At 39.6% G+C, this 230,233-nt stretch overlaps 2 protein-coding genes, 1 long non-coding RNA gene and 3 other non-coding genes across 14 annotated transcripts; 2 read left to right on the forward strand and 4 right to left on the reverse strand.

The window, feature by feature from the left end:
* The first annotated feature begins 507 nt into the window (after nucleotides 1-507).
* shank1 (SH3 and multiple ankyrin repeat domains 1) lies at nucleotides 508-158,650 on the forward strand. 8 transcript variants are annotated; one of them, XM_041778105.1, is made up of 29 exons: nucleotides 508-619; nucleotides 753-848; nucleotides 59,022-59,574; nucleotides 84,147-84,350; nucleotides 85,409-85,480; nucleotides 85,744-85,852; nucleotides 92,739-92,893; nucleotides 95,521-95,688; nucleotides 96,737-96,853; nucleotides 97,999-98,076; nucleotides 98,616-98,682; nucleotides 98,925-99,094; nucleotides 101,437-101,558; nucleotides 102,406-102,554; nucleotides 106,873-106,986; nucleotides 107,970-108,045; nucleotides 127,519-127,601; nucleotides 127,719-127,843; nucleotides 130,785-130,920; nucleotides 131,019-131,099; nucleotides 139,984-139,992; nucleotides 140,255-140,281; nucleotides 140,388-140,444; nucleotides 140,645-140,760; nucleotides 144,136-144,259; nucleotides 144,848-148,355; nucleotides 148,623-148,634; nucleotides 150,500-151,390; nucleotides 155,533-158,650. In XM_041778105.1, exons 3-29 carry the CDS (start codon nucleotides 59,071-59,073, stop codon nucleotides 155,618-155,620), a joined length of 7,362 nt encoding a protein of 2,453 aa, XP_041634039.1. In that variant the 5' UTR covers nucleotides 508-619; nucleotides 753-848; nucleotides 59,022-59,070; the 3' UTR covers nucleotides 155,621-158,650. The 8 variants fall into 8 exon arrangements, 7 of the variants coding, with proteins under 7 accessions (XP_041634039.1, XP_041634038.1, XP_041634040.1 ...); XR_005991378.1 differs by lacking the exons at nucleotides 508-619; nucleotides 753-848 and adding an exon at nucleotides 9,870-10,199 and having other exon boundaries at nucleotides 155,533-156,174; nucleotides 158,045-158,650; XM_041778104.1 differs by lacking the exons at nucleotides 508-619; nucleotides 753-848 and adding an exon at nucleotides 9,870-10,199.
* A 3,115-nt stretch (nucleotides 158,651-161,765) lies between these two features.
* LOC121503675 lies at nucleotides 161,766-164,051 on the reverse strand. Its single transcript, XR_005991379.1, has 4 exons — nucleotides 163,916-164,051; nucleotides 163,134-163,185; nucleotides 162,092-162,135; nucleotides 161,766-161,888 (listed from the first exon to the last, which is right to left on the reverse strand). It is a non-coding gene; the product is annotated as an uncharacterized LOC121503675 (long non-coding RNA).
* Nucleotides 161,964-162,053, reverse strand: LOC121504033. Its single transcript, XR_005991416.1, has one exon. It is a non-coding gene; the product is annotated as a small nucleolar RNA SNORD88 (small nucleolar RNA).
* On the reverse strand, nucleotides 162,279-162,370 carry LOC121504030. The gene has a single exon (XR_005991414.1). It is a non-coding gene; the product is annotated as a small nucleolar RNA SNORD88 (small nucleolar RNA).
* Nucleotides 163,257-163,347, reverse strand: LOC121504032. The gene has a single exon (XR_005991415.1). It is a non-coding gene; the product is annotated as a small nucleolar RNA SNORD88 (small nucleolar RNA).
* Nucleotides 164,052-169,224: 5,173 nt separating the features above from the next.
* si:ch211-51c14.1 (protein kinase C and casein kinase substrate in neurons protein 3) lies at nucleotides 169,225-195,180 on the forward strand. Of its 2 annotated transcripts, none has more exons than XM_041777921.1 (10): nucleotides 169,225-169,440; nucleotides 175,038-175,105; nucleotides 184,594-184,750; nucleotides 184,936-185,171; nucleotides 188,298-188,453; nucleotides 188,728-188,903; nucleotides 191,115-191,235; nucleotides 191,332-191,411; nucleotides 191,536-191,615; nucleotides 193,259-195,180. In XM_041777921.1, the coding sequence occupies exons 2-10, from the start codon at nucleotides 175,046-175,048 to the stop codon at nucleotides 193,366-193,368; spliced, it is 1,176 nt and encodes a 391-aa protein (XP_041633855.1). In that variant the 5' UTR covers nucleotides 169,225-169,440; nucleotides 175,038-175,045; the 3' UTR covers nucleotides 193,369-195,180. The 2 variants fall into 2 exon arrangements, with proteins under 2 accessions (XP_041633855.1, XP_041633856.1); XM_041777922.1 differs by lacking the exon at nucleotides 169,225-169,440 and adding an exon at nucleotides 169,652-169,880.
* The last annotated feature ends 35,053 nt before the right edge of the window (nucleotides 195,181-230,233 follow it).

The following is a 230,233-nucleotide window of genomic DNA, read 5'->3' on the forward strand; positions in this document are numbered from 1 at the left end:
AGTGAGTGTTATTTTTTGTTTTAATCATGATGATTTCTACTTACATCTCACAAGAATAAAAAAATCCACAATCTCAAAATATTAGAATACCACGAAACACTTCAAAAGGGATTTACTACACAGAAATGTTGACCTTCTGGAAAATCATGCTCATTAAGGCACTCGGTTATTGGTGGGAGCGACTGTTTACATTTCAGAAAACCTTACTGCAAAATGTAATAATCATCTTAGAGCCCAACAACGACCTGGAGAAATTGTGTGTAATTTTCAGGGGGTACCATCGTCACAGCCTTTTGAGACTGCTGAAAAGAAGCAGCACAGGTTGCAGATAGCTAGTGATATCAATAAATGATAGACAAAAATTAATTTGTACTTACATTTAAAGCATATTAAATAAAGTTGGAAATAAATAAGGCACATTTTGAACCAGCCTAGACTAACCCCCCCCCCCTTACATTATGGTTCAGTCCGCTATCAAAACTTGCGCGAGCCGCACTTAAAAGACGTTAGCGGAGTACCTGTGAAGCCTAAATTTATAATGTGCTTCTAATTAGAAGAATCTGCTGGCATCTTACGATGTCAAAAAAATGGTTGCCACATATTTTTCTATCAAACTAAGGTGGGTATAAACCGAATGTGGAGGAAATTAACCTGTTGGCTATATTAGTGCTGAAATTAAAGCCGTTTTTCTGCAACTTTAACCAAAACATGCTAACTTTCAGCTAGCTAACACTGCCTCTGTCTATTTTCAGGCCTAGCAGGTGCAGCTTCAAGCTCAGCTGTCCAGCCTCTCCATCCTCATACTCCCACCAGCTACAAAAAAAAGAGCTTCCTGACTGAAGAAGGAGGTGAGAACTTTCTTAAATTAGGCTTTATTTAGCATAGGTGCAGAGGGTCTGTTAACACTCCTTTTTTCTTGCAGTCCTCTCCATGCTTAGCATTAAACATGATATTTTTATCCAGATAGGGATCATTTTATTTAACACGCACAGCCTTCATCTATATTGGATGATGGCAGTTTGAATCACTCAGTGACTCACTCTGTATTAAAGTGACAGCCACACGCACCACCTACATAGGGTATCATTCTTGCATCAAATAGTAGATTCAACTGTGTGCACAGTGCTGCATGCATGTCCTCACACTGTTGTAGTATACTGCTCACTTTCTGTAAGTATTAAGATGGTAAGTATTTGACTTAAAAGGAGAAATTCAATTTAGAGTCATTTAGAGTCACTTTCCTGAGCTTATTTGTACAGACAAAAAGCTGGAAAAACACGTTTGAATCCTCGAATATAGATATTTCTAACATCAACGTAATTTGATGCTTCTTGTATGGACATAAGTTCTCAGCTGTCTAATAAGTGCACTCGGGTATAAAAACAGAATATTGTAAGTGCACTGGAGTGAATATTTCTCTTTGAATGAAATGTATTGGAGTAGAAGTAAAAGCTTCTTGCTGTAAATTCTGTTGCACTTGAACTATTTTCAGCCTGCTGAGCTCTGCTATTAGTCTGTATTTTTAAATTTTCAGTAAGAATCCATCTCCCTGGCTCCTTATCGTAGTATTGTGTACATCACAATTCCATTAAAACCCTTATCAAGCATATGTATTTAACCACATGATTCCTGTTCCCCATGTTCTTGACTCTTGGGATTATACCCACTTATGAGATATGAGCGTTGCATGGGAGTTCTAGGTGCGTGAAAAGGCTGTGTTGCATTTTCTGTTCTTGATTACTTGAATCCCCATGATCATCAGCAGCAGCAGTCACCCAGAGCTGTGGTGTGGTGAAACAAAAACGATCTGTAACACTAAACAACAGGCCTAGACCAGAGGAAAATACCTTCAGAGGAGAGAGCTTTAGAGAGGTGTACAGCATTGTACATTATTTCCCAGGTGACAGGTGGCAGAGGCTTCAAGTGATTGGCTACTGGCTGAGGTGCCACTGCATTAGTGTAAATTATGACTGTAACCGAACCCTGAGTGTCTGACAGAGGGGGCTGTATAAATATGTCAGCTGCACAGGCAGGGATATTGCTCTTATCATTATTATGGCTATCTTTCTTTATTAAGCCTGACTGTGTACTGTTAACGTGACTCCCCCATCTCATTGTGCAAGCCACAGTCGCGCATGTGGTTTTGATAAAGCACAGCAATCCCTTTGTGCTTACTGCAACTGTTCATTTACGTGCTTCCAATTAATACTGTTGTTCCAATCCAAGCCTGATGAAGGATGACTCTAAAGCACACCCTGCGATACACGCAGACTCAATCATTCAGGCAGTGACTGATCAATATAAACCTTATTTAAAGAAACAAATAGATCAGATGGTGTAATACTTCTTATTCTGTTTGTGTGAGAGTTACCTCCGCATGAGTCACAGACTGAGTGAAGAGGTGGTCAGCCCCCGCTGTGAGAGCTTTCATTTCATTCACATCCGTTTGTGAATGCCCACCTCTTAGCTAATGGATGTAATGTTAATGAGAGAAAAAAAGAGTGAAGAATGGCAATTTTTCTACTTATTAATGCCACTTTGAAGAACTGCGTGGTTTACCTGTCAGTGTAACCTTTCAGTTTAAGGACAAACTGCCTGAGATTTGATGGAATGACAAGGCATTTTTGAAGCAGATTTAATAAAAGCAGAAGATATCTGAATCTGGAAGGATTTGTTGACTGACAGAAGACAAATCTTGCATTATTTTGAGATTTAAAAAAAAATGATTGTAACACCTTGTGCTGTCAGATGCTGTGATGCATGGGATTGGATTTTTGCTGATAACCAATATGTCGATTTCCTCTGAATCATTTGGCCACTTGCAGTTCTCAATGCTGCTGATATATGCAAATATCTTGCCACCTTAAAGCAGACACTGTCAAGGCTGTTCTGTGGTGAAATAAACATTTGATCATGCCTACTACAATATTGTCAAGGCAAATGTAGCAGTGTTACTTAAAATGAAGCTTCATGCAGGACACAGAAGTCATCTGACTGCCAACTGATGTGAGTATTGTCTCCTAGCCAATCACAGCTCATCAGTGTTAATTTTGTCGACTAAAACTATGACTAAAACGATTCAATGACAGCCTTTTTTTTCCCATGAGAAAAACTAGACTAAAACTAACAAAAATAGATCTGTGATGACTAAAACTGACAAAAACTAAGTTTAGTTTTTGTCAAAATGACTAGAACTAGACTAGAATGTAAAGTAGTTTTCGTCAGACATTGAAAATCTGTGATATTTCTCCAATGTGGGTAAATCTGTCAAATGCAATGCATCTGTATCTATTCTGGCTCTCAGCTGTAGAAAGCAGGCACCCCAGGTTTGGCAGGTGCAAAGAACACACTACTATGATTTGGTACCAAATTTAGGCAAGAAAATAAATGCTTGGACTAAAAGTAAAGACTAAAATGTGAGGACTTTTTATGGACTAAAACTAAACTAAAATGTTTTGAGTTTTCATTGACTAAAACTAGACTAAAACTAAAAAGGGTAGAAATGACTAAAAAGGGACTAAAACTAAAATGCATTTCATATAAAGACTAAAACTAAAATTAAAAATTGCTGCCAAAATTAACACTGCAGCTCATTCTCTTTACTCTCTTAGTTTAAATATGATGTACTTTTCGCTAATCCTGGCCTCATCAATGCCAATCACACATCAATGCTGACAAAGCTTTACCTCCACCACCCCCTCCTTGTTTTTAGCCAGAAGCTTTTGTTGCATCCTCTTATTCATTTTCATGTTACTATGGAGATTGCTGTTAAACTGAATTTCATGTTACTGGAGACATATTGTCATGAATGTATTTATCTATATTGAGTATCTGTTCTGTTCCCCAGAAAGTCAAAGCCTGCCACTCGGGAAACATCTTTTGAGCAAAGGCTTGCTGTTGAGCAAGCAAAAATGTACGTCTATTTTAAATAAATGCTTAATTCGATGATGAGAGTGTATCAGACTGAGCTAAGGTTACATAAAGAACAAGCCATACTTATTTGAAATTAATATTTTAAATATATCTCTACACTGTGGGATAAAATTAAGTGCAGATAAAGCACCATTGAGCAAAATTTTTACCATGGCTGATGCTAGTATTAAGTGTAAGGTCTTTAATGGGCAGAATTGATGAACAGGCAGTAACCTCCTATGTTGAAAACTGAAACCAAATAATTTAACAAATGAATAAATAAATGAAAACCCTGCATGGTACTGAATATCCAATTGAAGATCGATTCCCCATTGGACCCCAAACTAATATTCCCATTTTTACATTGTGAAATAACTAGGGCTGTCAGAAGATTAATTTTTTAATCACAATTAATCTTTTTTAAAATCGCATTTAAAAATGCAACTGTTTTGCATTTAAAACTGTCAATCTGGGATCTTTCTGCTGTTTTAAACTCAGATAATTGACTTACAGTTTGGATACAGACCTGCTCTTATAGGTAGATTGAAGACCTAACCACAGAAAAAGGAAGTTGTTAAGGATTGAAAAGGAAATAAGTTAATAGCACAAAAAAGGTGAATGTTTTATAGCACATGCCAACTACAGTGCTAATGTTAGCAGAACACTGGGGGGAGATTATATACTCCCTTTATTCTGTGCTCTTTTGTGCGGGGAGGGGACACATCACTACAGGACGTGCAAACACATCTTCTCTGCCAAGACAAGATTTTGGTGTGGCTCACTGCTCTGTTTTAATAAGAAATGTGGTCCACTTCCAAGTAAACTGGCTTTCCTACAGCGACATCCAATGGCTTACGCGGCAGCAGACCCTGGATATACCGGACAAGCTGACTGTAATGATCAGAAACGCATACCAAAACAGTATTACATATTCATGCCGGACCAGGTTGGCAGAAGAGTGAAAACACCTTCTCTGTTATGGAAAGCTTCCAGTGTTGCTCTCTGTGCATACCCAGTTTTGACCCAAGTACTGCTATGGCTAATTCTGAGCTAACCGCTCCACTAGCAGGCATTGTATACAAGCATTCACACAACAAATAACCCTTTCCCCCATCACATCACCGTGCAGCCTTAGAATACAAAATGCAACACAGAAATGAATAGCTTGATACATCTCCTGACTTGAAATGATAGAATAAATACATCATGAAGAATGCAAATGAAGATACAAGTATTTTAGAGCAGTGCTTCATATATATGATCTACAAAGTGCTTTGACATTGTTGCATAGATGTTAGTGTATAGCCAGTGGAGTGGTTACTCATGCAAAATCACCGCTTGTTTTCAAAGGACCTCAGACTTGCTTATGTGAACACAGGATGGGGCGTTGTAACGGAGCCTGAGCAGAATACTTAAACAAACTTTTGTATCTGGTGTTTTTTACTTCTCCAAATCTGTGCACAGCCTTTAATATGTATTAACATTGGTAACGACCCTCTCTGCTTTCAACCTGACACGCCAGATGGATTTGTTTCACACATCCATCCTGGAAAGCTTCAGAAGGAAACATTTGAAAAAAAAAGGCAGAGGATTTGAAGTACTCGACTTTGAAGATATGCAAGTACTCGACTTTTGTCATTTTTGAAAACAACCCACTGCTGTTCTTTGTTCTTCTTTTAAACCTTAAGGGTCGGAGCCTATTTTGGCCGTTTTTGAGAACTTTTGATTTTGCCTTAATATACCCCACAAAAAATGTTTTAACATACCCATGTTTGGTATCTTTTTTTTCAGCACAACTTTCTCTATATGATTTGATAATTATTTTTTCACTTTAACCTACTTAATTACCATTTTGGGCCTAAAAATACACAAAAGTCATCAAATCCGAATTTAAAAAATATACTATTTATTACAATAAAAACACAGACATGCTCAATGAACTGTTTTGAAACTTGAAAAAGTAAAAACAGGTTGCAAATATGAACATATAAAGGTAAAACTGAAATACAGTAAACCTATATCCAAATATTTCCCATTAAAACATGTATATTTACAGGCGTTTTTTTATCTTTTTTAGCTGTAACCCTTCAAAACAAATATTTGCAAAATTACACAAAGAACCACACCAGTGTTTTGTATTCCCACAGTCCCCAATAGCTATTCCCAGAGTTCCAAATAGTGCAAATGTAACATAACAGGTCAAATTTAGATGAGATCCAACTATATATAAATATTTCAAACTATATATATATCGACAGCCTTTTTCCGTTTTGTAAAAGGACAAAAAATGACGAAGATATGGAAGGAAGAGCAAGGCCTGTCCAGCGCGTACCCCCCCACCCCCTCTCCGCCTTTACCTCCGGATAGATATCTTGGTACTATCAAATTAAAACGGCGATATCTCCGGTTCTACATGGCCTATCAACGTCAAACAAAAACTGGGAGAAAGTTTCAGATCTGCAATTCCAAATGAAGTTGACAGCAGCGCTCTAGGTGCTTTAGTTTTTTAGTTACGGGGCTTCGAAAATGTCACATGATCTGATCACGCGGGCGTGATCACGGACCCGTGAGGGTTAAAGAAGAAATGTTGTCAAGTTCTGATAAACTGGCGCTTCAGCAGCATCCATGCAAATCTCTTCCTCCATAACTGCACCCACTCTTGCTGCTGCTTGTGTACATCAGGACTCTGCTGCACCTGAAAGTACTGCCTCTTGTCGCTGATTGGTCCTGTCACTTTCTAACCGGGTCCAAACTAATCAGATGGGAGCTTTGCAAGATGGATTTGCCAGTGAAAAACAAGGAAACAGGCGTATCCTTTGCAAGGTTACTCTGCTTTCACATCAAGAGGATTTTCAAAAAACACCACAGTGAAATTGAGGAGAGGAATAAGAAGCAGACAGGTGTCATAGCTCTCCTGCTTTTTCAACTAAATCTAACTTTCCTTCTTCATGTGTTCTACTGAAAGTAGATTGGGAGAATGAAGTCAGGTAGAGTCAGCATTTCCTGAATGGTGAACACTATTCTGTGATTCTAATTATAAAAAGTAGTACTTTATAAAACTTTCATTGACTAAAGCACAGGTGTCAAACTCAAGGCCCGGGGGCCAAATCCGTCCCGTTGTACTGTTGTATCCAGCCTGCAAGATCATGAGATCTTTCTATTATAACTGGCCCACCAGTATGAGGTCTGCAGATTTCCTCCAGTAAACTTTACCTTGATGATTTAAAATATCCTTGTTAAATTATAAAAATCTGAAAAAGTGAAGAGTAAATAAAGTTAGATTAAAAGTCAGGAAGGCAGGAAAATAAAATTGATGTTGTCATTTCATATTTTCAATTTTGCATCTCACAATTCTGACTTCAGCTTATGATTTTGACTTTTTCATGTTTTGACTTTCAAGATTCACCATTTAAAATTCTAAGTCATATTTTTATCTTTTAAACTTGTAATTTTGACTTTCCATTTCATTTATTTGCCTTTTAAAAAAAGAATTTTGCCTTTAAAGTTCATGTTTTGACCTTTTGGACTAATAAGTTTGACTTTTTAGCTCAGACTTTGAGCCTTTAAATTTAACCTTTTTTACTTTTGATGATTTATTATTAGTGTTATATATATTTTTTCATATTTTACTAAAGGTGAAAATGAGGTTGATGGATAAGGTTTAAATATTGAGCTTGTTAGACTCTTAGGTAAGGCCTAAATTCAGAATCCGCGATTGACTTTCACAATCCTGGCCTAAATAGTCAGACCCTCAGGACTTCTCATCGGAACAAATCTGGCCCCGGACTCAATATGAGTTTGACACCCCTGGACTAAAGGAGTGATGAGTAGATAGAGAAAATGATGATTATAGTGCCTTTTTTCATTTAAAAAGTTGACCACGCCCATTTACCAGTGTGGCCAGTTTCCGAGTATAAAATCAGGAGACATGTGCCATCAGTACTGCAAGGCCACCTGCCACTTGGTAGTACAATACACCTGCCACTAATGTAAGTTTTACCGCATTCTTTTTGGTTTGCAAACAGCCATGTCAAAATGCGCTGGGACAAATAGTGATGCAAACTAGGCTGCTGGCATCACTTTTAAACAGCTTTCTTCCTTCATTGGGTCACTATCATGCATTTAAAGATAACAGCTGTATACTGCTTTCTAAACAAAAGTTTTGGAGTGCTGGTTTGGTTGGAAAAGACAGCAAGTGAACAGCAGAGATGGGAGAGTAACTTACAGGCTGTGGTTCCAGTCACATCTATCTACTACAGGAGTGTAAACTCCACATGGCAGAAACAGATGGTACTAAAAGAGCTACACAGCTGCACAAAACTGTACGTTGTGGGCTCTGCTGGACATCTTTGCTGCCTGACAAATCGTCAGGTAGGGAGACAGTTTAAACCTTTATTCCCTCTTGGAAACCCTTCCAAAACAGGAGTCATCTTTTACACCAGTGCAGCTTACATTTCGGATTTTATATTCTTAGATTCAACCTTTACGGTATCAGAGCCTGAGTAATAGCTTTTTGTGTTTTTATTTTATTAGACTGAAATGCAACAGGATCTCTGTCTGGAAAGTGGACCACATATTATGACTATTACTACAAAAAATATCCACGTTTGCATGAGATGTAGTAATCACCCAAGAAAATCTTTTTCACCAATGAATGTACAAGAAAAACAAAAAAAAAGGGATCACATAAAAAATGCACTGCGAGACAGAAGTATTGTGCTGAAAATCAGTTAAGATGAAGATTCAATGAGGTAAGATTTATAAGAGATGCACATCAAAAATCACACTGAGGCAGCGGTGGTAGAGGCAAAATAAATGCATGTCGGAGAAGCCTCTTTTCATCAGTGTGAGACAGCCTGATGCAGTAGAGCTTGCCCTCTTGCAGTCATCACTGGATTCTGAGGCTGTGATATTTTGTCAACATTTGACATGCAGCGTTTCGCTCTGTAACCCGACAGCAGATGAAATTTATTTGGTCGTTCTGGTATCTCACACAAGCCTCTGTTTCACTGAGTTTCAACCTAACCAGCACTGACTTTATATTTATCCCCCTCAGCCTCTAACACGTCTGTTTTCTCTGTGATCCCTGGCACTATAAACAGCCATGAAGACCCCCCGCCAACCTAAACCCCCTCTCCTCATCCCCAACTATTAAATGGGTGTTAGCTCATCAAAGCCTCAGTGGCGAGTTTGACATGCTTCACTCAGCAATGATTGGCATAATTGAGCTGATTTCTACTTGCTATTCAGTTCAGTTCGTCCATAGAAGGCTCCCTCTCCTCCCACACTCACCCCTCCTGCCTTACCTCCCCCCCTTTACGTATGGTAATAAGCATTGCAGCAGTGGCTTCCCTCATCCTCTTAAACACATCTCTTTCATTCCTTATTCATATTTTTGTGCGTGTGTGAGGATACACATGTCGGGTGCAGTGCTGCAGACTGCGCCGCTCTCTATCTTCCACTTGGATTCTTTGAAAATGAGAAATGTTGCCATCATTGATGTGTTTGGTTTTGTTGTTGATACTGTGTGGTAAATTGTTGGATTATCTTAAATGTGCGTGCATGTTTTTTTAGTGTGAAGCTGTTGGGTGGATCCCTCTGTGTTCTGTGGTGCGTTTAGCTCTGTGAGAAGCAAAAAAAAACCCAGTTTTTTTTTCTAAGCTAAGAGTCTAACTCTAGAACATCAAAGACGGATGGGGGAAACAAAAAGAGAGAGAGAGAGAGATAAAGGGAGGAAGTGAGGGAGGGGTATGCCCTGTATCTGGGTAATGATGGAGCAAAGAGCGATGGAGGAAGGAGGGGTGACAATAGAGAGAGAGAGGTAAAGGAGGGAGGGGGGGTGAGGGAGAGAAATCTACCTACCAGTGCAAGGAGAGAGAGAGGAGGGAGGAGAGTGAGCGAGGGATGGGAAGATCGGCGGACTGAGTGGAGCGAAGTGTTACTACTGAGCTGCTGCTGCCGCTTGAGGACGGGGCCGGGAGCCGGGGATAATGCTCCATCCCTCAGCATTCAGGCGCACGCCGGACACCTCGTAATTTTCTCGTGGCAACGGCGGGCGGCCGTGGAGGAGGAGGAGGAGGGTGTTTTTTTTTCTGTTGCAGAAGTGATTTTCTTTTTCTTTCCCTTTAACGACAGTCTTCTTCTTCATCCTCCTGCTCGCCCCTCCTCACTCCTTATTCCTCCGCAACTGGCAACTGCTGGGCCCCCCCTCCCTCCCTCTCTTTTCCACTTCTGTCCCTTTTTCCAGAGGAGGGATTTCTCTATTTCATCAGGGATTGTAGAAGACAGTAAGAGTGCTTTGTATCTTTTCTTCTGTTCTCAAAGGGAGACATGCATGGAGATGGTGCATGGGAATGCAGACGGTTTCTTATTTGTGGAGGGATAGCAGGGAGTGAGTGCATGAGTGTGTGCAGCAGGGGCTAGGAGGGAGGGGGGGTTTGCATGTTCAAGTTTACTGCATTGATGTAAAACATGAACTCGTCCCTCACATGGCTGTCTGTGCGCGCATTCGCTTCGAATGAGCACACAGCAGATGCACTGAATAAACAATTGAAAATAAAAATGAAAGGAAAGGAGAGCAGCTTTGAAGGGGACCCGCTGAGGCAGGCAAACCAAACAGTGCTTGGCAGTGGATTACTCCTTGATGCCAGCAGATGAATACAGGTTTACAGAAAGGCAAAAGAAGAAGGGACGAGGGAGAAAGTGGGAGCATCAAAAGAGGAGGAGGGACACAGGATTTGTAGATTGACAGGCAAAGACAAGGCAAGGAATCAGACAGCATATGAGGCATCATCAGTAAAAAAAAAAAACAGAGCTAAAGGTAGATGCATGAGAGATGCTGCTTGTCAGCTCTTGAATGTATCATTGTGTCAAACTGATAATCCCTCCCACATACATTTGCATGCCTGCCAAGGATTGCTGCTGATCTGGTGCACAGAGAGCTCACTGCTCAGTGTTCACATTAAAAGGCTAACCAGTGCATAAAATCACCTAGTACATCACACTTAGGCTCCACTGACATAAGAACTGTAGCGTGTAAGGCAGGGTGTGCATGGATGCACACAGATGCTCCTTAGCTTTAAAAATATTGAGGAATATGCTCTCAGGTGCAGCTATAGAATCAAGTGCTTGGCCATGCATTAAACAGCAGATGGATTTCATAAGTGCCATCCTCTCACTTGAGTGGCTGCCTCGACAAGAGAAGGGTCACCCTGCCAGCTGTGAACATGTGTTTGTTCTGTCTCTGTCATTATCATTCCACCTGAGTTTAGTCTATCTATAGACACCTCTGTCTTCATTGAACGCAGCCTGAAGGAAGGTGATGGCAGGTCACTTGTGGCAAACATAATTACACTCTCGCTCTCGCAATAAGGACGATTTAAGCTGTAGCAAGTGCAATAGGTGTTGCCATGTGATTTTTTTGGGGGGGTTTCTGCAGAGATTTGGACAATGGCATTCACCCCTTCCCACCCACCCACTCACAGTCATAGTAACTCATACATGCAGATGCTATTCATGCTTTGTATGTGATGTGTCGCCTCAGGGAGACATGGATCTAGACTTGTGGATGGCAGAGCGAATCATCAGAGAAGAGAGCGCAATTTGTGATGGTGAAAACTTTGAGCGACATCATCGGTGTGTTAGTGCTGGATTTGGAGAAGTGTACAGATTTATAAAATGGAAGATGTTTCGAGAATGAGTGATGATTTGTCCAACAAGTAAATGAAACCACGTGACAGCATAGGGTGTCTGATGCTGCCCACATTATACTGGTGCCCTGCATTTGCAAGCAATATCCATACAGCTGCCTCAAACCTGGGCCTTCATTCTGACAAAGTTGATGCAATGAAAAGTGGTCAAAACATTTTATGCTTTTCAAAAGCAAATGGTTCTAATGATAAACCCTGTCAAAGTGTACCAGTTTAGATTGACTTCTCTATCGATTGTCCTGGCCCAATTAAAGGTATAATAGCCACCAAAATACATCTTTAAGAAATTAGATCTGTCTCATAAGAGGTGTGTGTGAGATTGTTTGCATACACATTCCTGTACACTGTTGACATTGCACAAAAAACATTTGCAACAGTTTGGTGCCAAGACAGTGCCATTCTTTTTATGTAATTAAGATAGTGCTTAAGAGTTTATGTGCAATTTCTCATTCCTAAAACGAGACATAGTGGGTGCTTCAGACCTCTAGAGTCAGATTCACAAAACCAACTTTAGTCACTGTGTCTCTGCCAGTTTAGGAGTAGGGAAGAACGGGGTTGGTTGTCACACTTTTTACGTTAGTGTGAATTGCTCATCATCAAAACATCGTTAAAGGATAAGGTGTTGGCTTGAAAAGTGTATTCCTCTCATTTTCCAACTTATTGTACAAAGAGGAAATTAACAATCAAAGACACTCTGACACACTGACAACCAACCCCATCACAGGGAAGGCAGAACTAAACTTTAAACTTGAATTACATTGACAAGTTGACAAATACAAATCTTAATGCATCTCCACACAAAATGAGCAAGGAACATGAACAGGAACTTCTTTAGGACAGCCTATAGACCGTTAGCAACATAAATAAAAAAAATAAGCCAACCCAACTAAGCTAAACGCATTCACTCTCTGAGTTGCAGTGATGGCAAATGTAGGGTCTGTGCACTCCAACTCAGAAGAGCTCATGTGCCTACTGGTTGCACATCCAACATACTCCCATACCTTCCCTGAATGGCTGGGAATCGAGTCGTAGTTATATACTGTACATGTTAACATCTCGTTACATGTGACAACCAACCCCAAAAAGAATGTGATGACCAACACCAACAGGAATTTCTAGCTAGCATCAAGGCTAACAATCGTCTAACAGCTAGTTAGCTACCTAACAAAAATCTAAACTTTTGATTCTTCCCACACTTTTTAAGGCTAATAATTGTTAAAAGAAAACCATTGTGTAAAAGCCAAGAAGAAAAATACTAGGTAGGTGAGCTCTGATCCCAATTCTGGAAATTTCCATACCAAATTTTGGGAGACAGCGCCCTCTGATGGTGAGATATAATGAGTGTGACAACCAACCTGTGCAACAGCCAACCCTGTTCTTCCCTACTACTTTGTAGCATTAGGTTATTTTTATAAGGCTTTACCCCCCAAAAACTTTGTGAAATTGTTTGTTTTAGGATGACAGTGTTTTTACTTGCAAGGACTCTTATGTTTCTGATTTTGTTTACATAGACTTGATCATTTTGTTGTTTTTTTAACGTGATGTCTCATGATAGTAGCCACAATGTCTCACCAAGTGTTTCAGTTTGTAACATATCAACTCTCTTGGATCAAAAATTATTCCAAATAACAGAGGTTATTTCCTTTTTCACCGCAAACTCAGTGAATACCACGTTTCCAGGCTTGTCTCCTGTCTAAGCCTACGTACTAGTAAACGTCTGCCACTATCAGGTTGATCCAATTCCTCAGAGAATATGTTTGCTAGTTGGAGATGTACCTGATTGACCTGTGTATCCAGGACTCTATCTGATTGGTCAGACATTGCATGCTGGTGAAGTTCATGGCTCATGCATATAAAATGCATGTTTTTTTTTAAATTCATTGCCTCTCAGGCAAATTCTGTGAGGAGATCATTGCACACTTTCATATCAGGATGATGATGGCAATGCAGTTAATTTATCAGCCCTAGGATGTGGTAAGTGTTGTAAGTCATTTAAGTTTAGTTTAGTTTAAGCACCTGACTTGCTTGCTATCAAAAATAGCATGATGAACCTGAAGTAATATCCCATGTAACAAAGTCAAACTGTGTTTTAGCCTCGACATAGACTGTTTTAAGTGGCGTGAACCCTGCTAGATTCAAAAGTAAAGCAGCTTCTCCAGAATCTTAAACTCCCATTCTTTCAGCAAACAACAATTTGGATTGTGTCCCAGTCAACCAAAGAATACAACCATTCTAACAGATTATACCCCACTATATATGGTCCCAATCATTTAATGGTTTGCTACTCTCAAGTCTTCATTACAACATCCAAATGTTCATTTAGTCCCAGTTAGAGAACATTCAATGACTCATTCATACATATGATATACAGTATATGTGTTTATTTATGGGGATACTTGATGTTAAGGGTCTGATATCAGTACTGGCAGATATTAGCTATCAGTATTTGCAGATATCAAGATATCTGCCAATATTAACATCCGATATTTTGGCTGTGAATATCAGCATACAGTATGTTAACTGTACATTTTGGCCATATACTGTATGCTCTTAAATTGGTGGAGTTTTAGGGCTGGACCAACAGACCTATGTCACCTGAGGCTGTTTGCTTTATTCATCCTTATTCTTTAAACTTCAAAGTGTGTTTTAAGGACAGAAGTTTGTTTTTTTTTGTTCATCCTCACACCTTAAATATTTTATACTTTTGAATATTGCTTTAGATTCAGACACACTCCTTACAAAATGATGTCAAGTGGTGTCTATAACTCACTAACTTATGACTACCAGTTCCTCATCAATCAGATTCAGTGGACCTCACTCACCCAATTAAAATAAAGAAATCTGAATCTGACAAACATGCTTAATCAGACATGTTGGATCAAAGTGTGAACAGTTTTACATTTATTTGATCATCCTGCTGTTTCTAAGGAAGAAATGGAGACTGTAGTGCAAGTCTGACTAATAGGATGCCGTAACATTTTCTTCTGCTTTAGTTCTTGACTCATTATAAGCCACTCTAATTAGAAATGGGAGGTGCTTCAGGATAGAGGTCAAGGTTAATATTGTTCAGATATATTTACAAATATTTAAATGTCTCAGTCTGACCATCTAGTTGACAGCAGTGGCTTGGGATAAGCTGAGTAACAGTCTCATAAGAAAATAAAAAGCAACAAAGTGGAAGCATCCTAGTGAACAGCCAAAATGCAGTTAAGTTAAGGTAAACAAGTTAGCTCTTTGTGTTCACACATGCAGCTGTAGTTATGTATGTGGTGAAAACTCAGTGGTGATTTTGTCAAATCTCTATTGTGTAAACATTCAATTATAAAAAAACAGTTTAATTAGGAACATTTTTACCATTTGTAGTAGAATTAGTAAACATTGAAAAATGTTCAACTGCTATTCTAAATCAGTAAGTTTGATACAAGTAGTTATACACGACAGGAAACATGTAATTATTACTGTAGTTCATCATTCAGCTGTTCAAATTTATAGTTTTTATGCCTTTAGAAAAACACACAAACAAGAGTTTAAAGAAGGTCTTGAGGTTTGACCCAGTTCAGCTAAGAATATGTTTCGTTCTCTCCCTGTGAGCTCAGATTATTCAGCCTGCAGAAGTGGAGTTGATCTGCTCCAACAAGCCGATACAGCTGCTGTTGAGCGCTGAATAACCCACTGTCATGTTGTTTCTACTTGAGATGCTTTTTGGAGCAAAGTGAGTCAAGGTCCGGCACACAACCAGCCATGTTCCACCTGAGGAGATGCATTAGCATTCAGCACACGTTAGCGGGGAAATACCATTAATTCTTTCTAGCTCGGAGAGTGTTATTGAGCGATGCACTTTAAGTTTGGTTACACACACAGAGGATGCAGCGTACAGTTGACATTCCAGTCCATGTAGGTCCCTCTTTGGGGATCTGGGGACCAAAATCTCTCTTAGCCACTCATTCAATTCAGCGAAGACCAGCAAAAGGGGATTTATCTGCACACAAGGGCAGGACTTACCTGAGAACAAGAGATCTAATAAAGATACATACTGATCAATAGTGATTTATTGGATTAATTTAAGCCATGATTCTTAAATGTTTTCTTCTACGGAGGCTGGAAAAGGAAAGACAGATACTAAATGGTGCCTTCTTTCGGCCCCATTGTCCCTGTGTTGTCTCCTCTTTTTTCTCCTATTTGCCCAAGTACAGGGACTAGAGCTTAACTTTCCTTCCAATATTTGCCTCCGTGCTCAGAGGGAGATGTAGTTCATAACTCCAGATTTAGCCATCTCGTTTACTCTCTCACTCCTTTTATCTCATTTTTTTCCACATCTCACTCATTCCTTCTTGCTCTCTTGCTGATGGTAAACGGCTGATCTGGGACAGACGGGCCTCCCCTGCGCTCTGTCCTACTTCAGCGTTGTCCTCTCTCTTGTTTCTCCTTATTCCTCTTTTTCTGTCGCTCACCTCTCTCTACCTATCTCTCAGCGAGTCGCTCTGTGGACCACTCTCTATCAATCATTTCACCATCTGCGGCTGTTTCATCAAACCAGAGCGATGGTTCTGTCTGCTGCTAATAGGCTGTCAGGGTGTTTGGCAGACAGAGGCGCTGCCATTATGAATTGTACTTTTTTTTCACCTTGTGTGATGTAGAAAACTGATGCCTGTCTGCCATGAATGACTCTCCTCTGTTGTGAACATGGGTGATGATTAGGAGAGTTAAAACTGCTACAATGGATGAGTAAAGTCACCCATAAATTCTTGTTATCTGTTAGGATTAAATACTTGTAGGTGGATCTCATGAAACAGTTTGATTTATGCTATTAATCATTTTGTTTGGATTGTCTTGTGGTCAGTATGTGTACAAGGACATCATGTTAAGTTGGGCTATGGTGGTTTGTTTAGGCAGTATAACTGGAATACTGTCTCAGTATACATGCACAGCGTGAGTATCCATTTATTGACCCCAGCTGATGGCAGTCTTCCCTGTTTGAGCTGGTTAAAGTTGGACCTTCCTGCTGTCAGCCTTGCTAACAAATTGGCAAGCAATTAAGTGGTTGCATGTTCAATCGTGAAAACATGGGCAGATTTTACAGCTCTGGCATGAATACAATGAACCCTCTTAAGTTGGAAACTGTGGAGCATGCTCATTGAAGGCATATGCATGCAAGAGTAAATCAATCTCCAATCACATTAACCAGTTTTTGAAGTCTTTTTAGGATCCGTAGAAAAATCTCACACACTCAAACCTTGCACACCAAGGCAAAATGGTTCAATGTGTGTGAGAGAGAGAGAGCTGCAGCCACTGTCCTGAAAAGTAGATCCCCCAATTAAATGACTTGGATAGATGCAAAAAGCACAACAAATCAAACCTAATTAGAAAAATTACTGACAGACTAAAGTTTAGGGGCCCACTGTGCATTTGTATTTCTTAGTGATTGGCACTTTGGACAACAAACAGTCGTGCAAAGGTCTTTAGTCCAACTTCAAGAAATATGACTCAGTACAATCTCAGTTGAACTAACATACTTACATGCCTCTTAAGAGTCCAGTTTTACTAGGACTAACATAATGATTGAACTTTTTCCACCTGCACGTAAACATACTTAGTGTCTAGAGAAGCTGATATTTCTGTAGACAAGGAATGACCACCACTTCTCTCATAATCCTTATATCCACTGAGGGTTTTTTGGGTAACTGAACAATTATTCTGTAAGTAATGCTTTTGAGGAGTTTCTATGTTAAGTGTTCTCAGCACAAAAATACTGTTGATGTTGGCTAGCCCTCTTTTGGAGCACTGCTGTGCACATCAGGGACATGTTCCTTTTTACTTAACAACAGTAGTAGGGGATGAGTTTTGAAATCCGGAAGCAACATGGTACTGGTACCAACACATCCGATACCTACTGGACCAAATATGGTACAGATGTGTACCAAACGGATACATGTTGAACGAAGCTATACACAGACGGAAAACCAGAGTGCAACTCACTGTCACACTGTCCTGGCAACTACACAACCACAGCAAACAACAGCAGCAGCCTGAATATTCCCAGATAAAAGTGCCCTGTTAAGGAACTCTTTGTTTCCCAGTAAAATCCAGCAGTGGACAAAGACAACAACAGTAACGCTGACATTATTCAGTCAGTGTGTCACTGACAGCATGTCATCCAGCGGACCAATCAAAGCATTAGAAAACGCTCCACTCAAACAAGAATGTTACTGTAATGAGGAGGAACAACAAAAAGTCTCACCAGCCGGTCATGAATTTCCTATGATTCAGGGTCTTTTTATTATAACAATGCTGCTCTGGTTTTGTGAATCAAATTCATTCTAAATGTGTACCTTCAACTGTCAGCCTCAGAGGAGGGGGAGAGGGACTCCATCATGTCTGCAGCTGCGTCATAGGTAAAGTTATCCTCAGATTCCACATGGCTCTAAACCTTTTTTTCCAGCAAGATGGGCTGTGAAACGTTCTCCCAAACTTTGTAGAAGGTCCCACTGGTTAAAAAAGTAATTCAGTGCTGAAGTCTGTGTTGAAATTGTCAAGATAGACACTAATTAGCATACTTAAGAAAGCTAACTTATGGTGGTATGGTGATGTGTTCAAGTTGGCTGGGAAATTTTAGTGTTTAAAGAACCAGTATAAATATGTCAATATATCAATTAAAATAATCTAGTAATTCAAACATTTATTTATTTATTAACATTTTTATTCATTGAAGACCTTTTGAAAGGAGGTTGCAGCATTATTTATGTTTAAATGTAATTTATTCAGCCTATTTATTTTTATATTATTTAATAAAAAAAAATTCTGTTATTTATTTGCTTTAAATACCGTGCCGAAAACCATGCCCTCAAAACCGAGGTATTTTTTTGTACTGTTACACTCCTACAACACAGATATTGATATTTCATTTTGTTACCCCACCACCCCAAATGAAAAGCAAGAAAATCCTTATAGAATTCATGTGCGTCATATGCAAAGTTACACTGGTTTCCTTTTCTTAGCCAATATATGACTGGCATCTTATGAAGATATTTCTATGACTCATTTATGATACCCAGACGGCTCTTATTCTCCAGCTGACTTTAACACACCTTTTTCCTCCTAAAGGAAACCACAGTTTACGCACCGGCACTGTATAAAAAAAAAAAAAAAAACACCATTTAGCACCGAGTAATACCAGAACATAATTCCTTATAAATATAAATATGAATATAGATATAAATATACTTGATTTATTAAGAGTACAGACCAACTTAAAACAGACATAATGAGCACATTCAAGGTAGGCCAAAAGGCTGTGAGTCAATTTTCTGTAACCTAGAAATACAAAAAAGAGGTTGTGAGCCCCACCATTGCAAAAATTAGGGTCACAGGGCCTTACTATGTTTAAATGAGGGCATATTTACTTCACACAAATGTTTAATGCTAGATTTGCATGCATACAGAGTTTGCCTGAAGGGACATTCCTAGGGCTATAATAATTGGGGGCAATGCTATATGCTGATCATGAAGCAGGTAAAATGTTTTCTCTGTTCCAGATTTTATTTCAGAGGTTTTAAATATTGAATTATTGTCCGAAAACACAATCAGAAGGTGATAGCAATGATAGCAAAAATCAAATGTAATAGTTTTTCATTGTTCAAATGGATAAGAAATAGACCCATTCAAGGTTTTCTTACCCACAGACTTTTGCATGAACCATTCATAAGTGTTTTATCATGATTTTAGTTAGTATGAGTAAATCCAATTTTGGCATCCTCTAAGCAGACGGAGCCTCTCACCCCCCTAAAATCTCTTGTGGCCCCAAAGATATGACCAATGATATAAGAGACCTAAAATCATCAGAAAGAGTAAAATTATACAAAAATTATTTGCCAAATTTCACAGCGGTCTATCCTCTTTGGGTTATGCAGATGTTTATCTCTGAACCAGAAATGTCAACAATGGGTTCTAGAGTAAATGTCACAGGATTACTCCAGGTTTTAAGCAACCCCCCCAAAAAGTCATAACTTTCCAAAGTTCCTCCATGCTTTCATGGGCTAAAGCATGGTTTATTTAAAGTAGCATTTCCAAAGGTAGATAGTTGCCTGAGGTCTCGTGCGTAAAAGGGCTTTAGGCACATGCAAAGACATTGTATTGAAAATGAGTTATCAAAAGCATCAAAGCATCAAAAGCATTTTGAAATAAGTTGCCCAAAGAGCATCAACATGGAGTTTGATGGACATAAAATTCCCTGGGAAGGACCCCTGGACCCCCTCCTACTGTTTTCAAGCCTGGCATAAAGCCCAGCTATGATTTTTAAACAAGCAAATTGTTGCAAGGTACAAACAGAAATACCAAATCCAGTAGATAGTGGATTACTGTGTGGTAAAAGGGCATAAATTTAAAAAAATTATGATTTGTGGCAGAAGAACTCTTGTGTACGTCCTACATATTATACATTTCTTTAAGCAACACTTTGCCTTGAGACATGATAAACTATGGAGATGTAGAGACTTTGGGTTGTATTGTTACTCATAAAGTTATGAAAAAGTACTGCTTGCTGTCATTTAGTTATATCCTGCAGTTATCTTGTTCTGAAGCTTTGCTTATATTACTCTTTGCCTGGAGCTTCTAAATGACTGAAACTGCCCCTCACTGTAAGGCTATCTAACTGCAAAAGGGTAAAAAAATGCATCAGTGTTGTGTTGTGTCCAGTTATACAATTCACACAGAGCAGCAGGATAGATACATGCTTGTTATGGTAAAAGGGAGGCAGCATACTGCATGTTATTGACATTTTTTATTGGATATGCAAAAGGAGCACAGATATGAATAATTTGTAGTTGTGTAAGCCTTTAAGTGTGTGCATTGTCCTAGAATAAACCCAGCCAAGATTAAGATCCTGAGGGAATACCCTCCAAATTACCACACACTCATAACACTCCATGTATCACAATGATTTATCACTAATACTGTGTCGCTCTTTCACTCTCTCTTACCTCGTCGTCTCACAAACAGATCATATCTGTTCTGTTGCAAAGACTCCATTCATGGTAATTAGAGAGAAAGGGGGCGGGGAAGTTGGCAGGCTTTGGCCAGACTCCTCCATGCATCATGACTCCACTCTCAGTTTATTGGGGGTAATTGCGCCATTGAGAAGCGGAGGGGGGAGTAAGGGGTGTTTTGAGTTCTCCCAGCAGTCACCGCTGCATCATCAAAGTGGGGTTTCTATATTTAGCAGCAGCAGCAGATGCATGGCTGCTTTGGAGCAGCGCTGGCCCGGGATGATGATGATGATGATGATGATGATGATGGTGAGAGTGTAGGGTGGGGTGTGACTTCTGTGTGCATGTGTTTGTGTGCGATTAAAAGCAGCAGCACAAGCAGCAGCCGCAGGATCTAGGGCTGCTTTCAAGTCCTGTGGGAAAGATGGTACATCAGAGCTAACTTGAAAGCTCTGTTAATTTCCAGGGGATAAATGCAACTTGGAAGATAAGATATTGGCAGCTTTATCGACAGTTATATACCATAAAGAATCAGATGTGGTTTAATAGCAAGCTTCCATTTGTCACCCACAAAATCCAGAAAACCTCCATTTTGATTCTCTCTGTGACCTCAAATGACTTAAAACACAAATTCATGTGTCTGTGTGAATCCTAAATTCACTCTCACTCTTATTTCTATAAGCCTTGAGTGCAGAAGTACAGCTCGATAGGATCGTGAGCAGTGTTCAGAGAGTATCCAACCAAAGCGAGTTTCATCTTCTTTTATCTGTGAGTGGCTTATTTGATTCAACAGAAAAGCGAAAATGTGTAAGATCTGCGTGGAAGTATTGCATAGATGGAAATCACATCACTTGGTTGGTGTGTGATCTTGTTGGATGATTCATACATCACTTTTTAATTAGTTCTTACCCATCAAGTTTTCCTGTCTAATCCAATCCACTTTAGTTTGGATCCTCTTTATTACACATGGCTAACATAAAAAACATAAATACAAATAAAAGCCATAAAAACACAATGATTAAGAAAATTAAAAGACTTAAAAGTACAGAGATCACACAGCTCTAATCTTGAGTTAGAGCTCAAATCCAAAGTAAAAAGTTTTAAAAGTTGGTAAGGTGGGAGACATTTTAAATCAAGAGGTTGTTCATTCCTCAATTGAGGAGCCACCACAGAAAACGTACAATTACCTCTCATTTTAAATCTGGTTTTAGGGTTGACAAGGCAAAGCTAATCAGGAGACCTCAGTGACTGTAGTGGGAGGGTAACCTTGCAAAGCAGATGGATACGCCCGTTTCCTTGTTTCTAACTGGTGGATCCATCTTGTAAAGCTCCTGTCTGAACCTTTGGGCCCTGTTAGAAAGTGACAGGACCAATCAGCGATGAGGGGCAGTACTTTCGGGTGCGGCGGAGTCGTGGCGTATGCAAGCAGCAACAAGAGACCGGTGCAAGACATGAGTGTGGATACTGCTAAAGCGCCAGTTTTATCAGAACTTGACAACATTTCTTCGTTAAAAGAAAAACAAAGAACTGCAGTGAGTTGTTTTCTTTTCAGAAACATCAAAAGTCGTGTACTGACATGTCTTCAGTTACTAGGTTTTACGTTATGCAGTTCTCTATGGCGCAGCTCAATGATGGCTACGTCTATGTTTGCTGCTCTGATCGGCCCTTAAAGATGTAACAGAGAGAACGTTCATCCAGTCACCCTCCGATTTTTTTTTTCAAAAGCTTTGCCCTTTCCCAAACACTGTCAATGGCTTGATTTTTTTCACAAATCCATGGACGCATCAGGTTAATGGGAGGGTAGACATTTAAAAAAAAACAGAAATGTATTCAGTAGCTGATCCATTTAAGATTAAAAACCTACTGTAACAATTTAAAAATTAAGTCTTAATGAAATGGGAACCAGTGGAGCTTAAGGAGGTAAAGGATAGTTCCTAGGACTGAACCTTGAGGAACTCCTCAGGATAGAAAGGCACAAGAGGAAACACAATCGCTAGTTCTTGCTTGGAAACATCTTTCAGACAAGTAGGTCCTGAACAAATTAAGGGCTGCACCTTTTAAACCTGCTCAGTGTTTGAGTCTGTGAATGAGAGTTGTGTGATCAACTGTATCAAAGGCTGCTGTTAAATCCAAAAGCATTAAAACAGCCGAGTCACCAGAATAAGTAGTTAATAAAAGTTCATTAAAAACCCTTAAAAGTGCGGAGTCAGTGCTGTGAAAAACCTCAACACTGGATCGGAAAATATCAAGTATGCCATGCACATCTAGATAAGACTGCAGTTGTAAAAGCACTGCTTTCTCTAAGATTTAGAGATGAAGGAAAGCTTTGATATTCGCCCTGAAATTACACAAAACAGGAGAATCCAAAATGTGGTTTCTGAATCAGAGGTTCCACCACAGCTTGTTTAAAATAAGCTGAATCAGTGCCTGAAGGAAGATTGCTGTTTATAATAAGCTGGATATTGAGACCAATGGTCTCCCACATCTCTTTAAATAACCAAGGTGGGATAACATTTTTGGGACAACAGGAAGGTTTAAACAACAAGTTTAGTAAGGCTCATGCTTCATATTGCCTCTTAGATGTCAGGATTTTATTTTAAAGATTCTTCTGTCATTGAAATTATCTGTAGCTTAGAGTAGATGTCATCTACCTTGTCACTTCTGTCTGGGACCTTCTTGTGTTGTTTTTATCACTGTGTGTGACCTGCCGCTGCAAACTCAAATTGGTGTCAGGTTTGCTACTTGTGATTGAAAGGTGTCAAGCTTCGTCGCTGTGTTTTTATCACGATACGTGCCCTGTGGGGGGAACTGCTGCAGCTTGATGGAAAATTCAGTCTGCCTGGTTTAGTTTCGACTCCACATTTTCTGATGCAGTAATTAGCTTTGACAGTACAAAAACAGTTCATTAATACATCCTCGCTCTCTCTACAACCTCTGAATAACAGTATAATACTCCAGTTTGCCTCCTAGCATAAAGGAAACAGCCTAATTCAATTCACCTCGGCTGAGCTGCAGCCCTCTGCTTCAGATTACATTACAGTCTTTTTAAACTGATCAGTCATAAGAATGTAATGCATTATTTTTGGTTTTCATCCCTCTGGGCCGGCCTCCTCCTCCAGCAGTGAACTTGTCATGGACAGAAGTGTGTGTTGGTGTGTGAACCTTACCAGTTTGATTATGTGTGCCAGTTTCACCAGCAGTAGGCAGCAGTGGGTGTTTTTAAAGTTTATGGGAGATGATGAATCCAGGCAGGGGAGGGTTTGGGTGCCTTGCTGCATGCATTAATAATGAAAGCACAGCTGGCAGTATTTATAGTAACAGGAGAAGGGGGGCATGGCTGTGTGAATGGGAGCTGATATATGAGATGCAGTCCGTCCTGCCAGCTTGCCTGGACATCAGACAGCATGAATTCACACACAGTGGGCTGTGTCGGATGTGAAATTGGCCAACAGAGGGGAGGATCTGATGGCAGCAGTGACATTCCTTTGCACATTCACAAAAAAACATGCTCAGACTACTTTACATTGGATTGCAATCCAATGTGTGTCCTTGGATCCTTGTAAAGTGAAGGTGTTTCATCAAAAGAGGGGAAAGAGAAGAGAGAGATCTGCAGATGATTGGCAGTCAGAGCTATAGGAGGAGAATAAGCAGAGGAAGTATTCTCAAACTGGATACGGAGAGAGGACACTATGTACAGAGGAGCCTATAGGAGTTGTTTGATGTGAAGCCATATTGATTGGCCTACATTGCTTAGATTAAAAAAGTGATGTGTGAGGCTCTTTTACCGGATGTTACAGCTGGAAAAGTCAGATTAGGCCCATGACTTGCAATCATTAAGCCCCTTGACTTCTGGAAATTTTTATCCACAGTCATACCAAATTAAGAGTACGAAGTTCAAAGTTGCATATGAAAGGCAGACAAGTCTCTGTGGATTAGGATTGGACAGAATCCATTTTTAACACCATCAAGCCTTCCAATCAACAAGCAGCGATTGTTAAGCGCAGCGTCATCAAGTGTTTAAAATCCAGATTATACAAAAGTTTGTTCACGTGCAGGTACTTGTACGAGTCAGTTTTAAAAAGGCAGCGATTCAGTCAATTCTTTATCAAGATGCTAATGGCAACCGCAGGAAAGCATTCCCCAATTAGGCTGTTCAGGGGTGCTGGAAGTGAACTTAATTTGAAGCCCTCTTTTCACTCCTTACAGGTAAGCAGAGTTACGCAGCCTGGTGAGCTCTGTCCTGTCACAAGTTCACTTTATAGGAAGCTTATAAAAAGTTACAGACTACTTTCAAGCCAGAAATAACTTACAAACATTGTTAAACTTCATCTACATTTTGCAATAAGGGTAGGTTTAGATATTTTTAAAAACTGATGATGGTTAAATAATGCTTGACTTTCATGCTGCTGCTTCACGCAGTACCTGTGGTTATCAATAACCTTTAACATTTCTCATCACCGATCTACACCCAGAAAAAAGAACTGATGTGTTTTTAAACTCACATTACCATGGGTCACATTACAGCCAGCAGTGCACGTTTAACACTTTGACTTTAGAGAGGACCACACCGCTGTGTCAATGACGGGCTGTGCAGGAGTTTATATGCACCATATAGCTCTGAGCGTGTTCACCATTTGCCAAATTGGCATGAAATCATTAGCAGGATTTCATTTATCATTTCAAAGCATCTTCACACACTTATCAGTGGTGCTGCTTGTGGAGACAGTTGCATATTTTTAAGGCATTTATTTATAAACGTTGTCATTATATGGCACAGTCTTCATGACAGTAATTTAAGCAATACCGTGGATACTTTTAAATGCCCAGGTATATGGTATTACCGTCTTACTGCCAATTCCTACTGTGGATCATCATCAGTGAAAGCCAAAGAGGTGAAATTGCTTTGATATGTGACAGCTAGGATTTGAAGAACCAAAGAACATTGTTCTCTTTCAGCAAACTGTGCGATCCACTTCTAAATTTAAGACCTTTTACCTTAAAATGCTCAAAAAAGAAGATGGATACATGAAAGAATTTGGCAAGCTGCTGCTCCAGAAGTTTTAGTTTCAACTCTTGAATACATTTTAAGACCAGTTTTGAAGAAATAAAGCATGTTTAAATTAACTGAGGTGGAGTAAATACAGTAGGTTTTTTTCTTTTTTGCAAAGTATATGTTGGAAATGTGCGATATAGGATAGGATGTTTCAGAGCCTTCACAGGACAAAGTAGGCTGCCTTAGCAGGCAGTTGCCTTGATTTGTGAAATCACCAGACTGCTTCTTCATATACTTGTTATTTTTTCTATGTGAGTCCAATGAGAAAGATGTTCTTTCTGTTGGTATACAGTGCTTGATCCCAGGAACTCAACATCAAGCCTCTAAAAGAATCAAGCAAACAGCTGATTTCAATCCAGGTGAAGATGCCAAATTTTCCCTCATCTGTGACAGGAGCTCCTCAGTGGGAAAAGCCAAGGCACTTTGATGAAATGCCATAAGATCAGTTGGAATCAAATCCACTAGCACCACTGTCTTCAGTGAAGTGTCAGCATGAGCATAAGTCGTGAAATCAGAGGTAACGCAAATGGAAAAAGTTTTTTTTTTGAAGCATTGAAAGGGAGGAATCTATACCTCCCAAGTGGCAATCTTTGTGGTTGAAAAATGATAACACTGTAGTTCCTAGAGTGTCCATCTGAGGCTGGCTGCAGAGCTAGCAGATGTCACATACAACACAGAAGCAACCATGTTTACAGCCTGGTTCAAAAACTGATTTGGTCAGACTAGTTAATGCCTTATTAGGCACACACTGTACAGGGGTGGATTTTATATAACTCATCCATTTTTGGTTTAATTATGTATATAGATTTATGCATTGCTGTGTGATTGTGCTAATCTGACACACCAGATGGATTTGTTTCACACATCTATCTGGGAAAGCCTCAATAGGAAACGTTTGAGAAAAGACAGAGGCTTTGTCCTCTTTGTCTGTTTCTTGAGTGATCTAAAGTTAGAGATCCTGCTTTTAATATGGCAGCTGCTGACGATAGGACTGAAAAGCCCCTTTTAGTAGCCACTGAGGCTTCATCTAATATTTTCTAAGGTCCATGTTACCTCCCAGCAGAAGGAAGTAAGACAAAAGAAACTGCAGCAGAGATTAGCCTTGTTTCTCCTTGACCTGGGGAGCTGACGCCCAAACTGTTGAGCCTAAAGTTTATGGGCCACAATGAAAGCAACCCTGGGTAAGGATGCCATCATGTCAGTTCACCCAGAAACAGGCAAAAAAAGGCCATAGGGAGTAGTTTTCGTCAGACATTGAAAATCCTGTCATCAGCAGAGAGTCGGGGGAAATTTGGATAAGGAAAGTTGTTGACTGACAATGTACAAAAATTCACAAATTAACAGGGCTTCCATCTTAATAGAACGAACCAAAGAGTTATCTCGCTCCCTGTTCCTAAGTTGGAGTACATTTTGGCCATTTTTTGCAAATGAGAAATTAGGATACATGAAGTCATTTTTATGGTAGTAGTATCTGCAGATATTATCTTAAACTAGATCAAAATTGCAATTTCAGCTGAAATTGCGTGGGGATGCTGAGAGCTGAATTGTGGAAGAACTGCTGAAATTAGCCAAAATCACAAAAATAGCTGAAAATAGCATAAAAATAGCTGATTTTGGCCTAAAAGTAGCTGAAAATTGCATTCAATGGCTGAAAATGCATAGAAATAGCTGAAAATAGCATGAAAATAGCTATATTTTAAAAATGATAAAAGTTAGAAATGAGAAAAGCCATAGCAGTGAAATGACGAAGAAACTGAATTTTTAAAAGTTTAAACAGTGTCGATATGACAAAGTATGAAGGAGGAGATAGCCGATGCAGAAGAATAATAAACAAAATGGTGAATATTAATAGTGTGGATGCTCAGCATCCCCACTAATAATTGATTATCAGTATCGCCAAATTTGAAAATCTATTTACAACCAATACGTAGGCTGTTAAAATCACCTATACGTAAAAATACGTTTGTGGAGTTTTGGGCAGAATCAACACACCCACATCATATTGAGGTTTTTTTTTTTCTTTTTTTGTTTTAGCCTTTAACTCTACAGGCCTGATGTTTTAGGTTAGTACTGCTATCAGTATCAATATTGGTATTGTCTGAAATGAATTTTTGAGTATTGGAATATTGGATGTTGGCAAAATCTGATATTGTGCATCCCTAATAAGAAAGATTTACATGCCCCTGTACTATCCAGGAGAAAGTGCTGTGGAAATACATCTTGTTTATGTCAGAGGTGTGAGCTAGAGCACAAATAGGAGCTACATAACCTTTGTCCCTGAAAAGAAAAATGAAGAAACTGTGATGATCTGCCAGTGGCACATGGCAGTAAGCATCCTTGGTTACAAGAGAAGTCCACCCTTTGTAGTTATAACTTTGGTGAATGCATGCCTTGGAGGTTTGAATGTTTCAAGCAAAATGTACGTCTATTTTAAATAAATGCTTAATTCGATGATGAGACAACTTCCACTACCTGCGGGATTTGGTGATGCTTTTAATGAGATGACTGCAGGGTGTCTGCCCCATCACCTATGTTTTATAGCACATGCCAACTACAGTGCTAATGTTAGCAGAACACTGGGGGAGATCCTTATCCGTGGGTGTAATGCTTTTCCAGGTAAAATGTGCCACCACTGACAAGCAGACAGAAGGAAATAGAACTTTCTCATGTGGAACTTCAAGTTAGCATAAAAATGGGAGTATGAAACACAACTAGGATACTGAAATCATTTGATAAGAAGTGAGTTTGGTTGTCAAAGCTTACTTAATACTATAATCCAGTGTGTGTCTCTCGTTGTTAGTCTGCCAATCCAGCAAAGATTAGAGTAAAATGTGACTGCGCGGATCTCACTTGAAAGAAAAGAGTTGAAATTTTGGCATATGTTGTGATAAATCCCATTTGTTTTAAAATGTCTGGCTTGCTCTGCGATTGGTAATATTTTCCCTGATGTATATAAAAGTCTCCCATTACAAATTGCAAAAGTATATTGAAGCTGGCAGATGTGTTTAAATAAAGTATCTGATTAAGATGCTGTATCCATCCCTCAAATATGTATCCACAGACCCTCCTTGAAGAAGTGCTGATTCAGCTGCTGTTCAAACATTAAACCTTAAGGGTCGGAGCCTATTTTGGCCGTTTTTGAGAACTTTTTGTCCTGTAAAGGACAAAAATAGCGAAGATATGGAAGGAAGAGCAAGGCCTGTCCAGCGCGTACCCCCACCCCTCTCCGCCTTTACCTCCGGATAGAAGGCTTTGTGACTGAGCATGAATCACAGCTCTCATCGGGCTTCCTGGTTCAAGGTGTTTAGTCTTGTCAAAGCTGCTTGCTCACCAAAACCCCAGCTTTGGTCAAGTCCCAGCGGGTCAAGATCAAAACTTCCATCTGATCACGCGGCGTGATCACGGACCCGTGAGGGTTAAAGCTTTCTGACAGCTTTTCACTCAAGGCCCGGGGCCAAATCCGTCCCGTTGTACTGTTGTATCGGAGCATCTGAAGCTGTAGAAAACAAAAAATGAGACATTTAGGAGGTTACAACATGGTCCAGCTCCTGTTTGTTGCCTGCAGCCATGAAACAGCATCCACCTTTAATATTTCACAACCCTACGTATGTTCAGGAAGTATCCTCCCCTACAGCAACTCCCATTGTGGCTTATTTATTCATGAGGTCCCCCTGCACTGCCAAATAATAGTCCCAACTTGGCCCTCAGTATGGCCCCAGATAACAGCAAGTGGGTTCTTCCACTCGCAGACAGCTCTTCAGTTACACAAGAAACCAGAAGTATGTGTGATTTAGGATATTACTCAGCCTTCTAGAAAAGGCTGCGTATGTAGCTTCTACCATAAAACAAGTACAGATCCTCAGCAGTCCTACAGAGATTTAGTGGCGGTGACAAGTAAAGCTTATTAATTAGCCAGCTATTTGTATGTGATCTCAGCTCTCTGGTTCCCCAGTGGATTGGCTGTCTTCTTCTCTTCTGTTGAGAATAGAAGAGCTAAAACCAACACTGTGGTCTCATACATGAATGCAGAGAAATGCTGTTTGTGCCTGTACAAGATGGCTTTATTGTACATCAGAGCTGGAGAGGATTAGACAGTGAATCAAGTACTAATAAAAAAGGTTAAGCATTCATTTTGATAGGATTCAAAGCAAATTTATCACCAGATTCCCTAGATCCAACCTGTCATTTAGGATAGTCAGACCCTCAGGACTTCTCATCGGAACAAATCTGGCCCCGGACGATGGCTTCCTGATTTCTACCTTTATCTGGTTACATAAATAACATGGATGTGTCAAGGCAAGTCGTTTCAAAGTGAATTAAATGAAAGTTTATTTACTCAAGCTAATTCATTTAAAGGCAAGAAAACATCCAAAAGCATTTAAAATTGAGCAAATATGACCCAAACAGGAGGACCATGCAGTAAGGGGGAAGAACATGTAGCCGATTGGTTGCATCACAAACTAGTGCAAGGCTTTCTGCAGAAAAAGCAAAATGTGCATTTAAGCCAACGTTTGTTTTTTGCCCCATTTTGCCACAAAATTTGCAGATTACTCAGAGCATCTGTGTCTGCCAGTATCACTTCTTTGCCGGTTCTCTCAGTGCTCCATAAAAAGTTTATTTTATTAAGTTTATTTGTGTCAGGGACAATGTATACAATTACATAAGTCTCAAAAAGAGAAAAGATGCTTTGTACCAGATTTAGCTTGCTAGCTTATTTCCATCTGTGGGCAGGTAAGCCAACATTGGACAACCGATTATAATTGATTGTTCATTTAAAAAGTTGACCACGCCCATTTACCAGTGTGGCCAGTTTCCGAGTATAAAATCAGGAGACATGTGCCATCATACAATCCAACTTCATAAATGCTAAAATATGATGGTAATCAATGAGCAATTCTGCTGCAAACCAAGGACATCAATGCTCAGTTGTTTGGTCAACTAGTCATGCACATCCCTAATAAATAGTGTGTCAAAATTGTTCAGAAGTGGCTTATCATAAACTAAATCCATTCAGTGAAATTGTATCTTTTAAGGTTACCGAAATACAGGAATATCGTTGACTTTATGTGGTTTGATTCCTGCCTAAAACTGCCAAAAGAAGAATCATAATGTTGCTCAGTCTGCGACTGCTCTGTGTGATTCTGATATTCATCATCTGCCAAAATGTAGAGCTCCTCATTAACAGCCCAAACAAGTGGCCACAGTGTACATGAGTTCAATATGCCACCCGCTTCTGATTGGATTCAAGAGCTCCCTTCAGTAAACAAGTGGCTGATGTCACTCAGGCTTTGTCTGATATTTTATTTACTCTTTGGCAGAACATCTACAATGCAGTCCTGTCTGCTCACTCAGGGGACGTTGGTAGTCTTGTCACAACATTTATGCACTAATGTGGCAGGTGACCTATGCAGTCCACGAAGAAGAAGAAACAAATTTTAAGGCAGGAGGGAAATTACCAGCAAAAACTACAGTATAATTTGTTCAATTAAACTGGCCCTGCTTCGAGCTAACTTTTGACTAAGCCTAATGGTCTGTTAAACATGATAATGACTGGGGAGTACCTTCAAGAAACAATGCTGTTATGCATGGTTTGGTCGTCCATAGAAGGCTCCCTCTCCTCCCACACTCACCCTCCTGCCTTACCTCCCCCTTTACGTATGGTAATAAGCTCTTATCCTCAGGAAGAGCTCACACGTTCATCTCGTGCGTTTAGCTCTGTCAGGAGAAGCAAAAACCCAGTTTTTCTAAGCTACTACATCCTCACTGTAATCCACTGATGCCTATACATAGAGAGTCCTTAGGGGTTCTTTTTTATTGTTTTTCCCCACTGTGACTCTAAATCCACTTCCTCTCTGGTACTGTTCCTTTTATGCTCAAAAATCAGAGATGCAGAGTTGGATAGATGTCCTTTGGCTTATTGTTGCTGTGAAGGATTCTTGAATTTAATGTCAGCCTGAATGTCTCAGGGAGTGATGGATTGTTTTGGCTTACATTGCAGATAAGTTAAAAAAAAACGTCATGGTCTTAGTGATTTCTAAAAGTAAGAGGCAAGTCATCTATCATAAATGTTTTTTTTGTTAGAGCAAAGTCAGTTTGTTCCTTATACGGTTCACCATTGCCAAAGATAAAAGAAAGAGAAGCTGACATCCTGACATTTCCTTTTATCTTAATATTGTGCTCTTGAAATAATCCTTTGATCTGACTTTTTACAGGCATTTTTGTAAAAGTTTCATCCCTTGGTTGGTTGCATATTGTGGTATAGATTTTAGTTTCTCTTGGTGCACTTGAGGCTGGCTGCCATTAGGCTCCAAACTAGGCCCCAAGGCAGTGAGAGAGTGAGAGGTGATCAGGTAAAAGATTTTAAGTAATAGATGAGTGAAATGGTCATTAATTGTGGTTATTTGACGGATAATTCATAATTTCTTCCAGAGTCATAAAGAAGTAAACATCACAAATCAAAATCAACCAACAGAATTGGAATTGGAATTGGTGCACCGCTAATGGCAACCAGCGTTGTTGAGCTTTTGAACATCTCTTCATAAACCAGTGGGTGTTTTCCATTTTTGATCCAGTCTCTGATCAGCTGTCAGTGGCTTGAGCTTTATTGCGTGTCACATTGCAAAGCTTCAAATGTTAACTTTTCTCAATGATGCCATTGGTTGGTTTTCTGAAGTAGCATTTCATACCCCAAAAATGGTGTTCACCATACTTAAAAGTCCTGATTCTCCCTAAAGCTGGGTGTACACTGTGCAATTTTCCTCTGATTAAGCCATGAATTTTGAGATGCACGACTCACTTTGAAGTTGGGCTGACTTTCAGTCAGCGTAATTTTCTCGTGGCAACGGCGGGCGGCCGTGGAGGAGCCTGACTACGACCTGACGACCTGCTCCCGACTGGTCCGGAAGATTTCTGGCATGTTTGATATTTTGGTCATATGACTCCAGACACTTCACAGTGACAGCAGAAATGCAAGCAGAATATCACATGGCTGTCTGTGCGCGCGCATTCGCCTCGAATGAGCAACTGTCAGAAAACGTCCTTAATTACCATGACAACAGCTAGAATGACTTTCTGATGCCCACCCCCGCTATGATACAGGAACTGAGCGAGCAGAAAATATTCCTACCTGCGGACCTGCAGCTGACACAGATGAAGTAAAAAAAAACAGAGCTAAAGGTAGATGCTGACTGGAAATACTTCACCCTCAGTGTAAGAACTGTAGCGTGTAAGGCAGGGTGACAGCCTGTCCTGACTTCACTCGCACAGTGTGAGCACACAACTTGTGACTCTCGCTCACAATAAGGACGATTTAAGCTGTAGCAAGTGACAGTAATAATAATAATAATAATAGTAGTAACTTTATTGTATAGCACTTTCGAAAACATGAGTTTACAAAGTGCTTTGACATGTGCAGAAGCAAGCAGAAAAACAAAGCAACAAACCCAAACAGAAGACAAGAAGACATGACGTGACATGCAGACAACATCAGCAGAATCCAAACACTTAAAGAAACTAACCAAAAATATGGTTGAGATAGTAATTCATCAACATCAATATACATCAAAACCTAGAAGACATGAGATGCCATGCAACTAAGACATCACAGATATCAATCAGAGAGCAGACATGAACCATACTGCACAACTAAGACATCATGAACATCATTAGGATGCAGGCAAGACACAGACATCAAGTACCATAAAACAATAGTAACCCAGGCAATGCAGGAACCCAGCTACACAGGCTGAGACCGAGAGGACCAAAATTAAAACGTGAAAAATTAAAAGAATTAAAAGAGAACCAAGGAGGATTAAAACAAAACAGGAGATAAACGAGAAAAGGCAGTAAAATGTAATTAAGAGGGCAAAAACAGACAGTAAAACAAGCTAAAATAAACTCTAAAACTGTAAAAGCAGTAAAATTGCTAAATATCATAACAGAGGTAAACAAAAAGGAAGCAATAAAGACGAAAGCAATAAAGTGAGGAGGACAGTAATGATTAAAAACAGCTAAGGGGCAAGGAAATAAAATGAAGTTGACAGGAAGTAAAGGTGAAATGAAGAGGAAATTAAACTAAAATAGGTAAGAATCTGTGAGAAGATAAAAACTAGATAAAAAGAAGACATCATGTAAAAGCAAGTCTATAAAAAAAGGGTTTTAAGAAGTGATTTAAATTATGTCAATGATTCTGCATGCCTTATCTCCTCGGGCAGGTCACTCCAAAGTCGAGGGGCTCTGATGGAGAAGGCCCTGTCACCCTTAAATTTGAGTCTCGACTTTGGAACAAACAGGAGGTTCCCACCCGAGGATCTGAGGCTGAGGGCTGGAACATAGGGGATTACAAGTTCTATAATATAATCTGGAGCCAGACACTTCAGTGCCTTAAAAGTAACAAGTAAAATGTTAAAATCAATAATAAAACTAATGGGTAGCCACTGTAAAGACGCTAAAATTGGGTGGTATGATGTCGTCTGTTAAAACCGGTTAGAAGCCTAGCTGCTGCATTTTGAAATAGTTGAAGGCGAGAGAGGGATTTTTGGCTGAGACCTGACAGGAGAGAGTTACAATAGTCCAGATGGGAAAAAATGAGAGTGTGGATTACCTTTTCCATATCTGATTGGTGGAGAATTGGTTTTATTTTGGCAATTGTGCGTAAATGGAAAAAGCATGACTGTATAACTTTATTGATGTGTGTTGTGAAGGTGAGGTTGGAGTCAAATTCTACTCCTAGATTTTGGGCTGTTGATTTAATATTAGAAGACAATGGACCAAGGCTGTTTGTGATTGTAATGGGGGAGTTTGGAATATTGAAAAAAATGATTTCGGCTTTGGAATTATTGAGTTAATATCAGTTAATATCATTTAGACAGTCTATGACAGCAGCTAGGCTTCTCGGGTCCTTGGGTCTCAGGGGCAGGTATATCTATGTGTCATCTGCATAGCAGTGGAAGGAGACTTTATGATTTGTAATGATTTGGCCAAGGGGCAGCATATAAATAGAAAATAAAATCAGGCCTAAAACCGAACCTTGAGGTACACCACAGGTAAGAGTAGAGGTAGAGGAGGAGTGGTTACTTATGGTGACTGCAAAGGTTCGCTTTAAAAGATAAGAATAAAACCAGCTAAGTGCAGTGTGCAGTATGAGATGACATTCTGCCCCAACTGTCGTATGGTCGGCTTGAAATCGCATAGTGTATACCCGGCTTAACTTTAAGTCAACCTGTTCAAGCAAGGAAGGTGGAGATAAGTTGCATCTTTGTCCTCCTGGCAAATGGCTACAATGCATCCACCTGTCAGTCATTAGTAAAGCAGCAGTTGCTTAAAGTTTTGCTGCTGAGGGAAAGAGGATATCCTCTCCTCTCTCGGCAGTGTAGATATATTTCAGACAGAGGCTACTGCAGGACGGATCTCTCCCCTAAGTTTGCAGTCTATGTCTATGTCTACGTCTTTATCTGTATATAACCACCATATGAGAGCATTCACAGATAAAAACTCTCAGCTGTATGGCTGACGCAGCACAAGTGCTGTCTGCAGCAGACCGCAGATACGTAGAGAGGGAAAGTCTGCTACTGCATGTCTCCTTTGATACACTGATTTTATTTCACCATCTCACATTAGCTTCATAAAGAAAATATAAGCTTCCCAAACTTACCATGGTTCAAGCAAGACAGCTGTTCTCTTCATACCCCCCACCCCCTCGCTCTTGTTATGAGGCTGCTCACCACAAGAGCGTCTCTTATAATAAAATGTTGCTCCAGTCTAAACTCTCTATTTATTAAAATCAAGGTAGCAATAAATATAAAATAATAAAAATTCATCACTATAACATCATATTCCCCTATATTTAACCATATTTAAATCTCATAAGATGAATAAACTAAAAAATGAACTATCTGCCACATTAATAGGCCCATTTAAAGTATGAAGGGCTGATATAGAGCAGAAATATCTGTTGAAGTCCACATGTGTGGAAATAAATTTAGGAAAAAAAATCTAAAATGGGAACACAGACCAAACATATTGATCATTATTATAAAGGAGAAAAAGTCTATATTGGTGCTTTAAAGCCCCAATCCCGCTCAGGTTTCTTTGGCTTCTCCTGCACATTTACTCATTATCTGACTTAAAAATGTATTGTATTTCTTGTTTTTTATTCTGTATTAATTCCTTTTCTCTAGTTTTCTTTGTTCAATACATGCAATAAAGAATAGAAAGTGATCTGAGGATTTGAGGAAATAAAATGTTTGGTACTGAAAATGACCATGAAAATGAATATGTTTTAACAGAAATGTGCATAGTTGTGTTCCTAATTTAAAGGTTATCAGGGGTAATCAGATCTTTGTTGTTTTTGCTAAAGACATATTTTTACTAAATATAGAGACTTGTCAATAATTTAATTGCAGAAATGTTTTTTTTTCTGTTACTGTGTGACATTTTTGCATAAAATCACCTGATATCAGTCGTAGGCCCCTATATCGAATCCAATCGAAATCGTATCATGGCAGATTTTGTGATATTGGAAAATATTGTATCGTTGTCCAAAATATCGATATCGTATCGGGACAAAACTGGTGATTTACACCCCGAGTGGACACTCCAGTTTCTCACAGATTTCCCTCATGGCTTGGTTTCTTGCTAATGCTGAGTGTAGTTGTGGTTGGGTTTTGGGAGTTAACAGTGCACTAAAAGGAGTTTTTGGGGCACCAAATGTGCTGCTCCTCTTTCTGAAGATATCCCAGACTTTAATCCACCAGTGGTGACAGTGCACAGCCCGCCCTTTGCTCTCAATTTCAAACCCGGTTTCCTGCAACGATACTTAGCCTGGTTTAACAGCACGAGGGATGGTTACATCAGACTGTGCGTAAAACGTGGTTTCATTCTCTTTGCCAGGTCTCCCCTGGGTTTCACTTTACATCTGCTGACATAAAGCTCCCACATGAGCACCCTAGTACTAGAGGATGATTACACATGTGCTCAGTTGACCATAGGGTAAAAGTTTACACATATTATTAGCCTCTGTCCATCTGAATCAACAGATCCATTGGAGATTGTGATGCTGGATGTGTATGCAACTCCTTGTGCACACACAAATGAAGGTCTATAGGAGGTTTGTGCCCATTTGTGTTAATGTCAAGACCGTTTTGTGTGTAGATGTCAAACAAGGAGGGAGGGAAATTGGCCGTTCCAGTTTAGTGGCAGGAAAGTGGGGCGATCTGTTCTTTGGAAGTTTCCCAGTGAAATTTCCAGGGGACCAAGACACTGAAAATATCTATCTATACACGCTATGTCCTACATAAAAAAGACGGCGACCGAGAGAGAGAGAGAGAGAGAGAGAGAGAGAGAGGAAGAGAGAGATCACATGAATATGCATGTGTGTGAGAAGAATACAAGGAGTGAACAAGGAAGGTTAAATGTCACTGTATTGTTAGGATATCAGTCTTTTGATGGCAACTCACAGACACATGATAAATTCAAGCTCTGTAGAACCAGGTCAAGACTTGCTCAAGTCACCCAACAAAGTTACCTCATTTTCCCTTTCACTTCTGCCACAAAAAAAGAAAAAACAACTCCTCAAGTAGATGAAGACCGCCTCATAACCCAGTTTTCTTCTTTTGGTAGTCTTTTGCCACCAGTGTCAGGTTTGAGTGCTCATCAATGGCTTGGATAAAAGTGAATTTATATGCATTACATTAACACCTGCTATCTATGCTGAAAGATCAAATTCATCCAGCCTTTGCCAGAATTTCCAAACAAGACACTTCCCCCATTGGGATAATTCAAAGCAGATGTTATCTTGATAATCTCACTTGTCCCCAGCTTTGTAATTATCTTAACACTTTTGGTTTGAGTTGTTGTGTAGTCATACTCAGCCACCTGTTTCATCTGTTGGTTTTAGCCTGAGTATAAACTGTGTAAATGACACTTAGCTCAGTGGTTGCAACAATACACAATGCTTGTTGAAATGGAGAAATAACAGCCCGTAATTTTTCACCACAACAAAAACAGTGAGTGTTGCTATGATGTTTCCTTTATTCCCGAGTCTCTTTTATTTGACTCATTCTCACAGACGGGCCAATGGAAATGAAGTGATAGCAGCCTTTCTATTTCCGACTCAGAGCTGTCATTAATAAACACCAGACTCGGTTGTTTAAAATAACAGTCTTAATTTCTCACTTTGGTTGACAAGTCTATTTAGACATTTATCAGAAGAGCTGAGTGGTTGTAGTTGTGTTTCCTGTAGGCCTGCATGAGATGACAAAAATCTACAGGATCATTAATATTGCCATAAATACATTTTATGACATTTTATAAATTAGCAGTTTCAAAGGGTGCATATTCATCATAGCTCACAGTTTTTATGTTTTTCGTCCACCTGTATATTCAATGTCTCCTACATTTTTCATCACCTATTGTCCATTTACCTGAGATGAGGCGATCGCTTGCTACAAAGCCATGACAATTACCACTGCTTTTGTTGAGGCATAGAACTCTACAATGCATCAAACATATCACGAAAACAAGAGTCTAGAGACGGTGAGATAAGTTTAGGCCGAGCCGATATTTATTCCATGATACAAGATACAGAGTTACAGAGCAGTTGATCGAGAGAGCCCCGAAAGCTAGTGACAGACCCTTTTATAGCATCTAATCTAGACGTGCACCTAGCCATGAATCAAGCACACACATACACACTTCTAGAAGGACCACCAAAACATGTTTTTGTTCTCTTGACGTTGCTTCTCGCACATACCCTTAGTCTCAGCCAACTCTTACCTAACCTCGTGATATCAGATCTTTCCAAATCATCCTTTTTGGTCATGAGAATCAGCTCCTCACTAGTTTCTCAACCTTCTTACCAGACTGAAACATCTGTAGGCCCTTCTCAATTGTTTACCCGAACTGAGAGCCAATCCATCATGTAACGGATGCGTTCAGCCTCTTCTGAGAACAGGCCACAAAGATCTTGGAGAGTTGAATAGTTGAATGTTAAATGTGGTAAATTAATATGTGAGTACATATATGAGATATATGAAATATCTCTACACTTTCTGCTTACAAATTGAAGTCAACAGGAAGTCTAGCCAATTCTATGAGAATCTCATACCTACAAAAATCTTTCCTTGTAGAATTTTAGTCCAGAATGAGCCATGAGTATGTTAAAAAATAGGACTTATGCTGTTAATTTCAGAGATCATGGCTGTGTGGTAGCTTTGCAATCAAGCTGCTAACTAGCTAACAGGATACAATGAGTCTTATATTTATCAGCTTATTTTTGTTATTGAGGTTTTCAAATATTTTTATAGTTAAGAAAAAAAATTAGAGGGAATAATTAGATAAGTTAGTGTAAAAATGAGCATATGACTTGCTAAACAAGCTAGCTTAGCTTAGCTTGTTTGGCTGTTCATCAGCTTTTTTATGACTATTCCTCAAAGTTTGCTACAGTCCTGGCGGGCTAACTGTTTCACTTTTCTCTTGGCATGAAATGTAAGTCCCGTTTTATCTTGGAAGGTCTCTGACCACATATTGCAAAAATGTAAAAATTATAAGAGGTGCCAGAAAAAAACATATTCACATCAGAAACGCATATAGCCATGCCTGTGATTCTGCATGCCTGTGTGAAGTTTCCAAGAACTGATATTTTTCAGCATACTTTGCTACATCGTGAGTGTTTTTGCAACCACAGACGTGCTGCAAGTATTTTCCTCCATATTCCTTCTCTACTATGCAGCAGGAGAAGTATGGCTTGTTAGCTGCGCTGTTAGCATAAGCAGCGCTAGCTCTTAGTGTCGGTAATGTTTACAGTGCTGTGTCTGACATTTCAGGAACAGTTCATATGCCTGAATTCACATCATACATGTAAATATCAGCCAATAAATCATCAATACATCATTGGTAAGGGCTTTAAATTTACTAATGTGTTTTTCTGCAGGCAAGTTTCTGCTGAATGCTTAAGCCCACACATTTCATTCAGATTAAAACATTTTGAGATGTAAGTGCAAATTACTGTTTTCTTTGCAATATAGTTTCTATCAGGTTTCAATGCAGCTGTAAAGAAGTGCACTTCCTTGTACTGCAAACGAGTATATTTTTGGATTTAAAGACATCAGTCACATATGTCCATGTTTCCATCCAGTGTGTGCATTGTTTGCATTCAAAAATGTTTGCATAAAGTGTCTCTGTTATTGTAATAAGTTCCAACTTTGATATGTTTGCTGCAAACATTCCTGTCAGGAAGATAAAGTTAATGACCTAGTTTGCAGTTGTAGACATTAAATTATAAAATGTAAAAAATTATCCGACTATAATGACAGGAAATGTTAATAACTCAAATTCAAGTGTTATTGCCTGGAAATCATTTTTAACACTTGCAAAAGTCTCAAAAGCAGAACTTGATATTTGAAATGCCATCCTTTACAGCCCTGCCTCCAACTATAACTGAAATTATCAGTATTTAGAATAGTCTGACCAATTTGTATTGATTCTCAGGTAGCTAAAATGTTATCAGTAATACCTGTTATGTTAGAAGATTTGAAGTAACAAAAAACATAATTATAACTAGTGATTACCAAATTATTAAAATTGTTAAATTATACATTTACTAGTGAGTAGTAGTTACTATTTTATAGAATTGTAACAAGCCAAAATAACATTATTATGGATAAGGTATCTTTAATCTAAACATCTCACAATTATAATGTAGATCTTTAACTGAGTTTAAATACAAGTCAACTGTACGAGTGTTTCAGTTACAGATCTCCAAAATGTATGTAATGGATAGAGCAGATGTCTACAAGTAGTGGTTATAATTTCTCTAAAATGGGAGCATTATTAAAAATCTACACTGATGTTTGGAACTCATCAGGATTGAAATGTGTATATTTCCAATTACTATATTAACTAGGAAGAAGTTAGTTGTACATATTTAAATAGATTTTCAACAGTTCAATTACAGATTTTTTTATGTAGTTAAAAATGTTTGCTTCTATCCAGGATTATCATCTATTGAGATAGGAATTGTAGATGTATTGGATATCTCTGTTTAAATTATTAATTACTTATTGATTGATTGATATTGATATGTTGGCAGTCCTAGTTGACATTTACTGCCACTTGTGATTAAATATTAAAGGCCCCTGTCATTCGCATTGCTTATGATCAAGATACATTTAGAAAAAATAGTAGTAATCTTTAAGGCAAGTTTTGTGTTTCTATAGCAACACACTTAATAAATCTAGTAGTCTGTGTATGAAACGAGTGGTTTATTCTGTTTTGTTTTATGAGAGCCATCAAACAGTAAATGATCAAAATCCTCCTCCAAAAGCTGTAAGAGGCGACCAGTGATTAATTAAAATTCAGAAATCACATTACAACACATCATAAAAAGCCAGAGTGACACAGCCTGTGTGTGCATAACACACTGCTGTGCTAAATCTGAGCCTCAACAACAAACGCTATAAAAAGCGACACTGCCGACAGAACAGATATATATAAAAGCTGTCAGATGTTTGCAGGCGTAAATGAATCTACGGCGAATGCCAAGGGGGAGTATTGCTTTGAAACCGAACTCTGCTAATCAAATAAATAAAGTTTACTCACTGCTATGGATAGCGTACCATACATTTCAAACTTTGGACGTTTGCCCTCTCAGTTAAAAGTTTTATAAACAAACTAAGATTTAAAAGAATAGCTGGACATTTTAAGAAATAAGCTTTTATACTTGCTTTAGTGTTAGATGAGAAGAGCAGTACATCTGTCATGTCTTTCTGCATAGTAGATATGCAGCAGAAGACATTAGCTTAGCCTAGCATGAAAGTATAAAAACAGGGAAAAAGGCAGACTAGCACTGTCAGAGGCAACATAATGCCCCAATAAGCAGCTCAATTAAAGTCAATTAAAGTTTATTTTCACATTTAAGTGTCTTATCCAGGATGTTCCACATCAGCTGCAGTCATCTTGCCATCTGGTTGCTTATGAAAGAGCCCCAACAGCCTGAATCAGGTTGGATGAAAATCTTTAATCAAGGAGCGGTGCAGCAGATGTATCTGCCAGAGCAAATAGTGAGCTTGAAGACTCATCTAGTTCCTTCCTAGAATTTCTACCGCTTGTTTGTTCAGTAACCTCATTCTGTAGACAAGACGACTGAACAGCACAGGGCAGTTTGAATAAAAATGCTTTTGTTGTTTTAAAGCTGCAAACAGTAAATATTTCTTAAAATGTAGGTATCAGAAAGTGTCTTTGTGGTATGTTTCATTGAACAAGCATCTGTTATGGAAAAGGTTCTCTCTGAATTGTTCTCATCACTATTAACATCATTACTCTTAGCCTTCTTTGACTTTGGAGAATAAGAATATTTGCAGAGGAGTGACTGGGGATGACACACACCGAGGCTGCTGCCAATTTGCGACCGGTGTGTTGAGGACAAGGGCCTCTGTGTACATCTGTTCGATTGAGCTACAGCAGCACTCTCTGTTGTATTCTGATAATTTCCTTTTTTAGTGATCTCTCTGTCTTTTTGAATACAGCTCATTTGTTCAGCCAAACATGTCTACCTTTCTGCCTGTCTTGTTTGTCACTGTAAGATTTGGTGAGCTCAAACAATTGTGGTCAAGTTGCAATATGTTAAAACACTTAACTGCTTGAGTGTAACTCTTGTTTGTAATCAGTTCATTTTAGACGTGCTGCAGGAGCTGAGCTGGAAATAACAAGATCAAAAAATAGAATCCAAAATTCATGCGATATACATGATTACAGCCAAAATTATCTAAAGAAGAATTAAATGCATGTTAGATGTACACAATCTCCCCTAAGGGTTAAAGTATGGCTGAACAATACAGGCAGTACTCAGCAATATATTTCACTTACTTGCAGTTTATGTAATCAACTGTTCCAACAGTGTTAAATGTTTTTTCTTGACTTACAAAAAATGTTTTTGCAGATCAAAACAAAGCATGACCCTAAAACATTTCAACACTGTAAAGACATTTAAACGCTGTCTGGAGAGTGTGAAAGTAAATTGCAATCAAGCATTTTAGCTTAAGGTCATACTCAGAATCAACATAAGTCAATCTAGTTTGATTGGTACTGATTTGCTTTTTTAAAATGATTTTACATCACAAACATAAAGGTTGAATTCATCATGCCAAAGCCTTTCCAGAAGGGTGTGAAGAAAAAGAAGAAAGTTTGTGATGCATTTTCATTTGTTAGATTCTGTGGTAGACAGCGTTTAAGATGACTTGACAGTCTGCAGCTTGTGATGCAATGAAGCACTGGGTCCTCAGGCAGGATGTAGGGGAGATCAACCCAGATAAAGGGAAGGAGAGACAGGCAGACATATTTGAGTTGGGGACCTTGGGGGCAATTTTGAGACTCTGTTCTTATTTTTTCTTGGGTTTTGCTTCCAGTGGTTGGCCAGTATCCTTAACATGCAGTTCAGTCACTGTTGCTGTGACCATGACTTTATTGTTGCTCTCTTGCTCTCATAGAACACACAGACTTGAGCTTTCTTGTTAATTTCAGTGGTCTGGTCTTTCTGGGTCAGGTCTTTCTCCTGCCTGCCCTTCTGAATAACATTTGCCAACTCCAAATAAAACCCTTTCATGGTCCAGGTTACAGTTTGACCGTGTTCTTTGTCACAAGGTGCTGTTTGTTTTTGCCCTGCAGTCCATGTCTTGGTTGTTTCAACTTCCTCCCCACATCTCTGTGGAGAGGTGATAACCTATTTAGACTTGGCCTGGGCAGCTGTCTCTTCTCCTCTTCTTCCTTGGCACAGTCTTTGTTAACCAGCCACTTCCTTACCATGATTTCAGAGGTTTCTTTGATACCTTTGAAGTTTATTACACATAATAACAAATACAAATACAAAATAATAAAAAGCAGGGCAATTCTACTTTATGATATCAGGAGGTTCCTTACAGCAGTGGTTCTCAACCTCAGGGTCGGGACCCCCCTTGGAGATAAGGAGAGGGGGATGCCTTCCGTAAAATAAAGAATTAATTTTTTTAACCATATATTTTATCCCTTTTTATGAAACTATACAAACATTCTCGTCATACATTTAACCATTCTATTGCAAAATGGATAGTTTTATTGGCAGAGAAGGCTCTGCTCAAATAGTGCTTCCTAGGTTAGTAAAGCAGCATGCTTTGACTTTCCAGGGAGCCCATGGCTAGAAACCCTCTATTTGGATAGACATATTTATGACAATGCGTATTGAAAACAATAAAATTAGTTCAAAATCAATTAATCTGTAGTAGCATGATTGTGATTATGAGGGTGCAACAAGCTTTATGCTCTAAAGGAGGAGGCTGGGGTGGAGGAGGTTAAGCTTAGCCAGCAGCAGCAGTGTGGTGCATCAGCATTGATTCAAGCAGGGATTAGTGAGAAGTACGTCATCTGTAAATGCACCGCTGTGTTGAGAGAAAGAGCTGTGATTGGCTCTGGGAGATGGGAGCCGATAGTTAGGATCAGCTGGCTCACGGCTGAGTGTATGACTACCATGTCCTGCATGAACTAATGCTATGCTTCATTTAAATGTAAAATGAAATCATGATCATTTGGTGAGATTTACGCTCCAATCAAAGTAATGTTTGAAAAAAACCTTAAAGTCTGCTCATTACTATGGGTGTTAATCACCTGTTTTATCCCAATACAATATGATATCGATATTTTGGACCACGATACAACTTTTTCCGATATCACAAAATCTGCCACCATATGATTTTGATTTGATTCGATATAGGGCCCAGAATTGATATCAGGCAATTTTACACAACTATGCACATTTGTGGTAAAACATGTTGATTTAAAGCAGCAAACATTTTCAGTACCAAACATTTTTACTTTCTCAAATCCTCAGATCATTTTAAAGCATCAATATGGACTTTTTCTGCATCCCTTTATAATAATGAATGAAATGTTTGGCTTATGTTTCCATTTTAGATTTTTTCCTTAAACTTATTTACACACGTGGACGTCAACAGATATTTCTGCTCTATATCAGCCCTTCATACTTTACACAGGGGCCTATTAATCTGACAGATAGTTCATTTTATTTAGTTTATTCAGCCTATGAGATTTAAATAAGTTAAAATATGGGGCATATGATGTTATAGTGATGAATTTTTATTTTTATTTTTCTATTGCTACCTTGATTTTAATAAATGGAGAGTTTAGACAGGAGCAACATTTTATTATAAGAGATGCTCTTGTGATGAGCAGCCTCCTAACAAGAGCGAGGGTGTGGGGGGTTTGAAGAGAGCAGCTATCCTGCTAGAACCACGTTAAGTTTGGAAAGCTTATATTTTCTTTGTAAATCTGACGTGAGACGCGATCAGTGTATCAAAGGAGACATGCAGCCTGCTGCAGACAGCACTCGTGCTACCTCCATAATGAGTTGAGTGTTTTTTACCCGTGAACGATCTCATATGGAGGTTATATACAGATAAAGACGTAGAAGTAGTCGGCAAACTAAGGGGAGAGATCCGTCTTGCAGTAGCCTCTGTCTGAAATACAGTGCTTAACAAATTTATTAGACCACCTGTCATATTTGTCTCAAAGACGATCCAGCATCATGAAGTGCTTTAATGCGGACTCTTCATTTTCAGTGAGCTCTCCATGTTTTACTGTTTTGAACAGGAATGAGGGATTTCAAACTGAATTCACCCAAATTTGAGCCGGCTCGCTGGGCTTCTCTGAGAAGTCATAAATTAATCAAGCACAACACTCAACCACTAAAACTAATTTTTCTGTTCAGGAATGCAAGTAAATAACTATAATTTGACATATTGATCAAGAAATATTAATGTGCTTTACTATTTTTTCAGTTTTTTTGTAAATCAGTAAATTTGAAAAATCATTCATAACAATAATAATTATATTTTAGCATTAAAAATATCATTTGGGTTAAGGAGCGTCTACATATTGGTGTGTTAACCACTGCAGCAACATAAAAAATGATTTTGGTAATTACCAATGCTGTTAATTTAGGGCAGCTGTGGCATAAACCTATAGGGTTAGGGTGGTCTAATAAATTTGTTAAGCACTGTACATCATCCACCCAGCTGAGAGAGGAGACGAAGTCCTCTTTATTTCAGCCGCAAAACTAGCTTGTTGAGGACACTGCCTGGGGCGGAAACTGTGAACAGGCATGCGGGGGGGGGATTTCAGAAAAAGGCGTAGCTTGAAACGTTGATTTAGATCAATGTTTTGACTTTCCATCGATCTGATTAGATCATCAATCAACCAGTCGATATATATGGATATACAACGATGAATCGTTACACCTCTACTCATTACTGTTCTTGACTATGCATGGATGTGTTCAACTATGCTCAACCACGCTCAGGTGCAGAGGGGTCCTGGTATCTGGTACCTTTGTTTTTGGGGTCCCAGGCTGAAAAGTTTGAGAACCCCTGCCTTACAGAAATTAAGGATGTTTAAAGTTACTTTTAGTTTACATGAAAAGCCTCATGAGTTTAACTTTCAATAAAAACAAAAGCTTACCATCTTATCAACTTGTGACTCACACAACACTTAACTGTGAGCGCTTCAAGTGTCCCTGCTAACGGAAACAATCAACAGTACATCTGCTTTGTTATCAGTCAGTTTATGAAGCCAAAGCATTAACAAGCACTAGGACAAGGTCCTGTTACTTAGACTCTTATCCTTTTCACACCTCCTCTCTTAAAACTGTGACTGATCAGCTGCGTTTTGTGTCACACTGGTGTATCAGTGATGGCAGCAGCCTCGTCTGTAGTGGTAGAATTTTATGTGCAGATGGACACAGACTATGTCTGCAGAGTGATCAGTTCATGGACTACTGGTGGTGATACAAGAAACTCTTATTGTAGATCAGCCAAAAAGACAAGAAGATGAGTGGTTTTAGTTTCCATCATCAGAACAACAGGGGAAATGGCATGCTTTGGGTCATGTTACTTACATTGCACATTGTGCGATGTGACTTTCACGCATTTACACATCACAACCGATTTTTAGCCCTAGTTTAACGTGCAAAGAATATGATTTAATTACACTTAAAATTTGTGTCTTAACACACTAGATATGTTGGAATAAGTTTGCTGTAAACATGTAAAAACACTGAGATCTATGTGTGACTGGATTTTGGATTTAGACCGTTAGAAAGTTGTTAGGAGTTGTTCAGGAGTATACGCAAAAGTTTTTGTCCTACTGGCGTTCTATCCACACAGATATGACGTTTTGGCAGGTTGTAAACACTACTTTTTGAAACCAGGTCCCAGAGCGAACAAATCTCTATACGTCTACCGTTTTGTCAGCCAACCGCATCTTTCTTGAAATGATTACGTCATACATAGCATTGCCAATTTAAGCCGTATGCGCAGGTCCAGCCAAAACAACAATGCTGGATTACAGGGTTGTGTTTGTGTTGCAGAAGCTACTTAGCTCGTTATGGCTTTTACAGCAAAATCTGATGCCCCTTTACCACCACCGCAAAGAACAACAACCCCATCCCAGAGCCAGGCAGCTGTGCTCTGATCATAGGCACTTTCTATGACCTAGGAGGATTGTATTTCTTATGAGTGGATGTGGCTTCACCTCATTCAACGGACACGCCTCTAAGAACAGATTTTAATGCCTCATTTTTCTTAATGGTGGAGCTTAATTTTATAAATTTACAGATTTTTTTCATGACTTCAGTTTGGCCTGAAAGTGAATAACATAGTTTGCTGTCATACTAGGGGTGTAACGGTACGTTTTCAGTACGGTGGTTGAAGTGGATAAATAAAATTTAATTTGAATTTTTAAAATTAAATTGTATTAAAATAAATAGGCTGAATAAATTACATTTAAATTATAAAAAATGCTGCAACCTCTCTCCAAAAGTTCTTCAATGATTAGAAATATTAATAAATAAATACATTTTCGAATAACTAGGTTATTTTGATTGATATATTCATATATTTATACCCATTCTTTAAACACTAAAATTTCCCAGCTAACTTGACCACATCATCACACAACCGCTAGTTAGCTTGTGAAGTATGCAAATTATCGTCTTTTTATTTGCCGATTTCAACATGGACTTCAGCACTGGATTACTTTTTTAACCAATGGGACCTGCTACGAAGTTTGGAAGAACTTTTCACAGCCCATCTTGGAGGATAAAGAGGTTAAAGCCATGGGAAATCTGAGGATAACTTTACCTATGACACAGCTGCAGAGTCCTCTCTCACTCCTCTGAGGTCGATAGTTGAAGGTAAAGTGAATATGATTCACTGAGCCAGAGCACCATTACTATACGGGTGATTTAAATGAAGCCGGCAGCTCTTCTAACTCCACACGCGCCATCACTCTTCTCTGTTTGTTTTTGTAACTACTCCCTCTTCTGTAATGACGGTTGCTGGCAGCTTTTAGGCTCATTGCCGCCACCTGGATTGAAATGAGAACTTACTGTTTTTTCACTCAGACATATTCGTCATATTACTGCGTGCACCGAACCATGACAGCTGTACCGTGAAGGTACGGGACGAATACAAATACCGTTACACCCCTATGTCATACACAAACCTAAAATACATATGTTTTTTGAATCACATTACAGGGACTATAATGTGCATTAACAACTGTGATGAAATCACTTGTTGCAGGAACACCGGAAGTCCTGTCTGCACACATGTTAAACAGCTGGTTTTGACACACGAAATAAACTGGTTTACAGCCTGGTTCAAAACCCCAAACGTGTCTCCTTAGCTAGTGTCTTATTGTGCTCCCACTGTACGGGAGTGAATTTTTTTGTACCACGATCGTTTGGCTTATATTTAGAATGAAAGATGATTGGCGCATCTAATTTGATTGACAGATAGCTCGGCAGGCAGAGGCTCCGTTTCTGTCAACCGGAATGCTAGCTAGCAGGCTGACAGGAAGTCGTCCTTAGTGGGCGGGTGTTAAGTTCGGCTGAGACCGTGATTTCAATATGGAAGCCTCCACGGATTGGCTTCAAAAGCCGTTGAGTCTGCCTATTGTAAGCAGACAACTGACGTCACACAGGGTTGGTCCCATTCTATCTACAGTCTATGGATTTCCTCCATTCAGAGTGTAGTTTTTTTTTTTTTTTTTTTTTTTTTAATCTGAGAGGATCAAATTTCTCATGAGAGGGCATGGCTTCAGCTGACACACCCACCATCCTGGAGCAGATTTTATTGCCTCATTTTTCATGATTTTGAAGTTTAATTTTATAAACTTAGAGATGTTTTATCTGACTGAAATTTGACCTGGGGTTGCATAACACAGTGGCCTATCATACAACAAACCTAAATACAAATGTATTATCACTCTACAGGGTCTTTAACAATGTTCTACGACAACAAGTTTGATGTAGGAGAAGCTGGTTGCATCAGCTGGATAGAGAGAGTGCTATTAAATATCTCACATAAGATTCAGTGAGAATAAAAAAGGCCTAACTGTAAGTCTTTTACTGTCAAAATATTTTACATATCATTAGATTTAAATGTCAAATTAGTTCTGATAATAAACTCTTTTTCATAGAATATTAGTACGAACACACCCTGTAGAATCATTTATTCTGTTCTCAGTGCACCTGCAGCAGTTTTAATCTGAGAATCATTGTCTTAAGGAGTCTTGCTTTCATGCAGGCTGTTCTTGCTTCCCTTGTGGAGCTAACATCTCTGATTGCTCAACAAGGTGAGGGTTAGCAGGGTTAATAAAGCTGCAGGTTTCCTTGCTGACTGAAAGCTGTAATGATGTGACCTGAACCTGAAACAGCCCTCCCAGGAGAACTTGGAGAGATAAAGATTTATGGCAGCCAGGTATGAAGCGGAGATGATTATCACATGTTGGCATTAGGCAAAATCTAATCGCTTCATCGCCCTCTTCATTCTCATGCACACAACATTCATTATGACGGTCTTTTATGTGTGAGTCATGACTGTCTCTCTCAGGAACAGATTATCACTTTTCTCTCTCATAACTCTCCCTGTGTCCTGACCTGATCCAGCTTAATTGATGATGAGTGATTCTCAAAAAGTTTGGATTTAACTCCATGTTCATTTTCTCTGCTCAATCCCTCAGGATCAGACCATAAATCTTTCTAATATCAACCTTGAAGAGAGATGAACAGAAAGTAAGAATGCGTGACAAACTGGTCTGTCACAGACACTTTCAGAGGGATGATGATCACGTTGTTGTGTAGGTGGATTTTACTCAACAGCTTCACGTATTCAGAACCTGTGAAGAAAACCCACCTCTGCCTGCTCTGAGGAGCTCCTGGCTGTATATTTAATTTCAACATCACCAAAAATGGAGAGTTTTAGCATTTTGTAGGGATCTGCGTTGGGGGTGGGGAACATATTTATACAGTAAAACACTGTCGTCTAGACTAGTGTGATGGAAGTTGCTGAATTTCTGGTGCCAAAACTGAATGCTCAAAACAGTTTTTCTTGCCAGTTTGCTCACCCTGTCACTACTTCATGACTCCTCATGGTGGCATTTATGATATTAATGAGAGAAACATGAACTGAAGTTAACTGGCAAATGAAGAAATTGAAAGGAAGAGGAAGGAGAAGACAGTAAGATGAAGTCAGACATCAGTGAAAAGAAGTAAAAAAAGATGAAGGATAAAAGGGATGACCCTCCTTCCTGAAATCAGTTTGGGAAACAACATGGTATCCTACCATACGTTAGTCTTACTCACATGGTGCAACTCACAGACCTCATCCATGACAGGCAAGAACAGCGTCCTACTCTTAAAATTTAGAGAAGTTGATTGTCTATATCACAGGTGTCAAACTCAAGGCTGGGATGCCAAATCCGGCCCTGGGTGCAGTTTTACCTGGCCCGCAGGATCATATCATATTTTAATTAGAACTGTCCCGCAGGTCTGAGGTCTGCAGATTTCCTCCTGTATAGAAATGTAAATTTAACCTTGAAGATTTAGAATATCCTTTAAGTCATAAAAATGTGAAAAAGTAAAGAGTAAAAATAATGAGAAAGTAAGGAATGGGGAGAGAAATTAATTTGTGTTTTCATTTAATCTTTTCAATTTGCATCTGAAAATTCTGACTTAAATTTTGCATTTTGACTTTTTTATCTTATATTGTGAACTTTTAGATTCCAATTTTAAATTTCAAGTCATATTTTGAAATTTCAAGATCATGATTTCATATTTCCTTTTAGATTCACAATCTTAAATATGAAGTTATATCTTAACCTTTTAAACTCAACATTTTGATTTTTATATCATGTTGTTACCTTTTCAACTCCTAACTTTGATTTATTATCCCATATTTTGACCGTTTAAACTAATGATTTTGTATTTTATCTCATATTTTGACCATTTAACTCATGATATTAACTATATATCTCATATATTTGCCTTTTGAAAACATTATTTTTACTTTTGATTTTGTGTTATGACCTTTTTAACTAATATTTTGACTTTTTATCTCAGATTTTGAGCCTTTAAACTTATCATTTGAATTTTTTTAAACCTCATTCATTTATCATCAGTTTTTCTCCCCCTTAAATGTGTTACCTGTGAAAATAAAGTTGACAGTTTATGGTTAAATGTTGACCCTGTTAGGCCCTCAGGTTAGACTTAAATTCAGATTTTGGCTCCTGCTGTGGTTGAGTTTTACACCCCTGGTCTATATGTTTTTACCACTTTTATTTAAATTCTTTCTAAATGACAGAAAACTGTTCAGCTGGATGCACCATATCCAATGAGGAGACAAGCCTAGGTTGTACCCACATAACGTGGGCAAAATGAGCATAATGTGGATCAGTGCAGTTAGATACTCTCTTGGTTACGATAGGCAGTAATGAACATTTCTTGCCCTTCACTTCTTAAACGGTGGCATTACTCACCTAAACATATTAAACTTTCCTTACCTTTTGTAGACTTTCATCCTGGTGGTGGCTTTAGGGAAAGGATTCTCCACTATTGAAGATAAAACATAACCAAAGCGAAGTTCTGGGTAAGACTTTCTTCAAATCCAAATAGCGTTCTTGGTGCTGTAAGGGTCGAAAGTGACAAAAACTTAAAGCTTAACTGAATTTCTGTGGTGGTCAGGTGATTTGAACATTAAGGTTTAAAGAGATGGAGCATAAAATGACTTTGCTGTGCCATGTAGTACTCAGTGATAGCTGCCACCAACCTAAGCCTTTCTTGCCTGCAAAGAAAGCTCTTGATTTTCTAATGCATCGTGTCGCCTGTATCATATCTTATCACGAATTATATACTGTAAGATCTGGTGTATAAGACGCACTTTTGATACCTGTTTTTTTCATCTAAAAAGCTGGCTGCTTTTTATATACTGTAGAATGCTTCCACCAAAAAACACATTAATGATTGTCAGACCTAGCTTTCATTCCTTCTGCTTTCCTCTCCTTTCCTCCATGAAGCTCTGAGTTCACACCTCTGATTTTACATCCACCTCTCACGTCCGGCTTCTTCCCTCGATGCTCTCCTTCACTGTTCTTTTGTTTTCCCGCTCCATCTCAGTCTCTGCTGTTTCCTTTATCTCACTTTTACCCTCTCTCCTTCTTCCACGTCTGTCATTTTCTTGTCTCTCGGGCACCTTTCTCTTTTCTCTCTCACCATACCCCTCTTACCTTGCCGCTTCCCCCCTTTTGTCCTCCCTCCCCTTCTTCTCCAGTTTCCCCTATCTATGATTACTCAGCATTATGCAAAATATGGATAGCTCACTTCCATTTATAATCAAATCTTCTGTAGATTACTTTCCCTGGCTGGTCAGGTTTTCTGACAAGACTGTAAGAGCTTACAACAATCTCCCTCTCTCTCCTCCTTTGTTTTTGTGCCCTTGTCTCTTTATTTATCATATCCCTCTAACTATTTGGTTCCCAGCTCCCTTCTTCTCCCCTGACATCCACTATTTAGTCTCACAAGCTTACTTTAATGTTGGCTCTCTCGATTTACTCCTCCAGCATTAATTGTCAGAATCATTTTTTTATAAGAGGGCTAGAATTTTTCCCCTTTCAATAAACCTTTAGCAGTCCTTTAAAATTTGATTTAAGTAGATTCAGCAACTGAATGACTAAAGGAGCCAAAAAAGTCTTCATTTATGTTTACATTTATGATGTTTACACTTCTGTTTTATGCAACTTTACACTCTTATGCGACCCTAAGCAAATACTCCCCATTTTATTTCTAGCTTTTGAAACCGTTTACTATGGTAGACAAGTCTTAATTGGCGTAGGACAAGATCATAGAAGTAGACTTGGTGACATGTATTTGATGACGTATTGCAGTTATGCATTCATAGAGCCAAACTTCAAAGTAAAGCTAATGTGTGTTTTTTCTTTGTTTTCCAAAGTTTCAAGTCTGCATCCTCTGACATTCCTGTCTTCATTTTTTGTTGACAATCTGGATGTTCTGTCTGTTATACTCCTACAGTTTGTTGCACACAGTCATTTCAGCAGTAGAAATAGAAGTTTGCCATCTAATAGGCCTTCAAAAGTTGGAGTCTGAAATGCCGCCAGAGTCAGTGTTTATTTGTTGCAAACAGTCCTGCGATGTGTTTGCTTGTTTGTGTGAGAAGTGAAGAGAAATGGTGAGACAGTGACGAGACTGTTTCTTCATTTCTCCAAACAAAAAAAATACAGCAATTTCAAGTGTGAGGTAGATATTTTGGAGGTGAGGTTGTGTGGTGTACTTCTACTAATATATATTAAACAAGCCAAAGGAGATGCTGGTCTGACCTTGTAAACGCTGATGAAATAGCCAGATTCCATGTCTGTCATCAGGCGGATCCATCTTCAGTCTGAAACGTTTGTTTACGGTCAGAGAATCACTGGACCAATCAGAGTCAACTAAAGAGAGAGAGAGAGGCAATAGCAATGGGTGTGGTTTAGTTGCACTGCAGGCATGTAAACAATGGCAGTCACAAAAGGGATTAGCATGCATGCAGTTGTATCACCAGTTTTATCAGAGCTGGACAACATTTCTTCACAAAGAACTGCACTGAAAGTTTTTCTTGTTGGAAAATTTTTTTTTTGCTCTTCTCCAGACCTACTTTGGCAAAAGTTTATTAACAGGCTCCACTGGAGGTGAACAACAATAGCAGCTGCCTGTTGAGCTCAGGTTATGAAGTTTACTCCTCGGCAGCTGCACCAGCTTGCTAAATTACATGTTTTTTCAGTCTGACTGGCTTTTTGATTGGTGATGAACATGACAGACAGAATGTTCGTCCAATCATCCTCCAAGATTATTTGAAAGCAGGGGTGTTAGGGACTATCAATACACTTACATATTGCAGTGTTTTCAGCGTAAAACTGTATTGTTACTTTAAAATGCCGTATCAATATTTTATTATTAATAATTGGCTTTGTTAGAACAATAGTTTTGTGAATTTAATGGGTGATGATATTTTTATATAAAAAAGCTGACATTTTTGGACCCTGTATTGTCTGCCAGATGGTAGAAGTTCATACTCTGAATGGCGGATGTGAGACAGGTCAGACAAGTCTCTCTGTCATTCTTTTCTTTTGTTGCCTCCAAATGGCTCAGAGTGTTAGCTTAACGCTCTCCTGGCAACAAATGAATGACACAGTTGCATTTAAGAAGATTGAAATGAGCTTTATTTTTTTACCACTATGCTGTTGTTTTCTAAGAATAATCAGATTTAATGGCATAATAACAATCCTAATCAACATATTGTATTGCATTTTTTTGCTCCGTGCTCGGCTCCCCTGTCCTACTTACCCTTATCTTTTTCATTTATTGTAGCTCACTTTTTCCCTTCATGTTTCCTGTTGACAGCTGGTGGTTTAATCTCCCTGTCCCATGAGGGATGTCTAACACTTTTCATGTCTAACACTTTCTTTCCCCTTCACTCCATTTACAATTTATAGTTTCCTTTTTATTCTGTACTTGATATTCTTGAAAGACATCACCTTTATACTTTCTCGTACCAGCGATCAGAAACTCCGATTTGCAATTCTCTTCTCCTACATATTATATGCATATAACTGCACTATTTGATGCTTTAGTTTTGTTTGTCATAACTCAAATTGCAAATTAATTTACTATACACTATACTGCTACCATTTATGTCTCAAATCATGTAGAATTTGACTTGCTGGTTGAAATACCTGAGAAGCAGTGTCAGGTCAGTTATTTTTAAGTGTTCCTGCAGCTCTTTTGCTCATTGGCCTCCTCACAGTGTTGTGTCTCTCTCACAGTTTGTCATTCTGCTGTTTAGATCCATGTGGAGCTGTCCAGAATGTAGTGGTGCTGAAAATCCTGAAACATTGTGCAGAGCCAACCAAGGGCCACCAGGGACCGATCTGTTATCTTGCTCAGCTTGTAGTTGAACACAGGGCTGCATCACTGATGCTATGAAGAGGCTTCTTGGCGTTCTTGAGGGGTGATGGCAACAAAGAGAGGAGTATATAAGAGCTGTTGTGCATTATTATTGTCTTTATGGCTGATGGGGACTGATGAATAGGTTATTGGTGTTGTAGTTCAGTGAGGATGATGCTGGCCTATGTTCTCATTATAAAAGAAAAGAAAAAACTGCAGTTTGATGTCATGTTAGGGCAGAAAAATGGACTCGTATGTAATACTGATTGAATAAAAGCTTAAACATTGCCAGTTTGACAAAATCTTAGTCTTAAGTTCTTTTCAGTTACAAACTTCAATACAAAAGGACTAGACATATGATACCTAACATGCACAGTTGCTTTTTAATTTACAGCTACATAGTTGTAGTCATGGTAATCTGTTTGTTTCTTCATAAAATAATGTTGCAAAGTTAGTATTTCTTTGAAGATGTCTGAGACTGACTATTTGCGTGACAAATTCAAAATATTAAGATGTTTCTTTTGTTTTAAGATGTCAGAGAAATCTATGTCCATTAGGTTTTGACCTTTTATAGTAAAAGTGGTCATTTAAGAGCTTGGTGTAAGGTATGGCAAGTTTATTTGTACTGCACATTTGAGCAACAAGGCAAAAAACTGCTCCCATTAATTTTTTATTGTAAACAGCTGCTTCACTTTTCAAAATGTGGTATACATAGGAACATATACCTCCACTGACAGCTCCACTTTTTAACGGCTTTTCTCCCTCATCCTCAAAGTCATGCATTGAAAAAGCTGTTATATACTGTAATGAACAATAAATGAACCTTGTGGAGAGATGTTGATTTAAAACACTTCTCAATTAAAGTCAGCGAGTGAGGTTCAGAGTGCCACTTATGGGCCATGGGTCAGTACTTTGCAACTATCAACCTAACTGTAAGCTGTTAGCTCAACTACTGTACCAGCAGCTTGCAAGACTGCAAACTCGACAAGGTGACAACAGAGTAAGCGGTGGTGTAGTGGTGAGTGCAGAAGTACATATACTCTCTTTTAAAGTGAGTATACTCAGCTCTTTCTCTCAACACAGCGTTATATTTAAATATGACGTACTTGTCACTAATCCCTGCTTGCATCAGTGCTGATGCATCACACTGCTGCTGCTGGCAAAGCAGCATCTTATTTACAAGGGTGTCCTGGCCAAGACAAGCAGCAGCACAACCAAGACAAGCAGCAGCACATAAATGTATCTATCCATTGGGGGTGTCTAGCCATGGGCTACCTGGAAGGTCAAAGTATGCTGCTTGACTAACCCAGGGAGCATTTTTACTTAGCAGAGCCTTCTCTGCTAAGTAAAACTGTATATCCATTTGGCAATAAAATGGTAAAATGCTTGATGAGAGTATTCATGAATGACCTGTATGTTGTGGAGTTGGCTGGACACAATGGAAACCATCATGCAGGAAGACATTTTGAAGCTTTTTTTCCCCTCCAGGAGCTTCCCTAAACAGACCACATTTTATAGATATGTAGAGGAAATAGAGTCTGGATTTTACATAAATCAGAAGCTGACACATGATACAGTTGCCTAAAAGAAAAAGTTAAGGTTATAGTGGGGTGCCAGTCTAATTCGAATGGTCAAGCAGGTGCCCATGTACAGAGGCTGGATGCACTGGTCACAGCTTTAAGTCCTGATCCCGGCCCTGTCTGGAGCATGTCTTTTTCCTCGCTCTCTCTCCCCATTTTTCCTGTCTTGCATCAGCTATCCTATCAATTAAAGGCAGAGGCTAAAGAATATCTTTAATAAAAACATTCAAATAATAGTAAGAGAATATTTATTCAGTTCAATTAATTATTCTAATAATGAATTGAAAGTTGTCTAAATTTAATTTCTCAAAGCAAGCATTTAATTTTTTAAAGACAAGAGAGCAATGTGTAAAAATTGACTCAAAAAAGTCTGCTCTTCGTCAGACAAGCAGCTCTTCGTCAGAACAAGATGGGTATACCCCAAGGCTCAATATTAGGCCCACTGATTTTTAGCCTTTTTTATACATGATCTGCCTGAAAGCTGTCCAGGGGCTGGCTGTCAGCTCTATGCTGATGATGCAGTCATTTACACTTCAGCAAAGACTCCAAATGAGACAACTGAGAGACTATCTTCTTATATGAACAGGGTATGTGAGTGGCTTAATCAAAATAAGCTCACTTTAAACACGAAAAAGACAGTCTCTATGTGTTTTTCTATCAGAAAACCAATACAATCAGCAAAACCCAGAGTAACAGTACAGGGAGAAGAAACTGAAATGGTTAATGAATTTAAGTTTCTAGGTGTAGTTCTGGATTCCAGACTTAAATTTGACAAACATGTCAAACAGGTCACAAAGACAGTAAAAAGAAATCTCAACTGCTTCAAACTAATAAGGCACCATATACCAATAAAAGCAGCACAGCTCTATATACATGCAATTTTTTTCACACGTCTTAATTTGTCACAGTGTGGAGCCAAGCCTCCTTGGCCGTGATTAAGCCTGTTTCATCTTTGTATAACCAAACATTAAAAATAATGGCTAAAAAACCCAGGAGGTGGCACCAATATCACATATTAAAGCAGTAAAATTTGCTTAGCTTTGATAATTTTATAAAATTCTCCTGTTTGAAACTGGTTTTTAAATGTTTACAAAATTCAGCACCAGAAATATTATGTAAACTTTTTAAAAGGCAAACTGGTAGTAGAACCACCAGGGATTCAGTCAGTGGTAACTGTAAAATTGCCCACTGTAAGACCTCCCTGGGGCAGCCAGGTTTTTCTATACGAGGCTCTCGAATGTGGAATGCACTACCAACTGATATGAAATTGAAACAAGACACAAAGACTTTTAACAAAAATGTAAAAGAGTGGCTCAAACAAAATCAGAGATGTGAGCACTTTTAAATAGTCTACTCTATGTTTTGCTGTAATTTTATTTAGCTATGATGTAAAATTTTACTATTTTGTCTTTTAATTTTGCTCTTTTATTCAATTGTAACTGTCTTTACGCAATTTTTATGTAAATCTTTACTTTTACCTTCTTTCATTTTCATTTTCTAAAAGCCTAACTAGGGACAGGAGATGGAAACTAGCAATAGCTATAATCTCTATATGTGAAACATCAGTTACTTTTAGCTTGTTTGTAACAGGCTGAAGTTTTACTATGTAATTTGCATTGTCCCTATCAAATAAGCTTAAAAAAAAAAAGAAGGCAGCTGTTAACAAGTGAGTTTAGAGCCTCAATATAGTAGATATACAGAGAGTTTTTTCCAGTATATGGAGCACAAAAAATGTATTGAAAAGAATTGAAAAAAATTCTCAAAATTAAAGATTTTTTTGTGTCATCTTAAGTAAACGTTAAAAGACTTTAATGGAGGTGATGTAGCTGTTTCTTAGCAGATGACAACCAGGCTCTTTTCAGTATATTTTCTAGTGGTTGTTAGTTTTTATAGGCTTAGGACAAACCTGCTAAATGGCCCTTGCATGCTGGGAAGTTAACATTTTACCTGTGTATGGATTCATCCTCTTGGAACCTGGAGAGTCATTTTCCAGATGTCTCTTATTTCTACAGAGAAATGCTTATGCTAAGGCTTTTTTTTAAGAATAAGAATAACATTGTAAATCAGCCTCTGTGATTGTGGTGGTGATTCATTGGTGGATTGTTCTTATATACTATTCTCTGTAGTGGGGCCCTTTAAGGTATTACGTGTCACAGTGAGGCTTCATTCAGAGAATACTGCAGTAAAGTCTAATATTTGCTGCCATAGTACTATCAGTCAGAGTGAAATATTGGTCATTTCAGGCGTCAGACACAGACGCTTTAATCATCTGCAGATGACTAACAGTACAGACAGGAGAGAGCTGAGAACTGACAGCACAACTGGGTTCATTTCTGCATAAGGTGCATGTCTATGAGCTGTCTGTTACCATGGAGACCAGAGTTTGTTGAAGTAATGTGCAGTGGAGGCCTTTATACTGTTCAGGAAAACTTTGTCTTTGTTTTGATCATATCCTCTTTCCCTCTACAGTCTCTCTGGGAATGATGGTGTTGCCACAGATGCTGCCCTCTCTGTCGCCATGACGATGCCCTTCAGCCCCCTGTCGAGCGACGAGGAGCAACAAAGGATGCTGGGAAACAATCGACATCTCTATCCAGGTGCAGAGGACGAGGAAGAAGAGGAGGAAGAGGAGGAGGAGGAAATGGAAGAGGATGAGCGAGACGAAGACCAGGAGGAGGAGGAGAACGGCGAGCTGGACGGCGAAGAGGACGAGGAGGAGGAGGAGATGGTGGAGGAGGTCAGGCGAGGAGGTCTTTCACGAGGGGGGAGGGGTGAGGGACACAGGCAGTCAGGGAAACTGGTCGGACGGGCCCCTGCGGACAGACAGATCAGACCTGGAAACCCCGGACACACAGCAAACCCGTACTCGTCCAACCCTGGACCCACACACCAACAGCCAGCCAATCACATTCAGCAGCAGCAGAGGAGGCTGAAGGAGCGCAGCTCTAGCTCCGTGCCATCTGAGGACACCCACATCGCCATGATGGTGTTTCGCATTGGCATCCCAGACATAAAGCAAACGGTCAGTGCTGTTACCACACAAACCACACACACACAGACACATAAAACCTGCCGACAGCATTGCAACAATCCCTGATACAGTCACAAGCACAAAGGCTGCAGTCCCAGCACTGCAGTGCATTTCCCATCTACCTGAAAGCCTTTGTTTTTCTTAACATAGTCCTAATCAATTAATCCATAGCTGTTAAATTGCTTTAATAAAGATCCATCAACATTTGCATAACCACTTCTCTCACACACTTTTTTGTTGTAGCTTTTTTGGTTCATAAACTTAGTTGCTTTCCAGCTAAGATTTACAGTAAGAGAAGAGGTTGTAAAACTAAAGCCAGAGCTTGGTGAGATCGATGTAGAACAAAGACTAGAAAAGGAGAAATCAGAACCCATCAAAAAGAAACTGAAGTGTCTTACCCAATGACTGTATATCAATATGGACAACATTTCTCCATCAATTATACAAAAGAGAAGCCAAATATAGTGTTGACATATTGTGCTGGTGAAGTAATTTTGAGTTGATATATATGCATCAGGGAGCTTTCTGGTGAGGCTGCAGAATTGAAGCCACGCCCCTTTTGTTAACTGATGCACACATTTAGCTTACCAAAAACGTGCTCAGGGATTTTCCTGGCTCAAAATGAAGCTGCAGTTCCTTTCTTTCTTTGATTAGGTAATATTGTTGTGTGTGTTTGGCTTAACCAAACATTCTCACAAGCAACTTTAGGAATTCTAATAATTGTGTATTTGAGAAATAGGGTGCTGTGGTTTCTAAAATCACACAATTCTGACCCCTACCCTTGAATAGAAGAGAATAGATATTTTATCACATCATATTTAAGAAAACAATGACACTCTGTTTGCAGCTTTCCCGTTCAGCAGCATTTTCTAAAAAACAGTTCAATATACACTATATTGCCAAAAGTATTCACTCACCCATCCAAATAATTGAAATCAGGTGTTTCAGTCACTTCCATGGCTGTATTGATCCACTCCTGTTACTCTCTCATCTCTCCATCATACACTGCTGTCTGTCTGTCCATCTCATATCAGACCTGTATGCTACATTCAGACCTGTATTTGCTTGTTAACCACACAACAGCAGCTGCGATATTAGTGAAGGGAAAATGCATCATTTTATACATTGATCATTAATCAGAAGTTAGCTCAGACCGAGCGTGCTGTCGTCTCACTGACAGTTCACTCATAGTTACCATCCATGCACAACTGGAGAGAATGACGAGAATGGAGAAGTAAGCTAGCAGCATTTAGCATCGTCTAGCCTATCTGCCTTAGTAAAACACTTTGGATTAAAGCAGCGCTCCTCTTAAACATAACGACCACCTGTAGTGTGTATCCCCTGAGCCTGCCACGTCTGTATGAGTGGCTTCAGGTCACGTATCAGCTGCGGAGCGTGGCCGCTCACACTGGCAGAGGATTACGCATTACAAGAGGAAATAACATTCTGCTTGAATTTAAAATGTGCTTGAAATATAAAGTAAATAGACTGGGCATGAATTTCAAATCAAAATGAAGTTTTTGTGACAACAAGTTAAACCTAAAGTCTTATCTGCATGCCTGGCATGCACATACCTCTCTCACTTTGTCATAGCACCTGTGGGATGGGGAGTAACAACCTCTTCACACAGACCAATTTTCTTGTAGCATTTGTGACATATAGGGTGCACTGTACAGCCCTGAGCAATGTGCTTTACAAGGTCTGCTTTACAAATCTTTTTGTTATACCAGTAATGTAGTTCTGTAAGTGAATAGCTGAGTATGTAACTGTTTTAAACCAAGACTCTGTGACTCTAAACATGGAAAAAGGGTGATTGGGAGCTATAAAACTCACCATAGCAACATAAATTTTGTGTTTTTTTGTGATCTTTCTAGGGGGGGCCGGGGGCATGCTCCCCTGGGAGAAAATTTTGTACATTTTAAAGGTAATAACATTAATTTAGTAAACTTTGAGAGTGGCATTAAGAGGCTAAATCTACTGAAAATATTTTTCATTTCTTAAGTTTGTGCTTTGATTTTGAACGGTTTCCTGGTCTGACCTGATAAAGGTTTTAATGATACAAGTGTTGTGCCTAAAAAGCTGTTAATAACATCAAAAAGCTTTTTTAGTCTTTCTTCAATGAATGTTTGGTTTTATGTCCATAATCACTGACTCATTAAAGAGGTCATGTGCCCTGCATAATCATCTCTGATTTTAACTGAAACTAATTTCCACCAGAAAACTGTCTGTCACACCCTTTATTTCATTTTCCCCTTATTCCCTTAATAATGCTGGTATTGTCTTTAAGTTTGTTATTATATTATTTATTAACTATCTAGTATAACAAATTATCTATAATAATATGTGAATAATATAATTAATATGCAATGTGATTTCTGGGTTAAGTTCAGAAGGACCAACATTTTGTTTATTTCTCTCTGCTTATATTTTTGACAAATAAAATCAGTGGAACTGAGAAGATTACTGCAGCTTCTGCCTGGAGGTAATATAAAATATCTAACAAAAACATACAATCAGTGACCGGTCAGTTCAGCTGTTGCTTCACATCGTTTACCTGACCTCCTCTCTCCTTCTCTCTGCCTTATTAGACGGTTCATACACGCAACGAGTTTTGATCATGTTTTAAACCTGCTAATTGTCAATACTGATCCATATTTCCTGTTCAGTGATATGTCTGATTGACGCTCAGTCTTAGTAATGACACGCTGTGCCTTAATCATTTAAATTAAAGTACATTACCGATGTATAAACGCACCCTAACCAGCCCACGCACACGTGACAGACAGAAACAGTGGAAGTGCATGCATATATAAGGATGCGCGCTGTCATATGCCTATTCTACACCATTAAGTGGAAGGAGAAATGCAGAGATGATAAAGCCCTGTGTTTATCCTTAAAGCTAAAAGTCTCCTCTATTTTGTGTATTTAGCTGACACAGACCGAGTGCAGCGTTCCTCTGTGCTCTCCTCACACATGTGTGTCTGGTGCAGAGTTCATCCGTGCTGTGTTGATCCAAAGACAATCTAGGAAGTTTAGGAAACTTGAGCGGTTCTTTTTTTTCTTCTTTGGCAGTTTTGGCACCAACTCCTGGGCCCAGTGCTGCCCAATTGGCATAACACCATAATTTCAGTTAAAAATATCATCCACCTGCTGTAATGCTTGTCAGAAAATACAGTTTTTCATGACTTCAGAGCTTTGAGAGCTTGTGGCGACTGCCACTTAATTTTGTATGCAGGAAAAACCCTGTCTGGCCACCTCTATGATGTTATGTTTTGTTCACCTGTTGCTTGCAGGTGTTAAATCTCGGCAGAGATAGTATGGATGTAAGATGGCTCACCCCTCAGCAGCTCAGCTCCAAGGAATGATGTTATGTCCATCATGTTTCGTCATTGATTTTTGTTGAAAACAGTGACGAAGTGTCTAACTCCTAATGGTTGACATCAATCTTCCCGTTCAACTGGTCTGAGAATCATTTTGTGAGAAGAGTTGTTTTAGAGCCAAAAACCAAGTTAAGGCTTAAAATAGGGAGGAAGTGGCTTTCATTTTAAAGACGACGAAACAACATTACACCTCTAAAAGGAGAATATGTTTTCAGCATGCCTACATGCCTATCATACAGCTTGGGCTCAGGGATGTTGAAGATTGATATGAGGTAGGAGGGAGCCTTGTTCACAGCTTCAGCCTCTCACAATCTGTCCACAGGTATCTATCAGTATGTGTCCAGTCAAAGCCTGCCATGTGCACGAGGATTAGACCCTCTCTCTCTCTCTCTCTCTCTCTCTCTCTCTCTCTCTGCATTGCCGACAGAAAACTGCGAGAAGCACAAACTCCTGTCAGCAAAGTGAATGATCAGAGAGGCTGAGAGAGACTTTCAAGGTGACCCAGCTCCAGAGAAGAGAAAAGAGTGAGAGAGACGGAGAGGGGTAGAGCGAAATTGCATACAAGAGCAATCACGATGAGAATATGTGGGCAAGAATTAGATTTTAAAAACACTCGAAGCCACAGAGGATACAGGGAAAGTCATAGCAGGGAGTTGAAGTGAGGAGAAGAGGTTAGCTAAAGGGTGGGAACTGATGCCTTTGACTTAATGTCACCGAAGAGCTTTTAAACAGGGCAATAAAGTATGCAATGAAAGCTCTTTTTCAGGTTGACGGTTTAAAGAGGATCGTTTAGAATCATGATAGGCAGATCTGCCGTTGCTCTCCATTTTCTGAGTCGCTCTTACATCACAGCTTCCATCATAAGCGTGTCTAAATGAGCTTCGAGACGCAGCTGCCTCTGTGTATCCCTCTTGAAATATTAGCTAGCTGCAAGACAACAGACAACCAGGCAGTTTTTCTGCCTTTTCTTCCCCCTGTTTCACTCTCTGTTGAAGTGAATCATGAATAGTTACTGATAATTGAATTATGTAGAACAGGGATTTAGTGCTGCAAGGCACTGAAGCTGCATCCAAGAGTGTTTTCGTGCAGGAGGAAGAAAATGGAGGAGCAGAGTAAGATATGAGAGTGTGTATCTTTTGCTCATCGGCAGATAAAAGCTGCTTTTGTGTTCAACAAACACAAGGCCTTCTCCCTCAGACATTAGTCGTCTGTCCTTTTATTAAAAAATAGAGGCCCTCTTTGAGATTGTCGGCTCTATAAATCATCAGCAAGAATGGAACGGCAAATAAAATAAATGTATATTTGAGTGCCGGTTTGTACGCGTGTCCATATTTTATATTTACCATCCCAGTGCACTATAAATGCCTCGCTCTGCTCAACGCTTCTTCCTCCCTCTTTCTGCCGTGTGATTTATTATTGATCTGTGCATGGGTGTTCTCAGTTGTGTGTATGTGGTTGATTCAGTGTTTTTAAACCCACCCATAAATAATTCAACCCCCTCCTATTTATTCCAACAAATGGGCATCAAAGTTTAATTGTGAGGAGATGGCTAAACACTTGGGAGGAAAATGCTCTCTCACGCTGGGGTCAAAACCTCAAAAATTGCTTAACAGTAAAAAAATAAAAAGAAAGAAAAAGAATAGGGTGGAGACAGGATAAAAGTGCAGCGAGGGGATAGAGATAGAGATAAACAGAAGGAGATCAAAGAAGATCGATGTGGAGAGAAAGGTAGCTTTGAATTGAAGGTAAAAAGAGATGAAGGGAGATCGAAGAAGACTGGGCTAGATCCAGGTGGATAAAGACAAGAAGACAGAAATACACAAAGTTAAAATAAAGATGAAGCACATAAATAGACCTAGAGGATACACTAATGGTTTAAACTGTATTGTTTGGGGCTAGTTGGAACATGCCCACAATTAACTTTTTAATTTTTTTGGGCAAGAATTGAGCATAAAGGAAGATGTTTGAACTTTGATGTTATCAGCAGTTGCTCGTGCTAGCCTGGATAGCAAAATGTGTTCGTTGTTTGTAATATTTATTGTATTAATTGACAGCAAAGTACAGTTTTTAAGTCAACAAATACAGAAAGCTGACTTATACTTGTAAAACTCAGGTGAGCCATGCACTAAATCAGTGATGATTAATGGGCAGCCTGAGGGCCAAATCAGGCCCTCCAAATCTTCCCATCTGTCTCTCAAAAGGTTATCAGACTCAGAGGAGAAGAAAAAAATATGTTTTTATTGGTTATCTTTTGTCTTTAAATCCCTACCATTATTAAGTCAACCCCAAAAATGATTAAGATCATATAGGAATGATTTAATGACTGATTTTTCTCAGAAATCAAACTTTAAGCCATCATTAGTAAATATGATTCACAATAAACACATACTCATCAGTCCAATCCTGATCAAATCTGCCATTTCTGTATTAACTTTCTACTTCAGGCTCTTGTAGGGTGCTACATTCCTGCCTGAGAATCAAAACAAAAGATTTGTTTTCTTCACATGTTTTTTTACCAATCACAACATAGCTTATTAGCGTAAAACCCAGTGATGGACAACATGACGACCCCAGAGATACGTACGTCGGCTCCCACAGCTTCAGTCAAGACAAAATCTGGCCCATGTAGTTGATGACCCCTGCTCTAAATCATGCCTTTTTTTGGGCATACTCTATGCAATTTCAAGCTGACTATGACAGTTATAGTGGAATGTCAGCTCATACTGTTGAACTGAGTTGCATACAACACACGACCATTGTACATGATGTGTGTGCTCACACTTTACAGTCCGATGCAAGACCTGAGTGCTCACACTGTAGGGGATGGATTTAGTCAAAAATCTGTTTGAATCAGTTTTGTTTGAAAAAATCTCACACACTGAGGTTGAAGTTGTATCCCATCATATCCTTGCAGTCTCTCTCTCTCTCTCTCTCTATCCCACATTCACAAACAACATCTCCATCTGTGTCGGCTGGAGGTCCACGAGTAGGAATATTTCCTACTTATTTATTTCCTTTATTATAGCAGGGGTGAGTGGGCATTAGAAAGTAACTCCTGCTGTTGTCATGATGATTTAAGATGCTGAAATAGCCCAAAGTTGAGGATTCTGCTTGTGTGCTTTCACTGTGGGAGTGTCTGGAGTTGTACGACCAAAATATCCTCCCGACCAGTCTGGAGCAGCTGGTTGGGCTGTAGTCGGATTGTGGTTGGCTGTCGTATCTCTCTGTACATGGCATGACAAACGATTCATGATCCGATGGAAAGTCGGCATGACTTGCAAGCGGGTCGTATGACTCATAATTTATGGCTGCATTAGATGAAATTTGCATAGTGTACGCTCGGCTTTAGGGAGACACAATATTTGATTTTTGATGATATCTGATATGCCAATGTTTCACAACTCATCTTCATTTTTTAGACATGTTTTTGGGCTGTTTATGCCTTTATTGATAGAGGAAGACAGTGGAAAGAACTGGAAACAGGGATGAGCAGGAAAGGGGCTGCATGCCAGACATAAGGCAGGGCGGCCCATAGAGCGCAACCTAATCACTATGCAATCTGCGCCCCTATTTCACAGCTCATTTTAGCCGATACTGATCCTTAGTTGTACACATCTGTTTTTTATTGTTGAAATAACACAAGAGAGGCTGTTTGAGGTGGAGCTGAGAGAGGAGGGAGGAAGTAGACAGGCTGGTAGTCGTTACACATGGTGCTTCATTAAAAATGTTCAGGGATCACGGTAGCTCTATTATATTATATCATAATTATGTAATATTCAAGGCTGATATAAAGTTTCTTTTGTCAACATGTACTGGTGTTGTATTGGTAAATATTGGCAGAAATGTTCATATCTGCCGATACCAATATTCGACTAAATAGGCAAATATCTGCTGATACAGATACCATGCTGATAGTATTGTGCATCCCTAATGCCTGGTTAAATGTTGACCCTGTCAGGCACTCAGGTTAGACCTAAATTAAGACTCTGGCCCCTGCTGTGATTGAGTTTGACACTCCTGGTTCAGACAAAAAACTGATACCAGCAACTGAAACCACAAAATAAGAAGAAAATGTGAAAAAAAGTCAACAGTTGAAGTGAGATTAGGGAGACATTTTTAAAGCTTACACAATTTGCTACAGACTTGAGACCAGTTTTGCAATATTTAGTGACCACAGAAGCGAATGCGTGTTTATAAACTTTTCAACTATCGACTTCACTTAATAACTTCACTCTTGGATTCCCAACATCACAGCTTTTTGTCATCATATAGCACAGACCCACAATAATCACAAAAAACCTTTTTTCACATTGCCTACTTTACCCTCTAAATGATGCAAACTGACTCAAGTCTCATAATACCTCGAGTGAAGCAGAATCGGATGAAGACTTTGGTCTGCAGAAGCGATTTATGCAAACAACAGTAGAAAGTTGGTCAAATTCATGCTTGTTTGCTATGTATTTAAATTGATTTGTTTTTTGAGTGTTTTGTTTTTCTTAATGTTTTTCTCAATGTGCTGTGTTCAAACTGTTGAAACACTTTTATTTGCTCCATGAATGAATGGGGCTTTGTAAAGGAACTTTTTTTTCCTTTTAAAAAAATAGAATAAAATTTGACCTTTATGGACTATCTGAGACTATCTCAGTTAAGTAAATAAGGTTCAACGAACACACCAAAGAGAGAAACTGACTTTAAAATATTAGTGAGTGTAGGAGGATGATTTCACTCTTCTCTCACACTCTTTTGACTTGATTTTTCTTAGAATCAAGGAGGTGGAAATAAATGAATATTTTACAAGATTGAATGCTAAAGGTTTTAGACTAAGTCACTTTAGCTTCAGTGACTTCACTGCTATTTTTTAACAACTTAGGCCAGCCACACACTACAGGATTTTAAGCCCAATTTGAGGCAAGATTTGCCTCCCCCCCATGATCGTGGGGGCGTATCCTGAGTGGAGCCTTGTTGCAAACAATTATTTGTCTGAGTAATCCTCAAGTGTGTGGTGTCAACAAGATTGTTTTACTGCTCTAAATTGGGTTGTAGCCTCCCAGACCCTGAATCATAAATATCAAATCTGTTTGATATTTACGATTCAGGGTCATAGTGCCTCTGATGGAGTACCCACGACAACCAATGAGAGCGAGCAGATGGGGAAGCGGCACCAGCATACGTACTTTCACCGTTCACAACTGTAGCTTCATTCTAGCCAGGATTTAATCCTGAGTCTTTCCCTTGTTTTATGATTTTTGCTGCACCTGTAACACATGCCAGGGAAGCCTGTTGTGGAGGGACAGCAAGAGGGTATTGACAGACATCCGTTTTTTTTTTTTTTTCACATGATCACTCGAGGTCGTTGGCAGGTCGGTGTGGTGGCAGGTGTGTGGTCTCCAGTCTAACAGCCTGGCTGAGTTCTCTAGTGTGTGCGTTCAGAGGATTAAAGATGAAAAATTGTTTGAAATTGTCCTCATATCTGGTCTCCCATGGTTTTGAATCATTTCAGATTTAAAAATCATCGAGTGTGTGGCTGGCCTTATTAAACTCATTTCAAAAATAGCAGGTTTAATAAAACCTGTTAAGCAGTAGATTTGAACTGGTGGATTAGGACCCAAAAGTGGGTCATGTGTCACAAGTCAGCCAAAAAGGCAAAAACAAAAGGTGTATGTGTATTTGGATAAAGAAGTGTAACAACCCATTAACAATTTTCATTTGACTCTGTTTTTCTGTCATAGCAAGTAAATGTAGATTTTTTTACTTTAGATTTTGGTTTTTTATCTCAGTATTTTGGGATATTAAAGCTTTTTTTGATCTTTCTCCAAGATAATGTGTTAATTTCTTGAGATATGTGAAAAATAACCCAAAATGACATGTTTTCAGGGAAAATGCATACATTCCCTCCCAGGTCTTCTGTTATTCTGCACTGTTGACGCATGTTTGTCTTAACTGTCCCTTGGTTTTATACACATTTTCACCCATCTAAAGTCCAAACTGCAAAATTTCTCAGTAAATACATTTTAGTGGTTAAAAATATTCAGATATTTGGGTCAGGATTTCACATTCAGGATATGATGGTGGGTCCCGAGGCTAGACCAGCCAAGAAGCACTGCTTTAAATGTCATTCTGTTTATGTGGACTATCAGGATTGACAAGGATGATTATTTTAACTGGACTGTCTGACAGATATGGATGGTACTGGCAGGAAAATATGAAGCATTTAATCAAAAATGAAGGAGAAAAACTTAAAATATAACTGATCCTTTAAATGGTTTGAATCCTCATTTGTCCATGTATTATCATTGTGCAGCCATACAAACTGACAGCTGCAGATAAACAGTGACACACAAAAGAAGTGAAACATGGCTTCATAGTCTTCCTGACAAAGACTTACTGACTCAGCCCATACTGTGCTGTTCTTGAGTTATAACCCAGCATCACTGTGACATTTACTCTGTCTCCTACCCTCCTCTTTACCTGACTCAACCTCTTCTGGCTATTTTGCACTTTTCCCTCTCTCATTCGCAACCTTCCCTTTCTGGATAAAAGCCCTGTGATTTTCTAGCTTTTTTCCTACCAGTTCATCTCCTGCCCTTTGTCGTTGTCATCACCCTCCTCCTCCTTCCTCCTCACTTCCTGGTATTGGGTAATATCCCTTTACACTCCCAGCACATTAAGTCTGTTCTACATGTCAGCTAATTCACCCTCAATAAACTCTAATTGCTTGTTAATTGTGTTGTAATGAGACGAGGGAGTGAATGTAGCAGGCAAATGCAAATGTTATGAATTGAGGGAGGAGGTTTACTGATGACGTAAGAGCACTCACATGCAGATAATAAACACGTAACTGTTAATTTGTGATATATTTGGCAGGATGCATGGATGTTTACCTCAGTCGGATCTTAAACCAATTTGCATTTTGTGTCTCTGAAATTATCCAATTTGATGCAGTTTGATTACGGATCAGCCCCATCCAATTAAATTTAGAATGGTGGTTAATGTTATGGATCGGGGGGGGACTGATGGAGATCAGGCTGCATTTAGAATTCCAAAGTGAATGACATTGAAATATCATGTATTTTTAATACGACTAATTATTCTTGGCACAAATGATCTCTCTAAAGGGTGATATTGTATTTCCAAGGGATAGCGCTACACTTTAAAAATAGATGTGCTCAATATTCACACAAGCACAGGCCAATCAGATTTGGTGGTAAATCTACTCTACATATTTAAAGCAATAAAATAATTATACTAACAGATCCAACACCGTACATCCGTCCGTCCATCCAAAAAGAATGTAACATCAGGTAGGTATGAAAAATATCACAACCTTAATACACTCACATCTATACCACATACACTGTATGGACAAAAGTATTTGGTCTCCTAACCATTACATCAACAGGGACTGTAATGACATCGTATTCAAATACATGCACCTTAAGCATAGGCCCCCCCTTTTACAGCTATAACAGCCTCCACTCTTCTTGGAAGACTTTCCACAAGATTTTAGGCTGTTCCTCTGGTAATTTGTGCCCATTCATACAGCATTTATGAGGCCAGGCACTGATGTTTGATGGGAAGGCCTGGTTCACAGTCTCTGTTCCAGTTCATCCCAAAGGTGCTTGATGGGGCTGAGGTCAGGGCCAGTCAAGTTCTTCCACACTTAACTCATCAAACCATGTCTTTATAGTCCTTGCTTTGTGCACTGGGGCAGAGTCATGTTGGAAATAGAAAAGGGCCTTCATTAAACTGTTGCAACTAAATTTTAATCATAGCATTGCCAAAATGTCTTGGTGAAGCATTAAGATTGGCCTTCACTGGAGATAAGAGGCCTGGCTCAAACCCTGAAAAAACAGCCCTACACCATAATCTCTTCTTCACCATACTTAACAGGTGGTACAGTGCAGCCAGGCACGAAATGTTCTCCCATCATCTGTCAAACCAAAACTGACATCTGACATCTGACATCTGACTACTGATCAATTTCAGTGTGCTTTAAACCACTATATCCAGCCCTAGGCAATGGACTTGGTGATGTGAGGCTTGCATGCACCTGCTTAGACATGGAAACCCATTCCATGAACCTCTCGCTTACATTAATGCCAGCACCTTGCGCCCTAGCAGTCGCTGACCCTGCTCTGTGATTTTACATGGTCCTCTTCTTCGTGGCTGAGTTGCTGCTGTTTCCTAAATGCTTCTGCTTTCTAATAAAATCACTTAAAATGGACTGTGGAATAGCCCACAGGTCCTTGCCTTCTTATTGCAAAGGTAGCATCCATTGCAGCACCATGTTTGAAGTCTCTGAGCTCTTCAGAACAACCCATTTAGTATCAAATGTTTGCAAATGGAGACTGCATGGCTGGGTGTTTGATGATATACACCTCTGACAGCAGGTCTTATTGAAACACCTGGATTAAAGAATTAACAGGTGTGGCTTATGCTTTTTTCCGTATAATGTATGTACACATATGTTCATACAGTATATTCTTACATAAGAAGCAATAAAACAGATATCTGTGGTAATAGTAGTAAACGACTCTCAGATTTACCAAAATAAAATTCTATTTTAGATTTGTAAAAATGTATAGTCAAGCTTTATTAGGCCTGCCTCTGCTTCTTTGTTGAATATAGGTCAGATCAATGATTTCTGATGTGTTGCAGGAAGATGGGAAGTATAAATATAAATTTGCTTTTGTTACACAGCATAAAGCAGATCTGTTGTCATTGTCAGAGTACCACAGACGTGAGTATGGGTCTCCTGCTTGTTAAGCCTTAATGCCTACATAAACCCAGATACACTGAATCAGCTGGATACTAGATACAGCTAAATGTCAGTTTACTAAAGCACTGTTAAATGTATTCTGCTCTATAACATCCTCTGCAGCCATGTTGTGGGATGCCATTTTCCTTTTCTGTTGTTTAGCATTTTAGCATGTTTGCAGTAGAGTAGAAATGGAGACTACTGGCTGGAAATCCAAGTGTAAATAGCTATCAACATCAAAAGCAAATGCTCATTGCTGGAACAAATCTTGCAGCTGTGCACCTGAGACATCGAGAACATCTGGAAGATCTGCATATTTTTGTTTGCTGTTTTCACACCATAAATCTCGATGTGGCGGATAGAAATAAGCTGGAAATGGCTATATTACCCTTTCTAAATGCTTCTCTGGCATTTAGAACAAAAAAGGTTAGCTGCAGTCTGTTTTTCTTTGTTATGCCATGTTTATGCACATATTTAGCAGATGGACACTTTACTGTGATCATTACTTTTGTTTAGATGGTTTGCAGAATAGTGTTTGGCGTGCCCTTGAACAAGAGGTCAGTGCTTGTTTCTCTTGCCTGAAACATTTCCATAAAGAACTCAGAGGTAGAATATACCTCCTCTGCATTTAAACTGTTTAAACAGAGCTGCACAAGCCAACTGGAGAGATTTCTCTCTAGTCACTGTCAATCAAGATGGCACTGTTGGTTTTGTTGACAGTGACTAAAAGAGAGAGAGATGTGTGAGCACTATCAGGCTACTAAATTTGTCTGGAGGGGATTTGGGGACACAGTTACATGCAGAACAAATCTTAGCTTTGGTGGCTAGTCAGTCCAGACCAGGGTGACATGTAGACAGTCCTTTAGCTCAGTGAAAGTTGATGTCATGTCTCATTAATCTCCTGAAGGTCAAGGCACTTTGTCTGACCAGAACTGTGTTACAGAACATTTACACAACAATCAAAGAGCCAAATGAGAAGCACTTTAGTGACTTTAAGGTCAAAAGGGAGTGTGACTGAAATATAGCTCTTGTATCATTAGCATTTGAATGACTGTATTAGTATGATGACATGTTTTTATTTGAATATTAAAAAACTGAGCACTGTTTTGTGGAATCTACTCCAGGAGCACACACTCTCATTAAGTTTTCTATTTATCTATTCCTCTTTAGGAATGAAGAAGCCCAGGGTATGTAAATCAGTTCAAATAAAACCCGGCTTTATTGGCTTCAATAATAAAACACTGCTTACATGCAAATGTGTGAGTTATAATAATGAGAAGTTATGTAATTTAAAACGGTACAAACTCCCAGGAGTACTGTCTCCTGAATTACAGGCGTTTTATTCTTACACTTGGAAGCTGTAATCTGAAACATTTTAAACACTGAAATAGTAGATCTCTAGTATATCCCTACTAAATACATTGTTGAGTAATGACAAAAAAAAAGAGTTGGTTTGTTGCTCTAAGCTGAGTTCACACTGAAGGGACGGCACCTCCTTTTTTGTATCGCTCAGAAGCCCAACATGTTTCATACATGTGTATTTTATTTATCTTGCTCTTTTTATTTTTTATTTTTTTATGTGAGTTCTGTCCTGTCCAGCTGTTTGCCCTGCCACCATTTGGGGGAAGACAAAAACTTGCCCAGGGATGCTCTATATACACTCACTGGCAATTTTAGTACACCTGTTCAAATGCTTGTTAACACAGATAGCTAATCAGCCAATCATGTAGCAGCAACTCAATGCATTTAAGTAGATGTGGTCAAGATGACTTGCTGAAGTTCAAACCAAACATCAGAATGGGGAAGGGGATTTAAGTGACTTTGAACGTGGCATGGTTGTTGATGCCAGACGGGCTGGTGTGAGTATTTCAGAAACTGTTGATGTACTGGGATTTTCACTCACAACTATCTTTAGGGTTTAAACAGAACGGTCTGAAACAGGGAAAATATCCAGTGAGTGGCAGTTGTGGCAGATGGGTTTTTGATGGTAGAAAGGTAACAGTACCTAAAATAACCACTTGTTACAGCCAAGTTATGCAGAATACCATCTCTAAATGCACAACACTTCCAACCTTGAAGCAGATGGGCTTTTCAGCAGCAGAAGATCGTAATGAGTGTCACTCCTGTCAGCTAAGAACAGAGGCTACAAATCGCATAGGCTCACCATAATTGGTGAGTACGGAGCCAAAGACTGATTTTACTCTTGGCTAGTAAAAGCAATGTCAAAGTAATATTTACTGACCTTATTTACACATCATTTATCATCATTTATTTCACAGTCATACAGAGGTAGAATTGTTTCCTGATCTCTGAAAAGTTTGTGCTTCATAAACACTGCTGTTACTGTTGCTGTTACTGTCCTCGTCATTAGAACTTAATGCAATAAGGCCAATTTGCATGGAAAGGGGTGCCCCCCCCCCCAAATACCTGCATAATGGCTCAGCATTTCTGCACACCAGTGCGTATTTGTGGTGTTTGGCCTAGAACATATTAAGGGGAGCATTAAAGCTAAGCTGTTTTGACTTTTAGTGTCTGCACTTTGTAGAGTGGTGCAGAAATGAGTCCCAACATGCAGAAGTTAGCTAAAATTTTTCCACTTGTGGCTTTTTTTATAAGAGTGGAGAAGGGATTTAAAGAGAGCTTACTTGAGTCAGAGATCACATCCAGGTGTGTCAAATACATTTCCTTGTGTCCGTGTTTCCACAAAGTCCGCTTGTTTACCAGCTCTATCACTTTCTCTCTCAATTATAGCGAAAAAACAGACTAGTGCCCACTGTAGTTTCCATCTTTTGTGTGTTTGAGAGCAAAGGCCATCTCCTCCTCAGCATTGTGGCCAAATGAGCGTATGCAGCGCTTAACAAATTTATTAGACCACCTTTCATATTTGTCTCAGAGACCATCCAGCATCATGAAGTGCTTTCATGCTTTCTTTCATTTTTAGTGAGCTCTCCACGTTTTACCATTTTGAACAGGAATGAGGAATTTCAAACTGTATTCACCTTTTAATACCCAAATTTGAGCCGGCTCACTGTGCTTCTCTGAGAAGTCTGAAATAATCAACAGTATAACATTCAACCACTAAAACTCATTTTTCTGTTCAGTAATGAAAGTAAATAACTATAATTTGACATATTAATCAAGAAATAATAATGTGCTTTACTATTTTTTCAGTTTTTTTTGTAAATCAATACATTTGAAAATTCATGGATAACAATAATAATAAATATATTTTAGCATTAAAAATATCATTTGGGTTAAAGAGCTTCTACATATTGTTGTATTTGCAGAAACATAAAAAATGATTTTGGTAACTACCAATGCTGTTAATATAGGGCAGCTGTGGCATAAACCTTACTTTGTGTGGTCTAATAAATTTGTTAAGCACTGTATGTTATACAGGGAAAGGGGTATAATGGAGGATGGGGTGGAGGGATGGGGCAAACTGATGCAAGAGGTGCAGCAATTTCGGATTTTATAGAAATCTGTACGTATTTATGATTTTGTTATGGCACCAGTTTTTGACACCCAAGAAGTCTTCTGGTCACAATTGAAGCAATACTGTGGCATGCAAATTGACTCAGACAGACAGACAGACATGCCGCCAATTATAGTAGTAAGATTTGAATGTCACAGCTTGTATACAATTGCTAATGATTATAATGTCAATTTCACAGCTTGAGATGGATCTCTGACTGAGTCTTCTGTGTTTGATCAGTCTCCTCTACACTGATCATTCCTCTTCCGCTGGTGGCTGTTAAAAATCCAGTCTATTACCTCACTTGTGTGTACAGCAACAGCCAGATCTGTGTGACACAAGTTACTGATATGATCCTTTCCCAGCAGGGGGTCAAAGGAGGCCGTTTAGTTTGCAGTCACATTGGAATTTGCCTGCAAAATGCATTAACAGCGTGAAACAAATGAGTTTTTCTCTCCGCTGTCTGACTTGAGCTGAAGTCTTACAAACTCAGAAGTTTATATGCTGCAGCCCCCGGAGGCACGATTTGGCCTGACAAACACTTCCACACAGTAAAATACAAACTCACACACAAAGAGACACACTCTCGTATCTCAACTCCTCGTTAAGAAACGTGAACTTTTCAGACTGCATGACACAGTGTCCTCAGCATTGCAGAGATTTTGTATGTTAATGAAAGGATGAGCCCAGAGGTGAACGTAAGGATTGAGATAATAGAGAGGGAAGCACAGGAGGGAACAGAGCATGGGTGAGTGAGAGAAAGAAAGACACAATAGAGAAGGAGAGAAGTGGGTGCAGAAAGGATGACAGGAATGCTGAAAAGAAATTAATTTGGTCGTCTTCTGAAAAAGGAAAGGGGTGGTTGAGAGAGAAAGGAGGCAGCCAGAAACAGAGAGGAAGTTGACTTAAATGGCGACACGGCTGGCATGTGTAATTGTGTGTGAGTGTGTGAAGTGTGTGTGTTTGGTGGGGGGTTATTTCCCTATAGAGCTAATTAAAGGCTTCAAGTCCCTGTGCTCCTGGCCTGCAGAAAAAGGCCAGAGGGACACAGATAGAGACATAAGAGAGAGAGACTCTTATTTCTGCAAAGATAACTGAAAGAGAGAGAGAGAGAGAGGAGGAGGAAGGAGAATAAGAATAAGATATAGCGATAGGCAGGGTATGATGAAGAGCTGCACGGACAGGGTGAGTGGGCGTTTGTGAGTGGGAAAGTGTGATCACAGCTTTAGGAGGCAAGACAGAATTTTTTGGTCTGCATAATGATAAAAACCACAAGAGAGATAGAAGCTGTGCAAAGATTTCAGTGTAGAACTGAAAACCATATAAAAGTTACAAGCTGTGACAGCCAGTGTATTTATATGGGACAAGTATCCTGGTTACGATTGGGTGTGGGCAGTGATTTTTTCCATATACAGGGAAAAAAGAGGGATTTAGGTTTTTAATGAAAAGAAGCAACACCACTCAAAAGTACTCCATTACAACTAAAGGTTTCATACTCAAAATCTAGTGAAAAGTAAGGATACTGAAATGACCAAAACTAGTAAAAGTAAAGGTTAAGGTTAGCCTGACACTGTAAAGTTTTTAAATCTGTGTTAGACCATAGTGTTGGACATTTTCAATGGATTTGTAACATTAATCCCCTGAATGCACTGTTCAGTCAGACCATGAGACCACACACAGGTCATTACCACTGTAACGAACACAGAGGAGATTCCCCCTCAGCTGAGATCTCACAGAAACTGGCAGGATCAAATATGATTTCAGAAGAAAAAAAACAACATGTAGGACAGTCAGTGTCTACAGCCGGCTGTCCTGGTGTGTGTTATATCCTGGCAAATCTAACCTTAAATCAGTCACTTTTTGCATTAATGGGTATATTGTGTTTTATCTTCCTAATTTTGCTTTTCATATACTCTTAGACAGTAATATCCGTTACAGTAAGACATAGGAAAATATATGGTTGTTCTGACTTAGTTGCTGCCTGGATCAATAAACGATTTGGTCTGGTCAGTTGGGTCGATTTCTCACCTGATAGTCTGGGGGTCTTGATTCGGGGGCTCAAATTGCAGCATTGTTGCTTGTTTCTGTAGTTTGGTTCGCTTTCACATTGCACTGGGTCAAACGAACCAAACCATCTGGATAACGTCAAGCAGTTCTACATTTGTGGTGCTGTCATCTAGGGCTGAACAACTTTGAAAATAATCTAATTGTAATTTTTTTACCCAATATTGCGATTGCGCTTATATCTTAAGTTCCTCATCTCATGTGTTTTCCAACAAAAACAAGCAATAAGTCATTCTATATTATAACCAACACAATATTAGATTAAACTAGGGCTGAACAATTTGGAAAAAATATGTATTTGAGATGATTTTGACTCATTTCGCAAATTGGATCTGAACTGTTGTATTAAAAGGAACGATAATTTTAATATAATTCTAATATTAAATGAGAAAAACATATAAAAAAGAAGAAAGAAAGATTTTTTTGTACACTATTTCAAAAATATTTTACTAGAATGATTGCATGATATGTAATGCATAACATCTCTGCTGCAAAAAAGTTTTAAACTGGTATTTTGATACAAATTTCAGGATAAAGAAATATTGCACCTTCTGCGATTTGAAAATTGCACCAGACCATATTGCGATTTAATCTAATTTGCGATTAATTACCCAGCCCTACTGTCATCCCACACAAAGAGCGCTAAAGAAGAAACATTCCTAACCTAATACCTCTTTATCGTAATAAGCTAAAGCATTGTTGTGTCATTTTAGCAACTCTAGTGTTATATGCTGTTATAAATATAGTGGGTCAAGTGATCCTCTACTTGTTTTTGTTTACTACATTGAAGTGCTTGTTAATATTTTGTGTCTGGCTGCCACTACTGTTTTGTTTGTCTTTCATTTTGAAGAGAACACTCCATAAAAGATGATTAACAATGAAGGAATATTTTCCCTCTGAAATGAAATCTTAGTAGAAGTAGTAGATAATCAATTATCTTCTATCACCACCTCATGCTGATTTTAAGAGCAGGTCCTGTTTGTGAGAAAGCTGCATCTGCTGACTGGAGTAAGCAAGCTTCCTTGCTTTGTGAACAGGAGCATCATAAACTCATGACAATTATTCTGTCAGTAAAGAAAAATTATGAAGGTAAAACATGCAATGGAGACAAAAACTTTTAAATACAAAGAGGTAGATAAACTGTTGTGGTTCTTGTTTTCCATTACAAGGGATCAGATGGTGCAGCAGAACCCTGCAGAGTGAAAAGAGCTTTAGGAAACCAAACTGTACTCATGCTCAGAGCAACGACTGAGCTCTGGGGGTGCCAAAAAACACTTGCACATCTCCAAAGGGAGTACTTTAATTCATACTCTACAATAGATGTAGATATAAAATCATGTTGAGATCAAGGTTTTGTATATAATTCTGCCAAAGAATATTTGTTGAGCTTGTAATCACAGTTTAACAAAACATTTCCTGTTTTTATTTTGTCATGTCTTTACATAGAGGATTTGTAATCAAATCCTTCCTTCATCAAAAGTTTCAAACCCCCAGTAGGCGTTTCGACAATCCTATAACACAACAAAAGCCTGCATCTTTTAATATGTTTTTTTGCAGAGTTGCAGTAAATGAAGTAAAAGATGCAAGTGCTTTTTCTTACACCAAAAGTACAGTAAGTGGCAGTTACTTTCCCTGTTATCCTTTTTGTTGTTTGTTTGGGAGGAAAATAATTTTCATAGATTCAAGTAAAATCTCCCAGAGTGAGCTAAAGATAAATATTTAGAACTCAAAATATCAGAGGAGCCTGATTACCTTAAACATTTTAAGTATTTTTTTTTTCAGTTCAACTAGGTTGTGGAAACTCTCCCATGCTTGAAAATTATGCCTAAATCAAAATTGTTACAATCAAGTACTTTCCATAAAGCTATATATCAATCAGTCAATCAGTTCATTCACAAATCATTGAAACACAATACAATCCATCATGATAATTCATTTAAGGTCATTTGTGAAAAGGGACTCCTGAGAAGCAATGTAGAGCTTTTAAATAGGGCCCAAACATAGTTACACATTTACAGATAACATTCAAAATACATACTATACACAATTACAGATTCAAACACAATTCCTAGCACTAACTCAGAACTCTAAAATACCCTAAAATTAACTCTTAAGATCCTAAATATGACACTGATACAATACATATAGACAATGACACTTTGAAAATAGCAGTATAAATCAATCAATTTAAGTATATTTTCATATGGGAAGCTGTAAAAAAAAAGATCAGAAACTCTTTGAGGTTTAGGAATGATCATATTTCAGTAGCAGCTGTTGTTTTAGGCTCTTTTTGAAGACAGATAAAGATGATGGCATTTTTGTAACGGTTTTAAGCTTATTCCAGATTTCTGGACTTCTACATGTCACACTAAAACTTGTACTCTTCAGCTTACGCTTCTTGCCCATTAGGAGTTGTTTGTTCCTTGTATTATGTGCATGAGAGGGAGCGTAAATTGGAATAAGATCACATAGTCTATCATTGAGTCTATATACTACATTAAACATTGTACAAGCATTTTAAAAAATATTGCATTCAGTAAGCTTCAAAAGTTTGAGGTTATAGAAAAGAGGGTCAGAGAGAGCGTTGAAGTTAGACTGTGATATTGCTCGTACAACTTTCTTTTGTAAGATATGTAATGTATTAACATAACTAGGATATGTATTACACCATATCACATTACAATAGTTTAAGTGTGGCTCAAATAGAGTCCTGTACAGAGTTAGAAGAGCATCAAGATATATAACTTGTCCACTGCAGTTTTCACTGATTCCTTTCAGATACCCTAATTTTAAACATTCATACCAACCAAGGTAGGTTTACTAGAGTGACTACTAAGGATGCTCCCAAGTGTCTTTTTCCCCATTTGGCTAAATGCCCATTTAAGTTGTGTTTAACCTACTAATCTAAAGGGAAGAGAAAACTTAGAAAACATTCAAATTCATCTCAGGGTCATTGTGTTAGGGGTATGAGCCTGATATACTATGTAGACCATGGCTAACATTAGCAGCTAGCTCTGCCAGCCTTTGTCCCTCTTGGCAATATAAAAAATGATAAGGCTGTTAAGATTAATCAAGTTAATCTCGATTAATTAAGGTCAGCTAATAATTTTTAATCATGATTAATTGCATGCTTTATTGTCCCTTTCAACACACAATGTCTCCTTGCAGCCACAGTGATGTACAGTAGGTCTACCACTGCTCCTTGAATTGTCATTTCACTTTAAAATCTCACAGAGTGCTCAGTGAACGAGTCAGAAGTCATCGGCACCTTTTCAATCCATAGTATGTTCCTTTTTCCGTGGTTGAGGCCCTGTTTACATGATAGTGTTTTCAGGTGAAAATGCTGAACTTTTGTTTGTAACGTTTTTTGGAATTTGGAAACAGGCTTCAGAATGAGCATATTTCAAAATGCCCTCTTCTTCATCTCCATGTAAACAGGGAAAACAGCACTTTCTGAAAACACACATGCGCATTACGGCTGTCAAGTGTTACAACATTCTGAACCGAGCCATGGCAGCTCGACCTGAGCTGTCTGGTGTAGTTACCTCTGATTCAGCTTGTCACAGACAGCTGGATTTAGATAAGAGGAAACATTATTCTCATTTGGAGGGCTATCGATGCCAGTTTCTTTAGATAAGGTCATGCTATTAATTTCGGAAATGATTACATCTACCTTTTTTATTGATCATGATAATCATTGTTATCACCATCGTAGCACGGTAGAAAAATTTCACAGCTCATATACAGAAAAATGCTTTGCAAGATCAGTCTTGTTATAACGTAGATATCTGTTGAGAATAATTAATTTTCCAGTGACAAATTCAGCTCCTACAGCCTTTAATTTCTCATGGATTTTCTCAGAAAGCACAACACTGCTCATGAGCACAGCTGGAGCCTTTTCCGAATTATATTACTATTTTCCTTTTAAATAAACTGTATCTGCTTCTTGGCAGGCTTGATCTTTTTTCTTAAAGTTTTAATATGGAAACTTCAGCCCATAGACGCTCCTATCTCCTCCATCAGCTGTACATTAGTACGCAGCTGATGGGGGAGATGGGATTGAAGCTTCTGTGTTAAGGGTGAAGTTCTAGAGAAGGACAGTGGAAACAGGGATGAGAGAGAGGGGGAGAGGCATGTTGGAAAATAGCAACAGGCCAGACTTTACCAAGGCCGCCTGTTAAAATGTGGCGTACCCTATACCACAAGGTAATCTGTGCCCCTGTTTTGGATTTTGGAGTTAATACAACTCAATCTTTTCACAGCCTTTTACTGTGCAGTTTTAAAGTGCATATCAAAAAGAGTCTCACACTGACTTTTTCGAACAGGTAAGATCGATTAGTGTTGGGAAAATAATTATGGCTCCCAGAGGGTGCCACAAACTCTCCACTCCAGTCTCTGAAAAAGCAACATTTTAGTCTTTTCAAGTTGCAAGGCTGACTGTGATTCCAATGCAACCATAACTCTAGTGATCACTGCATTTTAGCAGTAGTGAAGCATGCATGCTGCATTATAAGTGGTTGAAAAAAAGCAGAGTTGTAATTTGAAGGCCTGATAGGGAGGATGAATCCGTGATGAGCCTAATTGGCTGACTGGTTGGAAACTGGAGGATCAATTAGATTCTAGGAGGTAAACAGATCAATATGCAAAAGCTCTGTGAAGCTCAGTAGGTAAAATGGATATTTTCTTAACAAATGTAGACCTCTATTATTTGATAATTGCTTTAGTTGAAGTTAAGTGTGGGGATTTTCTTCGTACTTTAACCTTCAATTTTGCTGCTGTGATTATGATTCATTCAGGGTGTGTTTGCCTGCAGACTATTAGTGTAGAATGTAAGCTTAAATGTGCGAAAGCTAATCTAGCACCAGCAGACACACCTTTTCTCCCTCCCCTGCTCTCATTCTCAAAGTCTTCGATGTTCCCCTCCCTTCACTTTGCTCTCTTTCGCCACGCTGCTCTAGCACACACAAACACACGCGCACATGCACACACACACTCCCAGTACCCCACATCTCCTAGGGAACACAGGGATGTCTCTATGGCAACAAGCAGCTTGCTCTGCTAATGAACCGGTTGCTGTGGCGACCGGATCGGCTGTGCGCAAACGGCGAGCACACTGGATAAAATAGAGGGAGAGAAAATGCTATGTTACTCCTCTGCACGAAACCTCCGTGGAAAGGTTTTTTTATCTGTGCTTTGTGGAGCGAGCATGCAAACAGAGGAAAGAGAGAGAGGTGTGCATGTGAAAGGTAGAAGATGAGTGACTGAGGCATTGTTCACTTAGAAACGGCAGTATTGCTGTAAAAAGCAGAGATCCTTGCAGCTGGCTGTCCTCTGTGAGGCCAATCATCCTCCTCCTGCAGCCTCAAGGTCAGAGAATAACCCAACTCCACTCTTGGCCAACAGGGAGGGAGAGAGGGGGGAGGGAGAGAGGGCAGAGCCAAAAAACCTTCTGTCAGCCATCTGTGCGTCGACTTACGTTCCACTTTGCTGACTGAGCCTCAGAGCTGGTATGCATTCAGCCACACACGATCTCACAGCACACACAACTGTCATTCATGTCCTGTCTGCTAGCTGAGGCCACTGGGAATCACCCACTTTACTCTGACACTGTCTCCCCCTGCTGGTGAAGAAGGGGAACAGTCACTATGTAATATGGTTTATCGTGAGAACTGAGGAAAGGACAGTAGTGACCTCTACAAGGCTCGAATGATAAACTTCAGTGGTCTGGCGATAATTCATGGGTCAGGAAAATGATTACAGTGTTGGAAGATTAGAAGTACATCAGTTTAAAACACTTAAAGTTACAGTCCCTCATGTGATTCATTGTCTGTTATACCATTTGAAAAAGGAGAATTGGTTCTGCAGAAAACAGCCTGTATGCCATTGGGACCTGGCCCCAGATAAGCAAAAGAAAAATGGATGGATAATACAAGTGGCACAAATTATTGATACAGCCCTACATTGTCAGTCTGACATATCTGATACAGTTATAAAATCAGTGGTGCCAGTAACAATGTTTAGATAGTTTGGTGCTCTGAACTAATTTTTCTCTGACAGTTTGGCTGTCAGCATCATCACCTGCTGACTCCTCATGCTGGTGTGTATGACATTTGTGAAGTTAACTGCAAAATAAGGGACTTTGTTCATAGCTGCTATCAGATTTTAGCACCCACAACCCCATCAGCGTTTACTGTTGCTAGGTTACATCACCAAGAAAACATGAAACTAATGAAAAAGCATCAGCTGCAGCTCTAGACCTGGAAATTGTACAACCCAAGTTCAAAAAGGTTGGGGCGCTGTGTTAAATGTAAATAACAGCAGAATAAAAATGATCTGCAAATCTCATGAAGCCTTACAGACAACTTATTGGATGTTGAAACTCAGACATTTTACTCTTTCATGAAAAATATAAACATATTTTGAATTTCATGGCAGCAACACATTTAAAAATGTAGGGACAGGGCCATGTTCACAATTCAAATTTTGATTTATCTGACTACAGACCAGTTTTCCATTTTGTCTCAGTCCATTTAAATGAGCTTTGGCTCAGAGAAGACAGCGGTGTTTTTAGATAGTGTTCACATATGGCTTCTTCTTTGCCTGAGATGAGTTCCTGAGACCATGCAGTGATTTCCAGTACAAAATCATGCCTGTTTCAATGCATTAATTCCACCTGAGGGCCTGGAGATCAACTAATTTCACTTTTTTTTTTAGCCTTGGATATTTATCTACCTGTTGTCAAGTTATTTCTTTTATGTGTTTCTGATCCATGTGACTTCTTATCAGTTCTCTACAAAGTAAAAAGTTTGTCCATGGAATGCAAAGATGATGTTACTTTATTGGTATGAACTAGAGCTGAATGTGCCCCCTCCTGTCTGTCCTGCAGAAATGTTTGCGGTTTAATCCGGATGCCACCGTTTGGAAGGCAAAACAGCAGGTCCTGTGCTCCCTCACCGAATCTCTGAGGGACGTCCTGAACTATGGTTTGTTTCAGCCCGCCACTGATGGCCACGACGCCAAGTTCCTGGAGGAGGAGAGGCTGCTCAGAGAGTACCCACAATCCTTTGAGAAAGGGGTACCCTATTTAGAGGTATTATTCCTGTCTTGCCCTGGTTCAATTAGTGTCAGTTTTCTCTCCAAAAAATGTTAAATATTTCCAGAGAAATTTGCATAAAAGTTTTTGTTATAACTTGGTTCAGATGTTTTTGTATTGCCTGATACATTAAAAACAAATAGTAATGCACTAAAATAAAAAATTTTTTAACAAAAAAACAAAATTTGAAATGCAGATAAAGTAAATAAAAACACTGAGCTGAGTTATTAGTTACTCTTCAAAATAAAAGCTTCACTACATCATGGCTTCCCCTCTAAAACGTAGCAGGCTAAGCTATGTGTAAACACAGCAAAAGTAGCTAGCTACAGCTACATTCAAACTTTTTTCCATTACACTGATGACTTTTAGGGTGCAAACACCAACCTTGGAGTGAGGACCCTGTTGAAATGCAAAAACCTGGTATTATTATATGGCCAAATTAATTGCTAATTTGAGACCTTTAACATGCCTAAAAACTCACTGAATTTTGTACGAAATTCATACAACGTACAAGGTGAATTTAGTTAATTAAAGGAAGCATGAAAAAATGCTTCTGTAGATAATACTACAAAAGCATGCACAGGCAGGGTTTAGAAGAAATTAGGAACTCTGATTTGACCGTGGGGACCAAAATCAGCACAAAATGAAACAATCTCAAAGCATCATTAACAAAGACCATGTTAAAAATATTGGCTCTATTAGAGGAAGTGTCATACACCTCTGTCAGAGGACTGAACACTTTTCTTGCAGTCCAACATCTACTAATCCCTCAGCCAGCCAGTTCACTTTCCCTCTTTTCATGCTACATTATGACCCAGCGGAGGCTCTAAACCGCCTTTAAACTGCTGTAACGCCCAGACCATTTCTTTCACTATTCTTGTCTTCAGCGAAGCAGGGGAGGAGATTTTGTAAAGGAAACCAGATAAAGCTTCTCTTTACAATAAATCTGGAGGCCCTGTTTTGTGGATCTAGGCCAGAAGCTAAGAGAATTAAGGACAGACGCCCTCTGTGTTAGGATTAACTCTTGGTTTTCGTTTTTTTCTTTGGGTTTTTAGTTTCGATACAAGACCAGGGTGTACAAACAGACCAATCTGGATGAGAAGCAGCTGGCCAAACTGCACACTAAGGTATGAAACCCTGAGGTGGAATCACAGCTGCATGATTTGTGAATTTTCCAGCCCAGTGCAAGTTATATGGAATAAATACTGCAACACATGCATGACACTGCTATTGTAAACATGAACTTTACTGTGCATGCATTTCTTGCATATATATGTGCACACTGTGCTATGCAATTGTGTGCTCTGTATTGTGGTTTTCCATGTTTGCATGAGCAGCATTTCTAAGGAAGGGTGAGCTTTTTACAGCAGCACTTTTTCTCTTTGTGCAGGCCAGCCTGAAGAAATTTATGGATTATATCCAAACCAACGCTGTAGACAAGATGGTCAAGTTTATAGACAAAGGCCTGGATCCCAACTACCAGGACTCTGACACTGGCGGTAAAGACCACCACAGAATCCTCCCTCCTATCAACCTTTTCCTCCCATCAAGCCCTGTCTTCTCTTTTTTTTAACACATGTATTTTAAGCATAGCTTCAGTTGAGTTAAATTTATGATTTTGAGACTTGTTTTTCCAGGAACAGCTGTTCTGTGGACTACATTTTTGAACAGCACACGTTCCTGCTCTTCCCTTGTCGATAAGGGAAGCCTAAGGCAGAGAGAGAAGCAGCAAAACCCCAGGGCAGAGCAGGCGTCAAAGACAACGGAATGATACTGATTAAGTCAGACGCAGAAAGAAGGAGGAGCTGGGGTGGAGGAGGGTTGCAAGAGTAGCTTGCAGAAAGAGCAACAGAGCGTGGCAATGCAACAGAAGTTTAAATAAGGCAGCATGAGAGCTATTAACCAATAGCACGCTTAGAGCAAATCAGCTTATGATGAGGACTTGTTAGAGAGCAGCTGGTCAATTATCGCAGCGGCTGAACTAACGGTATATGCTACTATTAAGTACAATACAATCACGCACAAGCTTCATGTTCAATTTGGGCCATATTTTTCTTTATTTCTAGAATTTGTTGCCAATCAAAATTGGACCATGGGCCGCATTTGGCCCCCGGGTCATAGTTTGGACACCCCTGCTCTATAGTCTAAATAATTCTTACTTCTATGCTCTTCAGTTGAAGACTTTTTTTTCTCAGAATTGTGTCGCATTTTTCTCCCATTTCTTTTTTGAAGCCCCTATTATGCCATCTGTGAGTTTCTGTAAACAAGAGTCGAGATGTTAGAACCATACAGAAGATCATCATACAGAAGATCATCATACAGGAAGAAAGTTTAAATCCCTTTTTCCCTCTTAATGAGGCCTAAATACAGACTGTGGCTTATTATATAGATTTTTCTGCTATACTGAATAACAAGTCATTTGCTTTGGTTTGAAACCCTTATGAGGAGCTTTTGGTCTGTAATTTAATGGACTGAAATTAATGCTGTTACCGTCTTTTTTTACTAGTATTTTTTATGCCAAAACAGCTGCCCAGGGTAGGTCTCAGATTTACACAATTAAGAATCAGCCTTGTTTCGTTGTTTTTATTCATTGTCCACAGCAAACGTTTGGCCTGACAGTCAGCAGGATGAGATTTGTCATCAGAAAAGACTACTTCCATGTACAGGACAAGAAAAGCAAAGAGATTAGTGATATTATCTGTCCACAGGAGTTGCTGAAATGAACACAAATTTTAATTTCAGTACAAGAGCTTTAAGAAATTTGTGGCAAAGTTGCTTTCAAATGCGAAGAAGCTGCAAGCTTGGCAAGCAGACAGTGGATGTTTAGGAGCCAAATATTTTCCCTTTGTTTTAAGACTAGGTGAAAATAAATGTTAACTTGATATGAGTTAAGAGTGATTCTGATTTCCCCTCCTACAGCTTATCTTTCTTCACACTCACATATTGTTCAGTCATGGTGTTGCCATCCGTCAACCCTCCAGTTTTATGTGACTTCCACATTAACACACTACATCTCTATAATCTGTGCCTCAGCTGTATGAACTTAACCTTTCTCTAAACTCTGCACATTAAAGCTTTGCCATGTGTTGGTCTCACACTCGGTCCAGGATTTGTGCCAGTGCTGTTCACAATTTGATGGCTTTCCTCCCATCCTGTTAGTGCTCAGGGGGCGCAGCATACGGCTCACTTACAGTTTGTGTGTGCTGCTCCGTGTCACTCCAGCCGCTCTGGGAGCAAGTGTCAAAACGCAAAACACACCCTGTCATCTAAGGGGTGAAAAACACTTCCATCTTCTACCACTAGGGGGCAACGGAGAGCCCTGATGAGCCTGTCCTCTTCAGATCTTATAGGAAAAAGGGCATACATATCTTAATGCCTTAAAATCATAAAGGAGGTGTGTATGCTCTGGACATGTGGGTTTGATGTAGCTTATGTAATTACTTACAGTCATACAGAAATCAGGCTAGTCATAATTATGTATTAATAGTAAAAAATAACACATGATTAAAATATAATAATAAGTATTACCACAGCTTATGATTGCTGAAAACTATTTCCCTCTCTGTTTGGGAAAAACTTGATTAGAATTGGCTGAATAATAGCTGTAGAATCTAAGAGATAATTTGGTGTTTTTAAGCACTTTGAATTCCAGTTGAAATTAGTCAAAAACTCCTACCCAGGTATACCCAAATGAAATTGAACGCAGTGTTTGAACCATTTGGAGTACAAGCACAAACGTGTCTTTAAACAGTCTGAAGTTTTTTCAGTTGAACTCACTGTAGCTGCTACTGGTATTGAGAAGTACATTAAAAAACAACATTGTTTTTTCCCATTTGAATTTGTATTGTGAAACAGAGGCCTGTAGATGACTGTAGCTGAGAGGTATCAGCTGGAAAACCCAACTGGACTGAAGCATGAAGCCTTAGCTAGTTTAGGTTCAAAGATCATAACAATAGAATACAAAAAGAGGATTTTACACTTGCTTTTAAGAGGAAAAGACTAGGTGTTTCAAACTGGGAGACTCAGAAAAGGATAAAGGTTGGCAGATGTTTTTCTACATAGCAATGCTAAGAACTGCCTGGAAAAAGACATTTACCGCAAATAATGTAGACTATTGAGAACAACCACTGCAAATGTGAAATTATACAAAACTGGTCTGTTGATCTTTATAGATATAGTCATGTATTTGGACTAAATATTTGACTGGATTTAGGTTGTGGGGACTCTTTCTGATACAGCAGGACTGTTTTCATGGAATATTATGATCAGGAGAGCTTCTAATGGTGAGCTGTGTCACTTTTATCATTGTTTTTTGTTGTCTGACAAATGCAGACATGCATCATATTATATTTACAATTTGTTAATAACAGAATAGTGGAAGAAAGAAAAAAACTGCCGGCCTTCCGGTGGGCCCTCAGAATTTTATTTGTTAAAGTAGGGTTGTATGAGGTATTTTTCATTATTAAATATGTTAGTCACAGGAGATGCTTGTCAGAATGGCCTTGTTGTGAGTGCCTGCACTGCAGCTTGGTTGAATAGATAAGAAGATGGGGTCATTTACACCACCTTATTTAGCAATTATTTTTCAGCAACAAAAAAAGAGTTAGAATTTTTTACTGTAAATGTATGCCATGTTGAAATTTATTCTACTTATTTGCTAATAAGCTATTTATTTTTAGCACTACAGCACCACACTTGTGCCTCCACTTGCACCGTACTAATCCCTCTTACTTTCCCTTTAATGACAGTTTTATTTACATAGCGCCTTTCATGCAAGGATGTGCTTTAACAAAATAAGATGTAAAATGCTATTTGAGCCATGACCAAAGATTTGGCCACAATCGGTCATCTTTCATCTGGGACAGCACAAAATTGCACAGTGTATACCAGGCTTTAAGCCCAGCTCAGATCAAAGATTCTCAACCAGACTGAGATAAGACTAGATAAACTTTATTGTCATACAGAGACCATTTTAGAACGCTGCTGGCAACAATCAAAGCTGTCTGAACTGAGCCATCACAGCCTGAATCAAGCCGTCTGATGAGGGTGCCTGTGATTCAGCACGTGAAGTCACAGCAAGGAAGGCTATAAACGCCCAAAAATATTAGTTTGAAGTAAAAAATTTATATTTATGCTGTGTTTTTTTTGAAATGTTACATCTGTGTTACTTAAAAAAAGAGAATAACAGTGAGAATAAAATAGGTCCAAGAATGCTTCCCTGTGGAATACCATAATAAAAATCATGAGACTGTGACACACAATCACCGAGGCTGACGTAAAACTCTCTGTTAAAAAGATAAGAACTAAACCAGGCTGAACATGCTCAGAGACAAGCCCTTTTCTTTAGTTGACTGATTACAATTCCATGGTCAATAGTGTCAAAAGCAGTGCTGTGGTCTAAAAGAAGGTAGACTGCCACATTTCTTGTATCTAAAATCATTCTAATCCCATAAGTAGGACATGCAGCACTATATGAGCTTATTCATGAGAAATTTAAGCTAAATTTGTCAGTGGAAAATTAATATTTCTCAGTGGGTATATTCATCATTACAAGACTGAGCTAGCAAAGCATATATGTGTTTTTATGTGAAATGTGCTGCCACGCTATGATGGTGATGAGAGAGGGATTTAGTTATGAATCACTCTCATGAACCTGTTACTCATTGTCATGATGACCAAAGAACAAAGCAATGTACCTTTTTTTTAGAGATACAGTAGAGTTATTGTGCAGTAACTTCAAAAATAAATAACTCTAAATTGAATGACTATGAGAGTCATTAGAAACAATACATCATCTTTTTTTATTCACATAGTTTGAACAGGACAGTTTTACAATGTTGCACAACAGCCTGTCGTTTCAACACGTCTTGCTGTGAATCTTTGGTAGGGATTTGGCTTAAGACTTGCTCGGGAACTTTTGTTGCCTTGACTTTGAAACAGTCATCATTATTGTTAAAATTTTGTGAGGAGTTTAAAAATCCCTGGTTCTCAGTCTGTGGCTTTTTGTCTTATTAATGATCAAGTCTTGTCCTTGAGACAGCTACAAACAGTAGAATTACTAGTTAAAAGTAAAGGACAGTTTTTGAATTGGCACAGCAGTACAAAGCTGGTGACAAGTGGAGTTTGTTTCCCACTCCTGACACTCTTTGTGACTATGTGCTGACTGATCAGTGGTTGTCAGTGTCTGGACATCACATTGTAGTATTGGCTCAGCCCCCTCTGACACAGAGGAGATACAGAAAAAGTACCAGGTACAATCCCTAAGGGAAAAGGAAAAAGGAGAGTCAAATTAAGACAAGTTAGAAAAATTTCAGCAAATTGGTGATATTTTACAGAGGAAAAAAGTTAGAGTTTGAGATACTTCTCTCATGAAAAGTAGTTTTATTAGTACTGGTACATAATTGGCCTTATTCAATAATATTTATATTTTTTAATCACACTCTAAACCATGGGTCTCAAACTCATGGCCCACGGGCCAATTGCAGCCTGTGGGAAGATATTTTGTGGCCCCCCACTTGACATCAAAGTGTAGTGTTAATGCGGCCTGCGTGTTTTACGCACGCACACTACAGCCTCAGTTACAAAATTCAACCAGTTTCTGCTGCCAATTAACAACACTGAAGCCTAAACGCCAACAAAAGGCTCAATTCATATTATATCCATAATATGAATAAGCATTAAGAGATAAGAACAAGAATTCAAAATAGGTGCCTTAATCCCCAAATGCATTTAATGAGCACACTGCAGCCCCCCCCCCCCCTTTGGTTGAGGGCAAAGGCATCAATGAGTTTTGCTTGGCCCAGGGCTCGGGTTCTGTCTGAGTTTATTGCCAGCAGTATCAGGTTGGGCCCCCGGACCTAAATGAGTTTGACACCCCTGCAGATCGGTACATGCCTAACAAAAGCATCAACAAAATCAGTATAAAAAGCAGTGTTTGAACATCTCTCCTTGCGCTCGTCTCTCTGTAATCTCTGTTCATGCTTTCCCATCCAGCAGAAGTCTCACACTGAGCGTCTTTCATACAACATAAAATAATTCTAGCATATTCAGCACGGCTCCTGTTCACTTCCATGTCTGCCAGGGGAGCTGCTTAATGGGCATCCCCCAAGTCATCCTGACACGACAACTTCAGAGAAAGAGCAGTCACAACATTCCCCCCAAATTATACGACTACCTGCGATCTACGGGAGCTGTTGGAAGATAAAAGCTCACAGTCGTTTTCTTCCCTGCCAAAAACTCTTGTTGCCATGGCAGCGAGTGCTCTGTACCTTGTTTGACAGGGAACGCTCTGAATGCTTTACTCTTCCAGGTGTCATTGAACTTTATTGCTGAAGGTTTTCAAGTGGGTTAAGTGTGGTTGAAAGAATTGTGACACAGCTTTGCGCTTGTTTTTGTATTGTTTTTTAAAATTTCTTTACTGACTTATTTGATATCAGCCATTTCGGAATAGTATCAGTGCATTGGTTGTAAATCGATTTAGCTATCCTTTACCTAATAATGCTACCTGTTGGATAAAACCACTCCTAAGAGGGGTTTTTTTGCCTGATATTTTAGAAGAGGTGTTCTTTTGGTAAATTGTTACAGGCTTTGCATTATTTAATGGGAATAAAAATTTCACATCTAAATCTCACCTGTGATCGTGGGATTTTAGATAAAATGGGTCTTATCTTGGGGAAACTGTTTTGTCATTGTATGGCATGAGTCTTCACATAAGTCTCTGTAATTTCTCCTAATGATACCATATATCACACTTTTAAAACAGCCTAATAAGAATCTCTAGAGCCTTGAGGTAGATTAAGATACAGATTAAAAACACAAGACGTTAACATATAGTATTGACATTTATTTATTTGGGGCTTTTTATTTCTTTATTAGAGGAGTAGGACAGTGGATAGACTAGGACACTGGGAGGTGAGAGAATGATGCAGGAGAGGAGCTGAAGGTTGGAGTAGACGCTTTTAACTTTTTGAGGACAAGAGCCTCTGCTGTATATCTCACATACCTTACACTTGGATGTAAATAATGCACATTTTAATGAGGAGGGAACAGCATTTAAATGTGTTGTAGAAACAACCTTTGATAATAAACAAACATTACATGAGATTCCACTTACTGTGCACCAGACTTATTCTGTTTAACATGTTTGTTTTTTGTTGAACCTGCAAGGAGAAAGCTGCTGGTGTCCAAGAGCAAAACCTTAAAGCAAGGACAGAGCAGCAAAAAGTTTAAATTCACAATTCAAGGAGTTTCAAATATCCAAGCACCCTCCCTCAATGCAAATAGTCTGAGCGGTGCCTCCAAATCTTATGATTTCAGATCTTTTCCCTAGAATAATCCCTCTACACTATTGAAATACTGATTACTTTCTGTGTCTGTGTCTGCCAGAGACTCCTCTCTCCCTCGCCGTGCAGTGTGAGCCGAGTGGAGGCGAGACCATCCGGGTGCTGGTGGAAGGAGGGGCTCATATTGATTTCCGTGCCAAAGATGGACTCACGCCGTTACACAAGGCTGTCCGAGGCCACCGCCATACAGCCCTGCTGGTAAACACAGACACATGTTTTGATAAAAACAAAGTTATCATATCACATTAAAACTTTCATAAAAGAAAAGAATACAAATATGCATCAATACAAGGTAGAATAGAAACAGTAAGCACATGTCCCTTTGCTCAAAATGCACATGAGTATAATTTCATTAATTGATTTAAGAGAAAGAAGAAATTAAAACTCAGAATTCTGGGTTAAAGGTGTGTGCCATGTTTAGGTTTCAGGAATTTGTCCAGAACTTCTAACCTGAAGAGGGAACTCATTCAGGGGTAGATAATTACATGTACCACACTCTTGTTTTTCACGTTTCCCATAGAGAAAAGATACAGCTGCTAAACAGCAGAAAGATTTACAGCAGCAGACCCTGATGGAATACATAATTCTCTTTTCCCTGAGGTGTTTGATGACCTCCCTGAACCCCCAGCTGTGATTTAAAATTCCATGAATATTCCCTCACTTGAAATTGGAAACCCCATTAAGGAACTTGTCCTTGCTGCATTTTTATTGTTGCGTTGCTAGCTATTGAAAGCCATTGTTCGTTTAATGCATAGTAATAATGGCAGGCATATAATACTCTGGGCCTGATTCACAAAAGGATTGTGCAGCTTTTGTGCCTACTAAGTGTATGCAAATGAAAAAAACAAACACTCTCTTGTTCACAAAATACACACAAATGGTTAAAAGCACCACAATTTGTACTTAGGAGCATACACCATCTCTGTGCACTGGTGCGGTTTGCATGTATTTAAATGAGTCATTAACACGTCTTTTAAGGAAAATTTACCCTTTTCTATGCAAACAAGCCCAAAAGCAAAACGTATCTAATTCACAAACACCGGCTCTAACAGCCAGGTGCAGTAAAAACCATTGCATACTGATCCTCTAGTTTTTTATCCATCAGAAATTGCTGGTCATTTAAAGGGAAATACGATCTATTGTAAAGTCAATTATACTTTCACATTGACTCAGGATTTTTTTTATAATGGTAATTTAGAGGGATATTTGACTGTTTAGAACAGTGGCTTCAGCCCTCCTTTCTATCTCTCTCTCTCTCTCTCTCCCTCCCTCTCCTTTGCACTGAAACCTCCACTTCAAACATTGTGTTATACCAATGCATTGTGGGGTTTTTGACCATGGAACATATTAGATTAAGGACAAAATTTGTGCTTAGCACAACGCCTTGAAACACAAGCTTGTGCAAATACCTAAACCCATAACATGAAGAGTTCTGACAGGAGTGGATAGACTCAGTTTTTTCCTTTTTTCCCAACTAGTGAAGAACCACAAAATCATCACTGTAAGAATTGTCTTTGCAGTATCACATTCAGTCACATTCAGTGTGCAAAGGTCTTGAGAGTGGAACACTGCAGAATTTATAAGATATCAGTCACAGCTTTCCAAGTGGTCAATTTGTGACTTAGAAATAGAATTTCTGTAAATAAGAAGCCTGTAAATGGGCTGAGATTTGTGCCACTAGAAGCTGAATTTGAATAATGATATTGAATTTGAATAGCATGATTTGAATTTGAATTTAATGTTTTGAAACTGAATTTAATATTTGAAATTGAATTTATTTTCTCTGAAATTGAATTGTTTTGCTTTGAAACTGAATTTATTTTCTTTGGAATTGAATTTCTTTGCTTTGAAATTGTATTTTAATCACTTGAGCATTCAACTCTATATATTCCTTAAATTCAAAAATAAAAAATTCAATTTCAGTTCATTCAATTCAAATTCAGTTCTACAATTCAATTTCAGTTCAGCGTGGCACACTGTTTACATCATCCCCTTCCGTCAAATCATGCTATTCAAATTCAGTACCACCCAGGCCTCAGTTTTGGTAGTGCGTGACATCAAGCCTGTGAGATGGTGTTGTGTGCTGGACATTTTGTAAAACTGTAGAGACTGAAAAAAAACAGAGGGGGAGACAGACCTTTCAGGGCGCCCAAAGTAGCACACCTTTAAATCAATTCTTGGCCAATTATCAGTAAAATAAATTGCCAATACAGATAATCAGCTAAATGCCTAATGTTAGTTTCAGTGATTGGCCAGTCTATCCCTAATTAAAATAAGCAGGGGTCAAATCTGTCCAGGGCTGTCAGCAGCTCAACACTTAATCCACATGTGTGGAGACAGTCTGCAGCTGTGACACAGGGCGAGGAAACAAGGTTTTTTGTAGTTACCCTTGCTTGCTCCATCTGCGAAGGACACTTTGTTTTAGACCAAAAAAATAAATATGTTTTAAAATAAAACATGAAAGAAAACAATTTTCAAAATGAACCCTACTCTTATCTCTTCCTCATCTCTATTTGGACAAAACTCAGTCAGCATTCAGGCACAGCTCAGAGAAAAGGAAAAGTATAGATCGCTTCCCTCCACATTGAGAGCAAACAGTGCGGTGGAGGACAACTCTCCAAGCATGTAAGCAGCCTGACTACCATTAGCACTATACACTTGGTGAATTACAGCTTGAAATAGAGCAGATAGTGAAAGCAAACAATGCACAATTTCAGCAGCTATTAGCAGCCACAGTCCATTCCTTATAAATCAGGTACTCTCTTTTTAAATTCATGGGTGCAAGTATTTGAGAATGGCTTCACCTTTTGTGGGTCCTTTTGCAGGTCCTTCTGTCTCTTGGAGCATCTCCTGACTATAAGGATCGGCGAGGGCTAACGCCACTGTACCACACTGTGCTGACAGGGGGAGACACCTCCTGCTGTGAAACACTCCTTTATCACCACGCCAAGCTGGGCATCAGGGATGAGAACGGCTGGGACGAGACACATCAGGTACACCGTGCGTTTATACTGCCTAGGATGAGGACCAAAAGAGGCATCTCACTAAGCCTTCAGGAGCATATGTGATGTCCTGATGTCTTTGTCATTTATATTTTATGTTTTTTAAGAAAAAAATCCCCCAGGGGTATTAAAGGTTTCATTCATTCATTCATTCATTCATAAGGTCTTTAGATGTAATACTTTATGTGGCTTGTGTGGCATGTGACATTTCTGTGTCTTGAGCTACGTAGCATGGGGCCTTTTTACAACACGTTGGTTGTGCTAGTTGTGTTGTCTATCAGTCTCTTTCATCATTTGCTCGCTATTTTTCTGTGTTATGTGAGTGCCTTGAATCTTTACCACTATGAAACAAGATTTATTCTAAAATTCAAATCTTCAGTTGTTTCTACCATATCTGTATGCCTCATCTTTAGTTTCTGGCTTCAAACAAGAAGAGCCAAAAATAGAAAGGGCACTCTGCTGGTTAACAAATTGAATAGTTAAATGTATTTCTGGCCAATCATTTTTATTAGATCACGAGATATTGTTACTTTACTAGAGTAAATAAACAGCCTAATCTGTGTTCATTTTGGGCTTTGCGGCATAGAAATAGTAAAAAATGCCCTGCTTTGGGGTATTCAAGATTTTAGTTCCTGTTTGATGCTTTTATCTGTTTGTCCCAGTGTTCTCTGTGTTCCAGTGTCTGCATGTGTACGTCTAAAACCATTCATGCCATGAAACACCACATCTCTCATCTTTTATCTCGGACACCCTTCACCCTCCATCACACCCACCCACCCTGCTTCTGTGGCCTCGTAATCCAACAGTGAAGTGGACAGAAAAGTAAAGGTATCAGCCTCTTCGTCTCAGTGAGATCACCCACTCGTCATCAGCTCTCCAGACCACTCAGAGCTTCCATCTTATACTGTCTGCCTGTGTTTGCTGAGCCGGATGTTGACTCATAAATTCAGCCTTTAAAGTTATCTTGACTGGTTTCTCCATACGTTTAGATTTGTACTCATACTAAATATCTTTGCATTTGAATTTTCTCATCTCTCAGGCCTGTCAGAATGGGAACTCGCAGCATCTGGAGCACCTGCTCTTCTATGGTGCGGACTCTTCTTCTCAGAATGCCTCTGGAAACACTGCCTTGCACATCTGTGCTTTATATAACAAAGTAAGTAAACATTTTTAATTTTCAGTACATTTTCAGATTCATTTAGACAAGTTATAATTAAACACTGTACATCTGGAAACATCTGGAAATCACCTTTTTATGTTCAGCTTCCTAAATTTCACTGTCAATATTTATCTTTTTCTGTTTTATTTTTAACTCTAGTAACCTGATAAATGCTAGTTGTCAGACCAGTTACCACATTGGTCTGGAGGTAAGACTAAATGTAAGAGGTTGTCTTATACTAGACTTTTAATGTAAATAAACCTATGTTCACAGTAGATGTAGCAACACATCTGTATATCAGATGTGCTGCTTGTGACTGACACTACCCACTTATAACTGAAGCGTCAGAAAGAGACACATTTCCTTAAATAACATCACCCGTAGTTGTCTTCTTCATCTACTGTGTGTATATATGGAATCAAAAGACACCTGTCATCTCCCAAACCCACAGAAATACTGTTATTCTTTGGATAATATAGAAATACGGTAATCTAAGGATACTGAAAAATGATTATATTCATTTATTAAAAACATCAGCATTAATTTCAAATTAAATTTGTTTTTTAAAAAACAAACAAAAATTATTTGCTCTTAGAAAATTCTTTTTTTAAGTGGACTTGAAAAGGGGTAGGTAGTCTTATAATCAGACCATTACGGCAAGCTACATACTGCCAAAGTTTTTTTTATACAATTTCCACAACAAAGACTTCCAGTGAGTAATCCTTTTAAATCTAAAAACAGAGCAAGAAGATTACCACACATAATGGGCAAAAATATCAAACAGGTAAGAGGTTCCATTTTGTTCACACTGGCATCAAAATCAACAAAAACAAAAAGCCCTCTCAATAGCTTTTAGAATTAATATTTTGTATACAAGGATTTTGTGATAACACAGTGGCAAACCCTGCCAGGGAGCTTCAACATTTTTTTTGTGTGTGTTCTCACCCCACTTGACTTAAAGAGCTTTAATATGCGACAGATTAACAATGATGTTATATAAAATTGACCTGAAATCAAAAGTAGTGAAGAAAATTGAAGGCAAACGCAGATATGGGGATAATCACATGCATTTCTTCACTAAACAGTAACTATATGCATTTAAATATTTAACGATAAGCTGTAATCAGTGCTTTTTGTCATAGGAAAGCTGTGCACGAATTCTGCTCTACAGGGGAGCGAGCAAAGACACAAAGAACAACAGTGGGCAGACCCCCTTTCAGGTAATGGCTGACTGCGTGTCTGGGTAATTATGCATATTGGTTGTTTGTATGCTTTAGTGTCTTATTAAGTTACTGTAGCAGAAAGTGCCAGGGTCTAATTCACTCACTTTAAACCATTATTGTGCTGCTATGCATGCACGCAGAGGTCCCAGGTGGCTGGATTGTGTGTGACCCCGTAATCTGGAAACATTTACTCTGCCAGTGCACAAAGAGCTGGCCCAGACAATGTGTGGTGTATGTGTGTTTGTGAGATGGAAAATCAGGGAGGAGGAAACACAGTGAAAGCAGTGAAGTTTGCAGGATTGTTCGCTGACCTGTGTAGTCTATTAAAAGCATTAGTGCAAAAGTGGAAGCAATACAAAAATATGTTTGCACAGTGAGATACTCATGTCTTTGTGTTGTTTAATAAAATAGCTGATTATTTCCTCCTTTGATGAATCACTATTTGTGTGATCTTTAAAATCCCATCCTTAAAGGTACTAACTCCATTATCATGTGATTTTATCTAAGGGTGTTGTGTTTGTGCGTGTTTTTATCAGGTGGCTGTTATGTCAGGCCATTTTGAGCTGGGAGAAATAATCAAAAATCATCGGGATGCAGATGTTGGTAAGTAGCTGTAAGTAGCTTGCTAAAGCAGCCGTAGTTTTAATAATTGAGAATATAACATTCACTGAGGAAAGTAGGGCTTTTATCTGCAAATAAAGGGAACCAGAAATAGCAGATTGTTTATGTAAAAGCTTTAAAGCATTGTTAACAAGATTCAAAGGTAGATATCTGCAGAAAGCAGTCAAAGACACAAGTTATGTTCTCATTTTTCTCACTTCTACTCGTCTCCCCTCACCTTGTAGTTCCCTTTGTGGAGTCTCCAAAGTATGCCCCCCAAAGGCGGGAGAGCGCCCGGACATTGACCATCCCCCAACCACATCCCTTTCTCAGAGCCAACAGTGACAGCAGCATGAACCTGCCAGAATGGATGGCAGTGCCGAACGCTCCAGGGACCAACATTGTCTCTGTGCAGGTGTGTGTTTGTGAAAGATAAGTTCAAAAGTTTCAATCCTTTCTTTAAAAAATGGTTAAACAAAGAATTGTTGCATTTGCAGTCAACACTTCTAATAAACATACTTTGTAGGACCTATCCAAAGACCTATATTAAAAAAATGCAAAAGTGCACAAACACAACCACAAATATTTAACGAGTAACAAGTTAAATTCCAAATACCTAAAATAAACAAGGTATGCACATGTGTACTTCTATATATATATATATATATATATATATATATATATATATATATATATATATATATATACAAATTTATAGAAATGGGCACATATGTGTAAGCATGAGTGGATGCAGGATTCCCATGTGCCCTTAAAAAACTGGAAATGAGTTGTCACTGACAGCACATGGACAATGAGAGAATGTGACATGTCCTGGAAGATTTTTAAACATTCTCCAAATTTCATATCACAGTATCCAAAAATAGATGACATTGCTGCCTGAAAGGACAAAATTAAAACCATTTTAGCTTAAAATGCTCTGAAAAAGAAACAAAATGAAAGACAACGTGAAATACAGAGTATCAAAACAAGGCTAATTATAACACAAGAGCAAAAATGAGGAAATATGTAGTTATGAATAGCCAAACCATTGTTGTAAAATACAGTGTATTTGATTTTTTTAAACAGTTTGTCATCATTTATGTAAAAGCTTGTGGTTGTAGTGATAGATTGCAAATCTTTTAATCAAGAGCATATAGGTCTAAGGGCACACATCTTTTCTGTCATAGCAACTAAACTGTAAAAAAAAAAAGTCCTGAAAAATTCCTGTAAAAGATCCCCAGAAAAGAATGAGAACTCTGGGATTTTTTTTAAGCATTTTTACAAGCAGGTCTGCATCATAACAGCTCCACAGTTTAATGATATTCTGAAATATTGTGTTAAAAAGCTTTGATGTGATATGATGGACACTTATTTTGTATCCATTCAAAATGAGTGGGAGGTTTTCATCCCCTTAGTATTAGTCAATTTTAGATATTTAATCTGTGCTTATAGATAATAGTGGTTAAGTGTCTGTGCCTCATTTTGTGTCATTTAATTTTGGAAGGATCTATTGTCTCACTGAAAGATGAGTGAATGATATATTTATTTTTATCTCATAGGAGAGTCATGTTGAGTTGAGTTATTGTTGAGAGGAGTCTTGAAAAGTTGTATCAAAACATTTTGTAGACCAATTATCAAACCTTGATTGACATTTGCAATATCATGGATGACCTTTATCAACCTCTGGTAGTGAACAGTGCTCATTCATGCATAAACTGTCTATGTAATTGCATTATCTTTATCATATTTAATGTCACAAAAAATGCTAAATCACATGATTACCACATTCTATACGACTGCAGTTCCTCATTCCTTTTAGATACAACATATTGTGACAAAACTGTTTTGTGAGACATTTGTACATGGGTTATAAGGATTTTATATGATATATTTGATAAATGTTAAAGTCCCTGTGAAGTGAAATCCAAACTTTGTTTCCTAACACTCTTAATATGTTGGAATGAGGTTGCTGTAAACATCTACGAGTGCCTGAATTGTTTATTTAGATGGTTAGAAAGTTGTTCACTTCTTTCCTGACTTGGTTTTATATGAGCAGGGAAATATACGAGCCCATGACATCACCGGTCTTGATGGGACCCCCCCAACTTTACAATGACATGAAATCACTGAGCAGTTCATCTCAGTAGAGTCTGTTGTTAGCTGATGTTACTGTCTTTACTGAAAGTTAACAGCCAGCTACATGCAGTGTTTTTGTTTATTGTGAGGTAAATTTGCCAGATCTATCAGTGTACGAGCCTACAGGTCATTAAAAGTATTATGGTGAAGAGAATTGTGCCAGAAAACAGTACATTTAATCTCCAACTTCTGTCTTTCTGCTCTAGCACAGGGACTGGCAGCCGCGCTCTGATCAGAAGCAATTTTTTTTTTTTTTATTACGAGGGCTTATTTCTCTAAAGTGGGCGTGGCTTCAGCTGACACACCCACACTAGCCGAGAGCAGATTTTACTGCCAAATTTTTCATGATTTTGAAGCTTCATTTTGTAAACTTAGATCTTTTTCATGACTGCAATTTTTCCTGGTGGTTTATAACAAAGAGTCTGTCACACAACAATCCTGAAATTAAGATTTTTTTTTTTAATCTCTTGACAAGAGCTTTAAGATTGTGTGTGCAGTTGTTAGTGAAAGTGGAATTTTTGTGGTTTGTGGTTTTGCACTGTTTACGCACAGCAAAATATTCTCCAACCTTTTGTGTTTAGCATGTTTTCCTGCCTTTCTTCGTCAACCCCTCTCCCACAGGGTTACAAACATACAGGCACCCTGAGGAGTTCAAGCAGTCCCAGAGGGGCAAGAACACGGTCCCCTTCCAGAGGGAGGATTGGAGATAAGGAGGACCGCAGCAGACAGAGTCGAAGACAGGGGTGAGAAGCATAGGCTGATACCTTTGCAGACCAGGAATCTCTACGCTATTTTCTAAGTGCAGAATTCTGAAGGTTCATCGTTGCTGATCAAAGCCGCTTGAGACTTTATGATTGGATTTGTAAACAAGAAGAGGTTAATTTTTTTTCCCTCAAAAAGAGTTAATGTGGTACTTTAGAGTTTTTAATGAAGTTATGTAATACTAAATACATTCGGAGTAATATTTTTTTCTTTTTCATCAAAAATGAACAGTATCTAATTGATCTGTAATAGGTCTATACAGACTTCTGAAACAGTTATATTTTTGTCTTAAAGTAAATGTAAAAACTTGTAAACAAATGTTAAACTAGTGAAATGTGAGAAAGAACCATTGATGGCAGTTATGTACACTAATAAAGTCTTTACAATCCTCAAATTTCAGTCAGTAGTAGCCACATTAAAGGGGTATCTGTATTTTTTAAGTTAGTTATGACCAGTAGCCAGTAGCTGAAGCTTGCATTGCCAAACACAGAGTCTTTCTTGGTGAAAAATAAAGCACTTTAAAAAATTTCCAGTATAGCATACACTCAAGCCAGCATTGAGTTTTAGGCCCATTTTGACCTAAAACTTGCTAAATTACACTGAGAAATTACACCCATCTCTTAAGCGATATAGCTTAGCTTCTCCAAGCAAGTCTTGTTTGAAGGGGGCCACACTTACTGAAATCAATGGAGGCTAATGCCACTGCCGTTGCGAAGTACCTTATTCAACCTTACTTCAAAAATACAGAAACAGCGCTATAGTAGTTTATTTCTATGAGAAGTTTCAGTCTTGTATATCCCATAAAAAGACATCTGCCCCCTCCCACAGCCCCGCTCCCACCAGCACAACTGTACAAACTGCAGGCCAGCGCAGACGTCTCTACAGCGCCGTCCCAGGACGAGTCTTTGTTGCTACCCGATCACACTCTGCCCAGGGGGAGCGAGAAATCAGCTTTAATAAAGGAGACAGGGTAAAAGGTGAGGATAAATGTGTTCAGTCAATTTTAACACCAGGTATATTTTTTATTCTAAGGATATTTTTGTGTTTACTGAAACATGCAGCATTTTGTCATTCATGTGAATTAAAAGTGGCTGTGTGGTTGGGAGTTGTTAGGTACAGTAGGTAGCTTTAATAAGACAAGATCGAAACAAAAGTAATGTCTGCTTTTTAAAGCTGAATGGTGTAAAAAGGTGCTTCCCCCTTTAACAAGAACATATATATATATATAAAATGTGCATCAATATCTAAACCTTTGTGATCAGAGTCAGACACATATTTATCAGTTTGATTTTGGACATTAACATGTAGACTCTCACTTTTACGGCTTTGGCAAAGCCCTAAATAGTTCCTTATAAAATGTAAAGTGCTGACTGCAGGTTTGAACAATTTTTAGAGATAAGATTGAATTGGAAGCTTTTCAGATAACGCCATTAAGCTGACTGATAAAAATGACCTCAACACACACGAAAAACACACACATAGCAATTTACGTGACAGTAGGTGGCACTACAGTGACAAATATACAGTGACCACAACACCAGAGCTTAAAGGGAACATTGCATATTACAAACATGTTGACCTAATTGGATTCAAACTGGTATCTTTTATATGTTTTTTATGCAAGTCAGATGAATACCTTGTTCTTCCTCCCCTTCTCCGACCCTACGTTTGTATCATCCTTTGAACCTTCCTTATATGAAACCTGATGGACATGTTTGTGAAGAAGGCAATGATGAAGAAGTTACTGGCAAAGGAGATCAGAGTGAATACAATCAGAGAAGTGAGGAGGCGAGAGAAGAGCTAATAAAATGGGGTCTGTAATACAAGTATCAGTCAATGCCAGGAGAGACAGAGAGAGCAGGAGAGAGGGTTAATAACTTGGTATTAGGAGTTTTCCTAGCTGATCATATTTTCTGCAGACCAATCTAAGGACAAAGACAGACGCTGACATTATTAGTGCAGTGGGATGTCACCATAACATTTGGGCATTTGAATGAGAGCTGACTAAAGTTGTCTTCTTCTAGTATGACTTTCTATGTCATGTTATTTTTGACAACAGTCAAGGACACCAGGAAGAACATGTGGAGTTCTCAGCTGTCATAACAGTCAAGAAAGACTTTTTTTAATTTTTGAAAAAAAACATGAGCAGTGCACTTAAACTTTGTGAAGAGTCCTCCTATATGAGAGCAGTGGTCACTTTATACAGACTCACTGACAACAAAGTGGACTGAGATATTCTTCAGATGTAGATCAACAATAGTAACGTTATCTTGATCTATCTGAGTGATTTGTAGAAGGTACTTCAGTAAATAATTTCAGTCTTCCAAAGTGCATAATCAAGTAAGAGCTACACGAAATCATTACACAACAACTGCCTAGACAATATGTATGTAATGAGAATCTATTAAAATTGCATTTACCAGTGTTACTAGTCTGATGATTAAATGGGGCTGTGTCTAATAGTGTCTAATATTTAAAAACTAAATAAAGTTAGGAAAACCTGATTAAGGTACCTTCACTAGTGGCTGTCTCACACTTCATATCCAGATATCTCTGACGTGTCATAGTCAGTGGGCTGCAGTGGAGACCACAGTTGCCACCTTGGTTATGGCAGCCAGCCAAGATGGCAGCTTTCAAAAATCAGCTGTAGGATTCATCTATAGCTCCACAATCAGCTGTTCACGCCTGGCCAGAACACCACTTCTCCAAATGTGTCTCACTGGACATTTGGACACACTTTACATCTTTATAAGCAAATCAAAAAAGACCCAGGGTGTATTATGGAGTATGTTTACAAAGTAAACATTTGGTGTTTTAAGAAAGACATATTTAAGTGCATGTCAATAAATTAGAATACTGTGAAAGTTATTTTTACTCTGTAATTTAAATAAAAAATTGAAACTTCCATATATTCTAGATTCATCTCATAGAAAGGGAAATATTTTAGGACTTTTTTTGTTTTAATCTTGATGATTAAAGCTTAAAGCTCACAAAAATCCCCTTTTCTCAAAATATTCCTAATCACCAATCAAAAACATTTTTTTCTTTAAAACAGAAATGCCAGCCTTATAGAAAATACACTCATGAATGCACTCAGTAACTGGTTGGAGCTTCTTTTGCACAAAATACTGCATCTGTGCAACGTGGCTTGGAGCCAATCAGTCCGTGGCACTGCTGAGGTGTTATGAAGCCCAGGTTGCTCTGATAGCAGCCTTCAGCTTGTCTGTATTTTTGAGTCTGGTGTCCCTCATCTTCCTCTTGACAATACTCCAGAGATTGGGGTTCAGGTTAGTTGGCTGGTGAATCAAACACAGTAACACCACGGTCAGCCAATCAGTTTGTTAGTTTTGGCTTCGCTGTGGGCAGGTGAAGAGGAGATCAGAATCTCCATATAGCTTCTCAGCAGATGGAAGCATGAATTGCTTTTACATCTCCTGGTAGATGGCTGACAGCATTAACCCTGGGCTTGATAAAACACAGAGGACCAACAGCAGCAGATGACATGGCACCCTAAACCATCACTGACTGTGGAAACTAAAAACAAGTAAAGTATTTCAGTGTATGTGTGATGAATCAAGAATATGCGTCGATTTAACTTTTTCGATCAAATTATTGGAAAATATTTTGCTTTCCACGATACTCGAATGTATTTAGATCAGGGGTTTCCAAACTGTGGCCTGGGTCCCAAATACGGTCTGTGGTCCAATTTTAATTGACCTGCAGCTAATTCTAGAAATGAATAAAATATGGCCCACATTGAACAAGGATCTTGTGACTGACTGTATTGTACTTAATATTTTCAGCACAAGGCCGTGCTACCATGCTAATTATGTAAATAAACATCTCAACAAGAAAAATTGATCTATATATTTTTTTGTGACTAAACTGAGACAACACTCTACACGGTAAAAATATTGACAATCAAGATGATAATAATAATAATAACTCCCTGATGGGTTTCAGAAGCAAAAAGCAGAGCCAATAATATTCCTGGGGCTGAGCCAGCGGAAGCTAAAGCCTAACAGGAAACCCTGAAACCTGATTGGTATCCCCAAAAACCTGGAAGTGATTGTGTATTTTCCTTGTCAGCCACTAAATAGAGTGTTTAGCGTTTGTACAGACAGGCCACAGAGTTAAGCTCTGCCCCAATCAGCTGATCTAATGCAAACCCTCATCAGCTGATGGCCAGTTGATTTGTTCTAAGCCCACTATTGGCCAGTCTCTCTCATGCTGCCTTATTTAAACTGCTCTTGCCTGGCCACACTCTGCCACTCTTTCTGCAACCACCCCAGCTCCTCCTTTATTCTGCTTCTGACTTAATCAATGTCATATACCTCGCCTTGTGGATATAAAAGTGACCGCAACTTCCTTATGTGTTTTCCTAAGTGGAAAAGGGTTTGAACACCCATGATTTATATGCACCTGTATTTTAAAGATACCAGTCTTAGCCCAATAAGGTTGACATGTCTTAGAATGCAGCGTTCCCTGTAGCTCCTGATGTTGTTTTCTAGTAGTTGTAAAAATCATATTCTTCTGTCTTATAACAGTCAGAGATGTCTCCCACTTTTTAAATAATTTGAATGAAAAATGTAAAGCAAAGGCTGTTTTGGCAGCAATGTGTTAATTATTAATTCATTAATATGCCAGCAGCTTTAGGCATTTGAAAAACTCTGTATAGAAATAGTAAGTATTTCTGGTTATTGTCTTGTTAACTTTTGTGGCTCGTATGTCAGCATCAATGTTTAAATTAGTCCATTTTATAACAAGCTAAAACTCCTTACAGGAGTTTCATGTATTATTTAAACAAACAGCTGCTGTTATTAGTGTTACAGCCAGTGTGCCATGTTATCTTTCACACGGATCACACATGGGATGCCACGTTAGAATTCACTTTAAAAGATTCTTATTTAAAAGACAAACAAACTGCCTTTTTAAAATATCAAGTGAGAGATAAACTAACATTCAGGCCAAATCCAAGCCAGATGTCTTCAGATGAGTTTTTAAATGTCCTAATATGAGTGTAAGGTCTCTACATATGTTTGTATTCAATGTCTGCAGGTATGAATATGTGTGTGTTTGTGAGTAAGTCTAAGGTGTTGCCAGGTATGTATGTCTTGGTGAGTATGTAGGAGGTTTGCATGTCTGTTTGTGCGTCTACATGGTTTCTTCTGTCTGTATAATGCTGTTGTCTTCCTGTCTGTGTTTATTTCTCGGTGGTGTCTGTGCGTGTTTGCTGATGCGTGTTGTGTTTCCCTGTCCTCCTGACATGCTGCTATTTCCTGCCGCCCCCTCTAGTGCTGAGTGTTGGCGAGGGCGGGTACTGGGAGGGGACGGTCAGGGGTCGCACAGGCTGGTTCCCTTCCGACTGTGTGGAGGAAGTGATGCTTCGGAGCCAAGACAACCGATCAGGTGATCACAACACAGATGCATTCAGCAGCTCATCCTGGAGAAACAACCAAAAGAAAAAAAACATTACATAGTATTGTTAGTTCAAGTAAGTTTATGTCATAAATGCATGATTATGATCTGAGTCAAGTTTTGTGTGAAAATGTTTTGCAGACACTGATGTTTAAGATGCTGTTATACCAAGAGCAAAGTCATTCCTTGTTATTGGGGATATTTTGATTGCCTCATGTTGTTTGGACAGCTCATGTTAAACTTCAAGAAGTCAAAGCTTTGTGCATTTTAATCCAAAAAGGTACAGTATGTCTTCCGTAATGTAGTAATTTAAGTATCAAAAATAGAAATACACATAACAAGTACAATATCCTCAAAATAGATTCAGTTCACTTGTGGACCTTGTGTCCAGGTTTTGGTGATGCTCCTGGATAAATAGATTTCAACCAGCAGAGACTTAATACAAGTTTAACAATAATTGACTTTACTAATTGAATGAAAGAAAAATGTGCAAAGTCTTTGATTAGGCTCCATCATGATGACTCCATGTACTTGAAGGGGTAGTGAAGCAAACGGCAGAATACGAGTCTAGACACTGGTGCTGGTGTTGGTGAGGGATGCAGGATCAGATGAGGAGTAGACCTATGAGAAGCTGGACCAGGAACCAATGAGGTTGCTTGGTGGAGGAGACTGAGGTATGCAGGATGAAATGAGCAGGAGACCTGTGAGGATCTGGAGTAGATGCTGTTGAACTGAATGGAGGTGGCCGGGATGGAGGAGGGTTGCAGCGTCTGAACTAAAATGACTGGCTGACTGTGAAAGAGAGAATGACAGATTTAAGATATGACAGGTGCATGATAATTGGTCAAACTAGGTTGTGGTAGAATCTGATTAGCTGAGTTTAAGAGAGTGAACGCCCATTATCAGTTGATCAGTGATTTTTAATATGGACGCACACTTGCTGACACTTGCTGGCTTGTAATTTTGTGTTTTAGAGAGCCGTGGAGAGCGAGCAAAAAGGCTGTTCCGCCATTACACTGTGGGATCCTACGACAGCTTTGATGCTCCCAGGTAAGAGCCGCACCCCTGAGTGTCTGGTTAAAAAAAAGTTAAGAGAAGTTAGGCATTCAGATCACACCCCAAAATTAGAAAAACCAACTCACACCATTTTCTTTCATTGACCTCAGAAAGAACTTTATCCCTCCGACCCCTCTGCTCAGTGTTAGACTCACTCACCGTGGAGAGTGGTCGTGTTTACACTAAGATACTGTACACATCCTTCCAGATATGATGAATCATATGGTGATTCATGTGTTCCAGTTGTGTTTTCATGAGTGTGATGTGATGTGTTGTGAGTGATTCATGGTGCAGAATGACAGTGTGTGAGGGTTCGCTGCCTCGAGTCTACATGCTGATCTGCCTGCTTTCATATTGGTCATCGTAGAGGAACAGGTTTACCGGCTGTGTTGTGACTGGCCGGTTTTTCTGAATCTTACTCAGACAGGAGGCAGATTTTTGAAGCTATTTGGACTATTCCTCCTTTGTATATGTGCATTTTATCTTTTTGATGCAAAAACCCCTGGCTGCAGTTTTTGAAGAGGTGAACTCGTTTGTGATGGTGAAGGTGCTTTCATAAAAATCTGATGACTCAATCAGAAATTTCTTTGTGTAATCCAGTGAAATCATTCAGTCATCATCAATGCCCTTGATGACCAATTTCCATCACCTGATGCATGCATAATACTTTGTCAAAGGAATAACTACAACCTATCTTTTAACAGCTCCTGAGATCTCTGATTCGTAGATAGAGAGTCATTTTGTGTCTTGTGCTGATGCACACTTCTGTGGCCTGAGGCAACGTGTTATTTGTTTGCCCATTCAGCCCAGGGTATGTCACTCTAATTGTTGAGAATGTCATGTCAGGAAAAGCAAGAAGGAACAATTTAAATTTAGGCACTACCTTACAAAATATGAAACAGCACGAAACGATACAATAGTATGGACGTGATCCGATGCAGTGCAGTGTGATGCAATGCGATATGGCCAGTGATAATAATAATATTACTATGCAGCAATTCTGCGATGATGATTTAGTGGAGGACAATCTTAAAGTGATAACATCAGAAAATCAGATTCACTGATACATATTCAATTTTAAAAAGGGTAAAGCGTGAGATCAGTGTATTTATTCACTGGAATGGGCTCTCTCTTTGTTGATTACCTTCTTTTTGTATTAGCTGCATTAATTTCTTAAGAAGCACCACTTTGTTATATGACATAATTTCAAAGATGGCCAATAGCAATAAGACAAAAAAAGATGAAGTGAAAACATTGTTGACCAGTGGTCAAATGTCAACATTACTGTGAGCTATTATGACCTGACTAAACTCTTTTATTGCCTTAATTCTTGTCCAATTCCTGTAAAATTCTTTTGTCCAGGAAGTTCAGGAAGGAATTTCCTCAAATTTGGCTGAAACATTCATTTGGATTCATGGATAAATTAGTGATACTTTCATGGTCAAAGGAGAAAATGGAAGGTCACTGTGGCCTCATAAGTCCATTATTAACACAATATGTTTCCATCTGGTGGCAGGACTTTACTGCATCTGATTTTTTTTAAATATTTGTATCCATCTAAAAGAGAAACATAAATATTAACAAGGTCTCTTTTTTCCCCTTTAAGACAAGTTTACCTTGGTGTCAGAGATCCCTGAAACATGCCTATGAAGTTTGTTGCAAAAAAACCCCCTCCAATACTGGATTTTTGCATGTCTATAAATCCCTTTGTTTGAACCCTGCTCAGAACAAGCTGTCTGTGTCTGTGACTTTAAATGTTAATTAACTGTCTGACTTCTCCCCTTTCAGGTAATGAATTTGGCCTTTTTTTAACTTTTGTGGAATTATATACATTCAAACAGATACCTGTGACATAAACATGAATTCTGACAAATATGTCTTATAAATTTAGTCATGACAAATAAATATACAGAGAAATATAAAACATATTCAATGATAGAGACCTAGCAACAAAAACAGGATGTATTTGGCATATGTAGTCGAATACTGGCAGCTGAGAGGAGGCTTCAGAGGGCAGAACTTTCCTTCAAGCAGGGAAGACCAACCGAACCTTGGGGCAGTACTGGGAGATTGTGGACAGGCCAGGGGCCCATATTTTTGCTAGAGAATCATGAAATAGTATATTTTGCATAATATGTGACCTTTTCGTGTCTTACCCATGGAGATGGTGGTAGACCAGCATAAAATGTTGGGATATGCTCCATCAGTAACACAAATGTAGCCGCCACAATGACATGTCAAGTATTCTGATGCTATTAAAACCATGCACTCACCATGCAAGTGGCTGGATCACAGCTCACAGCATGCTATGATATATTATGATGCAGACCAGTGTTGCTGTTTTTTCGGCTTTGCCTTTAATGGCCACAAAAACTGGAGAGAGCAGGAAATATGGGGAGAGGGCACATGGGATGACATGCACCAAATGTGCCAGAATCGGGGCTCAAACCTGGAACCAGTTTGTTGAGGACCATATACAGAGGACACCTCTGTGTATGGCTGCCTACTCTATAAACTGTGCAGAACCACCACCCATGGTAGTTCTTTTTTAACTGCTCATTAGATTGTAACCCTGCATTTTAAGCCAGTGGTAGAATATTGTTCATTTAAAAAAAAAAGCATCGTGGTGTGCAGTTTGATTGAAAATCCTCCTAAATCTAAGACAAGAAATGACCAGCAGTTGTGGGGAGTGGCACTCACATATCAGTATGTCATATCTATCACTGGAGACCGACTGCTGAACTATCAAACCAGTAGCTAGCAGTTTTGCAAATTTGCAGGATGAAAGTGATTGGTTTAAATTACCCACACAGCTACACCAAAACTAGCTGATGTGTACTTTGCTGAACACAGTGAAAATGGTGGTTAAACCCTTATTTCCTCAGCGTGACCCTGTTGAAAACAGAATGTATCCTATAAACTAATGCCACTCATATTCTGGATTTTACTGTAATTCCAGTTGAGCAAAGACCCCAAACCAAGCCTTTACTGGTTCCTCTGTAAAGTTGATCTGTTGACACACAAATGCAAAAACTCTACAGTATTGACTCCGACTTTGTGTGTTTTCTCCTCATTACCCTGTCCTAATATAATGACTTTTCCTATAATGCCTCGGCTCTGCATCATTGTTAGCTCTGTCGCTTTGAGACAAACTCATTTTGGTTCTCATGACTTGGCCTGTGCAAAGAGAAAAATATTTGCAAAGAAGTAAAGCCATTACCAATCACATGTATTATTTACATGAAGCCCCACCTTCTCCCTCCTCTTTCCCTCTGTTTTTCATTCTGTCCCTTGTCATCAGTCTTTATCATCCCTCAACTTTCAAGCTTTCAGGCCTGCTCCTTCTTTTAGTCCTCTGTGTTTTCCTTTCTTTATGTCCCTCTGTAATTGTGTTTCTTTCTCTGCATACACTGTATCATTTATTATTAACATGCTTTTCATCAACAGTGACATTTCATGCAAGCAGCGCACTCAGCCATGCAAAATTACACACATATGTTTGTGCACACGCGCTAACACACACATCATGGATAATTAAAGCCATGTACTGCAGCAGAGAGCGAGCTGGAGCCCGTTTGTTTGGCCAGGCAGGCAGGCACGGCTGACTCAGAGCCGCCCTCACATGGGCCTACTTTCACAGCCTTTATCACTACATGTAATATCTCACCTATCCCTCCTTTCATCCCTCTATATTTGTCCATATCTCATGACCATCTCTGCATCCCTCCCTCGCTTTTTATTCATCACAGTATTATTACTAAACCCCCCTGTACTTTTTAATTTTCTTTCTATCACCCTTTGTCCCCTGGGGAGTCTCCATCTGGAGGTCAGACAGTGAAGGGCACTCCAAAGGGAGAGGAGGGCTACAGAAGAGCTGGGATGAAGAGGAAAGATTTTTCTGTTTACAAATGGACCAAAAAAGATATTTTTTGTGTATCTGAAAGCAACAGGGGGCACAGCAGGTCAGGTACTGCAAGATGCCCTCTGCTTGAGTGTCTTTACTTCTGCATAATGGACTAAAAGCAAGAATAATTTAGATATTAAGGTCCATCAGGTACATTGTTTTAAAATTTGGGAATGTAAATTTGTATGTTACTTGTTTCATCTTTTTGCTCTGCTTGCAATATATAAAAAAGTATGTTTATCTTATGCCTTCATTATGCTTAAAGCTAATCTTACATGGTGAACAAAGTCCACCTACTCCAAGCTAAAGAAAAACACGGTACCTTTTTTCAGGGAGGTTGCTAGCTTGCTGATGTAAAAAAGAAAAAACGACTTAGTGTACGAAGTCTATCTTTGGCCTAGGCTACTGTATTTACAAAGTAGTCAGGTCAAAGATTTCAGCACCACAGATAGTGCTGGGACTAAGTTCTTAAACTTGACAACAAGCACCTTAGAGCAGAGGAGCTGACCATTTCACTGAGGTGCTGAAATGACAGCAGAGTTTTACAGGCATCTTTAATACAATAACCTCACATCCTATTCTACATATAGACCAATGTTTTTGAATACATCACTAAAGGCAGCAGTACAGATGCTGAGGCCTGCTAAACTACATGCTGCTACTGGTAGAGGGCTTTTCTGTTGACTGGCAAAAGTTGGTAAAAAAAAATCTAAAAGAATCTTATTAAAGGATTTTTTGTAAGCTTGTCCTCCTGTCCTCTTCTCTCCTGTCTTTTCTTGGATCCACCTCTGTGTTTGTACATCATGACTGCTCCCTGAGCTTGCTTTCAGGTCTGTTCAGCTTGTCAGTTCTTATAGACTTTGAGCTTTACCTGGTCGGAGTCTTGTCATGATCAGACTAAAGTCTGAACAATAAGATACACACATGAATCCGCAATCATCATTACATTAGTGTATGAGAAAAATACCTAAGAAAAAATGAAAATATTAATTTTATTAAGTAGTTTCAATAGTTCATTCAATGTTTTTATAGTGTATGTAGAATAAATTTGTAATAGGTTGCCTCCTACATTTTTGTTGGTCAGCACCATGACAGAGATGGTTTGTTGTCTTTGAGGGCTTTATTCCAGATAGCGTGTGAGTATGTTAGGCATGCTGAAGTGCATACAAATTAAATGTAGTCATAAATTGCAGAATTTCAATTCTTTGCTTTTGATCTACAGTTTGCAAAAAGGTGCCCTTGTGTTGTTGAAGCCATAATTCATAAGTTGCAAAAAGTTGAGTTCTTATTTTGCTTCCTTTCCTTTGAATTTTCAAAGACTAAAAAAACCCATTAAGGACCAGTACTGATGCAAATATATATTTATTTTATATTTTGATATACTAATAATGAGTTGATTGTGAATTCCAATCTCCAGTCAGTCACTTTTTAATGTCCTTTTAAAAAATAAGTTGTAAATTTGATGTATTGTATTCAAAGCTAAAATGTGTAGAATGTCTCACATTGTATTGCCTGTATTACCTGTAATTAAAATGCAACAACTCTGGTGCTATATGTGTTTTTTTACTTTAGGCCTTACATTACAGTAGATACTAGCATGAGTTTTTAAACAAGAGAAAATCTTGTTTATAATGGCTGTGTTTTTGTTATGGTGCCTGTCTTGGCAGAGGAGACTTGTTTATCATTGCTATGGAAGCTTTGGATGTTACGTGAAAGGCTATTACATGAGTGGTAACTGCTATTGGAAGCTGCCCCTCTCTTGCTGCAACTTATTGATGTTTTTGTTGCTTACTTGTGATGGATCATGATTATTCTCTGCCATTGGTGGCAAGTTCAACCACCCTCCTTGTAACAAGGATCCCCACTTCCAGTTGCAGCTCCCCCTGGTATTTCTAGATTGTGTATAGACCAGATCTGCTTTTACTTGATGTTTTAAATGGATGAATCTGTTCATTAAAAACATCCCTTCATGATGTGTTTTTACTAGACAACACTGACATTGCTTTTAAGGATGAATTTCACTTGAGGGAGAAATCAAGCATACAGCGTTAGTTCAGGCGGGCCATATAATTGAGATCAGCTGATCTCATGCAAACCCTCATCAGCTGATAGCCAGCTGATTTGCTCCAAGCATGCTCTTGGCTCATTGCACTCTTGCTATCATATTTAAACTGTTCTAGCCTGGCTACACTTTACTGTTCCCTCTGCAAGCCACTTTTTGTAACCCTCTTCCACCCCAGCTTCTCCTTTATTCTCCTTCAGACTAAATCAATGCCATTCTGTTGTCAATTGATTCATTTAAGCCTGGCTATGCTTTTGATGCTCACTCTGCAAGACGCTATTTGTAACCTTCCTCCACCCCAGCTGCTCTGAATCAGCAATTAGAGGTCCACTGGTGCATCCTTAAACTTTATGTAAGAGAATATTCTGACTCATATTAGTTATAGCTAATATGCATGTGGTATATATAAATGTTTCCTTCTCTTTTTAGTTTCATTTGTTGAAAGTTAAAAGAAAGTTAAAAAAGAAAGTTAAACGTCAATCTGAGTGTTAAAATCTTTAAACTGCTGGTTCACGGAATCCCTTAATCTTTGCCAGAGATGCTCTGTGTTACAGTACACAGTCTGTACATGCTGCTGCTCCTCTCTCAGCCCACATGAGACCATTTTTTGGGCCAACAGAGGGTCAGTTGAGGACAGGGAGCACACACAGTTTGGAGGAGAGGCAGAATAATTCTGAACACCACTGTGTCGGTTTGTTTTGTCTGAGTGTGTGAAAATGGACTGCTTTTAGAAATCTAACATACATTTTTAAATGATTCTTCCATTTTTTTCAAATATCATTGACTACCAATTGTTGTGGCTGAAAATGTGTCAGGACTATCCCCACTCTGGCATCTCAGATCACATCCATGTTCAGCTGAGCGCCAGTTTATACTCAAACAAGTGCAGCAGAGAGTGATCATTCTAACATAGATGCACAGATCCATCTAGAACTATAGATCACATAAGGGCAGACATGCAGGAACACATAAACACAATCATGTGGACCTTCTGTTTCCTCTCCTGCGCCCTCCCCCTTCTCTCTCTCTTTCTTTTCTGCCCTCTCTTTCCCCCTTTCCCTCTCTCTCTCTCTCTTATCACACATGCATGCACATACTGTACACAGAATCACAGCGGTGTAGCCTGAACATGCAGGGAGGGAAACAAAAAGTCAGGGATGTGAGAGGAGAAGGGGACAAGAGCTGTGATCATCCTTGGATGCAGGAGAAAGAGGGAAGAAAGGAGGGAAGGTGGGAGGGCGAGTGGAGGGGACGACAGCTTGGACATACGTGGAGAGGAGGTTCTGACTAAGAGATGATGTGAGTGCCTATTTGAGAGGATCTGTCCCTCTCTCTCCTCTTCTCCTCCTCCTCTTCTTTTTCCTCCTTCCGCCACTCACTCGCCAGCTGTTTTTCTGTCCTCCCTCTCTCTTCCTGTCTGCGTGGATTCATCCCTCCCCCTCCACCCTTTCCCCTATTCTACCCTTTCATTCATGCTATGTTTACAGCAAATGTGCAGCTATAGTGTGAGTGAGTGTGCATGTGAAGAGAGGCATGTAGGGTCAAAAAACAGGAGCAGAATATTCAGATTTCTGCAGATTTATTTTTGAGAAAATTAGAGCATCTGTTTGCTTTTTCCCTTTATATTACATAGTAATATTTGACAGGTTTTTACTGTTACATCACATGATAATGATGATTCCTGGGCTGTCATTTTAACCATAACATCTCTTTTTTTTAGTCCTTTATGAGTTAATTGTTTCTGCATTGCAAAGACTCATCTGTTTTTATGAATGGGAAGCCATGACAGTGACAGATAGGAGGAGTGAATACTATATATGTAAACTATAGGAGGAGGAGGAGGATGCTGAGTATGAGTATGAGGTGTTGTGTTGCATGTTTTGACTGTGTTTCTTCATGAAAAACCCTGCACACAAACCCAATCACCCCCTCTCTCTCTCTTTCTCTCTTTCTAAATTACCTCATTTCTCTCCCTTCTTTTTTAAAGCCACCTTATTCCCCCCTCCCTCCCTCTGCCCCTCTCTCTCTCTCCTTGTGTCGCAGTCACAATGAACCATCTCCATCTCTCTCTCTCCTCCTCTCTCCATCTCTCTCTCCGTCTTAAGAATGAAGGGGCTGGGAGAGCTCGGCCCTCTCCCTTTCCCTTCTTCCATCTCTCTCTCCTCCTCTTCCTCCTCCTCTCCTCCTCCTCCTCTCTCACCGCTTGCGCTCGCTGCTTTCTCGCTGGAAGACGAGAAGGAGAAGGAGCAGGAGAAGGAGGAGGAGGAGAGGGAGGGGAGGAAATGGCGATGGGGGCATGCGGCGAGGAGGATCTCTCCCTCTCCCTCTCCCTCTCTTCTTCCTGGCCGTCGCTCGGCCCTGTGAATAGGAGCGTCTGGTTCATTTACAGGTACCTGCCATGGTTTTTTATACCCTCCCCTCCCTCTCTCTCTCTTGCTCTGCCTCTCTCCCTTCAGTTGCCGGGGGAGATGTTGGAGGGGAGGCGGAGGGAGGGATGCATGCATGTGGACATCATGGATGGCCGGGCAGGATCGATGAGATAGATTGACAGATGTTGCAACGCATGCTTGCAGGCGGATGTGTTTGGCTCAGTGTGTCTCAGTGAGTGTATGTGGTGCTGCACAGCCCAGTGTGGTGTGTGAGCTGTGCAGCTGTTCTGTGTGAACATGTGTGCATATTTGTGAGTGTGTCGTTTCTCTTCCTCTCTGCTTTGAATCGCTCTCTGAACAAACGTCCTCGAGCAATGCTGCACCGGCACAAGACACGCTTGCTGCTTCTCCTGATGTGCGGAGTGATTGCGTGTTTGTTTGAGTTCATGCATGCCTATGGTGTGATTGATGCTGTCCACCACAAACTGAAGCAGGGTGATTTCTCTTCCTCTCTTGTTTGGTTGATTGAATGTGTTCTGCGTGATGTGTAGCTTGATTCTGTATGTTTACCAGTGTGTGTGTATGTGTGTGTGTGTGTGTGTGTGAGAGAGAGAGAGTGAAAGAGACTGCCGACAAATTGGAAACAGAGCATGGGAGGGAGTTTTAACGATGCAGCATGCATGACAAGTTCCAGCCTCTCTCTGACACCTCTATGGAAGTCTGTTTGGCCAGCCCTGTTTGGCTTCTTACATATGCAGTATGAGGCTGCGCTGTTCTGGATGTCCAGCTTTGTTATGTATGACAACACTGGTTAACTACTATTGCGCAGGCAACAATGAGAAGCAACGTGAGTGGTTCTGCAGTCCTGAACCTGCTTTGCTTTGTGATTTTGATGATGGAGCAGCAAAAAAAGCAGAACTTGTGGTGTGTTCATCTTGTAAAGTTTGAAAGTTTGTCACAAGGAAACAACTCTTCAACCACCAAAAAAACGAATTACTAAGATTTCGAAAAGTTAAATGACTCCCTAATGTCTTCATCATACTCCATGTAAGCCCTCAAACTCCTGTGAGGAGGTTTTAACATGTTATGAAAGACTTAAACTAACACCTTTATTTCTCTATGACTTACAAAAGTAAAAGAGACCATCAGTGAGAAGACTGATCATTTCCTAACAGCTTTTTTTGTGTGCCTGTCATCACTGCGGTAGGGAAAATGACACATGGCAAAAATTCATTGAGAGAAAAGCATTAGACATGAAAATTAAAGGGAGAATGATTAAAAGAAGGATAAAATACTTTGACCGCAAATGTACACAGCAAGATCAGCAAGGGGATGAATAGCCCCTCTTTGTCCACAGGGGGTGCCAAAATTGGCACATCCGAACAGATTCAGGTTACTTTATTTATATCTGGGAGTAGATTTGTTTTCCTCACATGAGCTTTGACTTTAGTATTACAGACACAAAGATTGTCCTGGCATACAAATATTTCAGTATGTTGAAATCATGGTTCGATAGCTTTCAGTCTAGTAAGGCAGTTGTTCTCAACCCTGTTCCATGGAGTCCCTTCCTGTATTTCAGATCTACATGAACCAAGACCTACATAGAAAAAGTAACACATTTCTATCAAAAATCATCCATCCATCCATCCATCCATCCATCCATCCATCCATCTTCTTCCGCGGTTGGATCATGGTAGCAGCAGATGAAGTAAGTCAACCCAAACATCCCTCTCCCCAGCAACATATTCTAGTTCCTCCTCCTTTCGGGGTGCTCCTTGGCCAGATGGGATATATAATCCTGCCACCAAGTTTTGGGTTTGCCCGGGGGTCTCCCCCCAGTTAGACATGCCCCAAAGAACTCCACAGACAGGTGCCCAGGAGGCATCCTGATCAGATGCCCAAACCACCTCAACTGGCTCCTTTGGTTGTGAAGGAGCAGTGGCTTTACTGTGAGATCTCTCCAGATGTCTGGGCTCCTCACCCTATCTCTAATCCTGAGCCCAGACACCCTTGTAAGGAATCTCACCGACTGAACCCATGATCTCATTCTTTCGGTCATTACCAAGAATTTGTGACCATAGGTGAGGGTTGGAACATAGATTGACATGTAAATGAAAAGCTCTGCCTTTCGGATCAGCTCAACACATCAGTACGGCACAGCACTTACAAAACTGCTGATGCTGCACCAATCCTCCTGTCAATCTCACGGTCCATTCTACCCTCACTCGTGAAGAAGACCCTGAGATACTACTACTACTTTACTTGGGGCAAAGACTCACTCCCCACCTAGAGGGAGCAATCCACCATTTTCTGGCAGAGGACCATGGTCTCAGACTTGAAGGTACTTATTCTCAGACTCCAGGTCTCCAGCCTCCTCATGAAGTTCTTCCGGAGGTGGGAGTTGAAGACCTCACAGACAGGGGCCTCTGCCAAATGTTCCCAGTTCACCTGCATTACAGTTTAGGTTTACCAGGTCTGTTCGGCATTCTTCCCCAAAAAACAACAGCAATTTTTAATGGTTCGTTAGTGAAACCCTAAGAAATTGGCATATACATGCTGTTCCTACCGAAAGACCTTGGTATAAACTTTTTGATAAAATGTTTTATTGACTTTGTTGCTAAAATGTGCAAATACAATTCTGACAACTTCAGAGCAGTTAAAGCCTCGCATCCTTTAAGGTCTTTGGTGCCCAAGAGGGTCATGGACCAGTAAAGCACATAAAATTCATTTTTCTGTATTGAAAACTTTAAACTTTTCTTTTTTTCCAATAGATGCTGATAGAGGATCACAAGATGCCTTCAATAAACTGAGTATTTTTAAATGGTTTGAAATTGTATATTTGACCCATAATTGTTTAAATGAATACGTTAAATAAGTTCAACTTAAAATACATGATTATTCGGTGAGGTTTTTGCTGAAAAAGTCTGCACATGAAAATTCTTGAATGTGCACAGCTAACTTTCACTATGCAGCAATCACCTTTAGGGACAGTGGGGGTCCCCAGTCTCCGTCACCATTATTTTGGGGGCTATAAAAGTTTGAGAACCCCTGGTATGAAGTGCATCAACAGTTCAGGCTTAAAGGCCTGCTTTGATTTTTTTTATATTAATAGAAAATAGTTCAAAGAAGACTCTGACATACTGTCCAACTTGCAAAAAAGGGGATATCTATTGGCAACATTTCAGTACCAGACCTTCAGACAAAGGTTCACATTTTTGCCTCATGCAGGTCTAGTACCACAACATTGCAAATGAATATCTCCTTTTTTTTTTTTAACAAGTTGGACAGTGAGCAGGAGTCTTCTTTAAACTGTGCTGGATACCTTGCCCTCTGACACACCTGTCCTAAGAAATAAACGTGCAAAGCAATTCTTCCATATTTTTAGAAAATAAACAGAATAAAAACAGGATGATGCTGAAAATAAATCAAATATTTAGAAAAGCACACAAAATATATGTTTCGACAAAGTTAGCTCTAATGCTGTGTGGGCAGCTCAACTACTTTCTGGTCCATGAAGGAATTTAGATTTGAAGTACATCTATTCTGCATGTATTCAGATATGCTGTAGCAAAAGCCTTGCTCTGAAGCACTTCGGTATGAATAAGCATGCCTTATGTTTCGATTGAGTAAATAGTTTTGGCATTGAAGTTCTGGCATTATGTAATACCTTGTATAAAATGAACTATAAAGTTTATAAATCTCACTGCTGTTCCTCTTGTTTTATCATTAAACAACCAACATGTTTTCTTTGATCCATACCAAAACTAGAAAGCTGTTGTTTTTCTGCCTTTAGATTGGTAAAGTCATCTAAGGATGGCTGATAGCTAGCTTTAGCTTATTTAGCTTCAGAATAGTTAGAAAGCATGCCCACTATACCCAGGTATTTATCCAATAATTAAAACGTATGCATGTATGAGAAAGCATTTCCTGTTCTCATAAAACAGCTTTGTATTTATGGGGATGTTTTAATTACAAATGCTCACATTGTATTTATTACAAATGCTGTGTTGAAATCATGACTATGCTGTAGAAGTTTAGGCCTGGCTCACAGCAAAATAAGGCCTGTATAGTGGTATGTCCCAGTTAGTTGAAGATGAGTTGAAGACTATTAGACTTCTTAAGATGCACTTAATGTAAACAAATGTAGGCGACATTTATCAGCTGCTTAACGAAGACCTAACTGGGGGTGATCTAGCCACTGAACTTAGATGTAGGAAATGATGCTGAGTTAATGATATCCTTCAAATCAGCCAGGTCTGACTGTTATAGATGCTGATAGGATGGGATTCAAGGGGATGATTCAATCAATGTGTGATCACATATACATGAGTGGATTAATAAGAACAACATATACAAGAACAAAAACCTCTCTGTAGAGCAGTTTCCATGATCATTATTTTACACAAGTGATGACTTGGCTTTGCCAGTGTCATTTTGTTTTGGAGTTGCTGTGCAACTGTGGCAGTGGTCCTTCAATTTATTTCAACTCTATACTTCACTGATATCTCTGAAGAGTCAAAGAGCATGTTTCTCTTTTATCCTGAATCTCTAATGCTGTTTGCATGAATGACACTTGTATGAGTCTAAGGATGTCCCGCCATCTTGGTGATGATGCACAAAGTGCTCTGGATGAACAGATATTTTCTGTGGGATGAAGGGAAATTTTGTATGTAATTGAGCCTATGTGTTTATGTATTTATAAAATCTATAGCTTAGAAAATGGCAAAACGAACCCAGTGCTCATTACAAAAGCAGATCCTCATTGCTGTTGTGAGTTGTCATGGAACCTGTCACTGTAAGATAACCTTCATACAGTTGCACAGAAAAATAGCATTAATAGATCAAATGTAGATGCTTACTGAAAGATAGAAGCTGATGAAAAGATCAGGATAAATGAAAATAGTGGTTACTAGATTACACATAACAAAATGTGTTGTCTGAAATTCAGTCTTTTTTGGATGATATACACTATTGAAAACTTTGCCATTCCCAACAACTGTCATTTGAAACCTTGGACGATTCCAGGATGGTGGCAAAAATATTATTGTTGAGCAAATTTAAATGAAAAAGAAATGTGCAAAGTCTTTGGCGATAAGACTCCCTCATGATGACTTTATGTACTTGAAGGGCACATGGTGGTGGTGTTGATGAGGGATGCAGGATCAGATGAGGAGTAGACTTCTGAGAAGCTAGACCAGGAACCAATGAGGTGGCTCGGAGGAGGAGACTGATGTATACAGGATGACATGAGCAGAAGACTTGTGAGGCTCTGGACTAGATGCTGATGAACCAAATGGAGGTGGCTGGAGGGTTGCAGCATCCACACTGAAATGACAGGCTGACTGTGAAAGAGTGAATGACAGATTTAAGGTATACCAGGTGCATGATGAGGCAGAATCTGATTAGCTGAGTACTTAAGAGTGAATGCCCATAATCAGCTGATCACCAGAGTGGGAAGAGAGAAAGAATGGAAGAAAGGAGAGATATGAATAAATGAGTAGAGACTCTCTTCTTGTTTGAACTTTTGCTGAGATCCATCAGTGTGGGGCACTGATAAGATGTGGATTGCTGTATGCACCATTAATGATGATGAAGGTTTGTTTTTGGGAAATCAATATATAATCTGAAACTTTGTCTTTGTATATATTGTGTTTTGAAATGGAAATTGAGTTCTCTTCCACTGGTTGTTGGACATATTTTCAATTTACGTGTAAAACAGAAAACCTGAAAACCTGACACAGCAAATTTAGTAAAAAACAAAAAGGTTTTTATACTTGGAAGAGTTGGGAAAGTTGGCGTATTGATACAGGAAGAATGCAACTTTTTGCAGTGGAAATACACTTAGAAAATAGCTGTAAGGCAGGGAGCTCTAGATTGGGAGTGATGCAGGCTGCAGATGTCTATGAGCATCTATCCTCTATCAGAAATGTCCTGAAGAAGTGTTGTACTTCCGATGTCTTTTAGCTGAGTCTCCATCTGTAGAAGTTCCTCTGTGTGTGCCAGCTAATAAAAGTATCCCTTTGCATCCACAGTAAATGGCACATTATTGTCACTGTAGTGGAAATACCTCTTTTGAGTTTTATTTTAGCTTGGTTTGATGTTGTTTCCTCTGGCAAAATCTGCAGACCCAAATAGAGGTTTAGATACACTGAGGTGGAAGAGCATGTATTTGGTGTAGCTGAAGCTTGAATTGCAAAATAGTGCTAAAAGCAGAGGCTTTCTGGGTGAAAAAATAAAATGCTAAAAAAATGGTCAATATAGAGTATAATTGGGCCAGCACTTTTTTGGGGTCCCTTTTTGCATAAACTCACTTAATAACTCTGGGGAACTATACCTGCCTGCTTTGCTGTATAGCCTAGCATCTACAAGCGTGTCCTGTTTGAAGGGGCATCACTCACTGAAATCACTGGAGGCTAATGCCACTACTATCGCCAAGTACCTCATACAAGCCAACTTCGAAAATATCAAAATGTCCCTTTAACTGAAATATTTTTTGTGACACTGGTTGAGCAGGATTGCCATTTAGCTGCTGTTTTGGTTGTCTGCACCTGTACAATGTGCATATACTCCCTTTACCAGGCACCTTTAAGGCGCTGTTTCTTTAAATGACAGTCTTCTAATTATTATCCTCTTCAGAATGGATGTGAGACTTCTTAAAGTGTTGTTTCTAAGTGTTTAATCATCCAGTCCCTCAAATAAAGTTGCATGAAATTAGGAAACTTGCTATGGTAATCCATTAAAATCAGTCTGGGAAATAAAAGCTACTTTTGAAACAAGTGCAAAAATCCTCACTGCTTGATGATTTGATGATGTCTGTGTGGTGATTTTTTGCTTTAGCTGCACTTGGAATATGATATATGTGTGCATGTTTACCATAAATGTTACCTTAATCTCAGTCTTAACAGCTTCAGGGTTCAGTCTAACTCTGAGATTTGTGTGATGTTACTGTATAGTTTGTGTTCATTTATTCACTCAGCCCATCACAGCAATTTTTGAGGTCTGGCCCTGGTGGCAGAGACAGACAGAAGAGGACAAGAATAACAAAGAGACAGAGCCTTGGCAGAGACAGAGAGGCTCTCACAGCTGCCGAGAGTATCATGCACTCAATAGACTGAATGAAAAAGATCATTAGGGGGAAAATGTGTTTGGAAAAAAAATTGAGAAGAAGTTTGGAGAACAGGGCAAGAAAGGCAGTATGGAGAGTGGTGTGGAGGGGCCATAAGGATGAATAGACAAAGAAAAGAAGCTGGTGAAGAGAGAAAGAGAGGAGGAACAGATGGAGTGGGTTGGGACTATTTTGGTGCACGATGGGATCATCAGCATGTGGTTACAGTATGTTATGGCTGACACGGTATATATATCAACCTCTATGACTCACTGACTCACTTAACAGCTCTTTGGATGGACTTTCCCATTCATAATGTAGAAGTCCCATCGAGGCCGAGCTTCTATGTTTTTGACATGTCTTACCTCACATATTAATACTAATATAAAGCCTAGTTCCATGTCCTTAAACAACACAAAGGACACATCAATCACATAATGTACAAAGATATTTTTTATACCTTCAATCACATAATGGACAGGGGTGAATTTATGCTGTTTTTATGGATTTAGTTAGAAAATCTGTCTTTTATGATCTACATCCAATACTAAAACTAGTATTGATAACTTTATTGGAACAGCACCTTTATGAAAAAGTTTGAAAAGTTCTTTCATAGAACATGAAAACTTGAAAGGACTGACAGGCTATATGAGGTAGACGAGTCGACTAAAAACACTTTAGAAATCAGGGATAAGAACAGGCATTTGCTAAGACATTACATAATATCAGAGTGAAGGATACTGAGAGATGATTTACATAAAAGCCTGTTTAAAAAAGTGTGTTTTTAGAAGAGATTTAAAAGATGAAACCGATTATGCTGGCTTTATTTCTTCTGGCAGGCTGTTTCACAGTACTGGCAGTCTATCAGAGAAGACACAGTCAACTTCTGAATTGAGCCTGGATTAGGGAACAGCTATGATATTGCATGAGGATCTTAGTATGATATAGATAAATCAGTGGTCCCAACTTTTTCTTAAAGAATCTCACCTACTCGTATCTAAGAAGTTTGAGTCCCCCAGGATATACATGAAATAAGTGATATAGCACTTTAAAACATTAACCTATTTTTTAAACACAGAGTAGGTGGTTTCTGCCACCAGGGGGCTCCTAATCAAAAAAGTGACATGAGATGAGATTAGAGACAAGCTGCTCAGCTCTGCCCTCCTCTGATAGTTTCTTCTTGTTTTGAATTGAGAACTATGCTCAACAAAAACTGCACTCTATAAAAATTGTTTATCAAACATTAAGACACTGTTTCCTTTTCATGGATGAATTTCACGTGAACGGGGGAGAAAAACTGTTAAAACTGGCCTTTGGTTTGCACTCTGAGCTACTAGCAGAACATTCTCAGATCGCTGGCAGTATTAACCAGGAAGGCCACTTATAACGGTTTTTCCTCCCTCGTTATGTGAAATTCATCCATGAAACAAGAACAGTGGTTTAGTTTTAAATTCATACACCTTATAAAGCACAGTTTTTATTCAAATAAGGTCCTCAGTTAAAAATAAGTAAGGAGCAGAGGTAGGTTGAGCTGAATAGCGTGTCTTCTGTTTGTGGTTTGGAGATGTTGGGGCTTGGGGAGGATGGAGTTATACGTTTGTGGGAACTTTGGGAGACAAAAGATTCAGCCAATGACAGAGAATAATCATGGCCCGTCACATGTTAGCAGCACAAAACATGGAGGAGATACACCAATAGAATGGCAGCTTCCAGTGGCAGTTTAGATTCAGATTCAGACAACTTTATTGATCCCAGCTTTACAAAGCCTTATTAAAAGAAATAGAAACATTTCCTTGTAGGGGTGTGAATCTCTCCTTCTCAAGACGATTCAATTCAAATCTCGATTCACAGACTACGATTCGATTCACTGACGATTCATTAAAATACAGAACGATCACATCCAATTCGATTCGGTTCGGTCCGATTTGATCATATCCGTGGGCTCAGATGTATTGATTATATCACCAAATCAATCACTCCCAACAACATGTTATGGTTGTAAAGCCATGAATAAAGGGGCTTTTGTTCTGGTGATAACTGAAGACTTCTTCTTGAGTTTTAACTCAGAAAAGTCTTTATGTTCGGGTCTGCTTGTGCTGCATTTAGCATTGGCATCTTAGCTAAACTTTAGCTCTGCCATCTTCGAAAGTTATCCTTCCTTCATATAAAGTCCACATGACTTTTTCCTGGAGTGCAGAGCTATTCCTGAAAGACACTTAGGCGACGCTCAGCAAAACACATCCAGCTACCTAGCAAGCACCCACAACGAACAGAACTCTTGTTTAAGGTAAAAGGTCACCGCAGATTGTGCAAGATTACAGACGCTGAGTCAGACCATGGCGAAACAGACTATGAAAAGCAGCAGAGCCTCAATGAACCAATCTCTAATGTTAAAACCTGTCCGAAGACTGGTTCGTGCCACATTTTTACTGATCCAGGGCTCCACAGACCGATGCACTCGGGACGTTGACGTTAGGAGTGGTTAATCGATCCATACTGGATAATCTTTACACCACTACTTCCTTGTGTAAAAGTGTCAGATATAACATCCAGCATTTCCACAGTTACAGTATACAAAACATGTCTCTGACGGCAGCTCTGTCCTGATGGTTACTGTGCCAAGATGCCTCCCGACTCTACTTGCAGCTCTTAGAATTAAGGTGTTTGTGGCTTTGAAGATGAGATAATTATAAGAGAAGCATAAATGCACATATTCAACAGCTTTGGAGTTTAACATTATGTATCAATGTCGTATACAGATTTGAATTTGTGTTTGCCTTTTTTCAAAGAAGTGGATTATTTTGGGCCTTGAACACTTCCTGGAATGATGATTTTTAAAGGTTTAGTCTATCTATGTAAAGAAATGCTGATATATAAAATGTGACAAAAGCTATAGCTACAAGTCACTGCTATTTGAACATTACATGTTGTAACTTGTATCTGTACTGACCATGCTTATAAAATTGTACAATAACTTTAAAACAGTTGTTAAGTATAGTAAACAATGAAATAAATTAAGCTGCATCTCTCTTCTGTGCTCTTCGACTGTGCTGTAGGACGGAATACAAACAATACACCCCTATATTAGCTCCAACTGTGAACATGCAGTGTCTGTTACTATTGTACCAATACATTGCTTGGCTCTGGTTAAACCTATGTCCAGTTTTAGCTGTTGCTCAGGCAACAAGCAGCACCATCAGACTGTATATAGCATCTCTTCTTCACTGATGTGCTGGAAGAAAGTAGCACCGGGCTCGCTGACAAAAACATACAGCGATGGAAAACACTGTTTCAAGTGTATTGAAGGAATGTGGTAGAAGACGTGATTGGTGGTCATTGAGGTTGAGGCAAAGTAGAATATTAACCCATTAAAGCCTGAAAACACAAATTATAGCCAGAAAATTCTAATTTTTTAGAACTGAAATGTTTATTTCCCTTTCCACTGAAATCCAAAGAATCCAAATTTCCATAAAATTTAACTCATATTTTTTTTGTATCTCATTAGGTGTTTTTGGTAACTGATAATCCACTTGAGGGCATTTTTAGCATTTTTCAGATTGTAGTCAGAAGTTTTTTTTGTAATTTATGATCATATTGATTAGATAGAGGAATCATGAAAGTATGTATCCAATATGATACAACAGGCTTCAAGGGGTTAAGAAAAGATGGCAAACAAACAAAAAAATAAAATAAGGACACAAGTTCATAAAAAGAATTTATATAAACAAACAAAAACTGAAGAAATACAACAAAAAAGGACACATGAATGTTATGAAGGCTTAGCATGTCTAATTATGAATAATAAACCCATAGATTTATTGAAAAAGCCTCCTCCACTAAATCCAGTCAAATGTTGAAGTTAGGTCTTGCCTGGCTCTGTCAGTGATCGTCAGTTGGGGACATGTTAAGTTTTTCATGTTTCTGAGGACTTGACCTTACTCCCTCTACCTCCTTCTTGTCGAATGCCTTTCTTGTGTCATTTGTAACTCTCTTTTTTCTTCATCCCTCTCTGTCTCTTCTCTGTTAGTGACTACATAATCAAGGAGAAGACGGTGCTCCTGCAGAAAAAAGACAGCGAGGGTTTCGGCTTTGTGCTGAGAGGGGCCAAAGGTACCAAACAGTCTGCCTTGCAGTGATTGATTGAAGTGTGGTTTCACTAAAAAATACACAATATTTCAAAAAAAGATGCTGTGCTAATGCATTCTTGTGTTTTCATGGTGTCTCCAGCTCAGACTCCAATCGAGGAGTTCACTCCCACCCCGGCCTTCCCTGCCCTGCAGTACCTGGAGTCAGTGGACGAGGGAGGCGTCGCCTGGAGAGCCGGTCTCAGGATGGGCGATTTCCTCATAGAGGTACCACACTTATTAAAAGAGTCTCTTCTGCATTATTGGCTGAATGTGACAACTCTGACAGACTTTCTGTAAAGGTTTGACTCTTTGGACTGAAATGTTTTCATTATAAAGGACTTCAAAATTCATCTTTCAATTCAGTCTGAACTAAACAGGATTATTTTATTCTGTGTTTGGGTTCCATCGAAATTTAGCTGTGTGTTGGTTTACAAGATACTCACTCTACTAGCCTGTCAAACAGTAAACATATACAGTAAATAATTAATCTGACATCCACTTTATTTGTTTTTATAAATATAAGTTGGCTCATATTAATGTCCAAGAACTGGAAAAATCTTGCTATCACTTCACTTTTACATCTGTCTGTTTTCACTTTCAACAGTGTTTTTGTTTTTGTAAAATTTAACTTAAAGCCCTGTTTGCCCGAGCCTAGTTTTGTTTGGGGATTTATGTTTTTTTTGAAGGCAATAGTTATTTGAAGATCAGACCCATATTAAACTGATTAAAGTTAGTTATATCTGTGGTGAGGGATCTCTTTTTACAAGTATATTTTTGGTCATGTTCCCTCCTGTTTAATCATAATTGAAACTGTGCTTGGACTTTTAAGTAAATTTTTGTAACCAACATGCACAGAGTCAAAAAGCAAGTTTGAATTCATCAGAAAAGCAAAAGCTTAAATGAGGAGATGACTATAAAGAACTATTCTTGAAATATTAGAACAGACTTAGAACTAAGTAATTTCATGGTCACCTTTAAACAGTATTTTCAGGAAATAATGTGTACATGATGTCATCTGGATTATTTTAGAGAAACTCTGGTGACTTTCGTTTTATGATGTTAAGGAAAGTTTTTAAAACTTTGAAACCAAATATGTACTATTTTCTACCCTTATCTCTACTGTTGTGTTTACATTTTCAAAGATAATGTTGGAATAGGACATAGTTTGAGTATATACTGCTTCACACTGATGTGTTGTCAGTATTAACACTGTTGGTGGGTGTGGTAGACTTTTCCATGGACACTAGAGGCGCTGCCAATCAGAGGCATCGCTGTGACACTCTAGGATCATGGATATTGTAGTAATTTTGGCTTTTATTGCCAACCAACTATGTTTTTCTTAAAACTGGTTGACATCTTACAAACTTTTGTCCTTTACTGGAGCTTATATCATCATTTCATCGTTTGTCAAGTGTTACTTGTTTTCTTTTAATCTCTATGTACAGCACTTTGATTGAAAGTTCTTTATAAATAAAATGTATTATTATTAATATTATTATTATTATTATAATCAAATCTGCTCTTGGAAAAATGAATGGGAATTTTACTTATGGTACCACAATGTTGAGCTCTATAATACTGATTCAAAGATGTAGTTGAGACTTAAAACTTCAGTTCATCAAACACACTAAACTTTTATGATTGAAGATGAACAAAGAGGAAGACTTCAGCTGATGAAGGTCAGTTTGTCAACGTATTCGCACATACAGCTGAAATTTAAAGGCTATATAGCAGTCTTAAATATCAGCAGAAATGTTCAAATCTGCCATGACTGTTATTATGCTAATAGTGTTGTGCTAATTATGGTTAGACATACACTATATGGACAAAAGTATTCGGCTGCCTGCTCATTGCAACAACATCGACTGTAAATATATGTTCTTCATTATGGAGTTGGTCCTCCTTTTTGCAGGTATAACAGCCACCACTCTTCTTGAAAGGCTTTCCACAAAATTTTTGGAGTGTTTCTGTGGGAATTAGTGCCCATTCATTCTGCAGCGCATTTATGAAGCCAGGCACTGATGTTGGACAAGATGGCCTGGCTTGCAACCTTCCCAAAGGTGCTAAATGGGGCTGAGGTCAGAGCTTTGTGTGGGCCAGTCGAGTTTTTCCACACCAAACTCATCAAACCATGTTTTTATAGTCCTTGCTTTTTGTACTAGGACAAAAGGGATAGAAAAGGGTCCTTTTCTAAACTCTTGCCAAAAAGTTTGAATCATAGCATTGACCAAAATGTCTTGGTATGCTGAAGCATTACATTATTTACAGCTGTAAACCATTATCCCTCCTCCACCAAACTTCACAGCTGGCATAGTGCAGTCAGGCAGACAACGTTCTCCCAGTATCAGCCAAACCCAGACTCACCTGTCTGACTGCCAAACAGAAAAGTGTGATTCATCACTCCTGTGCTTTACACTCCTCCATCCAATGCTTGGCATTGATGTAAGGCTTGCATGCAGGTGTTCAGCCATGGAAACCCATTCCATGAAGCTCCTGCCACACAGTTTTTGTGCTTACATGAATACCAGTAGAAGCTCAGAACTCTCTCAGCAATAGAGTCAGCAGAGCTTTGTTGCTGTTATTCCTGAACCTAGTAATTTCTAGTAATATCACATATTACATCATATTACAGTTGACTGTAGAATATCCCGCTGGGATTAAACATCACAGTCCATCTTATTGCAAAGGTGGCATCCACAATACCACACTTGAAGTCACTGATCTCTTCAGAACAGACCATTTTGTAACACAAATGTTTACAGATAGAAACTGAATGGCTAGGTGTTTGATTTTATACACCTGTGGAAACAGGTCTGATTGAAGTGATAAACAGGTGTGGCTAAATGCTTTTGTCCATATGGTGTAGCTACAGTCGTTAACCTGACACAGCATACACGCAACTGCATCTCCGTTTTCAAGGTAAAGAACTTTCAAAGTACACTGCTCCTACTAGATGCAATCCATTGCTGGTTTACCTCCAGACAGTAGAGTGAAGAGAGAAAACCCATTAAACATTACTACAGTCAGTCTATACTGAAGACCCAGCAGGTTGTTGTGTTACAGCTTAGGTACATGAACTATGGGCCAACATATAAACACACTGATAGTTTGTCCAAACATCAACAATGAACTGTGATTAAAATCTTTGTTTGTGTGTCTGCCTCAGGTCAATGGTCAGAATGTGGTGAAGGTCGGTCATCGACAGGTTGTCAACATGATCCGACAAGGTGGCAACAGCCTCATGGTCAAGGTTGTCATGGTGACCCGCAACCCTGACATGGAGGAGGGTACGAGGAAGAAAAGTAAGAGTCTATTCCAGCACTTTGGGGTGCTCCTGCTGCTTGTAACTGTTGTTGAACAGTCTCATTTACCACTCCTGCCTCTCTCTCCCCCTCTTCAGTCCCCCAGCAGAGTAAGAGGCTGAGCACGCCGGCTATCGCTCTCCGATCCAAATCCATGACTTCAGAGCTGGAGGAGATGGGTAAGAAAACGGCTTAGATAAACCTTCTCAGGGGGTGACAAGAGCATTATAAGGAATAAAGAAGAGACAGAGAGGAAGATGTAGACAATTATAGGGAGTGTTTATTAATGGAAGGGGGAGAAAAAAAAGTTTGAGGGAGAAATAGATTGAAGTGACGATAGAAACATTGTGAAACCAGAGTGTTAGGGGTTGCTAAAGATGCTGAAAAGTGTGAAGGGGAGCTGAGCTAGGGCTAAATTTAGACAGCAGGAAAGTAGAGAGGCAGATAGTGTAGTTACCCAGTGACAGAAAGGAGAGAGAAAGAAAAGAAGAAGAAGAAGATTGGCTCCCGCTCTGGATGACGGTCTCAATCCATTTCACTGTTCTTTCAGAGGTTCCACACTGTCACTTCCAGCACCCCCACTACAGGTAACCCCCCTCCCAGAAAAAAGTGTCGCCATCCACCTTGTGATCTACCCCCGTCTCTCACTGCCCCGCCTCTCTCCTCCTCTTACCCCCCTGCAACCTCCACCGCTCCCTGGCCCCGCCCACAGCTTTAACCCCAGTGCCCACAGAGCGGTCCAGCCTCCCCTTTGCTCCACTCTCTCTCGCTCTCTCTCACACACATACACATAAAAAACACACGCAGACACTCAGCAAGTATTTGTTGCCAAGGTAACACTGCAGGGGAATGGGCGTCACCTGAGAAGAGTTTATCCGATCTCCACAAAAAAGAGTTTGGTCTCAATCTTTGAGTGAAAAGTTACTAAATTTTTCCTCTTTTGGTGGATAAATTCCCTAAAAATTGGATTCATTTGGAAGAAATCACACCCAGGATAAAATTATTAAGATGAGTAATTTTCGAGAGAAAAAGCAACTTTGTTCCAGGTCTGTTTCTATGGTAACAGCATTATGTGTGGCTATGCTTATTCCATCTCTATTTGAGGCAAAATAGTGGGAGGAGAGTGCATGATGAGGGTCAACGCCCCCATTTGCAGATAAGAACATTGAAGAAGGTTTATATTGTTGGTGGAGTTTTTGCTTCGAAACGTTTAAGGTGTTTGCTGACGTTGTAGCTGCGGTTTTGTTGTGAGCATGCCCAGTGAGGTATTGGTTGATAACTTGGACTCGTTGGAGGAGAGGGGGATCTGCAGGGCTTCATTAGCTGGTCTCAGATCTGTTTTTTTAAAATAAAATAATTAAACAGCAGCTCTAACGTTTAACAAAGTTTGTCCTGCGTGTAGGAATCAGACCTTTTCTTTATTCCTACCCTCATCTCCTCCCCTCACTTGCCTCCTTTGTGTGGTGTGATCTCACCTGAGCAACTCAAAGCATGAGCACCCAGTCTGAAACACGGGTCCGAGCTTTCTGAACCCCTAATCCACCTCCCCACTGCCACTTTTGGTCTACACACGCTTTTATCATACCACCAACACTGTAAGTCTGCAGGGATACTGTGTGTGTTTTCTCAATACATAGAGGACTGCTGCATCAAACTTAAAGGCACTGCAGTACAAACACATCAGACAAAAATGCATGCAAATTGAGGCCTTTTGAGATTATGATAATGTAAAAGCTGATTAAAGGCACTCATTCTCAGCTAAAATAAGAATATCACAACATATTAAGCAGAATGAATCCATAGCTGTCGGAAGAAAAAAATCTTTATAATGTTGCTGAAAATAAAGCTATCATCTTGATGTTTTGAAATTGTGTCATACAGTTTTGAGTAGACATGTGTCTTTTTAATCCATAATATAAACTCAGCCAGCTTGCTATTAGCCTAGTGCAGATGTATTGTTTTTATACACTTCCAGGCCACTACAGAAGCAATATCTCCATTGCATAGTTGTAAAACAGAGGGTATTGATGCATGATTTTTAAAAACTAGGACATTTCCCCCTGCAAAGTTGCTGCTTTCAAATGGAAGTTGCATGGGAAGTCCTTGTTATAATGTATTAGGCATTTAACAAGGTACATTGTGGGAACGATAGCAAGCAGGTAAAGTAAACTCATTTTAAAAATCCATACCTACAGATTCATAATTTATTTTTGCTGATTTGCAATTCAGGCGCAGTTATCAGTGAATGAATGAATACATGAATGAACTGATTGATCAACCAGTCTTTTTTATGGTGCCGGTTCATAACAAATTTTATATTAAGGCTTAAGACACAACATTAATCTAACATGTGCACAATAGGGCTGCACGATTTTGAAAATAATATTATTAGTTGTTTTATTCCAATATTGTGATAGCAAAGTGTGATTGTTTTTAAGTTTCTCATCTTCCTCAAATGATTTATTACTTACAAACACAAGTGATACATCATTAGTTTTGTAACAAACACAATATGAGATGGATAAAACAAACTCTTCTTTCTGTAGACTAGGTCTACATGTTAGGATGAAATTAGGTGATGCATGCATCAATATGAATTGTATATTTTTATTTGTCTACTTAAGTCACTGTAGTAAATTGATTTGTTAAGCTTACAGCTTTGTGAGCAATCATGACAACATAACAAAGTTCTGCCAAAAAGCTGTGGATTAAACATGTATGGGAAAGTTAGGACCAAATAGGGCTAAATGTTGTGATGCACCAAATGTGAAAATCAGGCCTGATGCCAATATTGATCTTTTTTTATTAACTGTTGTTACATGTTCAGTTGTTGTGATTGTTAACTTACTTTTCCAGGCCAGGGACCAGAATTAACCTCTTTTTGTTGGCACAAGTATTATTCTAGCCTTTTTCACTTTAGAGGGGACAATCTAACCCTAGAAATCCACAGAAGATTTTCTTTTAAACTTTTTTCACAATGAAAGATAATTAAATAATAATAATAACCTCAGCATAGTCTCTTTAGCCTGAAATAGATCACTTCTTTCTTTATATTTACGTAATCAACCTCAACATGAACTGTATTCAAGTTTAATCCTTTGTCTCATTTAAAAATGTAATGATATAATAAACTGATATATTACCCAGCCCTACCTTATAGCTTAACACTTGGAAAAATGCAGATATAGTGCCAAGTCCTACCTCTGAGTCTACCTCTTGTTAGATGCATGTTTTTTCTACAAAGATTAGCCTCTCTGACTTGTTGCAGCTCAGTATGTTTTTCTCATCCAGGAGAGAGAAGCAGCGTTGGCTGGCATACCTATCAGTTGAATGTAAAGCTGCAACTGATGTTCCACCGATGCACTGGTGCATCACTAGCTAAATGATTTTGAATTTATCTAATTGCAGTTAATTTGACTCATATTGCATATTTGCATTGAAGGTAATGTTAGGTTTTAAAAACTTGATTGCAAAAAAAGTATTAAACTGCTATTTTGACACACATTTCAGATTAAAGAAGTATTACACCTTTTGTGATTTCAAAATTGCTGTAAGCCATATTGCAGTTTAATCTAAATTACGATTAATTGTACAACACTAAGCAACAGTTAGCAAAGTTATAGTGACAAGGAAACACTTGAGCAGAACCAGACTCCTGTTCAACATCCATCTGCTGAAGCTGTGTTTTGGTTGACAGAAAATGGAGGAGAGAAAGATGCAGACACGGCTTCTTTCTTTAGGGATCAAGAAAAGGAACATTTCTACAACATCCACATCTGTCAAGTAATTTTCTTGTCATTGGGATTTTTGGGTTGATTTAAAACTAGGTTGTGTTTTGTACTGTAAGGCTGTGAAAGACCCATTTTGAAACACAAAATAGTTTTATAGCAAGTAAAACCAGATAAATTTGAATTACTTGGTCTATGTGATTGCTATGGAAGTTGCCAGTTCCATGTCACAATATAGTTGAAAGAGCTTCCAGTTAATTGAGCCTCCTAGGCTTAGATTATCATCTCTACCTTGTTTAACACTCTGATTACAAATCAGCAGGCATGGATTATACTGTGCTTTCAGACTTGTACACTAGAGTACACATTTACAAATGTGACTTTTTCAAGCTAAGACCAGGAAACTATATGAATGCCCAAATTTTATACAAGATAAAATCAATAAAACCCATTAAAAGATTGTCTTTGTGCTGTACTGTCAGCCATTAATACTGTAAACATGAACATGTTTACAATCAAAAGATCCAGGCTCAAAAGATCCATGGAATCAGTATTGTTCAGACAAATTATGTATTTGGTGAATAGGAAAAAAAAACATACAATGACTATTCTAAATGCAGTGATCAGGCTTTAAATTGGTGCATTTTTAGATCATTATTTAAGACCTCTGTAATAAAAACATAATTCCTTATTGTTTTTACTAAAGACTCATTGCCACGGCTTTACTTATAAATATCCCAAGTTCCTTAAGATGCTGGAGCTTTGTTTGCAGGCAGACACCTCATAAATTAGATTGTCTTTGCTTCATCTGGTTCTGGATCAAGGTGAGGGGGGCACAAATGTGTGAGGAAGCCATGTCAGGCTCCGCCATATGGTTATTCTAATGGACTAGAATTAATTTAGTTGTGACGCCTATTAAACTATCTCACCTCTGTCATTGGTGCAGTGTCTCAGTTCATTTAGAAGTCATGGTGCAAGATAACAAGGACTCTAAATGGAAAGGATTCTGCAGTGCACTTTTACCGGCATGTTTTGGGAAAATGAAGGCTTAATTTTCTTGAGGATTTTAGTGCTGTGGTTGTTAAGGAAGAGATGAGAAGAACATAGGTTTAAAACCCTTTCATGTTTGATTTAAGCATCTTAAAGCTCCTATGAGGAGTTAGCTTGTTATGACTGAAATTGATATCAGTATCTCTATGAGCTACAAAGAAAATCAGACCATTTCTGAGAAGAATTTATATTATATTGTTACTTTTTAATGTCTATAACAGCTGCCATCGGGTAGGTGTCTGATGAGGCAGCTGTTAAAAAGCTTTGTTTGAATATTTTACTGTGAATGAAACTGTTGACTGTTAAAAGGAAGCAAGATTAGATTTTTCATCACAAACACTGCCTACACATGCACAGGACACTATTTGCAAAGAGCTAAGACATACCATTTGTCCACAGGGGGTGCCAAAAGCAACACAAAGTGAACGTTTCTCACAGTAGCTTTAAACAAGCTCCACAAAACTAAATGTTGTGAATATTACTTCTTTTCCCTGAAAGGCAGAGTAACTTACAACACGTATTGTATGTGACATTTTAAATGTTTACAACTTGCTGCTGATGCTTTTCCAGGCCTGGATATAAATACTCTATCATCACAGTCATCCTTCAGTAGGATAGCCAATCTTCAACAAGCCCAGCTGTCAGTTAGGGCCACATGTTCTCATTCAGGGATCAGAAGCCATAGTCATAACATTTTTTCCTCTCAGTCGATTCATTTGATACATCACATACAGTGCAGGACATTTTATCGCCCAACAGACCAGAAGCCAGAGAATTGAAGCTCAGTGTTAACACTCCACAGGCAGCAACAATCACTTGAGCATTAGCAGTCAGTATATTTACATGCACAGTTACAGTGAGTGAAGCTGTAATAAAAACTTTATCAGACCATTTAGTTTGGCTCCTGTCTGTCCTGGTGCACCATGTCCTACTCTGCTACAGTAGAAATGGAACAAAAGATGTGATAGACCAAAGAGATGGAGACATGTCCTTCAAAATAAAAGCACATTACAGACTATTTGCATCATATTATATTCCTGGCACACATCCTCTACCCACTGAAAATGGCTTTGTGATCAGCCAGTTGGAAACCAAGAATCTAACCAGTGGTTCTTAATTGGGCTGGCATCAGGATCTACCACCATATCCAGAAAGGCAAATCATGACCCAAAGTTCCTACATTTTGCAGTCATATCTCACTGTTTACAATGAAAAATTATGCATTATGGATTAGATATGGAACAAAATATGCAATAAAACACAGGGGCTGAGACAAATCCTTTGAAGTAAATGCAAATTATATAGTTTTTCAGTCAAAATTTTTTAAAGGCACATTTTCATGACCCACTGAAAATGGCTTCAAGACCCACTTACGGGTTCTGACCCACTAGTTGAGAATCAATGATGCAAAAAAATTTGGCAAGTTGACTGTATGTTTAACGTTGAAAACATTGACTGTAATAAAGCCCCGCCATCATTAAACCTTTGTACTTTCATACAAATACACTCATGCATATATACTAGTTCTGCAACGGTGCAATATTAGTATAATTTCACAGCAGGTTATGATGTAACATAAGCTCAAAAGAGCATGATGCAATGCACTATGGGAGTTTACATGCACATAGATAAGCACACTAAGGATGCATTGGTTTACCATCTGTATAAGCCGATATTATAACCTTGTAAACAGATGGATATGCCCTTTCCTTGTTTGTCACTGGCGAATCCATTTTGCAAAGCTCCCATCTGAACCGTCTGGGCCCAGTTAGAAAGTGACAGGACCGATCAGCGACGAGGGGCAGTACTTTCAGGTGTGGCGGAGTCGTGACGTAAACAGGCAGCAGCAAGAGGCTGGTGTGATTGGCAGAAGACATTAGCATGGATGCTGCTAAAGCGTCAGTTTTAACAGAACTTGATGACATTTCTTCATTAAAAGAAGAACAAAGAACGGCAGTGAGCTGTTTTCTTTTCATAAACCACAAAAGTCCTGTACTTACATGTCTTTTGTTGCCATGTTTCGTGTTATTCCTCGGTAGCTGCGCATGTGCAGCCCGATAACGACTATGTCATGTGTTTTGTTGCTCTGATTGGCCCGTAGAGATGTGACAGACAGAACGTTTATCCAATCACACTCCGGGTTTTTTTCAAAGCCTCTGCCTTTTCCCAAACATTTTCTATTGAAGCTTTCCCATTTGGATGTGTGAAACAAATCCATCTGGCGTGTCAGGTTACTGATATTAGCCCTTCTTGACAGAAAGCGACCAATGACAAATGGGTATGAACAGATATTAGTACAAATATGTATCTGTTGTGTCATATCAATTTAATGCTGATGTTTAGCACACGTAACTGCTAATTTAGAGAAGAAATTAGTCATTGGTCAGAAGGTGTGAGCTGTTGGACAAATTCTGATCTGTTTTGTGGCCAAAGATGAGAGAAAGTGTTTGCTTTGTAGGAGTGCTACACCAAAAGAAGTGCTGAAGAATAAACATCTGTATCAGCCACCAGCTATATTTTTGTTTTAAACATCTGTTTTAGCATTTCAATGTAATTTTTAAAACTGGTGCATCTCTAATGCACACACGGGAGCTGCCCGCTGGCTTGGCAAATCCTGTCTTGTCACTGTAACACCTTTGTTACGGCCTCTGATACTGGCACAGAGGCAAAATAACTTTGTCCCCTATATAACTCTGTGACAGTCATATTGAAGGTGAAACATCACAGCAGTTTAAATTTCACACCTTGAACTAGCAGTCTTAATTGGGCAAGTGTATCTTTGTGCAAAAATGCGTGGGAACTTGCCATGTTGATACTTGTATCTTGTTTTTATTTAATTATTTTTTTTTTTAACTTTCTCTAGCTTGATTCTACACATTTGCTAGGTCAAATCCTGTTACAATAACTGTGGAGCATGCCCAGATCACATAGACCAGTTTGGCACCATAAGAGGAGTATACTGTGCATACAAGAGTAAATTGACTCCAAACCACATTATCTAGATCAACAGTTCTCAACTGGTCTTGCCCTAGGACTCCTCAGTGAGCAGTCAGGACCCAAATTTCTGTTTTTCCCAAATAATATGTATTTAATGAATCATCAACGTTCAGTTATCAGACAGTACAGAACATGACAAAACAAAAGACTGAAGGACATACCCCATAGTTTCTGGATTAAGTATAATACATCAAGACTCCTTTACATATTCCAGATTAAATTAAAAAGGTTTCCAGAAACGTTCCCAATGATTCCCTGATGTTTTCAATTAAAATTCCTGAAATAGTCCTGGAACCCTCCTGAAAAAGAGAGCTGTAAGGTTTTTCAAAAAGTCTAAATAATTACTGTTCTTCCTATACAATATTATCAAAAGTTTTAGGGAAAATGCCCAAAGAAAACTCCCCAAATTGAAGGAAAATTCAAAACCGTTTTACTGAATTTACCTTGAGTTTCCTGAAAAGTTTACATGGAAAATTCTTTAAGGAATTCAAATAAATTCCTGTGGAAATTCCTGAATAATTTAGAAAAAAAAATCTGTCAAGCTCTTTTTTAGTTTCCTTTCTGCTGTCAAAAAAAAAAACTACAGAAATGAATAAATAAATAAATAAATAAAAGCTCCTCATAGACTTTTTGACTTTTTTTCCTCTGCACACTTTTGCGACCCTGAAATCAGCTCTGCGGCCCACTTTTGGGTCCCGGCCCACCAGTAAAGTACCACTGATCTAGATGTGCTAGTCCATCCTCAAGGAGTTTAAATTAGTATGATTTCAGTCGGACTAGGGTTTATATTTTAAAAGCACAAGTATTGTTTTTACATCATGTAGTTGTATAAGGTGCGTGCCTAACTACGATGTGAGCTGTGTAGCTTACTTCCAGCAGCCAATAAAAACAATGCTATGTAGCTTTAGCTCCATCATATGTTAACTGTCTTAGGTCATGAAAAGAGGATTCCTCTGTCATGCCATTTGGAGGCAACTTTTCCCTCTCTGTATGTGTTGTACCAAGTGAATCGACTGAAAAGGAACTACACATTATGAAAAATTTAACAGCCTGAGTATAAGTATGGATGACAACCCTTTCCCCTGTACAGTCCACACACGCAAGCTCGCTCGCTCACTCAAACCAGTGGATGCAAACACTTTTAAGGTCATGTTTAATTCCTTCCTCCTTTTTGCTCCCCTATGGCTTTGGACTTCCTTTACTTCTTGCTCTTTTTTGCACTAACTCTGTCTTTTCTTTGTCTTCTTTGTCCTCACTTCGCTGCTGCGGGATCTTAACCATGTCACAGTGGAAAGAGGTGGGAGTCAGACTAATTCCTCATTTGTGTATCAGAGAGGGTAAAAGCTAGCGGCATACTGTAAATGTGTGCAGCACTGTATCATAAGCATAGTCGCTTGAGCCATCCCTAAGTATGTGTGTGATGTACGTCTTTTAAATCTTAGCTTGGTGAGGTGACTCAGTTTGTCAGGCTCAGGAGAATATGATTAGTATTCACTGTAACAGCGCTCTTGCACTTTCACTCCTGCCAAAACTTAAGTCTCCTTTTGTCCTCCTTCCAGCTGCTACCCCTTGGAAAAAAAAATCAGGTATGCTCTGGTACACTCTTACTGAAGGTTCTGTATTTATGCCCGTCCAATATGACTTGGCACTCACTGCTCCGTCACTTATATTCTGAGTTTCTCTCCTTTTTAGAATTCGAATCCTCCCAAGTTACAGAGAAGAAGAGGACAGTCTATCAGATGGCTTTGAGTAAGAGAGCTTGTTTGTGTCAGTGGATGTTTCCTAAATCTTTTCCTTCCTTCCTTCCCCTCCTTCATCAAGTGTGTCCTTTCAGTGCATTGTTTCCTTTGTTTTGTTACTGTCTATATTTCTGTTTTATTGCTGTGTGTCTTTCTCCTCCTTTCTTTTCCTCTCTGTCCCTTTCCCTCCTGTTTTTGTTTTTCTCTCAGATAAACTCGATGAAATTCTTGCAGCAGCTCAGCAGACAATCAGCACCAATGAGGCACCAGGGACACGGGGACAGGGGCCTAAACGAGACAGAGGGCGGAGTTTCTATGGCAATGAGGTGTGTATGTTGAAATTTGCAGGACTGTTACATGTGTCCTCTTGTGATATGTACGTTCCTGTCCATCATGTGTATGAGAAAATTGCTTGACCATTATAAAGGTTAACTGCAGAAACAGACCAAGAGAACTATGGATCATAGATTTCAAAGAATATCAAAGATGCAACACAGCTACAGCTGCACAAAGGAGAACTAATTTAAAACCATTCAGGCATGATTAAAAAACTTTTAAAAGTTTAAGATCGGTGGGATCAATAGAGCTGTACGTAGTCTGTAAAACCAAGCAGAGCTAAAACAGAAATTAACAAGTCATGATAAAAATCCATGTTGTGGGGCGGCAGGTGGCCTAGTGGTTAAAGGTGTTCCCCATGTATGCAGGTGGCCCAGGTTCGAATCCGGCCTGTGGCCCTTTACCGCATGTCTCTCCCCCACTCTTGACCCTGTTTTTGACTCTATCCACTGTCCTCCTCTATCTAATAAAGGCACAAAAATGCCCAAAAATAAAAATCTTAAAAAAAAAAGAAAAAAAATCCATGTTGTAGGAGAAAATTCAGTATTGTTTATTGAATATTTATTAATCTTTTTATCTTGTTTTCTTTTAACCTGTCTAGACCGGTCGGGGAGAAGAGTGAAAGCATTTTCTCCACCAAGAAAAGAAAAGCTTATAATGTAGGTCTTTGCTCTTGTTCTAATAAAGGAATGTGGCATAATCCTGATAAAACTGCCACTTTTCTACCGCTAATCCCTTCAGTGGTAGTAGCTAATGTACACACCGGCTTACAGTAGAACTCAACCTCCCCTGTAACGATCGCAACCCATGCTGAAGCAGGGTGGGAGAAGCACAAAAACACTTTTTCCATTATAAAACAAGCATTCAGTGTCATTCTTTGATTCATGAAGAAATGTGGTGCAATTCTGATTAAACTGCTGCTAAATCTGAGCTAATTGCTACATACTAGCGGAAGCCATTGCTGTCGCCTTTCAGTACAACTTAACCACGCCCATAGCTACCTCCCCTCTTTCCTGAAATAATGCTGATTGGTCCAAACAGTGTCGGGTGCAGCACAAACCCTGTGGATTGGAGCTTTTTAAGATGGATTTTCCTGATGACAGAGTGGTAAATCTGCAAGGTAAAAAATTGACCAAAACAAGCCATTTTCATAACTTTATATTTTAGCTTTTTGAAGAGGCAGAAGGGGAAACTATTGGTTTCACCATGTTGGTTGGAAGGATGCTTTCTTTAGTTGGAGCTGGATGATTTTTGCCCAGATTAGTTGTTTGATTTGTTGGCATTTAAAATCTACATTTGCACTGGTGGTGTGAAAATAGCACATATTGCTGCCTGCTAAGCAAAAAATTCCAGGGTAGTACATGTCTTGGCTATCACAAGTTTGAGTGCTGTTGTCACTTTGTCTCGTCTTGTGCTGTTTGTTTGTGTAAAAGTTTCTGAACCTAATGGTACAAAAAAGTAACATAAGGTTACCCTAGCCTAACTAATTAGTACATATTAAATCGATGACATTTATCTAATTTGTCGAATGGAAAACAACATCTAAAGAATGCCTGATAGAACCCATTTGTTAATTCCAGGTGACAGATTAACCCTATTCTCCTGAAGCCAAAACTTTTGGGCTTCCATGTTGCAAGCTAACTTATAGAGAACTTTCCTGTCAAAGACAGCCTCTTCTCTCTTCTGGTCTTTTCTTAAAGGAACAAAAATAGAGCTTAGAGAGGACATCTACCACCAGATTGTTGTGTGCATTCATGTGTAGTTGGATAATTAAAAAATTGGGTTGTCCAATGATAGCAGATGGGTACTGGGATAGCTATTTGTCCAATAAATTGAACTTCTGTTGGTTGGTACCCAAATATGATTGAGTAAAAAATGCTTAGACATTAAAAATTATGTCCCAGGTTTCTAGACTTTTATTCAGATGTAGGTTTTTGTCAACAGTGAATTAGACAAGGTTAACATCATGGTAATGTCACAGGTAATAATAATAATTGAATAAACTGGAAACAAAAAGTGGTCTTTGGCAGTCCATCAACGTCCTCCCAATTATCTGGCTACTTTCTTCCAACATACACCGGCTACATTTGTCCCATTGCTCCTTAGATGAATCAGTTTTCCAACTTAGTTTAACATGCATCTTTACACATGCAACTACTGTTGTTTCTTCTTTCTATTTATTCAGTGACAAGGTTTGTGACTGAATGACTTAACTTGAAGTATGTTGTCAAGCTAGTCATTAATACTCTAAATGAACAATTACTTTAACCAGGCGCAACACTTTTATCCTCAAGGAGGCAAAGATGTGGTCGCCTGTGCAGCTGAAATCAAACCATTCATCCTTACACCCTATATCATTGTTTCTTAATGGAAAACCATTTGGCATTCCCTTAAGGGCCTGTGTCCTCTAACACCATTTTTCGGTGCTGGCAGCACCTATTTTCTGTATTAAGCCAATGCAGTTCAGTATTTTCAGCACTCACTGTCCTGAGTGCAAAGTACCCTCAGTGTCACCTGTTTTTTTTTCTTGTCATTGCGTTTACAGCACTTTCTGTTGCAAACAGTTTAACTTTTGTAACCCTGCACTGCTCGTCAATGTCACTTCTTCTGATTGAAATCAAGACAGGGCATGACTTCTTTCACCAGCTTTGCTGACAACAAGGGGGTCATAGGAGAAACTAATCTTACTCAGCTTTTGGAGGGTACAAGAGCTGCTGCTGCTAATGCTAGGACATGATTCCTTTACTTTTTTTTTTTGTTTTGTTTTTTTGTTCCACGGTTTCTTGGTGAAAATGTTCTTGTTTAGGGGGGCTTTTTCCATTATTAAATAGGACAGGAAACATAGAGAGAGAGGGAGAGTGGGGGAATGTGCATCCTGACCGGGAATCGATCCAAGTGCATTGAGGACCACAGCCTCTGTTTATGGGCAGCTGCTCTATCCACTAAGCCAAACTGGCGCCCCATGGTGAAATTTCCTTGACTGAAGGAAAATATTAAGGAAACAGGGTGATTTAAAAGAGATCAAACAGTCACCACAAAGGGGGGCAGAAGTTAACTGTAAATGATGGTGATATGCTCTCTAAAACTGAGGTTGTGGGCACTGCCAGTGCAAAGAAAGGAAACTGTGAACACAAACCCTAAAGCATCGATGTTTGTGAATGTTTGGGTAACATACAGTTTCTTTTAAAAGCAGCGGTATGCATAAAGATGTTAGCTGAACAGTTACTACAGTATGCCAACAAACTGATAGAAAACGTATTTGCAACTAGATAATAATTTTACTGTTACATTCTTAAATAATTTATCAGTGCATTTTTAAACAACTCTCATCCTCTCTTCATTTTCTTTCATTGTACTTCTTACAGACAAACTATGGGGATCAGTCTGGGATGGGGATGATGTCGTCCGGGCTGGGCCTTGGCTATGAGCGTGGCCAGTACACCTCAGGTCACGCCCCTCAGCACGGTATGCTGCGGCAGAAATCCATCGGTGAGGCTGTCTGTTTTTATCTGTCTGCCACTCCGTCTGCCCGTCTGTCTGTCCTCTGGGCCAGTAGAGGTCTGCGCTGTGCCTACCTGTTTGTCTGTAGCAAACAATGTGTTGTCTGTCGCAAAAAATGTGCATTCTTTTTATACATGTTCACTTATCTTTAAAATTATAGGATGTTTGCTTGTCTTCTACTCACTAATTGTTTGTTTAATACCATTTATGTAGTTATTATCCTGATAGCCTATCTCCTTTTTTTTTTTTTTTTTTTTTTGCTTAGTAAAGCTATGCTAACTCTGAAATAGTAATTTGCTCTCTGATTTAACAAATGTTGCAGTGTGATGCTTCTTGTTTGTGTAATATGGAGCACCAACTAACTAACTGACATCAAAACTGAGGACAGACTCACTGACAAGTAGATGAGCAGGCAGATTTAGACAGACGCTCGCTATTATCACTGTTATTACTAAGAATAAAGCTCCATTTTATCAATATTTGATATTGCTTATTGTCTACCAGGTTGTCCACTGGTGAATCCCTGTTTTATCTCGATGTTTATTTCCTTTTTTTTTTGTGAATTCTCTACTGCAGGGGTTCCCGAGGAGGAAAAGCAGTTCCTGCATCCTCCAACCATGAAGTTTGCTCGCAGCCTGTCAGTGCCTGGCCCAGACGACATTCCCCCTCCTCCCACCACCGCTCCACCAGATCCTCCATTTTCCTCTGCGCCACCACTTGGTTGGAGAACTAAGACATCGCAGCAGCCCTCTGTCTCCGTGTCCCAGGCTACATCCACCGCTTCGCACTACCAGCCCTACTCTCAATCAGTGCACTTCACCCATGGGGGCAGGGAGAGGGCGGGTGGTGCAGGCACAGGCCCCGGCGGTGGAGCAGTCGACCACACAATCCCGTATGCACATGCCGCTGCCCACACTGCTCAAAGCAGGACTGCTTCGCGGAAGGTTGCCTATACTGGGGAGCCTGTTGGAGCTGGCATAGGGGCAGGTGGAGGGGCAAAGGCAGCAGGTCTTAGGAGGGGCTATAGCACTGCTGTCCCTCCATCCAGCATTGCCACTGTGATGCCCCAGCAACAACAGACCACCCAGAGTCAACCCCAGCGAGCAGACCGCAGTGCAGCAGGAGCTGGAGCAGGTGGTCCCAAAGGAGGGGCCCGGAGGGGTAAGGGCCCTCTGGTGAAGCAATCCAAGGTAGAGGACCTCCGCATGGGCCAGGGAACTCTGGGGGGCAAAGGCTCCGTGGAGAAAAGCTCCATCCCCATCCCCACTATTATTGTCAAGGCCCCTTCGACCAGCAGTAGTGGACGCAGCAGCCAGGGCAGCAGTGTGGAGGCAGACGTTCCTGCATCTGGGGAGGCAGAGGAACCTAAAACACCTCTTCCTCCCTCCACTCCTGCTCCCCAGCCACCTGCTCCACCTTCCATCCCAGCACCTCCGCCTCCATCAATGCCTTCTATGCGAGCCCATGATAACCTGGACTTCACCAGCCAGTTTGGGGCTGCTATTGTTGGTGCTGCTCGTCGAGACAGGGAACGGTTTCATGAAGCCCGCAGAAAGAGTGCCTCCTTGTTCATGTCTGCTGAGGAGGATGTGACCATCAGTGGGCTGAGTGATGGGATAGGAGGCATTACAAGGACTCAGGTTTCACAGCTTACCACAGGGGCTGAGAGTTCATCAACGCGGCTGCGTCCATCCAAGTCTATTGATGAGGGCATGTTCTCTGGGGACACCTATATCCACCACACCCGCAGTATGCCTCCAGCCTTTGGGCTGCCTGAGTACTCCTCACCTGCCCTGGATTATCAGCCCAAGTCTGTGCCCACTGACCTGTACACAGCAGCAGGCAGGCAGCCAGCACCCTCCACTACCACCTTTATTCACCCTCTGACAGGAAAGGCTCTTGACCCCACATCACCTCTTGGCCTGGCCCTGGCAGCCAGAGAGCGAGCGCTGAGAGATGACAGCAGGTTAAGGAGGGGAGCAGAGCACCACTTCACCCGCCAGATGTCCAGTGTCGTGTTCCCTTCATCTTCTGCCACCTCTCAGCCGGCATCATCGGCAGCCCAGTCCTTCAGCTCCTCCTACCTAGTCACCTCGTCTTCTCTGGCTGCCACCACCCCCACTGTTGGACGCCCGCCCTCACCGAGACTCACAAGGGGAGTCCTGTGGAGTGAGGAAGACGGTGGTGGAGGAGAAAGGGAGCGAGAAGGAGGAGGGGCACGGGAGGGGCTAAGAGTTCGCTTTTCTGAGGACAAAACGGTCCACACGCACCACTACCAATCACAGCCATATCAGCCGACCTACAAGGAGCGGGAGCGGGACAGGTCGAGAGAGCGTGAGAGGGAGCTGTCCAGAGAAAGAGAGAGGGACAAAGAGAGGGAGGGGTACATAAGGAGGGCAGAGCAGGCTGCTGCTGATAGCGCCACTCAGCAGGCGGCCCAGTCTCAGCAGCCTCGGAGGCCCTCTTTTCTCAGGATGGAAAGTCAATCTGATGCCTATATCTTGTCTCTAACCCCTCCCTCTCCTCCACCTACTAGTACTCAGCAGACAAACACTACTGGGGGCACAGGAACAGGCCTAATGGTTCTTCCTCCTCCCGCCCCTTCAGTCGATGCCGACGATGAGTTTGTTTACGCGGACCCCCTCCCTCCTCCGTTAGAGTTCGCAAACAGCTTTGACAGGGGAGTATCAGGGTACTCACAGCGCGGGATGCTTTCCAACAGTCTGGCTTCCCGCCAACAGCAGGTCCCACCGCCTCCCCCTCCACCTCCTCCTCCCCCACCACCACCTCCCCCTCCACCTCAAAAAGACTCATTTATAGGTGGGTTCCCTGCTCACACACCTCTGCCCTCTCCTCAGGCCGGGGACTCTACCGCCTCCAGCCTCACATCGTATGACAGTGAGGTGGCTAATCTTACTCAGTCTGCTCCCTCCCCCTCCCAGACATCCCCCAACCCTCAACCACCTCACTCGCCTTCCACGCTGCAGCCCACCTCCACATCAGGACCTCCACCTCCACCGTCGGTGTCACCACCGCCTCCTCCCGGCTACCACAGACCCTTCTCCATGTCTCACCCACATCACCTTTACAACAGCTCGCACACTTCTGGGCGCTCTTCCCCCACACCTCCCCCGCACACAGTCGCTCCTCCCCCGGCCTATCGTGGTCCCCCCACGCCCTCATCCACTGCTGCCACCTCTGCTCCGATCAGGGGCACCGCCTCACACGCCACGACCGCTAGCTGTGTCACTACAACCACCGCCGCTGCCACCACAACAAGCACCTCCACGCAGCTCTACCATGAGCGAACACACACCACACATACTCCATCCACCACCCCAGGAGGTCGTAGGACAGGGGAGCACCACCGCCCTCCACCCACCGCCAAGAAAGGCGAGTCCCAGGAGACGGTGGTGGACTCTGGGATAGAGGAGCTGGACAGTCGGAGCAGCAGTGACCACCACTTGGACAGCATCCTGGCTCTAAGTGGAGCCAGGGGGGAGAGGCCTGATCGAGGGGAGAGAGGAGGTGGAGCCGGAGGACGCATGGGAGGTGGGGGAGGGGAATCTGAAAGGGGAGGTGATTTTCTGGAGTCTTACATGAGTTACTTAGATGGACAGACTTTCGAGATGCAGAACGCCACAGCAGCGGCCTCCACCTACCCGAAAACAAACCGGTTCAGAGATGGAAGTCGCCCTGGGGATTTCCACAGACAGACTAGCACCGCTCCCGCATCCTTCCACTCCCACAGACGGAGAGGAGAGGAGCAGGAGGAGGAGGAGGCCGAGGAGGGAGTGATGGAGGATGAAAGCGGACAGGATGGGTACGGTGTGAGGGACATGCAGAATTTGGGACGTCCCATTTCGCCATACTTTGACCGACCGCGCACTCCCGAGATGAAGCAAATGTGGGATGAGGGGCAGATGAGCGGGGACGGTGGCCAGTCAGGGACACTTTTGGAGGGGAAGAAGATTTACCCTCCTGCATCCAGTATGAAGCCCAGCATCATTAATGAGCTGAGCAGCAAACTGCAGCAAAGAACCAAGGACAGCTGGAGCAGCCAGAGACCGCTGAGCAGACACAGGTACACAACAGAAAAAAAAATCTCTCTTTATGTTTGTTAGTGTTGCTGCATGATCTACAGTTTTTGTTGCTTTTGATGCACGGCATTGCCATCCTAATCATCTCAAGTATCAGACTGCAGCCTATGAGTTTCATTGCATCACATGTTGGATGTTCTGGCCTTGTGTGGAAACCTTTGCTCTGTCTTTATGTCTTGTGTAAGTGTTGTCTATACTCTGTAAACCTCTCCTCTTTTATGTCTCTGGCTTTTTCCATGTGTTTCTCTCAGAAGCAGAAACAGGTAATAGAGCCACATCCATACTTCTTTGTTTTCTGTCTGACATAAACTCTGACAGCCTGTTCTGAGACTGTAAGAAAAGAGAGGACACTTTGGTTAGAGTAGAAATAGAGGCAATCTAAATGTGACATGAGAATCAATTTAATCAAAGGGACGAGTTGTTCAAAATTGACCTGGTTTAACGTATTGGATCAAACTTTTAGTAGCTTGATCAAAAGTCAGAAAGTAATCCTAAATAAAATTTGATCCTGTTATTAAGTTTGCATTTTAACTGGTATCAAACAGTCTATATGTATGTGTTTTAAATATTTTTGGACCGGATGGGGAAAAATTTAACTCCATCAGCAGGAAGGCCAAATATCAAACTGATGACTTTGTCAAATAATTTTTACAAATCTATTTTAAAATAATTAAATTATAAAGATATATATACACAAATGACCTGGTTAATTACTTTTGATGGTAAAGTATGTTGTAAATATTTCAAATTTCCTTGTAAGTATATATTAAAAAGAATGCATACTACTTATTGCCGGTAGAAATTAATATATCTAATGCTTAAATGGCTCTCTAAATTAGGCTGCGGTGGAGGTAAAGTCTATGTGTAGGAACTTTATCATTTTGCAGGCATCAGCCTGACAAGTTGGCAGCCTTTCACCTATCATAGAGAAATAAAAATTTATGTATTTTACCCATTAGCGACTTGTTGAATAGGCCGTTCATGTTGTTTGTTTAAGTCATTAGGAAGAATAATAATATGTCCTCAGAAAATCGGTGTGATTTGTGCCATGATTAAAGCCAATGCATTATTTTACAGTGTTTTGCACTTGATTATCACATTGAGGCATTAATTAAACATCCTAGAACTTGTTTTTTTGTTTAGAATTGTTATTTTTAAATTAAACTACATGAAGCACTGATTAAAGCAGGATGGCTTTCCCACCTGTTGCTCTTTACATAATAAGTACCTTACATTTTGATTTTAAGGTTGTAAATGTATCCAGTACTTAAATGAAATTTGAATACTATGTGCTATAAATGATACAATATGTTATTTTAACGTTTGATGGTACCAAAAGTACCAAAGTTTTGAGGAAAAAGTAAAAATACATCTGTATTTCCCTTGTATTTGTGTGGAGAGACAAAACAAAAGCTGTTCTACAAAGAGGGAACATGTTACTTTCTGATTGTTTTACAGTGGTTACGCTCTAATCCTTTAAGCTAGAAACACACCAAGACCTTGGCACAGACATGAAGGAGGTTTTTGATTGATGTAGAAGACGTCTCTTTCTGGCCACTGCATGCCTCTCCGCTCTGTCCTCATTTACAGCCTCTATCCTCGCCAGCAGTTTAATCCAACGGTCAGCAAATAGGTTTCGTGTGTCTTTAGTGTTTCTGAAAGATGCATGACAGACAGATAGAGAGCAGAGGAGAAAGACAGCGATGTCTCATGGTCTCTAAAGGTTTTCCTTTACATCCTGACCTGTAGACTGAGGACAGATTCACAGCCTTTCATAATCACTGACACCCAAAAACTGACCTGCATAAGAAAAAGATAGAAAATACAGACAGACATAAATATTGTTTAATTTTAACTAGTACTGTATCAAAATTCAAAGTTCTGGTGACAAGTCTATTTGATATGTAGTACCACTAAGAGCACTGGTAATCAAGAGTGGATAGTTCACTTCAGTTTTTAGCAGAAAAGAAGCAGTCCTAAAGTCAGAGAGATTACCTAATCTTTAAAGTTAGGTAACTGAGATAATAAAGTTCCAAATTAAAATTTCTCTGTATTTTTGTGCATGTTTTGATTCATTGTTTTCTGTCATACTTTTCATTTCTAACATATTTTTCTTCTTCTTTCACAGATTTTCAGAAGACTCAGCCTCAGCTCTGAGCCCACCCTCAGTACGCTCCCAGTCACCTTCACCAATCTCTTTATCACAGCCATCGTTATCCCCGTCCCCGACCCCCACCTCCCAGTACCCAAACTGGGGGAGATCTCCATCCCCTCAGCCTCCAGCTTCCTCTCAGCCTCCCCGTTCCCATTCCCCACTGTCCCCCACTTCTTACTCCCCTTACCCCACCTCCCCCAAACACAGACCCGTGTACCGGACCAAAGCCCTCGAGTTCCAGTTCATCCCCAGTCGAGAGTCCCGCAAAGCAGAGTCACACATAATGCAGCGTAGGCGAGCGCCCAGCCCCCTCATCTCCCCTTCAGAGAGGCCCAAGCTGGGTCCACCACGGCCATCATCCCTCCCACTCCTTCCCACCACACCCCTTTACAGCGCCATCTATGACCTCAGAGGTTCAATCACCCCGCCGTCACCTGGGAACCCCCTTGGAGATCCTTACTTCTCACCCTCTCCTCCCCTGTTTGCCCCCTCTGGTGCCCCTCCTCCTCCAAACTCCACTTTAGTAGTTTCCCGCTCCCTCTCTCCAACTCACTTCCTTTCTGGGACATCTTCTCCACCCCTGCACCCTCTCCCTCCACCTCCCTGCTTGAGTTACCCCCACTTACCTCCCCCTTCCCCTACAAAGCCTTTTGCTTCCAAGCCGTTGCCCTACTGGACCAAGTACGACGTCGCCGACTGGCTGGGATACCTGAACCTGGGTGAACACAGAGAGCGTTTCCTGGATAACGAGATCGATGGCACCCACCTGCCCTCCCTCACCAAGGATGACTATCTGGATTTGGGTGTAACACGTGTAGGCCACCGCATGAACATTGAGCGGGCCCTTAGGAGCGTGATGGACAGGTATGGGGCAGCAGAGAAAAACAGCCCACCAGTCAGAAACAAAATGACCTTACACCAAACTTTTTTTTATTTTATCTGAGATAAGTAGCTTTATCTTGAGTAAAAAGTAATGCTCTCTCTCTCTCTAGCACAAATCATAGTGAGAATCTACCTGTGCACTCCATTAAGTGTTATGTTTGCAATGGTGCATTTTTATTCGTTTGATGCTACAGTTACAGAACAATTTACAATTTTATTGTGTTATGTTTATGTCATTGATTTAAGGCAAGTGAAAACACTTCATTAACCATTAAGTCACAAATACTTTGTGGTTTCTTTACTCCACCGTGACAGTAAATCGAGCCGGGTTGTATACACCAGAAGACATTTTGGGACATCAATCAATAAATCTTTATTTTTGCAGCACCAGTACATAACCAAAGTTATCCCAAGACACTTTACCAAAGGGCAGGTCTAGACTGTACTCTTTTATTTATAAAAGACCAAACATAAATGCACCATGACTTCAACTCTAAGCAACATTTGGCAAAGTGTTAGTGGCAAGGAAAAACTTAATTTTACCAGACAGAAACTTGGTAACTTTGCAAAGCAAAAAAGTTCCAATCCACAACGTTTGTGCTGTTCAGACCAATCAGCATCATTTAAGTAGAATAAGGCAGTAGCTGTTGGCGGGGTTTAGTTGTACTCTAAGCCATTTGCAAAGGTGGCCTCCAGTGCAATGATTAGCTTACATATAGCTCTAGTATAGCATCCATTTTACCAGAACTTGAACATGTTTCTTTATGAAATAAACAATAAAAACACTTATAGCTTTTCATGATGGGAAAGATGTTTTCACTCTTCTGCCGACCTGCTTTAGCATGGGTTTGTGGCAGTTATGGGGTTGTGGTTAGTTGTGCGAGTGGTTGTAAACAATGGCTGCTGCCACAGTGGCTATTAGCTTGGATGTAGCTGTAGGAAAACAGACCACATTTCTTTTAAAACATGAGCAAAGAGCCCCACCGAAAACTTGTCTTGGCAGAGAAGATGTTTTTGCACGTCTCCTGACTGGCCTTGGCATCAATTTTATTCACAGAGAAGTTCCACTATTACAGTCTACAGCAGCAGTAACCTGCTACCTCAAGTGAAGTGCATGCGGACAACGTCATTTGGTCTTGTTGCTCTTAATGGCCTGTCATGAATGTGACAAACAGACCGTTCCTCCAATCACCTTCTTTGAGGATTCTCTGAAAAGTCCTGCCCTTTCCAAACACTTTCTATGGGCGCTTTCTCAGATGAATGTGAAATACATCCATGCAATAGATATTTGAAACAGTCTATCTGCCATGTCAGGTTAGAAACCTGGAGCAGAACCAGACTTTTGTTTAGCAGCCATTTGAAGAAGCTGTGTTGGGGTTGCAAAGGGGATAGAGTGAAAAGCAGAGAGGGAGAAGAGGAGGATACAGAAGAAGAGAAGAGAGTAAATGGAGAAAAAGAAATACAGAAAGGGGACATGCAGAAAAAAGAAAGGGATGCAGAAAGCGGGAAAACAACATGAAATGATAGCTTTTGGGAAGACTGTTTTAAAAAAAATTCACAACATTAGAAGTTAACACATGGTACTTATGCCCTACTTGAAAGGACAAGTGCTTAGTAAAGAAATCCCTGAAGCCATTTACACCCTCACTAGTGGCCCTCACAAGTCATCTGGGCAGACTGATGGGCAGCAAAAAGCCAGTATTTCACTTAGGGTTGTCAAGTGGGAACATCCTTTCTCTGTCGTTCAGTTATTCCACAGCAACTCCAGAGAGCTGAACAGTTATCTCTGGTGGCCCCTCACCCACCTTTACAACATGCAGCCATTCTGCAAGATAAGCGCAGAAGTGCATGATAGATCGGAGCCCCCCCGGTGTGCTCACCTTTTTTCCTTTTCTTGACATTCTGCATCTTACCTTCCCTATCACATGGCCATCACAGCCTGAACAGCATCACCAACCTTCAACAACTAATCAGTTTTCAAGCCTTGGTCACTAAATGCATTTTTGTGATAAAATTAGGGAGTAATCCACATTCACTACTCAAGAGTGCTGAACTTTTTAGAAAACGGGAGTATTTTTTTCACCTCCTTAAAATTGCCATTTTCACCAACACATAAGGTCCTTTTAAAGACGAAGAGACCACTAGTTAACCCCATATGACGGTTCAGTCTTTGTTTTACAGGAATATTTCTCCCTTAGTCAACAAAAACATTTCAGCTCTGTGTCCTCCGTAGAAACAGCACCCTCTACCTGTTTCTATAAGTATTACTATTTATGTGTGGTGAAAAACGACTCAGAAAGCAACCCATAGTTAAAGACTAAGATCTCACCAGGACTCTTTTTGGTAATGGTTCTTTGGATCAGAATCTGGTTAGATTACAAACCATTTTTATATACACAAGCAGTGTGCTCCCTTTAATCAACTGTTGTAGACTGAACATTTCAAGTAGATCATCTTGTGGGCAATAAGCATATTTACGTTGGTGTTTCTAACTCTAAACTATCTTTTTGTTGAGCATTAGCCCTGAAATCTTTTTTTTCTCCAACTCAAAAACCATCGATATTCCTTACTTTCTCTTCCTGATTTCCCAAACTATTTATTCTCCTGTCCTCTCCAAATTAAGGCAAAAAGTCAGAAAATAAATCTTAAGAATAAACAGTAACATTAGATATGAAATAATGTATTAAATATATATATCTCTAAAAATGAATGAAATAAGAAATAATACTGTTTTGTTAGCACCAAATGTCCAGATTAAACAGCCCCTCCAAACATTTGACTCCCCTCCTGTGTTTGTGAGCTGCCTTTGCCTCACCCCTTTGACCTAATCTTTTAGTCTTTGTCAATGAGTCAGTTGTTTTGAGAGCAAAAATACTGCCCCTGACCCTTTGACCGACAGTCTGGCCATTCATTTTGAGTAACAATATTGCTATCTGTAGTATTGTTATCGCTGACATCCCATTTGGCGGCAGGAGCGGGTGTTTGTGGAGCATTGGGATTTTTGGCGGAGGCACTACTGCTCACATGTCTCAGTAGCTTCTGATCCACAACTGGACTGTCTAAGAGAGGTGAACATTATTCCAGTTTTCCTCCAGCAAGTTCAAGTGAATTCATACACAGAGACGATCATCAAAGCATACAATAGGCCACAGCTATGCATTTTTTAATTCTATTTTTAATCAAGTGGATCATCAGGAAAGCATACTGGCAACTGGTAAGAAGTTCCAGTACACTGGAAAAAGTCCTGGTACACCAAGGGGTAAAATTTAGTAGCCATACAGCGTTCTGGAGCATACTGGCCTACTTCAGCACTGCAGTGTTAATTTCGTCACTAAAACTATGAATAAAAACGTTCATCAACAGCATTTTTCCATGAGAAAGTCTAGAATAAGATAAGCCAAAAATAGTTCTTTGACAGCTTAAACCAGACAAATGCAATTTAGTTTTTATCGACATTCAAAATCCATGATATTTCTCCACTGTGGGTAAATCCATCAAAATACTAATGATATTCTGCAGGGACCCCAGGTTTGGCAAGGCGGATAAAACACACTACCATGATTTGGTTCCAGATTCAGACAAGAGAATACATGCTTGCACTTAAAGTTAAGACTAAAATGTGACTTTTTATGGACTAGTGTGTTTTTGTCACTATTTTGCAATGCAAGCTTTGGCTATTGGTCATGTGCTCTTGCAAAACACGGAGGCTTTCTTGGTAAAAACTTAAATACTCAAAAGTTTTGAATAGTGTGTACATTTGAGCCAACATTGTCTTGTGACCCATTTTTACCAAAAACTCTCTGAATTACAGGAGAGAAATCGTACCCATCTGTTATGCTGAATAGCCTAGCTTGTACAACCAGAGTGTCCTTCTTAAGAGAGCAATGCTCACTTAAATCACTGGAGGCTAATGCTACTACTACTGCTACGTATCTCATACAACTCAACGTCAAAAATACTGAACTATCCCTTTAATGAACAAATAATTTTTCCATTTAAAAATGTTTTTGTCATACACAAGAGATGAGCTCACAGCTATGCTACAGCAAACCAAAACCATTCATTATCATGTCACAACAAAACACAGAACCTGACTTTTGTCCCATTTGTCCTTCTGTCCTCAGGCTGTCCAGCAGCCCGTTTCCCATTTCTGTCCTCTCACCCCGGGAGGGACAGACTGAGATGAGGAGGGACGACGGGAGCCGGAGCTGAAGTTGCAAACTCAGAGAGCCAGAAACAGAGAAAGAAAAAGTGAGAGGGAAGGAGAGGTCGGAGTCAATGAGGGAGGAAGACACAACTGCTGCTATCCACGGTGGATTCACACAACAAATGAGGGGGGACCAGATTTCATAGAGAGGGCCACAGAGAGAGAGAGTCAGGTCCCAAAGAGGGATGGAAACAAGGAAGAAGGGGCCGATGATCCATAAACACAGCAGCTGGAACTCCCTGGCTAATTTACACACTCCCTGACGTGTGTGTACGCTGACACCAACCAACAAATACACTTTCATCCAGAATCAAACACTACGGCTACAGCAGAAGACCAGGGATGAAACTGAACCAAATACTTGAGAGGAACAATCAAAAGCCACTTAATTTTCCCTTTTTAAGCAAAGCAGGTTGTGTTGTTAGCAAGCAAGAGGAGATAAGATTCATAGTGTGGCCATCTTTTTTTAAATCATCCTCTTTCCCCCCAGTCGGCTGGTTAAATCTGTTCAGGTTCAAGGCTGGAAAAAGGAGTGCAATCAGTGACAAACCCTTCCTGTGTGAGTGCATTTTTATTTTAAGAGTATTTACGAACGAATGTTTGCAGGAGTGAGGTTCTGTGCGTCTGCGTGGTGAGCGTAGACACAGAGAGATTTATCGTGACAGCTTCCACATGTGATCGACGCAGACAGATCAATCGCGTCCTTGTGTGTCTGGCTTCGATTGGTTTTGTCTTGTTTTTACCTCACCACTGGCAGGGCTCTGTCCTCACTGCAGGTCCTTCTGTGTTTCTCTATAGCTCTTTATCATTAAGTCTTATAATGACATACTATATACAGACTGGTCACTGTATCACTAATTTGTAGCAAAAATAAGTGCCCAGACCAACAAAAAAATACAAAAAAAAGAAACACACCCACACACAGGCACCTAAGTTACTACTAAACATGCCTGCATGCATACACCAACATGCACATACACACAAGCACTCACAAGTGGTTGTGTTAGAGTTTATGGGACACATTATATATAAACACACACTTTATGTTCGGATCTAAGATACACAAAAAGGATTCAGACTGTGCTTTCAACTCTTAGACGGGATAATGTGAAGAAGAGGATTTTATCTAAGTGAGAAAGACTTCCTCAGCGTCGAGGTAACTGTTGTTCACCCACTCAGACCTTTTCCAAGGGAGACTGACACAAAGAGAGGGGACGGGAAGAGGAAAAACTGCCATTTCTCTCGCTCTTTCCCGCCCAATCCCCCCTCTCACTCTCGACTCAATCCAGGAGGAAAAAAATCCCGACCGAGGGGACGTGAGAAAAATGCTTCTATCAAGTTTTAATACTCTGATTCTTCTTACAATTTTTAAACTTTAAATGGAAATACTGGAATATTGATATGAAGAGATTTATTGTTACTATTTCTCATTACTATCATCGTCCTTACTGTTATTAGAGAGTTTCTACCTTTGGTGGTTGTGACAGCACTCTTATGCAGTCAGTGTTTTCTGGCTGTTTGGTGAAGATAATCGTATTGGATAGTATATATATAAATATATATGCATATGTAGGTATTTTTGAATTGAAAGATGCATTTTGTTTCGTGCACTGAACCCTTAACATGGCTTTTACTTGACGAGAAGCATTGCAACTCTTAATGTGAAGCACATTTTTAGACTCACTTTCCTCTGCCTTTTACTCCATTTTTTCACCCTAGAAGCTTTAATTGAAATTAATGGCCTCAAATTATGATTTCAAAACACTTCTCTTTAACATGCAGATGCTAAAAATGTAGCCCACAATATAAACAAGTAAAAATCACTTTAATTTACCAATGCTTCCTTCATTTACTGCTAGATAACAGCCCTCTGTGATTGGTTACTTGCACTAATATTCTTTCATTTTCCTGACATGTTTCCCTTCATATCTCCATCTCATTTTAGCCTCAGTCCTGCTTTTCTCGCTGTTGCTGAGATCAAACGAAAAGGGCTCTCTCATGACCTCTCTACCTTGAACAACACGCCACCTCTCCTGCTGCTTCCAAGTCCTCCAACACATATCAAACATTTGTTTCTACACCAGGGCATCGATGGGGAGTTCCTTCTCTCTCCTGCCAGATTTAACTCAATCTCTTGATGAGTTTTCATAGATCACGTTTCTCACAGTGCACACGCACATATAAAGGCTGCAAATGTGAAATGTTAAAGGGGAGATTTGTCTCTGGGGTTGTTTTGCATTGGTGATCAAGGAGAGATTATATTTGAATGCAAGAGAAATAGCAATAAGGACGATGAAAATAATGGTCATCTAATTATGGTTTAAGATGTATAAAAAGTCTCAAAAGTTCTAAAGAATCTCTGTCTTCCAAATAATGTTTAACATGAAAAGGTACAATGTATTTATTTAACTCTTCTGCTTTCTGTACAGCTGGACCCGTTCTCCGTATCATCTGATCCTCTGATCCAAGCCAGTTAAGGAGCCTGCTACTGCTCATCTTTTGCATCCTATTGTGTGTAAAAAGCACCCTCTGCTGTCTCATTGTTTATTACCAGCATCTTATGCAATGCCCCTTTTTCCCATTAGCAACTATGACTTCTCACAGTTCCCTCCCAAGGTCATGAAGAAGCCTAAAAGGGTCACTCTTAAAAGAACGAGCAGAATCCACTGCTAGATTCCACTTGTTTCTAAGAAAGTTGCTAGTGTAAAAAAGGCAGAGAAGAAACTTTGGCAAAACATTTTGTGCTGATACAACACTGTTCCTGCTAAGTGAAACTTTTTAGATTCTTTCTTTACATTCTGCAGATATAAATCAGAGTGACTGCTCATCGTCGCTGACAGCAGAGAAGATCTTTGTGAACCTGTCCACCTCTATAGAAAGCATTTCTTTTCCTTTAAGAGATCTTTTAAAAAATGAGAATATGAACTGCTGAAGGTCACTTACAGAATATATATGTATATGTGATGCGCATATACACACATTCATATAAATCATATATGAATTTCAAATGTTTTAAGAGATAATAAATTGTTAGAATTATAATAAAGATACAGAAACTAAGTTCTAATTTTTGTTTTCTGATTTCTTTAATTTTTTTACCTCCTACATCCATCCTGATTCTGTTATTAACTTTGCAGCAAGAATTTCATTTTTATTTCTCATTTACAGATCTCATCAATAATGTTATCAAGCTGAAGCTTTTTTCATACATTAACATAAAGGCCAACGACCTATGTTGGATTTCTAATCTTTTCTAATACAACCCAAGTTTCAAAAAAGTTGGGACACTGTGTAAAATGTAAATAAAAACAATGTAATCATTTGCAAATCCCATCAACCCATATTTTTTCTCACAATAGAACATGAAAAACAGCAGATGTTAAAACACACATTCAACAGTTTCGTGAAAGCAATTAGCTTATTTTGAATTTGATGGCAACAACACATCGAAAAAAATTATGGATGGGGCAACAAGAGGCTGGAAAAGTAAGTGGTGCTAATAAAAAACAGCATTTTGCAACTAATAAGGTTAACTAGTAACAGGTCAGTAGCATGGCTGGGTATAAAAGGAGCATTTTAGAGAGGCAGGGTCTCAGAAGTAAAGATGGGCAGAGGTTAATCTTTAAAAAAATGCTTCTCAAAATTTGGAAAAAAAAAAATACTCTCACTGCAAAACTGTGAAGACTGTGTATTCAGTCATCTACAGTACAAATATAAAAAAAATTAAGAAAATCTGGAGAAATCGCTGTGGATGGTCTTCTTATAATTGGGTATAGTCTATATTATAATATTGATTACCCTGGTCAATTATAATAGGCCACATCAGAGAGGAAGGTCTAGACCTACCGACCTTGTAAAGTGTCTTGAGACAACTTCGGTTATGAATTGGCGCTATACAAATGATTGATGATTGATATTTATGATCTTTGGGCCCTCAGCCGGAACTGCATTAAAAACAGGCATGATTCTGTACTGGAAATCACTGCATAGGCTCAAGAACACTTCTAGAAATCATTCAATCAACACAGCTTGCTGCGCCATCCACAAATGCAAATTTAGGCTCTTTCCTGCAAAAACTGGAGCTGTATGTGAACACGATCCAGAAACACCTCCATCTTCTCTGAGCCAAGCTAATTTAAAATAGACCGATGCAAGTTGGAAAACTGTTCTGTGGTCAGATGAATCAAATTTTGAAACTCTTTTTTGAAACCACAGATGCTGTGTCCTGTGTACTGGAGGAGAGGGACCCTTCAGCTTGCTATTTGTGCACATTTTAAAAGCCTACATCTCTGATGGTGTGGGTAGTTTACACATCTAGAAAGGTACTATCAATGCTGTAAAATATAGAGATGTTTTAGGGCAACATATGCTCCCATCCAGACGTCTCTTTCAGGGAAAGCCATGCATATTTCAGCAAGACAATGCTAAACCACAGACTGCATCCATCCCAACAGCACAGCTTCACAGTAGAAGAGTACAGACCTTTCACCTGGGACTGGTAGGCAGCAAGAGTCCTACATCAGACAAATATGGGACTGCATTCCTCTCCCAAAACTCCAGTAACTGGTCTGCACACTTTTCGGATGTTTACAGACAGTTGTTAAAAGAAAGGGGATGTTACACAATGGTAAACATGGATGGCTTTGTCCCTACTTTTTGGTATTTGTTGCTGCCATCAAATTTAAAATGAGCTAATATTTTTCATGAAAGGATAAACGCCTGTGTCAACACCTGATATGTTGTGTTCTATTCTCAGTAAAATATGATTTTGATGAGACTTGCAAATAATTGTTTTTTTTTTAACTTTCTACAGAGCACCCCAAGTTTTTGGGAATTGGTGTTGTATAAAACAGACATTCATTACTTTGAGATACTATAAATCTTATGCACTCTTGTGGAGCAGTAATGCTTGAGTTTGCAGTTGGTTAAGAAATGATACTGGGAGTCTGATACATATTTTGGGTAGCAGTCATGACCTTTATGACTAATGGTTTGTACCACAATTCAAGGATAAGCCTCACCTGATCATCACCTCACTCACTTTTTAGGTCTCTAGCAGTTCTGATTCTGTTGATCTTTGCACAGAGAAGCAAACAGCAGCCCTGTCCAGCTCTCCTGGAATCTCTTCCATGTTTTTGAGGCCATGCTGTGAGACAGTAGACCTTCTCATGGCTGCACATATAGATGTAACATCCTGGGGAGCTTGATTACCTGAGTAGCCTAATAGGACTTACAGCAAGGACACTAGCAGTTCACAAAACTGAAAAAGAATTAAGTCAGGGTGTTTTTTTTTTCTTTTAAAGTGCATTTGTGGACATCACATGCAAAACCACTCCATTTTTGGAGGTAGTCTTGGGTTTCCCTTTCCATTGTACCTGATGTCCCAGTCAAAGCAGACAAATTTGATTCACTAGCTTGATGTTGCAAGTTCCTACTTAAATTTTCTTGGTGCAGTGTACATGCATTCCTGCTTTACCCATCAAACACTGAAAACAGAACCATCAGTGAAGCTACAGAGTCTCTTTAGCTTTGTTACCACTGGGAAGTAAGGGAGGGAACTTTTCAATCAATGCTGAAGAAAATCACGTGTTATAATTGATTTGTTTACTAAAAAGGGGGAGGAACTGGACACTTTCCTTTTTGTCTCAACCAGATTTGATTTCTGAGCTAAAGAAATCCAACCATATCCTATTTTGATAGAATACACAAAGCTTGGTAATGTAAGATCATTCAGGGTTAACACGCCTTTCCAAGCACCCGCAGCTGTGGTAAATTCCACTAGAAAGCTACACTTGGTTATTTCGCTTCCTTATTTAATATCGCCATTATGGTACAGACAACCAAAACTTCAAGTCTGGAGTGTATTTGGAGATAGGACATACCTTCAAAGTTGTCTTATTATATTCAATTATTACATGCCAAAGACCCTTGTTCACCTAAAGGGTGTGTTTTTCAGTCTAATAACCAATTATATCACAAGGCAAACAATTAAAACTTATGAGTACTTCAACTAAAATCTAAGCACTTACCAAACCTTGAAAACAGCAGTAAAATATACTATATTTTAAGGCTTTCAAGCACCTAACAAACCTTCTGTATGTGGCAAACCCAAGCCAGTTCTACAGCCAAGAAAGGTAAAAGAAACTATGGTATATGTAGGATTTTATTTCACACTGAAAACAAGGTTATTAAATGATAAACTCACATTACAAGAAACACTAAAACAGAAACAGGCTGCACGTAAGTTGAGGTCATCAGTTCTAGGAACAGTACCTGGGGAGAAAAAAAAAGAAAACTGTCAGGGAAGCATCTCAAAATTATAAAAGGTTTCAAAAATGTTTCCATAGTCCTCTCCTCAGACTCTGCCTTGTCAGGGGCAGAGCTGCACTTTTATCACCACTGATCATCTGAGCCCAGTGCAAAACATCACAAGAGATCAACGTGTTTGCAGGGTAGTGTAGCGATGAAAAACAAACCTAGTTTGAGTCCAAATCAGATGTGGCTTCCTCTCCACAAACACCTAAAAGCAAACAATATAAATGTTAAATATTTGAACTTTTACCCATCAACTCTGTCATGATGATTGTGTCAGCTTGGATTGAATGTAGCCTCCTGTCACATTTTAAAGGATGGCAGGCACAGCTGATTGATGAACAGGCTGCTTTTCTCCTCAGGAACTCTGGCTTGTCAGGGCCAAAGATGCACATTTGTCTCCACACAGAGTCAGAGCCCAGTGCAGGTCATCAAGGGAGAAAGGACACTAAACACCCTCAGCCAGTTTCATTGACTCATTGACATAAAATCTTTATATTAACATTTTTAATCTGGGAACCAATCCAGCTAGCTACATAAAAAACTGATGACTGTTATGGCGCAAGAATGACATTAGAAAACTAAGAAAAGGCAAAGGCACAACACTGTACACATTGTTCAAAGAGTAAAGCAACAACACATCCCATAATCAAATGGCAGTCCATTAATTGATAATCGTAGCTTTTCAAACACTAACATTGCATTCTACATTCAATTTTATTGCAGTGTTTGTACATATATTGTTGATAATGCTGTTGTAGTACACTGTAGTGGCCTAGGATTGTGGGTAATGTAGTTTTCTTCTGCCAAGGCTAGTAATCAAACCATTATTTTCTTGAAACAAAACTAAAATACAAACTTGGGTCTTCAACAGGAGCATAAACAACCCTTTCTGTCTCAGGTAACTTGTGTTTATTCTAGTACAAGTATGACATTATGGATAATCAAAGCTGCCATGAGATGATGGGAATTTGTGCACTCTTAACCACCCTATTGAGCACTAAAGTGGAAATATGAATCATTGTTTAGCTATTATACCACATGGCAGCTATTAAAACGGGCTTTTTATATCTGCTTCATGCACTAAATTCCCATTTCTTAAATTCTGAATGGATTAAAATGATAAAAAGGTTAAAGATCAGACAGGCTGATTTATCTTAATGACTGAAGTTATAAGTATGATTGCTATGGTGCGTCTACAAATACCTTTTTGAGCCCACACAGTCCAGTTGTGTTGGTTTATCCTCTTGAGTGTGATCTAAAAGGAGAGAAATTACATTTTACTATGTTGTTAAAATTACTTGACTCATTCATTCAGAATCAGTCCGCTTTCTCCTCAGATACTCTGGCTTGTCAGGGCCAAAGATGCACGTTGTCTCCATAAAAACTCAGAGCCCAGTGCAAGTCATCAACGGAGGAAAAGCGACATTATATTATACATTTACACATTAAGATGGCGGCATTTACAGCACAGGCACAACTCTTTCAACATATTTACATTCTTATTAACTATGTTGCTCTGTTGCCTTTACCTGTGATGCTAATCATGCTAAATCGGCTAACCACGTGGACCCAGGCCTGTAATGTTTCCGTCTATCCTGATGTTAATTTGCTCATATCAGCTACTGCAACTAAAGAAACCAATAACTAAGCACCAAATTAACTACAGTAATGTACAAATGTGAAGTTTCTGTGTTTAGCCCCACGTGACAAACGAGTGAAACTTCCTAGATCTAGGCATTTAAGATTACTTCAGCTTACTAAATCAACAAATGACACGATATTTTGATATAACTCATCTTATAAACACAATCTCATCTCATTCGACTGGATTATCATTTACAATGTGCAGCAATTAAGAATGTTAGCATGATCAGTTCAAAAAACAAAAATGGATTTGAGGCAAGCCTCTATGTTTTTAGTTATAGAGCTAGGTCAAATAGACATAATAAAACTGAAGATACTTCAAGTTAGTTTAGCTCTCTCACCCACACCGAAGTCCGAACATTCAAGTAGACAGACAGCAGACAAGTGATCACGTTGAAGAGTCTTCGTCGTATGAATATAAAAGAAAATCTTTCCTCTTCTTCTTCAACTTCTTCTTCTCCCGCAACTTGTAGGCGCATTGCCGCCACCTCCTGGACTGGAGTGAGGGTCAGAACAGCCCTGCCTGCCTCTCCTCTCTATACTTGGAGCACCCTTAAACTACACGATCTACAACAGTGATCATCAGCTGGAGCCCCATGGGCCATAACAGGACCCCTAAAGCTATAAAATAAACTTAAAACAGCAAAAACAGAAACATTCATTATGGTTTTTTGAGAAATCCACTTGTCAGCCATTATGAATAAATATGATGCATGATAAACATATCAGACCAGTCCTGATTAAATCTGCACTTTTCTACTTCAACTTTCCACCTCAGGCCACTGGAGAGTGCAGTTTTCCCTGTTTAGGACTTAAAACAAAAGGGCTGTTTCCTGCACGTGTCTTTCACCAATCAGAATGCAGCAAATTAACCTAAACCCCAGTGATGGACATGGCAGCCCCAGATATTTGTAGCTAATATTTTTTTCAGTTGTCCCATTGTGGCTGGCTGCAGTGTAGGCAATAGAGACTGTTCTCGCTGTTAATGCCTAAAAATCTACTTTCTGAAAAATCACCTAATAGAATAATATTGTTCTATTATAGTCTGCTAAAAGATGAAGTTGGCCCATGTACTACTGTAGTTGATGACCCCTGATTTTTGTTTCTGTAACTTTTCCTCATTTCACATACTTCCTGTGAATGCTTAACCTTTTCATCCAACTCTGTCTGCCATTTCTCTTTCATTTCTGACTGGATTATACATTAATTATATTAATTACATTAATTAATTACATTAATTAATTATATCTATATATATATATATATATATAGATTATATCTATTTCTGTTTTCATTGTCTTCCTTTTGCAAACTTGCCAGCCGGCTCATTTTCCTCCACTCCAGTATGTTCATAAATCCATATGAACCGGACCTCTATTCCTGTTCTTTATTTCTTTAATTGTTTGCATTATTTCCAAAACTATATCCTGTCTGGTATCTGATTGCATATTTTGTAAGCTTATAAATGCACTACTGGAGTCAGAACAAATTAAAACTCTCCTGGTTTAATTTCCTCTATCCAGCTAAGAGCAAGAAAAATTGCCAACAACTCCCCAGTGTACACTGCCAGATTATCACTTACCCTTTCTTTGACAAAGCATTTTATTCAGGAATGATATTCCCACTTTTTTCACTGCTGCTATAGATGCATCCATATACATAATTACATAATTTAAATATTTTCCTTCATTGTATCTATTAACTTAATCTTTTTTGGTGTGTCCCCCCTTTCCTTTCCCCCGTATTTACCCAGATATAAACTGACTCTGAGCTGGATCCGGCCTCAACTTGCCAGATTCACCCAATCACAACCACTTAGCACCCTTGCACCAAATAAGGCTGGAATCAACAGTAAGACAGTAAGGATAGTGTCCCAGACAGCAGCTGACTCTGGGCTGGATCCGGCCTCAAATGTCTTTGCCATCAGAGATAGAGCAAAGACATCTGGCCCAGATCTGCCTTTGAGCCTGCATAATTTTGTCCCAAATCTGGCTAAAAGGCGACACAGGCTGTGCCAGTTTTGCGCTAGGTTTGGGCCAAAAACTAACTTTTTTCCATTTTCTGGGCCTGTTCTGGTCCGAAACTGTTATAGAGCCGTCACATGACTCTGCATCACTTTAAGCCCATTGTGGAAAAAGACACTGGGGCTGACCTGTTTTCTCGACTGGGACAAAAAATTTAAGTAAATCCACCCAGATCTGGTCCAGTCACATTTTGCTATCTGGGTATGGATCCAGACTGCTTTCCTCCAGGGTCCATGGTGGAGAGACCAAAAATGGAACTGTGAGGCGCAGCTTTTGGTCAGTTAACCCAAACTCTCTGGCCTTTTCCTCTATTATCTACCCCAAGCATATATATATATATATATATATATATATATATATATATATATATATATATCGACTGACAGAATTGTTAGTTTCTGTTGTGTTACTTTACTGGTATAAAGTTGCAGTTCTTCTGTTTACCCACCAGGGGGCACAAACACTTTATTTTAAACACACAGGTGTTGACATCATCCACAGTCAGGTAAATTCTCAACAAACTGCTGAGGCTTTACAGAGCCAGACACACTGTTTATATCTAGTTATGATTAAAAAAAAAAAAATACGTCCATAAAACATCTCTATATCTATTCTTTGATCACCTTTTGATAATTTGAGTTACACAGTATAACCACTAGATGGCAAAGACAATAATTATTATAGATACTGTAAGAAATAAACACAGATAGACTGACTAATAGACACCACTTTAAATGTTTCTGTGACAACTGATTATTTGAAAATAATCAGACAAAACTGATGCAAAATCTTCATGACGACATTTCGAGAGATTTCGCCATAGTTTTTAACACCTTTAAAGCAAATGCACATTAGGACATATCAATACATTATGCTGTTTCCTGTAAGATTAGGCTATGAAATCTGCTAAAGTAACTGCCTGGAAGAAATTAAACAAAATGAAAAATTTAAAAGTGATTTCATTTAAACAAATGTGTGACTCATTCTTTCATAGTTCCCTTATATAATCAGTCTCACCATGTGCAGCACCAATCAGTGGAGAAGAGTGGATTTAGATTAAAAACTTGAGCAAATGTACGAGATCTACACTGTTAAAATACTTTGAGGCAGGGGCATGGAAATGTAATCAGAAAATGCACTTAAAGTATCAAAACTTTAAAACCAGTTGTAAAACTATCAAATTACAGCATTGCAAGAACAGCATAATGAAATGAAGAACATAAATTCAAATCATGACAGTGAATTTGCAATACTGGCATTGGGAATAATTGGTTTGTTTGTAACTGGACAATTAGGAGTTATTGTAAACTACCTGGAGCTTTAAAGAGATACTTCAACATTTTGGCAAATTCGCCCATTGCCATAATTCCTATAGTCTTAGTAATAGGTTTGTTACCTTCAGTTGTCGGTGCAAGCTATTTTTAGATCACCGCTGCCGAGTTCAGACCTGCTGTACCAACTCAATGTAAGCAGACAGTATTCCGGCTTTCCCTCATCAAACTCGTCAAATACACAATTCAACAACTCCAAAATGCTTTCGTGGACAAGTTGTGACCTGCACATTCACCACACTATGTGGCGACTGTTTTAGAGCTGGCTTAAAACTGCACAGCTTCAGGGCACAAGCAGCCTGTGTTCATTCAAGTAATAATAATAATAATAATAATAATAATAATAATAATAATAATAGTAATAATAATGCGTTTACATGGAGGGCAAGAAAGCCAGAGTTTGATTGCTTTTATGATTTTACGTACACTTATGGAAAAAAGTATTCAACAGATACTATAATGACATTTTGCAGCTATAGCAGCCTGCACTCTTCTTGGAAGGCTTTCCCACAATGCCCATTCATCCTGTAGAGCATAGATGAGGTCAGGCACTGATGCTGGATGAGAAGCCCTAACTCGCAATCTCCGTTCCAGGTCCCAAAAGTGATTGTTGGGGTTGAGGTCAGGGCTCTGTGCGGACTAGTCATGGTCTCTCACACTGAACTCTTCAATCCATGTCTTTATAGTCCTTACTTTGTGCACTGGGACACAGTTCTGTTGGAATAGAAAAGGGCTTTCTCCAAACTGTTGCCACAAAGTTGGAAGCATAGCATTATCCAGAATGTTCTGGTTTGCTGAAGCATTAAGATTGTCCTTCACTGGAGATAAGGGTCCGGCCTGAAAAACAGCCTCATAGCATTATCCCTTTCCATCAAACTTCACAGTTTGCCCAGTGCAGTCAGGCAGGTGATGTTCTCCCTGCATCCTCCCAACTCTGTTTTGCCTTATTCGTCACTCCACTGCTGCTTCACAGTCTAGTGTCAGTGTGCTTTACACCACTTCATCTGGCGCTTGGCGTTGTACTCGGTGATGTGAGGTTTGCATGCAGCTGCTCAGCCATTGAAATCCGTACATGAAGCTCCCGCTGCACTTCTGCAGTGGAAGTTCAGAATTGAGTTATGCACAACGCATCTTCAGTTATTGACCCCGATCTGTGGTTTTACATGGTCTTTTGCTTCATGGCTGAGTTGCTGTTGTTCCTAAATGCTTCCTCTTTCTAATATCACTGACAGTTGTCTGTAGAATATCCAGCAGCATTTCTGCCTTTTTGCAAAGGTGGCATCAATCACAGTACCACAAATACTTGCAGATAGAGACTGCATGGCTAAATGCCTGATTTTATGCATTGAAACACCTGACTTCAGCACTTAAAAGGTGTGGCCAAATACTTTTGTCTATACAGAGCACCTGTCTTAGAAAGCAGGTAAACTTGCTTTTACTAGACCTTAACTTTTCAGGACTTTTCCCGACTCTTCATTTTAAAAAACTGCAGAAGAAGAAGAAGAAGTCTACTCTTTGATGTTCCTTCAACTTAACAACACAGTGAATCACCTTACCTGGGCCTTATACTCCACCTGTTGACATCATGTGTCTCTCCTGTCTATTATTACTGTAATCACAGTATCTCACAGTGTTACTTTGATATCTGACAACCATCTGTCCCTGTTTGATGACAGGATCACCACCACACGATGACTGTTTGCTCTGAGCAGTTTGCTTCTGGGCGTATACATTTCAGTGTACAGCTGTGTGTTTACGCGGCATGTTGTGGCAGGATGATGGTTTCACAAGTTCAGCAAAGCATGAGGCAAGAGTGGGAACAATTCTTCTTCAGGGGGCTTTGACTTCAAAGAATCTCTGCTTGTAACACACAGAAACCCACACCGGATGTGTCCTCCAGCTGTGGAGGCAGGCCTACCAAACGATCCCGAGGGAATGTGGAGGGGAAGAAAAAGGGGGTATAAAAAAAAACACACAGAGGGATGCAGTTTTCCTTATCTGGACATGCTGCTTTGAGCTTCTTTGTCAAATAGATAAACACTCTTAATAGAGCAATTAGCTCACAAATGCTTGTATGCACACACTCTGGATGAGTGACTCAGCTTTGGAAAAACCACACACTTCATTGGCACTCCTCTGAGTGAGGCGAGGGGGTGAAGACAGAAAAGGAGAAAAAAAAGTCTCCAACAAGTGGTGAAATACAAAGAACAAGAGAAGAAGAAGTCCCCTGCAGCTGTTTTGGAGGGAGAGAGGGAATGAGAGGGAGGGAGGAGGAGGAGGAGGGAGGGGGGAAAAGAAGCCAACTCATCTGACACAAACAGTGGGCCAAAGAAAAGGGGAAGAGCAGGAGCAGCACTGTCCACGGAGCGAGTGGAAAATCAAAGTTGGAGAAGAGAGGAGGCAAGACGGGGAGGAGAAAAAGCTGAAGAGTCTGCACAACTGAGAAAAAGTTTGACCTAATAACAAGAGGAGAAGGGGGTTGGAGCAGAGAGGGCCCCAACTTTTAGAGAGGTAAGGATCAGTGATTGACTTGTTAGCCTTTCAGTTGGATTTCAATGACATCAAATTGAGGCACCGAGCTCCTATTTCTGCTCTGTGTGTTCATTTGTTACTATATATTTCCTCTATGCAATGTGTGAGTGTGGGGAGTTATGTGTGACAGATGAAACGGGGACAGGGGGAGGAGTGAGCGCCAGTGCCAGAGTGGGAGAGGGATAGAGGGGTGAAAGAGTTGCTTGGGTTGGGAGCTCTTTAGACTTAGCTGAGCTGCACTTTTAGCCAGTTTTATGAAAGTTTTTACATGTTAAGATAGAGTTTTAGATATCAAAAGGACTGGAGGTTACAAGAAACGCTGGAGGACTTTTGAAAACTTGTGGAACTAATTTCCTGTCTGAGCTGCCAGGAGGTCATAAAAAGTCTGGAGGACTCATGGTGGAATTAGATCTGTGCTGGTAGGTGGTAACGTATACAGTACCGTCTGGGTTGTACTTATTCGATTAGAACTTTTGCACCTCAATAAAACATAGAAAAATAATGATTTGGACCAAAAGTATCAGAAAAGATGCAGAAAACCAATTGGAATTTCCACTCAGGCTTCTATAATTCCAATTTAGACTCAGGTTATCGATGTATGAAGGGTAAAGCAAAATCTAGGCCAATTCCTGCTGTTTGGAAATGGCTCCAATTGATTACAGAGCCTGTGAAATCAAATTTGAAGGGCCCGCAGCACCGTCATATTTACTGCTATGAATCAGGAGGTGTGCAGCATATTTTCTCTTGCACATAGACTCAGGTATAATGCTTAAAAATGAGCATGAAATCATACGTGTGAGACATGCAAGTAGAGCACAGCTAAGGAAGTAGACCCAAGGTTAAGGTTGATACTCAAAGGATGCATCTCTTGTGTTAGAGCTACAATATGTTTTCCACCTTAAAGTTGTTGTTTATGATTAAAGAAAGTACTTTCAACAGCAAGTTTATCCCATTTCCAGACAGTGCCCTGGTCACCTTCTTTAACCTCTTTGTAAATTTGGCAGCATGTTTAATTTTGAGAAGTGCATATGGCTTTACAGCAGTGGTTCACACACTAGCCTTCAGTTTAAAAGAAGCCAGTTAGCTTCTTCTGTGCTGTAAGATACAATGGCTGAGGCCAAGGGGCAGATGAGACTGACTGAGCAGGAGGCAAGGCTAAAATCTGATAGGCTTTCACATGTTGGCAAGAGCTTTGGAAAGCAGTTGGCCGAGAGTTTAACCCCTGGCTGGCCACATTGCTGTTGGACAACTTTAAAGTGGTTACACTACTACCGAGCAAGTAGGCTCATGGGAAAAAAAACAATCCAACAGCAGAGTGTACATTTCAGCAGATGCTAAACATAACATGCATGCGAACAAATATCAGAAAAAAATCTTACACCAAAAAGTTTGGTCCCAAGTTGATCTTCAAATTAACCTTAAAAAAACAATCTCAGCTAGCAAAAAGTAAAGTAGCCTCTCACTTTAGCCACGCCCTTTGGACATCATACACCGTAGGACCAAACAGTTAATGGTTGTTTCAAAGAATGAGCTGTGGTAACTGAAAAATCCAAAATAGCTATTTCAGCTCTATTTTTCTGAGTTGATAGAACACATTTTTAGTTTTAGGTAAACAGTACTCAGTCACTCTGTGTGCAATTTGTCACTGACTCAAACATGTATCTTAATCTGCAGTTTTCCCAGAATGCCCTTGGGCATTAGACACTTTTACACCACGCGTGAAGTCACAAACTCCGTTAGGGAAGTCCTGCCAGTGAGGGGTGCAACCACAATACATAAAGAATGGCATACTGGACATGATGGAAGAGGACGCCTTCCAGTTCATTTTGAGTATTTCAACTTGTTTTAACAGTGTGGCCAGAGTGGGATGCACTTACATACACACTGTTGTCTTTTGCTTCTCATAACGTCTTTGTCAAACCTTCTGTTCATAGGTCAATACACGTGTCAATGAGGGACAACAACAAAAGCACTACATGTGTATTATGACAGTAGGGATGCAGGTAGAGACATTTGGCTGGCACCGAACCCAATTCTTACAGAATGTTCCTTTAAAAAATCTAGAAAGTTAAATCTACAAACCTTGCCAGATTATTTGTAATAAAGCTGCTGTGAGGAACTGTCTATTTACATGGATTCTGGCGCCCCCTGTTGACAAACTAGTGCCTCCTATTTCTTGCTGTATTATCTTGTGTATGCACAAGTTGTGTTGTCTGATGAAATTTCTCTCTTCCTGCTATCTTTCAACAGTCAAACTCATTACCAACTGCTGTGAAAATATAAACAAAGTCAACTGTGTGCTCTAATTCTCTTTGTTCGATGCCTACCCTGCGGCAGAAGTTACAAATGTTAAAATAATTATATAGAAATCATCAATCTTGACGCTAATGGTTGTGTTTGCTTTTGTAGCTCCTAAAGAGGCATCAGGATTGATATCAGTCTGTTGTATAAGTAGGTAAAAAATCTACACAGGAGCTTTAAAAGGAGCAGAAAAACCTATATGAGAGGCATACAAGAAGATCACAGTAAATCCAAAGTTAGGTTAGCTAGATCTGCACTAAAAGTTTGTAGACAGCTGAGCTAAACTTGCAAAATGAACTATAACTTGTGTTAAAATCAGGGACAGCAGAGCTGCCCAACCCCCACAGTAATGAGGAAACTATGACAGCGCTCTTCCACCAAGAAAACCAGCCAACAAGGGGACAGGAAGTTGAGGTCAGTGGTCAAAGGGGTGGTGGTTCATTATTTCTCTGAACCCTCGTAGACCTCAGGGTTGTGTAATCTGTGAGACCTCAGTGGCAGAGGAGAGAGGCATGTCATTATACTCCCTGAGGAGCATGTGATGCCCCGTGAACAGCAGTGGAGGAACATCATTGAATCTAATTGTGTGACTTACAAAGAGGGCCAAGCAAGAGATGGCTGCAGGGAGGGGAAAACAAGAGATATGAAGGATCAGTCGGGGTGCAGTTCTGCAGCAGAATGCAAAAATACTTAAATATTTAACTGAAAAGTTTCTGTTTTGGAAGGAGAACCACATAAGGACAGAGTTACTCTATATACTCTGAGTTTGGATCTTTTGTTTTTGAGTAAAAAGTGGTGGTATGAGTATTTTTGTCACCTCTGTGTTTGCTGTCGCTAATGAGCAGAAAATTTATGATAAAAAAACAGACAAGGTGGTCAGCTTAGGGCGAAATGTGAGTGTGAATGAAAGGATTTGTTGACCTTTAGCCTCAGTTTATTTTAGGATAGCTTGTGTTTCAAAGCCGGGAATGCTGGGAGAAGATACACCACGCTCACTGATGTCACAGCATGTGAGAAGCTGCGCTCTGATTTACTGTACATGCCTTGGTTCAAATTTACTGTACACGTCAACCTACAGCAGCAACTGTGTTTTATTATTGGGTTTACAGGGCTGCCATTATACGATTCAGTCACTGACAGATTACACGTGCTGTATTTCTTCACACAAGTGCTTACAATCGTGCACAACTGATTTATTTTAGGGGGGATATTAAGTGCTATAAGTTTATAGACCCTCCAGTGTAAGTGCATTGATCCCCAACTAGAGACCCAGGGTTTACTTCTGCAATGGCCAAGGAGAGACACCATAAGTGGATTTACTTAAATAATAATTATTCCTGTATTTAAAAATGCCTTCATTTAAGTCAGCTGTAATGAAAACACATCAAATGATAATGTAAAGGTTTTTCAAAAATGCTTCACAAGTGAGCAGAGGAGAGAAACAGTTTTTATAATAGGCTACACAGTTTATAAGCTAGTCTGCTAGGACTAAAATTAAAACTACAGACAAACAATGAATCAGAAAGCTAAAATATTTGGTTTATCAAGGAAAAGGTATGAAAAAAAAAATGGAAAAGTTTGGTCTAACTAGACTAAACAGCTGAGATTTCTTTAGCTACCAGTTAGTTAAAAGCTTAAAGCAGCTAGCTTACTCACTAGCTTAAAACAACAGCTTGAAAAAATAATAGTATCTGAAATAGTTAGCTAAAACAGGATTTGTTTCAGTGGACTGTTCAGGAAACAGGTTAAGTATTTTGATAACAGTTCTGGGTAACCCCTTAACACAATTTGATAAATTAAAAACCCACAGAACATTTTTAAAACTAGCTAAAATTTTGGCTAGCTGGTTGTTGGCTGCTAATTGTATTTATCAAAAACCTAAGAAAAAAGGCTTGTAGTTTATCGAACATTTGTTAGACAGTTATCTTATAAAAACCTTGAGAGATAGCAAAGTTAAATAATGAGGTGAAATTGGAAAAATCTTGAAATAGATATGATTAGGCAGCTACTCAGTTTAGTGTTGCTATTGAGTGAAATGGTGAAAAGGGAGGGCTAGCATTTTAGGTACTTAGCTAAAACTGAAAGAAACCTTTAAAAATACTGACAACTGAGGTGTTAGCAGTTTAAATAGTATTCTGCAATTAGATAAAACTTGTGACACAAACCAAAAATAAAAGTCAGGGGTTAACAGCTGACACAGCAAAAATTGCAGCATAAGCGCACTCAAGTAAAAGTAGTTACTCTGATTAAAACTTGTAAAAAGTATGCAAAAAGTATTAAAGTTTACTTTAAGTCCTGAGCAGCTACTGAGGAGTTGGACAGTAATGATCTTTTCCCATTGGCAACAAGAAACAACAGTATAAAAATAAGATCTCCAACCAGGGTTTTCAGGTAAAGTCACACCTCTATTATAAAGTAAAATACACAGAAAAACAGACAATGGTAATAAAACTCATATAGACATAAATGTAACACTTTAAAAGTGTCTGCATTGGTCCAAACAATATATACTTAAACTACACTTTTGAAAGTGTTAAATGTTTCCCAGTATGGCAGAGCTGCAGTAACTCTTGAAAATCAGTGGCAAGGTGGGTCTCCTCTGGCAAGAACAAAGTAGAGAGTCAACCTCACAGAGAGGCAATACAAACTGGTCAAGAATATGAACTATGCATCCTTTAGGAAAACCCAAAGTCCCACCTGTGACTTTAGGAAAACCTAAAGTCACACATGTGACATCAAACTCAGGGGAAAACTTCACTTATGGTGCAAATGTGCTCACATCAAAAAACAACAACAATAATCCACCCAAAAACTCCCGACAGGGGTCACTGTGCAACAGGTGATGGGTAAATAGTCCAAACAAATGAAATCTGCCGCTCCTGATTGTACAGCTGCATCAGCAATACTATAGGCTAGCTCACTTTCCTAAGAAATACTTCTTAGACTTTATATGAAATCTTTTAAGTAAATACATAAATGTCATCATGATGCTACCATATGGGTGGATCCATGTGTTCATCAGACAGGGCTGCAGAGGATGTCTAATATTAAAGGAAAGGATATAATTCCCAAATGCATATCTCAATCTCGACTGTCTCCCATATGTTTGGATGTTTTTTTGCTATCTTTAAACCTTATAAATTATAAGTGATGAATCATACTCAGAAGCCTAAGTCCAAACACAAGAAAGCTGATTACAAAAGGTCAGCCTACAGATTACAGACAGAGTGATATCATGCTCTAAATTAACTATATACCCTTCTTTACCCTTCTAGAGAACAGGATGTCAACGCTTTCAACAGACAACAGCCCCGAGGATGCCAACAATCGCAGCTTCTGGATGGTAAGACTAAGTGTGTGTCTTTTTGTCTTCTAAGATAAAGAAAGGCTGATCCACAAGATATTTTCCTCTTGCACTCGAAAGAATCAATGACCTTCCTGTCAAGACAGACTAAACAGTTATGCCATTCAGACTACACATTGCTGTGTCCAAGGTCGTGCTTTTATTTATGAATAGAAAAAGCACTGGAAGTACACTCTGAATATCTAGGACTTTTGTTTTCTGAGTTTGCTTAGAAAGTGTTTCTTTTTTGTACAAAAAGTTAGACAAATTGAGCATATTTAACTCAGCAACAAAACAAATAAGCATAAAGTAATTATATAACAAAGTTATCAAAATGTAAAAATTTTAGCCAAATTTTTATTCGAAAGAGATACTAGTGGTTTTTTTTTCTATAACAGTTAAAAAATGATTAAAAACAAAGAAAAAGTGATTAAAAAAACCCCCAAAATTGGTGTTTTTTACCTTTTTATCTTTAGATGAGAAGTTGATCCATTGTGATGTCAAGAAACTGGCATGAATCATCTGATTATTATCAGACAACCATTTTTAATGGCTCTGTGCCAGGGGTGCCCAAACTTTTTCCAGTGAGCACCACATAGAGAAAAATATAAGTAGGGTGGGACCACTTCCCTTAACCTGACCCTGAGCTAAGTGAATAGGTATGCCTGAATGGCTAGTGGATGACTGACAAGAGAAATAGCCAATCATCACTTGTTAGCCAGGATGCTAGCACCAATGCTACCGATCCAATACACATGCATTGATATCATCAATAAATCACTACTGGGGAGGGCACATTTGCTGTTTTTTTCAGGGACCCTGTCAATTCTGTTGGAAGGCAATAACTAAAAATAAACTTTGAGGAATTTTCTTTAAATGTTGCACAAACGTCCCCTCCAACTCAAGGATGAACTGATTGGAGGTATAAGTTAGAGTCACTGAGCCTCAATGGGCCTTTGCCAAAAAAAATTCTACCAATCAGACGACCACTACACCACCAAAGCCCTTCTTCTTGACCCTGTATTTATCACTGTGTTGCCATTGTATACCTCACATTGGCATACATCAGGTGGTGGTTCTAGTCCTGCTATAATTTAAAAAATGTATCTGGAAAAAACAACCAACATTTACTTGTTACTGCAGGAACAAGAAGTAACATAAAATGTGTTGATGTATGACCTTTCAGGACTTCCATACTTCCCAAAATCCTCAGTCTTTCTAATTGAACCATGGCTCTCTGCTCCTAGATACAAGACTTGTGTTTAACTTCTTTGTTTTAAAGCTCTAAACACCTCCAACATTGTAATTTGAGTGTGCTGTCTCTTTAATGTTGGCTCTGTCTGGCCTCCATGGGCTGCCCCACTTTATTCTCTCCCCACCCTCCTCCCCCACTGTCATTTTGGAGGCCTCCTGTTGTGCTGGATGTGTTCCTGTCTGTGTCATCCTGCCATCACGCTCAGGGGCTGTCTGTCATAACACTGCAAACTTTGGCTCTTTTGTAATTACAAAGTCACAGCCACTTCAAGGAGCTGACGACGACGGTGGAGTAGTCTGAGGAGTATACAAAGGTTCTATTCATGATAACAAACATAAAACTGTGACACTTTGGACCTGCTCCCATATTACAGCTTTACTGTCCTGTGATCTCTGCCACACTGCTAATTTTGTGTCTTTTGAAGACCTGGTTTTCTGATTTTGTTGGAAAGATTTTAAAAGGCACTGATTGATCAAGTTTACTCTAATCTACTTTATTTAGATTCCTAATTCTTGCCATCCTTGTTTCTGCTACAACTCAACTGTAGTTATAACTATAACTGAGCCATCTAAAAAGAAAATAAGACTGTTACTTAGTGACAAGATTGATGATACATAAAGCTATTTTAATACCTGTAAGGGCTGCCACAGGGTAGGTGTCAGATGCAGTGATGCAGCAACATAATGAGATTAATGATCAAGAAATATGTAGACCATATTTTTCTATAGATTTTTTTTTTGTCTCCAGCCAAAGTGGCACTCCTCAGCTTCAAGTCTGGGCTAAAGCAGGACTGGACTGGGAACACATTTTTCTTTCCGAACCTTACCCAAGACTGAGACAAGAGAAACTGAGCCAACAGTAATCCCGAGTTATTGTTATCCTCTTATTACAGCCTGCTTATTTATATATATTACATGACTGGACCTTGGAAATGACTGCTGAGAGACATTAGCACTGTTAGCACTAGGTTAGCTGGTTACATTAGCCTCTCCCATAACTCAGCACAGTGAAATACCATCCTCCACTGAAGACCCCAACAACCTGTCCCAACAAATAAAAAAACAGTTCTCTGTTAACTAGACACCTCTGTAAAACTCTACATTACAAATGACAGCGGTGGAAAGGAACTAATTACGTTTATTCAATTTACTGTAATTGAGTAGTTTTTTTTGGTACTGGTATTTTTTGAGTACATTTTGAAATCAGTGCTTTTACTTCTACTTAGTACTACTTCACTCTTGTACTTTTTCCACTTGTTCCTAGCTGTTGACTGCTTTGAATTCTTTTGCTCATGTTTCTGGTGGATTGTTGTTGACACCTTTGCACCATGAGTGAGGTTATCCACTGAGTTAGAGCTCCCACCTGTGACTTTAGGTGTCCCTAAGGGAGGCATAAACTCTGTTCCTCATCTGTATGCATTGCCTTGCTATGAGGTTGACTCTCTGCTTCGTTCTTGCCAGAGGAGACCCTCCTTGCAACAAATTTAGTTAAGTGAGTTTTAACCAGAGTAATCTTACTTTTACTTGAGTTCAGTGGTCATGCACTTTTTCCATCCATCCATCCATTTTCTATACTGCTTATCCCGTTGGGGGTTGCGGAGGGGCTGGAGCCTATCCCAGCTGTCATTGGGTGAGAGGCAGGGTACACCCTGGACTGGTCGCCAGTCAATCGCAGGGCTGACATATAGAGACAAACAACCAGACATGCTCACTTCCACATCTACAGCCAATTTAGAGTGATCAAAACGAGCATGTCTTTGGTGGTGGGAGGAAGCTGGAGGACCCGGAAAGAATCCACACATGCACGGGGAGAACATGCAAACTCCACACAGAAAGGCCATGACCGGGAAGTGACCCAGGGACCTTCTTGCTGTGAGGCAACAGCAAGCAGGTCTGAGGTCTAAGCCCTGCGCCACTGTGCAGCCCCTATGAACTTTTTCAACCTCTGACAAATGAAAATTTGGTATCATGTCAATTGCCCCATATTAATCCTCACAAACTGATGATCTCAACTGTAACCATCTCTTAAACAGTAAATCCCCATAATGGTTTCTTTGGAGTTGCCCCATAGAAAGACAAAAGCATGCATTGTGGTCCAGCCCTGTCCTGGCTATTGCATCAGTGTTTATTCTGCTCTGCTATCTATTTTTTCTTTAGCTTTAGATTTCCCGTAGACAGGCTTTGTTTGACGTCATCCACGTTGATCACATGAATATTCATGACCTAAATTAGCCATGCACTGTCTTACATAGTTGAACAACCCCGCCACCACACAGGAAGTAGGTCATAGTAAAATTACAGCAGATTCTTGCAACATATCTTCTTGGTAACACAATATACAATATGAGATTATTCATTATTTACTTTGTTGAGTGACAAATTTTTTTCAGCCAGACATTTATATATATATATCCTTGTCCATAAGACCTCTGCCTGAGAACTAGCCAAAGACTGGTAAAAACAGGCAAACAGAAGCTCTGATGTAGAAATGTATTGGAGAAAATTTGCTGATAGATAAAAGATACCTCTATTGACATGGAGTCTGACCCTCACAGGAGCTTTAAAGTCTGCTAATATCATTAGCACTGATGCTGTTTAATATCTAGAGTTTCCCAGAACCCTCTCTCTACATTGTGGCATGCTCTACAGTCAGCACAGGAGCAGTTATATGTATGCATAAATATGATTTTACAAAGTAGGACCAAGGCCACGTTCCTCTGCTGCATTTTGTTACTTGGACAGATTCTCTCGTAGCGGATTTGTTTCTGCCTGAGAGATTGGCCAACTGGGTCGCTGCAGCGTTGCTATTGGCCTAAAAGTGGATTCCTCAGCTGTTTCTGTTTAATTCTCAGACGGACCACAACAGAGGCGGAGAGAAAGTGAAGAGGAAGGAGAGAGAGAGAGGGAAACAGGAGGGGACTGATGAGAAGTGCACACGCTGATTCCGATTAAAGCATTAACACACATCCAGTGCTTCATTATAAGCACCTACAGAGCAAGCGTTTGTACATTTAAGGCCTTTAAATGATGCTGGGATTGACAGATTTCAAAGCTTTCAGAATCTTTAAAAAAATCTTTCTTTTGTAGATGACATACCGGTATAAATGAGCCTAGTTTCAGTCAGCTGTAGTAGAACAGAAATGGTACATTTGTCTGACAGCATCTGCTAGCACCATGTTTGGCCATAATTAACTGACCTTTCAGATGCACCTGCATTTAATTAACTACTAATTAAGAGGACAGTTAAGATCGAACTCTGTGCCAATTAGTTTAAAAAAACACAAAGACCCAAGGCCTTAGGCAAACAAGACAAGAGTAACTGCAGGTAAAGGTCTGCAGACAGTAGAGTGTGTAATTAAAAGCATGAAATATCTAAAGTCAGGAAGAGACTAAAGGTTTTTAAAACCTCCACCAATTTATAATGACAGATTTAACAGTTTTATTCTTACAGTGTGTGGTGCACAGCAAGATGGCAAACATTACTATCCAGCTCCTTTCCCTTTCAGTGTTATTCTGATATAATTTATTGGACATGTTGTATAGATTAGTAAATAAAATTGCTTTTCCATTCCTGTTCTTATCAAACTTAATGCTTACTTATATTTACAGATATTATTAAGGCTGCAAGCTACTCGGAGCACTCTTAGATCGCTTACAGCATTATCCAGAAAGGCCACTTTTTAACAGCTTTTCTCTCTCATGATAAGAAATTCATCCATCCATCCATTTTCAGACAGACAACCAGGCACTCTCAAATTCAAGCCTACGGCCAATTAAGAATCACCATTTAACTTATCAAGCATGTTTTTTGGTAGTGGGATGAAGCCGGAGTACCTGGAGAGAACCCACGCATGCACAGAGAGAACATGCAAACTCTGCACAGAAAGGCCCTGATGCAAACCAGGGACCTTCTTGCTGTGAGGAAAAAGCGCTAAGCCCTGCACTGCCGTGCAGCCCCAGCAAGGCACGGTGGCTGGGGCTGTATGTCTGTCTCTATATGTCAGTCTCGCAATTGACTGACAACCAATCCAGGGTGTACCCCTTCTCTCGCCCAATGACGGCTGGGATAGGCCCCAGCCCCCCCACGACCCCCAACGGGATAAGTGGTTTAGAAATTCATCCAATAAACATAAATTGTTTACTGCACTGGTTACAAACCTTGTTTCTGTTGCCCCCCCCCTCCCAAAAGTACAATCATGTGCATAGGTTTTAGACATGGCATCAAAGATTCATCACAGGGCCCAATGTGCCACAACCAGGGGCGGGAGAGGGGATTGACCAGAGTCAAGCTTGACACATGTCGACATACTTGTGTGTCGCTCAGTGGCCAAGGTCAAGCTAAACAGCATCTCTTCTGTCCGGACCTTTCCCTTGGAGTTGCCAGTGATTTAGGACCTTTGGATAGACACAGCCCGATTAGTAGCTTGTGGCAGCCCTACCCACACAGGTGTCACCCAGGCTGTACTTACATCCACCCCTTACTGTGCCTAAAAGGTGTGATTTTTTTCAACAGACTGTTTCCCCATTACCCTGGTAATACACAAAGACATCCAGAGTACGACCTGGGTTGTATCAGTCCTCCTTCCCACAAATGCTGCCCTCAGGTGGGCATACTTGCCATTACATGCCTTACTTTTGCTTCATTTTTGGCCCAAACATGCCTAAAACTTCTGCACAGTACTGTATCTAAAAAAATGCTTAAAAAAAACAGAAAAAAATAAAACAAAAAACAAAACAAACAAAAAAAGCAGTTGCAGAAATGACCATTCATTTTTAGTGCTTGATTATTATTTCATTTGATATATGGAAATCTAATTATGATAACTTTAGTAACAGCGCCCTCCTTAATTCAAAACAAGAAGTATGCAAAGGAGCTGGGTGGAGCTGAGCAGTGGGTCTCAAATATTCTTGGAAATGTTTAGTTGGTCAGCACTGTTACTGGGGTCAGAGGGTGGAGTTATTTGTTACAGAAGGTGCTTGAAAGAATAGGTAGAGAATAATCAAGTTCAGAGCAAATAGGCAGCAAAAACCACGAATGACATACAGGAACAGAACAGCAGCTTCCAGTAGTGGTTCACACTTCTTTGCGTAGGTGAAATGTAACTAATGACATTCACTTAAATTACTGTAGTTAAGGAGTTTTTGGAGTACTCGTACTTTTTGAATACTTTTTGAAATCAGATTTCTTACCTCTGTTGACTACGTAGTAGCACATGATTCCACATCACATCCCAAAATGCTGTTGGACACAGCCCAGGGTTAAACATCTCACAATGGATTTTAAATCCCAAAGTGTTATTTGTGTAGGTCTGCATACCCAATCATGCCCTTGAGCAGAGTGTTTAGATGTGTTTTATGTGTTTAGTTGTGCTTGGTGATGTTGCCTGTCATACATTTAGTCCTAAAGAGGTTCCTTTTTAGTGGATTGTTCTTGTTTTTGATGTTTAACACATTTGCACCACAAGTTAAGTTATCCACTGAGTTAGAGTTCCAAACCTTTAATTTTAGGTGCACCTAAAGGACGCATGATGCATGGTCTTCATCAGTATGCACTGCCTTGCTATGAAGGAGACCCACCTTGCCAAAGAGTTTCAAGAGTTACTGCAGCTCTGTTATATTGCAAATTATTTAACACTTTCAAAAGTCTAATTTTATTTCATGTAGGGTGGAGCATCTCAACAGCAACAGTAAACATTTTGTGTCTTTTATAGTAGCTTTGTCATGGCGACTGCTATGCCAATACATGACCATAACTATAAAAATGTCAGTGCAAAAATTCTACATATTGTTCCTTTAATTACTTTTCTATTAAAACTGAAGGCTAACATACTGTAGATGAAACACAAGTTTTCAAAGTCACATTTTAGCTATAACTTAAAGATATTTTCTTTCGGCCTTTGTGTCATCCTCTAATCTGACTCAGATGACTCAGACTGGTCACATGTGCTGTTGTTGTGTTCGGAGCCAAGGAAATGCCTGTCAAAAGCAGGGATCTGTCATCTGCCTACACAGTCTGAAAGGCAAAATAAGTTGTTTTTTGAGACATTTTTCTCTCAGATTTATGTCCATACTTGACTATTCTCTCATTTTTTGTGTTATGTATACATTGCTGTACTTTCAAGACAGATTTGTGCATCTCAGTCTGATGGAGCATCATCTTATCGGCCTGTCATATGAGCAGGATGTTCCTTTGAGGCTGAAGCCCTCACTGGCAGATACCAGTCCTTTTCCAATATATTGTTTTCATATCAGAGGGATCTAAAAACATTAAAAATGTCTCTGTGAAATGTTGGAGCAGCTGTCTAAGTGTGTCATCGTCTTACAGATCGAGTCTGACAGAAGTGAAAAAGAGAGTAGGAGTGAGGGCTGAGTGGGAGCTGACGGCAGCTGCCAGGAAAATTGCAGAGATTTCCAAATACCACATCTACAAACAACACAGTTACTTCAGATATGTTATTACACTCAGGGCCTTCCTCTGCTGCTTGCTCATCCCTCCATAACTGTCTGGAGTTTCTTTTCTTTTTTTTTGAACAGTAAAGGCTTGTCATGTGTCCCGCAGCCACACCCCGCTCTGCAGCTGGTATTAAAGTTTACCACAGGAAACTTAATGCCTGTAAAATGTCACTGATGGCACGTGGGGGTTGACCTTAGACGGCTGCAGAGGTGTCACAGCTGCGAGAGAAGATGAGAATGCAAGATGGGCTTTGTTACGACCTGATGACAAAAGGCTGCACATACAAAGTGGGACAGGTAGCAGCCCTTAGAGTAGAAGAAGACAGTCCTAGTAGACATTTTACATGTGCACCATTAATAATGGCTACGCTCCATTTAGCTGTGCCAGTTCTAGTTTAAGGATTAGTGCATGTTAATAAGCAAGCAACATGAACAGACATGCAACTTGAAGGAAAAGAGCCATAATTTAAAGAACAGTGGGGCATTTTTTCCTTTCATACAATGAGGTCACACTCATATCCATAGTTATAGAATAATGACCCACCCCTCCCCCCTCTCTCTACATGACAGGCTTATGAAAGCCCACAGCCAGCAAGCATAACAATAATGGATGCTTAAATCTATAGCGGAACTACTGCTGTTTTAATAGCCTCTTACTTATTTTATTCTTCTTCTTTGGTATTTGATTTGCATAAAAAACACCAAGTCAAATTCCTTGTGAGTGCAACTGTACTTTCCAATAAAACATGATTCTGATTATAGCTGTGTCCCAGTTCAAGGGTGGATTCCTTCAAAGGACACATTCCTAATAACCTGTGTTGACCGCTCAGGCTGAATTGGTAGCTTTTATTGGTGTGCTTACCCCTTCATTTCATGTATGCGATCTAAACTCTTCAAATGTGTCCTCCAAAGGATGAAGCTCCTGAATTGGGACATAGCTTGTAAATTTGAAAAGGCCTGTTATCTTTGCTTAGCATGAAGACTGCTGGGATCAAACAGCTTTAAGGAAACAAATGAGACTTCAGAAAGTAACTTTACCTGCCTGAGAAACAGTTCAGCAGCATTTTTGGCCAGCTTGATTCTTACTGTATGCAACAAGCAAGAATGGATTGACTCACCTGGTTCTTGTCCTGTTTAGAGTGGATATAGGCCCAAGTACACAGTATATAAATGATGTTGTAGTTTTAAAACATGATACTTTAATTTGGCTGCATGGTGCAGTTTGTTCTAAAGGACAACAGTAAGCAAAGCTGCCCAAAGGGGAGTGCTTTCTGGGGCGCAGCCAAACTTTTTTCACTGGAGTGTTTCCTTTTTATTTAAGGCCTAACCAGCTCATGAACCAGGGACCTCTTCACTATAACAGGAGTTTAGCTCTGGCACCTTTTACCTATGCTGCAGCATAAACAGTAAGAGCACCATCAGAGTTGTTTTAGCAGCAGTAGTAGTGTTAGAACCATCATGTTGGCTTGTACTGTTGTTTACTTTTTAAATGAGTTTGTCAGTACCAGTTTATGATACATGCTGCTGCCTCTGCCAGGACTAAACTGTGAGCAGATGTACTATTTTGTATCCTTTGGCACTGAGAAACACTCCAAAGAATATAAAATAAAATTCTGTATAGTGCACTGGCAAGATTTTCAGTCAGTTTGCCCTTTTCAATCCCCAAACATGACTCTTTGATATTGGTGTGGGGGTTTAAAGCACCCCGCTGAGCCTCCCTCCTCCTCCCTCTGTTTATTTTCTGTTAACAGCACATCTTCCTCTCTCTTTGTGTTGGGCAGCCTGGGAACTATCAGCGCACTGTGAAGCGGACAGAGGATGCCTTCCAGGCCTGTAATGACATCGTGGCATGTTTCCAGGAGAGAGCTCGCGTGGAGCGGCAGTACGCCCAGCAGCTCAGTGAATGGAGCAACAAGTGGAAGCCAGTAGTGGACTCCAGTAAGTATAGAAGCTGCAGGACGGGCTAGTTTTCTACAACATTTAAAAACCAATGTTTGTGACAAGAGATGGTCAAACATCCCATTTGACTTGTTGTTTCATTTACTAACATTTGTTGAGCCAGCAGTTTCTACATTACAAAGGGAGATTCAGGGATTTTGTCATCCTTTTCCCGTCTCCCTCAGGTCCTCTTTATGGCTCTCTCATGAAGGCTTGGCAGTGTTTCCTGTCTTCCGCTGACCGGCTGGCCTCCCTGCATGCATCCATCTGTCGCTCCCTGGTGTCCGAGGACGGAGACAGGGTCAGGACGTGGCAGAAGGACACCTTCCACAAGAAGTTATTCGGAGGATTTAAGGAATCCCAGGACATTGAAACAGGCTTCATACGGGCTCAGAAACCATGGGCAAAGCGTCTTAAGAAGGTCAGAGGTTCTTCTGAGTGCAAAAAGCCTTTCTGGTGATTTAAAGCTGTAGATTTCAAAATTTTTACTGAATAGATGAATTCAGTTGGAACTTTACTAATAAAAAAGTTTTATAAAATCATATTTAAATCCTGACAGAGGTATGACTCTCCAAGTTCGCCTTTTATGGATATTTCTTACTGCCCTTGACAGCTTCCAGCATTCTTTTGACACAGAAATGCACTGATAATATTTGCATCTTTTGCTATTGTGGCTACCTTGTGCATTTCTAAAGCAGTTTGCTGTGTCAGGTCATGTTCACCTCTGTAATCTATTGAAACTTCCTGAGAAGAGGACTTTTATGCCACTGACTGCCTTCGCCCACACCTTCTTTGCTTCCTTTTCTTGTCATTGCTACAAAGTCTTTTCCTTCTTTGCAGGCTTATAAATATTTCTGTCCACACCTGGCCAACAGAAGTCAACTGAATATCACCATAATTTTCAGTCAAATCACCCTACAAGATTTATTTTCTTAATTGCTTCCCCTATTTGTTTTTTAGATGAACAGTTATGACCTAATGAGGAAGAAAAGTGAAAAATGGCATCAACCTGGCCAGTGTGGTCTGTTTTGTTATACACTATTTGGACAAAAGTATTTGGTTAAGAGCCCACTGTGATAAGAATAGCACTTTTGCAATAAGATGGTTTGTGAAATTTCATCCCAGCTGGATTTTACACAGTCAATTGTAATTTTTAGAAAGTGGAAGCATTTAGGAACAACTCAGGGACGTGGTGGAAAGATCACATAAAAGGTCAATGACTGCTAAAGTGCACGGTGCATATAAGTTGCCAGAGCTCTGCCGACTCCATAGCTGAAAAGTTCTGAACCTCCACTGGAACTGAAATCCTCCTCCTCACTTACAAATCCCTACATGCCCTTGCCCCTCAATACCTCTCTGACCTCCTTCAGCTATATACCCCAACCCGGAGCCTCCGGTCCTCAGACGCTGGCCTTCTCACAGTTCCCACCTCCAAACTTCGCACCAATGGAGACAGAGCGTTCAGGACTACAGCCCCCATACTCTGGAACTCCCTTCCTGAAAACATCCGAAATGCTCCGTCCTTGGACATGTTTAAAAAACTTCTCAAGCACCACCTGTTCACCACAGCTTACAGTCTCCCCTAAACCTGCCCCCTACATACATTCAACTTAGTGTTTGTCTTTTGTGTTGTCTTATTTTCCACTCTTCTGTGAATCGACCTTGGGTCTCATGAAAGGCGCTATATAAGTCCAAGCTATTATTATTATTATCACTAGAATTAATGTAAGTACAAAAACTGTTCAGCTGGAGCTTCATGGAACAGGTTTCCAGTACAAAGCACACCAACAATGGATTGTGGAGCAGTGAAGACTTGTTTTTTCTTGGTTTGGTGGATTCTGGGAGAACATCACCTGTCTGACTACATTGTGCCTACTGTGAAATTTGGTATAGGAGGGATAATGGTATGTGGCTGTTTTTCAGGATTTGGATCCCTTATCTCAAATGAAGGACAGTCTTATTACTTCATCATACTGAGACATTTTAGACAACACTATTTTTCCAACTTTGTGGCAGCAGTTTGGGGAAGACCCTTTTCTTTTCCAAAATGACTGTACACAAAACCAGGACTATAGGATTGATGAGTTTGCTGTGGGAGAACTTGATTGGCCTACATAGAGCCCTGACCCCAGTCCTTCTGAGCACCTTTGGGATGAACTGAAATGGGGATTGTCAGCCAGACCTTCTGGTCCAACATCAGTGCCTGGCTCCATAAATGCTCTACAGAATGAATGGGCACAAATTCCCACAGAAACTATCTAAAATCTTGTGGAAAGCCTTCTAAGAAGAGGCTGTTATAGCTGCAAAAGGGAGGCCAACTCTATGATAATCAAGTGCATGTATTTAAATACAATGTCATTACAGTCACTGCTGGTGTAATGGTTGGGCAACCAAATACTTTTGTCCATATAAAGCCTATATTCTGGCGCATTGTGAGCAGTGATGTTGCAGCTTGCTACACACATTAAATAGGTGAGTTTTCAATCACATCAGGTCATGTGTAGTTTGTGAAAGTGGCAGCTGGACACATCTGTGTGTTTTAGCACTTCATACTTGTTACAAGTCGCCCCAGAAAAGAAGCCACAATCAACCTTTTAGATAAAAATATAAGTATTAAAAGTGTGGCTTATACAGCAGATTTTATGGTAATTTTCTTAGCCTCAGTGGTGTAGGTGTATCTGATGCATTTTTTTCTGAATGGGTGACAGCTGTCACTCATAAGATGTAATCAGGGCATGATGGGCTACAGGATGATGTAGGATCAGAAAAAAGTTGCAGTGATTACAAAATGTAAATAAACAAGGCATGGGGCGTCCTGTTGGGGCTGCAAACAGGGACAAGAGAGAGGGGAAAGACATAACAGGCTGCATGTGTACATTGGACCAGACCAAGCCACTGCGCCCCGATTCTAAGATCTTCTAAATTAAACTCACAGGATCTTTAACTGTATGTTTTTTGCCTGTAACATTTCCTCTGCCAATTGCTGATATTTCTTTTTGAGAGAATACTCAGTCACCAAAAGAAAGACATTTAGATTTTTCAGGTTTTTCTTCCTTAAGGGCCTCTATTGTTTTGCATCAAGATATCTGTCCCACATGGAGGTCAAACCCTCAGTTTTTTTGTGCCTTTACAACCTCACATTACAGGATGTGCATGACCTGAACATGAACTCACTTGTCATTTTTCTGTTATGCATTCAAAAGAAAACGTGCCGCTTGAATCTTTGCTTTTCAGTGATTTAAGGGCATCTGAGGACAAGAGGACGTTCTTTAAAAATGGAACTAATTTGTACATATTTGCATTAAAAATATACTTGGCCCCCAGGGGGAATCAATACTTCATACATACTAAAAGTTACTGCAACATCACAAATGAGCTGCCATTACGTAAATAGCCTGAACTGTAGATCTATATTTAGCCCACAGAGACATCATTCAGGACTGTTGAACTCTGAGTATCTGCAGGGTCCTTTTCAAAGTCAGACATAGCTCACTTTTTAAATGCACATATGTGTGAGGGTGAAAGTGGATATTTTGTTTGTTCACAGCTGGATAAAGCCAGGAGGGCGTACCACAAAGTGAGCCGGAAAGAGCAAGCAGCCAGGGAGCGAGAAGCACACGCTCAGGGAAACCCAGACGTGGCCATCGACAAGCAGAAGAAGATCCAGGAGGAGAGGGAGCTGGCTCAGCAGGAGGCCGAGAAGGTGCGCAGCAAAGTTATCTCAGTCTGATTTCATTTACTCGGATAGAGTCTTTGACTGGCACGTCTCCACCTCTTCATGCACTAACGTGGACATTGGTCAGACTGCATGGTAGCAAAAATTAAAGTAAATATATTAATCAGAGGACAAAAAATATGTTTCAGTTTGAGTGTCAGTTTCCCAGAAATAAAAGTTACCTAGCTATAAGTTCTTTGTTAATCAAGTGGCACCCATAGGTCCCAGAGCAGGGGCTGAAAGTTTGTCCCCACGTCCACAGGTCCGTGCTCGCTATGAGAAAGTCCTTGAGGAGGTGAACCGCTATGCTCCGAGATACATGGAGGAGATGGAGTCTATCTTCGACCAATCACAGGACGAGGAGCGCAAAAGGATCGTCTTCCTCAAACAGGCCTTCCTCTCCATCCACAAACACCTTGACATTACCAACAATGAGAGGTAAAACACCTCTCTGCACTGATAAGAGCCTTTCTGCTAATTTCCCCCGACACCCTTAGTGCTGTCTTTACTGTTTAGACAAAGATCGATGTGTGTGATTAAACTAGTAGAACAGGCCCTTTACTGGTGGTTTCCTCTGCTTGTGTATTTAGATCTTTGTATGTCAAAATCAATAATTTCACTTACTTTAGCTCTAATTAGACACTATTCCACGATACATGGCACATTAGTGTCTTTTCCAGTCAGTCCTTCTACTCAGTTAAAGGGAATAAGAGCTAAAATAGATTAATTACTTTAAAGCCCTGTTATTCTATAGTCCTCTAACGCCACCCTGGACGTAAGGGGTGGATTTGTGATTCTCAACTGGTGGCTCAGGACCCAATAGTGGGTCTTGAATCCCTCCTAGCAGGTCATGAATGTGTGCCAAGATATAAAAAGCTACGAAAAGTCTATGATGTATGGAAGCCCTAAATGGACATGCAGATCGTTAGTACATTTTCTCAGGTTTCTTGTGATGATGAGTAAATTTCAGGTTTAAAAAAATACCCCTTTTTTCCATTAATTTTAAAATAAAGATCAGACCTGATCATAAATAAAGAACATTGATTCATTTTGGGGAACTGAACTCTTTAAATGGCAGTTTAAGTGCAAAACAACCCTGATTTCTGTAATGTAAAAACACAACAAATGAAATATTTTTAAATTTACTACATGCAAATTGGATTTCCTTAAAGGGAATTATCACGGCCTGGAGTGTGTAAATAATCAGCTTAGATTTGTATGCATTTTTAAAGATTATTATTTAAAGATTTTAATAAATCATTCTATACTTATTATACTCAGGGCTAAGTGGCCAAAATCGACACCATATACGAATAGCAATAAAGATTATTCACGTAAAACAAAATAAACTTTTCTTGCATCATTGTTTTAATCAGGATCACACCTGACCGAAAGTATTAAATATTGATTAATCTGCAGGAATTTAACCAAAAAACAAACAAACAAAAAAAAAAGCCTAAGATTTTCCAATCTGACCCTAACCCTAACCCTAAATGTAATATCTTTATAACATGCAACTTGGATTTCCTTGAAGGAGATTATCACAGCCTTAAATATTTTGAGAACAAGCAACAACTTTGCATTAATTTTTATTTGTCCAAATTTCAAGATTTCAATAAATGGTTACACTAAATGGTCAAAGATGGACACCATACTCAAATAGGAACGAAAATAATTGACATTAAGAAATCCAGTTTTTTGTATTAATTTTTAATGAAGATCAGAGATGATCGTAGATATCAAATGTTGATTAATTTGTGGGAATTTTACCCTTTAAATGCCAGATTAAATGCAAAACAATGTAATATAAAAAGATACACAAAAAATGAAACAGTTTGAATTATGCGTACAGCAAAAATATATTTTTTCTTTATTTTAAGATTTTCAAAATTTTTTACAATAGTAAACTGATGGGAGTTTTGCAATTTGCAATTGCAATTTCCCCTCATTCTAAATGAGAAAATGGATGACATTTAGTGACAAACAGGAAAAACTGCAGATTTGAAGCAACTTCAGAGTTAAAGTCATGTGTTTTTACTGCGATGGATGGGGGATCAAAAATTGTGGTTTTATTGGGTTTCCAAACTTCTCCAAAATGTATGTTGTTAGCAATAACACAGTCAAAGTAATTAAATATATACAGTATATACAAAAAAGACTAAAAAAGCAGCAAATGGCTTCAACTCCCTCTATGGGTTAACTTCGTTGCCACCAACATGTAACAGGGTCATTTTTGCCACTCTGTTGCATCACCTCTTCTTTAACAACACTGTATGCATCCCATTATTCTTGGAAGCAGTGTTTACAAACAAAACAACAAAATGACCATAAATGCAAGCTATAAATCATTTGCTCGAGCTGTTGACCACATAGCTGGCCATAGAAAGATTAAATTGTACAATAAATGTTCTTTTAGGGTTCATAGAGCTGAGGACTGTGAGCACTACATCGTAATTTTATTTCCCACATGTGTGCAAAGCTTCATGTTGAGTCTGATACAACAATCAGAAACTTTTGGTTAACAGTTTAATAAACAAGTTTTTGAAAGGTCTGAACAGGTCAAGTTTTACTCCAGATTGGTTTTCCTTGAGCTTAAAGGATTATTCATGTAATTTTATGTAATTTTGTCCCCTTCTCCTCCTCCACAAGTGTGAGGGCTGTATACGACGAGCTCCACAACACTCTGATGGCCATTGACGAGCATGAGGATCTACGCTGGTGGAAAAACACTCACGGGCCTGGAATGCCCACCGACTGGCCTCACTTTCAGGTTTTTTAAGTTTTTCCTCCTTTAACCATTTCAAAACTTAAGCTCATTTCTTCTTGTTTTAGTTTTAATTATCATCAAAATGTTCCTTTTTTTCAGGAATGGACGCCTGAGAAGAAAACCAAGAAAGGGAAAGAAACCAAGAAAGTGGTGGAGAAGAAAGGCACAATAGAGAGGAGGTAAGTCTCCCTAAGGAGAGATGTTCTCTTTAAGTTAGTCTTTTTACACAGATCAAAACTGCTCACTAATCAAACATCCATCTGCTTCTTCTTCATGTGTCTCCGTCTCTGCTTCATCACACAGCATGATGATTGGAGGAGTGAGAGTTAGAGCTCTGTATGATTATGTTGGCCAGGAGACAGACGAGCTGTCATTTAAAGCAGGTGAGCACACAAAAACCCTTCCTACCAGATTTATCTGTCTAGACTGTGAATTACATTTAGTATTCAGCATGCAAAATAGCTGCAATTTGGTAAACTAACTTACTGTGCTTCAGTGGTCTCATTTGGATGCATCTGCTTCAGTGACAGCCAAGGATGGAGGCATTATGCTTTTGAGTTGTCCATCTGTCTGTCTGAGCCATTCTTGCGAACATAATATCTCAAGATCACTTTGAGGGATTTTTTTCAAACTTTGCACAAATGTCCACTAAAGCTCATAGATGTTCTCATAAGATTTTGAAGGTTACAGGTCAAAGGTCAAAGTTATGGGGCTTCATGATCCTCCCTTTCTTTTAATAATAATATCACAAAACTGCACAAACATCCACCTGATTAATATTTTGATATATATCCAGTGACCTAAAAGGAGATTTTTTTTTAAGGGGTGCCCAAGGGTTAAGGATGGACTTAGTGGGCTCCATGTTTTCCCTTGTTTCTTAAAGATTTTCCAAACATCATTTTGAAGGTCATGGGTCATTGGGCCTCACATGCATCCCATGCATATACAATTTCTATCAATCAAACAACCACACCCTACTGAAAGGACCAATAAAACAGTCTAAAGCAGGGCAAGGTGATAAAAGTGTCACTTTCTTTAACATCTGATTCATGATTTTCATCCATTCGGTGCTGCTAAAAGCAATTAATTTTTTGATGGTTTGTGCAACTTGTAGTGACACACTATTTGGCTTCATGCTCCTTTATGAGATTAATGAATAAATGTCTGAGTTGTCTGATGTTACTTCTAATTACCAGCTTTACAGAAGAATGTGTTTGCTCAAGGTCAAACACTGCAAACTGTTGGATCAGAGGTCTTTTCAAACATTTACAAGTAAGCTGCCAGAGGGCTCTCAATCAGAACAATAACAAAAGATGACAGGTACAGATGGACCTGTTTTACCTCTGCTGTTTACTTTTTATTATCAGAATCAGCTTTATTAGCCAAGTATGCCTCCACAACAAGGAACTTAAATATAGTTAGCTTTGCTCTCAATGTACAGGAATATAAATTTAATGTACATTTAATATAAACACATTAAGACTGAAAAAGTATTACAAAATATGATTTAAATACGTAGAAGCTCTCATTAGGTGTTTTTTCTAGTATATTCAAGTCCGTGTGTATTGATAGTGTGGTCACAAGATGTGCAAGAATGCTGACTAAACATGATCAGAAGTGTAAAACATGAAAGGATGTGGACATAGTTTCAAAAGTTAGATAACACAACTTAAGCACGTTTACATTTATTAGTGCAATCGGCAAATGAGGGGAGGCATTTTACCACAATGAGCTTTGTTTCACATCATTTGAGGAGTAAATAGATTAATTAGTGCAAATGTGCTTATAATGGGAGGCATTTTACTGCAGTGAGCTTTCTTGCAGCATTTGAATACAGTCAATAAATTAATTAGTTCAAATGTAAATTTATTTAACACTAAGTTCCATTCTGAATATGTCGATTTAACTCGAGGAAACTTTTTTTTTCCAATTTTGTGGTATTTTTTTTGTTGCTAATGTAGCACTTTAAACAGGTTTATGCAGTAACATATTTGTTTCAACATAAGATGTCTATGAATCTCTGCAGGTGAGGAGTTTTTGAAGATCGAGGATGAGGACGATCAAGGCTGGTGCCGGGGGATGAAGGACGACGGGTGGGAGGGACTTTACCCTGCCAACTATGTGGAGGTTGTGTAGTTTACACAGTTAGATTTTGTTACAACACATGCTTCATTTCACAGAAGTCATAACCTGTGTGAGAGATCGAAATGTCAGAAACATCAAACCAATGCTGTAAAGAACAACATCATGTAGCTGTTAGCCAAAGATCTGAGCTGTGAAGAGAACGTGATGAATAAGCTCTTAAAAACAGCACAGGTCGGGGTTTCTCTTGAAGGATCTGATAAATGTTTTAATATATACAGTATGCATAAACCACTTGTATTGAAGCCATATAATAAACAGAGCTTTAATGTTAAAAAGATATAAAGTGCTGGTACGGTACATTATATAACTAGCCATTGGTGCTGAAACTTTATTACAGGACTGCTTTTCTTTGAGGTATTTTTATTGTTTGTGCACATCAACATATAGCTAATAAAATGCTCACAGAGCCTCTTATTATATGAAGAACACGGTGCCAAAACTGTGACTACAATACATCAAAATCAGTCGTGGTTAGCTTTTATTTTCTTAGAGGTTTAAAGGAACAATTCAATCTTAGAAATGTGCTCATTGGCAGTAAAAAAACAGTGTTATAAATATGTATATGCAGAGTTATTACTTCATACTGCATCAATTGTTATTATGGCAAAGCTTCATGCTGAATCACAGACATTTAAATTGAAGACGATTACCCCTGGTTTTGATTATGACAGAAGAGGATCTGTATCTAAAGGAAAGTCCTAGCCCTAAAGCACGTTTAGATCAGAGGTGCATGCTGACAGTGAAGGACAGTGGAAGCTGGTGAATATTTGAGCAGATGATCATGAGGGAGAAGAGAGGAGAGGCTGGCATCTATGTTTGTTTTCACTGAGTCCAAGTGACTCTGAACTGTGACAAATGTAGGTGAAGAATGATGTCAAAGTTGCCTGACTCGGCTAAATCTTAGGTCAGGCCCAGATAATCCAGGTAGACACTCCCTGAGCCCAGCCTGAGTCGTGTTTGGACCCCACATTTTTAGTAAATGGCCAAAGTTTTAAACTTCAATTCAGCAGCAGCAGCATTGTTATTCACTATATACTGCACTCATTCAATCCCACAATGCACTGTGAAAAGTAGTGAACAAGTGACGCTCACTAGCCCAGCAATATTGCCCATAATGCATTGCAGTTGCTGCTGTCAAACATGATGGACAAATGAGGAGCACAGGAAAATATGAAAATTTTAAATGCTTTTTATTTGTTGGTTTTACCAATTCTGTAAGAAAATGATAAGGATTCAAAACAGAATAACTTTTCCCCTATGAGATCATCATATTTATGCAAAAGTAAGTTATGACACACTCAAATATACTATTTTGTCACTAAAGACACAAGACTTTTTTATCTGTTAGTATTTTTATCTTTTGTGAAAATACGTTACGTTCAGCATCAGTTTTCAGTGAAATTCTACCGTTAATGTCGATCCTCAGCCTTTGTCAAGGAAATTAACGAGCCGTTGTTGCTAAACGTTTTAATTGTGAGACGGCGAGAGTAGTGTCCAAAATCATTTTACGTTTTGCAGTTGAGTCCACTAAAAAGTCCACTATACCCTGCTCACTATATAGTGGATAGGGAGTAGGGAATGAGTGTGTGTGGTTTCAGACGCAGCCAATGAGTATTTTTAGAGAGAATTAGCCTGTTGACAAACTTCAGTCTGCAATGTTGTTCACACACCTCACACAGCAAAACCTGGAGTGTTGAAATCTCATTGTTATGTTATAATATTTCAGAGTTAATTTGAGCTCCCAAAGAGTAATTTAAACTCAATTCTGAAGAAATAGCCTTAATTGTTGTAGTAAGGGTCTGTGTCCATAGCTGGCTTTTTTAGCCCTGGCTTAGCCGATAACCTCCTCTTCAGAGATCCTCTCACCAGCGTTCCTTGTCGCTATGTTACAAAAAATTAATCCTGCTTTCCTTTGTAGCATCTGAAATGTTGTTTTAAATTTTTTCTACGTGCTTCATATTTCTAGATTTCGAGGAAGTATCACATAGAAAACAGCAGACGAGTCAATTGATCTCGGCCCACTGCTGATCCACTGCTGGCCAAGCTTTCCCAGCATGCCCTTGGGCAGAGTGTTTAGATGGGTTTTGGATATCTTTTACATTTTTTTCTGTTTTGTTTATTTTAATGTTAGAAGCTTTTGCACCATGTGTGAAGTTATCCACTGAGTTTCAGACTTTTGGCTTAGTATTTGATGGTAGGATCATTTTTATCATGGGGCTTGTCCTAGCTTTGCATTTATCTGTTGTTTCTGTTGGATTGTTGTTGTTTTTGATGCCAGACACTTCTACCATGAGTGAAGTTATCCACTGAGTTAGTCACTTCTTGCCTGTGGCAATTGCTGGTCTACAGTACTGGATTGTGTGCTGATTTCATCAAAGAGCTTGTCCTAGCTCTGCTTTTATCTCTTTGATCCAACCCTGCCGGGAGATACGTGACTTTGTCACATGTGTTCATCACATTACTTCAAATTTGCACCTCAAGTAAAAAGAAATGACACAACGTGAGTGTCAAAAATGAACACTTTGTAAGACTGTTGAAATATGAACACTTTCTGAAGTGTAAATTGAACTTTAAACCCGCCACCATGTGTGCAGGAAGCACCAGGCCTGCAGCACAACTATTTAAAAGGTTTGCTCCCTCATTATGTTAAAAAACCGTGCAGTATTATTGGAAAGACTTTTTAATTCTTGAAATTTGAGCAGCAGAGTGAGGCAACACTAGTCCTGGTTTGTGCCATCAGTCTGCACCTTTACAATTTCATCAAAAGTTAAAAGAGGAAAATAGAAATACAGAGTAAAATATTTTCATGCTGCTATGTCTGACAGTATGATCAGCAGCCTTTTTCTTTAACTCACCTCCCCTTCAAACCCGGCCCAGCCCCGGCCTGAGGGAAGGGGAGGGGATCTTGGTTGATTTGGTTTGGGCTCGTCTCAGGCTTGGATACAGATCCCAGTCTAAGATGTGTTTGATTTAGGACCAGATCTGAATCAGCTCAGATTTTCAAAATGTGATTCCATGTGACTTGTGCAGTCGAAATTGTCACAGGGAGTAGAGATCTGAGTCACAAAGGAGAAACATTTCGGTCACATCTGTTTGCAGTATGAATACAGCCTAGGAGGCTTTTCCTTGAATGCCACACAGTTACATTTCTGAGCACTGTTCCTTTAAGATGTAGGCTGGTAAACCTGCTTATGTCAGTGTATATTATCTAATCATCTGTTACAGTTTGAAGCTGATCATGGAGAGCATTTTTACCTGTTATAAGGACACTGCTGGGCTTACCTTTCTCACTTTGATTGTGCCCATACTCTCTCTATGTTTGTGCATTTATTTGTCATATAAAACTTTTGCATTTCCCCCTAGAATATCTCTTTTTGAAAACTGCCTGTCTTTTGGAAATAAAAGTGAAACTGTAACTCACAGAAGAGTATTTTTTGTTTTTTGACGGGTGAAGCGTGTGGGTGTGCAGCTTGACAGAGAGATTGTAGTTGTGTCTGAGTTTGTGAATCACTATGCCGTCATCCCCTGCCCTCCTGAAGTCCGGCCTGTGGTTATGTTATTACGTGAACCCAGATGTCAGTGAGCTGTTACACACAAACACACTCACACAATAGTCATCTGTGAAGGCCTTGTGTCCGTGTCAGGAGGAGTGTATGCAGGTCAAACGCTGCTCTTTAACTCCATGACTGTCAGATGCAGCGTTACAAAACAAACAGCAACAAGCAAACTGTGCTACATTATTTGAGCCAGGCTAGAAATGCTATGATGCATCCTGGTATATTGTTAGACCAACCCACACAGTCTCTGCAGCAAATACAAGCAGACAGCAGTATGTAGGAAATGTCTTTCCACAGGAGTAATGGAGATAATGATGTCATCCTGGAAGGAATTTCTCCACCTGATGACAGTTTTCTTGCTTGTAGCAGACTGATAAGTAAACACAAAGACGGTCTAAGCCGAGCTCCGACAATCCTTCTCTCTGCGGCTTACAATGTTTCTGACTAAGTACCCTAGGATCTTTGAGAGGAAGAGATGTATGCTGAGAGCAGGGACATACATATTCATGTTATTGACTGACACACATATTTGATTAGAGTAGCTTATTGATCCGTTTCAGTAGTACCACTTTGACATCATTTTTAAGTAAAACCTGATAAAGTCCAATGTGAAAAATGTCAAGTATAACGAAAATCTTGAATTTTAACATGATAATTTAACCTCCTGAGTCCCTACATGTACACATGAGGATATTAGGGGAGAACGGGGTTGGTTGTCACACTTTCTATGTTAGTGTAAATTGCTCATCATCAAAACATCTTTCTCATTTTCCAACTTATTGTAACAAAGAGGCAATTAACGATCAAAGACACTCTGACACATTGTGACAACCAACCCATAAGAGAATGTGACAACCAACCACAAATGGAATGTCTTGCTAGCATCAAGGCTAACAACCATCTAACAAGTAGTTTGCTAACAACAATCTAAATTACAACCATTCCGTCACACTTTTTAAGGGTAAAAATTGTGTTGGTATAAACCCATTGTGTAAAGCCAAGAAGAAAAATGCTGAGTAGCTGAAATTTTGGGGTTTGTATATTTTGGAGAGCTTCACTGCACATTTTTGTATTTTCATAGGAATTTTCCTAATTTTTTTGGATGTTGTAGGAAATATGTTCAGAAATTTTCAAGAATTCTCAGATAGATTTGGCAATTGTACCTGTCATTTTAGAAAATTTATTTTCAAAGAAAATTTAGAAATACCTGCATAAATTTTGGGTAATTTGACAACAAATATGGGTGGCGCTGTCCTTTTAAATGTTTTCTTGGATATTTTGGGGATATGTTTGTATGGATGGATGTTTGAGGGAATTTGTTTGGAAATTTTCTGGCATTTTCAAGTAAAAATGGCAATATTTGCCATTTTGTGAATTTGCTTCAAAATTTGTAGATATTTTCATGGAAATTTAGGAAAATTTGTAATTTTGGGGGGAATTTAACAAGGAATTTTGAGTGGGACTATCCTTTGAAATTTCCATAATATTCATGTGTAACATGTTGGTTTATTTTAGAAAGTTTCACTGAACATTTGAGTAATTTTTGCTTTGACTTTTTTTTAAGAGAATTGAAAATGTTTGAATGTTTGGGGGAATTTGTTTGGAAATTTTCACCAACGTTGTTGTCATTTTTGCTTTAAAATGTTTAGGTATTTATCATAGAAAATTGGGAAATTCATTAGAAAATTTTTGGCAATTTGACTAGGAATTTAGGGTGCGACTGTCCTTTAAAATTATCAGGAATTTTCAGGGATATTTCATGTTTGGATGTTTGAGGACATGTATATGAATTTTGGAGGGAATGCATTTTTAAATTCAGGGGAATTTCATAAGAAATTTCAGGGGAAATCTGATTCAAATTTTTCAGGAATTTTAAAAGAATTTTAAGGGAAGTTTTAATTGGACTGTTTAGTCTTTATGAAGTTTCACTGAAATGTCTGGGGGATATCTGAAGACATTTTTGGGTACTTTTTATGGGATACTTTGAAAAAATGTTTTAAGAATTTTCACAGAAATTATTCCAATTTGTGAGGATTTCAGGAAGGAACATTTCCAAGAAATTCAGAACTTTAAATTGAGATTTTGTTAATGCTTGACCTTTAAAAGTCCTCCTGCTCCATCATCAAAACAAGAAAAATGACTCCACCATAACTCTCTCAGTGACTGACATAACACACGTCTACTGAAAATAAAACCCCAACAAATGACTCACAGCCAAAGCATACGTTCTAACATCTATCCAGGGTTGTAATTTACGCAGAAACAGGACCTTCAGGAGAAAACTACTTCCTGTTCAAAGACGAGGCTGGGATTTTAATCTTATTAGTTCCTAATAATCACATTTACATGGAAGAAACTAAAATGCACTCCAAACAAAAGCTCAGGTCTCATGTAATCAGTGACTTTCTGGCCACTAGGGGGCAACAGAAACACAATATTAACAGCTTTAAGATATCCTTGCCAAAAAGAGGTTTTTATTTTTCTGTTTGGAAAAAAGGATACAATTTCTGTTCCTTCTGTTGAAAATTCTGATATTTCAATGATTGAAGGTTTTTTTCCCCAACCTTTTTTTTTTTTGACTCAGTGACTATTCCAAATTCAGAAGCACACCTGGGTGCCTTTTTGGTTCACCTGTCCAGCTGTTAGAAAGCATCTGCAGCATTCCTTTAAAAAGTCTTCCTGGGGGAAAAAAAATCCATTAATACTTCTTTGGGAACAGTAAGAAAGAATCAGATCAGCTAAATGACAAAACTACAAAGTTCTGTAGGCCAAGGAGGACTAGCAGTGGGAGTATTGATTCTGACAAAAGAGCCCTCACATTTAGAAAACGTTCCCCGCTGTCATATATCCCTGTGATTCTGTAGAAATGTAAAGCCCTGAGGGCTTTTTAGAGCTGGGTATGTTTCAGTTCTCAGGCGTACAGAAGAGTTAAATGCCATGTAAAAGTGATTTTTCTCTCACAGTTTTTATTTGAATATAAATTCCCGACAAAACTTATACAAAGGAGCTATGGCTTAAAGGAGAATTTCGTGAAAAAAAAAACACTTTAAGTGTTTTTGTACATAAATTTGGGTTTCTGTCTTATCTACAGACCCACAATCTGTGAGCTATTGTAAACCAGTGAATACCAACCAGAGCCTTTATTTACTTAATTTCATAAAGTACCAGATCTTTATGTGAGGGAGGCTTATTATTTAAGGCAGGCCTTAATTTCTATGTAGTCAAGTTGTTCATATTTCAGTACCAAGCAAGCTAAAACTTCAATAGTGATACAATAAAATGTTTTTTTCAGGTGGGGTCTTTTAGATTATATTAAAAATTTTCATGGAGCCTGCACCACAAACTATTGGAAAGACAACACAGCCACAGCTCTTCATACACGAGTCATAAGATGCTAAATATTACATTCTAGTAAACCACACCAGTAGCAAAGTTTTGCCATTTTTCTGCCTATAAAAACCTGAAATCTGAGTTTGAGTTTGCCTTTAGAGAATGAAATGAAGGCTTCACCCACAAAAATCCTTTCATTCAAAAGTTTTCCGTGAATAAAGCCTTCATGACACCTGAAAATTCACTGAAGAGAGAGAAGAGGCACAGAGGCTACAGGCACTGGTGGACTGGTAAGGGGGAAATGGTTGTTTTGTCATCAGTCATCATTCATCTTGTTCCAAAGCAGCGGAGGAGTGCGTTTATGGAGGATGACAAAGCGAGTCGACGACACGAGTGCTTGTTTCCTGCGGTGTTATGCTCTGTTAAGGTTCAGACCGGATTCTATCTTGTCTTTGCTCCACCAGACCCATGAGAAAAAAACTCATTCCTGGAAAATCACACACACACACACACACACCTTCAAATAATTATTTCTCTGCAGAAATACAAACCCTGATTCCAGAAAAAGTTGGGACACTGTACAAGATGTAAATAAAAACAGTTCAGTGATTTGCAAATTCTTTTTAGCCGAATGAATGCAGTATGACGACGAGATATCTATTATTCTAACCCTTACTGTTTTTTGGAAATATACACACATTATGAATTTGACGCCTGTAACACATTTCAGAAAAGCTGGGATGGAGGCAAGAAAAGATTGGGAAAGTTGTGGAATGCTCTAACACCTGGAACTTCAGGTAAGAAGATGAATTGTAACAGCATGATTGGCTCTAAAAGGAGCACTCCTAAAAGCCTCAGACATTCATAACCAACAATGGAGCCATGTTTCTACTCTGTGAAAGACTAGGTGGGCAAATAGTCCAACCGTTTATGCATAAGGTTCCTCAATGTTTCAAATTATTTTTAGAATAATTGCTGCAGAGTCCCTCGGGCTAAAGAGGGAAAGAAACATCTAGATTGTTATCAATGGATGGAAAGTTTCAACTGATCACAAGTGATTTTGTTAATGTTTTAAGTAGTAGAAATACATTTTTTTGTGTGACTCAGGTTAAAATATAGAATTTAAATGTTTCTCATCCACTGCAATTTTCCTTGTGTCTTTCCCATTTCTTAATTTTGAACAATAATGCCACTCAAAGGGAGCTAATTTGATTGACAACAAACTGGGCTTGACATTAACACCCACTAACAGCCAAATGTAGGTGGATTTCAGCTGTGGCAGGTAGTGCAATGACTCTGTTAGAGTAGCTATGTTTACATAGACCACCTGTAACCAGAATAAAAGCCTGATCCGAATAAAAATGCTTCAAAAAAACACTTCATTTGAAATAGAATTCTTGAATTCTAGAATTTTTGTCTCACTGCGCTTGTCTGCCCCACAGGTAATGATGTCTTTGTATTTCCAGAAAGGACAGAAACATGGCGGGAGCAAAAGAAAAAAAACTTTTATAATAAATAAAGTACAAATGAAGGTAATATTGAGTACAGACACAAGGGAGTAGAACAATCCAATATTTTTGTGTGAGGAGGAGTTGAAAAATTAGTGATCTGACGGTGTATAGTGATGCGTAGGTGCAGAAGAAGAATTTATATTTCTACAGCAAAAAAAAAAAAAAAAAAAAAAAACCATTCAGAATAAATTTAATCTGATTGTGAACAAATTGCTCATGCAACTGCAGTATACACACACACACACTCCTGTAAAGTGCATTTGTGCCTGTTTTCAAAAGTATCCATCTCCTCAAGGACATTTTAGCGTCCCATAGTCAATGTTGATATTTAATTTTATTTCCAAAAAGAAAATTCTGGCTAGAGAAAATTCAAAGTAATGTCAGGCCCTGACTACAAGTAATAAAATCTGAACGGTGCACTTCAACTCACAAAGTGCTCTTCCACAGAGATCTGCATCCTTTCTACACTAAAAGTGATCCCCACAGGCAGGATTTGTCTAACTGAGCCAGTAACTTCACTCATGGTGCAAAAGTGTCTCATGCCAAAGGCATTTGAAAACTGCAGATTCAGAGATTGTTGTCAAAAAATACTCAGTGATTGAGTACTGCTTACTTAAAACTAAAAATGTGATCTATCAACTCAGGAAAATAGAGCAGAATTTGCTATTTTGGGTTTTAAGCAAACACAACTCATTCCTTAACCTTTTACCCTGCAGACTGGCCTGCAGGCAGTCCGGACCTGTTAACCATTTAAAAAGTATGTATGTAATGAATCACAGTATACAACAACAGAAATTCCCAGGGTTAAGCAACTTAAGATACATAAAGCAACAACTGTGAAAGAATTCCATATTCAGTGCTTCATTATCAGTGTCTTGGCATAACACAGTGGTAAACATGCACCTGTGCCAACTTTTTTGGAGCGTGTTGCAGGCATTAAATCACAAAGTGAGTACATTTGCCAAAAAAGCAGTAAAGTTGATCTATTTGAACGTTAAACATCATGCCTTTGTGCTGTATTCATTAAAATTGATTTGCAAATCACTGCATTCTGATTTTACTCACATTTTATGCAGCCACCCAGCTTTTTGCATCTGGGCTTTATAGGAAATAAACAGCCCAGTGAAAAACAAATGATGTTGATGTCTCTCTCTTCCTACATGTTTTATTTGGCAACTTCACCTGGAGGCCACTTTACACTCAACGCAGACGCTGGTAATTGATGGTGCAGAAATTTGATCTACATCCAGGGCTTTTTTTTCTGTCACAACGGAAAAGCTGAAGGGTAGAGAGTTGTTTTTTTAAATACTCCAGTCATTCTGCAAGAAAATGAGACCTTTGCAATATATATTCTAAACCTAATTTGCTTGGGGTTTGTTTACACCTATTGTGCCTCTCATTCTCACCAAACTTCACTTTTAATTCTGCTCATTTTCACCATGCAAACACACCTCCATCAACAGCTGTTTAATTGTCTGAGTCTCTACTCTATTGGCATTCAATTTCAGCCAATGAGCTTGCAGAAACAAACTTGTGTGCACATATCCAAGTTATATATTTAATCATATATGACTTCTTTTTCATGAGTGTACTGCACAGTTAATGCCAGCCCATAATTATCAGCCTATTCTCCAGGAGAGGGTGCTAAAACACCAGCAGCGCCACCCTCAGGAGGCCTGTCTCGTGGAGAAATATGCACGCAGGGGTGGCAGCATAATGGGAAAATGTCTTTATTCCCTCATCTCTCATGCGGTGACAGGCAGAACTTTAGGTTGCCATGGCGAGGGGCTGCTGAAACAGGGCCATAATTAACCGAGCCACAGAAAAACTTGGTTCAATGACTCATTACATTCAGAGAAGTTAATGAGGAAATCACACAGCTCCTGGAAGGCAAACGGCCCCGTATGTATGTAATATGCATATGTGATAAATGTCACATCATGAGGTGAATGTTACTGTAGCAGGTCTGCAGGGCTGATGATGAGCTGTCTCCATTTCTGGATGTGTGTGTTTGAGACTGTATGTGTGTGTGTGCGTGCATGCTTGGTTGGGTGCATTAGTATGTGTGTTGGAGTGTGTTGAGGGAATGACTCACCTCCTTGTCAGGGAGACACTAAACATATGAACATTTTCACAAGCTGTCAGACACACATACACTTTACTCCCCAGCCTCTCGCTCCAGATGTACTCTGGTGTCTCCTTCTCTCTCTCTGTTTCTCTGCGACTCTCCAGAAGCTGAAGTTGCCCTGGGGAGGCTCCTGCCACAGCTAAGGGCCAACAGCGGGCCTGCTCAGGGGTTTACAGAGTCGCAGAGAACACAAGAAAAGCCGCCCGAACCACCTGTAGACCTGCCAGGAGTACTTAGACACAGAGCGTCTCTCACAACTGGTCTCAAGGATGTCTGAAAATCCCACTTGACTCTGTAGCTCAAAGAACAGTACAGCCACTGAAGGGAGGTGGGGGTGGGATGCTCCCTGTGGAAATGTAAAGGAAAGGTGGTGACTGGAATGCTAAAGGAGCTAGTGAGGAGTAGATAAAGAGGAGCAGTGCACCAGCGGTGTGTCTGAGGGGTGGCCAGGGGTGGCACTGCCCTCCCTAATCACCCCAGGTCCTACTATAAAAATCCTGAGCGTACATGGCATGATTAAGGTCATGGCACAGCATCTCGATCGAGTTTAAGTCTAGACTTCGATTAGACCTCTCCAAAACCTTCATTTTTTATTTTTAGGGTCATTCAGAGGCGGACTTGCTGGTGTGTTCCCAATCATTTTCCTGCTGCATAACCCAAGTGCACTCGAGGCTTGCTATTACAGCAAGTACACTGCCACAACCATGATTTTCTGTTTGCATGATGTTCTTTTTATGAATGCCGTGTTATTTTTACAGCACATGAAACAGGACCCACACTTTCAAAAGTTAAATTTTTGTTTGTCAGTCTCCAGAATGTTTTCCTTAAAGTCTTGGGGATCATCCAGATGTCAAATGTGAAACGAGCCCCTGTGTTCTTTTTGGTCAGACCTCTCCCACGGATGCCAATTTTTTCTCTTTCTTACTGCTGAATCATGAACACTGACCTTAACTGAGGCCAGTGAGACCTGCAGGTCTTTAGATGTTGTTCTGAGTTCTTTTGCCACCTCCTTAATGAGTTTTCGATACACTCTTGGAGGGATTTTGGTCGGCCGACCACTCCTGGGAAGGTTCAGCGCTGTTCCAAGTTTTCTCCATTGTGGATAATGGCTCTCATAGTGGTTCACTGGAGTCTCAAAGCCTTAACACTTTCCAGACTGACACATATCCATGACTTTGTTTCTCATCTGTTCTTTAATTTCTGCAGCATGATGTGTTGTAGCCTAGCTCACTTTGTCAGACAGGATGACAAGATTGGTGTTCAAACCCTGATTTGATCATTTCAATGAATAACGTAAAACAATGACTAATAAATGCTACTGACAAGAGCCACAAAGAATGGACTGCACCTGCCAATAACACTATGATTTGAACAGATTTAGCAGCTGTAATCTGCCCCTTTTTAGTGCACTATCAACAAAAGACCTCACACCATTTCTAAACAGGTGCTAATACACCCACAAACTTTAGCAGCTGAGTGCAATTTGCTCCCACATTGCAACTAGGCATGTGGCAAATTAGCGGCTTTGTGCCAAGACTGCAGTAGACACGACAACGACTGTGTCAGAAAATAAATTGATCATTTTCAGACAGAAGGCTAAAGAGTCATTACTGATGTGCTGGGGGTGTGGCAAACCCAGACTCCAGTCAGGAAATGTCCCTCTGACAGAGAGAAATGGAAACACAGGCATCCATTAACAAGTATGCTGGTGGGTACTCAGAACAAAACATGTCCTTTTGCTGTTTTTTTGTCAAATATGTAGTGAACACTCGCACACACGCATGGAAAGGAGTAACCAGTGCCAGCTAATCAATACTAAAGACTAACATGAACAAGAGGAGCAGATGAAATCTACAAATAGACACCACAGATGTTAGATATTTTCCAGTGAATAAACAAAGATAAAAAAGTTTATCCAACAACACACACCAGCAGTTGAGTTGCAGAGAGAGGGAAATTGCACCTATTTAATATGTGGGTCTCAACGATATAGCATCTTTGTTGCTGCCTTTGACTATTAGTGCAGGTCTTAGTGAGTTATATGATATTTGCAGTGAGGCTTATTTGCATAGGAAGAGGACACTTTTGGGAATTTTATAATGTTCCCTAATTTACATATGCAAATGACACAGGCACACCTAGAACACTGTCTGCTTGGCAGAGGAGTTGGTTGCACTTCACCCTGTGTATGAGAATTTAGTAGGGATGCAACAATGCATCAGTTTAACCTTGGTATTGGCCGATATTCAGTACTGTGCAGAAGTTCTAGGCACGTAGAGCGCTAATGGTTCTTCACAGGTCCTGATGTTTCACAACCCCGGGCTGAAGAGAGGAGGGAGGGCGGTTGGGGTCAGTGTCGACACTTTTGACATGTACATGTGTCGCTCAGCAGCCAAGGTTGAGCTTAACAGCATTTCTTTTGTAAATAATGCAGATATGCAAATAATGTGGCATGTTAGGCAATTAAAAGAAAAGAATCCTAAGTTATAATTATGAGATAAAAGGTCAGAATTTGAGATACAAAGTCAAAATTGTGAGATAAAATGTTGAAATTAAGAGATAAAATGTTGAAATTCTGAGATAAAAAGTCATAATTATGTGATACAAAGTTGAAATTATGAATTTTTTTTATCTCATAGTTTTGCCTTATTCAGGGATTGCCTAACTTTCACATTTTTTTCTTTTTTAAGACAATTGGTGTAACAGAACTGTGTAAAAGAATATAACTAACGAGATTATACCTAACAAACCCTTACAATATAGTCTTCGAATTCATTGCAAGTTCAAGTGTTTGCCTAAAACCAACACAATCTGCTCACCTATGGATGACAATGACCTCACAGATCACTGCCATTTTATTGGTAAAGTGGAGAAAGTCACCGTTATGAGATGTGCACAGTGTCAGTTATGTCTTTTTTGCTGCACTTTTAAACAACATAAGGATGTGGTGATGTGTCGTGCATTTTTATATACAGTGATTGTACTTCAGTGTTGTTAAAGTGCTCTATATAGACAAAAGTATTAGGCCACACCTGTTAAAAACTGAATTAAGGTGTTTCAATTAGACCTGTGGCAACAGGTGTATAAAATCAAGCACCTAGCCATACATTGTAGATACTAAATGGGCCGTTCTGAAGAGCTCAGTGATGTCAAGCGTAGTACTGTGATGGATGGCGCCTTTGCAATAAGACAGCTTGGGAAATTTCATCCCTGCTGAATAACTGTAAGTGATATTAGTAGAGAGTGGAAGCATTTAGGAACAACAGCAACTTCATGATGAAGCGGAAGACGAGGTAAAATCACAGTTGTAAATGTCACCAACTTTCTGCTGATTCCATAGCTAATAAATACTTTTTAATGCAAGCCCTAGCTGGGTGCCCCAGATGGACTGCCCAGTCAAAGAAGTGGACATGCCAATGCAGCTAGACTAAAGGGCAGACTAAGGCCCCTGGCTATAGGGCCCCTTAGACCAGGCCTACAGGGGCCGCACTAATCTGGCTGTATGCAACAGGGTCAACCGAGGAGAGAAATCAGCTCCACCTCTTTTGGCCTCTGCATCTGGAAGCATTCTTTTCATTTTAAACTGCCCCAAAATAATGAGCAATCAGGAAAATGGTTATTCTCGCATTTCAATTAGCCTAATTAAAGAGAGAGGGCAGCAGGCTACTCTGAAGAATGGCAAGCACTTCTGTATGGTGTGTATTTGTAGGTGTGTGTGTGTGAGAGAGAGTGAGAGCCTCTCCAAGGGGTTCAGCTGGAACACTGCATCAGCAGTCAGAATGAGAAATTAACCATTTGCTTTCTTTCCCTTTCACAGCCTGAAGCAGAGACACAATCTGGCCAGTGCACTGAGAAGATTCACATCCTCACAGCGAAACATCAGTCCGTCATTAATCATTTATACCTCAGATTCTCAGAGTTTCTGTAAAATACTCGCTGAATACCTCCTTCATTCATATCGGTCTTAGATGAGACTAACTGTTGAAGCGTTTTCTTTTTGGATGTGAAGGAGCCGCCGGCAGTGAAAGAGTTAAGCGTAAGTTCAGCATCCAGTCTGACAGCGAGAGCCAGATGGTCATGTAGAGCACTTACAGTGACATGGGCCTACACAGCTCCCCCTGCTGGAACGCACACAGCCCATTAGCATGCAAGCGCACACAGGAACATCTCTGGCAGATAACAGAGCCTGTGATTCCCAGGTCATTTACCCACCCTCCCCCCTTTCTTTCTCAACACTTTCCCCCGCTTTCACTCTCTCTCACTTCCTCGCTCCTCCTCTTTTCATCTCCCTCGGTCTCAGTCTGATGGCCAGAGTTAATTGGCTGCTGTCTAATTGCTTCTCATTAGCTTGAGTAACCAAACATGTGAAGCGTAGCAAACAAAACCTTCCACCGGTTCTGGCTCGTCTCTGGGCTGTTTATCTATTTATTTATTTATTTGGCAATTCCCATCCCAGGTTCCCTTTTTGCGCAATACCTGCTTCTATTTGTGTCTTTATCTTACACTTTGTCGCTTCACTCACCCTAGAAACATCACATGAACAGAAATTTCCCCCATTCAGTCACTGAATAACGTCACTTATGCTACTTTTCTACTCGTTACATTTACTGCTCTGTATCGTCTCTGCACACCCACAGCAACTAGCATGTCCTGTTTTACACACATCCTAGAAATTCTTGTAATGCATTCACCAACCCACTTGCGCAGACGCACACATCAGAGGGGCGAGCCTCCTCGCCCACACCCGCTGGCATTTGGCAGGTTCTCTATATTTGGGTAGCGCCCCTCCCAGGAGCCCAGCCTTCGCAGCTCCCCTCCCTATTTAATCTATCTTAGAAAAACCTCAGGGGTTTAATTCCTCTCTCAAGGCAAAGTGCTTTGCTGGCATGGCAGCCAAATCCATACACAAGGAGTGCATCAAGCTTTAAAGTGGACATCTCAACAGCGGAGCAGTTTAGTCAGAGTGACATGAAATATGGAGCATAGTGTGTCACTGTAGAGCCAGAAAGAAAGAACAAAAATTGGTCTAAGGCTGCTGCTGGCCTCGGGGGATGAAACGTTAGAAAGAGTGAGCAGAATAACATAATGCTTGTAAATGCACGCACATACACGTACCCACCCACTCATGCCCACTTGAAAATCTTGAGATATGCCAAGAAAATTATTTACTACTCAGGAGCAGGCCTTAAATGATTAGATTAGTCTCCTGGCTCCGTGGCTCCTGCAGCGCAGACTCAGGATGGGATGAGACATCGCCAACAAAAGAGGTAAGACATGAGGAATAAAGAACTAGTAAATATGATAAAGTAGGAAAAAAAAGAAGAAAGACAGACTGGAGGGCTGAAATAGCACTAAAAGTGAACTTAAACAACCTGCAACACAGCTCACAATGAGTCAGATTTTTTTCTCCCACCATATGAAGTGACGTGTGCAGCCCTCAAATATTCATCACTTATACAAAATCAATCATTGAAATTAAGGTAATGGGCACCTTCTTTTGCAAAGTTTACAAGTTTTCAAGTGAAGTAATGGCAAGTTATGTCAATCCAACTGAAGAGAAAGAGCAACAGCTATGATTAATATTTGACACATTAGATATGAGAGGTGTAGCTAATGATGAGAAATCACCTGAATCTGCACTTTTCTAAACTTTACCAAGATTAATAATAAGTTTAAGCTTAGCTGTTCGTGCCACATCTGCCTGTGCAGCTCTGCTCACTCAAAGAACAGGGAGTTCTTCTTATTGGCTAAACCCTAGCAGCCATTTGTAAATGTCTGTCTGCGCCGAAAAGCAAAATTACCACAACAAAATCTGCTTTGTAAGTTTTTTGTTAGTGAAGTCTGAAATCAAGTGGCCAAGGAGTGTTGTAAATAATAGAGAGTGCAATAACTTGCCCTGACTTAAAGCCAAAAGATTCCAAGACAGTCTGGCTGCAAACGGTAGATATCAGACGCCCCCCTTTTGCAGACTAGTACTGTGAGACGCCGTCTGTCAGAACAGAAGTGCTGTAATTTCCTGGTACAACATATTTCAAGGTCAAGGGTCAAACCCGGGGATAAATATTGTATAACCTGTTTTTTGAAGTAGAACGGTGGCTCACTTTGCCTTTGTCAGCTACATAACTATGCTAACTATGTAGCTGACATTACCACATAAGCAAATCTAGCTAAATTAGACTTGGCTGTAGTTTAAGCTAGAATAGAAAATAAAGCTTCATTGCCTATGTAGCTAATATTTTGTTCGTAGCTTCATTAGTATAGATATCCATGAGCTTTGTGAGCTTTAGCTTAAGCTATGCTAGCTATATTGTTGACATTACCAAATTAGCAAATCTAGCTAAATAAGCCTTGTCTGTAGTTAAAGCAAGTATTGTTGATATAGCTTAATTGCTTACGTAGCTAACATTAGCTTCGTAGCTTGATTAGTAAAGATATCCATGAGCGTTGTTAGCCTTGGCTACATTAGCTATGTAGCTCTGTTGTCAATGTAGCTTACACAGCTCACAGAACTACACAATCTATGTAAGGACAATTATGGGATATACTGGAAGGTTCATTCTGTGCATGCATTAAATGCCTTAAAAAAATGAACTAATTAATCCTGTAATTTAATCATAATGTGTTGATGAGTTATTGTTCAGCTCTACATTTTTCAAAAAAAAACAAAAACACAAAATCACCTCTTCAATGTCAAAGTGAGAACAGATTTCTTCATAGAAATGCCAATTAAATAAAAACGTAAAATGGGATTCACCTGAGTGCAGTGAATGTGTCTCAAGTTGTTTAAAGACACCTGTATCTTGAAGGTCCAGTCACTAATTAATCAGTATTCCTGGTGGCTACCATTACACCATCAATACAAAAGAACACTCCAACCAATCAAAGAAATGGTTATTGAGAAGTATAAGTCAGGGGACATATACAAAAACATTTCCAAGGTCCTTAACATCCCCTGAAGTTCAGTTAACTCTATCATCAAAAAATAGAAGGAATATGGGACGTGTAAATCTGCCAAGATCAGGCCGTCCTCACAAACTGAGTGACCTTGCAAGAAGACTAGTGACAGTGGGTACCAAGACACCTGTGACTACCCTGAAGGAGTTAGAAGCTCCGGCAGCTGAGATGGGAGAGACTCTGCATAAAACTGTTGCCTGGTTCTTCACCAAAGCTTTACAGGAGAGTGGCAAAGAGAATGCCACTGTTGAAGGAAACTCATTAAATCTCAACTGGAGTTCACCAAAAGGCATGTGGGAGACTCCATGGTCAAGTGGAGAACGTGCTTTTTGGACATCAGATATGACGCTATGTTTGGCGGACACCAAACACTACACATCACCACAAACACACCAACACCACAGTGAAGCACGGTGTTGGCAGCATCATGCTGTGGGAATGCTTCTCGGTATCCAGTCCTGGAAGGCTCATTAAGGTAGAGAGTAAAATGAATGTGGAAAATATTTACTCTCTGCCAACTCATTGTGGAATTATCTTTCTTTTTAGCTGCTTACTTCTTCATTGCTAGTCTCTAGCTTTTTCCCTGTTTGGTACTGAGCTGCTAGCTAGCATACTGTTGTTGCAGCCTTTTTCACTTTGACTGGCTAAATGTTAAAGTCATCAGGAAAAGATAGAAAACCAACACAGTTAAAGATAGTTAATCAAAACAGGGATGCTAGCATTGAAAGCTAATGGGAATAGCAGCATTTAGTAAATAAATCCATGTGGGTTCAATTAGCTTTGGCTGCTTTGAGGTAAAATGTGAAAATAAATATAAATCATGAACAAAAAGGGTAAAAATACAAACATGATTGCACAGAAAAGCTGATTTTACAAATGCTGAAAAATTAATTGATTTTTCAGCTCCCTTTAAGCCATCTTTGAGGCCGTTCCAATGGTTTTAGGAGCACAAGAACTCAATTCAGCCTCACCAAATGTGCCTCCTGTAAATCTCCAAATTGGAATCTGGAAAGAATTCAACAATGTTGGCCTGTCTCTCGACATAATGCCTGTCATAACTAAACACAGGCAGCAAAACTGAATGCTTTAGAGGAAGCTAGTTGGTCGGCATGTTCTCCGATGCTGCTGCCCTTTTGACCCTCAATGCAGCAGATGGTGTAAGACTCATCTTAAACCAGATCAAACAAGACCGTTCACCACAGGACTCTGTGGTACCTGCCACTTACACATGCTGCACGTGTGCCCTGAATAACCTGCTTCATGCTGAAGGTAGGAGGGCCAAAAAAGCCCCCTACTCAACCTTGACCCAAGACTGGAAAGAGTCCTGGGTCCTGACAGATGCTGCAACCATGCTACAGCATGATGCTGCACAGAGAAAAGTGTCTATACTGGTTTTTTTAAAGGAACAAATTACACTCTCTGGTGCGGAATTAAAGTGGATGATGGCAGTGGCTGATGGGTGAGGGGGAGTCACCAAAAAGACAATGAAGAGCAATTTAAGAAAGAGTGAGAGACAGCTTGAGAGAGAAAAAGAGAGCGAGAGAGAGAGTGCAAGAAAAGTGGGCGATTGGTCCTATGAGAGAGTTGTCATGGTAACAAGTGATCATGATGAGGTTGAGAATGATCAGAGAGGACTTTTGGAAAGAAAAGTGCAAATACATACAGAAGAAACATAATCTCATTAGAGATGTAGAAAGAAGACAGGATTACATAAGAATTGGCAGCATGAGACAGAAACCAAATCCAAAGTTTATCCTTATAGATAAGTTCAAAACGTAATCATTTAATTTACATTTGATTAACCTGCAGGACTGACGATCGACTCCCTGGAGAAATATGGTTTCATTAAACAATTGAGTTTCATAAATAATGTGAGGGTTGTTTGTGCTACGCTTTATTGCAGAATGATATGGCTGCAAGTCCAATCAGATGATCTTTATACAGATTAAGTTACAGGCTGCGTGCATCATCTGAATTATGATCAGAGGCTTTCTGAACCATGCTCTGCTCCTTAAGATATGTTTCATTTAACTAGGTAGAAGCCTCATGAAGATTACAATCTCTTTTTAAGAGCAGTCTGCAGAAAATGCTTGTAGCATAAACACAGACAATACAAACAGGAAACAGTACGTCCCTCTGAGCTAGGGATGGGCATTTCAAGCTAAGTTACTAATTTAACCTCCTGAGACCTCAGCTTTTGTTTGGAGTGCATTTTTAATTTCTCCCACTTATTTGGGATAAGTAAGACCTGATCGTTCAAAAGCTCAGCCTTGCCTTTGAACAGGACGTAGTTATTTGCAACTACAATGCATTTCCAGTTTTAGACTTTTCTAAAAACTACCTATGTAGCTACATTATCCGTGTAGCTTTTGCAGTGGGTATGAATCTTGGGATCTGACACATGCACGCACCTTGGATGTGTGCTGTGGTACTGTTAAAAACAGCCCCAACCCTCTACCACTGATGGTGTAATCCATGCAGTGAGCCAGGGCCTATGTGCTCAGTGCTGATAGTGGCTGTCAGCTGATACAGTATATAGGCCCAGCACCATGAGGCCTCCTCACACCCTGGTCTGTCCCCTAACATCATTTTAGTGTATTTTTCTCTCGTATCGTCGTGACATGAATCAAACCAATTAATATCTGTTGTCTTTTCAGTAACCCTTTACAATAAGGTTGACACATTTTGCATAGTCAGTAGGTAATGAATGAGTAACTAACTACTAGTTAACCATTAGTTAACCCTCTGAGACTGGCGTTGTTATATAAAACAAGAAGTGACACAGTTAATAAAGCCTTTGAACACTTTTGAATGATAAATCTTTGCTCTTTACTCTTTTTTTTCTCCAAAGTGCCATTTTTCTGTTCCAGTGACACTATCCATGCCTTCGTAGCCCCATAGCTTCATTAGTAAGCCTGGAACTTGGGCGACTGTGTCTTTAAAGATGAAATCCACACCAGTAACTCCGACACCAAATGTATTTTTTTTTAAAATCTATTTGTTAATCCCGTTTCATTTGCTTCTGCCAATAGCGAGTAACGCTAAATGCCATTTTGCATCCCACCATGCTTTGCGGTGGACTATGACAACCAATGGCAGGCTGTTCTGTAGTTGGGCCATACTTTGTCAAACATGTCTTGACACTCAGATCGTGCAGGAGACGGCCTAGATAGCTAACAACGGAGAGAAAGAGAGACAGAGAACCTGTGATGTGTCCCTCTGTTTCACTGCAGACAGGAGACAATCTAAAAAAAGCACAAGTATTTTTTTTTTTGTAAAAATGTCTATATTTTGATAACTTTTTGTCACAGAATAATCATTTTCCCTTTTCAGGTCCCCAGGAGATTGGAAAACAAGTTTGTGCAAAAAAACATCTTAATTGATTTTATTTACTGTGTCACAAAAAATGTATGTTTTTTAATTTTGCTTTTGTCTTTATCATCTCATAGCTCTTGAAAATATGAAGTGACATTACTCTAGCACACATATTCTTAAAGCCGGAAAAAAAGATTTTTAAAGTTTGTGCACCACAGGGTTGATGTTTTATAAGCTTTTTAAGGCAAAAAGTCAAGGTGAGACAAAATGGTTAAAGATAGTTTAGGGATCAGAGAGTTCAACATAAATTAACAAATAGATACGCTTCTCAAATTTTACATAGTTAGTAGCGTACAGACGTAGCTAGTTATTCACTCATCAATGATTAACTAGTTAGTTATTCATTTATTACCTTCTTCCTGTTCAAAATTTGTGTACCTTTTTTATTTAAGTTATGTTAACTTGTAGCTAGTTATTCATTTGTTGGTGCTTTACTAGTGGTTAGTTACTCTGTTGTTTCTTCCAACTATGCAACATTTGTGTCCTTGATTGTGAAGTTTTATCCTCCTTTATTTAAAAGCTATACACTCTTGGGCATTTGGGATTCTTTGATAGACGAGGCACCCATTTAATTTCTCTTCTTTCAGACCAATCTTATATTAACTACTGCTCCATGAGTTAAGGATTCAGGAAAGCTGAGCTGTAAATATTTATATTATAATATGAATATGTTGCTGGATCACGGTTTATATGTGTGTAATAAACATTAAAGCTTATACATCAGCATCTGTAAGCATGATTATACATGCAAAGTTATGCTTGAGAATTTTATTTGTTCTAGCTTTTTGTGTTAGAGTGTGTATTTGTAAATCTGAGAGTATACTGGAGGGTGCCACTCGACCTAGACCACTCGATTTATTCTGACATGACCAATGAGTCCCGTGAGCCCCTTATATGTTTGGGTTTTTTGCTCAAACTCATGAGTCATGGCACTCTGCTTGGTACTAAAGAGCCCGTCAAAGTGACAAAACAGTTATTAAGTGAGGTCTTTCTTGCTTTATGTGGTTGTTATGCTGCCAACTTAAACATCAGCTAAACATGTAACAGTACAAGCAAGATCTTAACAAAAACGGGACAGTTTTTCAGCTATTGCAGTTATCTTCCTTCTCAGTCAGATGGCTTCACTATTCTTTCATCACACACAACAATCCACAGATTTCATCCTCAGATGTCCTTGGGATTCCTCATACACACTGAATTATCAATTAATTTGAAACCAATGTGGCCCTGGTATTCCTTTGAACATATCTCATCACACATCTTTCACCACGAGAAAATCTGGTGAGATGATTTTTAGAGCCATCAAAAAGCTGTGACTTTGCTTTGGATTGTCCAATGTGGGGAACTGGACCCAAAATCAGCCTGATTGTTCTGTAGCTTGTACCCCACTTAAATAAAAAACAGGGGTCCTGTGTTTTCTACTTCTAGATTCAGTGATATATACGTTGAGTATGTTTTCATATTAAAAACACTTCCAGAGATTTTAAGAATTAAATTCCTGTGTATACAAACCATTTCTTGCAGGTTATTCAGCACCCTGTCTTATTGTTTGGCCACAGGTCTTTCTTTGGCAGAAGTTGAGTTCCATCGATGTTCTACTTTGTTGATGCTGCTGAGAAAATAAAACTTAGAGAGCTATAGGCAACTTTCAAAGTGCTTCCCCTTTGGCAAGACAAGACAGAGCAGACCCACACAGACTCTACTTTTAAATGATGCCTCTGTCTTTCTACTTTGTCTTTCCTTGCTAAAAGGGACAGGTTTTCTTACCTCGTCTCCTTTGAACACAACCGTAGTCTCGGGTTAGAGAACATAGATGACTTAAAGGTGAAAACTATGCTGCAGAAAAATATTTAAATGTATTCCACCAACAGGCAACTATTCTCCTCAGGAAAAACATACCTCTAAGTTGTTTTTTAGGTTGTGTTTGCACTTGTACCACCAAAGGTAATGGTAGAGCAAAGGTAGCTATTGGTTGTTCTTACAGCAACACCACAAACGAGAACAAGATGGGAGAGTATAGGTTGTATGTGGGTTTCATCATACTAACAGAGCTGAAAAGGAAACTTTCTCTGTTGCATGGTCCATTCTAAAAGGACACATGATTTTAAAGCTAGCTAAAGATAGATTTACATGTCAAAGCAGTCAACATACCGTGAACATCTGGACCGTTTACAGTAGAGTTAGCCATATAAGTTTTACAAACTGTCTTACTGCAAAGTTGACATCCTTCACAGTATCACTCTTGAGGTCACTAAGCTCTTAAGAAAGACCTGTTTTATGTAATGTATGTAATGTTACATAATTATATGTTATTATTTCATAGCGTGGTGAATGTGCAGGTCATGACTTGTCCACAAGAGAGTTTTGGGGTTGTTGGATTGTGTATTTGATGAGTTTGATGAGGGAAAGCCAAAAATACCGTCTGTCTCCACTGAGTTGGCACAGCAGCTCCGAACTCGGCAGCGCTGATCTAAAAATAGCTTGCACGGACAACTAAAGGTAACGAACCTATTACTAAGACTATAGGGATTATGGCAATGGGCAAATTTGCCAAAATGTTAAAGTATCCCTTTAAATAGGCCACTAGTTTAGCAGGACATGAGCCATGTGATTTAATTAGGATCAGTAGCGTAACATCATGGTGATAAGCTCCGGTGCAAATATTTTTTTTGTGCCCCCACCCCTGCCCTAAACACAAGCGCACGCACAAACACACGCTTGGAAACACACATGTGCAGCCACTGGAGAGAACTGCTATTGTCACCATGTAGGCTTACGTTACAGGTGACTTACCACACACATCCTGCAAACCAGCCTTTCAGCACCACAGACAGCGGCCGAAGCTCCATATCAACACTTACCTAACAGCCTGCCCTGACCTGGGCTCAAACTACCACAGCCTGAGTAAAAAACTTCTCTGCTTTGGTCATTTTAGCTTTACCCTCATCCTGCTTCTTTCTTTCCTTTCTCGCTTGCATGCCACTTTTGTTTGGGCTTGCTAACCATGATGATGCTACCTTTTCTCATCAACTTTCAACAACAAAACAAATCATGTCACGTCAACACGACTCATCATGACTGACAGGTATCAAGGTGATTGGACAAATGATCATTTCCTCTTCCCATACCAGCCACTTAGCGTTACCTTACTGACCAGCCCTGAGCTATTCCATTCACAAAAAGAGGGGCCTGAGGCAAGTCTGGGCAGCTGCTTTTTTTTTTTTTTTCCTTCCTTCATGGCCCCCTGATAGCGTCTGGGCCCCGGTGCAGCTGCACCAGTTGCACCGTCAATATTTACACCACTGATTAGGATGCATGTCAGGTGTGAATGATTGTGGTCGAGATTACTGACAGAAATAACTCCCAGGCTTTGTTTCATTTTGCATTTTATTTAGAAGGTAGGTCAACGTCAAGCTTGGCAGCATCTCTTTTGTCTGGGCTTTTTCACCCCTGCTAAAAGTCCCAGAAACCCCCAGCAGTTTTCAGGCCCTTGGGACATTCACAGCATAAGCAAGAGCTTATGGAAACCCCAGTGCCTTCCTTGATAGTACCCTAGGCTGTGCTTATTTGCCCCACCTATCCCGTACTCTGCCCTAAAGGTGGACACTGGAATTTCTTTTAACAGATTATTTTCCCACACCCCTGTTAATGTACATCCAGAGCACAGCTGGGTTTGTGTCAACCCTCTATCCTGCTCAGTGGTGCCCCCAGGCAGCTTACCTGCCATGTCTACACCTTACTCAATTTTTGGCCCAAATGTGCCAAAAAGTTTTTCACAGTACTGTATTTGTTTAAATTTCTTAAGAACTATGCTCAGATGATTTTTGTTGATACACAACTCTGTTGTGTTACTTTGACGGGAACAAATATACAAAGTTATATGAGATATAATATAGCTAAAGAAGACTTAATTAGTAGAGTCATAAAGGGTGTATAATAGGTATTCATTTCACTTCATACACTTCATGCCCTCCCTGCACATGCCAGTGCTCCATGTCTGCACATCCAGCAGGGTACCAGTATGTACTATTGTAAGATATAATGAGAGAAAATCCAGAGCAGTGTTGGGTTTCTCATGTTGGTAAAGCGGCTCAAAATGTGAGGACCTTGGAGAACTAATGAGGTATACCCGTACTGAGAGAGATGAGATAATCAAAATCTCTTGGTGTTTTCAAGGCTTGGATTCATCTGGGCTGTAATTATCCCAGATAATACAGTGGTTGGTCATGGATGTCAGTGCATTATATCCTCTCTATTATATTGAAATGCAGGTTTGAAGAGGAGGAGAGTAAGATGAAGGGAAAAGTAAAAGAAAGGCAATCAAAAAGAACCTGCATACAGCACACAGAGGCCTATAGGGAAGAGGGGTATTATTAAATACATCCAGAAAAAAAAAGGAACCTGTCCCTTCTGACCCCTCTGAGGTGAGGTAATAATGGTAATAAACTACAATGGGCCTCTGGGCTTACATCATCAAACATATATCATGTGTATGAACTATGAATTGAGCAACAGTGAATTTAGAGGGCTGGCTCTACATGATTCCTCAACCTTTGTCAGTGCACTATTTACTGTAATCATACTGTGCTAGAAAAATAAAAACAGCTATTTTATGATAAAGAAGTCAAGGGTCTCCATTAATAACAATATAAAAACCCTAAAAAGGTTATGTGATCAGGTGGGTTTGTTCGTTTGTTTGCTCGTTTGTTAGCAATGAAACTCAAAAAGTCAGATGGATTTTCATGAAATTTTCAGGCAATATCAGAAATGGCATAAGGAAGAACTGATTAGATTTTGGGACTGATCTGGATCACCGTCTGGATCCAGGAATGTTTTTAAAGGATTCTTCACTATTGGGAGATAGGGCTAATGGCAGAGGTCTGCACTGTTACCACTTTACACCAGGAGGTGGCGGACATGAGTAACTTATTCAAAGTCTTGGAGTTCATAGAGTTTGAAAGACAAACCCCGGGTCGAGGAGACGAGTCGGAGCATAACAGAGAGAAAGACGGCGAATTGTAGCGAGAAAACTCACAGTGCTGGGAGGAATAGAGGAATATTCACCCTCTGCCATGACTTTCACACGTAGCGAAGCCAATGCTTTGCCTCACTGTGTCTCCACCCCACTGGTGGAGGGAATCGGCGAATTAGATTTTGGAATTGATCTGGATCACCATCTACTATTGGGAGATAGGGCTGATGGCGGAGGTCTGCGCTCTCTGAGTGCTTTTCTAGTTTTTTAAAATTGTTTTCGGCTATCAAAAATTGCAAGCACAACATCTATATCACATGACTACATTAGAAATGTTTGGGCACTGAAAATTTTTCAGTGTATTTGTGCAATCTAGAAGTTGTGTAGTTCAAAAGCTGTGAGGACTTGAGTTTCATTTCTCTCCAACCACTCATTTCCAGATGAGTGGTTGTTGATAGCAACAGCAGGCTCTTATTGTTAAGAACCTACCAGAAATAGCATGTTTATCATCGATTTAACTTAGCTTTAGCTTTCTGGCTGCTCTTCTGACCTTGTTTAAGGCCACAACCAGCTTCTTTGAATCATCATGGGCTTTAAACAAGCCAGTAACATTTGCTTTAAGCTTTTATAAAACAAATGGCTGGAGCACAGGGCCAAAGTCAAACTGAGTCTATCCATTGCAGCTCACAGCTTTTGTTCAGGTGCCGTATGGACTGACAGAGATGCTCTGCATAGTGAGCACACTCACAATATGTTGTTGCTATTACACGCATTAACCCTTTATGGGGCAAGGAACAATGTACGGTCACTTTGGTTGACTGCCTTTCCCCCCCCAACTCCACAATACAGTAGAACCAGAATGACTTTTCTTAATAAAATCAGTGGAGATTAGTCAATATCACAGAAAGTGACGTAACACCATCCAACCAATCAGCAGTGGTTCAGGGCATCTCAAACTTCCTGTGTTGATGCATTAACTTTAACAGCCCTTTGAGTGTCCACCAGTGACATTCTAGGGCTTAAATTTTGAGTTTTCGAGTATTTCAGTAAGTGTGCATAAAGGGTTAAACCTCTAGAGAAAAGAAATGGAGCTCAGCGAAAGTTCAAGCAGGAAGACTGTTTCTACTCATTTATTAGTCACCACTCTTTCATATGTCTCCCTTTACCATTTTCCTCTCTTCCTGCTCTGGTGATCGCTGATTATTATCGATGATTATAGGCGTTCACTCTTTTAAGTACTCAATTAATCAGATTCTTGGACCAATCATCATACACCTGTTATATTTTAAACCTGTCATTCTCTCTTTCCCAGTCAGCTAGTCATTTAGCACTGCAACACTCCTCCATCCCAGCCACCTCAATTCAGTTAAGATCCTCATAGGTCTTCTGGTATTTCATCCGGCATATCTCAGTTCCCTCCAAGCCACCTCATTGGTTCCTGGTCAAGCTTCTCAGAAGTCTACTCCTCAGAGTCTAGACTCCATAGGGGGGTATCTTATTCCTGCTGTTTGCCTCAATACCCCTTCAAGAAGATGAAGTAATCACGATGAATTATCAAATAAATTATTGTTAATCTTGTATTAAGTCTCTCCTGATTGAACACATTTTATCTGCTTGCTGTGCTTCATGTTAATTACACTATCGCAAACAGGTGATGTTTGGCTTGTCACCCAGCTGCTTTTCGGTGTCAGAATGAATCATGCTTTTGATAAACTCTGTCTAAACTGTTGTCGGTCACAGGACAGTATGCTACATTAACCTTGGCATTGATTATGCCTTCTGAGTGCACTACGACACAACACATATGTTTAAGCTGGTGGTGATGGTTTTGTAAAAACCCATTCTGTTTCTGTTAGTATTGATAATGGTTTACCACCCACCACTACTGGTGAGAAATGCTGTAAAACTAAGGTTGTCACTGCTTGTGCAAAACACACCATCAGTGGACACAGGCCTGTAATGTAAGCTGCTGTTTATTGGTGTTTGTAGACAGAGGTGTGTATTCAGTTACTCTGCCTCATGTTTCTCTGTGGGAAAAATTTGCTTCCCTTTTCTCCCTACGGATTGTTGCTGCTGCTTGAAGGTAATCAACTTGCCTTGTCTCTCTGCTCATAGCTTTTGTTTAGTTTAGACAAAATGTTCCTGTGACAGCACGATGTGTTATGAAAGACCCAGACTAGAGACTTGTGCTGTAGCAAGCTAATCTCTTGCCAAAATATGAAGTTAGACTCATTTTTGGTATCGATTTGAACATTAGCCAGACTTATTAAACTTGAAAGCCACAGTCTGAGATCTTTCAAAATAACTAACATCCTGTATTTGCAGAGGCTCTGTTAAGGCAGACAGACTTTTGTCTGAGTGTGATGCCTTAAAAAGAGACTTCCAGCATTTCTCTCCACAACACCTCATATTATCTGATGAGAAAAATCAGCCTTGCGCCACTGAAAAATCTGGACAATAAAGGTAATAATCAGCCCCGACAGAAATGTGTCTGTTCAATTCTATATTTAAATATTTAAAATCACACTATTAGAGCATTTTTACCTCCCTCTGAATTTGACCTTACTACAAAAAGTTTATAAAAGGTTGATATTGACAGTGTAAATCTTTAGGGCATCTTTAGAGCAAGACAGGCCTGATTTAAGCCAACTGCATGACATTACACCAAGGTTAGCAGTGCCACAGTGGTTTACAAGCGTTATTTACTGCTGATACCTCCACATGACACCTTGGGGTGCAGTACGGAACAAGTTCAATGTAAGTGGTGGGCCTCTGTGCTGATAATTTTGAATGATTCTGTAACATCCTATCTCTGTTTTTATTCTGTCAAATAAAAGGATGGACAAAACCTCCATGTCAACTCACTAGCCCAACCCAGATCCTCTCCAGTAGAGGAAATGTTCAAGAGGGAAAAAAGGAGATGGTGAAATATAAAGAAATATAAAGAAATAACCACCAAAGGAAAAAAAAAAAAAACAGGACGGAGAGGCTGAGAGAAGGCTGGAGTGATAATCTGGCTTGCTGGGTAGTTTCCAGAGTATTTTGACGCAGTTTTGGGTATATTCCATAGGCTGCAGAAAATATTGGACGAAGCCTGAGTGACATCAGCCATTTGGTTTCTGAAGAGGACTCTTGATGCCAGTCCGTGGCGACTGCCATGTTGGACATACTGTAACTAACTTTAGATGAACCAAGAAATACTTGTAACCAGAGGGCGGAGGCTACGTTTGTTAGCTCGGGGTTTTTTTCCCGTTCAGTAGAGTATGTCTTGATAAATCTCACTGTAAATAATGTACAACAATATCCTTTCTTAGCCATAAAGATGAACGTGTTTTTAAGCCCCCTATCCATCAGCATACACATCAACACATACACATTGATTATACTTGAAGAAACCTCTGAGGCAGGATGTGGCTTTCATTCATATGGAAGTCATCTTACAAAATGGGCTGTGCTTTGCTAGTAGTGCAAAACTGTTCTTCTCAATCACAAATTAACTTGACAACCAGTCAGGACAGCTAAAAAGGGAAATAGCCTGTTAAGCCAGGCATAAACTGTACGACTTCAAGCCGACCATACTACAGTCATGGTAGAATGTCATCTAAAAATGTGCGACTGAATTGCTTAAGACTGAAGTCAAGACGGACTGTGACAGAAATACGCAGTTTCCTTTTTTAAAAGTCTCACACACTGAGGGTGATGTGTTCCCAGTCATATTCTCTCTCTCTCTCTCTCTTGCTCTCTCCCTTTCCCTCTCCCGCTATCTCTTTCTGTCCCACACACAAAAACAACGTCAGCATCTATATCAGCTGCAGGTCTGCGGGTAGGAATATTTCCTGCTCGCTCATTTCCTTTATCATAGCGAGGATGGGCGTCAGAAAGTTATTCCAGTTGTTGTTATGGTAATTTAGGACATTGTCTGACAGTTTACAAAGGAAAACAATCCCCCAAAGTTGTTTATTCTGCCTGCATTTCTGCTCTCGTATGACCAAAATATCAAACATGCCAGAAATCCTTTTGACCAGTCGGGAGTAGGTCGTAGGGTCGTAGTGGTAGTGGCAGTGGTCAGCTGCGTACCCTGTACACAGCACGACAACTGACACCCGATCCGACCAAAAGTTGGCTGGACTTCAAAGTGAGACGTGCAACTCAAAATTCGTGGCTGAATTGCAGGAAAACCGCACATTGTACACCAGGCTTTAGCTAGTTAGCAGCCTATAAGCTAAGCTAGTGCACTGTCACACCTAAGTCTAAAATCTACTGATAAGTTCAGTTATGTTATATCAAAGACTGCTACATGTAAGTGTGAACTGCTACTAGAGGTTGCTGTTTTCTTGCTGTATCCCCTTTGTGATGTGCGTTATGCCACCCAAGCTCCTCAGATAACAGGCAACACATTTCCCCACCCTACTGCAGTTTTGCCCAACCAGGAATTTCCAAATTGCCGACCTTCAGAGAAAAGGCTAAGATTCTTGTGGAGATGTAGATGTCCTTGTTGGGACTCTTAACTTGCTGTGTAAGGAGGCAGAAACATTGCATTCAAGGATGCCTTGGGTGCTGACATTGAATTTGTGTTTGTGAATAAGTCTGGCGTGCTTTCCCGGGCCTGGTCCAACTCACCACATACTTGGCGACCAGGACCTGGTGGGCTAGTTCAGACACCTGGGCGACCGCATGTATCGGTGGAGGGAGCAGCTGGAAGGATACCTGGAGAGATGGGGCATGGCCTGGTGTAGGCCTGGATGATGGCCATTAGGAAGTTGGAACAGTCAACCAAGGTCAATGAGGCCAAGAGTTGAACTGGCATATGCTCGCATACCTGAAATGACTCAAGGGAGAAAAATTTTTAAAAGTAGCCTTCTTGGTTAATGCTATGAGCAAATGCTTTGCAAGAAACTGAAGAAACAAACCAGGAAGGCCACTTTTAACAGCTTAAATCAATTTGAATTTCCTCCATGAAACAAAAACAGGGGTCTACTGTTCAGTAAATACATCTTATGGAGTGCAGTGCATTTAAAAGAGTCTTCAATTCAAAACAAAAAGTAAGCGATAGAGTTGAGAAGAGCTAAACAAGGTCATCTTTGTTATTATTTTAATTGAGGGCCTCCTGGTGGCAGGATTTTCATACTGTACTAACATTTGAAGAATAGTCCCATAAAATCATATTCCTGAAAATAGGCTCTGTGAACAAGGTTTAGTGAAGAGACCAAGTTAACATGACCCAGCTCAGTACAGTGAAAATCCTGGCTTTACGTTCCACATTTCCTGCTTACACATTAATCTTTCTTAACGCTACATTCATCTGGTCTGTCCTCTGGGTTTAGATCTGACATATCTGTTTGCAAGAAAAGAAAACGTTCAGGACGCAGGATGCTCTATAACAGCGAGATCTGCCCTCCCAAATGAGTCAATCTGTGATGTGGGTCACTGTGACATTTTTAGGTCCAAAGCTTTTAGCAGCATTTGAGGAAACACTCAGCTGCCTTTAGCACCATTTTAAAAAATCATTTTAGTAGTAAATAAGCTTCTAACAAATGTTTTGACTGTGTTCTTTAATGTAATCTTTTATATATTAAATTAAAAATCTAGACTCAGACACATTTTGGCGTCTTGAGTTGACACCCATGGTCTAAGTCACTCTTAATCTCTTTGTGCTTCTTCGCCTCCCCTCTAGCATCTCTTGTTCTACTTTTTCTAATACGTCTGCACATGTGTGATGTTTAGATGAATGCATGCTAGTTGCATTTATTGAATGCAATTGTATTTTGTGTGCACTTGCAGGGGTGGATAATTTCCCTAAAAATACACAAGAGATATCTTCATGCCGGCTCCTGTTTCAGATGAAACAAAGAGTCTGATCTGACAGTTGCTGCTTGCCGCTGGCCGAGCTTTTTAGTTGTCTCTTCTTTCAACCTCATTTGTTTAACTTTCCTTTTCTCTTCTCCTCTCCTGCTCTCCTCCCCTCTCCTCTGTATCCTGGTTTCCCTCCCTATGTGGTCCTGTCTCCTTCTGTTTTGTGTCTCAGCCGTTCTCAGTGCTCAGCTGTGACAGTTAACAGAGGTCACTGTTTACTCGCATTTATCAGTCAATCATCGCCCGCTGCGGGGATCCTTACACAAACATTTTTCCATCCTTTTTCCCTCTTTTACCATCACAGTATGCAGGACATTGACACCTCATTATGGTGTGGTGATTCAGCATACTGCATTGTACATGTTTAATATCTGATACTATTTCTTATCATGAGTCCAGTGCTGCTTAAATTCCCTGGAAATTGTGTGATGACTGACAAATATTGTTTTTGTCTTTGTGACAGCATATTATTTATAGAGCTCGGAATCCATTATTATGTGGTCAGTGTAATAAATCTTAAGATGGAAGGATTCTACATACTATTTAGCCCATTTGGTTAATTGTTAGCTATCAGACGTGACAAGGTTTTATTATTTTGTCAGTCATTGATCCTGATGTAGACTTCTACATCCATGTAGGAGCACCGGTCTTATTTGCTCCCTTACTCTGACTGTCTCTTTATGGTGGATTTTAAATGTTTTCTAAATCTTTTCTTGATCTTTGTTATTATTAAATTATCGACCTTGGTCCAGTACTACTCTGCCCTTATAGCCATCCTGCAGGCTTACGCTAGGCTCATGCCCCATCTGTCCAGGATATCCTCCCAGGTAACACCTCCACAATGCATGGGACCATCCTTGGTTTCTGGACCAGCCCTCCAGTTTCTGCGCACCCAGTATGCAGTGAGCTGGATCAGGCCTGGGAAAGCATCCCAGGTACCCGTAAAAGCGCAGCTGCCGTTTCAGTTTAAACCTGCTGACCCTTCCCATCTCGCTCTCCTGAGCGCGTCAGCATTAGACACATGGTCTGCCAACAGTACCCAAAATGTGCAGGAGAAATTATCGCAAAGGAAATCACTCAACGTCCAGGCCTCACAAGAGTATAGAAAGTCCACAAGGACACTACCAATCGCTTAGATAATTTGAGCTTTATGATGCGATGTGTAATGCTTGGTTACTATATCCACAACAGCAACTTTAGTCAGTGAGCAGAGACAGACACAGAGAAGTTTATGTTGTTATGTAAGTTTGAAGGGGTGAAGAAGCCAATGGAGGATGGAGGATAGTTTCTGTAAAGCTATAAAGATATAAAAAAAAGGATTGCCATGTTGTCTGCTTTTACAGATTAAGGAGCTTATCAACACACTGAAACTATATTCCTTAATAACAGTTAAATACAGAAATAAACAGAACATAAAATGAACTCAGTAAGCAAAATTGGCCAATGAATTCAAGATTCATAATTTCTGTTGGACACTCTCATGACTGTTCATCTGAGACACCCTATCTCAGAACAGAAATACATGCTACGACTTTAGAATTAAAATCAGATTAAACTTAAGTTTAGGGTTAGAGTAAGGGCTGGGATACCAAAAGCTAAAAGTAAAAAACCTAACATGCAAAATCTTATTAAAAATGTTTAATAAAGTGGAGGAAACAGTACGCTTACAGGGAAAAAGCTTGACCTCCATGAAAAATTCTAACACAGCCAGCGTAGCTTACATGGGTCTGTTAGCTACTAAGGTACGTAGATAGCAGAGCTACGTAGCTTACAGAGTCAAAGCTAAGCTCACAAAGCAGCTATGTAAACTACTAGCCTTAGCTATGTTTGCTGAAGATAAAACTAAAGCTCATGTTGCAGAAGCTAACTTACATTGACTAATGTAGTAACGTTGATCACATGACTAGTGTAGCTTTTATAGCTTTAGCTAAAGTTAGATGCTGAAGCAAGCTACTGTTCGTGTAACTACTTCTGAAACGGATTTATGATATTTTAATCCTGGATTAGACCTCTGACTTTTTTCTCTATTTCTGAAATGATTCTTAGTCTGTAATGTTTGTAATATAGCTATTTAATGAATGCAACTGCCAGACTTTGTGTCTTAATAAAGTTAAATTTTAGTAAAATATCTAAAACTAGAAATACGTTGTACTGGCAAATTATAGAACTTACTTTCTGATGGAGTCTGATGAAGGTTCTGTGAGAGTGGCGGTAAGAGATGCACCGTCTGCAGAGCTAGTCGAGGAGCATTAGCATATTTAGCAACACAGTGGGAGAAACCAGCCCAGAAAACAAGCACAGAAGCTACTGTTACAAACAGAACCAAATACTTTTTATATTCACACTATCCTACACAATTCTATCAGGCAATTAACACTTCTTTTCTTAATGAATGCAACCTCTGTTCAATGAAGGGGGAGTTTCTACAGCCGCAACACACTTCTCAATCCTGGCTCATCCTCAGCTGCTCACATTAGGACCTGACCTGGGCTGCCTAACAACATGCCTGCAAAAACTAAAGTGCCTACTAAAGTGCCTAACTAAAAGTAATTCTGGAACAGTATTTTAATGACATTACTAGGGAATTTACAACACAAAACAATGCCAAAGAAGGCATCCCAGACTAGATATGCTTCTCTGTGAATAGTTTCACATCTAGTTATAGATGTAAACTATAATTACGTGTAACTTTTTAGACAAAAGTCAAGAAAACACATTCTATACTCCAACTTTACAGTGTAACAGTTCAAAATGGTTTGGAAAATTTGGCTAATGTTAGCAGCGCTTGCGCTGTCAGCCCTTGATTCTCTTTGCAGGTTAGCATCCACATTCCTAGGATGAATTTCACCAATCAATGTTTTGGTAATATGTCACAGCTTCTGATTAACTTTTATCCAGATAAAATTGCTAAACTGTACTGTTCATACAAGATGCTATTAGTGCTATAAATCTACCACTGTGTACTTTGGATTAAAGAGCATTGCGGCAACAAGGCAGTAGTCATTAAGAACTACAACAGGAGCTTCTAGTGTGGGGTATTTGCATTACAGTTTAGATGGAGCGTTTCACCAGGGTTGTGGGCCTTTAATGATATGAAATATTAATAGTTAGCTTAGCTGGTTTGTGATTCTGGTGCTGACTACCAAGGGATCTGGGTAATTGCGTGCATCCCTACGCAATCTTAGCAATCAAACACACAAAGCATTAATGATTATCACTTTGGAATCTGAATGCCCAAAACAGTTGTAAATCCTTTTTTATGATTGCGTGTGGTCCATTAGGTAACGTTTGGGAACAGAAAGTGTGAATGATTAATTCATTATAGTGTCTTTAAATATGAAGATGCCAGCTCTATCTGAAGTAGGATGATGGAAAGGAAACAAGCACAGCTTTTATACAACTCTCCTGAAAACTTAATAAAATTATTAGGGGTCAGCTGCATGAGTCTGAGTCTTTCTAGACCTTTTCCAGCCATACTGAGGAAAATATATGGTGAGCATGTGCTACATTACAGTATGTTTTCTGTTTATAGCATGAATATTTAAAACCACGCATAGCATCCATATGAATGCAAAAAAATGTAATCATAGTGCCAGACTCTGTTGCTGTGCCATTACTGCATCACCTCCTGAGGCCTCCACCCTCCCTGGATTCAGCATCAACAACACAGGGTTACTGGATTATTTTAAGGGCAGCCTGCCTGAAATCTCCTCACATTTTGGAGTGCACATGTAAAAACATTTAACAACATGAGGAGAGAGAACACAAAAACAGACTAGGATGTCCAAGCCTGTGTGGTTCAGAGGCTTTGGTAAATTAGGGACACCAAGAAAGTAGTTAAACGTTAAGTAGAAGGAAATAAAAGTTCAAATAGCACTCTGGCTAATTACTCAGAAAGGCTGGAAAGCTTGGCACATGTTCCAAGGACTAGCTGGCCCGAGGACATAGAAACACACAGACTAATTACAGTGTTAAGAAGAGGCTAATCAGGCACAGGTGAGACCAGCAAAGGTTGAGCACCCAATCACACAGTAGGGACACTCAAGGGCGGAAAGTGAAGGAAGTAAGTATGTGAAAATGACTGTAACCCAACAAACATGCAAGCAGGGCTCAAACATTCTCTTTAACCTGTTTGACCTCCACTTTTTCATATAAAGAAAATTGGACGCGTGACAGTTGGAGGAGGGAATATCTGCATTGGCAAGTGGAGGTGATTTGAAAGAAACTTAGCTTTTTATCATGCAAAGGACAAGAATCAAGAGCACACGCTGCTCATAGTGTTAATTCAGTATGGCAGCAGGCCCATATGCAATGAACATCTTGAGGGGCAGAGGGACGACTCTCCTTACATAACTGTTAAAGTTGGCACAGCCTCAGCAGCTTACAGAGTACAAGTGGTAAAACAGGGAGGAGTTCATGCAATGTGATGCTGCCATCAACTTTATTCCAGTGATAGCATTGTTCCACAGAAGAGGGGGATGTTTCAAGGGGTGTGAGAGATCCCGGGTTCAAACCCCGGACGAGCCCCCATGTGTGCCAACCTGGCTCAAAGGGAGTGACAAAAATGAGTGGAGTAGGGATGTGAAACAATAAAATGAAGATTTATTACAAGAAATAGCTTCACAGATAGGCTTTCATCAGCCACATAAACATACCATACAGGGGCAATCATGGATGATGTTAATAAAGCATTTAACATGTGGAAATTAAGACTTTGTGTAACTTCTTTCTCTGCTTTACTTTTTATAACCTCTGGGAGTGACAGCTAACCTTTTAAAGGCCACAAGTGTTACCAACAGTCTGTAAGCGAGACTTAAGGCTGAGACTTCCTTTTCCTTACTTTGGCCATTTTTGCGACATTTCTGCCTCTCTCAACCCATTTTTTCTCGCCCCTTTTAACCCATTTTTGCCATCTGTACCCCCTTTTACCTACCCCCTCAGTCCATTCTTGCATTTTTGCTAGTCTATCCATCCATCTTCATCTGCTTACTGACAGCTGGGTTGCAGGGATAGCAGGCTAAGCAAGTCCACCCAGACGGCCTTTTCCCCAGTGACACTGTCCAACTCCTGCTGGGGTATCCCATTCACATTCTCGGCCTTCCCTGAGGTCTCCTCTAAGCTGGATGTGCCTGAAATACCTCCACAGGGAGGCGACCAGGAAGCATCCTGATTAGAT

The sequence above is a fragment of the Cheilinus undulatus genome, linkage group 21, assembly GCF_018320785.1.
Source record: "Cheilinus undulatus linkage group 21, ASM1832078v1, whole genome shotgun sequence".
NCBI classification, from domain to species: domain Eukaryota; kingdom Metazoa; phylum Chordata; class Actinopteri; order Labriformes; family Labridae; genus Cheilinus; species Cheilinus undulatus.

Coding starts and splice junctions, on each gene's coding strand:
- shank1 (XM_041778105.1), top strand. CDS start 59,071: ATGACGATGCCCTTCAGCCCCCTGTCGAGCGACGAGGAGCAACAAAGG. Junction 96,854..97,998: donor TCTGTGCTTTATATAACAAA/GTAAGTAAACAT, acceptor TTTTTGTCATAG/GAAAGCTGTGCACGAATTCT. Junction 140,282..140,387: donor CCCTTGGAAAAAAAAATCAG/GTATGCTCTGGT, acceptor TCTCCTTTTTAG/AATTCGAATCCTCCCAAGTT.
- si:ch211-51c14.1 (XM_041777921.1), top strand. CDS start 175,046: ATGTCAACGCTTTCAACAGACAACAGCCCCGAGGATGCCAACAATCGC. Junction 184,751..184,935: donor GAAGCCAGTAGTGGACTCCA/GTAAGTATAGAA, acceptor CGTCTCCCTCAG/GTCCTCTTTATGGCTCTCTC. Junction 191,616..193,258: donor CGAGCTGTCATTTAAAGCAG/GTGAGCACACAA, acceptor GAATCTCTGCAG/GTGAGGAGTTTTTGAAGATC.